Consider the following 277,653-nt stretch of genomic DNA (forward strand, 5'->3'; position numbering starts at 1 on the left):
GGGGGTGGGATTTGAGGTCCTTGTCCCAATCGGGGGGGGGGGGGGGACACATCCCGAGGGTCCTTATAGGGGACACTTTGGGGTCCCTGTCCCCATAGGTGACACTTTGGGGTCCCTACCCCCATAGGGGACACTTTGGGGTCCCTGTCCCCATAGGTGACACTTTGGGGTCCATGTCACCCTGGGGGTGGTGGCGATGGGTCCCCACTCCCATAGGTGACCCCCTGTCCCCATGGGGGTGGTGGGGGATGGATTCCCATAGGTGGCACTTTGGGGTCCCTGTCCCCATAGGGACACTTTGGGGTCCCTGTCACCCTGGGGGTGGTGGGGGATGGATTCCCATAGGGGACATTTTGGGGTCCCTGCCCCCACAAGTGACGCTGTGGGGTCCCTGTCCCCACAGGTGACATTTTGGGGTCCCTGTCCCCCTGGGGGTGGTGGGGGATGGATTCCCATAGGGGACACTTTGGGGTCCCTGTCCCCCTGGGGGTGGTGGCGATGTGTCCCCACTCCCACAGGGGACACTCTGAGCTCCGTGTCCCCATTGCAGGGGGGTGGTGACACGTCCCCCGCTGTCCCCCCGTCCCCCTCCGTGACTCAGTTTCCCCCGCAGGCTCGGAGGTCTCGGCCGAGCTGCGGGGGCTGCGTCGGGCTCTGCGGGGACCCGGCCACGTGCTGGCGGTGGCCGAGGGGCTCTTTGTGGCCCGGGGGGTGGCCCTGAGCCCCGGCTTCGTCGCCCGGATCCTCCGAGCCCTCGGGCCCCGCAGCGTCGCCCGCGTGGATTTCGGGCGGGGGGAGGGGGCGCGGAGCCTCCTCAACGCCTGGGCCAGGGAGAGGACCCAGGGTGAGACCCCCGGAGGGGAGGGGGGTGATGGGTGTGGGGACCCTTTTTGGGGTGGGGGTGATGGGTGTGGGGACCCCGGTACCCCTTTTTTGGGGTGGGGGGCTATGGGTGCAGAGATCCTTTTTGGGGTGGGGGTGGGGACCCCGGGACCCCTTTTTTGGGGGGGGTGATAGGTGCAGGGACCCTTTGTGGGGTGGGGGTGGTGGGTGTGGGGACCCTTTTTTGGGGTGGGGGCGATGGGTGTGAGGACCCCGGGACCCCTTTTTTTGGGGTGGGGGTGATGGCTGTGGGGTCCACGGGACCCCTTTTTTGGGGTGGGGGTGATGGGTGTGAGGACCCCGATACCCCTTTTTTTGGGGTGGGGGGCTATGGGTGCAGAGATCCTTTTTGGGGTGGGGGTGGGGACCCCGGGACCCCTTTTTTGGGGTGGGGGTGATGGGTTTGGGGACCCCTGGGACCCCTTTAGGGGGGATTCAATGAGTTTGGGGACCCCGGGTCCCTTTTTTGGGGGTTCAAGGGGTTTTTGGGGGGGATCAATTGTTTTAGGTCCCTTTTTTGGGGGGATCAATGGGGTTGGGGACACCCCTCAGGTCCCCAACACCTCCAGGGCTGGTGGCCGGCCTGGTCCCCTCCTTTTTGGGGGGATCAATGGGGTTTTTGGGGGCAGTTCAGTGGGTTTTGGGACCCTTTTTTAGGGGTGCAATGGAGCTTTTTGGGGGTTCATTGCATTTTTTGGGGGGTTCAATGCGTATTTTTGGGGGATCAATGGGGTTTTTTGGGATCAATGGGGTTTTTTTGGGATCACTCGGGTTTTTTGGGAATCACTGGGGTTTTTGGGGGGGTTCAATGGGTTTTAGGACCCTTTTTTGGGGGTGCAATGGAGTTTTGGGGGGTTCAATGCATATTTTTGGGGGTTCAATGGGGTTTTTTGGGAATCAATGGGGGTTTTTGGGAATCACTGGGTTTTTAGGGGTTCAATGGGTTTTGGGACCCTTTTTTAGGTGCGCAATGGAGCTTTTTGGGGGTTCAATGCATATTTTTGGGGGATCAATGTGTATTTTTGAGGGATCAATGGGGTTTTTTGGGAATCACTGGGGTTTTTTGGAGGGTTCAATGGGTTTTGGGACCCTTTTTTGGGGGTGCGATGGCATTTTTGGGGGATCAATGGGGTTTTTTGGGAATCAGTGGGGGTTTTTGGGAATCACTGGGTTTTTGGGGGTTCAATGGGTTTTGGGACCCTTTTTTAGGTGCACAATGGAGCTTTTTGGGGGTTCAATGCGTATTTTGGGGGATCAATGTGTATTTTTGGGGGATCAATGGGTTTTTTGGGAATCACTGGGGTTTTTTGGGGGGGTTCAATGGGTTTTGGGACCCTTTTTTGGGGGTGCAATGGAGCTTTTTGGGGGTTCAATGGGGTTTTTTGGGATCAATGGAGTTTTTGGGGGGGTTCAATGCGTATTTTTGGGGGATCAATGGGGGTTTTGGGAATCAGTGTGGGTTTTTTGGGAGTCACTGGGGGTTTTTGGGAGATTCAATGGGTTTGGGTCCCCTTTTTGGGGGGATTCAACGGGTTTTTTTGAGGAATCAACGGGGATTTTTTTGGGGGTATCAGTTATTTAGGGTCCCTTTTTTGGGGGGATCAATGAGGTTGGGGAGGTGGGAGGTGACACCTCTGTCCCCCTCCAGGGCTGGTGGCCGGCCTGGTCCCCCCCGGGGCTCTGGGTCCCCGCACTCGCCTGGTCCTGGCCAGCGCCCAGTTCTTCCGGGGGGGTTGGGGGACCCCGTTCGCCCCCGGTGCCACCCGCGCGCGTCCCTTCCACCGCCCCGATGGCACCGATGTCACCGTGCCCATGATGGCCCGCGCCGACCGCTTCAGCTGCGGTGAGAGCCGCTGTCACCTCCTGTCACCTCCTGTCACCTCCTGTCACCCTGGGGTCCACCCTGTGTCACCTCCTGTCACCCCTGTGTCACCCTGGGGTCCACCCTGTGTCACCCTGGAGGTCCCTGTGTCACCTCCTGTCACCTCCTGTCACCTCCTGTCACCCTGGGGTCCACCCTGTGTCACCTCCTGTCACCCCTGTGTCACCCTAGGGTCCTCCCTGTGTCACCTCCTGTCACCTCCTGTCACCCTGGGGTCCACCCTGTGTCACCTCCTGTCACTCCTGTGTCACCCTGCGGGTCCCCGTGTCACCTTCTGTCACCTCCTGTCACCTCTGTGTCACCCTGGGGTCCACCCTGTGTCACCCTGGAGGTCCCTGTGTCACCTCCTGTCACTCCTGTGTCACCCTGGGGGTCCCCTCCTGTCACCTCCTGTCACCTCCTGTCACCTCCGTGTCGCCCCTGTGTCACCCTGGGGGTTCCCTCGTGTCACCTCCTGTCACCTCTGTGTCACCCTGGGGTCCACCCTGTGTCACCCTGGAGGTCTCTGTGTCACCTCCTGTCACTCCTGTGTCACCCTGGGGGTCCCCTCCTGTCACCTCCTGTCACTCCTGTGTCACCCTGCGGGTCCCCTCGTGTCACCTCCTGTCACCTCCTGACACCCCTGTGTCACCCTGGAGGTCCCTGTGTCACCTCCTGTCACCTCCTGTTACCCTGGGGTCCACCCTGTGTCACCTCCTGTCGCCCCTGTGTCACCCTGGGGGTCCCTGTGTCACCTCCTGTCACTCCTGTGTCACCCTGGGGTCCACCCTGTGTCACGCTGGGGGTCCACCCTGTGTCACCCTGGAGGTCTCTGTGTCACCTCCTGTCACTCCTGTGTCACCCTGGGGGTCCCCTCGTTTCACCTCCTGTCACCTCCTGACACCCTGGAGGTCCCTGTGTCACCTCCTGTCACTCCTGTGTCACCCTGGGGGTCCACCCTGTGTCACCCTGGGGGTCCCTGTGTCACCTCCTGTCACCCCCGTGTCACCCCTGTGTCCACCCCCCGTCACTCTGTGCCACCCTGTGTGCGTCCTTGTGTCACCCTGAGGTTCCCCGTGTCACCCTGGGTCACCCCGGGGTTCCCCTTGTGTCACCCTGGGGTTCCCCGTGTCACCCTGGGGTTCCCCGTGTCACCCTGTGTCACCCCGGGGTTCCCCGTGTCACCCTGTGTGTCTCCCCCCTGTCACCCCCTGTCCCCCCCATGTCCCCCGGGTGTCCCCTCTGACACCCCCCCCCCGCCTCGTGTCACCCCCAGGGGACTTTGAGACACCCGAGGGTGTCCCCTACACGGTGGTCGAGGTCCCCTACGCGGGGGGGGAGGTGGCCCTGCTGCTGGCGGCCCCCCTGGAGCGCGATGTCCCCATTGTCACCCTCACGCGGCTGCTGGACGCGCGGAGTGTCACCCACTGGGTGACCAACCTCAGCCCCGCCCCCCGCGTGCTCGTCCTGCCCCGGTGAGACCGACAGCGGGGACACTGGGGACACTGGGGGCACTGGGGGCACTGGGGACATTGGGGGACATTGGGGACACTGGGGACATTGGGGACATTGGGGATACTGGGAATACTGGGGGATACTGGGGACACTGGGGACATTGGGGATACTGGGAATACTGGGGGATACTGGGGACACTGGGGACATTGGGGACATTGGGGACATTGGGGATACTGGGGATACTGGGGGATACTGGGGATACTGGGGGACACCGGGGACACTGGGGGCACTGGGGACATTGGGGGCACTGGGAATACTGGGGATACTGGGAACACTGGGGACACTGGGGGCATTGGGGACATTGGGGGACATTGGGGACATTGGGGACATTGGGGGGACATTGGGGCCACTGGGGACATTGGGGATACTGGGGACACTGGGGGATCCTGAGGACATTGGGGACATTGGGGGACACTGGGGACATTGGGGACACTGGGAATACTGGGGACACTGGGGATACTGGGGGCACTGGGGACATTGGGGACACTGGGGACACTGGGGACACCTTGGGGACACTGGGGACATTGGGGACACTGGGGACCCTTGGGGACCCCTGGGGACACTGGGGACCCTTGGGAGCTGCAGAGGGACACTGGGGGACACCGGGAGGGGACATTTGGGGACACCGGAGACCCCAAGTGACCCCTGGCCACCCCTCAGCTTCTCCCTGGACACCTCCTGGGACCTCCGCGGTCCCCTCAAGTCCTTGGGGGTCCTCGACCTCTTCGACCCCGAGGCCGCCGACTTCTCCCCCCTCTCAGGTAAGGGGGCCGGGGGAGGTCCCCTGGGGGTCCCCAAGGGGTCTGGGGGTGTCACCTCGGTGTCACCCGGGGGTCCTGACCCCCGACATTTCTCCCCCCCCCCCCCCCCCCCCAGGTGAGGAGCACCTGGTGCTGGGCCAGGTCCTGCAGAAGGTTCGGATGGAGGTGACAGAAAACGGCACCGAGGTGGCCTCGGCCTCAGGTTGGGGACATTTGGGGACACCTGAGGGGGGGAGGGAGAGGTCTGGGACCCCTTTTTGGGGGGGGGGGGGGGTTTCGAGGGTCTCACAGTCCCCCCCTCCCACCCCATCCCGCAGCTGCCGTGGTTTATTCCCGCATGGCCCCCCTGGAAATCCTCCTGGATCGGCCCTTCCTCTTCCTCATCCGCCACCGCCCCACAGGTTTGGGGGGTTGGGGGGGGGGGGGTCTGGGACAGCTGGGTGTGGGGTTTGGGGGGTCTCTGCCCCATAGATTTGGGGTTGAGGGGGTCCATGTCCCACACATTTGGGTCTGGGGGGATCTGTGCCCCATGGATGTGGATTTTGGGGGGTCTCTGCCCCATAGATTTGGGTCTGGGGGGCGTTTACGTTCCATTTATTGGGTCTGGGAGGGGTCTGTGCCCCATAGATTTGGGTTTGGGGGGTAAGGGCTCCACGGATTTGGGTCTGGGGGGACCTGTGCCCCATGGATGTGGATTTTGGGGGGGTCTCTGCCCCATAGATTTGGGTCTGGGGGGGTTTACATTCCATTTGTTGGGTCTGGGAGGGGTCTGTGCCCCACAGATTTGGGGTTGGGGGGTCTCTGCCCCATAGATCTGGGGTCGGGGGGGATTTTACGTTCCGTTTATTGGGTTGGGAGGGAGTCTGTGACCCACAGATTTGGGTTTGGGGGGTAAAGGCTCCACGGATTTGGGTCTGGGGGGATCTGTGACCCACGGATGTGGATTTTGGGGGGGTGTCTGCCCCATGGATTTGGGTCTGGGGTTTATGTTCCATTTATTGGATCTGGGGGGGGTCTCTGCCCCATAGATTTGGGGTTGGGGTGGTCTCTACCCCACAGATTTGGGTCTGGGGGCGCTTCCTGACCCCTCTGTCCCCCCACAGGTACCGTCCTCTTCGTGGGGCAGGTGACGGAGCCCTGAGCGCCCCACAGGAGGGGTCACCCCACATCGGGGACACCCCAAACTGGGGTCACCCCACACCGGGGGTCCCGGGGGGTCTGCGGGGCTGGGGGAGCTGTAATTTATTGGGGAGAGTTTAATATATTGGGGGGTCACCCCCACAACCTGTCATGGGGTCAGTCGTGTCCTGGGGCTGGGGTCAGTCGTGTCCTGGGGCTGGGGTCAGTCCTGTCCTGGGATTGGGGTCAGTCCTGTCCTGGGTTTGTGGTCAGTCATGTCCTGGTCATGGGGTCAGTCGTGTCCTGGGGCTGGGGTCAGTCGTGTCCTGGAGTTGGGGTCAGTCCTGTCCTGGGGTTGGGGTCAGTCCTGTCCTGGTCATGGGGTCAGTCGTGTCCTGGGGTTGTGGTCAGTCGTGTCCTGGGTTTGTGGTCAGTCCTGTCCTGGTCATGGGGTCAGTCGTGTCCTAGTCATGGGGTCAGTCATGTCCTGGGATTGGGGTCAGTCCTGTCCTGGGTTTGTGGTCAGTCATGTCCTGGGGTTGGGGTCAGTCGTGTCCTGGGGTTGGGGTCAGTCGTGTCCTGAGGCTGGGGTCAGTCGTGTCCTGGGGTTGGGGTCAGTCATGTCCTGGGGATGGGGTCAGTCGTGTCCTGGGGTTGGGGTCAGTCATGTCCTGGGGATGGGGTCAGTCGTGTCCTGGGGTTGGGGTCAGTCCTGTCCTGGTCATGGGGTCAGTTGTGTCCTAGGGTTGTGGTCAAGGTCCCATTTTGGGGCTGGGGTCAGTCCTGTCCTGGGGTTGTGGTCAGTCATGTCCTGGGGATGGGGTCAGTCATGTCCTGGGGATGGGGTCAGTCCTGTCCTGGGTTTGTGGTCAGTCGTGTCTTGGTCATGGGGTCAGTCGTGTCCTGGGATTGGGGTCAGTCCTGTCCTGGGTTTGTGGTCAGTCCTGTCCTGGGGATGGGGTCAGTCGTGTCCTGGGTTTGTGGTCAGTTGTGTCCTGAGGCTGTGGTCAGTCATGTCCTGGGGTTGGGGTCAGTCCTGTCCTGGTCATGGGGTCAGTCATGTCCTGGAGCTGGGGTCAGTCCTGTCCTGAAGCTGTGGTCAGTCGTGTCTTGGTCATGGGGTCAGTTGTGTCCTGGGGTTGGGGTCAGTCCTGTCCTGGTCATGGGGTCAGTCCTGTCCTGAGGTTGGGGTCAGTCGTGTCCTGGTCATGGGGTCAGTCGTGTCCTGGGGCTGTGGTCAGTCGTATCCTGGGGCTGTGGTCAGTCCTGTCCTGGGGTTGGGGTCAGTTGTGTCCTGGGGCTGGGGTCAGTCGTGTCCTGGGGTTGGGGTCAACCCCAGATCCCGCTCTTGGGAACAACCGACGCGTGCCGGTGTCGAGGTCAATGTCCCATCATGGTGTTGGGGTCAACCTTGTCCTGGGGTTGGGGTCACCACCATGTTCCAGGACCCCAAATTCCCCTTTTTCGCCCCCAAATCTCCCCCAAAGGACCCCAAATTCCCTTTTTCGCCCCCAAATCTCCTCCACAGGACCTCAAATTCCCCTTTTTCACCCCCAAATCTCCCCCAAAGGACCCCAAATTCCCCTTCTCCCCCAATTCGGCCCTCTGTTACCATAGCAACGCCCCCATAGCAACCGTTGCCACGGAACCCCTGCCCACGTTGGCTCCACGTTGCCAAGGCAACAGCCCCGCCCCCCCCCCCGGCGTTAGGCCACGCCCCTTCCCCGTTACCAAGGTAACAACCGCACCTCGGCGGGAAGCGCGCTCTGGTTGCCGTGACAACAGGCCACGCCCCTCTCCGTTGCCATGGAAACACCCCGCCCTATTGGGGGAAGCCCTTCCCCGTTGCCTCGCTGCAGGCCACGCCCCTTTCCGCGTTGCCATGGCGACAGGCCGCTCCCTCCGAGCGCCGGCGCATGCGCGGTGACGTCACACCCGGAAGCGACGGGCCCGGCGCGGCGCTGCCGGAGGCGCGGAGCGGCCCCGTCCGACCCCCCCCGATCCCCGGAACCCCTCCGGGACCCCCTCCCTGACCCCCTCCCCGACCCCCGGCCCCGGCCTCGGCCGCGGCCCCGCCCCCGGGACACGGCGCCATGGTGAGCGGAGGGGCGCGGCGGGGGCGGGAGTCACGTGGTTGAGGGGGCGTCACGTGGTACGGGCGGGTGGTCGTGACTTGGGGTTGACCTTTGACCTTTGACCCCGTGACCTGGGCCCGGGTTCCTCACGGGGACAAAGCCCCCTCCCCACCTGGGATCCGTTCCCACGTGACCTCTTCCCCTCCCCCTCCCCCCGGCATCACGTGACTCCCCAGACCCCCAAATCCCCCCAAAATCCCTCCCCAGACCCCCAAACCCCTCCCCAGACCCTCAAATACTCCCAAAAGTCATCCCCTGCCTCCCAAATACCCCCAAATTCCCTCTCCAGATCCCCAAATACCGCCAAAATCCATCCCCAGACCCCCAAATCCCCCCCAATCCCTCTCCAGACATCCAAATCCCCCCCAAATCCATCCCCAGACCCCCAAATGCCCCAAAATCCCTTCCCAGGCATCCAAATCCCCCCAAAATCCATTCTCAGCCCCCCAAATTCATCCCCAAATCCCTCCCTAGCCCCCCAAATACCCCCAAAATCACTCTGCAGACCCGCAAAGCCCCCCAAATCCATCTCCAGACCCCCAAATACCCCCAAAATCCATCCCCAGACCCCCAAGTCCATCCCCAGACCCCCAAATCCCCCCAAAATCCATCCCCAGACCCCCAAATCCATCCCTAGACCCCCAAATGCCCCAAAATCCCTCCCCAGACACCCAAATCCCCCCAAATCCCTTTCCTGACCCCAAAATCCATCCCCAGACCCTCAAATCCATCCCCAAATCCCTCCCTAGCCCCCCAAATACCCTCAAAATCCCTCCCCAGACCCCCAAATCCCCCCAAAATCCATCCCCAGACCCCCAAATACCCCCAAAATCCCTCTCCAGACCCCCAAATGCCCCAAAATCCATCCCCAGACCCCCAAATACCCCCAAAATCCCTCCCCAGACCCCCAAATGCCCCAAAATCCATCCCCAGACCCCCAACACCCCCAAATCCATCCCCAGCCTCTCCAACCCCCCCCCAAATCCCTCTCCAGACCTCCAACCCCCCCCCCAAAATCCATCCCCAGACCCCCAAACCCCCCCAAATCACCCCCAAACTGCCCCAAATCCCCTCCCAGTGCTCCCAGTCCCTCCCAGTGACCCCCCCAATCCCCCCCGGACTCGACTCCAGCCGATTTTCAGCCGCCAAGGGAAGCTGCAGCTCCAGAATCCCCCACTCCCAACCCTTCCCCGAGCTCCCAAACGCCCCCAAATCACCCCCAAACTGCCCCAAATCCCCTCCCAGTGCTCCCAGTCCCTCCCAGTGACCCCCCAAGCCCCCCCAGATGCGGTTCATGCTGCTGTTCAGCCGCCAAGGGAAGCTGCGGCTGCAGAAGTGGTACCTGGCCACGGCTGACAAGGACAAGAAGAAGATGGTCCGGGAGCTCATGCAGGTGGTGCTGGCCAGGAAACCCAAAATGTGCAGCTTCCTTGAGTGGAGGGACCTCAAGGTGGTCTACAAGAGGTAAAACCCCCCAAAAAAAACCCCCCAAAAATCCGTTTTCCCGCCCCGGAAAGAAAGAATTGTGAAAAAACGCCAATTTGCGCCCAAAAATGGAGTTTTTCCCATGAAAAAAGCACTTTTCCGACCAAAAAATGGCTTTTCCTGCCATAACAAAGATGTTTAGGGCCAGGGAAAGAGAGTTTTCTTCCAAAATGTGTCTTTTCCCACCAAAAATGCCTTTTCCCCCAAAAAAATGCCTTTTTCCCCAAAAAATATGTTTTCCCCCCAAAAAAATGCCTTTTTCCCCAAAAAATATGTTTTCCCCCCAAAAAAATGCCTTTTTCCCCCCAAAAAATGCCTTTTTCCCCCCAAAAAAATGCCTTTTTCCCCCCAAAAAATGCCTTTTTCTCCTAAAAACATGCCTTTTTTCCCCAAAAATGCATTTTTCCCAAAAAAACCACTCCTTGTCCACCAAAAAAATCCATCTTTTCTCCCCAAAACCCTTTTCCCACTGAAAAGCCCCCATCCCCTCAAAATGACTCCATTTCCTCCCAAAAATCCCTCATTCCTCCCAAAAATCCAACTTTTCTCCCCAAAATCCTGCTTGCCCCCCCCAAAATGCACCATTCCTCCCAAAAATCCAACTTTCTCCCGGAAAATCCACCTTGTCTCCCAAAAAATCCACTCTTTCCTCAAAAAATCCACCTTTCCCCCCCAAAATCCACATTTTCTCCCCCAAAAATTCAGCCTTGCCATGAAAAATCCAAGTTTTCCCCCCCAAATCCACCTTTTCCACCTAAATCCACCTTTTTTCCCCCAAATCCACCTTTTTTCTCCCAAAATCCACCTTCTTCCCTCCAAAAATTCCACCTTCTCTGACAAAACTCCACCTTCTCCCCCAAAATCCACCCTTTTGCCCAAAAAGCCACCTTTTCCCATCAAAATCCACCTTCTCCACCCAAAATTCCACCTTCTCGCCCCTCCAAAAAACTTCTCCTCTGGTGGGTTTTGGGGTCCACCCCAGTTTTGGCCCCCACCACCACCCCATGATAGGTTGACCACAGTTGGGTTGACCATGATGAGCTGACCATGGGTGGGTTGACCATGGGTGGGTTCACTGCAGTTAAGTTGACCACAGTTGGGTTGGTTGACCATGACTGAGTTGGCCATGGGTGGGTTGACCACAGTTGGGTTGACCACGATGAGATTGACCATGATGGGTCGACCACACTGGGCTGACCATGACTGAGTTGACCATGATGAGCTGACCATGGTTGGGCTGACTATGGTTGGGTTGACCATGATGAGTTCACCACAGCTGGGCTGACCATAGGTGGGTTGACCATGATGGGTTGACCATGATGAGCTGACCATGGGTGGGTTGACCACAGTTGGGTTGACCACGACTGAGTTGACCATGATGAGCTGACCACGGTTGGGTTGACCATGGTTGGGTTGACCATGATGAGTTCACCATGACTGGGCTGACCATAGGTGGGTTGACCATAGGTGGGTTGACCACAGTTGGGTTGACCATGATGAGATTGACCACACTGGGTTGACCACACTGGGTTGACCACAACTGAGTTGACCGTGATGAGCTGACCATGGTTTGGTTGACCACGGTTGGGTTGACCATGATGGGTTGACCATGATGAGATTGACCATGATGAGTTGACCACACTGGGTTGACCACGACTGAGTTGACCATGATGAGTTCACCACGACTGTGCTGACCATAGGTGGGTTGGCCATGGTTGGGCTGACCATGGTTGGGGTGACCATAGGTGGGTTCACCATGATGAGTTGACCACAATTGGGCTCACCATGGTTTGGTTGACCATAAGTGGGTTGACCATGATGAGTTGACCACAGTTGAGCTGACCATGGTTGAGCTGACCACAATTGAGCTGACCATGTTGAGTTGACCATAATGAGTTGACCACAGTTGAGCTGACCATGATGAGCTGACCATGGTTGGGTTGACCATGTTGAGTTGACCATAATGAGTTGACCACAGTTGAGCTGACCATGATGAGCTGACCATGGTTGGGTTGACCATGTTGAGTTGACCATAATGAGTTGACCACAGCCGACTTGACCACATTGAATTGACCGCACCAGCTTGACCATGGGTGGCTTGACCATGATGAGTTGACCATGACTGGATTCACCACATTGTGTTGACCAAACTGGCTTGACCACAATGGCTTGACCATGGTGACATCTGAGGCCTCCTTGGGGACACGTTCCCATCCCCCGGTGGGTTTCGGTGCCCCAGGGGACGTCCCCACCCCAATGTTGTCCCCTCCAGGTACGCCAGCCTCTACTTCTGCTGCGCCATTGAGGGCCAGGACAACGAGCTGATCACGCTGGAGCTCATCCACCGCTACGTGGAGCTGCTGGACAAGTATTTCGGCAGCGTGAGTGGGGACACAGCCCTGGGGGACACCTCAGGGTCACCACGGACACCTCAGGGTCACCAGAAACATCTCAGGGTCATCAGAAACATCTCGGGGACATCTTGGGGTCACCAGAAGCATCCCAGGCTCATCAGGGCCACCCCAAGGTTCACCAGGAGCACCCCAAGGGTCACCAGGGACACCATAAGGGCCACTCTGGGTCACCAGGAGAACCCCGAGGGCCACCAGGAACATCTCAAGGACATCCCAGGGTCACCAGGAGCAGCCCAAGGGTCACCAGGGCCACCCCAGGGCCACCGGGAACATCTCAAGGACATCCCAGGGTCACCAAGAGCAGCCCAAGGGTCACCAGGGCCACCCCAAGGTTCACCAGGAACCTCTCAAGGACATCCCAGGGTCACCAAGAGCAGCCTAAGGGTCAGCAGGGCCACCCCACGGTCACCAGGAACATCTCAAGGACATCCCAGGGTCACCAAGAGCAGCCTAAGGGTCACCAGGACCACCCCAGGGCCACCAGGAACATCTCAAGGACATCCCAGGGTCACCAAGAGCAGCCTAAGGGTCACCAGGGCCACCCCAGGGCCACCGGGAACATCTCAAGGACATCCCAGGGTCACCAAGAGCAGCCTAAGGGTCACCAGGACCACCCCAGGGCCACCAGGAACATCTCAAGGACATCCCAGGGTCACCAAGAGCAGCCTAAGGGTCACCAGGGCCACCCCAGGGCCACCGGGAACATCTCAAGGACATCCCAGGGTCACCAGGAGCAGCCTAAGGGTCACCAGGGCCACCTCAGGGTCACCAGGAACATCTCAAGGACATCCCAGGGTCACCAAGAGCAGCCTAAGGGTCACCAGGGCCACCCCAGGGCCACCGGGAACATCTCAAGGACATCCCAGGGTCACCAAGAGCAGCCCAAGGGTCACCAGGGCCACCCCAGGGTCACCAGGAACATCTCAAGGACATCCCAGGGTCACCAAGAGCAGCCTAAGGGTCAGCAGGGCCACCCCAGGGCCACCGGGAACATCTCAAGGACATCCCAGGGTCACCAGGAGCTGCCCAGTGCCCCTTTTCTCCCCACCCTCCCCCATAACCCCACCGACCCCCAAATTTTGGGGTGTCCCCGGGGGTCCTTCAAGTGACCCCGACCCCTCCGGCCAGGTGTGTGAGCTGGACATCATCTTCAACTTCGAGAAGGCCTATTTCATCCTGGACGAGTTCGTGATGGGCGGCGAGATCCAGGACACCTCCAAGAAGAGCGTCCTCAAGGCCATCGAGCAGGCGGACCTGCTGCAGGAGGTGGGGACACCCCAAAAATCCGTGGGGAGGGGTGTGGGGCACCCCAAAATCCATGGGGGGACTTGTAGGGTCATGGTGCTCCTCAAAAATCCCCTATGGACCATCCATGAGGTCATGGGGACCCCAAAATCCATGGGGGGACTTGTAGACCCCAGAAATCCCCTATGGACCATCCATGAGGTCATGGTGACCCCAAAATCCATGGGGGTCATTGTAGGGTCATGGTGACCCCAAAAATCCTTTATGGACCATCTATGAGGTCATGGTGACCCCAAAACCCATGGGGGGACCTGTAGGGTCATGGTGACCCCAAAAATCCTTTATGGACCATCCATGAGGTCATGGTGACCCCAAAACCCATGGGGGGACCTGTAGGGTCATGGTGACCCCAAGAATCCCCTATGGACCATCCATGAGGTCATGGTGACCCCAAAATCCATGGGGGGACTTGTAGGGTCATGGTGACCCCAGAAATCCCCTATGGACCATCCATGAGGTCATGGGGACCCCAAAATCCATGGGGGTCATTGTAGGGTCATGGTGACCCCAAGAATCCCCTATGGACCATCCATGAGGTCATGGGGACCCCAAAATCCATGGGGGGTCATTGTAGGGTCATGGTGACCCCAAAAATCCTTTATGGAACATCGGTAGGATCATGGTGACCCCAAAATCCATGGGGGGACTTGTAGGGTCATGGTGACCCCAGAAATCCCCTATGGACCATCCATGAGGTCATGGGGACCCCAAAATCCATGGGGGTCATTGTAGGGTCATGGTGACCCCAAGAATCCCCTATGGACCATCCATGAGGTCATGGTGACCCCAAAACCCATGGGGGGACCTGTAGGGTCATGGTGACCCCAAGAATCCCCTATGGACCATCCATGAGGTCATGGTGACCCCAAAATCCATGGGGGGACTTTGTAGGGTCATGGTGACCCCAGAAATCCCCTATGGACCATCCATGAGGTCATGGTGACCCCAAAATCCATGGGGGGACTTGTAGGGTCATGGTGACCCCAAAAATCCTTTATGGAACATCGGTAGGATCATGGTGACCCCAAAATCCATGGGGGTCATTGTAGGGTCATGGTGACCCCAGAAATCCCCTATGGACCATCCATGAGGTCATGGTGACCCCAAAATCCATGGGGGTCATTGTAGGGTCATGGTGACCCCAAGAATCCCCTATGGACCATCCATGAGGTCATGGTGACCCCAAAATCCATGGGGGGACTTTGTAGGGTCATGGTGACCCCAGAAATCCCCTATGGACCATCCATGAGGTCATGGGGACCCCAAAATCCATGGGGGTCATTGTAGGGTCATGGTGACCCCAGAAATCCCCTATGGACCATCCATGAGGTCATGGTGACCCCAAAATCCATGGGGGTCATTGTAGGGTCATGGTGACCCCAAGAATCCCCTATGGACCATCCATGAGGTCATGGGGACCCCAAAATCCATGGGGGTCATTGTAGGGTCATGGTGACCCCAGAAATCCCCTATGGACCATCCATGAGGTCATGGTGACCCCAAAACCCATGGGGGTCATTGTAGGGTCATGGTGACCCCAAGAATTTCCTATGGACCATCCATGAGGTCATGGTGACCCCAAAATCCATGGGGGTCATTGTAGGGTCATGGTGACCCCAGAAATCCCCTACAGGGATCCCTCTTTGTCCCCCTCCCCCCCCCCCCCAAATTTTGGGGCTGAGTCCCCTCTTTGACCCCCCAAATTTTGGGGGGGGAAGTCCCCCCCTTTATCCGCCCAGCATCCTCCAAATTTTGGGAGGGGTCCTCCTTTGTCCTCCCCAAATTTTAGGGGAGGGTCCCCCCTTTATCCATCCCCCAAAACCCCCCAAATTTTGGGGGTGTCCCCTCTTTGATCCCCCAAATTTTGGGGGGGGAAGTCCCCCCCTTTATCCCCCCAGCATCCCCCAAATTTTGGGAGGGGTCCCCCTTTGCCCGCCCCCATTTTAGGGGAGGGTCCCCCCTTTATCCATCCCCCAAAACCCCCCCAAATTTTGGGGGTGTCCCCTCTTTGACCCCCCAAATTTTGGGGGGGGAAGGTGTCCCCCATTTATCCCCCCAGCATCCCCCAAATTTTGGGAGGGGTCCCCCCTTTGCCCCCCCCCTATTTTTGGGGAGGGTCCCCCCTTTGCTCCCCCCATTTTAGGGGAGGGTCCCCCCTTTATCCATCCCCCAAAACCCCCCAAATTTTGGGGGTGTCCCCTCTTTGATCCCCCAAATTTTGGGGGGGAAGGTCCCCCCCCTTTATCCCCCCAGCATCCCCCAAATTTTGGGAGGGGTCCCCCTTTGCCCCCCCCCCATTTTAGGGGAGGGTCCCCCCTTTATCCATCCCCCAAAACCCCCCCAAATTTTGGGGGTGTCCCCTCTTCGACCCCCCCAAATTTTGTGGGGGGAGCTCCCCCCCCTTTATCCCCCCAGCATCCCCCAAATTTTGGGAGGGGTCCCCCTTTGCCCCCCCCCCATTTTAGGGGAGGGTCCCCCCTTTATCCACCCCTCAAAACCCCCCCAAATTTTGGGGCTGAGTCCCCTCTTTGCCTCCCCCCCCCATATTTTGGGAGTCGGGGAGGGGTCCCCCCTTTTACCCCCCCCCCCAAATTTTCGGGGAGGGGTCCCCCCAAATTTAACTCCCCCTTTTCCCCCCCCCCCACAGGAAGACGAATCCCCCCGGAGCGTCCTGGAGGAAATGGGGCTGGCGTAGCCCTTCCCCCCCCCCAAAAAAAATTTGGGGAGGGGGTGGGAGGTGGCAACGGGACCCCCCCCACCCCCAAATTTTTGGGGACCCCCCCCCCACCCCACGGGACCAATCACAGCCTGGAGAAGACAACAAAAGGTGGGGGGGGGAGAAGACCCCCCCCCATGGCCCCCCCAAATTGTAAATATATCTATAAGGGGGGGCCCTAATTTTTTGGGGTGGGGGGGCCCTAATTTTTAGGGTGGGGGGGTCCCTAAATTTTTTGGGGGGGAGTGGGGAGGGTCCCTAAATTTTTTGGAGGTGGGGGGGGGGGTCCTTCACCTTTATTTTGGGGAGGGGGAGGTCCTAAATGGGTGCCCCCCCCCCCCCCATTCCCGCCCCAAAATTGGGTCCCCCTTTTGGGGTGCCCCCCCCCCCCAATTTTTTGGGATTTGGGACCCCCCCCCCATTATGGGACCACCGACCCCCCCCCAAAAAAAAATTTGGAATAAAATCTGTGGAGACTCAACCTGAGCTTGGTGATTTGGGGGGGAGGGGGGTGGATTTTGGGGGGGCAAATGGATTTTGGGGGGGTCATTTTATCCCTTTTTGGGGTCATTTTATCCCTTTTTGGGGTCATTTCCCCCTTTTGGGGTCATTTTTACCCTTTTTGGGGTTATTTTGTTCCTTTGGGGTTTATTTTACCCCTTTTTGGCGTTATTTTATCCCCTTGTTAGGGTGATTTTACCCCTTTTTGGGATTATTTTGCCCCTTTTTGGGGTCATTTTTACCCTTTTTGGGGTTATTTTTACCCTTTTTGGGGTTTATTCCCTTTTTGGGGTTATTTTACCCTTCTTCGAATGTTTGGTCACATTTTGGGATCATTTTCCCTCTTTTTGGGGCTATTTTACCCCTTTTTGGGGTGATTTTACCCCTTTTTGGGATTATTTTGCCCTTTTTGGGGTAATTTTTACCCTTTTTGGGGTCATTTTATCCCTTTTTGGGGTCGTTTCGCCCCTTTTTGGGATCATTTAATCCCTTTTTGGGGTCATTTCCCCCCTTTGGGGTCATTTTTACCCTTTTTGGCGTTATTTTGTTCCTTTGGGGTTTATTTTACCCCTTTTTGGGGTTATTTTATCCCCTTTTTAGGGTGATTTTACCCCTTTTTGGGATTATTTTGCCCTTTTTTGGGGTCATTTTTACCCTTTTTGGGGGTATTTTTTCCCTTTTTTGGGGTCATTTTATCCCTTTTTTGGGTCATTTTACCCCTTTTTTGGGGTCGTTTCACCCCTTTTTGGGGTCATTTTATCCCTTTTTTGGGTCGTTTTAGCCCTTTTTGGGGTCGTTTTACCCCTTTTGGGGGTATTTTATCCCTTTTGGGGATTGTTTTTACCCCTTTTTTGGGTCATTTTACCCCTTTTTTGGGTCATTTTAGCCCTTTTTGGGGTCGTTTTACCCGTTTTTGGGGTATTTTATCCCCGGCGGTCCCGAATTTACCCCTGGGGGGGGGTTGATTTGCCCCGGGGGGGGGCAGGAGAAGCCCCCTCCTCCCCCCCCAAGAACGGGAGTAACTCGTACTAAAATAGTCGCTTTTATTCGTTAGCAAAATTAGTGATTGGGGGGTTATTTACAGCCAACCCCCCCGGGGGCACTGGGAGAGACTGGGAGGGCTCTGGGGCTGGAACTGGGGGGACTGGGAGGGACTGGGAGGGCTCTGGGGCTGGAACTGGGGGGACTGGGAGGGACTGGGAGAGACTGGGAGAGACTGGGAGGGCTCTGGGGCTGGAACTGGTGGGACTGGGAGAGACTGGGAGGGCTCTGGGGCTGGAAGTGGTGGGACTGGGAGAGACTGGGAGGGCTCTGGGGCTGGAACTGGGAGGACTGGGAGAGACTGGGAGGGCTCTGGGGCTGGAACTGGGAGGACTGGGAGGGACTGGGAGGGCTCTGGGGCTGGAACTGGGGGGACTGGGAGGGCTCTAGGACTGGGGAGAGGGGACTGGAACTGGAACTGGGAGGGACTGGGAGAACTGAGGGCAGCCCCAGGGCTGGAACTGGGAGAACTGGGAGGGTTCTGGGGCTGGAACTGGGAGAACTGGGGCAGTGGCTTCAGGGCTGGAACTGGGAGAAACTGGGAGGGTTCTGGGGCTGGAACTGGGAGAACTGGGAGGGTTCTAGGGCTGGAACTGGGAAAACTGGGATGGTGGCTTCAGGGCTGGAATTGGGAGAAACTGGGAGGGTTCTGGGGCTGGAACTGGGAGAACTGGGAGAGTTCTAGGGCTGGAACTGGGAGAACTGGGGGCAGCTCCAGGGCTTGAACTGGGAGAACTGGGAGAACTGGGAATGGGGGGAGGGAAAAGGAGAACAACCATGAGACCGGGACAGGGCGAGGGGACTCTACAGTCGGAACTGGGACAACTGGGAGGACCCAACTGGTGGCCACAGATCAACGGCAACGACCCCAGACTGGGGAGGGGGCGACACATCCGAGCACGGGGGGGGGGGGGTTTTGGGGGGGGTGGCAGGGGGGTGGATTTTGGGGGGGTTTTGGGGGTCTCCCCCTTACGGATACCCCCGGGGGGGGCTCCCCAAAACCCTCTCCAGGTAATTCTGCAGCTCCCGATCCCTCAGCGGGGGCGGGGGGCGCCGGGGGGGCGGCAGGAAAGTCCTTCCTGGGAGCTGTTCCAGAGGCCGGGAGCGGGGCCGGGGGGGTCGGCTGAGCTTCGGGGGGGTCTCCATTCCCACCATTCCCATGGCCAAGCCCATGCCGGCCTCCTCCTTGCGCTTCTGCTCCACGTCGTGGATGATGTCCACCACGTCGTCGGCCGGCAGGTGCAGCTTGCTGGACAGCTCGATCAGTTGGTCGATGGTCCCGGGGTCCAGCTCGTCCACTTCGGCCGGATCCTGCGGCGGGATCTCGTTGGAATTCCCACCCCCGACCTCCTCGGATCCAGCCGCGATGGCGTTCGGGATCCGGTTGCCCCGCGCCGGTATCCGGTGGCCACGTGCTGGCAGGATCTCGTTGTCTTCCAAGCCGCCGTTGCCGTTGAGGTCGTCGTTGGCGTCGTAGCCAGCCCGGACCTTGAAGCCGCCGTTGTCGCCGAGGTCGTCGCTGCCGTCGTCGTAGCCGCCCTTGGCCGCGAAGCCGCCGTTGTCGCCGAGGTCATTGTTGGCCTTCAGGCCGCGGTTGCCCCCGAAGTCCTCGGTGGTGCCAGCCTTGACCTTGAAGCGCCGGTTGACCTTGAAGACCTCGTTGCCATCGTTGCCGTCGTAGCCGCCCTTGTAGCCATCGAGGTCATCGCCGAGGCCAAACCTGTCCTTGCCCTTGTAGCCCCCGTTGCCCTTGAAGCCCTGGTGGCCATCGAGGTCATCTCCGAGGTCATTACCGAGGCCAAACCTGTCCTTGCCCTTGTAGCCCTGGTGGCCATCGAGCTCATCGCCGAGGTCATCGTTGAGGTCATTACCGAGGCCAAACCCATCCTTGCCGTTCTCCCCAAACCCATCATCACCTTCCAACCCTTCCTCTTCATCCACCACCTCCTCCTCCTCCTCCTCGGACCGTTTATCCTCGGCCACGGCCGCGCCGGGCCCGCGCAGGAGGTACCGGAGCAGCAGATCCGAGGCCAAATCGGCCAAACGCTCCTCTTCGGCCGCCGCCTTGCGCGCCGCCTGCGCTTGCCGCCGGCTCTCGGCCAGCTCCTCGTAACGCCGCTCCAGCAGCCGGTGCTCGAGGCTCTGCTGCTGCCGGAGCTGCCGCGAGCTGGGCCAGCCCCCGTCCCGCTCCCGCTCCCGGTCCCGCTGCCGGTCCCGCTTGGCTTCGGCGCGGAGACGCCCCAGTTCTTCCAGTTCCTTCAGCACCTCGGCGTGGGGGCCCAGCGGCGGCGTGGAGCGCTTGGAGACGGCGTGGGGAGGGGGCGGAGGGGTTTGAGGGGTGCTGGTGGGAGTCGGGGGGGTGCCCCCGGTGTTGGCACCTCCGGCGCGGTGGGGGTCGCTGGGGGGTAGCGGGGTGGGTTGGGGGCGGCTCTGGACCAGGAGGCTGATGGAGAGCAGGAGGGCGGCGCTGCGGAGGGGGCGCGGGGGGGGCGTCATGGCGCCTGGAAAAGGGGGAGGGGGGGGTGTGGGGTGGGGACGTGGGGGTGACCCCCGAATTTGGGGAGGTGAACCCCACACCCCTCTGGGTCGTGGCACCGCACCCTGATGGCGCCGGTGGCGTCCAGAGATCTCCCGAAGTCATGGAGACCTCTCCCCCGTGTCGCCAGGGTCACCCCCAGGACCCCCCCCCAGTGTCACCAGTGTCACCCCCAGGACCCCCCCCGTGTCACCAGTGTCACCCCAGGATTCTCTCAGTGTCACCAGTGTCACCCCAGGACCCTCCCAGTGTCACCAGTGTCACCCCAGCACCCCCCCCCATGTCACCAGTGTCACCCCAGGACCCCCCCAGTGTCGCCAGTGTCACCCCAGCACCCTCCCAGTGCCACCAGTGTCACCCCAGCACCCCCCCCATGTCACCAGTGTCACCCCAGGACCCCCCCAGTGTCGCCAGTGTCACCCCAGGACGCTCCCAGTGTCACCAGTGTCACCCCAGCACCCCCCAGTGTCACCAGTGTCACCCCAGGACCCCCCCCTAAGCACCCCCCGCCAGGTGCTGGCCGATGCTTTTGGGGGAGGGGCCGCCCCCCATTTTTTGGGTTCCCCTCCCCCCCCCCCCCCCCGCCAAATCCGTGCTGGGATCCCCCCGTGGGGACAGAGGGGGGGCAGCGGGGAGCACGCGCAGGGGACACGCACGGGTGTGAACACCTGGGGCACACTCACACACCCTGCAGGGTGACACACGCAGGGTGACACACGCAGGGTGACACACGCAGGGTGACACACACAGGTGACACAGGGTGACACACTCAGGGGTGACACACGCTCAGGGTGACAAAAACAGGGTGACACACGCTCAGGGTGACACACTCGGGGTGACACACGCAATCCCAGGGAACATACACACGCACCCTGCAGGGTGACACACACTCAGGGTGACACACACAGGGTGACAAAAACAGGGTGACACACGCTCAGGGTGACACACGCAATCCCAGGGAACATACACACGCACCCTGCAGGGTGACACACAGGGTGACACACACAGGGTGACAAAAACAGGGTGATGCACACTCAAGGTGACACACGCTCAGGATGACACACACAGGTGACAAAACCAGGGCGCCATATGCTCAGGGTGACACATGCAGGGTGACAAAAACAGGGTGACACACGCTCAGGGTGACACACACAAGTGACACACAGGGTGACACACTCGGGGTGACACACACAATCCCAGGGAACACACACGCACCCTGCAGGGTGACACACGCTCAGGGTGACACACGCTCAGGGTGACACAGGTGAGACACAGGGTGACACAGGTGACAAAAACAGGGTGACACACGCAGGTGACACGCTCAGGGTGACACACTCGGGGTGACAAAAACAGGGTGACAAAAACAGGGTGACACATGCTCAGGGTGACACACGCAGGGTGACACACACAGGGTGACAAAAACAGGGTGACACACGCTCAGGGTGACACAGACAGGTGACACACGCAGGGTGACACACACAATCCCAGGGAACACACACACGCACCCTGCAGGGTGACACACACAGGTGACACACACAGGTGACACACGCTCAGGGTGACACACGCTCAGGGTGACACACACAGGGTGACACACACAGGTGACACACACAGGTGACACACGCTCAGGGTGACACACACAGGTGACACACTCAGGGTGACACACACAGGTGACACACGCTCAGGGTGACACACACAGGGTGACACACACAGGGTGACACACACAGGTGACACACACAGGTGACACACGCTCAGGGTGACACACTCAGGGTGACACACGCTCAGGGTGACACACACAGGGTGACACACACAGGTGACACACACAGGTGACACACGCTCAGGGTGACACACGCTCAGGGTGACACACACAGGGTGACACACGCTCAGGGTGACACACACAGGTGACACACACAGGTGACACACGCTCAGGGTGACACACACAGGGTGACACACACAGGTGACACACACAGGTGACACACGCTCAGGGTGACACACACAGGGTGACACACACAGGTGACACACACAGGTGACACACGCTCAGGGTGACACGCTCAGGGTGACACACACAGGTGACACACACAGGTGACAAACGCTCAGGGTGATACACGCTCAGGGTGACACACACAGGGTGACACACGCTCAGGGTGACACACACAGGTGACACACACAGGTGACACACGCTCAGGGTGACACACGCTCAGGGTGACACACACAGGGTGACACACACAGGTGACACACACAGGTGACACACGCTCAGGGTGACACGCTCAGGGTGACACACACAGGTGACACACACAGGTGACACACGCTCAGGGTGACACACGCTCAGGGTGACACACACAGGGTGACACACTCAGGTGACACACGATCAGGGTGACACACACAGGGTGACACACACAGGTGACACACACAGGGTGACACACGCTCAGGGTGACACACACAGGGTGACACACACAGGTGACACACACAGGTGACACACGCTCAGGGTGACACACTCAGGGTGACACACACAGGTGACACACACAGGTGACACACGCTCAGGGTGACACACGCTCAGGGTGACACACACATTCCCAGGGAACACACACACGCACTCTCGCACACACGCAGCGCTCCCGCTCACGTGCGCGCGCACACCGGGCACACGTGCACGCGCACGTGAGCACACCCCCCCCCCCGCACCCCCCCCCCGCAATGCCCCACCCCCCTCAAATCCCCCTCCCCTCCCCCGACGCGTGCGCACGCCCCATCCCCCCACCCAAACACCCCCCTCCCCCTTCCCTCCCTCCCCCCCCCCCCCGGGAACACCCCCACGGCCACACCCACGCGGATCGCACCCATCCCCCACCCCCACCGCACCCACGCGTGCCCATCCCCCCCCACCCCCCGCGCCCACGCACCCCCCCGGCTCCTTGCACGCGCACCCCCCTTTGCTTCCCCCCTCCCCCCCCGTCAAATTTTCGCCTCCCCCCCCCCCCCCGACCCTTTTCACGCCCCCGGAAAATCCCCCCCCCCTCCAAAAAATCCCCTTTGGGGGAGGGGAGACCCCACCCAATCTCCCCTCCAAAAACACAAATTGGGGGGAGGGAGGGGGAACTTACCGGCTCCGGGGGGGTCTCTGCCGCTCCGGGGGGTTCCCCCCCCTCTTCCAGGCTGGGGGGGGGGGGGGCGGCGCTGGGTGGGAGGGTCCCGAAAAGGGGGGGGGGGTCTTGAAGAAGGGCGGGGGAGGGGGCGCGAAGCGGTGGTGGGGGGGTGGTCCCGGTGAGGGGGGATTCCAGTGAGGGGGGATCCGGTAAAAGCGGGGGTGGGGGTCGCCCAAGCGGGAGGGGGAGTTCAGGAGAAGGGGGGGGGTCGCGGTGAGGAGGGGGGGCCGCGGTGAGAAGGGGAAAAGGGGGGGGGTCGCGGTGGTCTCGCCGTCGTCTCGCCCTTCAGCACCGCGGACAGCGCCGGCTCCGCCCCCTTTATACGCGCGGGGGCCCCACGTGGGGGGTCTCCGATGACGTCAATGGCCCATTCATAAAATCCGGCCGGGCCCGGGAAAAAAGGGGTGGGGTCGGGGGGGAGCCGCGCGCATGCGCAGAGCGCCCCGCCGGGGCGGGATGAATGAACACGGGGGGATGAATGGGCGGGGGGGAGGGAGGGGGGAATGGGGCGGGGCTGGGGGGGATGAATGGCGGGGGGGGGAGAAAGAGGTTGGGGGGCAAATGGGGCTGGGGGTTAATGGAGTGGGGGGTAATGGGGCTGAGGGGGATGAATGGGGCTGGGGGGGATAATGGGGTTGGGGGGCATGAATGGGGTGGGCGGGAATGGGATGAATGAGCGGGGGGTGAATGGAGTGGGGCTGGGGGCGGGCCATGGGGGCATAAATGGGGCTGGAGTGGGGTAATTAATGGGGTGGGAGCATGAATGGGGCGGGGAGGGCATGAATGGGGCAAGGGGATGAATGGGGTGGGGATGGGGGATGAATGGGGCCGGAGGGGATAAATGAGTCTGGGGGCATGAATGGGGCCGGAGGGGATAAATGAGTCTGGGGGCATGAATGGGGCCAGGGGGATTAATGGGGCAGGGAGATTAATGAGGGCGGGGGGCGTAATTGGGCAGGGGGATGAATGGGGAGTGGGGAGGAAATAGGGTTGGAGGGGATGAATGGGGCAAGGGGATGAATGGGGCTGGGGGGCATGAATGAGACTGGGGGGGATGAATGGGGCTGGGGGATGAATTGGGGCTGGGGGACATGAATGAGACTGGGGGACATGAATGAGGCTGAGAATGAATGGGGCTCAAAAGGGCATGAATGGGGTGGGGGGGGCTATTGGGGCAGGGGGATGAATGGGGTGGGAGCATGAATGGGGCTGGGGGTGAATGGGGTGGGGCTAGGGGTTGAATGGGGCTCAGGGGGATGAATGGGGTGGGGGCATGAATGAGTCTGGGGGGGATGAATGGGTCAGGAGATGAATGGGGTGGGGCTGGCGGATGAATGGGGTTGAGGGGATGAATGGGAGGGGGGTGAACGGGCCTGGGGAGTGAATTTTGTGGGGGGCGGCGACACACACGGAGACCCCCTACGCACCCCCTACACACCCCTATAGAGCCCTACGCACCTACACGCGCCTTACACACCCCCTACACACACCTTACGCAGCCCCAGAGCCACCTACACATCCCTTACACACCCCCTACACACCCCCAGAGACCCGTACGCACCTACACACCCCTTACACACACCTTACACACCCCTACACACACACCCAGACACCTACACACCCCCTACACACACCTTACACACCCCCAGAGCCACCTACACATCCCTTACACACCCCCTACACACCCAGAGACCCATACGCACCTACACACGCCTTACACACCCCCTACACACACCCCCAGACACCTACGCACCCCCTACGCAGTCCCCATATACCCCTACACACCCCCTGCACACTCCTTACACACCCCCACACACAGTTTACACATGCCCTACACACTCCCCATACACCCCTACACACACTTTACACACACCCCTACACGCCCCTACACACACTTTACACACCCCCTACATACCCCCTACACACTCCCCATACACCCCTACACACCCCTACACACACTTTACACGCACCCCTACACACCCCCTACACACCCCTACACACCCCCTACACACCCCTACACACACTTTACACGCACCCCTACACACCCCCTACACACCCCCTACACACCCCCTACACACTCTTTACACACCCCTACACACACTTTACACGCACCCCTACACACCCCCTACACACCCCCTACACACCCCCTACACACTCTTTACACACCCCTACACACACTTTACACGCACCCCTACACACCCCCTACACACCCCCTACACACCCCCTACACACTCCGCATATACCCCTACACACCCCTACACACCCCTACACACCCCTACACACCCCTACACACACTTTACACACACCCCTACACACCCCTACACACACTTTACACACACCCCTGCACACCCCTACACACACTTTACACACACCCCTACACACCCCTACACACCCCTACACACCCCCTACACACACTTTACACACCCCTACACACACTTTACACACACCCCCTACACACCCCTACACACACTTTACACACACCCCTACACACACTTTACACACCCCCTACACACCCCTACACACCCCTACACACACTTTACACACCCCTACACACACTTTACACACACCCCTACACACACTTTACACACACCCCTACACACACTTTACACACACCCCTACACACACTTTACACACCCCCTACACACCCCTACACACCCCTACACACACTTTACACACACCCCTACACACCCCCTACACGCCCCCTACACACTCTTTACACACACCCCCTACACACACTTTACACACCCCCTCCACACCCTGCCCCGTGCGCGTCCGCCCATCTATAGGTGCCCACGAGGGCCCCCATGCATCCCCCTCCTCCCTGCCTGTGCATCTATAGGTGCATTTCCACCCCTATAGGTCCCCGTGTGTCCCCATGCATCCCCCTCCTCCCTGCCTGTGCATCTATAGGTGCATTTCCACCCCTATAGGTCCCCGTGTGTCCCCATACGTCCCCCTCCGTGCCGTCCCCACGTCCCTGTAGGGGCGCGCTGATCTCCATAGGTGTCCGTAAGTCTCTGCCTGCGCCTATAGATCCCTCTCTAGGTCTCTGCGCGTGTCTATAGGTCCCCAGGGGCCTCTCTCGGTCTCTATATGTCCCTATAGGGCCCTCTCTGGGTCTCTACAGGCGTGGGCCTCTCTCCATCCCCATAGGTTCCCCATAGGTCTCTATACGTCCCTACGGATCCGTAGGTGGCCCCAGGCCTCTCTCTGTGGGTCTCTAGAGGTCTCCACGGATCTATAGGTCTCTCTATAGGTGCCTCCACATCCATAGGTCTCTCTCTGAGGTTCCTATAGGTCCCTGTGGGTCTATAGGTCTCGCTAGGTCTGTCTCTGGGTCTCTGTAGGTCCTTATGGCTCTCCGTGGGTCCCTATGGATCTATAGGTTGCTATACATCTCTCGCTGGCTCTCCATGGGTCCCTATGGATCTATAGGTCCCTCTCTAGGTTCCCATGGCTCTCCGTGGGTCCCTATGGATCTATAGGTCCCTCTCTAGGTTCCCATGGCTCTCCGTGGGTCCCTATGGATCTATAGGTCCCTCTCTAGGTTCCCATGGCTCTCCGTGGGTCCCTATGGATCTATAGGTCCCTCTCTAGGTTCCCATGGCTCTCCGTGGGTCCCTATGGATCTATAGGTCCCTCTCTAGGTTCCCATGGCTCTCTGTGGGTCCCTATGGATCTATAGGTCCCTCTCTAGGTTCCCATGGCTCTCCGTGGGTCCCTATGGATCTATAGGTCCCTCTCTAGGTTCCCATGGCTCTCCGTGGGTCCCTATGGATCTATAGGTCCCTCTCTAGGTTCCCATGGCTCTCCGTGGGTCCCTATGGATCTATAGGTCCCTCTCTAGGTTCCCATGGCTCTCCGTGGGTCCCTATGGATCTATAGGTCCCTCTCTAGGTTCCCATGGCTCTCCATGGGTCCCTATGGATCTATAGGTCCCTCTCTAGGTTCCCATGGCTCTCCATGGGTCCCTATGGATCTATAGGTCCCTCTCTAGGTTCCCATGGCTCTCCATGGGTCCCTATGGATCTATAGGCCGTTATGGGTCTCTCCATAGGTCTCTATAGGTCCCCATCCATCCCTGTGGCTCTCTGGCTCTCCGTGGGTCCCTATGGATCCATAGGTCCCTCTGGGTCTCTCCAGGTCTGTCCATGGCTCCCTATGGATCCATAGGTCGCTGCAGAGGTCCCTGTGGCTCTCTGGCTCTCCGTGGGTCCCTATGGATCCATAGGTCACTGTAGAGGTCCCTGTGGCTCTCTGGCTCTCCCTGGCTCTCCCTATGGGTCCCTATGGATCCATAGGTCACCGCAGCTCTCCCTGTGGGTCTCTATAGGTGCCCATCCATCCCTATGGATCCATAGGTCACCGCGGCTCTCCCTGTGGGTCTCTATAGGTGCCCATCCATCCCTATGGATCCATAGGTCACCGCGGCTCTCCCTGTGGGTCTCTATAGGTGCCCATCCATCCCTATGGATCCATCGGTCACCGCGGCTCTCCCTGTGGGTCTCTATAGGTGCCCATCCATCCCTATGGATCCATAGGTCACCGCGGCTCTCCCTGTGGGTCTCTATAGGTGCCCGGGTGTCTCCGGGTCCCCGTCGGCGTCCCCGGGCCCCTATAGCCCCCCCATAGGTGCCCCCCCCAGCACTGCGGGCGGAGGTGAGTCACCAATGCAGCTGTTTAGGGGGGGGCCCTTATAGAGCTCCGACCCCTCCCCCACCCCTGGGGGGGCACTTTGGGGGGGGGAGGGGGGGGTGAGTCACGGACAGCGGCGGCGGCTGCGGCCGGGGGGGGCTATAGGGGGCTATAGGGGGCTATAGGGGGTTATAGGGGGCTATAGAGGGCTATAGGGGGCTATAGGGAGCCATAGGGGGCTATAGGGGGCCATAGGGAGCCATAGGGGGCTATAGGGGGCTATAGGGGGCTATAGGGGGCTATAGGGAGCCATAGGGGGCTATAGGGGGTTATAGGGAGCCATAGGGGGCTATAGGGGGTTATAGGGGGTTATAGGGAGCCATAGGGGGCTATAGGGGGCTATAGGGGGCCATAGGGGGCTATAGAGGGCTATAGGGGGCTATAGGGGGCCATAGGGGGCTATAGGGGGCTATAGGGAGTTATAGGGGGCTATAGGGGGCTATAGGGGGTTATAGGGAGCCATAGGGGGCTATAGGGGGTTATAGGGGGCTATAGGGGGCTATAGGGAGTTATAGGGGGCTATAGGGGGCTATAGGGGGCTATAGGGGGTTATAGGGGGCTATAGGGAGCCATAGGGGGCCATAGGGGGCTATAGGGGGTTATAGGGAGCCATAGGGGGCTATAGGGGGCTATAGGGGGCCATAGGGGGCTATAGGGGGCTATAGGGAGTTATAGGGGGCTATAGGGGGTTATAGGGGACCATAGGGCGCTATAGGGGGCTATAGGGGGTTATAGGGGGTTTTGGGGGACATAGGGGGCTATAGGGGGCTATAGGGGGTTATAGGGGGCTATAGGGGGCCATGGGGAGCCATAGGGGGCTATAGGGGGCTATAGGGAGTTATAGGGGGTTATAGGGGGCTATAGGGAGTTATAGGGGGCTATAGGGGGCTATAGGGGGCTATAGGGGGCCATAGGGGGCTATAGGGGGCTATAGGGAGCCATAGGGGGCTATAGGGGGTTATAGGGAGCCATAGGGGGCTATAGGGGGCCATAGGGGGCTATAGGGAGCCATAGGGGGCTATAGGGGGTTATAGGGGGTTATAGGGAGCCATAGGGGGCTATAGGGGGCTATAGGGGGCCATAGGGGGCTATAGGGAGTTATAGGGGGCTATAGGGGGCCATAGAGTTCTATAGGGTTCTATAGGGGGCCATAGGGAGCTATAGGGACCCATAGGGGGCTATAGGGTTCTATAGGGTTCTATAGGGGGTTATAGGGAGCCATAGGGAGCCATAGGGTTCTATAGGGTTCTATAGGTGGCCATAGGGGGCTATAGGGAGCCATAGGGTTCTATAGGGTTCTGTAGGGGGCCATAGGGGGCTATAGGGGTCCATAGGGGGTTATAGGGAGCCATAGGGTTCTATAGGGTTCTATAGGGGGCTATAGGGGGCCATAGGGGGTTATAGGGAGCCATAGGGTTCTATAGGGTTCTGTAGGGGGCCATAGGGGGCTATAGGTGGCCATAGGGGGCTATAGGGAGCCATAGGGTTCTATAGGGGGCTATAGGGGGCTATAGGGTGAGGGCAGTCTAGGGGGGGTCCGGGGGGTCTATGGGGAGGGTCTATAGGGGGAGGGGGAGTTTGGGGAAGGGGGTGTGTAGGGGGTCTATAGGGTGAGGGGGGTATAGGGACGGGGTTGGGGGTCTATAGGGGAGGGGGCCAGTGGGGGATGTTTGGGGGGGCCGGGGGGGGGTCTATAGGGCGCCTATAGGGCTGGGGTCTCTATAGGGGCTGGGGGTGAAACCCTCCAGCTTGGGGGGGGTCTGTAGGGTCTTGGGGGGCTCTATAGGGGCTGGGGGGGCTCTATAGGGCCTGGGGGGGGGGTTTGATAGGATCTGGAGGGGGTTCTATAGGGTCCGGAGGGGTTCTATAGGATCTGGAGGGGGTTCTATAGGGCCTGGAGGGGTTCTATAGGATCCGGAGGGGGTTCTATAGGGCCTGGAGGGGTTGATAGGATCCGGAGGGGGTTCTATAGGCTCCGGGGGGGTTCTGTAGGATCCGGGGGGGTTCTATAGGATCCTAGGGGCTCTATAGGGTCCGGGGGAGTTCTGTAGGATCCGGAGGGGGTTCTATAGGATCCGGGGGGTTTTTATAGGGTCCGGGAGGGCTCTATAGACTCCGGGGGGTTTCTATAGGATCGGGGGGGGCTCTATAGGCTCCGGGGGGGCTCTATAGGATCGGGGGGGTTTCTATAGGATCGGGGGGGCTCTATAGGGTCCGGGGGGTTTCTATAGGCTCCGGGGGGGTTTCTATAGGCTCCGGGGGTTTCTATAGGATCGGGGGGGTTTCTATAGGCTCCGGGGGGGTTTCTATAGGATCGGGGGGGTTTCTATAGGCTCCGGGGGGGTTTCTATAGGCTCCAGGGGGTGCCTATAGGACCCAGAGGGGCCCATGCGGGCCTTTGCCCCCCCTCCCCTCCCCCCCCCGGATGATTCACCCTGCGGCATCGCCCCCCCCTCCCCCACCCCACCCCTCCCCTCCCCCCACGTTCCCACGCGCCTCTTTTTGGAAGGGGGGGGGGGAGGGGCGGCCGTGACGTCACCGCGGCGTCACGTGTGCGTGGCGGAGTGGGGGGGGGGGGAGGGGCGGGGGGGGTCTCCGGCTGCACGAGCCGACCCCGCCCCTCCCCCCACCCCCTCCCCCTCCCCCCCGTCCTTGGGGGTGACCCCGAATGTGGGGGAGGGGAGGAAAGGCGGGATCCCCCCCCCCCCTCCAAGCCCCTCCCCCCCACCCCCCGGACCCCACGTTGTCATGGCAACCGCGGCGAGGGAGCAGCATCCCCCCGTTGCTATGGCAACCATTGCTGGAGACCCCCCAAAACCACGCGGAACCCCCTCCCCGTGACCCCCTCCCCACGCGTGGGACCCCCCCCCCGAGTGTCACAACTCCCCCCAAAACCCCTCCGGGGTCACTCAGGACCCCCAGGACCCCCCCCCCAATTTCACCCCCCCACGCGTGGAACCCCCCCCGAGTGTCACAACTCCCCCCCAAAACCCCTCCGGGGTCACTCAGGACCCCCAGGACCCCCCCCCAATTTCACCCCCCCACGCGTGGAACCCCCCGCCGCTACGGGTGGGGCCGCCCCCGCCGCGCCGGCCGTGTTGGCGCCCCCGTGGCGCTGCGGCAGCGCTGCCGCCTGCGGTGCCGGAGGACCCAGGTTCGAGACCCGCGCGGGGAGGGAAGGGCCGGACCCACGCGTGTGACACGCGTGCGACACGCACGACATTCGTGTGCCCGTGCTGCCTCCCCCCGCCTCAAATTTTCATCGCCCGCCACCCCTTCAGCCGCTCGTGCAGCCCCCGTTTTGCTCCCATTATCCCCAGTAACTCCCCATTGCCCCCCAGGATCCCCGGTTACGCTCATTCCACCCCCTCCTCCCCCCCCCCCCCCCGCGTTGTCCCCCCGTTATCTCCCAGTTTTTCCCCGCTGTCCCAATCCATCGGCCCCATTAATGCCCCGGGTTGCGCCCCGTTAATTCCCGGGGCTCCCGTTTGCCCGCCAGCTGCTCCGTTCCCCCGAATTCTTCCCCCAATTCCTCCCCCATTCTCCCCCTCATATCCCCGCCATGTCCCCCCTTATCCCACCCCCTCATCCCCCCCGTTGTCCCCCCAAATCCCCCCCTTATCCCACCCCAATCCCCCCACTGTCCCCCCAATCCCCACCCCTTTATCCCCCCAAATCCCCCCCTTATTCCGCCCCAAATTCCCCCCCCAATTCCCCCCTCATCCCACCTTATCCCCCCACTGTCCCCCCAATCCCCACCTCTTCATCCCCCCAAATCCCCCCCAACTCCCCCCCTTATTCCGCCCCAAATTCCCCCTAAATCCCCCCCAAATTCCCACTTTATCCCGCCCCAATCTCCTCCACTGTCCTCCCAATCCCCACCCCGTCATTCCCCCAAATTCCCCCCAACTCCCCACCTTGTTCCACCCCAAATTCCCCCCAAATTCCCCCCAAATCCCCCCTTATCCCACCCCAATTCCCCCCACTGTCCTCCCAATCCCCACCCCCTCACCCCCCCAAATTCCCCCCTTATTCCGCCCCAAATTCCCCCTTTATTCCCCCCTTATTCCGCCCCAAATTTCCCCCTTATCCCACCCCAATCCCCACCCCCTCATCCCCCCCAATTCCCCCCAAATTCCACCCAAATTCCACCCCAAATCCCCCCAACTCCCCCCTTATTCCGCCCCAAATTCCCTCCTTATCCCTTTCCAATTCCCCCCGTCGTCCCCCCAATCCCCACCCCCTCATCCCCCCAAATCCCCCCAACTCCCCCCCTTATTCCACCCCAAATCCCCCCAAATTCCTCCCCAAGTTCCCCCCCAAATTCCCCCCTTATCCCACCCCAATCTCCCCCACTGTCCTCCCAATCCCCACCCCCTCACCCCCCCAAATTTCCCCCAGATTCCCCCCTTATCCCCCCTTATCCCGCCCCAAATTCCCCTTTTATTCCCCCCTTATTCCGCCCCAAATTTCCCCCTTATCCCACCCCAATCCCCCCACTGTCCCCCCAATCCCCACCTCCTCATCCCCCCAAATTCCCCCCAAATTCCCCCCAAATTCCCCCCCAAATCCCCCCAACTCCCCCCTTATTCCGCCCCAAATTCCCCCCTTATCCCTTTCCAATTCCCCCCGTTGTCCCCCCAATCCCCACCCACTCACCCCCCCAAATTTCCCCCAGATTCCCCCCTTATCCCCCCTTATTCCGCCCCAAATTTCCCCCTTATCCCACCCCAATCCCCCCACTGTCCCCCCAATCCCCACCTCCTCATCCCCCCAAATTCCCCCCAAATTCCACCCCAAATCCCCCCAACTCCCCCCTTATTCCGCCCCAAATTCCCTCCTTTTCCCTTTCCAATTCCCCCCGTTGTCCCCCCAATCCCCACCCCCTCATCCCCCCAAATTCCCCCCAAATCTCCCCAACTCCCCCCCTTATTCCCCCCCAATTCCCCCCCAAATTCCCCCCTTATCCCACCCCAATCCCCCCCAACTCCGCCCCTTATTCCACCCCAAATCTCCCCAAATTCCCCCCTTATCCCACCCCAATCCCCCCCAACTCCGCCCCTTATTCCACCCCAAATCTCCCCAAATTCCCCCCTTATCCCACCCCAATCCCCCCCAACTCCGCCCCTTATTCCACCCCCAATTCCCCCCCAAATTCCCCCCTTATCCCACCCCAATCCCACCCAACTCCGCCCCTTATTCCACCCCAAATCCCCCCAAATCCCCCCAAATTCCCCCCGTTATCCCACCCCGCTCCCCCCGCTCCGTTGCCCCCCGCGCATGCGCGCTGCAGGTGGGGGAAGGAGCCGGCGGCGCGAGCGGGGCAGGCGGCGCCGTGGCTTAGTTGGTTAAAGCGCCTGTCTAGTAAACAGGAGATCCTGGGTTCGAATCCCAGCGGTGCCTTTTAGCGGGGGCCCCCCCTTTTTTGGGGTGACACACCCCCGCTTTAGTGGGGGACGCACCCAGTTTAATGGGGGACACTCCGTTTTGGGGGAAAAAACCGCGAATTTTGGGGGCTTAGGTGGTTAAAGAGCCTGGTTAAAGTGAACAGGAGATCAAGAGTTCGAATCCCAGCGGTGCCTTTTAGCGGGGCCCCCCCTTTTTTGGGGTGGGGTACCCCCGCTTTATGGGGGGACGCACCCAGTTTAATGGGGGACACTCCGTTTGGGGGGAAAAAACCCGAATTTTGTGGGCTTAGGTGGTTAAAACGCCTGGTTAAAGTAAACAGGAGATCAAGAGTTCGAATCCCAGCGGTGCCTTTTAGCGGGGCCCCCCCTTTTTTGGGGTGGGGTACCCCCGCTTTAGGGGGGGACGCATCTAATTTAATGGGGGACACTCCGTTTGGGGGGAAAAAAACGCGAATTTTGTGGGCTTAGGTGGTTAAAACGCCTGGTTAAAGTAAACAGGAGATCAAGAGTTCGAATCCCAGCGGTGCCTTTTAGCGGGGCCCCCCCTTTTTTGGGGTGGGGTACCCCCGCTTTAGGGGGGGACACACCTAATTTAATGGGGGACACTCCGTTTGGGGGGAAAAAAACAGAATTTTGGTCAAAACCCCCCGAATTTGGGGGGAAAACCCCGAATTTCGGAGGTTTCGGTGGTTAAAACGTCTGGTTAAAGAGAACAGGAGATCGCGGGTTCGAATCCCAGCGGTGCCTTTTGCCCCGGCACCCCCTTTTTTTGGGGGGGCCACACCCTCAATTTAATGGAGGGAACCCCCCCAATTTTTGGGGGGGACACCCCCTTTTCGGCCCCTTTTTTTGGTCTCAAAGCCGGGGTTCCATTGGGATTTTTTGGGGGGGGGGGGAAGGATTTGGGACAAAGGGGTGGGAATGAGGGAGGAATTTGGGATAATTTGGGGGTAAAAAGTGTGTGTGTGGGGAGTTTATTTTGACGTGGCTGGAGAGAAATGGCGCTGAACCCCAATTTTTTGGGTGGGTCGAAGCCGAATTTGGGGCAGGAACTGGTGGGGGCGGGGGGCGGTTTAGGGAGGGAGAAGGAGGGGGAGCGGTTTAAATTTGGGGGGGGGGGGGTGGGACAAGAGATGCAAAACGAGGGGTAAGAAATGGGGTTCGGGGGGTGGTTTTGGGGGTTCAGGGGGGTTTTTTGGGGGCGCGGGTCAGGCGATGGTCAGGTGGGTGTCGGAGGGCACCCCACAAGCCTCTTTGTGCCTCTCGAAGAGCTCCTGGAGCCGCTCCACGTAGAGCCCGTGGTAGTGGGCGACCACCTCGGGCGAGGGGCGAGGAATCCGCGGGACCTCCAGGGGGGACCCCACTGCCGGGAAAATAAAAGGGGGAGGGGGGTTTAACACCCCAAAAATACCCCCGAGACCCCTCCCCACCCCCAGTCCCCAAAAATCCCGAATCTTCAAACCCCCTCCGGACCCCCCCCCGCCCCCCCAAAATCCAACCCAGGAATCACCCCCAAAAATCTCTCCCGGAACCCCAAAATTTCCTCCATTTGCTTTGCTCGAACTCCCAACCCCCTCCCAGCTCCCCCAAATTCCTCCAGTTTCCATCCTTGATCCCCCAAATTTCCCCCAATTCCTTCCCCGCACCCCCAAAATCCCCCAATCCCCCTCCTTGACCCCCTAAAGCTCTCCCTGACCCCAAAAACTCCCCCCAAATCCCTCCCCGCACCCCAAAACCCCCCCAACCCCCTTAAATCCCTCCCCGCATCCCCAATTTCCCCCTAAACTCCCCCCAAACCCCTCCCCGCACCCCCAAACTCCCCCAATTTCCATCCTCCACCCCCTAAACCCCTCCCGGACCCCAAAAACTGCTCCCAAGCCCCTCCCCGCACTCCCAAACCACTTTTTGACCCCCCAAACTCGCCCCAAATCCCTCCCCGCACCCCAAAACCCCCCCAACCCCCCTAAATCCCTCCCCGCACCCCCAAACTCCCCCAATTTCCATCCTCCACCCCCCTAAACCCCTCCCGGACCCCAAAAACTCCCCCCAAACCCCTCCCCGCACCCCAAAACCCCTCTCAACCCCCCTAAATCCCTCCCCGCACCCCCAAATTCTCCCTAAACTCCCCCCAAATCCCTCCCCGCACCCCCAAACTCCCCCAATTTCCATCCTCCACCCCCTAAACCCCTCCCGGACCCCAAAAACTCCCCCCAAACCCCTCCCCGCACCCCCAAACCCCTCCCGACACCCCCTAAATTCCACCCAAATCCCTCCCCGCACCCCAAAACCCCTCCCAACCCCCCCCTAAATCCCTCCCCGCATCCCCAAATTCCCCCTAAACCGCCCCCAAATTCCCTCCCAAACGCCCCCAATTTCCATCCTTGACCCCCCCTAAACATCTCCCCGACCCCAAAAACTTCCCCCAAACCCTTCCCCCGGGCACTCACCCACCACGGTGAGGGGCACCCGGAAGGGGAGGAAGGGGAGCCCCCCCCGACCCCAAAAGATGCAGGGGGCGAACCCCAAAATGGCCTTGAGGCCCCGCTGCAGCCGCCGGAGCCAGGAGCCCTCGGCCAGGGGGGGCTGCCGGAACGCGTCCTGCTCCCCAAAAACGTACACGGGCACCAGGGGGGCTCTGAGAAACCCCCCGGGAGGGGTCAGAGGGGCACCCCAAAATCCGGGGGGGTGGTCCCCGTAGCCCGAAATTCCCTCCCGGAGCGCGAAATTCGCTCCCGAAAAGCCCCAGTTTTTCACCCCGGAGGCAGAAAATTTGTTCCTCCCGTGCCCCAAAATTTCCTCCCGCAGCCCAAAATTTCCCCCCGTACCCCAAAATTTCCTCCCGCAGCCCAAAATTTCCCCCCGTACCCCAAAATTTCCTCCCGCAGCCCAAAATTTCTTCCCGAACCCCAAAAGGTTCCCGCTGCACCCCCAGATTTCCCCCTGCACCCCCAAAAGGTTCCCCTGGACTCTGAAATTTCCAGAAAAGTCCCCCCCAGGCACCCCCCAAAACCTCACCGGGTGCTCCCCGCACCCCAAAATGTGCCCCAAGACCCCCCAAAATCTCCTCTAGACCCCCTAAAACCCCTCCACGGCCCCCTTGGGCACCCCAAAATCCACCCCCCCCCCCCCCAGCCCCACAAAACTCATCTAGATCCCCCCCAAATCCCCCAATTTCACCCCAAAACCCCCAACGGCCGCCCCAAAACAGCCCCAAATCCCCTCAAAAACCCCCGAAATCTCTCCCCAAACCCTTCATAACCCCCCCAAATCCTCCCAGGACTCCCCAAAATCCCCTCAGAGTCCCCCAGACCCCCCCAAATCGCCCCCCGCCCGTGGCACTGCAGGGGTGCCATGGAAACATTTTGGGGTCCCCCCAAATCCCCCCAAAACCCCCCCAAAACCCCTCATATCCCCCCAAATCCTCCCAGGACACCCCAAAATCCCCTCAGACCCCCCCAAATCGCTCCCCCCACCCACTGGCGCCCCCCATGCCCCACCCGCGGCACTGCAGGGGTGGCACCGGCTGACACGGGGACACTTTGGGGTCCCCCCAAATCCCCCCCAAAACCCCTCCAAACCCCCCAAACTCGCCCCAGCCCCCCCCAAAAAACCCCAAAAAACCCCCAAATCACCCGTGGCGCAGGGCCAGGCGCACGAAGCCCTGGCGGCGGCGCAGGGTGACGCGGTGACAGCCCGGGGTCCCCTCCAGAGCCTCGGCCGCGCCCCCCACCATGATCAGCAGCGCCTGCGACTCCCGCGACAGCACCGCGTCCAGGCAGCGCTGGCTGACCGGGCACAATCCTAAAAAAAAAGGGGGTCAGGGCACCCCGAAATATCCCAAAAATACCCTAAAAGCCCCCAGAAAAACCCTGCTTAAAAAGCTCTAAAACTCACCCCAAAACAGACCCTAAAACCCACCCGAAACAGACCCCAAAATTCCCCCAAAGCGGACCCCAGGCAGCGCTGGCTGAGGGGGCACAACCCTAAAAAAAAGGGGGTCAGGGCACCCCGAAATATCCCAAAATACCCTAAAAAAAAAACGCTAAAAAAGCCCTAAAACTGACCCCAAAACCCACAAATTGCACCCCAAAATTCCCCCAAAGCGGACCCCAAAGCAGACCCCAGGCAGCGCTGGCTGAGGGGGCACAACCCTAAAAAAAGGGGGTCAGGGCACCCCGAAATATCCCAAAAATACCCTAAAAGCCCCCAGAAAAACCCTGCTTAAAAAGCTCTAAAACTCACCCCAAACCAGACCCTAAAACCCACCCGAAACAGACCCCAAAATTCCCCCAAAGCGGACCCCAGGCAGCGCTGGCTGAGGGGGCACAACCCTAAAAAAAAGGGGGTCAGGGCACCCCGAAATATCCCAAAATACCCTAAAAAAAACCGCTAAAAAAGCCCTAAAACTGACCCCAAAACCCACAAATTGCACCCCAAAATTCCCCCAAAGCTGACCCCAAAGCAGACCCCAAAGCAGACCCCAGGCAGCGCTGGCTGAGGGGACACAACCCTAAAAAAAAGGGGGTCAGGGCACCCCGAAATATCCCAAAATACCCTAAAAAAAAACCGCTAAAAAAGCCCTAAAACTGACCCCAAAACCCACAAATTGGACCCCAAAATTCCCCCAAAGCTGACCCCAAAGCGGACCCCAGGCAGCGCTGAGGGGGCACGACCCTAAAAATAAAAAGGGGGTCAGGGCACCCCAAAATGTCCCAAACCCCAAAAATATCTCAAATCCCATAAAACCCCCGCCATTGGATCCCCAGAAAAACCCCAAAACGAGATCCTAAAATCGCCTGAATTCCTCCACAAATTCCCCCAAATCCGCCCCAAATCCTCCATAAACCACCAAAAAACCCTAAAAAAAACCAAAACAAACAAAAAACCAAAAAACCCCAAAACCCCCAAAATCCGCACTCAGCCGTGGCCATCGCGTACTCCCGGTACAGCCCCGTCCATAACCCCCCAAATCCACCCCAAATCCGCCCCAAATCCCCCATAAACCACCCCAAAAAAACCCCAAAAAACTCCAAAAAACCCAAAAAACTCCAAAAAACCCCCAAATTCCCCCCAAAATCCCCTCTCACCCGCAGCCATCGCGTACTCCCGGTAGAGCGGCAGCCGGAACAGCCCCTCCAGGCCCCCTCAAATCTGCCCCAAATCCACCCCAAATCCCTCATAAACCACCCCAAAAACTCCAAAAAACCCCAAAAACTCCAAAAAACCCCAAATTCCCCCCAAAATCCCCTCTCATCCGCAGCCATCGCGTACTCCCGGTAGAGCGGCAGCCGGAACAGCCCCTCCAGGCCCCCTCAAATCTGCCCCAAATCCACCCCAAATCCCTCATAAACCACCCCAAAAAAACCCCAAAAAACTCCAAAAAACCCAAAAAACTCCAAAAAACCCCCAAATTCCCCCCAAAATCCCCTCTCATCCGCAGCCATCGCGTACTCCCGGTAGAGCGGCAGCCGGAACAGCCCCTCCAGGCCCCCTCAAATCTGCCCCAAATCCACCCCAAATCCCTCATAAACCACCCCAAAAACTCCAAAAAACCCCAAAAACTCCAAAAAACCCCAAATTCCCCCCAAAATCCCCTCTCACCCGCAGCCATCGCGTACTCCCGGTAGAGCGGCAGCCGGAACAGCCCCTCCAGGCCCCCTCAAATCTGCCCCAAATCCACCCCAAATCCCTCATAAACCACCCCAAAAAAACCCCAAAAAACTCCAAAAAACCCAAAAAACTCCAAAAAACCCCCAAATTCCCCCCCAAATCCCCTCTCACCCGCAGCCATCGCGTACTCCCGGTAGAGCGGCAGCCGGAACAGCCCCTCTAGGGTCCCCCAAATCCACCCCAAATCCCCCATAAACCACCCCCAAAAAAACCCCAAAAAACCCCAAAAACTCCAAAAAACCCCAAATTCCCCCCAAAATCCCCGCTCACCCGCAGCCATCGCGTACTCCCGGTAGAGCGGCAGCCGGAACAGCCCCTCTAGGGTCCCCCAAATCCACCCCAAATCCCCCATAAACCACCCCCAAAAAACCCCAAAAACTCCAAAAAACCCCAAAAAAACCCCCAAAACCCCAAATTCCCCCCAAAATCCCCGCTCACCCGCAGCCATCGCGTACTCCCGGTAGAGCGGCAGCCGGAACAGCCCCTCTAGGGCCCCCTTATCCACCCCAAATCCCCCATAAACCACCCCCCAAAAAACCCCAAAAAACCCCAAAAACCCCCAAAAAAACCCCAAAAACCCCCAAATTCCCCCCAAAATCCCCGCTCACCCGCAGCCATCGCGTACTCCCGGTAGAGCGGCAGCCGGAACAGCCCCTCCAGGGCCCCCCAAATCTGCCCCAAATCCACCCCAAATCCCTCATAAACCACCCCAAAAAAAACCCAAAAAACCCCAAAAAACCCCAAAAACTCCAAAAAACCCCCAAATTCCCCCCAAAATCCCCTCTCATCCGCAGCCATCGCGTACTCCCAGTAGAGCGGCAGCCGGAACAGCCCCTCCAGGGTCCCCCAAATCCACCCCAAATCCCTCATAAACCACCCCAAAAAAAACCCAAAAAACTCCAAAAAACCCCAAAAACTCCAAAAAAACCCCAAATTCCCCCCAAAATCCCCTCTCACCCGCAGCCATCGCGTACTCCCGGTAGAGCGGCAGCCGGAACAGCCCCTCCAGAGCCGCCAGGTTGGGGCGCAGCCCCGGGCAGGGACCGGCCCCGACCCCAAATTTGGGGGTCCCGGTGGCCCCGCGGGCCCCGGTGACGAAGGCGCCGAAGACCCCGATGCAGGAGATGCCGTGGGGGTGGGCGGCCAGCACGTAGCTGCGGCCGGGGGGCAGCGGCGCCTCGCGGAGCACCTGGGGACGTTTGGGGATTTAGGGACATTTGGGGACATTCGGGGATTTAGGAACATTTGGGGATTTAGGGACGTTTGGGGATTTAGGGACGTTTGGGGACAGTGGGGGTGGGCGGCCAGCACGTAGCCGCGGCCGGGGGGCAGCGGCGCCTCGCGGAGCACCTGGGAATGTTTGGGGCATTTGGGGACATTTAGGGATTTAGGGACGTTTGGGGATTTGGGGACATTTGGGGACATTCGGGGATTTGGGGACATTTGGGGACATTGGGAGGTTTGGGGGAACAGGGGTGGCCGGGGAACAGGGGCGCCTCGCAGAGCACCTGGGGACGTCTGGGGACATTTGGGGACATTTGGGGACGTTTGGGGATTTAGGGACGTTTGGGGACATTTGGGGATTTAGGGACATTTGGGGATTTGGGGACATTTGGGGACATTTGGGGATTTGGGGACATTTGGGATATGGGGACATGGAGGGACATTGGGAGGTTTGGGGGAACAGGGGTGGCCGGGGAGCAGCGGCGCCTCGCGGAGCACCTGGGGACGTTTGGGGACATTTGGGGACATTTGGGGATTTAGGGACGTTTGGGGACATTTGGGGATTTAGGAACATTTGGGGATTTGGGGACATTTGGGATCTGGGGGGGTTGGGGACATTTAGGGACATTGGGAGGTTTGGGGGGACAGGGGTGGCCGGGGGCCAGAGGGGCTTCCAGGAGCACCTGGGGACATTTGGGGATGTTTGGGGACATTTGGGGACCTTTAGGGACATACGGGGATTTAGGGACATTTGGGGATTTAGGGACATCTGCGGACATTTGGGGATTTAGGGACATTTGGGGACATTCGGGGATTTGGGGACATTTGGGATCTGGGGGCGTTGGGGAAGTTTGGGGGGACAGGGATGGCCCGGGGGGCAGGGGTGCCTCGAGGAGCACCTGGGGACATTTGGGGACATTTGGGGATTTAGGGACATTTGGGGATTTAGGGACATTTGGGGACATTTGGGGATTTGGGGACATTTGGGGATTTAGGGACATCTGGGATATGGGGGGGTTGGGGACATGGAGAGACATTTGGGGGTTTGGGGACTTTTGGGGACATTTGGGGACATTTCAGGATTTAGGGATATTGGGGACACTGGAGATGTTGGGGACATTTCAGGACATTTGGGAGTTTGGGGACATTTGGGGACTTTTAAGGACTTTGGGGGAATTTTGGGGACATTTAGGGATTTAGGGATATTGGGGACACTGGAGATGTTGGGGACGTTTGGGGGTTTGGAGACATTTGGGGACTTTTGGGGGGTTTGGGGACATTTGGGGACTTTTGGGGACATTTCGGGACTTTTGGGGATTTAGGGATATTGGGGACACTGGCGATGTTGGGGACATTTGGGGGTTTGGGGACATTTCGGGACATTTCGGGACATTTGGGGATATTGGGGACATTCGGGGATGTTGGGGACATTTTGGGGACACCGGGGACATTTGGGGGTTTGGGGACATTTGGGGACATTTGGGGACATTTCGGGACTTTTGGGGATTTAGGGATATTGGGGACACTGGCGATGTTGGGGACATTTGGGGGTTTGGGGACATTTAGGGACATTTCAGGACATTTGGGGACATTTGGGGATATTGGGGACACTGGAGATGTTGGGGACATTTTGGGGACACCGGGGACATTTGGGGATTTAGGGACATTTGGGGATTTAGGGATATTGGGGACATTGGAGATGTTGGGGACATTTCGGGACATTTCGGGACATTTGGGGCCATTTGGGGCCATTTGGGGTCAGGCCCCTCCGGGGCCGTTACCGTGATGGGGAAATAGTCACAGAAATGGTCCCAAATCCGCCAGTTCCGGACCCAATCCCAGTGGCGCGGCCCTGGGGACACCGCGGGGACCTTGGGGGGCAGCCTGGGGTCCCCAATCCCCCCGAGGGGGTCCCCAACCCCCCCCTTGTCCCCCCCACTCAAGTCCCCAAATGTCCCCAAAGTTCCCAAACCGCCCCAAAAGTCCCCAAACTGCCCCAAAAGTCCCCAGATGTCCCCAAAGTCCCCCAAAAGTCCCCAAAAGTCCCCGAATGTCCCCAAACCACCCCAAAAGTCCCCAAATGTCCCCAACCCCCCCAAATGTCCCCAGAAGTCCCCAAAGCCCCCCAAAAACCCCCCAAAGTCCCCCAACCCCTCCAAACATCCCCAAACACTCCCCAAAGACTCCCAAAAGTTCCCAAACCCCTCCAAACGCCCCCAAAGCCCCTCCCAAACCCCCCTCAAACCCTCCCAAATCCCCCCAAAAGCCCCGAACGCCCCCAAAAGTCCCCAAATCCCCCCAAACGCCCCCCAAAACCCCCTAAAAGTCCCCAAACCCCCCCAGAAGTCCCCAACCCCCCCCCAAACGGCCCCAAACACTCCCAAAAGTCCCCAAACGCCCCCAAATCCCCCGAAAACCCCCTCAAATACCCCCAAACTCCCCCAAAATTCCCCCAAAAGTCCCCAAACACCCCCAAATGCCCCCAAACGCTCAGAAACGCCCCCAAAGCCCCCAAAAGTCCCCAACTCCCCCAAACGCCCCCAAAACCCTCCCAAACACCCCCAAAACGCCCCCAAACCCCCTCAAATGCCTCCAAACGCTCCCAAAAGTCCCCAAACGCCCCCCCAAAACCCCCCAACCCCCCCAAAATTCCCCCCAAACGCTCCCAAAAGTCCCCAAAAATCCCCAAACGCCCCCCAAGCCCCCCCAAATTCCCCCAAACGCCCCCCAAGCCCCCAAACGCCCCCCCAAACCCTCCCAAACACCCCCCAAACTCCCCCAAAACGCCCCCGAAGTCCCCAAAACGCCCCCCAAAAGTCCCAAAACGCCCCCAAACCCCCCTAAATCCCCCCAAAACCCCCCAAACGCTCCCAAAAGTCCCCAAACACCCCCAAAGCCCCCCAAAATTCCCCCAAACACCCCCAAAGTCCCCAAACGCGCCCCCAAAAGTCCCCAAAGCCCCCCAAAATTCCCCCAAACGCGCCCCCAAAAGTCCCCAAAACGCCCCCAAAATCCCCCCAAAACGCCCCCAAAGTCCCCAAACACCCGCCCAAAAGTCCCCAAAACGCCCCCAAAGCCCCCCAAATTTCCCCCAAACACCCCCAAAGTCCCCAAACGCCCCCCCAAAATCCCCCCAAAACGCCCCCCCAAACCCTCCCAAACACCCCCCAAACTCCCCCAAAACCCCCTCAAATGCCCCCAAACGCCCCCCAAAACGCCCCCGAAGCCCCCAAACGCGCCCCCAAAATCCCCCCAAAACGCCCCAAACGCCCCCAAAATCCCCCTAAAACGCCCCCAAAGCCCCAAAACTCCCCCCAAAAGTCCCCAAAACGCCCCAAAAGTCCCCAAACGCGCCCCCAAAACGCCCCAAAAGTCCCCAAAACGCCCCCAAAATTCCCCCAAAACGCCCCCAAAACCCTCCCAAACACCCCCCAAACGCCCCCAAAACCCCCTCAAATGCCCCCAAACGCCCCCCAAAACGCCCCCGAAATCCCCAAACGCGCCCCCAAAATCCCCCCAAAACGCCCCAAAAGTCCCCAAACGCCCCCAAAATCCCCCAAAACGCCCCCAAAGTCCCCAAACGCCCCCCAAAAGTCCCCAAAACGCCCCCAAAATCCCCCCAAAATGCCCCCAAAATCCCCAAACGCCCCCAAAACCCTCCCAAACACCCCCCAAACTCCCCCAAAACCCCCTCAAATGCCCCCAAACGCCCCCCAAAACGCCCCCGAAGCCCCCAAACGCGCCCCCAAAATCCCCCCAAAACGCCCCAAAAGTCCCCAAACGCCCCCAAAATCTCCCCAAAACGCCCCCAAAGTCCCCAAAACGCCCCCAAAAGTCCCCAAACGCCCCCCAAAAGTCCCCAAAACGCCCCCAAAAGTCCCCAAACGCCCCCCAAACCCTCCCAAACACCCCCCAAACTCCCCCAAAACCCCCTCAAATGCCCCCAAACGCCCCCCAAAACGCCCCCGAAGTCCCCAAACGCGCCCCCAAAATCCCCCCCAAAAGTCCCCAAACGCCCCCAAAATCCCCCTAAAACGCCCCCAAAGTCCCCAAACGCCCCCCAAAAGTCCCCAAAACGCCCCAAAAGTCCCCAAACGCGCCCCCAAAACGCCCCAAAAGTCCCCAAAACGCCCCCAAAATTCCCCCAAAACGCCCCCAAAACCCTCCCAAACACCCCCCAAACTCCCCCAAAACCCCCTCAAATGCCCCCAAACGCCCCCCAAAACGCCCCCGAAGCCCCCAAACGCGCCCCCAAAATCCCCCCAAAACGCCCCAAAAGTCCCCAAACGCCCCCAAAATCTCCCCAAAACGCCCCCAAAGTCCCCAAAACGCCCCCCAAAAGTCCCCCAAAATGCCCCCAAAATCCCCAAACGCCCCCCCAAAACCCTCCCAAACACCCCCCAAACGCCCCCAAAACCCCCTCAAATGCCCCCAAACGCCCCCCAAAACGCCCCCGAAGCCCCCAAACGCGCCCCCAAAATCCCCCCAAAACGCCCCAAAAGTCCCCAAACGCCCCCAAAATCTCCCCAAAACGCCCCCAAAGTCCCCAAAACGCCCCCAAAAGTCCCCAAACGCCCCCCAAAAGTCCCCAAAACGCCCCCAAAAGTCCCCAAACGCCCCCCAAACCCTCCCAAACACCCCCCAAACTCCCCCAAAACCCCCTCAAATGCCCCCAAACGCCCCCCAAAACGCCCCCGAAGTCCCCAAACGCGCCCCCAAAATCCCCCCCAAAAGTCCCCAAACGCCCCCAAAATCCCCCTAAAACGCCCCCAAAGTCCCCAAACGCCCCCCAAAAGTCCCCAAACGCCCCCAAAATCCCCCTAAAACGCCCCCAAAAGTCCCCAAAACGCCCCCAAAATTCCCCCAAAACGCCCCCAAAATTCCCCCAAAACGCCCCCAAAACCCTCCCAAACACCCCCCAAACTCCCCCAAAACCCCCTCAAATGCCCCCAAACGCCCCCCAAAACGCCCCCGAAGCCCCCAAACGCGCCCCCAAAATCCCCCCAAAACGCCCCAAAAGTCCCCAAACCGCCCCAAAATTGCCCCAAAGCCGCACCGGCGTCGGGCCCGCGCCAGTCCCAGAGCCACCAGCCCGCGTAGGCCACGGGCACGAGCCAGAGGCGCGTCCGCAGCAGCAGCAGCAGCAGCGCCAGCGAGCCGGGCCCTAATCAGTTAATTAGCTAATTAGTTAATTAGCTAATCCGCTAATTAGCATTCATTAATTAACGCTAATCGCCTTCATCAAACCCTCTCCCCCCCCACCAATAACTTTAGCTCCCCCCGGGGTTAATTGTTCTCCCCCCCCCCTTCCCGTCGTTGTTGTTAATTAATTGTCTCTTCTAGGGGTAATTAATTGTCTCCTATTAATTAGCGCTTCTCGGGTTAATTAGTTGCCGCCGGGATTAATTAGGTGCCTGCTCGGTTTAATTAATCTGTCATTAATTGCTTCTCTCCTCCGTTAATTATCCCCGCGCCCCCCAGGGTTAATTATTCTCCCCTCCCCGTTAATTAACCCCCCTGCTAATTCCCTCCCCCCGGTAATTATCGCCCCGGGGTTAATTATTTTAGCCCCCCCCCCCCCCGCTTAATTACCCCCGTTAATTGCCTTGCTCTGGTTAATTAACCCCCCGTTAATTGCCTCCCCGTTAATTACCCCCCTTGGGGTTAATTAACCTCCCGTTAATTGTCCCCCATCGTTAATTATTCCCCCGTGGCTACTTAACCCCCCGTTAATTCCCTCCCAGTTAATTGCCCCCACACACACCGTTTATTACCTCCCTCGGGGTTAATTAGCCCCCCGTCAATTGCCCCCCTCCGTTAATTATTCCCCCATGGCTAATTAGCGGCCACTCCCGTTAATTGTGTCCCCTTAATTATCCCCCTCGGGTTAATTAATTCCCCATTAATTACCCCTCCCCCGCTAATTACCCCCTCCCGGGGTTAATTCCCCCCAGATAATTGCCCCGCAGGGGGTTAATCCCCGCCTCCCGGAGCTAATTACCCCCTCAGGGGTTAATTACCCCCCGTTAATTGCCCCTCCCCATTAATTACCCCCCATTAATTACCCCTCCCGGGTTTAATCCCCCCCTCCAAAGTGTCAATTACCCCTCCCACTCATTAATTACCCTCCCAGCACTAATTAATCCCCGCTAATTACCTCCCGGCGCTAATTAGCCCCCATTAATTGCCCCCTCTGCCTTTAACCCCATCAAGCAACTCGCTCCTCCCCATTAATTACACCCCCCATTCATTAACTCCCCCCCATTAATTATCCCTCTAGTGCTTAATCCCCCCCTCCAAACTGTTAATTATCCCTCCCACTCATTAATTACCTCCCCAGCCCCAATTAACCCGCGCTAATTACCCTCCGCCTTAATTACCCCCGGTAATTGCCCCTCTGCCTTCAACCCCATCAAGCAACTCGCTCCTCCTCATTAATTACCCCCCCAGTCATTAACTCTCCCCCATTAATTATCCCTCCAGCACTTAATCCCCCCCTCCAAACTGTTAATTATCCCTCCCACTCATTAATTACCCCCGCAGCCCCAATTAACCCGCGCTAATTACCCCCCACCTTAATTACCCCCGGTAATTGCCCCTCCCCTCATCCCCCCCAAGAAACTCCCTCCTCATTAATTACCCCCCCCCAGACATTAACTCCCCCATTAATTACCCCTCCAGCGCTTAATCCCCCTCCTCCAAACTGTCAATTACCCCTCCCACTCATTAATTACCCCCGCAGCCCCAATTAACCCGCGCTAATTACCGAGGAAGAGGAAGGTCAGCATCCATTGCACCACGCACAGCGCCTGCACCGCGGAACGGAAAGACCCCCCCATACCTGCCCGGGGGGGGCAAAAAACGAGGTGACACCTCTGGGGGGGTGATCCCCGACCTTTGGGGACCCCTAAAAAATTGGGGGGACCCCCCAAAAATTGGGGGGACCCCTCAAAATCCCCCCCAAACCCCCAAACCCCCCCCCGTACCTGCCGTGGTTGCCACGTCCCGGGCGAGCCCGAACTTTGCCCAAGGGGCGGAGGAAGGAGCCGGGCGTGTTTGGGGGGGGGGGGTGGGGAAGGTGGAAAAAAAAGGGGGGACCCCCCCCCTTGGAGAACCCCAAAATCTTCTTGAGATCCCCCCAGACCCCCCCCCCAAAAAAACCCGCACCCAAAAAGGTCAAATTTCACCCCAAAAAAGGCGGCCTCGAATTGTCGGGATGTGAAAAGTCCTCGGAATGCCCCAAATATTCCCCCTAAATCCCCCCCAAATCGAGGGGCGCCCCAAAATTTTGGGGACCCCTCCGCACCCCAATTTCACCCCTCAGATTCAAAATTGCCCCAAATCCCCCCAAAATTGCCCCAAATCCCCTCAAAATCTCCCCAAATCCAGACCCACAAAGGAGCCCCCAAAACCCTTCCGAGCCCCCAAATCCACCCCAAAACCGCTCAAATTCGCCCCAAATCCAAACCCCAAAGGGCCCCCCAAAAGTTTCTGACTCTCCCGCACCCCAAATTTATCCATAACCCCCCAAACTTCCCCAAATCCCTCCCAAAACTTCCCCAAATCCCTCCCAAAACTTCCCCAAATCCCCCCCCAAAACCTTCCCAAACCCCAATTCCAAACCCCTAAGGACCCCCAAAAGCCTCCCAGAACCCCAAACCCGCTCAATTTCGCCCCAAATCCAGACCCCAAAGAGTCCCCCCAAATTTTCTGGCCTCCCCCCGCACCCCAAATTCACACGGAGTGCCCCAAAATCCCCAAAATCCCCCTAAATCCCCCTAAAACACCCCCCAAAAACCAGGATACGCCTCAATTTTAAACCGATTTATTGGAATCCAGAGATTTTTTTTGGGGTGGCCCCCAAAATTTTGGGGGTTTTTGGGGTTTTTGGGGTCAGACGAAGCTGAGGTAGCGCTCAGGGGGGTCCCGACCCCAAAACCCTCCCCAAACTCCCCCAAAACCCCCCCAAAACCCCCCAAAAACCAGGATACGCCTCAATTTTAAACCAATTTATTGGAATCCAGAGATTTTTTTTGGGGTGGCCCCAAAATTTGGGGGGTTTTTGGGGTTTTTGGGGTCAGACGAAGCTGAGGTAGCGCTCGGGGGGGTCCCGACCCCAAAACTCCCCCAAAACCCCCCAAAACTCCCCCAAAACCCCCCAAAACCAGGATACGCCTCAATTTTAAACCAATTTATTGGAATCCAGAGATTTTTTTTGGGGGTAGCCCCAAAATTTTGGGGGTTTTTGGGGTTTTTGGGGTCAGACGAAGCTGAGGTGGCGCTCGGGGGGGTCCCGACCCCAAAACCCTCCCAAAACTCCCCCAAAACCCCCCAAAACTCCCCCAAAACCCCCCCAAAACCAGGATACGCCTCAATTTTAAACCAATTTATTGGAATCCAGAGATTTTTTTTTGGGGTGGCCCCAAAATTTGGGGGGTTTTTGGGGTTCAGACGAAGCTGAGGTAGCGCTCAGGGGGGTCCCGACCCCAAAACCCTCCCAAAACTCCCCCAAAACCCCCCAAAACTCCCCCAAAACCCCCCAAAACCAGGATACGCCTCAATTTTAAACCAATTTATTGGAATCCAGAGATTTTTTTTTGGGGTAGCCCCAAAATTTTGGGGGTTTTTGGGGTTTTTGGGGTCAGACGAAGCTGAGGTGGCGCTCGGGGGGGTCCCGACCCCAAAACCCTCCCAAAACTCCCCCAAAACCCCCCAAAAACCAGGATACGCCTCAATTTTAAACCAATTTATTGGAATCCAGAGATTTTTTTTTGGGGTGGCCCCAAAATTTTGGGGGGTTTTTGGGGTCAGACGAAGCTGAGGTGGCGCTCAGGGGGGTCCCGACCCCAAAACCCTCCCAAAACTCCCCCAAAACCCCCCAAAACTCCCCCAAAACCCCCCAAAAACCAGGATACGCCTCAATTTTAAACCAATTTATTGGAATCCAGAGATTTTTTTTTGGAGTGGCCCCAAAATTTTGGGGGTTTTTGGGGTTTTTGGGGTTCAGACGAAGCTGAGGTGGCGCTCGGGGGAGTCCCGACCCCAAAACCCTCCCAAAACTCCCCCAAAACCCCCCAAAACCCCCCCAAAACCAGGATACGCCTCAATTTTAAACCAATTTATTGGAATCCAGAGATTTTTTTTGGGGGTAGCCCCAAAATTTTGGGGGTTTTTGGGGTTTTTGGGGTCAGACGAAGCTGAGGTGGCGCTCGGGGGGGTCCCGACCCCAAAACCCTCCCAAAACTCCCCCAAAACCCCCCAAAAAACCAGGATACGCCTCAATTTTAAACCGATTTATTGGAATCCAGAGATTTTTTTTTTGGGGTGACCCCAAAATTTGGGGGGTTTTTGGGGGTTTTTGGGTTCAGACGAAGCTGAGGTGGCGCTCGGGGGGGTCCCGACCCCAAAACCCTCCCAAAACTCCCCCAAAACCCCCCCAAAACCCCCCCAAAAACCAGGATACGCCTCAATTTTAAACCAATTTATTGGAATCCAGAGAGTTTTTTTTGGGGTGGCCCCAAAATTTTGGGGTTTTTGGGGTTTTTGGGGTCAGACGAAGCTGAGGTAGCGCTCGGGGGGGTCCCGACCCCAAAACCCTCCCAAAACTCCCCCAAAACCCCCCCAAAACCCCCCCAAAACCAGGATACGCCTCAATTTTAAACCAATTTATTGGAATCCAGAGAGTTTTTTTTGGGGTGGCCCCAAAATTTGGGGGGTTTTTGGGGTTCAGACGAAGCTGAGGTAGCGCTCAGGGGGGTCCCGACCCCAAAACCCTCCCAAAACTCCCCCAAAACTCCCCCAAAACTCCCCCAAAACTCCCCCAAAACCCCCCAAAAACCAGGATACGCCTCAATTTTAAACCAATTTATTGGAATCCAGAGATTTTTTTTTGGGGTGGCCCCAAAATTTTGGGGGTTTTTGGGGTTTTTGGGGTCAGACGAAGCTGAGGTAGCGCTCGGGGGGGTCCCGACCCCAAAACCCTCCCAAAACTCCCCCAAAACCCCCCCAAAACCCCCCCAAAAACCAGGATACGCCTCAATTTTAAACCAATTTATTGGAATCCAGAGAGTTTTTTTTGGGGTGGCCCCAAAATTTTGGGGTTTTTGGGGTTTTTGGGGTCAGACGAAGCTGAGGTAGCGCTCAGGGGGGTCCCGACCCCAAAACCCTCCCAAAACTCCCCCAAAACCCCCCCAAAACCCCCCCAAAACCAGGATACGCCTCAATTTTAAACCAATTTATTGGAATCCAGAGAGTTTTTTTTGGGGTGGCCCCAAAATTTTGGGGTTTTTGGGGTTTTGGGGGTCAGACGAAGCTGAGGTGGCGCTCGGGGGGGACCCCGTACCCCAATTTGTGCTCCTCAAAAAGGGCCTCGAGCTTCTCCAGGTACCGGCGGTGCCAAAGTTCCACCTCCTCCCCCGAAGGATTTGGGGTTCGGGGCAGCTCCAGGGGGGCCCCCACTTTTTGGGGGAGGTCAGAAAACCCCCCAAAAAATCCCATTAAAAGTTATCCCCAAAGCTCCAGGAATTTCCTTTTCCCCCGGGGAAAAGGGGATGGGGGCACCCCAAAAAATTTGGGGTGCGGGAGGCTCCTCCCCCCTCCCCCCGTTGGGATTTAGGGGTTCAGGGGTTCCCATTCCCAGCCCGAAATGATCCCCCAAAATCCTGCAGGATGGGTTTGGGATTCCTCACCTTTCCTGGGATGAATTGTTGGGGGTTTTTCCTGAATTTTTGGGGGTTTTTCCTGAATTTTTGGGGTTTTTTCCTGAATTTTTGGGGGGTTTTCCTGAATTTTTGGGGGTTTTTTTCCTGAATTTTTTGGGGTTTTTTCCTGAATTTTGGGGTTTTTTTTCCTGAATTTTTGGGGTTTTTTCCCGAATTTTTGGGGGTTTTTTTCTCGAATTTTTGGGGTTTCTTCCCGAATTTTTGCTTTTTTTTTTTTTTTCCCGAATTTTTGGGGTTTTTTTTCCTGAATTTTGGGGTTTTTTCCCGAATTTTTGGGGTTTTTTTCCTGAATTTTTGGGTTTTTTTCCTGAATTTTTGGGGTTTTTTTCCCTGAATTTTTGGTTTGTTTTTTTCCCGAATTTTTGGGGGTTTTTTTTCCAGAATTTTTGGGGTTTTTTTCCCCGAATTTTTGGGTTTTTTTCCTGAATTTTTGGGGGTTTTTTCCTGAATTTTTGGGGGTTCTTTCCTGAATTTTTGGGGTTTTTTCCCGAATTTTTGGGGTTTTTTTCCTGAATTTTTGGGGTTTTTTTCCTGAATTTTTGGGGTTTTTTCCCGAATTTTTGGGGTTTTTTTCCCGAATTTTTGGGGGTTTTTTTCCTGAATTTTTGGGTTTTTTTCCCGAATTTTTGGGGGTTCTTTCCTGAATTTTTGGGGTTTTTTTTCCTGAATTTTTGGGGTTTTTTTCCTGAATTTTTGGGGTTTTTTTCCTGAATTTTTGGGTTTTTTTCCTGAATTTTTGGGGTTTTTTTCCTGAATTTTTGGGGGTTTTTCCTGAATTTTTGGGTTTTTTTCCTGAATTTTTGGGGGTTCTTTCCTGAATTTTTGGGGGTTTTTTCCTGAATTTTTGGGTTTTTTTTCCTGAATTTTTTTGGGTTTTTTCCCGAATTTTTGGGGTTTTTTTCCTGAATTTTTGGGGTTTTTTTCCTGAATTTTTGGGGGTTTTTTCCTGAATTTTTGGGGGTTTTTTTCCTGAATTTTTGGGGTTTTTTCCTGAATTTTTGGGGTTTTTTTTCCTGAATTTTGGGGTTTTTTTTCCTGAATTTTTGGGGTTTTTTCCCGAATTTTTGGGGTTTTTTTTCCTGAATTTTTGGGGTTTTTTCCCGAATTTTTGGGGGGTTTTTTCCTGAATTTTTTTTTTTTTTTTTTTTCCCGCGAATTTTTGGGGGTTTTTTCCTGAATTTTTGGGGGGTTTTTTCTCGAATTTTTGGGGGTTTTTTCCTGAATTTTTGGGTTTTTTTTCCTGAATTTTTGGGGTTTTTTTCCTGAATTTTTGGGGGTTTTTTTCCTGAATTTTTGGGGTTTTTTCCTGAATTTTTGGGGTTTTTTTCCTGAATTTTTGGGGTTTTTTCCTGAATTTTTGGGGTTTTTTCCTGAATTTTTGGGTTTATTTGCTGAATTTTTGGGGTTTTTTTCCCCTGAATTTTTGAGGGTTTTTCCTGAATTTTTGGGGTTTTTTCCTGAATTTTTGGGGTTTTTTTCCTGAATTTTTGGGGTTTTTTCCCGAATTTTTTGGGGTTTTTTTCTCGAATTTTTGGAGTTTCTTCCCGAATTTTTGCTTTTTTTTTTTTTCCCGAATTTTTGGGGTTTTTTTTCCTGAATTTTGGGGTTTTTTCCCGAATTTTTGGGGTTTTTTTCCTGAATTTTTGGGTTTTTTTCCTGAATTTTTGGGGTTTTTTTCCCTGAATTTTTGGTTTGTTTTTTTCCCGAATTTTTGGGGTTTTTTTTTCCAGAATTTTTGGGGTTTTTTTCCCCGAATTTTTGGGGTTTTTTCCTGAATTTTTGGGGTTTTTTCCTGAATTTTTGGGGTTTTTTCCTGAATTTTTGGGGTTTTTTCCCGAATTTTTGGGGTTTTTTCCTGAATTTTTGGGGGTTTTTCCTGAATTTTTGGGGTTTTTTTCCTGAATTTTTGGGGTTTTTTCCTGAATTTTTGGGGTTTTTTCCCGAATTTTTGGGGTTTTTTCCTGAATTTTTGGGGGTTTTTTCCTGAATTTTTGGGGTTTTTTCCTGAATTTTTGGGGTTTTTTTCCTGAATTTTTGGGGTTTTTTCCTGAATTTTTGGAGTTTTTTCCCGATTTTTTTGGGGGGTTTTTCCACGAATTTTTGGGGTTTTTTCCTGAATTTTTGGGTTTTTTTCCTGAATTTTTGGGGTTTTTTCCCCTGATTTTTTGGGGTTTTTTTTCCTGAATTTTTGGGGGTTTTTCCCGAATTTTGGGGGGTTTTTTTCCTGAATTTTTGGGGTTTTTTCCTGAATTTTTGGGGTTTTTTTCCTGAATTTTTGGGGTTTTTTTTCCTGAATTTTTGGGGTTTTTTTCCTGAATTTTTGGGGTTTTTTCCCGAATTTTTGGGGTTTTTTTCCTGAATTTTTGGGTTTTTTCCCGAATTTTTGGGTTTTTTCCTGAATTTTTGGGGGTTTTTCCCGAATTTTTGGGGTTTTTCCCGAATTTTTGGGGGGTTTTTTTCCCTGAATTTTTGGGGGTTTTTTCCTGAATTTTTGGGTTTTTTTCCTGAATTTTTGGGTTTTTTTCCCGAATTTTTGGGGTCTTTTCCCCTGAATTTTTGGGGTTTTTTCCTGAATTTTTGGGTTTTTTTTCCTGAATTTTTGGGGTTTTTCCCCGAATTTTTGTTGGTTTTTTTTTTCCTGAATTTTTGGGGTTTTTTCCTGAATTTTTGGGGTTTTTTCCTGAAATTTTGGGGTTTTTTTCCTGAATTTTTGGGGTTTTTTCCTGAATTTTTGGGGTTTTTTTTTCCTGAAATTTTGGGGCTTTTCCACGAATTTTTGGGGTTTTTTTTCCCGAATTTTTGGGGGTTTTTTTCCTGAATTTTTGGGGGTTTTTCCTGAATTTTTGGGTTTTTTTCCCGAATTTTTGGGGTTTTTTCCTGAATTTTTGGGGGTTCTTTCCCGAATTTTTGGGGTTTTTTTCCTGAATTTTTGGGGTTTTTTTTCCTGAATTTTTGGGTTTTTTTCCCGAATTTTGGGGGTTTTTTTCCTGAATTTTTGGGTTTTTTTCCCGAATTTTGGGGATTTTTTTCCTCAGATTTTTTTATGGTTTTTTCTCCAATTTTTGGCGGTTTTTTAATCAAATTTTTGTGGGTTTTTTCTCAAATTTTTGGTCTTTTGTTTCCCAAATTTGTGGGGTTTTTTTCCCCTGAAATCTGGGGGGCTTTTTTTCTCAAATTTTGGGGGGTTTTCTCTATTTTTTGAGGTTTTTTAAATCAAATTTTTGTTTTTTTTTTTTTCTCCAATTTGTGGGGGTTTTCCCCCCAAATTTGTTGGGGCTTTTTCCCAAATTTTGCCGGTTTTTTCTCCAATTTTTGGGGGTTTTTCCCCCAAATTTTTGGGGGGTTTTCCCCCCAAATTTTTGGGGTTTTTTTCCTCCAATTTTTTTGGGGTTTTTTTCCTCAAACTTTTGGGGTTTTTTCCCCCAAATTTTTGGGATTTTTTTTCTCAGATTTTTGCATGTTTTTTCTCAAATTTTTGAGGATTTTTTATATCAATTTTTTGTGGGTTTTTCCTCAAATGTTTGTTATTTTCTCCCAATTTTTGAGGGTTTTTTTCTACAATTTTTGGTCTTTTCCCCTCAAATTTTTGGTCTTTTTTCCCCAAATTTTTTTGGTCTTTCCCCCCCCAATTTTTTGGGGTTTTTTCCCAATTTTTTGGTCTTTTTTTTCTCCAATTTTTGGGGTTTTTTCCCCAAATTTTTGGTCTTTTTCCCCCCCTTTTTTTTTTTTTGGTTTTTCCCAAATTTTGGTCTTCTTTTCCCTCAATTTTTTGGTCTTTTTTTTCCCAAATTTTGGTCTTTTTTTCCCAATATTTTTGGGGTTTTTTTCCTCAAATTTTTGGTCTTTTTTCACCCAATCTTTTGGGGTTTTTTCCCCAATTTTTGGTCTTTTTTCCCCCAATTTTTGGTCTTTTTTCCCCCAATTTTTGAGGTTTTTTTGTCAAATTTCTGGTCTTTTTCCCCCCAAATTTTTGGTCTTTTTTCCCCCAAATTTTTTGGTCTTTTTCCCCCCCTTTTTTTTTTTTTTGCTTTTTCCCCCAAATTTTTGATCTTTTTCCCCCAAATTTTGGTCTTTTTTCCCCCCAGTTTTTTGGTCTTTTTCCCCCATTTTTTTTTGGTCTTTTCCCCCCGAATTTTGGTCTTTTTTTCCCCCAGTTTTTTGGTCTTTTTCCCCCATTTTTTTTTGGTCTTTTCCCCCCAAATTTTGGTCTTTTTTCCCCCCAATTTTTTTTTGTCTTTTCCCCCCAAATTTTGGTCTTTTTTCCCCCCAGTTTTTTGGTCTTTTTCCCCATTTTTTTTTGCTTTTTCCCCCATTTTTTTGGTCTTTTTTCCCCCAATTTTTTTTTGCTTTTTCCCCCAGTTTTTTGGGGTTTTTTCCCCCCAATTTGTTTTTGTCTTTTTCCCCCAAATTTTGGTCTTTTCCCCCCCAATTTTTTGGTCTTTTTCCCCCCAATTTTTTGATCTTTTTTCCCCCAATTTTTTTTGCTTTTCCCCCAATTTTTTTTTTGCTTTTCCCCCCAGTTTTTTTATCTTTTCCCCCCCCAATTTTTGGTCTTTTTCCCCCCAATTTTTTTTGGCTTTTCCCCCCAATTTTTGGTCTTTTTCCCCCCAGTTTTTTTTGGCTTTTCCCCCCAATTTTTTTGCCTTTTCCCCCCAATTTTTTGGGGGCTCACCGACGGTGTGGATGGGCCGGCGGAAGGGCAGGAGGCCGAAGCTGTACTGGAAAACCCCTCGGGCGTGGAAAAGGGGGAGCGCGACCCCCAAAATCCGCTGGAGCCGCCCCTGGAAGCGCCGGAGCCGCGAGCCCGGAGGATTCGGGATCTGCTGGAAGAGCTCGTTCTCCCCAAAACTGAACACGGGCACCAGCGGGGTCCTGGCAATGGGGTGGGCAAAAGGGTTTTTTGGGCTTGGGGGGAGGGATCGGCGGGATTTGGGGGATCCCAAAATGTTCCGTTCCGCTTCTTCCTGGAAATTCCAAAATCCACCTCCCCCGGAAAGCCCAAATTCCTGCCTGAAATCCTCGCTGGAATCACAAAATTCCTCCTCGGGAAGGCCAAATTCCTCTCTTTATCACCTCAAAGCCGTTCTGGGACATCCCAAATCCCCCCAAATCCCCTCTGGAACATCCCAAATCCCCCCAAATCCCCTCGGGGACACCCAAATCCCCTCTGGGACATCCCAAATCCCTTCTGGGACACCCCAAATCCCCCCAAATCCCCTCTGGGGACCCCAAATCCCCTCTGGGACACCCCAAATCCCCCCAAACGCCACCCGAATTTGAGGGCGGTGCGTACGAAGCCCCCCCAGCCCCCAAAATCTCCTCTGGGACACCCCAAATCCCCCCAAATCCCCCCAAATCCCCCCAAATCCCACCCGAATCTGAGGGCGATGCGCACGAAGCCCCCCCCAGCCCCCCAAATCCCCTCTGGGACACCCCAAACCCCCCCAAATCCCCTCTGGGACACCCCAAATACCCCCAAATCCCCTCTTTATCACCCCAAATCCCCCCAAACCCCCCCCAAATCCCCCCAAATCCCACCCGAATTTGAGGGCGATGCGCACGAAGCCCCCCCGGCCCCCCAAATCCCCTCTGGGACACCCCAAATCCCACCAAATGCCCCCAAATCCCCTCTAGGACACCCCAAATCCCCCCAAATGCCCCCAAATCCCCTCTAGGACACCCCAAATCCCCCCAAACCCCCCCAAATCCCACCCGAATTTGAGGGCGATGCGCACGAAGCCCCCCCCAGCCCCCCCAAATCCCTTCTGGGACACCCCAAATACCCCCTCGATCCCCTCTTTATCACCCCAAATCCCCTCTGGGACACCCCAAATCCCCCCAAATGCCCCCAAATCCCACCCGAATTTGAGGGCGATGCGCACGAATCCCTTCCTGCGCAGCAGCTGCAGCCGGAGCCCCCCCGGGTGGGCGTCCAGGGACTCGGGGGGTCCCCCCAGGGCGATGACGGCCACGGTCCCCCCCTTTTCCCGGCCCAGAAGGTGCTCGAGGCTCGCGGCTTCCGAGGAAACCAGGCCTGGAACGGGGACACCCCAAAAATTTGGGGGTTTTGGGGAGGGAAGGGAGGATTTTGGGCGGGGGGATTCGGGGATTTTGGGGGTTTCGGCCCCAAAGTTTGGGTGGTGGGGGAGGGGTTTGGGGGGGATTCAGGGAGTTGGGGGCACCCCAAAAATTTGGGGGATTCTGGGAGTTGGGGGATTCAGGGAGTTGGGGACACCCCAAAAATTTGGGGGGTTGGGGGGGGAAGGGAGGATTTGGGGGGGGGATTCGGGGATTTTGGGGGATTCAGGGATTCTGGGGGCACCCCAAAAATTTGGGGGTTTTGGGGAGGGAAGGGAGGATTTGGGGGGGGGATTCCGGGATTTTGGGGGTTTCGGCCCCAAAGTTTGGGTGCTGGGGGAGGGGTTTGGGGGGGGATTCTGGGGGCACCCCAAAAATTTGGGGGGTTGGGGGGGGGAAGGAAGAATTTGGGGGGGGGGGATTCCGGGATTTTGGGGGATTCAGGAATTTGGGGGCACCCCAAAAATTTGGGGGGTTGGGGGGTGAAGGAAGGATTTGGGGGGGATTCGGGGATTTTGGGGGATTCAGGGAGTTGGGGGCACCCCAAAAATTTGGGGGATTCAGGGATTTGGGGGATTCAGGGATTTTGGGGGCACCCCAAAAATTTGGGAGGTTGGGGATTTTTGAGATTCAGGGATTTAGGGGATTCAGCCCCAAAGTTTGGGGATTCGGGGATTTGGGGTGAGGACCCCCAAAATTGGGGTGCTGAGGGAAGGGATTTAGGGATTCAGGGATTTGGTAAAATCCAGGGATTTTGGGGCGGATAAAAGCCCGAAAATTCGGGAAGCAGCAACTCGAGAGCTGCAATTCCCAAATCCCCCCAAAACCTCGATTTTTTGGGATTTGGGGCTCGAAATTCAGGGATTTGGGGATCAGAATCCCGGAATTCAGGGCACTGGGAGTGTCAGGAATTGGGTGAAAACCCTGGAATTTTGGGATAAAATCCCGAAAATTCGGGAGCTGCAATCCCTAAATCCCCAATTTTTGGGATTTGGGGCTCGAAATTCAGGGATTTGGGGATCAGAATCCAGGGATTCAGGGCACTGGGAGTGTCGGGAATTGGGTGAAAACCCTGGAATTTTGGGACAAAATCCCGACAATTCGGGAGCTTCAATCCCCAAATCCCTAAATCCCTAAATCCCCAATTTTTGGGATTTGGTGCTCGAAATTCAGGGATTTAGGGATCAGAATCCAGGGATTCAGGGGCGCTGGGAGTGTCAGGAATTGGGTGAAAACCCTGGAATTTTGGGATAAAATCCCGAAAATTCGGGAGCTTCAATCCCTAAATCCCCCCAAAACCCCAATTTTTGGGATTTGGGGCTCGAAATTCAGGGATTTGGGGATCAGAATCCAAGGATTTGGGGCACTGGGAGTGTCAGGAATTGGGTGAAAACCCTGGAATTTTGGGACAAACCCCGAAAATTCGGGAGCTTCAATCCCTAAATCCCTAAATCCCCAATTTTTGGGATTTGGTGCTCGAAATTCAGGGATTTGGGGCGCTGGGAGTGTCAGGAATTGGGTGAAAACCCTGAGAATTTTGGGACAAAATCCCGACAATTCGGGAGCTTCAATCCCCAAATCCCCCCAAAACCCCAATTTTGGGGATTTGGGGCTCGAAATTCAGGGATTTGGGGATCAGAATCCCGGAATTCAGGGCACTGGGAGTGTCAGGAATTGGGTGAAACCCTGGAATTTTGGGATAAAATCCCGAAAATTCGGGAGCTTCAATCCCTAAATCCCCAATTTTGGGGTTTTGGGGCTCGAAATTCAGGGATTTGGGGATCAGAATCCCGGAATTCAGGGCACTGGGAGTGTCAGGAATTGGGTGAAAACCCTGAGAATTTTGGGACAAACCCCGACAATTCGGGAGCTTCAATCCCCAAATCCCCCCAAAACCCCAATTTTGGGGTTTTGGGGCTCGAAATTCAGGGATTTAGGGATCAGAATCCAGGGATTTGGGGCGCTGGGAGTGTCAGGAATTGGGTGAAAACCTGAAAATTTTGGGACAAAATCCCAAAAATTCAGGAGCTTCCATCCCTAAATCCCCAAATCCCCCCAATTTTTGGGGATTTAGGGATCAGAATCCAGGGATTTGGAGCACTGGGAGTGTCAGGAATTGCGCGAAACCCCGGGAATTTCGGGATAAACCCCCGACAATTCGGGAGCTTCCATCCCCAAATCCCCGCTCTTTTTTTTTTTTGGAACCCTTTTCCCGGATTTTTGGGTTTTTTTTTTTTTTTGGGAGGGAGAGGACAATTCCCACTCACCCCCCGCCATGGCGTATTCCCGGAAAAACGGGAGGCGGAACCAGCAGGGGAGGGTGAGGAGGTGCGGGCGCAGCCCCGGGAAGAGCTCCCCAAATCCCGTGGCTTCCGTGCAGAAATTCCCAAAAGCTCCGGCGGCCAAAACCCCGTGGGGGTGGAAGCCGAAAATGTAATTCCTGCCGGGATCCAGCGGCGCCGTGCGGATCAGCTGGAATTTTTTGCGTTTTTTTAGGGTTTTTTGGGAAGGTCAGAGAGCCCCAAAATTGGGGTGGTGGTGAAGGGGGGAAAAAAAAAAAAAAAAAAAAAAAAAAAAGGAGGGGAATGATCCCAAAATTCCTCAAAAAAAAAAAAAAAAAAAAGGGGGTCGGGGGGGGGTGGGGAGGAGATGGAGGAGATTCCCCAAATTCTTTCGGGAGAGTGGAGAATTCCGCCCCCCCAAATGGCCCCAAATGACGTCAGGGAAGCCAAACCCAAGCAGGGATCCCCAAAATCCCCCAAAATTCCATCCAGGAACCACCCCCTCCCCCCCCCCCCCCCCCCAAATCCCTAAAACAACCTCAGGACACCCCAAAATCCACTCAGGGATCCCCAAAACCCCCCAAAATCTCACCCAGGGACCCCCAAATCCCCATTCAGGGACCCCCAAATCTCACCCAGGAACCCCCCAAAACCCCCCCAAAACTCTGACCCCCCAAAACCCACCCAGGGACCCCCCAAACCCCCCCAAATCCCACCCAGGGACCCCCAAATCTCACCCAGGGACCCCTAAACCCCATCCAAGGACCCCTAAACCCCCAAAACCGACCCAGGGACCCCTAAACCCCCCAAAACCCACCCAGGGACCCCCTAAAACCCCCCCCAAAACCCACCCCAGGACCCCTAAACCCCACAAAACCCACCCAGGGACCCCCCAAACCCCTCCAAAACCCACCCAGAGACCCCAAAACCCTACCCAGGGACCCCTAAACCTCCCCAAACCTCACCCAGAGACCCCTAAACCCCATTCAGGGACCCCTAAACCCCACAAAACCCACCCAGGGACCCCCAAATCTCACCCAGGGACCCCCAAAACCCATCCAGGGACAACCCAACCCTCCCCAAAACCCACCCAGGGACCACCCAACCCCCCAAAACCCCCCAAAATCCCCCCAAAACCCACCCAAGGACCCCAAAATCCCCCCAAAACCCACCCAGGGACCCCCTAAACCCCCCAAACCCCCCCAAACCCCCCAAAATCCCCCCCCAAAACCCACCCAGGGACCCCCCAAACCCCCCAAATCCCCCCAAAACCCACCCAGGGACCCCCTAAACCCCCCCCCAAAACCCACCCCAGGACCCCTAAACCCCCCAAAACCCACTCAGGGACCCCCTAAACCCCCCAAAACCCCCCCAAACCCCCCAAAATCCCCCCCCAAACCCCACCCAGGGACCCCCCAAACCCCCCAAAATCCCCCCCCAAACCCACCCAGGGACCCCTAAACCCCCCAAAACCCACTCAGGGACCCCCCAAACCCTCCCCAAACCCACTCAGGGACCCCCCAAATCCGCCCAATTCTCCCCCCCCCCTCCCCCAATATCATCCCCCCTCCCCAGGCTCACCGAGATGGGGAAGTAATCCCGGAAGTGGCGCCAGACGGGCCAGGCGCGCACCCAGGCGCAAGGGCGCCCCCCGCGGCGGGGGGTGTGGCGGTCCGCCAGCAGCCACAGCCCGTAGAGCAGCGCCGGCAGCCAGAGCGGCCCGCGCAGCGCCAGCACGAACAGAACCGTGCACAGCTGCCCTGGGGGGGGGTTCGGGGGTCCGCCGGGGGGGTCACAGGGAAGCCCCCCGCCAGGGCTACCGAACCCCCCAAGAACCCCGATTCTCGGGGTCTGCGTTTTCCCGCAGCACCCCAAAAACCCCGGGGGGAAAAGCAGCGCTGGAGGCTCCGTCAAAGCACGCGGCGGGGCGGGAATTGGGGGGCGCGTGGACCCCCCCCCCCAGAGCTACGGACCCCCCCAGGAACCCCGTTTTTTGGGGTCTCCGTTTTCCCGCAGCACCCCAAAAACCCGCTCCGTCGGGGGGGGGGGGGGGGGGGGTTGGGCACTGTGCAGCGCTGCCCTAAAGAATCCCGACTGTTGGGGTCACGGGGCAGGGGGCCAGAGGGGTTTTGGGGACCCCCCCCTCCATGTCACCCCCACCCCCAAAGTCACCAACCCCCTTTTTGGGGTCCCCATTCCCCAAAAATCACCCCAAATCCCCTTTTTTGGGGGGGAGAGGAGGGAACGCTCAGCGCTGCCCTGAAGAACTCCAGGATTCCGGAGGGGGGGGGGGGGGGTCAGGGGAAAGGGGGGTGCGGAGGGGGGGGGGTCAGGGGGTTTTGGGGGACCCCAGAAGGGTTTTGGGGACCCCCCCAAAGCGCTCACCGAGGAGGAGGAAGGAGAAAACCCATTGGAGCACGGCCAAGGTCTGCAGGCGGCGGCGCAGGGGGAGGCGGAGGGGGGCGAAGCGCAGGGGGGGCATGGCCGGGAGGGGGATTTGGGGAGGTTTTGGGGGGTCCTGGAGGGGTTTGGGGGGTCCTGGGAGGGGGAAGAGTGGGTTTGGGGGGGGGGTACTGGGAGGTGGGAGTGGAATTGGGGGGGTTACTGGGCAGTGGGGGGGAGTTACTGGGAGGTGGGGGGGGAAATTGGGGAGGTTTTGGGGGGTCCTGGAGGGGTTTGGGGGGTCCTGGGAGGGGGAGGAGTGGGTTTGGGGGGGGTACTGGGAGCTGTGGGGGAGTTACTGGGAGGTGGGAGTGGAATTGGGGGGGTTACTGGGAGCTGTGGGGGAGTTACTGGGAAGGGGGGAGTGGAATTGGGGGGGTTTTGGGGGGTCCTGGAGGGGTTTGGGGGGTCCTGGGATGGGGAGGAGTGGGTTTGGGGGGGGTACTGGGAGGTGGGAGTGGAATTGGGGGGGTTACTGGGCAGTGGGGGGGAGTTACTGGGAGCTGGGGGGGGAAATTGGGGAGGTTTTGGGGGGTCCTGGAGGGGTTTGGGGGGGGGTACTGGGAGGTGGGAGTGGAATTGGGGGGGTTACTGGGCACTAGGGGGGAGTTACTGGGAGCTGGGGGGGGGAATTGGGGAGGTTTTGGGGGGCCCTGGAGGGGTTTGGGGGGTCCTGGAGGGGTTTGGGGGGTCCTGGGAGGGGGAGGAGTGGGTTTGGGGGGGGTTACTGGGAGCTGTGGGGGAGTTACTGGGAGGTGGGAGTGGAATTGGGGGGGTTACTGGGAGCTGTGGGGGAGTTACTGGGAAGGGGGGAGTGGAATTGGGGGGGTTTTGGGGGGTCCTGGAGGGGTTTGGGGGGTCCTGGGAGGGGGAGGAGTGGGGTTGGGGGGGGTACTGGGAGCTGGGAGTGGAATTTGGGGGGTTACTGGGAGCTGGGGGGGGGGTTACTGGGAAGGGGGGAGTGGAATTGGGGGAATTTTGGGGGGTCCTGGAGGGGTTTGGGGGGTCCTGGGAGCGAGGGGGGGGGGCACTGGGAGGGTTACTGGGAGCAGGGGAGAGGAATTGGGGGGGTTACTGGGAGGTGGGAGTGGGTTACTGGGATCGAGAGGGGGAGTTACTGGGAGCTCGGGGGATTACCGGGAGCAAGGTGGGAGTTACTGGGAGCTACTGGTTTTAATGGAAGAGGTGGGGAGAAGTTACTGGGAGCTACTGGTTTTAATGGGAGAGGAGGGGAGAGGTTACTGGGAGCTACTGGTTTTAATGGGAGAGGTGGGGAGAGGTTACTGGGAGCTACTGGTTTTAATGGGAGAGGAGGGAAGGCTTTACTGGGAGGCGCCGATTTTAATAGGGAAGGGGTTACTGGGAGGCGCTGGATTTTACTGGGAAAGGAGGGAAGGGGTTACTGGGAGGCGCTGGTTTGACTGGGAAAGGAGGGAAGGGGTTACTGGGAGGCGCTGGTTTGACTGGGGCGGCCCCGCCCCCTCCCAGGGGGGTTTTGGGCAATTTTGGGGTTGTGCAAAGGGGGGGGGGGAGGGGCGGAGGGGGTGGGGATGGGCACTGGAATATACTGGGGGGATACTGGGATGAACTGGGAGGTCACTGGGACACACTGGGATGAACTGGGACACACTGGGATGCACTGGGAGGAACTGGAGGGGCACTGGGAGGTCACTGGGATGCACTGGGAGGTCACTGGGACACACTGGGATGCACTGGGATGCACTGGGAGGTCACTGGGACACACTGGGATGCACTGGGAGGTCACCGGGATGAACTGGGATGAACTGGAGAGGGCACTGGGAGGTCACTGGGGTGTACTGGGATGAACTGGAGAGGGCACTGGGAGGTCACTGGGATGAACTGGGAGGTCACTGGGATGAACTGGGAGGTCACTGGGACACGCTGGGAGGTCACTGGGACACACTGGGAGGTTACTGGGATGCACTGGGAGGTCACTGGGATGAACTGGGATGAACTGGAGAGGGCACTGGGAGGTCACTGGGATGTACTGGGAGGAACTGGAGGGGCACTGGGAGGTCACTGGGATGCACTGGGATGAACTGGAATGCACTGGGAGGTTACCGGGATGAACTGGGATGAACTGGAGAGGGCACTGGGAGGTCACTGGGATGTACTGGGATGAACTGGAGAGGGCACTGGGAGGTCACTGGGATGTACTGGGAGGTCACTGGGATGAACTGGGAGGTCACTGGGATATACTGGAGGGATACTGGGATGAACTGGGAGGTCACTGGGACACACTGGGATGTACTGGGATGAACTGGGAGGTCACTGGGACACACTGGGAGGTTACTGGGACACACTGGGATGCACTGGGAGGAACTGGAGGGGCACTGGGAGGTCACTGGGATTCACTGGGATGCACTGGGAGGCACTGGGAGGTCACTGGGACACACTGGGATGAACTGGGATGCACTGGGAGGTCACTGGGACACACTGGGATGCACTGGGAGGTCACCAGGATGAACTGGGATGAACTGGAGAGGGCACTGGGAGGTCACTGGGATGTACTGGTGTACTAGTTTGAAAACAAACTAGTGGGAGACACCAAGTCAGAATAACAATTTAATAGGGAAATAAAAGGAGGGGGAAAGAAAAACAAAACAAAAAAAAAAACCCAATAGAAGCGGATAACACTGGGTTAAACTGGCAGAGTTAAGATACAACCTGGCACCCTGTTAGTCAGGGTGGTGGTGGTGGTCTGGTGGAATGGTGGCTGCAGTCCTCCCGAAGTGGCAATCCTGCAGGAAAAAGAAGGGTCTGCTCCTCCTCAGAAGGTCCAATGGTGACTGTGTAGCTCCTGTCCTCTGGAAATCCAGTGGAAAGGTTTCCTCTCTGGTTTTCAACCTCAGCTTATATCCACGCTGGGATGCTTGGTTCCTCCCTCTGGGTGGAGCATCTCACAATGGGGTAATGAGTCATAAGGCCAGGTGTTGATTGGGCTCATTAACAGATGATAGTCCAGAGGGAGTTATCTCTGAGTCAGGCGGCAGGACAATGATGGGCCATTAACAGCAAGATAGTCTGGGGGGAGGAGGCAAGGAAACACTGCCCCACCTGATTTCAACGGCTGATGGGGATGGTAATAGAATACACTGCAACCCAGGACAACTGGGAGGTCACTGGGACACACTGGGATGAACTGGGATGAACTGGAGGGGCACTGGGAGGTCACTGGGATGAACTGGGATGAACTGGAGGGGCACTGGGAGGTCACTGGGATGAACTGGAGGGGCACTGGGAGGTCACTGGGATGCACTGGGAGGTCACTGGGATGAACTGGGATGAACTGGAGGGGCACTGGGATGTACTGGGATGCACTGGGAGGTCACTGGGATGAACTGGGAGGTCACTGGGATGCACTGGGACGCACTGGGATATACTGGGGGGATACTGGGACGCACTGGGATATACTGGGAGGTCACTGGGATGAACTGGGAGGTCACTGGGATGAACTGGGATGCACTGGGAGGTCACTGGGATGAACTGGGAGGTCACTGGGATGAACTGGGATGAACTGGAGGGGCACTGGGAGGTCACTGGGATGAACTGGGATGTACTGGGAGGTCACTGGGATGAACTGGGAGGTCACTGGGACACACTGGGATGAACTGGGATGCACTGGGAGGTCACTGGGACACACTGGGATGCACTGGGAGGTCACCAGGATGAACTGGGATGCACTGGGAGGTCACTGGGATGAACTGGAGGGGCACTGGGAGGTCACTGGGATGAACTGGGATGCACTGGGAGGTCACTGGGATGCACTGGGATGCACTGGGAGGTCACTGGGATGAACTGGGAGGTCACTGGGATGAACTGGTGGGGTGACCCCAAACAGCCGCGGAACCGGGGGGGGTCACGGGGTTTATTTCGGGTTTGGGGACGTCCCCGGGGGGCTCCCGTCCCCTCCTGGGGGGTCCTCAGGGTCTCGGGGGTGTCCCCGAGGGGCTCCGGTGACATCTCGGGGGTGTCCCCAAGGGGGTCTGGTGGCACCTTGGGGGTCTCGGGGACGTCCCCAAGGGGCTCCTGTGGCACCTTGAGGGTCTCGGGGAAGTCCCCAAGGGGGTCCGGTGGCACCTTGGGGGTCTTGGGGGTGTCCCCAAGGGGGTCTGGTGGCATCTCGGGGGTGTCCCCAAGGGGCTCCGGTGGCACCTTGGGGGTCTCGGGGAAGTCCCCAAGGGGGTCCGGTGGCACCTTGGGGGTCTTGGGGACATCCCCAAGGGGCTCCTGTGACATCTCGGGGGTCTCGGGGACGTCCCCAAGGGGGTCCGGTGACATCTCAGGGGTGTCCCCAAGGGGGTCTGGTGGCACCTTGGGGGTCTCGGGGGTGTCCCCAAGGGGGTCCGGTGGCATCTCGGGTGTCCCCGAGGGGGTCTGGTGACATCTCAGGGGTCTTGGGGACATCCCCAAGGGGGTCTGGTGGCACCTTGAGGGTCTCGGGGAAGTCCCCAAGGGGGTCCGGTGGCATCTCGGGTGTCCCCGAGGGGGTCCGGTGGCACCTTGGGGGTCTGGGGGTGTCCCCAAGGGGGTCCGGTGGCATCTCAGGGGTGTCCCCGAGGGGGTCTGGTGACATCTCAGGGGTCTTGGGGACATCCCCAAGGGGGTCCGGTGGCACCTTGGGGGTCTTGGGGGTGTCCCCAAGGGGGTCCGGTGGCATCTCAGGGATGTCCCCAAGGGGCTCCGGTGACATCTCAGGGATGTCCCCAAGGGGCTCCGGTGACACCTCGGGGGTGTCCCCAAGGGGCTCCGGTGACATCTCAGGGATGTCCCCAAGGGGCTCCGGTGACACCTCGGGGATGTCCCCAAGGGGCTCCGGTGACATCTCAGGGATGTCCCCAAGGGGCTCCGGTGACACCTCGGGGGTGTCCCCAAGGGGCTCCGGTGACATCTCAGGGGTGTCCCCAAGGGGCTCCGGTGACACCTCGGGGCTGTTCAAGTTCTCTCCGCGGGGCTCTCGTGACCTGGGGACAGCCCGAGGTGTCGCCTTCCCTCGGGGCCACCTCCGGGGTGTCCCCGTGTGTCCCTGGGAGTGTCCCCAATGTCCCCTGCTGCCACCTCCAGTGCCCAACCTCCTCCTGGTGTCCCTCGGTGCCACCCCCAGGGTGTCCCCATGTCCCCAGAGGTGTCCCCGTGTCCCCCATCCCACCTCCAATGGTGTCCCCATGTCCCATTTCAGGGTGTCCCTTAAAGCCACCTCCAGGGTGTCCCCACGTCCCCAGAGATGTCCCCATGTCCTTTGACATGTCCCCGTGTCCCCCATCCCACCTCCAACGGTGTCCCCATGTCCCCAGAGGTGTCCCCATGTCCCCTGCTGCCACCTCCAGGGTGTCCCAACGTCCCTGGGAGTGTCCCTGTGTCCCCTATCCCACCCCCAACAATGTCCCCGTGTCCCCAGAGGTGTCCCCATGTCCCCAGAGATGTCCCCATGTCCCCTATCCCACCTCCAACGGTGTCCCCATGTCCCCTGCTGCCACCTCCAGTGCCCCACCTCCTCCTGGTGTCCCTCGGTGCCAGCCCCAGGGTGTCCCCAACGATGTCCCCACATCCCCAGAGGTGTCCCCTATCCCACCTCCAGTGGTGTCCCCGTGTCCCTGGAGGTGTCCCCATGTCCCCTGCTGCCACCTCCAGGCTGTCCCCATGTCCCTTGACATGTCCCTATGTCCCCTATCCCACCTCCAACGGTGTCCCCGTGTCCCCAGAGGTGTCCCCGTGTCCCCGGAGGTGTCCCCATGTCCCCTGCTGCCACCCCCAATGGTGTCCCCACATCCCTGGAAGTGTCCCCTTGTCCCCTATCCCACCTCCAACGATGTCCCCGTGTCCCCAGCGATGTCCCCGTGTCCCCAGAGGTGTCCCCATGTCCCCTATCCCACCTCCAACGATGTCCCCGTGTCCCCAGCGATGTCCCCGTGTCCCCTATCCCACCTCCAACGGTGTCCCCGTGTCCCCAGCGGTGTCCCCGTGTCCCCAACGATGTCCCCACATCCCCAGAGGTGTCCCCATGTCCCCTATCCCACCCCCAGTGGTGTCCCTGTGTCCCCTATCCCACCCCCAATGGTGTCCCCATGTCCCCAGCGGTGTCCCCGTGTCCCCAACGATGTCCCCACACCCCCAGAGGTGTCCCCAGAGGTGTCCCCAGAGGTGTCCCCAGAGGTGTCCCCTGCTGCCACCTCCAGCTCCCCACCTCCTCCAGCCTCGTCCCCGCGTCCCTCGCTGCCACCTCCAGGGCTGACATCGTCCTCCTCTTCCTCCTCCTCCTCGTCACCCCGGGGGTCCTCCCCGTCCCCCCACTCCCGGAGCACCCTGAAGGGCTCCCCGTGCCCGGGCACGATGACATCGGCCAGGGCCACCAAGCGCCGGCGGCTGCGCCGCTGCTCCGCGGGCTCCTCGCTCAGCGCTCGCCACTCGCCCTCGTCCTCCCGGCGCTCGAACGCGTCCCCGGCCACCGCCACCGTCCCCAGCGACGTCCCCGAGGCCACCAGGCTGACGTGGGCCCGCGTGTGGCCGGGCGTGGGGGTCACCTGCAGGTGGCCGGGGTGCAGCACCAAGGGCACGCCGCTGGCCAGCCCGTGGGGCAAGTAGTGGCCCCGTCCGCGGCTCAGGTCGAAGCCCACCAGGACGGTGGCGTCGGGGAAGAGGTTGATGTTGCCCACGTGGTCCGAGTGGCCGTGGGTGACCACCACGTGCGTGACGTCGGCCGGGGTCAGCCCTTGGGCCGCCAGGAGCTCGGGGAGGTGGGGCCGGAGCCAGGGGCCGCCAGTGTCCACCAGGACGGTCAAGGGGCCCCCCGAGACGAGGGTGACGGAGCCGTCGGCGTGGACGGAGCCGTCGGGGTTGGGGGTGTTGAAGCCCACCTGGAGCACCCGGACGGAGTAAAGGGGGCCCGGGATGGACAGGGAGCCCAACGGGGAGGTTTGGAAGCGCCGGGGCATTTTTTGGGGGGGGTTTTGGGGTTTTTTTTGGGGGGGGGATGACGGTCGGAGGGTTCCAGTGGCCTGTGGGGGGGAGATCAGGGTGGAGGAGACCCCTCCATTCCTTTCAATGGTCTCTCCCATTGCCCCCCATTCCCCTCAATGGTCTCCCCCATTTCCCCCCCATTGTCCTCAATGGTCTCTCCCATTATCCCCCTCTATTCTCCCCCCATTCCCTCCCAATGGTCTCCCCCATTCCCCCCCAATTTCCCCCCCATTCTCCTCAATGGTCTCCCCCCTTTGCCCCCCCTCCATTCCCTCCAATGGTCTCCCCCATTTCCCCCCCCCCAATAGTTCCCTCCATTCTTTCCCAATGGTTTCCCCCATTTCCTCCCATTCCCCTCCATGTCCTCCCCATTACCCCCCATTTTCACCCCAGTGGTCTCTCCCCATTCCCCCTCCACTCCCACAATGGTCTCCCCATTCCACCCCAACGATCCCCTCATTTCCCCTCAGTTGTCCCCTCGAAGTGTCCCCCCCAAACCCCCCCATTTCCCCCCCATTCTCCCCAATGGTCCCCCCCGTCCCCCCCCCCGTTCCCCCCTCAATGGTTTCCCCCTCTCCGTTACCCCACGCGCCTCCAGCGCCTCAGGCCGAGCCCCGCCTCCCTTTCCCGCCTCTTTGCAGGTCCTGGCAGGGCCATAGTAACCCGCATTCACCGCCACCTCCCACCCCCTCAACAAACCCCGCTTCCCCTCCATATCGCACTAATATATCGCGATAGCAATTATCGCCTTTATCCTCGGGCGGTTTGATGGAAATTCATCCCCGTTTTTTTAATTCCCAACCCGCGCCGTCCAGGACCCGCGGCGGCGGGAGGCGGGGCGCCAAGATGGCGGCGGCGCTGAGGGGCCGCGCCAAGATGGCGGCGGCGGGAGCGGCCTGAGGAGCGGCCGGAGCTCCCCGCGCTCCCTCCGCGGCCCCGCCGCCCCTTCTGGGGGGGGTCCCCCTGGCTTTGGGGGGCTCGGAGAGAGCGCGGAGATGGCGGAGGAGAAGAAGCTGAAGCTGAGCCACACGCTGCTGCCCGCCGAGTCCATGAAGGTGATGGCGGAGGCCATGGGGGTCGCGGGGGTCCCTGAGGAGACGTGTCAGCTGCTGGCGGAGGAGGCGAGCTACCGCCTCAAGGAGGTGGCGCAGGTGAGGGGGAGACCCCGAAATTTGGGGGGGGCACAGGGAGTGGGAAGGGGAGAGGGACCCCTTTGGATCCCCCAGGTGTGGGAGGTGGGGATGGGGAGGGGGAGACCCCAAAATTTGGGGGCTGGGTGTGGGGTGGGACCCCCTTGGAGCTCAAACTTCCCCCCCCAAATCCCCTTTCCCCTTCATTTTCCCACTTTGGACCCCTTTTCCCCCTAAACCTCCTTTTCACCCCTTAATTCCTTCCAAAATGCCCCTTTCTCCCCCTTTTTTCATCCTAAGCCCTCTTTCCTCCTTAAAGTGCCCCTCAGATCCCCATTTTGCCACCCAAAATCCCTTTTTCATCCCTTTCTCCTCCCATTTTCTTGCTTTAAAGCACTTTTTTCTCCTCTTTTTTCCCCCTTTTCCTTTCTTTTTTCCCCTAAACCTTGTTTTTCCCTCTAATCCGTGCCCAAAATCCCTTTTTTTCCCCCACAGGATGCTCTCAAGTTCATGCACATGGGGAAGAGACGAAAACTCACAACAGGAGATGTCGATTTTGCCCTCAAGCTGAAAAATGTGGAGGTAAAAACCCCACCAAATTGAGGGGAAAAAAACCCAAAATTGAGGGAATCCCCTCAGAATTGAGGGAAGCTTTTCCAAAGTTGAAAAAAATCCCTTCAAAATTGAGGGAATTCCCTCAAAATCGAGAGAAACTCACGCAGGAATTGAGGGGAATTTCTTCCAAATTAAGGGAATTACCCCCAAAATTGAGGAAAACAGCTGCAAAACGAGAGGAACTCCCCTCACAATCAAGGAGAATCCTTTGGAAATCAAAGAAAGCTCCCCAGAATTGTGGGAAACTCTTCCAAATCAAGGGAAACACCCCCCAAAGCTGAGGAAAACTGTCCCAGTTTGAGGGAAATGCCCTAACATTGAGGGAAATCACCCCAACATTGAGGGAAATTTTCCCAAACCAAAGGAAATTCCTCAAAATCCTGGGAAATCCCCCCCAAATCCAAGGAAATCCCCCCAAAACTGAGGGGAAATGCAGGAAAACTGAAGGGAAACTCCTTCAAAACCAGGAAAACTCCCCCAAAATCATGGAAAATCCCTTCAAAACAGGGAAATGCCCCCTAAACCAAGGGAAACCTCTCCAAAAATTGAGGAAACCCCATCCAAATCCAGGGAAACTCCCCCAAAACAGAGGGAGATCCTCTCAAACCAAGAGGAACCCCCCAAAACCAAGGGAAACAGCCCGAAAAATGAGGGAAACCTTCCCAAATGGAGGGAAACGCCCCAAAATCCAGGGAAATCCCCCCAAATCCAAGAGAAAGTTCCATAAAACTGAGGCAAACTCCCTGGAAATGGTGTGAAATGGCCCCGAAATCCAGGAAAATCCCCCCAAAACCCCACGAATCCCCCCAAAATCCCGGGGAAACCCCCCTTTACTGTGTCCCCAGCCCCTGTACGGGTTCCACGTCCAGGAGTTCATCCTGAGGGAAAAACCTTCCTGAAACTGAGGGAAACTCCCCCAAAATCAAAGGAAATGTCCCCAAAATTGAGGGAAACATCCTGAAAACTGAGGGAAAGCCGCCCAAAACTGAGGGAAAGCCGCCCAAAACTGAGGGAAAGCCACCCAAAAAAGAGGGAAACCCTTCGGAAACTGAGGGAAATCCCCCCCAAAACTGAGGGAAATCCCCCCAAAACTGAGGGAATCCACTCGGAAATTGAGGGGAACTCCCTGGAAATGGTGTGAAATGGCCCCAAAATCCAGGAAAATCCCCCCAAAAATTGGGAGAAATCCCCCCGAAATCCCAGGAAAACCCCCCTTTCCTGTGTCCCCAGCCCCTGTACGGGTTTCACACCCAGGAGTTCATCCTGAGGGAAAAACCTCCCCGAAACTGAGGGAAACGCCCCCAAAATCAAAGGAAATGTCCCCAAAATTGAGGGAAACACCCTGAAAACCAAGGAAAGCCCCAAAACTGAGGGAAAGCCACCCAAAACTGAGGGAAACACCCCCTAAAACTGAGGGAAACCCTTCAGAAATTGAGGGAAATTCCCCCAAAACTGAGGGAAAGCCCCCCAAAACTGAGGGAAGGGCCTTGGGAATTGAGGGGAACTCCCTGGAAATGGTGTGAAATGGCCCCAAAATCCAGGGAAATCCCCCCAAAAACCAACGAACCCCCCCAAAAACCCCACGAATCCCCCCAAAATCCCAGGAAAAGCCCCCTCAGCCCCGTTTTTCTGTGTCCCCAGCCCCTGTACGGGTTCCACGCCCAGGAGTTCATCCTGAGGGAAAAACCTCCCCGAAACTGAGGGAAACTCCCCCAAAACCAAAGGAAACGTCCCCAAAATTGAGGGAAATCCCCCCAAAACCCCACGAATCCCCCCAAAATCCCAGGAAAAGCCCCCTCAGCCCCGTTTTTCTGTGTCCCCAGCCCCTGTACGGGTTCCACGCCCAGGAGTTCATCCTGAGGGAAAAACCTCCCCGAAACTGAGGGAAACTCCCCCCGAAAAGGAGGGAAACCCTTTGGAAACTGAGGGGAATTCCCCCAAAACTGAGGGAATCCCCTTGGAAATTGAGGCAAACTCCCTGGAAATGGCGTGAAATGGCCCCGAAATCCAGGAAAATCCCCCCAAAAACCAATGAATCCCCCCAAAAATCCCAGGAAAACCCCCCTCTTCTGTGTCCCCAGCCCCTGTACGGGTTCCACGCCCAGGAGTTCATCCTGAGGGAAAAACCTCCCTGAAACTGAGGGAAACGCCCCCAAAATCAAAGGAAACGTGCCCAAAACTGAGGGAAACACCCCAAAACTGAGGGAAAGCCCCAAAACTGAGGGAAAGCCCCCCAAAACTGAGGGAAATCCCCCCAAAACTGAGGGAAAGCCCCCCAAAACTGAGGGAAGGGCCTTGGGAATTGAGGGGAACTCCCTGGAAATGGTGTGAAATGGCCCCGAAATCCAGGAAAATCCCCCCAAAACCCCACGAATCCCCCCAAAAATTGGGAGAAATCCTCCCAAAATCCCAGGAAAAGCCCCCTCAGCCCCGTTTTTCTGTGTCCCCAGCCCCTGTACGGGTTCCACGTCCAGGAGTTCATCCTGAGGGAAAAACCTCCCCGAAACTGAGGGAAACTCCCCCAAAACCAAAGGAAACGTCCCCAAAATTGAGGGAAATCCCCCCAAAACCCCACGAATCCCCCCAAAATCCCAGGAAAAGCCCCCTCAGCCCCGTTTTTCTGTGTCCCCAGCCCCTGTACGGGTTCCACGCCCAGGAGTTCATCCTGAGGGAAAAACCTCCCCGAAACTGAGGGAAACTCCCCCAAAACCAAAGGAAACGTCCCCAAAATTGAGGGAAATCCCCCCAAAACCCCACGAATCCCCCCAAAATCCCGGGAAAAGCCCCCTCAGCCCCGTTTTTCTGTGTCCCCAGCCCCTGTATGGGTTCCACGCCCAGGAGTTCATCCTGAGGGAAAAACCTCCCTGAAACTGAGGGAAACTCCCCCAAAACCAAAGGAAACGTCCCCAAAATTGAGGGAAATCCCCCCAAAACCCCACGAATCCCCCCAAAATCCCAGGAAAAGCCCCCTCAGCCCCGTTTTTCTGTGTCCCCAGCCCCTGTACGGGTTCCACGCCCAGGAGTTCATCCTGAGGGAAAAACCTCCCCGAAACTGAGGGAAACTCCCCCAAAACCAAAGGAAACGTCCCCAAAATTGAGGGAAATCCCCCCAAAACCCCACGAATCCCCCCAAAATCCCGGGAAAAGCCCCCTCAGCCCCGTTTTTCTGTGTCCCCAGCCCCTGTACGGGTTCCACGCCCAGGAGTTCATCCTGAGGGAAAAACCTCCCTGAAACTGAGGGAAACTCCCCCAAAACCAAAGGAAACGTCCCCAAAATTGAGGGAAATCCCCCCAAAACCCCACGAATCCCCCCAAAATCCCAGGAAAAGCCCCCTCAGCCCCGTTTTTCTGTGTCCCCAGCCCCTGTACGGGTTCCACGCCCAGGAGTTCATCCCGTTCCGCTTCGCCAGCGGCGGCGGGCGGGAGCTGTACTTCTACGAGGAGAAGGAGGTGGATCTGAGCGACATCATCAACACCCCCCTGCCCAGGGTGCCCCTCGACGTCTGCCTCAAGGGTGGGGGGCTGGAGGGGGGATTTGGGGAGGATTTTGGGAGGATTTGGGGGGATCTGGGGGGGATTTCAAGAGGATTTGTGAGGATTTTGGGGGCTGGAGGGGGGATTTGGGAGGATTTGGGGAGGATTTGGGGGCTGGAGGGAGGATTTGGGGGGATTTTGGGAGGATTTGGGGAGGATTTGGGGGCTGGAGGGAGGATTTGGGGGGATTTGTGAGGATTTGTGAGGATTTTGGGGGCTGGAGGGGGGATTTGAGGGGATTTCTGGAGGATTTGTGAGGATTTTGGGGGCTGGAGGGGGAATTTGAGGGGATTTGTGAGGATTTGTGAGGATTTTGGAGGCTGGAGGGGGGATTTGGGATGATTTTGGGGGCTGGAGGGGGGATTTTGGGGGGATTTCAGGAGGATTTGTGGGGATTTTGGGGGCTGGAGGGGGGATTTGGGGGGATTTCCGGAGGATTCGGGGTGTTTGGAGGGATTTCAGGAGGATTTATGGGGATTTTGGGGGCTGGAGGGGGGATTTGGGGGGATTTTGGGAGGATTTGGGGTGTTTGGAGGGATTTCAGGAGGATTTATGGGGATTTTGGGGGCTGGAGGGGGGATTTGGGGGGATTTTGGGAGGATTTGGGGTGTTTGGAGGGAGTTATGGGGAGATGTGGGGGGATTTTGGGAGCTGGAGGGAGGATTTGGAGGAATTTGGGGAGGATTTGGGGTGTTTGGAGGGAGTTATGGGGAGATCTGGGGGAATTTGGGGAGGATTGGGGGGGATTTTGGGAGGATTTGGGGAGCTGGAGGGGGGATTCAAGGGGATTTCAGGAGGATTTGTGGGTATTTTGGGGGCTGGAGGGGGGATTTGGGGGGATTTTGGGAGGATTTGGGGGGTTTTGGGAGGATTTGGGGGGATTTTGGGAGGATTTGGGGAGATTTTGGGAGGATTTGGGGGATTTGGAGAGGATTTGGGGGGCTGGAGGGAGGATTTGTGAGCATTTTGGGAACTGGAAGGGGATTTGGGGGGATTTCGGGAGGATTTGGGGGGCTTTGGGGGGCTGGAGGGGGGATTTGGGGGGATTTTGGGGGCTGGACGGGGGATTTTGGGGGACTTAAGGGGATTTGGGGAGTTGGAGAGGGAACTTGGGGGAATGGGAAGGGATTTGGGGGAATTTTGGGGAGTTATGGGGGGCTTTTGGGGTAGTGAAGGGGGGATTTGGGAGGCTGGAGGGGGGATTTGGGGGGATTTCAGGATGATTTGTGAGGATTTTGGGGGCTGGAGGGGGGGATTTTGGGAGGATTTGTGGGGATTTCAGGAGGATTTGAGGGGTTTTGGGGGCTGGAGGGGGGATTTTGGGGAAGATTTGTGAGGATTTTGGGGGCTGGAGGGGGGATTTGAGGGGATTTGTGAGGATTTGTGAGGATTTTGGGGGCTGGAGGGGGGATTTTGGGGAGGATTTGTGAGGATTTTGGGGGGATTTGGGAGGATTTTGGGGGATTTGGGGAGGATTTGGGAGGATTTGGGGGGCTGGAGGGGGGATTTTGGGAGGATTTGGGGGGATTTGTGAGGATTTTGGGGCTGGAGGGGGGATTTTGGGAGGATTTTGGGGATTTCAGGAGGATTTGTGGGGATTTTGGGGACTGGAGGGGAGATTTGGGAGGATTTTGGGGTTTCAGGAGGATTTGTGAGGATTTTGGGGGCTGGAGGGAGGATTTTGGGGAGGATTTGGGGAGGATTTGGAAGGCCCGGATGGAAAACCCCTGATTTGGGTCCTTTTCAAGGCGAATTCCGGGGCTGGGATTTGAGCGGATTTGGGGCGTTCTGGAGATGCTTTTTTGGGGTGATTTCAGTCTGATTTCCCTTTTTGGGGTCCCCCCCAGCCCACTGGCTCAGCATCGAGGGGGTGCAGCCGGCGATCCCCGAAAATCCCCCTCCAGGTGCGTGACCCCCCCCCCCCAAAAAAAACCCCTTCCCTAAACCCCCCAAAAATGGGGATTTTTTTTTTTTATTTTATTTTTTTCCCCTCTTCTTTCCCCAAATTTTGGGGACCCCCTGACCCCGTTTCTGTGCCCCCCTCAGCCCCCAAGGAGCAGCAGAAAGCCGAGGCCACCGAACCCCTGAAATCGGCCAAGCCCGGCCAGGAGGACGAGGGGACCCCAAAATCCAAAGGGCCGGGAGGGGCCGGGGGCGATGGAAAAGGTGGGGTTTGGGGTGGTTAAAGGGGATTTTGGGGGGATTTAAGGGGGTTTTGGGGGGGCTTGGAGGGGTTTTTGGGGGAATTAAAAAGGATTTGGGGGGATTTAAGGGGGATTTGGAGGGATTAGGGGGGGTTTTGGGGGGCTTGGAGGGGTTTTTGGGGGAATTAAAAAGGATTTGGGGGGAATTATGGGGGATTTGGGGGGATTTAAGGGGGTTTTGGGGGGCTTGGAGGGGTTTTGGGGGGATTTAGGGGGATTTAAGGGGTTTTTTTGGGGAATTGTAGGGGCTTTAGGGGGGATTTGGGGGAATTTAAGGGGGTTTTGGGGGGATTATGGGGGATTTGGGGGGATTATGGGGAGTTTGGGGGAATTTAAGGGGGTTTTGGGGGGATTAGAAGAGTTTGGGGGGATTTAAGGGATTTTTTGGGGGGATTAGGGGGAGTTTAAGGCAGGTTTGGGGGGATTTAAGGGGTTTTTGGGGGATTTAAGGGGGCTTGGGGGATTAGGGGGAGTTGAAGGGAGGTTTTGGGGGGATTTTGGGGGCTTTGGGGGGATTATGGGGGATTTGGCGGATTTAAGGGGTTTCTGGGGGAATTTAAGGGGGTTTTGGAGGGATTAGGGGGAGTTTAAGGGAGGTTTTGGGGGAATTGAAAAGGTTTTGGGGGGGATTAGGGGGGATTTAAGGGGAGATTTGGGGGGATTTACGGGATTTTTTTGGGGGGCTTGGAGGTTTTGGGGCGATTGGGGGAGTTTAAGGGAGGTTTGGGGGGATTTAAAAGGTTTTGGGGGGATTTAAGGGGGGATTTAAGGGGGTTTAGGGTGGGTTTGGGGGTGTTAAGGGAGGTTTTGAGGGGGTTTGGGGGATTAAGAGGGATTTGGGGGGGATTTAAGGGGGTTTGGGGGTGTTAAGGGAGGTTTTGAGGGGGTTTGGGGGGATTAAGAGGGATTTGGGGGGGATTTAAGGGGGTTTGGGGGTGTTAAGGGAGGTTTTGAGAGGGTTTGGGGGAATTAAAGGGGATTTAAGGGAGGTTTTGGGGTGGCTGGAGGGGTTTTGGGAAGGATTTGGGGCGATTCTAGGGGATTTAGGGTGTTTTGGGGGGTTTTGGGGAGTTTAGGGTGGGTTTGGGGGTGCTTGGAGGGGTTTTGGGGAGATTTACGGGGCTTTAGGGTGGGTTTGGGGGGGTTAAGGGAGGTTTAGGGGGGATCAAGGGGCGTTTGGGGGATTTAAGGGGGGTTTTGGGGGGCTTGGAAGGTTTTTTGGGGGATTTAAGGGGGATTTGGGGAGATTAAAAAGGTTTGGGGGGATTATGGTGGATTTGGGGGGTTTGGAGGGGTTTTTGGGGGAATTTAAGGGGGTTTTGGAGGGATTAGGGGGAGTTTAAGGGAGGTTTTGGGGGAATTGAAAAGGTTTTGGGGGGGATTAGGGGGGATTTAAGGGGAGATTTGGGGGGATTTACGGGATTTTTTGGGGGGCTTGGAGGTTTTGGGGGGATTAGGGGGAGTTTAAGGGAGGTTTGGGGGGATTTAAAAGGTTTTGGGGGGATTTAAGGGGGGATTTAAGGGGGTTTAGGGTGGGTTTGGGGGTGTTAAGGGAGGTTTTGAGAGGGTTTGGGGGGATTAAGAGGGATTTTGGGGGGATTTAAGGGGGTTTGGGGGTGTTAAGGGAGGTTTTGAGAGGGTTTGGGGGGATTAAGAGGGATTTTGGGGGGATTTAAGGGGGTTTGGGGGTGTTAAGGGAGGTTTTGAGAGGGTTTGGGGGGATTAAGAGGGATTTTGGGGGGATTTAAGGGGGTTTGGGGGTGTTAAGGGAGGTTTTGAGAGGGTTTGGGGGAATTAAAGGGGATTTAAGGGAGGTTTTGGGGTGGCTGGAGGGGTTTTGGGAAGGATTTGGGGCGATTCTAGGGGATTTAGGGTGGGTTTTGGGGGGTTTTGGGGAGTTTAGGGTGGGTTTGGGGGTGCTTGGAGGGGTTTTGGGGAGATTTACGGGGCTTTAGGGTGGGTTTGGGGGGGTTAAGGGAGGTTTAGGGGGGATCAAGGGGCGTTTGGGGGATTTAAGGGGGGTTTTGGGGGGCTTGGAAGGTTTTTTGGGGGATTTAAGGGGGATTTGGGGAGATTAAAAAGGTTTGGGGGGATTATGGTGGATTTGGGGGGTTTGGAGGGGTTTTTGGGGGAATTTAAGGGGGTTTTGGAGGGATTAGGGGGAGTTTAAGGGAGGTTTTGGGGGAATTGAAAAGGTTTTGGGGGGGATTAGGGGGGATTTAAGGGGAGATTTGGGGGGATTTACAGGATTTTTTGGAGGGCTTGGAGGTTTTGGGGGGATTAGGGGGAGTTTAAGGGAGGTTTGGGGGGATTTAAAAGGTTTTGGGGGGATTTAAGGGGGGATTTAAGGGGGTTTAGGGTGGGTTTGGGGGTGTTAAGGGAGGTTTTGAGGGGGTTTGGGGGATTAAGAGGGATTTTGGGGGGATTTAAGGGGGTTTGGGGGTGTTAAGGGAGGTTTTGAGGGGGTTTGGGGGGATTAAGAGGGATTTGGGGGGGATTTAAGGGGGTTTGGGGGTGTTAAGGGAGGTTTTGAGAGGGTTTGGGGGAATTAAAGGGGATTTAAGGGAGGTTTTGGGGTGGCTGGAGGGGTTTTGGGAAGGATTTGGGGCGATTCTAGGGGATTTAGGGTGGGTTTTGGGGGGTTTTGGGGAGTTTAGGGTGGGTTTGGGGGTGCTTGGAGGGGTTTTGGGGAGATTTACGGGGCTTTAGGGTGGGTTTGGGGGGGTTAAGGGAGGTTTAGGGGGGATCAAGGGGCGTTTGGGGCATTTAAGAGGGGTTTTGGGGTGGATTGGGAGGATTTAGGGCAAGTTTTAAGGGATTTTTGGGGGTCTAAAAGGGTTTTGGGGGTGATTTAAGGCGCTTTCGGGTGCTAGGTGACTTTTGGGGTATTCCAGGGAAGGCCAAGAAATCCCCTATGATTTTGAGGAGAAACCAACGGGGTTTTGGGGACTTTAGGGGGGGGTTCCTGATGTTTTTGGGGTCCCCAGGGAAGGAGAAGAAGCCCCCGTTGCTGGAGGGGCCCCCCCTGCGGCTGAAGCCCCGCAGCGTCCACGAGCTGTCGGTGGAGCAGCAGCTCTACTACAAGGAGATCACCGAGGCCTGCGTGGGCTCCTGCGAGGCCAAACGGGCTGTGAGTCACCCCAAAATCCCCCCAAAATCACCCCAAAATCCTACAGGGCCCAAAACCCTACAAGGAGTCATCAAAACCCCCCAAAATCCCCCAAAATCTGCCCCTGCGAGGGGATCACCGAGGCCTGCGAGGCCAAACGGGTCCTGAGTCACCCCAAAACCACCCTGAAATCAACCCAAAACCACCCCAAAAATGCCCCAGAACCACCCCAAATTCTCCCCTAAACCACCCCCAGAACCACCCTAAAGCCACCTCAAAAATACCCCAAAATCCCCCCAGAACCACCCCAAAATCACCCCACAATCACCCCAAAACTACGTCAAGAACACCCCAAAAATGCCCCAAAACCGCCCCAAATTCACCCCAAAAGCACCCCCAGAACCACCCCAAAATCACCCCGAAATCACCCAAAATCACCCCAAAACTACGTCAAGAACACCCCAAAAATGCCCCTAAAACCACTCCAAAACCACCCTAAAATCATCCCCAAAATCACCGAAAATCCTACAGAGCCCAAAACCCTACAGGGAGTCATCAAAACCCCCCAAAATCCCCCAAAATCTGCCCCTGCGAGGGGATCACCGAGGCCTGCAAGGCCAGACGGGTCCTGAGTCACCCCAAAACCACCCCAAAATCACCCCAGATTCGTCCCAAAACTACATCAAGAACACCCCAAAAATGCCCCAGAACTGCTCCAGATTCACCCCAAAACCACCCCCAAAATCACCCCAAAATCACCCCAAATTCACCCCAGAACCACCCCAAAACCAGCCCTAAAATCAACCCAAAACCACCCCAAAATCACCCAAAATCCTACAGGGCCCAAAACCCTACAAGGAGTCATCAAAACCCCCCAAAATCCCCCAAAATCTGCCCCTGCGAGGGGATCACCGAGGCCTGCAAGGCCAAACGGGTCCTGAGTCACCCCAAAACCACCCTGAAATCAACCCAAAACCACCCCAAAAATGCCCCAAAACCACCCCAAATTCTCCCCTAAACCACCCCCAGAACCGACCTAAAACCACCTCAAAAATACCCCAAAATCCCCCCAGAACCACCCCAAAATCACCCCACAATCACCCCAAAACTACGTCAAGAACACCCCAAAAATGCCCCAAAACTGCCCCAAATTCACCCCAAAAGTACCCCCAGAACCACCCCAAAATCACCCCGAAATCACCCAAAATCACCCCAAAACTACGTCAAGAACACCCCAAAAATGCCCCTAAAACCACTCCAAAACCACCCTAAAATCATCCCCAAAATCACCCAAAATCCTACAGAGCCCAAAACCCTACAGAGCCCAAAACCCTACAGGGAGTCATCAAAACCCCCCAAAATCCCCCAAAATCTGCCCATGCGAGGGTTCCTGCGAGGCAAAACGGGTCCTGAGTCACCCCAAAATCCCCCGAAATCAACCCAGAACCACCCCAAAAATGCCCCAGAACCACCCAAAATTCTCTCCAAAACCACCCCCAGAACCATCCCGAATTCACCCCAAAACCACCCCCAGAACCGCCCTAAAACCACCCCAAAACGATCCCAAAATCACTCCAAAATCAACCCAAAACCACTCTCAGAACCACCGCAAAATTACATCAAGAACACCCCAAAATCACCCCAAAAAATGCCCCGAAACCACCCCAAAACCACCCCTGGGTGTCCCCAGTGTCCCCAAAGTGTCCCCAAATGTCCCTGGGGTGTCCCCTGAGTGTCCCCAAATGTCCCCAGGGAGTCCCTGGCGTGTCCCTAAATGTCCCCAAATGTCCTTGGGGTGTCCCCAAATGTCCCTGGGGTGTCCCTAAATGTCCCCAAATGTCCCCAGGGAGTCCTTGGGGTGTCCCCAAATGTCCCTGGGGTGTCCCCAGTGTCCCCAGGGTGTCCCTAAATGTCCCTGGGGTGTCCCCAATGTCCCCAGGGTGTCCCCTAAGTGTCCCCAGAGTGTCCCCAAATGTCCCCAGGGTGTCCCTGCGTGTCCCTGGGGTGTCCCTAAATGTCCCCAATGTCCTTGGGGTGTCCCCAAATGTCCCCAGGGAGTCCCTGGCGTGTCCCCAAATGTCCCCAGGGTGTCCCCTGAGTGTCCCCAAATGTCCCCAGGGTGTCCCGGGGTGTCCCCAATGTCCCCAAATGTCCCTGGGGTGTCCCCAATGTCCCCTGAGTGTCCCCAGGGTGTCCCTAAATGTCCCCAGGGAGTCCCTGGCGTGTCCTTGATGTCCCCAGGGTGTCCCCTAAATGTCCCTAAGTGTCCCCAATGACCCCAGGGTGTCCCCAGGGTGTCCCCTGAGTGTCCCTAGATGTCCCTGAGGTGTCCCCAATGACCCCAGAGTGTCCCCTAAGTGTCCCCAATGTCCCTGGGGTGTCCCCTAAGTGTCCCCTGAGTGTCCCCAAATGTCCCTGGGGTGTCCTCAGTGTCCCCAGGGTGTCCCCAAATGTCCCCAGGGAGTCCTTGGGGTGTCCCCAATGTCCCTGGGGTGTCCCCAGTGTCCCCTGAGTGTCCCTAAATGTCCCCGGGGTGTCCCTAAATGTCCCCAGGGTGTCCCCAGGGTGTCCCCTGAGTGTCCCCAAATGTCCCCAGGGTGTCCCTGCGTGTCCCTGGGGTGTCCCTAAATGTCCCCAATGTCCTTGGGGTGTCCCTAAATGTCCCCAGGGAGTCCCTGGCGTGTCCTTGATGTCCCCAGGGTGTCCCCTAAATGTCCCTAAGTGTCCCCAATGACCCCAGGGTGTCCCCAAAGTGTCCCTAAATGTCCCTGAGGTGTCCCCAATGACCCCAGGGTGTCCCCTAAGTGTCCCCAAAGTGTCCCTAAATGTCCCTGAGGTGTCCCCAAATGTCCCCAGGGTGTCCTCAGTGTCCCCTGAGTGTCCCCAGGGTGTCCCTAAATGTCCCTGGGGTGTCCTCAGTGTCCCCAGGGTGTCCCTAAATGTCCCTGGGGTGTCCCTAAATGTCCCCAAATGTCCCCAGGGAGTCCTTGGGGTGTCCCCAAATGTCCCTGGGGTGTCCCCAGTGTCCCGAGGGTGTCCCTAAATGTCCCCGGGGTGTCCCCAATGTCCCTGGGGTGTCCTTGATGTCCCCAGGGTGTCCCCAAATGTCCCCAAATGTCTCTGGGGTGTCCCCAATGTCCCCAAATGTCCCCAATGTCCCCAAATGTCCCCAAATGTCCCCACAGGAGGCCCTGCAGAGCATCGCCACCGACCCCGGCCTGTACCAGATGCTGCCGCGCTTCAGCACCTTCATCTCCGAGGGGGTGAGCCCAGGGGCACCGAAATCCCGGGAAACGGCCCCAAAATCCCTGGGAATGGCCTCAAAATCCCCTGGGAATGGCCTCAAAAATTGTGGGGGTCCCCAAAGTCCCAGGAATGGGTCCAAAATCCTGGGAAATGGCCCCAAAAATCGTGGGGGTCCCAAATCGCTGGGAATGACCCCAAAACCCCCTGGGAAATGGCCCCAAAATCCCTGGGAATGGCCCCAAAAATTGTGGGAGTCCCAAAAATCCCAGCAATGGGTCCAAAATCCTGGGAAATGGCCCCAAAAAATCCCTGGGAATGGCCCCAAAACCCCCTGGGAGTGGCCCCAAAACCCCCTGGGAGTGGCCCTAAAATCCTGGGAAATGGCCCCAAAAGTTGTGGGGTCCCAAAAATCCCTGGGAATGGCCCCGAAATCTTGGGATATGGCCCCAAAAATCCCTGGGAATGGCCCCAAAATCCCCTGGGAATGGCCCCAGCCCCCCCTGGAGGTGTCCCCAAAATCCCAGGAAATGTCCCCAACCCCCCAGGGATGTCCCCAAGCCCCCCTGGAGGTGTCCCCAAGCCCCTGGGAATGTCCCCAAATCCCCAGGGATGTCCCCAAACCACCCTGGAGATGTCCCCAAACCCCCTGGGAATGTCCCCAAACCCCTGGAGGTGTCCCCAAACCACCCTGGAGATGTCCCCAAACCCCCTGGAGGTGTCCCCAAGCCCCCCAGGGATGTCCCCAAACCCTCTGGAGATGTCCCCAACCCCTCTGGAGATGTCCCCAAACCCCCTGGGATGTCCCCAACCCCTCTGGAGGTGTCCCCAAGCCCCCCAGGGATGTCCCCAAACCCCCTGGGATGTCCCCAAACCCCTGGAGGTGTCCCCAAACCCCCTGGGATGTCCCCAAGCCCCCAGGGATGTCCCCAAACCCCCTGGGATGTCCCCAAGCCCCCAGGGATGTCCCCAAGCCCCCCAGGGATGTCCCCACGGTGTCCCCAGGTGCGGGTGAACGTGGTGCAGAACAACCTGGCCCTGCTCATCTACCTGATGAGGATGGTGAAGGCCCTGATGGACAACCCCACGCTGTACCTGGAGAAATACGTGAGTGTCACCTGTGTCACCGAGTGTCACCGAGTGTCACCCTCTGGGACCTCCCTGTCACCTCCCTGTCACCTGTGTCACCTCCCTGTCACCCTCTGTCACCCCGATGTCCACTCTGATGGACAACCCCACGCTGTACCTGGAGAAATACGTGAGTGTCACCTGTGTCACCTCCTTGTCACCTGTGTCACTTCCCTGTCACCTCCCTGTCACCTGTGTCACCTCCCTGTCACCCTCTGTCACCCCGATGTCCACTCTGATGGACAACCCCACGCTGTACCTGGAGAAATACCTGAGTGTCACCTGTGTCACCTCCCTGTCACCTCCCTGTCACCTGTGTCACCGAGTGTCACCCTCTGTCACCTCCCTGTCACCTTCTGGGACCTCCCTGTCACCCTCTGGGACCTCCCTGTCACCTCCCTGTCACCTGTGTCACCGAGTGTCACCTCCTTGTCACCTGTGTCACCTCCCTGTCACCTCCCTGTCACCTGTGTCACCTCCCTGTCACCTGTGTCACTGAGTGTCACCCTCTGTCACCTCCCTGTCACCCTCTGGGACCTCCCTGTCACCTCCCTGTCACCTGTGTCACCCCCCTGTCACCTCCCTGCCACCTGTGTCACCTCCCTGTCACCTCCCTGTCACCCTCTGGGACCTCCCTGTCACCTGTGTCACCCTCTGTCACCCCTTGTCACCTGTGTCACCGAGTGTCACCCTCTGTCACCTCCCTGTCACCTTCCGGGACCTCCCTGTCACCCTCTGTCACCCCGATGTCCACTCTGATGGACAACCCCACGCTGTACCTGGAGAAATACCTGAGCGTCACCTGTGTCACCCCCCTGTCACCTGTGTCACCTCCCTGTCACCTGTGTCACCTCCCTGTCACCAAGTGTCACCTTCTGTCACCTCCCTGTCACCTCTCTGTCACCTCTCTCTCACTCTCTGTGCTCCCAATGTCTGCTTGTGTCCCTACCAGGCTCTGATGGACAACCCGAGTGTCCCCAAGTGTCCCAAATGTGTCCTCAGGTGTCCCCGAGTGTCCCCAAGTGTCCCAAACGTGTCCCCAGGTGTCCCCGAGTGTCCCAAACGTGTCCCCGAGTGTCCCTAATGTGTCCCCAAGTGTCCCAAATGTGTCCTCAGGTGTCCCAAACATGTCCCCAAGTGTCCCAAACGTCTCCCTGAGTGTCCCCAAGTGTCCCAAACATGTCCCCAAGTGTCCCAAACGTCTCCCTGAGTGTCCCCAAGTGTCCCAAACGTGTCCCCAAGTGTCCCAAACATGTCCCAGCCGTGTCCCAAATGTGTCCGAGTGTCCCCAAGTGTCCCAAACATGTCCCAGCCATGTCCCAAATGTGTCCCTGAGTGTCCCTGAGTGTCCTAAACATGTCCCCAAGTATCCCAAACGTGTCCCTGAGTGTCCCCAAGTGTCCCAAATGTGTCTCCGCATGTCCCTAACATGTCCCAGCTGTCCCTGCGTGTCCCCAAGTGTCCCCAAGTGTCCCTAACATGTCCCCAAGTGTCCCAAACGTGTCCCTGAGTGTCCCCAAGTGTCCCAAACGTGTCGCCGCATGTCCCTAACATGTCCCAGCTGTGTCCCTGCGTGTCCCCGCGTGTCCCCAAGTGTCCCAAACATGTCCCCAAGTGTCCCAAATGTGTCCCTGAGTGTGCCCAAGTGTCCCAAACGTGTCCCCAAGTGTCCCAAACATGTCCCAGCCGTGTCCCAAATGTGTCCCTGAGTGTCCCAAATGTGTCCGAGTGTCCCCAAGTGTCCCAAACGTGTCCCTGAGTGTCCCAAACGTGTCGCCGCATGTCCCTAACATGTCCCAGCTGTGTCCCTGCGTGTCCCTGCGTGTCCCCAAGTGTCCCAAACATGTCCCCAAGTGTCCCAAATGTGTCCCTGAGTGTGCCCAAGTGTCCCAAACGTGTCCCTGAGTGTCCCCAAGTGTCCCAAACGTGTCCCAGCCGTGTCCCAAATGTGTCCCTGAGTGTCCCCAAGTGTCCCAAACATGTCCCAGCCATGTCCCAAATGTGTCCCTGAGTGTCCCTGAGTGTCCCTAACATGTCCCCAAGTATCCCAAACGTGTCCCTGAGTGTCCCCAAGTGTCCCAAACGTGTCCCAGCCGTGTCCCAAATGTGTCCCTGAGTGTCCCCAAGTGTCCCAAACGTGTCCCAGCCGTGTCCCAAATGTGTCCCTGAGTGTGCCCAAGTGTCCCAAACATGTCCCCAAGTATCCCAAACGTGTCCCCAAGTGTCCCAAACGTGTCCCTGAGTGTCCCCGAGTGTCCCAAATGTGTCCCAGCCGTGTCCCAAATGTGTCCCTGAGTGTGCCCAAGTGTCCCAAACGTGTCCCAGCCGTGTCCCAAATGTGTCCCTGAGTGTGCCCAAGTGTCCCAAACGTGTCCCTGAGTGTCCCCAAGTGTCCCAAACGTGTCCCTGAGTGTCCCCTCGTGTCCCCGTCCCGCAGCTGCACGAGCTGATCCCGGCGGTCATGACGTGCATCGTGAGCCGCCAGCTGTGCCTGCGGCCGGACGTGGACAACCACTGGGCCCTGCGGGACTTCGCCGCCCGCCTGGTGGCCCAGGTGTGCAAGAACTTCAGCACCACCACCAACAACATCCAGTCCCGCATCACCAAAACCTTCACCAAGGTGGGATTTGGGGTCAGGAATGGGGATTTGGGGTCAGGAATGGGGATTTGGGGTGTGGGGTGTGGGACAAGAACTTCAGCAGCACCACCAACAACATCCAGTCCCGCATCACCAAAACCTTCACCAAGGTGGGATTTGGGGTCAGGAACGGGGATTTGGGGTCAGAAATGGGGATTTGGGGTGTGGGGTGTGGGACAAGAACTTCAGCAGCACCACCAACAACATCCAGTCCCGCATCACCAAAACCTTCACCAAGGTGGGATTTGGGGTCAGGAACGGGGATTTGGGGTCAGAAATGGGGATTTGGGGTGTGGGGTGTGGGACAAGAACTTCAGCACCACCACCAACAACATCCAGTCCCGCATCACCAAAACCTTCACCAAGGTGGGATTTGGGGTCAGAAACGAGGGATTTGGGGTCAGGAATGGGGATTTGGGGTGTGGGGTGTGGGACAAGAACTTCAGCACCACCACCAACAACATCCAGTCCCGCATCACCAAAACCTTCACCAAGGTGGGATTTGGGGTCAGGAATGGGGGATTTGGGGTCAGAAATGGGGGATTTGGGGTCAGGAATGGGGGATTTGGGGTCAGGAATGGGGATTTGGGGTCAGAAATGGGGATTTGGGGTCAGAAATGGGGATTTGGGGTCAGGAATGGGGGATTTGGGGTGTGGGGTGTGGGACAAGAACTTCAGCACCACCACCAACAACATCCAGTCCCGCATCACCAAAACCTTCACCAAGGTGGGATTTGGGGTCAGAAATGAGGATTTGGTGTCAGAAATGGGGGATTTGGGGTCAGGAATGGGGATTTGGGGTCGGAAATGGGGATTTGGGGTCAGAAATGGGGATTTGGGGTGCAGGGTGTGGGACAAGAACTTCAGCACCACCACCAACAACATCCAGTCCCGCATCACCAAAACCTTCACCAAGGTGGGATTTGGGGTCAGAAATGGGGATTTGGTGTCAGAAATGGGGGATTTGGGGTCAGGAATGGGGATTTGGGGTCGGAAATGGGGATTTGGGGTGTGGGGTGTGGGATGGGGATGGGCCCAGGTGTGCAAGAACTTCAGCAGCACCACCACCAACATCCAGTCCCGCATCACCAAAACCTTCACCAAGGTGGGATTTGGGGTCAGGAATGGGGGATTTGGGGTCAGGAATGGGGATTTGGGGTCAGAAATGGGGGATTTGGGGTCGGAAATGGGGATTTGGGGTGTGGGGTGTGGGATGGGGACGGGCCCAGGTGTGCAAGAACTTCAGCACCACCACCAACAACATCCAGTCCCGCATCACCAAAACCTTCACCAAGGTGGGATTTGGGGTCAGAAACGGGGGATTTGGGGTCAGGAATGGGGATTTGGGGTGTGGGGTGTGGGACAAGAACTTCAGCAGCACCACCAACAACATCCAGTCCCGCATCACCAAAACCTTCACCAAGGTGGGATTTGGGGTCAGAAATGGGGATTTGGTGTCAGAAATGGGGGATTTGGGGTCAGGAATGGGGATTTGGGGTCAGAAATGGGGGATTTGGGGTCAGGAATGGGGATTTGGGGTCGGAAATGGGGATTTGGGGTCAGAAATGGGGATTTGGGGTGCAGGGTGTGGGACAAGAACTTCAGCACCACCACCAACAACATCCAGTCCCGCATCACCAAAACCTTCACCAAGGTGGGATTTGGGGTCAGAAATGGGGATTTGGTGTCAGAAATGGGGGATTTGGGGTCAGGAATGGGGATTTGGGGTCAGAAATGGGGGATTTGGGGTCAGGAATGGGGATTTGGAGTCAGAAATGGGGGATTTGGGGTCAGAAATGGGGATTTGGGGTCAGGAATGGGGATTTGGGGTCAGAAATGGGGATTTGGGGTGTGGGGTGTGGGACAAGAACTTCAGCACCACCACCAACATTGAGTCCTGTATCACCAAAACCTTCACCAAGGTGGGATTTGGGGTCAGGAATGGGGATTTGGGGTCAGGGATGGGGTTGGGAATGAGATATGGGGTGTGGGATCTGGGATTTGGGATCTGGAGTCAGGAACGAGGAATTTGGGATTTAGGATCTGGGATTCTGGATTTGGGGTCAGGAATGCGGAATTTGGGGTCAGGAATGGGGAATTTGGGATCTGGGATTCTGGATTTGGGGTCAGGAATGGGGGATTTGAGGTTTGGGATTCTGGATTTGGGGTCAGGAATGGGGAACTTGGGGTTTGGGATCTGGGCTTTGGGGTCAGCCGAGGGTCATCGTTTTGCCCCCAACCAGAGCTGGGTGGACGACAAGACCCCCTGGACGACGCGCTACGGCTCCATCGCGGGGCTGGCCGAGCTGGGCCACGACGTGAGTGGCACCTGTGACACCCCAGTGACACCAGTGACACCCTGAGTGGCACCTGTGACACCCCAGTGACACCCTGAGTGGCACCTGTGACACCCCAGTGACACCCCAGTGACACCCTGAGTGGCACCTGTGACACCCCAGTGACACCCCAGTGACACCAGTGACACCCTGAGTGGCACCTGTGACACCCCAGTGACACCCCAGTGACACCCCAGTGACACCCTGAGTGGCACCTGTGACACCCCAGTGACACCCCAGTGACACCAGTGACACCCTGAGTGGCACCTGTGACACCCCAGTGACACCCCCAGTGACACCAGTGACACCCTGAGTGGCACCTGTGACACCCCAGTGACACCCCAGTGACACCAGTGACACCCTGAGTGACACCAGTGACACCCCAGTGACACCCCAGTGACACCAGTGACACCCTGAGTGACACCAGTGACACCCCAGTGACACCCCAGTGACACCAGTGACACCCTGAGTGGCACCTGTGACACCCCAGTGACACCAGTGACACCCTGACTGGCACCTGTGACATCAGTGACACCCTAAGTGACATCAGTGACACCCCAGTGTCACCCTCAGTGTCACCCTCAGTGTCACCCCCATGTCCCTGTGTCACCTCCATGTCTCTGGGTCACCCTTGTGTCCCCCCCAATGTCCCCAATGCCCCCAAATGTCCCCAAAGTCTTCCACTGTCCCCAAAGCCCCAAAATGTCCCCACTGTCCCCAACGCCCCCAAAGTCCCCAATGTCCCCAAACATCCCCAAATGTCCCCGATGTCCCCAAACGTCCCTGATGTCCCCAAATGTCCCCGATGTCCCCAACCCCCAATGCCCCCAAATGTCCCCGATGTCCCCAAACGTCCCTGATGTCCCCAACCCCCCAACGCCCCCAAATGTCCCCGATGTCCCCCATCCCCTACAATGTCCCCAACGCCCCCAACGTCCCCAGATGTCCCCAGATGTCCCCTCTGTCCGCAGGTGATCAAGACCCTGATCCTGCCGCGGCTCCCGGCCGAGGGCGAGCGGGTGCGGAACATTCTGGAAGGGCCGGTGGTCAGCAACATCGACCGCATCGGGGCTGACCACGTGCAGACCCTGCTGCTGGTGGGTGAGGGGGGACAGCCCGGGGACACCCTGGGGACACCCTGGGGACACCTCGGGGTCATGGGGACACCCTGGGGACACCTTGGGGACACCTCGGGGACACCTTGGGGTCATGGGGACACCCTGGGGTCATGGGGACACCCTGGGGACACCCTGGGGACACCTTGGGGACACCCTGGGGACACCCTGGGGACACCTTGGGGACACCTCGGGGTCATGGGGACACCCTGGGAACACCCTGGGGACACTCTCAGGACAGCTTGAGGACACCCTGGGGATCTTGGGGACACCCTGGGGACACCCCGGGGACACCCTGGGGATCCTGGGGGCACCTTGGGGATCCTGGGGACACCCTGGGGATCTTGGGGACACCCTGGGGACACCCTGGGGACACCCCAAGGACACCCTGGGGATCCTGGGGGCACCTCGGGGACGCCCTGGGGACACCTTGGGGACACCTCGGGGACACCCTGGGGATCCTGGGGACACCCTGGGGACACCTCGGGGACACCCTGGGGTCACCTCAGGGACACCTTGGGGATCCTGGGGACACCCTGGGAGTATGGGGATACCCTGGGGACACCCTGGGGACCCTGGGGACACCCTGGGGACACCCTGGGGACACCTCAGGGACACCTGGGGCCAAGTTGGGGACACGTTGGGGACACTCAGAAACAAGACACGTCCCCAGTCCTCCCAATGTCCCCAGTGATGTCCCCAACGATGTCCCCAATGTCCCCAAAGAAGCTCTGTGCCCCCGTGCTGGGGCTGTCCCCAGTGATGTCCCCAGTGTCATTCTGATGTCCCCAACGATGTCCCCAATGTCCCCAACGATGTCCCCAATGTCCCCACAGAAGCACTGTGCCCCTGTGCTGGCCAAGGCGCGTCCCCCCCCCGACAGCCCCGAGTCCTACCGGGGCGACTTTGGCTACCTGGGGGGGCTCCTCTGCTCCCACGTGGTCAAGGCGCGGGCGCAGGCGGCCCTGCAGGCCCAGCAGGTCAACAGGACCACGCTGACCATCACCCAGGTGACCCTGGGGACACTGGGGGACATCAGGGGGATTGGGGGGAATGAGGGGATTGGGGACGTTGGGACATGGGGGCACAGGGGGCCCTGCAGGTGACCAGGACCCCGCTGACCATCACCCAGGTGACACTGGGGACATTTGGGGACATCGAGGGGACTGGGGACACTGGGACATGGGGACACAGGTGGCCCTGCAGGCCCTGCAGGTGACCAGGACCCCGCTGACCATCACCCAGGTGACACTGGGGGGATTGGGGGACTGGGGGACTGGGGACACAGGTGGCCCTGCAGGCCCTGCAGGTGACCAGGACCCCGCTGACCATCACCCAGGTGACCTTGGGGACATCGGGGACGTTGTGGGAGGGGGACAGGGGAGGGGGGGGGTCTGCAGCCACCCGGTGCCAGCCCAGGGGGTCACTGGGCCCTCACCTGGGTGGGCTTGGGGACACCTGGGGACACCTGAGGACACGGGGGGGGGGGGCAGGGAGGGGTTGTGGGGACACCTGGGGGACACCTGGGGACACGTGGCCACCCTGGAGGGTCCTGGTCCACGCAGGGGTCACCTCTCTGGGACCTGTGTCCCCGTGTCCCCCTGTCCTCCCACGGCCGGCGGCCCCCTCTGTGTCCCTCCGTCCCCCAGGTGACCGATGTCCCCCTGTGTGTCCCTGTCCCCCCTGTGACCGCTGTCCCCAATGTCCCTGACTGTCCCCAGTGTCCCTGACTGTCCCCAATGTCCCCATTGTCCCCAATGTCCCCGTGTCCCCAATGTCCCCATTATCCCCAATGTCCCCAATGTCCCTGACTGTGTCCCCAATGTCCCCAATGTCCCTGACTGTCCCCAATGTCCCTGACTGTCCCCAGTGTCCCCAATGTCCCTGACTCTGTCCCCAATGTCCCTGTGTCCCCAATGTCCCTGACTGTCCCCAATGTCCCTGACCGTGTCCCCGCTGTCCCCGCAGCCGCGCCCAACACTGTCCCTGTGTCCCCAATGTCCCCAATGTCCCTGACTGTCCCCTGTGTCCCTGACTGTCCCCAGTGTCCCCAATGTCCCTGACTGTCCCCAATGTCCCTGACTGTCCCCTGTGTCCCTGACTGTCCCCAGTGTCCCCAATGTCCCTGACTGTCCCAATGTCCCTGACTGTCCCCAATGTCCCTGACTGTCCCCTGTGTCCCTGACTGTCCCCAGTGTCCCCAATGTCCCAGTGTCCCCAATGTCCCTGACTGTCCCCAATGTCCCTGACTGTCCCCTGTGTCCCCAATGTCCCTGACTGTGTCCCCAATGTCCCTGACTGTCCCCAATGTCCCTGACTGTCCCCTGTGTCCCCGCAGCCGCGCCCGACGCTGACGCTGTCCCAGGCCCCGCAGGCCCCGGGGGGGCCCCCGCGCCCCCCCAGCATCATCAAGGTCCCCAGCGCCATCGCCCTGCCCGTCCCCGTGCCCGTCCCCGTGCCCACGCTGGCCCCCGGCCGCCCCGGGACCCCCACCCAGCCCTCGCCGCCACCCCCCAAGTTCATCGTCATGTCCTCGGCCAGCAGCGCCGGCCAGCAGGTACGGGGACAGGGGGGGGACATGGGGACATCGGGGATATTGGGGACAGGGGGACACGGGGGGACAGGGGGACACGGGGGGACGGGGGGGACATGGGGACATCGGGGATATTGGGGACAGGGGGACACGGGGGGACACGGGGACATTGGGGATATTGGGGACAGGGGGACACGGGGGGACAGGGGGGGACACGGGGACATTGGGGATATTGGGGATATTGGGGACAGGGGGACACGGGGGGACGGGGGGGACATGGGGACATCGGGGATATTGGGGACAGGGGGACGTGGGGGACACGGGGGGACAGGGGAGGACACAGGGACATCGGGGATATTGGGGACGGGGGGACAGGGGAGGACACGGGGACATCGGGGATATTGGGGATATTGGGGACAGGGGGACACGGGGGGACAGGGGGGGACACGGGGATATTGGGGATATTGGGGACAGGGGGACACGGGGGGACAGGGGAGGACACGGGGACATCGGGGATATTGGGGATATTGGGGACAGGGGGACACGGGGGGACAGGGGGGGACACGGGGATATTGGGGATATTGGGGACAGGGGGACACGGGGGGACGGGGGGGAACATGGGGGACAGGGGGACACAGGGATATGGGGCATGGGGACAGGGGGATATGGGAATATTGGGGACATGGGGATATGGGGACAGGGGGATATGGGAATATTGGGGACATGGGGATATGGGGACAGGGGGATATGGGAATATTGGGGACAGGGGGACATAGGGACAGGGGGACATGGGGATGTGGGGACATTGGGGATATTGGGAATAGGGGGACATGGGGACACGGGGGACAGGGGCACATGGGGATATGGGGAGGGGGGACATTGGGGACATGGGGACAGGGGGATACGGGGATGGGGATATGGGGACAGGGGGACACAGGGACAGGGGGACACGGGGATATGGGGACACGGGGACAGGGGGACACGGGGATATGGGGATATGGGGACAGGGGGACACAGGGACATGGGGACATGGGGACAGGGGGATATGGGGAGGGGGGACATTGGGGACATGGGGACAGGGGGATACGGGGATGGGGATATGGGGACAGGGGGACACAGGGACATGGGGACATGGGGACAGGGGGATATGGGGATGTGGGGACGTGAGGACATCGGGGCACACAGGGACATCGGGACACTGCTGAGGGGACATGGGGAGGGACAAGGAGGGGACAGTGGGGGGACACCAGGGACAACAAAGGGGACACAGGGGACACGCAGGGAACAAGGGGGGGACAACAGGGACATCGAGGACACCCCGGGGGAGGGTGGGGGACAGGACACACCAGGGCCACCCCCGAGGTGCCACCGAGGTGACCAAAAGTGCCCCCCTTTGTCCCCCCCCCCCCTCCCCAGGTGATCACCCTGAGCACGTCCCCCGCGCCCACCGCCACCTCCCCGGTCACCACCACCGTCCCCAGCGTGCAGCCACTGGTCAAACTGGTGTCGGCGCCCGCCGTGCCCGGCGCCGGCGGTGCCAGCGGCGTGTCCGGCGCTGCCGGCGGCGTCCCCAGCGCGGCGGTGCAGAAATACATCGTGGTGTCCCTGCCCGCCGCGGGTGACACCAAAGGCACCGCTGGCACTGCCGCCACCACCCCCAGTGCCCCCGGTGCCACCCCCCCGGCGCCGCAGTTGTCCCCAAGTGCCACCACGGTGGCCACCACGGCGGCCAGCGGCGGCGGCAGCGGCGCGTCCCCGGTGGCGGCCACGGTCAAGGCGGAGGCTGGGGACAGTCCCCAAGGGCCGGCGGGGGCCACCGCTGGCACCTTCGGTAAAGCCAACGGGACCCCCGCGGGTGGGACACAGGAGCCACAGGGTGGCCAGTGACCGGCCAGTGACCGGGCAGTGACCGGGCAGTGGCGGCCAGGGGGCCAGAGGGTCACTGAGGGGTCACTGAGGGGTCACTGAGGGGTCCTGGGGGTGGCAAGGGGGGGCTGAGGGACCCCAAAGTGTCCCCAGGGGGGTCCTGGGTGTGACAAGGGGGGGCTGGGGGACCCCAAGGTGTCCCCAAATTGTCCCCAGGGGGTCCTGGGGGTGACAAGGGGGGGCTGGGGGACCCCAAAGTGTCCCCAAATTGTCCCCAGGGGGTCCTGGGGGTGACAAGGGGGGGCTGGGGGACCCCAAAGTGTCCCCCTGAGCCCCCCTGGGGTCCCCACCTCGGGGCTGTGAGGAGCTCAATAAACTCCCAGTTCACCCCAGTTCATCCCAGTTCATCCCAGTTCGTCTCAGTTCTGCATCACGTGCGGGGGCAACACCAGGGGAGGGGCCCCAGTTCATCCCAGTAACCCCCAGTATCCCCCCAATGCCCTCCCAGTTCATCCCAGTAACCACCAGTATCCCCCCAGTGCCCTCCCAGTTCATCCCAGTAACCACCAGTATCCCCCAGTGCCCTCTCAGTTCATCCCAGTATCCACCCAGTACATCCCAGTAGCTCCAGTGCCTGTCCCAGTTCGTCCCAGTCACCCCAGTGCCACCTGTGGGGGGTGGGGCAGCCAATGGGAGGGGGGGGCGGTGGCGGTGACGTCACCGGGGGGCCCCGCCCCTCCCCCCCCCCCCCCCGGTGTCCCCTGGGTCGTTCCCCTCCCGCGGGGACAGCGCGGGGCACCCGCCCAGTTCATCCCAGTTCATCCCAGTACCCTCCCAGTGCCCCCCCAGTGCCCTTCCAGTGCCCCCCCAGTGCCCTTCCAGTGCTCCCAGTTCATCCCAGTTCATCCCAGTACCCTCCCAGTGCTCTCCCAGTGCCCTCCCAGTGCCCTCCCAGTGCCCCCCAGTGCCCTTCCAGTGCTCCCAGTTCATCCCAGTTCATCCCAGTGACCCCCCAGTGCCCTCCCAGCGCTCTCCCAGTGCCCCCCCAGTGCCCTTCCAGTGCTCCCAGTTCATCCCAGTGCTCTCCCAGTGCCTTCCAGTTCATCCCAGTGCCTCCCAGTTCATCCCAGTGCCCCCCAGTGCCCTCCCAGTGCTCCCAGTTCATCCCAGTGCTCCCAGTGCCCTCCCAGTGCCTCCCAGTCCCCCCAAATCCCCTCCCAGTGCCTTCCCAGTCCCTCCCATTCCCCTCAATCCCCTCCCAGTTCATTTCCAGTCCCCCCCAACCCCCCCCAACATCTCCCAGTCTCTCCCAGTTCCCCCCAACCCCCCCCCCGAACATCTCCCAGTCTCTCCCAGTCCCCCCCAACCCCTCCCCGAACATCTCCCAGTCTCTCCCAGTCCCCTCCCTGTCCCCCCAAATCCCCTCCCAGTGCCTCCCAGTCCCTCCCATTCCCCTCAATCCCCTCCCAGTTCACTTCCAGTCCCCCCCAAACCCCCCCCAACATCTCCCAGTCTCTCCCATTCCCCTCAGTCCCCTCCCAGTGCCTCCCAGTGCCCCCTAAATCCCCCCCGACATCTCCCAGTCCCCTCCCAGTATCCCCAAATCCCCTCCCAGTGCCTCCCAGTCCCCCCCAACCCCCCCCCCAACATCTCCCAGTCCCTCCCAGTTCCCCCCGCGGTCCCTCGGGGGTGGCCGGGCGGTCACTGTCCCCAAGGGGGGGGGGGGTATAAAGCCCGCGGTGCCGCGGGGGGGGGCCCAGCCATGGCTCTGTCCCCTCGCCCCTGGGTGGCCCTGGTGGCCCTGGTGGCCTCGGTGGCCCCCCCGGCGCGGGGCTGGGACAGGGACACCCCCACGGCGACGCTGTCGGTGGAGAACGGGGGACACTGGGGACACTGGGGGGACCCCGAGTTCTGCCCCGGGAAAGGCTTCGCCAGCGGCTTCCAGCTCAAGGTGGGGACAGAGGGACAGAGGGACACGGGGGGGACAGAGGGACACGGGGGGGACAGAGGGACAGAGGGACAGAGGGACACGGGGGGGACAGAGGGACAGAGGGACACGGGGGGGACAGAGGGACACGGGGGGGACAGAGGGACAGAGGGACATGGGGGGGACAGAGGGACACGGAGGGACAGAGGGACACGGGGGGGACAGAGGGACACGGAGGGGACACGGGGGGGACAGAGGGACACGGGGGGACAGAGGGACAGAGGGACAGAGGGACACGGGGGGGACAGAGGGACACGGAGGGGACACGGGGGGGACAGAGGGACACGGGGGGACAGAGGGACAGAGGGACAGAGGGACACGGGGGGGACAGAGGGACACGGGGGGGACAGAGGGACAGAGGGACACGGAGGGACAGAGGGACACAGAGGGACACGGAAGGGACAGAGGGACACGGGGGGGACAGAGGGACACGGGGGGGACACGGGGACACGGGGACACGGGGGGACAGAGGGACACGGGGGGGACAGAGGGACACGGGGGGGACACGGGGACACGGGGACACGGGGGGACAGAGGGACACGGAGGGGACAGAGGGACACGGGGGGGACAGAGGGACAGAGGGACACGGGGGGACAGAGGGACACGGGGGGGACAGAGGGACAGAGGGACACGGGGGGGACAGAGGGACACGGAGGGGACAGAGGGACACGGAGGGACAGAGGGACACGGGGGGACAGAGGGACAGAGGGACACGGGGGGGACAGAGGGACACGGAGGGACAGAGGGACACGGGGGGACAGAGGGACAGAGGGACAGAGGGACACGGGGGGGACAGAGGGACACGGAGGGACAGAGGGACACGGGGGGACAGAGGGACAGAGGGACACGGGGGGGACAGAGGGACACGGAGGGACAGAGGGACACGGGGGGACAGAGGGACAGAGGGACACGGGGGGGACAGAGGGACAGAGGGACACGGGGGGGACAGAGGGACACGGGGGGACAGAGGGACACGGGGGGGACAGAGGGACACGGAGGGACAGAGGGACACGGGGGGACAGAGGGACACGGGGGGACAGAGGGACAGAGGGACACGGGGGGGACAGAGGGACAGAGGGACACGGGGGGGACAGAGGGACACGGGGGGACAGAGGGACACGGAGGGGACACGGGGGGACAGAGGGACACGGAGGGGACAGAGGGACACGGAGGGGACAGAGGGACACGGGGGGGACAGAGGGACACGGGGGGATGGGGGGACAGAGGGACAGAGGGGGACACAAGGGGGAGCGGGAATTTGGGGATGGGGGGGCAGGAATTTGGGAATTTGGGGATGGGGGGGGCAGGAATTTGGGAATTTGGGGATGGGGGGGTGACAGGAATTTGGGAATTTGGGGACACGGGGGGGTGACAGGAATTTGGGAATTTGGGGACACGGGGAGGGCAGGAATTTGGGAATTTGGGGACACGGGGGGGGGGCAGGAATTTGGGAATTTGGGGACACGGGGGTGACATTTTGGGGGTTTCCAGGTGGAGCCCCACAAGGGCTTTTTTGGGGACGACACGGGGCTGAACGGGGTCCGGCTGCTCTGTGACCGCGCAGGACAGGCCACGTCCAGCGAGGGGCCGTGAGTGACCGCCGGGGGGGAAAGAGGGTGGGGACACCCCAACTGTGACTACCAAAACCCTTCCATGGCCACCAAAACCCAACCACGGCCATCAAAACCCAACCACAGCCACCATGACCCAAAAATGGTCACTAAAACCCAACCACGGCCACCACAAACCTTCCATGGCCACCAAAACCCAACCACGGCCATCAAAACCCAACCACGGCCATCACAAACCTTCCATGGCCATTGCAACCCAACCACGGCCACCATGACCCAAAAATGGTCACTAAAACCCAACCACGGCCACCACAAACCTTCCATGGCCACCAAAACCCAATCACGGCCATCAAAACCCAACCACGGCCACCATGACCCAAAAATGGTCACTAAAACCCAACCACGGCCACCACAAACCTTCCATGGCCACCAAAACCCAATCACGGCCATCAAAACCCAACCACGGCCACCACAAACCTTCCATGGCCATCACAACCCAACCACGGCCACCATGACCCAACTGTGGCCATCAAAACCCAACCACAGCCACCAAAACCCAACCATGGCCACCAAAACCCTTCCATGGCCACCAAAACCCAACCATGGCCATCATGATCTAAAAATGGCCGCTAAACCCAACCGTGGCCATCAAAACCCAACCACAGCCACCAAAACCCAACCGTGGCCACCAAAACCCTTCCATGGCCATCAAAATCCAACCATGGTCACCTTGACCCTTCCACGGCCACCACAACTCCTCCATGGCCACCATGACCCAAAAATGGCCACCTCAACCCCTCCATGACCACCACGACCCCTCCACGACCACCTTGACCCTTCCACGGCCACCACAACCTCTCCATGACCACCTTGACCCCTCCACGGCCACCATGACCCTTCCACAGCCACCACAACCGCTCCATAACCACCTCAACCCCTCCACGGCCACCTCAACTCCTCCATGGCCACCACAACCCTCCACGGCCACCACAACCCCTCCATGGCCACCTCAAACCCTCCATGGCCACCACAACCCCTCCACGGCCACCACAACTCCTCCACGGCCACCTCAAACCCTCCATGGCCACCACAACCCCTTCATAACCACCTCAACCCCTCCACGGTCACCTCAACTCCTCCACGGCCACCTCAACCCCTCCACGGCCACCTCAAACCCTCCATGGCCACCACAACCCCTCCACGGCCACCTCAAACCCTCCATGGCCACCACAACTCCTCCATAACCACCACAACCCCTCCACGGCCACCATGACTCCTCCACAGCCACCACAACCGCTCCATGGCCACCTCAAACCCTCCATGGCCACCACAACTCCTCCATAACCACCACAACCCCTCCACGGCCACCCCAAGCCCGGGCTCGCTGACCTCCCTCCTCCCTTGCCCGCAGCCGCGGCTCCTGGAGCCGCCCGGAGTCGTGCCCAGCCGGGCAGCGCTTGGTGGCCTTCCGGCTGCGCGTGGAAGCCCCGCGGGGGCTCTGGGACGACACGGCCGCCAACGCCATGGCCGCCATCTGCTCGGGGGGCTCGCTGCTGGAGGGCCGCGGTGGCCCCCAGGGCACCTGGGGCAACTGGAGCCTCCCGTGCCCGCCCGGCAGCGGCGTCTGCGGCCTCCGCACCCGCCTGGAGCCGCCCCAGCGCGGCGGCGACGACACCGGCCTCAACGACGTCGAGCTCTACTGCTGCTCCTGAGCCCCCCGTGGCCACCTCGGGACCAGCTGAGACCACTGAGACCCCCATGGACCCCACTGACCACCCCGTGGAGCCCCCTGACCACCCCGTGGACCCCACTGACCACCCCGTGGAGCCCCTTGACCACCCCATGGACCTCCCTGACCACCCCGTGGAGCCCCGGGACCCCCTGAGCACCCCATGGACCCCACTGACCACCCCGTGGAGCCCCTTGACCACCCCATGGACCCCCCTGAGCACCCCATGGACCCCACTGACCACCCCGTGGAGCCCCTTGACCACCCCATGGACCTCCCTGAGCACCCCATGGACCCCACTGACCACCCCGTGGAGCCCTGGGACCACCCTGAGCCCCCTGACCACCCCATGGACCTCCCTGACCACCCCGTGGAGCCCCAGGACCACCCTGAGCCCCACTGACCCCAGAGACCCCTCCTTGACCACCCCATGGACCCCTCCTTGACCCCTCTCGACCCCTGGGACCACCTCGACCCTCCGATGTCCCCCCGTGACCCCTCCTTGACCCCTGGGACCCCCCAATGTCCCCCCCCTCCCCTCCCCCCACCCCCTAAAGGGGCGGGGCAATAAACGGCTTTGATTGACAGCTCAGGCCACGCCCTCCTGTCAGCGGAAGGGGCGGGGCGAACGCGGCACCCGCCACACTGCCGTAAAGCGCGCGCGCGCGCTCGCCGCGCTGTCGTGAGAGCGCGCCGCCATGTTGGGAGGCGGCACGCGCCACGCCGCCGTAAAGCGCGGCGCCATTAGGGAGAGGCGGAGGGCGAGGCGCTGTCGTGAAAGGGCGGTGGCGGCGGCAGCCAATGGGAGGGCGGCGGGGCGGGGTCACGTGACCGGAAGAGAGGCGCGGAGGAGAAGCGGGAGCGTCGCCATGGTGAGAACGGGGCGGGGGAACTGGGAGCACTGGGAGGGACTGGGGGGCACTGGGGGGGACTGGGGGGCACTGGGAGGCACTGGGAGGGACTGGGGGTGACTGGGGGGGACTGGGAGCCACTGGGGGGCACTGGGAGGGACTGGGAGGGACTGGGAGGGACTGGGAGCCACTGGGAGCCACTGGGAGGGACTGGGAGGGACTGGGGGGGACTGGGAGCACTGGGGGGGACTGGGGGGCGCTGGGAGCCGCTGGGAGGGACTGGGAGCACTGGGGGGGACTGGGGGGCACTGGGAGCCGCTGGGAGGGACTGGGAGCCACTGGGGGGGACTGGGGGGCACTGGGAGGGACTGGGGGGCACTGGGGGGCACTGGGAGGCACTGGGGGGGACTGGGAGCCATTGGGGGGCACTGGGAGGGACTGGGAGGCACTGGGAGGGACTGGGGGGATGTCAGTGGGGCGTCCCCGGTGCTTGCTGGGGTGGTACTGGTCCGTACTGGTTTGTACTGGCCCGTACTGGTTTGTACTGGCCCGTACTGGTTTGTACTGGTCCGTACTGGCCCGTACTGGTTTGTACTGGCCCGTACTGGTTTGTACTGGTCCGTACTGGTTTATACTGGTCCGTACTGGTTTGTACTGGTCCATACTGGTCCGTACTGGTTTGTACTGGTCCGTACTGGTCCGTACTGGTTTGTACTGGCCCGTACTGGTTTGTACTGGTTTATACTGGTCCGTACTGGTCCGTACTGGTTTGTACTGGTCCGTACTGGTTTATATTGGTCCGTACCGGTCCGTACCGGTCCGTACTGGTCCGTACTGGTTTGTACTGGCCCGTACTGGTTTGTACTGGTCCGTATTGGTTTGTACTGGTCCGTACTGGCCCGTGCTGGTTTGTACTGGTTTGTACTGGTCCGTACTGGTTTATATTGGTCCGTACTGGTCCGTACTGGTTTGTATTGGCCCGTACTGGTCCGTATTGGTTTGTACTGGTCCGTACTGGTTTATATTGGTCCGTCCTGGTCCGTACCGGTTTATATTGGTCCGTCCTGGTCCGTACCGGTCCGTACTGGTCCGTACCGGTCCGTACTGGTTTATACTGGTCCGTACCGGTCCGTACTGGTCCGTACTGGTTTGTACTGGCCCGTACTGGTCCATACTGGTTTGTACTGGTCCGTACTGGTCCGTACTGGTCCGTACTGGTTTGTACTGGTCCATACTGGTCCGTACTGGTTTGTACTGGTCCGTACTGGTTTGTACTGGTCCGTACTGGTCCGTACTGGCCCGTACTGGTCCGTACTGGTTTGTACTGGTCCGTACTGGTTTGTACTGGCCCGTACTGGTCCATACTGGTTTGTACTGGTCCATACTGGTCCGTACTGGTTTATATTGGTCCGTACTGGCCCGTACTGGTCCGTACTGGTTTGTACTGGTCCGTACTGGTCCGTACTGGTCCGTACTGGTTTATACTGGTCCGTCCTGGTCTCCAGACGTCGGCGCTGACGCAGGGGCTGGAGCGGGTCCCGGCACAGGCCGGGTACCTCGTGATCAGCGACGGCGCCGTGCTGGCGGTGAGGGGGGGCCCAAAATTGGGGAGGGGGCCCAAAAAATGGGGAGGGGGCCCAAAAAATGGGGAGGGGGCCCAAAAAATGGAGGGGGAGGGGCCAAAATTGGGGGGGGGGGGTCCCTAAAAAATGAGGGGAGGGGGACCCAAAAAATTGGGGGAGGGGAGGCCCCAAAATTGGGGGGGGGGGGGGGCAGAAATTGGGGAGGGGTCCCAAAAAATGGGGAGGGGTCCCGAAAATTGGAGGGGGAGGGGCCCAAAATGGGGGGGCCAAAACTGGGGGGGGTCCATAAAAAATGAGGGGAGGGGTCCCCAAAAATGGGGGTGAGGAGGGGCCCAAAAATGGGGAGGGGGCCCAAAATGGGGGGGCCAAAATTGGGGGGGGTTCCATAAAAAATGGGGGGAGGGGTCCCAAAAAATTGGGGGAGGGGAGGCCCCAAAATTGGGGGGGGGGGGGGGGGCAGAAATTGGGGAGGGGTCCCAAAAAATGGGGAGGGGTCCCGAAAATTGGAGGGGGAGGGGCCCAAAATGGGGGGGGCCAAAATTGGGGGGGGTTCCATAAAAAATGGGGGGAGGGGTCCCAAAAAATTGGGGGGGGGGGGCAGAAATTGGGGAGGGGTCCCAAAAAATGGAGGGGGAGGGGCCCAAAATGGGTGGGGGCAAAATTGGGGGGGGGTCCCCAAAAAATGAGGGGAGGGGGACCCAAAAATGGGTGAGGGGGGGCCAAAAATGGGGAGTCTAAAATGGGGGGGGGGTCCCAAAAAATGGGGGGAGGGGTCCCAAAAAATGGAGGGGGAGGGGCCCAAAAAGGGGGGGCCAAAATTGGGGAGGGGTCCCAAAAAATGGAGGGGGAGGGGCCCAAAAGGAGGGGGCCAAAATCGGGGGAGGGTCCCCAAAAAATGAGGGGAGGGGGACCCAAAAAATTGGGGGAGGGGAGGCCCCAAAATTGGGGGGGGGGGGGGCTCAAATTTGGGGAGGGGTCCCCAGAAATGGGGGGAAAGGGGGGCCCAAAAAATTGGGGGGGGGGGCAGAAATTGGGGAGGGGTCCCAAAAAATGGGGAGGGGTCCCAAAAAATGGAGGGGGAGGGGCCCAAAATGGGTGGCGGCAAAATTGGGGGGGGGGTCCCTAAAAAATGAGGGGAGTGGGACCCAAAAATGGGGAGGGGGGGCCAAAAAATTGGAGGAGGGGTCCCCTAAAATGGGGGGGGGGGCCCAAAAAATTGGGGGAGGGGAGACCCAAAAATGGGGGGAGGGGTCCCAAAAATTTGGGGGGAGGGGGAAGGAAAATTTGGGTGGGGGGGTCCCAAAATTGGGGGGCTCCCGGGTGGTTTTTTGGGGGATTTTTTGGGTTTTTTTTTTCCTTTTAGGGGATCCCAAATTTTTTTTGGGGGGGGGGGGGAGGTGTCCCGGTGGGAATTCCCCAAAATTTAGGGGGAAATCCCGGGAATTTTGGGAATTTTGGGGGGTTCCCAGGAGGGTTTTTGGGGGGATTTTGATGCATTTTGGGGATTTTTTGGGATCTTTTCCCTCTAGGACGCCCCAATTATTTTTGGTGGGGGGGGAATCTCCAACCGAGAATTCCCCAAAATTTTGGGGGGATCCCAGGAATTTTGGGAATTTTGGGGGTTCCCAGGAGGTTTTTTGAGGAGATTTTGATGCATTTTGGGGATTTTTTGGGTTCTTTTCCCTCTGGGATGCCCCAATTTTTTTGGGAATCTCCAACTGAGAATTCCCAAAAATTTAGGGGGAAATCCTGGGAATTTGGGGAATTTTGGAGGTTCCCAGGAGGTTTTTTTGGGGTGATTTTGATGCATTTTGGGGATTTTTTTGGGGTTCTTTTCCCTCTGGGATGCCCCAATTTTTTTGGGGGTGTCCAACCGAGAATTCCCAAAAATTTTGGGGGGGATCCCAGGAATTTGGGGAGGTTCCCAGGTGGTTTTTTTTGGGGTGATTTTGATGCATTTTGGGGATTTTTGGGGGATCTTTTCCCTCTGCGACGCCCCAATTTTTTTTAGGGGGGAGGGTGTCCAAAAATTCCCCCCAAATTTTTGGGGTCTCCTGAACCCCCCCCCTCTCCTCCCCCAAAAAAATTTGTCCCCAACCCTCGGCAGTCCTCGGGGGACCTGGAGAACGACGAGCACACGGCCACCGTCCTGCAGGGCCTGGTGGCCACGGCCCTGGGGCTGCGGCTGCCCCGTGGCCACGAGCCCCCGTTCCGCCGCCTCTCGGGTGAGGGACGCGCCTCAAACGGCCCCAAAGTGGCCCCAAATGGCCCCAAACGGCCCCAAAGTGGCCCCAAATGGCCCCAAAGTGGCCCAAAACGGCCCCAAATGCCCCCAAAGTGGCCCAAAACGGCCCCAAATGGCTCCAAAACAGCCCCAAAGTGGCCCAAAACGGCCCTAAATGGCCCCGAAGTGGCCCTAAATGGTCCCAAAATGGCCCCAAATGCCCCCAAAGTAGCCCCAAATGGCCCCAAAGTGGCCCTAAACGGCCCCAAAGTGGCCCTAAATGGCCCAGAGGGTCCCCAAAGTGGCCCTAAATAGCCCCAAATTGGCTCCAAAACAGCCCCAAAGTGGCCCTAAATGGTCCCAAAATGGCCCCAAATGCCCCCAAAGTAGCCCCAAATGGCCCCAAAGTGGCCCTAAACGGCCCCAAAGTGGCCCTAAATAGCCCCAAATGGCCCCAAGGGTCCCCAAAGTGGTCCCAAATGGCCCCAAAGTGGCCCTAAATAGCCCCAAATTGGCTCCAAATTGGTCCCAAATGGCACCAAAGTGGCCCTAAATAGCTCCAAATGGCCCCAGGGGTCCCCAAAGTGGCCCCAAATGGCCCAAAGTGGCCCTAAATGGCCCCAAAGGGTCCCCAAAGTGGCCCCAAAGGTCCCCGAAGTGGCCCCAAATGGCCCTAACTGGCCCCAAAACGGCCCCAAAGTGGCCCTAAATGGCCCAAAGTGACCCTAAGTGACCCCAAATTGGCCCTAAATGGCCCCAAATTGGCCCCAAACAGCCCCAAAGTGGCCCTAAATGGCCCCAGATTGGCCCTAAATGGCCCCAAGGGTCCCCAGGGTCATCAGGTGGCACCAAAGGGGCACCAAAAGGGGTCCCCAGGGGGGCCGAGGGGGCATCTGAGGGGTTCTGACCCCTCCCAGTGGCACCAAAATTGTCCTCAGGGTCCCCAAAGGGTCCCCAAGGGTGGCAGGTGGCCCTCAAGGGGCACCAAGTGGCCCGAAAGTGTCCCCAGGGTCTGGGGGTGGCCCTGGGGACATCAGGGGTGGCTCTGGGGACTCCTGGGGTGGCCCTGAGGACCCTGGGGTGGCCCTGGAGGTGGCCCTGGGGTGGCCCTGGGGACCCTGGGGTGGCCCTGGGGGTGTCCTGGAGGTGGCCCTGGGGACCCTGGGGTGGCCCTGGGGGTGTCCTGGAGGTGGCCCTGGGGACTCCTGGGGTGGCTCTGGGGACCCTGGGGTGGCCCTGGGGACCCTGGGGTGGCCCTGGGGGTGTCCTGGAGGTGGCCCTGGGGACTCCTGGGGTGGCCCTGGGGACCCTGGGGGTGTCCTGGAGGTGGCCCTGGGGACCCTGGGGTGGCCCTGGAGGTGGCCCTGGGGCTCTGGGGGTGTCCTGGAGGTGGCCCGGGGGTGGCTCTGGGGATCCTGGGGGTGTCCTGGAGGTGTCCTTGGGGACCCTGGAGGTGGCTCTGGGGACCCTGGGGTGTCCTGGAGGTGGCCCTGGGGTGGCTCTGGGGATCCTGGAGGTGTCCTTGGGGACCCTGGAGGTGGCCCTGGGGACCCGGGGGTGGCCCTGGAGGTGGCCCTGGGGACATGGGGGGTGGCCGTGTCCCCAGTGTCGCCGTTGTCCGCAGTGGTGTTCGGGGAGCACTCCCTCCTGGTCACCGTCTCGGGACAGAAACTCTTCGTGGTCAAGCGCCACCACCACGTCCAGGAGCCGGTGGCCGTGTGACCCAAATGTCCTCAAATGTCCCCAGAGGAGCTGGCACCGCCCCCTGTCCCCAAAAGTGTCCCCAAAAGTCCCTCTCCGGGGACAATAAACGGCGTCCGAGTGTGGCTTTTGTGCTCTGTGACCTCCTTGGGGACACCCAGGTGACACCCAGGACACCCTGGGGACATCCAGACCTCCCTGGGGACACCCAGGACCCTTCTGGGGACATCCAGGTGACACCCTGGACACCCTGGGGACACCCAGAACCCTTCTGGGGACATCCAGACCCCCTTGGGGACACCCAGGTGGCACCAGGTGACATCCAAGTCTCTTTATTGGCAATAAATAAAGGGGACGCAGGTGCCACCCCTGTCCCCAATGTCCCCAACCCGGGGGTGGCACCGCAGGCCCCTCCCCCCCTCCCTTGGCTCGGGGACATTTCCCGATGTCCCCAAATGTCCCCAAATGTCCCCAAAATCCCGACCCCCAAGGTGGGCACGGCTCCAGGCCGTGTCCCCAAAGTGTCCCCAAGGTCCCCTCTGTGGCACGTGGGAGTGGCAGGACCCCCCCCCCCCAATTGTCACCTGGTTTTGGGGACACGAGGGTGGCCCTGTCCCAGTGTCCCCAGTGTCCCCAAGGCTCTGGTGGTGGCTCTGGGGACACCGGGGTGGCTTTGGGGACACTGGGGTGGCCCTGTCCCAGTGTCCCCAGTGTCCCCAATGTCCCCAAGGCTCTGAGGGTGGCTCTGGGGACACGAGGGTGGCCCTGTCCCAGTGTCCCCAGTGTCCCCAAGGCTCTGGTGGTGGCTCTGGGGACACCAGGGAGGCTTTGGGGACACGAGGGTGGCCCTGTCCCAGTGTCCCCAATGTCCCCAAGGTTCTGGGGGTGGCTCTGGGGACACCAGGGTGGCCCTGTCCCAGTGTCCCCAATGTCCCAGGGGTGGCTTTGGGGACACCGGGGTGGCCCTGCCCCATTGTCCCCAATGTCCCCAAGGCTCTGGGGGTGGCTTTGGGGACACCGGGGTGGCCCTGCCCCATCGTCCCCAGTGTCCCCAAGGCTCTGGGGGTGGCTCTGGAGACACCAGGGTGGCTCTGGGGACACGGGAGTGGCCCTGCCCCATTGTCCCCAAGGCTCTGGGGGTGGCTCTGGGGACACGGGGGTGGCCCTGCCCCATTGTCCCCAGTGTCCCCAGTGTCCCCAAGGCTCTGGGGGTGGCTTTGGGGACACGGGGGTGGCCCTGCCCCATTGTCCCCAAGGCTCTGGGGGTGGCTCTGGGGACACCGGGGTGGCTCTGGGGACACGGGGGTGGCCCTGTGCCGGTGTCCCCAAGGCTCTGGGGGTGACCCTGGGCGTGGCCCTGTCCCCACGATGTCCCCACGATGTCCCGGCGCCGTCCCCGCGGTGTCCCCGAGCCGTCCCGGTGCCGTCCCGGTGCCATCCCGGTGCCATCCCGGCGCCGTCCCCGCGGTGTCCCCGAGCCGTCCCGGTGCCGTCCCGGTGCCGTCCCGGTGCCATCCCGGCGCTGTCCCCGCGGTGTCCCCGAGCCGTCCCGGTGCCATCCCGGTGCCATCCCGGTGCCATCCCGGCGCCGTCCCCGCGGTGTCACTTGACCGGTGGCACCACCAGCACCTTGCACTCCCTCTTGGCGATCTTGTCCAGCGCCAGCACGGCTTTGTCACCCGGCGGCAGGTACAGGGGACGTCCCACCGGCGAGCCCACGGGCGGCGTGATGGCCCTGCGCTCCATGACACTGCCCGACCTGGGGACAGCACCCAGTGTCACCCACAGTGTCACCCACAGTGTCACCTGTGTCACCTGTGTCACCCACAGTGTCACCCACAGTGTCACCTGTGTCACCCTGGGGTGATGGCCCTGCGCTCCATGACACTGCCCGACCTGGGGACAGCACCCAGTGTCACCTGTGTCACCTGTGTCACCCCGGGGTGATGGCCCTGCGCTCCATGACACTGCCCGACCTGGGGACAGCACCCAGTGTCACCTGTGTCACCCACAGTGTCACCTGTGTCACCCCGGGGTGATGGCCCTGCGCTCCATGACACTGCCCGACCTGGGGACAGCACCCAGTGGCACCCACAGTGTCACCCACAGTGTCACCTGTGTCACCCCGGGGTGATGGCCCTGCGCTCCATGACACTGCCCGACCTGGGGACAGTGGCACCCACAGTGTCACCCACAGTGTCACCCAGTGTCACCTGTGTCACCTGTGTCACCCTGGGGTGATGGCCCTGCGCTCCATGACACTGCCCGACCTGGGGACAGCACCCAGTGTCACCCACAGTGTCACCCACAGTGTCACCCACAGTGTCACCCACAGTGTCACCTGTGTCACCCCGGGGTGATGGCCCTGCGCTCCATGACACTGCCCGACCTGGGGACAGTGGCACCCAGTGTCACCAGTGTCACCCACAGTGTCACCTGTGTCACCCTGGGGTGATGGCCCTGCGCTCCATGACACTGCCCGACCTGGGGACAGCACCCAGTGTCACCTGTGTCACCTGTGTCACCCACAGTGTCACCCAGTGTCACCTGTGTCACCCACAGTGTCACCCACAGTGTCACCCACAGTGTCACCTGTGTCACCTGTGTCACCCCGGGGTGATGGCCCTGCGCTCCATGACACTGCCCGACCTGGGGACAGCACCCAGTGTCACCCACAGTGTCACCCACAGTGTCACCTGTGTCACCCCGGTGTGATGGCCCTGCGCTCCATGATACTGCCCGACCTGGGGACAGCACCCAGTGTCACCCACAGTGTCACCCACAGTGCCACCTGTGTCACCTGTGTCACCCTGGGGTGATGGCCCTGCGCTCCATGACACTGCCCGACCTGGGGACAGTGGCACCCAGTGTCACCCACAGTGTCACCCACAGTGTCACCTGTGTCACCCACAGTGTCACCTGTGTCACCCCAGTATCCCCCCAGTGTCCCCCCAGTATCCCCCCAGTGTCCCCCCAGTATCACCCCAGTGTCACCTCAGTGTCCCCCCAGTGTCCCCCCAGTATCACCCCAGTATCACCCCAGTATCACCCCGGTGTCCCCCCAGTATCACCCCAGTGTCCCCCCAGTGTCCCCCCAGTATCACCCCGGTGTCCCGGTGTCCCCCCAGGCAGCGCTGGCACCTCCCGGTGTCACCCCCGGTGTCCCCAGTGTCCCTTTGTCACATCCCAGTGCCCCCAGTGCTCTCCCAGTCCCTCCCAGTACCCCCAAAACCCCATCCCAGTAACTCCCAGTATCACCCCGTGCCCTCCCAGTCCCTCCCAGTACCCCCAAAACCCCATCCCAGTAACTCCCAGTGCCCTCCCAGTATCCCCCAATGCCCTCCCAGTATCCCCAACACCTTCCCAGTCCCTCCCAGCGCCCCCAAATCCCCCCCCAGTCCCTCCCAGTTCCCCCAAATCCCCTCCCAGTCCCTCCCAGTTCCCCCAAATCCCCTCCCAGTCCTCTCCCAGTTGCTCCCAGTACCTCATGAGGTGGCTGCGGGTCGGCTGCTGGTGGGAGAAGGACTGGGAGCGTCCCAGTCCGGCCACCAGTTCGCGCACGGCCGGGGAACTGGGACTGCTCTTGCGGGATACTGGGCGGGCCTCGGGGGGGGCACTGGTGACACTGGCCGTGAACTGGAGCTTCAGCTTCATGTGCTGGGACAACTGGGAGGGGACAGGACGGGTACTGGGAGCACTGGGAGCCACTGGGAGGGGCTTGGGAGGGACTGGGAGCAACTGGGAGGGGGGTTTGGGGGGGTATTTGGGGTACTGGGAGCACTGGGAGGCACTGGGAGGGGATTGGGAGGGACTGGGAGCAACTGGGAGCAACTGGGAGGGGGGTTTGGGGGCACTGGGAGGGACTGGGAGCAACTGGGAGGGGGGTTTGGGGGGGTATTTGGGGTACTGGGAGCACTGGGAGGGACTGGGAGGGGCTTGGGAGGGACTGGGATGTACTGGGAGGGACTGGGAGCAACTGGGATGAGGTTTTGGGGGTATTTGGGGTACTGGGAGCACTGGGAGGGACTGGGAGCAACTGGGAGGGACTGGGAAGGGGTTTTGTAGCACTGGGAGTTACTGGGATGGGGGTTTGGGGGCACTGGGACGGACTGGGATGTACTGGGAGGGACTGGGAAGGGGTTTTGTAGCACTGGGAGTTACTGGGATGGGGGTTTGGGGGCACTGGGACGGACTGGGATGTACTGGGAGGGACTGGGAAGGGGTTTGGCAGCACTGGGAGGGACTGGAATGGACTTCAGGATACTGGGAGAGCACTGGGATGAACTGGGAGAGCACTGAGAGTTACTGGGAGGAACTGGGGCATACTGGGAGGGACCGGGAAGGTGAGGGGACGGACTGGAATGGGCATACTGGGGATACTGGGCATACTGGGAACAGGATAACGCTGAGAACGGTGGCACTGGGGTGGCACTGGGGTGGCACTGGTGGCACTGGGGTGGCACTGACGTCGAAGAGCCCGGCGCGCAGTGCCTGGAATGGGCATACTGGGCATACTGGGAATGGGATAACGCTGGGAATGGTGGCACTGGGGTGTCACTGGTGGCACTGGTGGCACTGGGGTGGCACTGGTGGCACTGGTGGCACTGGGGTGGCACTGACCTCGAAGAGCCCCACCCAGAGCACCTGGAATGGGCATACTGGGCATACTGGGAACGGGATAACGCTGGCAATGGTGGCACTGGGGTGGCACTGGGGTGTCACTGGTGGCACTGGGGTGGCACTGGGGTGGCACTGGTGGCACTGGGGTGGCACTGACCTCGAAGAGCCCGGCGCGCAGTGCCTGGAATGGGCATACTGGGCATACTGGGCATACTGGGAACGGGATAACGCTGGCAATGGTGGCACTGGGGTGTCACTGGTGGCACTGGGGTGGCACTGGGGTGGCACTGGTGGCACTGGGGTGGCACTGACCTCGAAGAGCCCGGCGCGCAGTGCCTGGAATGGGCATACTGGGCATACTGGGCATACTGGGAACGGGATAACGCTGGCAATGGTGGCACTGGGGTGGCACTGGGGTGTCACTGGTGGCACTGGTGGCACTGGGGTGGCACTGGTGGCACTGGGGTGGCACTGACCTCGAAGAGCCCGGCGCGCAGTGCCTGGAAGGCCACGCGGAAGGTGCGGGCGCTGCCCTTGCGGGAGTAGCCCAGGTTGGTCAGCGGCGTGTGGCAAACGACCGAGTCCAGCGAGCCCCGCGCCCTCCCTGCCCGGGGGTGGCACAGGGGGGGTTGGGGGCGGTCGGGGGGGTTTGGGGATTTTTTGGGATTTTTTTTGGATTTTTTTGGAATTTTTTCGGATTTTTTGGGGGGTTTTTGGGAGTTTTTTTGGATTTTTTTTTATTTTTTAGGGGTTTTTTTGGGGATTTTTTTGGTTTTTTTTGGAGTTCTTTTGGATTTTTTGGGGGGGGGGTTGGGATTTTTTTTGTATTTTTGGGGATTTTTTTGTATTTTTTGAGAGGATTTTTTTGGATTTTTTGAGATTTTTTGGGGGGATTTTTTTTTCGATTTTGTTTTGGATTTTTTCCAGGTTTTTTTGGAATTTTTTTTGGATTTTTTCGGGGGTTTTTTTGGATTTTTTTTGTCCCCAACACCCCCAGTATTTCCAGTACCCCCCAGTATCCCCAATACCCCCCGCACCCCCAGACTGTCCCCAGCACCCCCAGTGTCCCCAGCACCCCCAGTATCCCCAGTATCCCCAGTGTCCCCAGTATCCCCAGTCCCCCCAGCACCCCCAGTGCTCCCAGTACCCCCCAGTATTCCCAGTATCCCCCTTGTCCCCAGCACCCCCAGTCCCCCCCAGTGCCCCCAGTATCCCCAGCACCCCCAAACTGTCCCCAGCTCCCCCAGCACCCCCAGTGCCCCCAGTATCCCCAGTATTCCCAATATCCCCCTTGTCCCCAGCACCCCCAGCACCCCCAGCACCCCCAGTGCCCCCAGTATCCCCAGTATCCCCAGCACCCCCAAACTGTCCCCAGCTCCCCCAGCACCCCCAGTGCTCCCAGTACCCCCAGTGCTCCCAGTACCCCCCAGTATTCCCAGTATCCCCCTTGTCCCCAGCACCCCCAGCACCCCCAGTGCCCCCAGTGCCCCCCAGTGCCCCCAGTATCCCCAGTATCCCCCTTGTCCCCAGTACCCCCCAGTGCCCCCAGTATCCCCAGCACCCCCAAACTGTCCCCAGCTCCCCCAGCACCCCCAGTGCCCCCAGTATCCCCAGTATTCCCAATATCCCCCTTGTCCCCAGCACCCCCAGCACCCCCAGCACCCCCAGCACCCCCAGTCCCCCCCAGTATCCCCAGTATCCCCAGTATTCCCAGTATTCCCAGTATCCCCCTTGTCCCCAGCACCCCCAGCGCCCCCAGCTCCCCCAGCACCCCCAGTGCACCCCAGTCCCCCCCAGTCCCCCCCAGTGCCCCCAGCTCCCCCAGCACCCCCAGTGCCCCCAGTATCCCCAGTGCCCCCAGTATCCCCAGTATTCCCAGTATTCCCAGTATCCCCCTTGTCCCCAGCACCCCCAGCACCCCCAGCACCCCCAGTCCCCCCCAGTATCCCCAGTATCCCCAGTATTCCCAGTATTCCCAGTATTCCCCCTTGTCCCCAGCACCCCCAGCGCCCCCAGCTCCCCCAGCACCCCCAGTGCACCCCAGTCCCCCCCAGTCCCCCCCAGTGCCCCCAGCTCCCCCAGCACCCCCAGTGCCCCCAGTATCCCCAGTGCCCCCAGTATCCCCAGCACCCCCAAACTGTCCCCAACACCCCCAGCGTCCTCAGTGCCCCCAGTGCCCCCAGTCCCCCCCAGCACCCCCAGTATCCCCAGTATCCCCAGCACCCCCAAACTGTCCCCAGCATCCCCAGCACCCCCAGTGCCCCCAGTCCCCCCCAGTCCCCCCCAGTGCCCCCAGCACCCCCAGTGCCCCCAGTATCCCCAGTATCCCCAGCACCCCCAAACTGTCCCCAGCTCCCCCAGCGTCCTCAGTGCCCCCAGTGCCCCCAGTAGCCCCCAGTGCCCCCAGTATCCCCAGTATTCCCAGTATTCCCAGTATCCCCCTTGTCCCCAGCACCCCCAGCTCCCCCAGCACCCCCAGTGCACCCCAGTGCCCCCAGTATCCCCGGTATTCCCAGTATCCCCCTTGTCCCCAGCACCCCCAGTGCCCCCAGCTCCCCCAGTACCCCCAGTACCCCCCAGTGTCCCCAGTGCCCCCAGTACCCCCCAGTGCCCCCAGTATTCCCAGTATTCCCAGTATCCCACTTGTCCCCAGCACCCCCAGCACCCCCAGCTCCCCCAGCGCCCCCAGTGCACCCCAGTGCCCCCAGTATCCCCAGTATTCCCAGTATCCCCCTTGTCCCCAGCACCCCCAGTGCCCCCAGCTCCCCCAGTGCCCCCAGTGCCCCCAGTATCCCCAGCGTCCCAAACTGTCCCCAGCACCCCCAGCGCCCCCAGTCCCCCCCAGTGCCCCCAGTCCCCCCCAGTCCCCCCCAGTGCCCCCAGCACCCCCAGTGCCTCCAGTATCCCCAGCACCCCCAAACTGTCCCCAACACCCCCAGCGCCCCCAGTGCCCCCCAGTGCCCCCAGTGCCCCCAGTACCGGCGGTGGCCTCGGGCGTCCAGACGAGCCGCACGGCCAGGAAGTCCTGCAGCTCGTTGAGCAGCGTGTAGGTGACGTCGAAGCGCTGCAGGGCCACCACGGGCGACTCGCAGGTGGCCGTCATCACAAAGCGCGGCCGCTCCAGCCGGATGCTCGGCAGCCTGAGGGCACGGCGGGGTGGCATCGTGGGGACGGCGGGGACGGCAGGGTGGCATCGTGGGGATGGCAGGGTGGCATCGTGGGGACAGTGGGGACAGTGGGGATGGCAGGGTGGCATCGTGGGGACGGCAGGGACAGTGGGGACAGCGGGGATGGCAGGGTGGCATCGTGGGGACGGCAGGGACAGCGGGGACAGTGGGGACAGTGGGGATGGCAGGGTGGCATCGTGGGGACGGTGGGGACAGTGGGGACGGCAGGGTGGCATCGTGGGGACAGTGGGGACAGTGGGGACAGTGGGGACAGTGGGGATGGCAGGGTGGCATCGTGGGGACAGTGGGGACGGCAGGGTGGCATCGTGGGGACGGCGGGGATGGCAGGGACAGTGGGGATGGCAGGGTGGCATCATGGGGACAGCAGGGATGGCAGGGTGGCATCGTGGGGACAGCAGGGATGGCAGGGTGGCATCGTGGGGACGGTGGGGACAGCGGGGTGGTGTCATGGGGACAGTGGGGACGGCAGGGACGGCAGGGTGGCATCATGGGACAGTGGGGACAGTCGGGTGGCATTATGGGGACAGCAGGGACAGCAGGGACAGCGGGGTGGCATCGCGGGGACGGTGGGGACAGCGGGGACAGTGGGGTGGCATCACGGGGATGGCAGGGTGGCATCGTGGGGATGGCAGGGACAGTCGGGTGGCATGGGGACAGCAGGGACAGCAGGAACAGCGGGGATGGCAGGGTGGCATCGTGGGGACAGCAGGGACGGCAGGGACAGCGGGGATGGCAGGGTGGCATCGTGGGGACAGCGGGGATGGCAGGGTGGCATCGTGGGGATAGCGGACACAGTGGGGACAGCAGGGACAGTGGGGTGGCATCGTGGGGACAGTGGGGACAGCGGGGTGGCATCGCGGGGACAGCAGGGACAGCGGGGTGGCATCGTGGGGACAACCCCAGGGCCACCCCGAGGAGCCCCACAAGGCTCTGGGGACGCGGTGGCACGGGGACAGGAGGTGGTGGCACGGCCAGGAGCGGCTCTGGATGGTCAAGAGGCTTTTGGGGTCTTGGGGACATCGTGGGGACATTGGGGACATCGAGGTGGCATCGTGGGGACCCCTCCGAAGGAGTGGACGTGGTGACACAGGGCCAGGGAGGGCACAAGGAGCTGGTGGCACCACAGGCGGCTCTGGGAGCGCTGGGGACAGCGCGGTGACACCGAGGTGACATCGGGTGACACCGAGGTGACACCGAGGTGACATCGGGTGACGCTCACCGGTAGTGGGTGACGATGCTGTTGGTGAACGGCAGCTTCGGCGTCGACCACCGGACCACGGCCACCAGCGGCACCTCCAGGCCCTGCTTGGGGACGCCGCCGTCACCTCGCTGTCACCTGGGGTGGCCTCCACGTCCCCAAAGCCACCGAGGCCACCAGGGACCGCGGGGACAACGGGGCATTGTCACCAAACCCGGGCACATCCCCGTCAAGGGGGGGGTGGTGGCATCTTGGGGGGGCTCCATGGTTGTCCCCAAGTGTCCCCAAACCCCGCAAGGATTGTCCCCAACCCCAACTTGGGAACAGCTCTGGTGCCACCAGGGTGGGACAAGTCCCCCTTGGCCGAGCCTGGTGGCCCTCAATTGTTGTCCCCAAGTGTCCCCAACCCCCCCAGGGACCCCCGAGAGCTGTCCCCGACCCCGAGGACATCTCACGTGGGGACACTCGTGACGCCACCAAGGTGAGATGAAACCCCTTGGTTGTCTCTGATGGCTTTTGATGGTTGTCCCCCGGTGTCCCCAGGTGTCCCCAGGTGTCCCCAGGTGTCCCCTGACCTCCTTGGTGTCCCTCGGTGGCCGCTCGGGCGCCTGCAGCTGGAACAGGAAGTTCTGCTCCTCCAGGGCGCTCAGGGGACACGGCCACGCCGAGGCCACGCCGGGCACGCGGCAGAAGGCGCCGACCGGCACCTCCCCGGAGTGGTGGCTGTGAGGGGACAGTGGGGACAGCCAGGGGACAGTGGGGATGACCACGGGACAGTGGGGACGGCCAGGGGACAGTGGGGATGACCAAGGGACAGTGGGGATGGCCAGGGGACAGTGGGGATGACCAGGGGACAGTGGGGACGGCCAGGGGACAGTGGGGATGACCAGGGGACAGTGGGGACAGCCAGGGGACAGTGGAGATGGCCAGGGGACAGTGGGGATGACCAAGGGACAGTGGGGACAGTCAGGGGACAGTGGGGACAGCCAGGGGACAGTGGGGATGACCAAGGGACAGTGGGGACGGCCAGGGGACAGTGGGGACAGCGGGGATGACCAAGGGACAGTGAGGACAGCCAGGGGACAGTGGAGATGACCAGGGGACAGTGGGGACAGCCAGGGGACAGTGGGGATGGCCAGGGGACATTGGGGACAACCAGGGGACAGTGGGGATGGCCAAGGGACAGTGGGGACAGCCAGGGGACAGCGGGGACAGCCAGGGGACAGTGAGGACAACCAGGGGACAGTGGGGACAACCAGGGGACAGTGGGGACAGTCAGGGGACAGTGGGGACAACCAGGGGACAGTGGGGACAACCAGGGGACAGGTCCCATCTCTGAAGTCCCCACGTTGTCCCCAAAGTTCCGTCCCGTTCCTGAGGTCCCCAAGATCCCCACCTTGTCCCCAAGGTCCCCTCATTGTCCCCAAGGTCCTCAGGCCATCTCCAAGGTCCCCATGGTGTCCCCAAGGTCTCCTCATTGTCCCCAAGGTCCTCGGGCCATCCCCGAGGTCCCCACAGTGTCCCCAAGGTCTCCTCATTGTCCCTGAAGTTCCCTCCCGTTCCTGAGGTCCCCAAGGTCCCCACAGTGTCCCCAAGGTCCTCAGGCCATCCCCAAGGTCTCCCCATTGTCCCCAAAGTCCCCACAGTGTCCCCAAGTCCCCTCACCGTCCCCAAGGTCTCCTCATTGTCCCCAAGGTCCCCACCTTGTCCCCAAGGTCCCAGCGTTGTCCCCAAGGTCCTCAGGCCATCCCCAAGCTCTCCTCATTGTCCCCAAGTCCCCTCACCATCCCCAAGGTCCCCACAGTGTCCCCAAAGTCCTCATGGTGTCCCCAAGGGCTGTGACTGTCCCCAATAACCAGTGGGTGACCATCCCGGCGCTGTCCCTGCAGTGTCCCTGTCCCCAAATTGTCCCCGAGCTGTCCCCACACTGTCCCTGTCCCCAAATTGTCCCCGAGCTGTCCCTGTCCCCGCAGTGTCCCTGTCCCCGAGCTGTCCCCACACTGTCCCTGTCCCCAAATTGTCCCCGAGCTGTCCCTGTCCCCACTGTGTCCCCACGCTGTCCCCACGTTGTCCCCATCCCCACGGTGTCCCCATGCTGTCCCTGTCCCCGAGCTGTCCCCGTGCTGTCCCCGAGCTATCCCCGTGCTGTCCCTGTGCTGTCCCCGTGCTGTCCCTGTCCCCACGCTGTCCCTGAGCTGTCCCTGTCCCCACGGTGTCCCTGAGCTGTCCCTGTCCCCAAGCTGTCCCCACGGTGTTCCCGAGCTGTCCCCACGCTATCCTTGTCCCCACCGTGTCCCCACACTGTCCCCAAACTGTCCCCAAGCTGTCCCCACGCTGTCCCCAAGCTGTCCCCATGCTGTCCCCGTGCCCGGTGTCTCACCAGACGTCGTCCACGAGCAGCACGGAGCCGTCGGGCATCACAGGCAGGTAGCTGGCGTTGAAATTGGGCAGGATCTGCACGTCCCACACGGAGAGCTCCTCCTGCGAGCTGCCATTGAGCACTGGGGACATTGGGGACACCATCGGGGACATTGGGGACATCATCGGGGACATTGGGGACATCATTGGGGACATTGGGGACATCGGGGACACGGGGCAGGATCTGCACGTCCCACACGGAGAGCTCCTCCTGCGAGCTGCCACTGAGCACTGGGGACATTGGGGACATCATTGGGGACATTGGGGACATCATCAGGGTCATTGGGGACATTGGGGACACCATCAGGGACATTGGGGACATCATCGGGGACATTGGGGACACCATCGGGGACATTGGGGACATTGGGGACACCATCGGGGACATGGGGGACACTGCAGGGGACATTGGGGACATCATTGGGGACATTGGGGACACCATCAGGGTCATTGGGGACATTGGGGACACCATCAGGGACATTGGGGACACCATCGGGGACATTGGGGACATCATCAGGGACATTGGGGACATCATTGGGGACATTGGGGACATCATCAGGGACATTGGGGACATCATTGGGGACATTGGGGACATCATCAGGGACATTGGGGACATCATTGGGGACATTGGGGACATCATTGGGGACACTGGGGACACCATCAGGGACATTGGGGACATCATTGGGGACACTGGGGACACCATCAGGGACATTGGGGACATCGGGGACATGGGGGACACTGCAGGGGACATTGGGGACACCATCAGGGACATTGGGGACACGGGGTAGGATCTGCACATCCCACATGGAGAGCTCCTCCTGCGAGCTGCCATTGAGCACTGGGGACATTGGGGACACCATCGGGGACATTGGGGACACCATCGGGGACATTGGGGACATCATTGGGGACATTGGGGGTGTTTGGGGTCTTGGGGACACCACAGGGGACACCATCGGGGACGTTGGGGACATCAGAGACATTGGAGATGTTTGGGGACGTTGGGGACATTGGGGACACCGGGGAGGTGTTGGGGACATTGAGAACATTGGGGGTGTTGGGGGTGTTGGGGACACTGGGGACAGCACAGGGGACATTGGGGACATTGGGGGTGTTGGGGACATCGGGGAGGTCTTGGGGACATTTGGGTTGAAAAGGGGCATTTGGGGACTTTTGGGGGCATTGGGGACATTTGGGGACATTGGGGACATCACAGGGGACATCACAGGACATTGGGGACATTGGGGACACTGCGGAGGCGTTGGGGACTTTTGGGGACATCAGGGAGGTGTTGGGGACATTTGGGTTGAAAAGGGGCATTTGGGGACTTTTGGGGACATCAGGGAGGTGTTGGGGACATTGGAGGAATCTGGGGATGTTTGGGGACGTCGGTGACATTTGGGGACATCAGGGAATATTTGGGGACGTTGGGGGGGAGGGGCGGTGACCCTTTGTCCTCTTTGTCCCCCCCTCCCTCTGTCCCTCCCTTTGTCCCCAAATCCTCCCCCACTCCCTCTTTGTCCCCAACCCCCCCCGATGTCCCCAACCCCCCCCGATGTCCCCAAACCCCCCTGATGTCCCCAAACCCCCCTGGATGTCCCCAACCCCCCTTTGTCCCCAAACCCCCCGATGTCCCCAAACCCCCCTGGATGTCCCCAACCCCTCTTTGTCCCCAAACCCCCCTGATGTCCCCAACCCCCCCCTGATGTCCCCGATGTCCCCAGAGTGGCACCTTTGAGCACGGTCAGGTACTTGCCGGACACGGTCACCTGGCGGCACCGGACACGGGGGGGTGGCAGCACCGTCAGCAGCGTTGACACTGCGGGGACAGGCAGGGGACACTTGGGGACAGCCGGGGACACTTGGGGACAGGCAGGGGACACTTGGGGACAGGCAGGGGACATTTGGGGACAGCCGGGGGACATTTGGGGACAGGCAGGGGACACTTGGGGACAGCCGGGGACACTCAGGGGCAGCCAGGGGACACTTGGGGACAGCCGGGGACACTTGGGGACAGCCGGGGGACATTTGGGGACAGCCAGGGGACACTTGGGGACAGCCAGGGGACATTTGGGGACAGCCGGGGACACTTGGGGACAGCCAGGGGACACTTGGGGACAGCCGGGGACACTTGGGGACAGCCGGGGGACATTTGGGGACAGCCAGGGGACACTTGGGGACAGCCAGGGGACATTTGGGGACAGCCAGGGGACACTCAGGGGCAGCCGGGGACACTTGGGGACAGCCAGGGGCACTTGGGGACACTCGGGGGTGGCAGCAGGGGGGAGGTGACACTCGGGGGACACTGGGGTGACACTCGGGTGACACTCGGGGACACTCGGGGGTGGCACCGGGCGGGAGGTGACACTCGGGGACACTCGGGTGACACTCGGGGGTGGCACCACGGGGGAGGTGACACTCGGGTAACACTCGGGGGTGGCACCAGGGGGGAGGTGACACTCGGGTGACACTCGGGGACACTCGGGGGTGGCAGCAGGGGGGAGGTGACACTCGGGTGACACTCGGTGACACTCGGGTGACACTCGGGGACACTCGGGGGTGGCACCGGGGGGGAGGTGACACTCGGTGACACTCGGGTGACACTCGGGTGACACTCGGGGACACTCGGGGGTGGCACCGGGGGGGAGGTGACACTCGGGTGACACTCGGGGACACTCGGGTGACACTCGGGGACACTCGGGGGTGGCACCACGGGGGAGGTGACACTCGGGGGACACTCGGGTGACACTCGGGTGACACTCGGGGACACTCGGGGGTGGCAGCAGGGGGGAGGTGACACTCGGGTGACACTCGGGGACACTCGCGCCGATGTCCCCACCCTGTGCCTTGAAGGCTCCGCGCTGCTGCCGGAACACCTGCCCGGGGGCGCGGCCCTGCAGCAGCCTCAGGTACCCGGTGCCCGGCGCTGCCCCGTCCGGCCCCGGCTCCGGCCCCTCCGGCCGCTCCGGCCGCGGCTCCGGCCCGTCCGGCCCCGGCTCCGGGCGCTCCCGCAGCTCCGGCGGCTCCGTGTCCCGCTGCCACACGGTCACCACGATCTGGGGACACGCGGGGGACACGCGGGCGCTGGCCCCAAAGGGACCCCGAGGTGGCCCCAAAGGGACCCCGAGGTGGCCCCCAGCTCCTCCCCTGCCACGCCCGATGTCCCCAAATGTCCCCAGGGTCCGTCCCATCGCATTCCCAAGGTCCCCAGGGTGTCCCCAAGGTCCCCAAATGTCCCCGAGGTGTCCCCAGGGTGTCCCCAAGGTGCCCCCGATGTCCCCAAGGTGTCCCCAGGGTGTCCCCAAGGTCCCTCCCATCCCATTCCCAAGGTCCCCAGGGTGTCCCCAATGTCCCCGGGCTCTCCCCGAGGTGTCCCCAAAGTGTCCCCAAATGTCCCCGAGGCGTCCCCCAAATGTCCCCAGGGTGTCCCCAGGGTGTCCCCAATGTCCCCGGGCTCTCCCCGAGGTGTCCCCAAATGTCCCCAGGGTGTCCCCAAATGTCCCCAAGGTCCCCAAGGTGTCCCCAAGGTCCCTCCCATCCCATTCCCAATGTCCCCAGGGTGTCCCCAGGGTGTCCCCAAGGTGTCCCCAGGGTGTCCCCAGGATGTCCCCAGGTGTCCCCAGGGTCCCCAGGGTGTCCCCAAGGTGTCCCCAAATGCCCCCAGGTGTCCCCAGGGTGTCCCCAGGGTGTCCCCAAGGTCCCCAAATGTCCCCGAGGTGTCCCCAGGGTGTCCCCAGGGTGTCCCCAAGGTGCCCCCGATGTCCCCAAGGTGTCCCCAGGGTGTCCCCAAGGTGTCCCCAATGTCCCCAATGTCCCCAAATGCCCCCAGGGTGTCCCCAGGGTGTCCCCAATGTCCCCAAGGTGTCCCCAAGGTGTCCCCAAGGTGCCCCCAAGGTGTCCCCAGGGTGTCCCCAATGTCCCCAGGGTGTCCCCAAGGTCCCCAATGTCCCCAGGGTGTCCCCAGGGTGTCCCCAAGGTGCCCCCGATGTCCCCAAGGTGTCCCCAGGGTGTCCCCAAGGTGTCCCCAATGTCCCCAATGTCCCCAAATGCCCCCAGGGTGTCCCCAATGTCCCCAAATGCCCCCAGGGTGTCCCCAGGGTGTCCCCAATGTCCCCAAGGTGTCCCCAGGGTGTCCCCGGGGTGTCCCCGGGGTGTCCCCACCTTGGCCTTGCCGGTGCCGGGCGGGAGCCTGTCCAGCGCCACGGTCAGCGGGAAGATGACCTCGTCCGTGGAGACGATGGGATCCTCCACGGGCACCTGGGGAGGCCGGGAAATCCAGGAAAATCCGGGAAAAAACGGGAAAATCCGGGAAAAAACGGGAAAAAACGGGAAAATCCGGGAAAATCTGGGAAAATCTGGGATCTGCCACCCCCCGCGTCACCTCCCAGTGTCCCCTCTGTCACCTTTGCCACCCGCCCCGGCCCCGAAAATCCCCGGGATTCGCATTGGGAACGCTCGGAATTCCTGGAAAAAGTGGAGAAATGGGAAAAAAATTGGAAAAATTGGGAAAAAGCCAAGAAAAAAAAGAGAAAAAACTAGGGAGAAACAGGAAAAAAGGGGAAAAAACCAGGAGAAAACGGGGAAAAAATGGGAAAATCTGGGGGGGAAAAAAAAAGGAAAGAACAGGAGAAAGTGGGGAAAAAAATGGGAAAAAAACAGGAAAACCCAGAAAAAAAATGGGAAAAAACCCGGAAAACCTGGGAAAAAAATGGGAAAAAAACCAGGAAAACCAGGAAAAACTGAAAAAAAATGGGAAAAAAACTGGGAAAACCCAGGAGAAACCGGGGAAAACTGGGAAAAAATGGGAAAAAACTGGGAAAACCAGGAAAAACCGGGAAAAAACAGGAAAAACCGGGAACACCAGGAAAACCTGGGAAAAACCAGGAAAACCTAGGAAAACACAGGAAAAAAACCAGGAAAACCCGGGAAAACCTGAGAAAAACTGGGGAAAACCTGGGAAGACCTGGGAAAAAATGGGAGAAAAACGGGAAAACCAGGAAAACCCAGGAAAACCCGGGAAAAACCTGGGAAAACCCGGGGAAAAATGGGAAAAACCAGGAAAAACTGGGAAAAAACAGGAAAAAGGGGGAAAAAGCAGGAAAAAACCAGGAGAAAATGGGAAAAAAACCGGGAAAAACTGGGAAAAAAATGGGAAAACCAGGAAAAAACCGGGAGAAAACAGGAAAACCCAGGAAACCCAGGAAAACCCAGGAAAAACTGGGAAAACCTGGGAAAAAAATGGGAAAATCTCAGAAAAAACTGGGAAAACCAGGAAAACCCGGGAACAAATGGGGAAAAATGGGAAAATCCAGGAAAAAATGGAAAAAAAACCCAGGAAAACCAGGAAAACCCAGGAAAACCTGGGAAAAGTGGGAAAAACCTGGGCAGACCTGGGGAAAAAAGGGAGAAAACCCAGGAAAACCAGGAAAAAATGGGAAAAAAACCAGAAAACCAGGAAAACCAGGGCAAACCCAGGAAAAACCTGGGAAAACCCGGGAAAAAAAGGGAAAAAATGGGAAAAAATGGGAAAAAACCTGGGAAAACCAGGAAAACCCAGGAAAACCCAGGAAAAAATGGGAAAAAAGGGGAAAAACCATGAAAAAACCGGGAGAAAACGGGAAAAAACCCGGGAAAAAACGGGAAAAAGCGGAGCCTCCTCGTTCCCATTATTCCCAACATTCCCAACATTCCCATTATTCCCACTATTCCCAACACTCCCGGCTCTGCCCCCACCGTCACCCACCCCAGCCCCGGGACACCCCGGGGATCCTGGAATCCGCCTTGGGAACACTCGGAATTCCCGGAAAAAATGGGAAAGAAACGGGAAAAAAATGGGAAAAAATGGGAAAAAACCCAGGAAAACCCAGGAAAAACCGGGAAAACCAGGAAACCCAGGAAAAAATGGGAAAAAATGGGAAAAAACCTGGGAAAACCAGGAAAACCCAGGAAAAAATGGGAAAAAATGGGAAAAAAGGGGAAAAACCATGAAAAAACCGGGAGAAAAAGGGAAAACACCCGGGAAAAAACGGGAAAAAGCGGAGCCTCCTCGTTCCCATTATTCCCAACATTCCCAACATTCCCAACATTCCCAACATTCCCAATATTCCCACTATTCCCAACATTCCCGGCTCTGCCGCCGCCGTCACCCACCCCAGCCCCGGGACACCCCGGGGATCCTGGAATCCGCCTTGGGAACACTCGGAATTCCCGGAAAAAATGGGAAAAAAACGGGAAAAAAATGGGAAAAAATGGGAAAAAACCCAGGAAAACCCAGGAAAAAATGGGAAAACCAGGAAAACCAGGAAAAAATGGGGAAAAATGGGAAAAAACCGGGAAAACCTGGGAAAACCCAGGAAAACCTGGGAAAACCAGGAAAAAATGGGAAAAATGGGGAAAACCAGGAAAAATCAGGAAAAACTGGGAAAAACTGGGAAAAAATTGGGAAAACCAGGAAAAAAATGGGAAAACCTGGGAAAAAAATGGGAAAAGCAGGAAAACACGGGAAAAATGGGAAAACCCAGGAAAAAATGGGAAAAAAACCAGGAAAACCCGGGAAAACCTGGGAAAAAGTGGGAAAAACCTGGGCAGACCTAGGAAAAAATGGGAGAAAACCAGGAAAACCAGGAAAAAATGGGAAAAAAACGGGAAAACCAGGAAAACCAGGGCAAACCCAGGAAAAACCTGGGAAAACCCAGGAAAACCTGGGGAAAAATGGGAAAAAATGGGAAAAAACCGGGAAAACCCAGGAAAAAATGGGAAAAAAAGGGGAAAAACCATGAAAAAACCGGGAGAAAACGGGAAAACACCCGGGAAAAAACGGGAAAAAGCGGAGCCTCCTCGTTCCCATTATTCCCAACATTCCCAACATTCCCAACATTCCCAACATTCCCGGCTCTGCCCCCACCGTCACCCACCCCAGCCCCGGGACACCCCGGGGATCCTGGAATCTGCCTTGGGAACACTCGGAATTCCCGGAAAAAATGGGAAAGAAACGGGAAAAAAATGGGAAAAAATGGGAAAAAACCCAGGAAAACCCAGGAAAAAATGGGAAAAAATGGGAAAACCCAGGAAAAAATGGGAAAAAATGGGAAAAAAATGGGAAAAAATGGGAAAACCAGGAAAACCCAGGAAAACCAGGAAAAAATGGGAAAAAAAGGGGAAAAACCATGAAAAAACCGGGAGAAAACGGGAAAACACCCGGGAAAAAACGGGAAAAAGCGGAGCCTCCTCGTTCCCATTATTCCCAACATTCCCAACATTCCCATTATTCCCACTATTCCCAACATTCCCGGCTCTGCCCCCACCGTCACCCACCCCAGCCCCGGGACACCCCGGGGATCCTGGAATCCGCCTTGGGAACACTCGGAATTCCCGGAAAAAATGGGAAAGAAACGGGAAAAAAATGGGAAAAAATGGGAAAAAACCCAGGAAAACCCAGGAAAAAATGGGAAAAAATGGGAAAAAATGGGAAAAAAATGGGAAAAAATGGGAAAACCAGGAAAAACCGGGAAAACCCAGGAAAAAATGGGAAAAAATGGGAAAAAAATGGGAAAAAATGGGAAAAAATGGGAAAAAACCTGGGAAAACCCAGGAAAAAATGGGAAAAAATGGGAAAAAATGGGAAAACCAGGAAAACCCAGGAAAACCCGGGAAAAAACGGGGAAAACCAGGAAAAAACCGGGAGAACACGGGAAAACACCCGGGAAAAAACGGGAAAAAGCGGAGCCTCCTCGTTCCCATTATTCCCAACATTCCCAACATTCCCACTATTCCCAACATTCCCATTATTCCCAACATTCCCATTATTCCCACTATTCCCAACATTCCCGGCTCTGCCGCCACCGTCACCCACCCCAGCCCCGGGACACCCCGGGGATCCTGGAATCTGCCTTGGGAACACTCGGAATTCCCGGAAAAAATGGGAAAGAAACGGGAAAAAAATGGGAAAAAATGGGAAAAAACCCAGGAAAACCCAGGAAAAACCGGGAAAACCAGGAAAACCAGGAAAAAATGGGAAAAAATGGGAAAAACCAGGAAAAATCAGGAAAAACTGGGAAAAACTGGGAAAAAATTGGGAAAACCAGGAAAAAAATGGGAAAACCTGGGAAAAAAATGGGAAAAGCAGGAAAACCCGGGAAAAATGGGAAAACCCAGGAAAAAATGGGAAAAAAACCAGGAAAACCCGGGAAAACCCAGGAAAACCTGGGAAAAAGTGGGAAAAACCTGGGCAGACCTGGGAAAAAAAGGGAGAAAACCAGGAAAACCAGGAAAAAATGGGAAAAAAACGGGAAAACCAGGAAAACCAGGGCAAACCCAGGAAAAACCTGGGAAAACCAGGGAAAACCTGGGGAAAAATGGGAAAAAATGGGAAAAAACCGGGAAAACCCAGGAAAAAATGGGAAAAAAAGGGGAAAAACCATGAAAAAACCGGGAGAAAAAGGGAAAAAGCGGAGCCTCCTCGTTCCCATTATTCCCAACATTCCCAACATTCCCAACATTCCCATTATTCCCAACATTCCCGGCTTTGCCCCCACCGTCACCCACCCAACCCCGGGACACCCCGGGGATCATGGAATCCGCCTTGGGAACACTCGGAATTCCCGGAAAAAATGGGAAAGAAATGGGAAAAAAATGGGAAAAAACCCAGGAAAACCCAGGAAAAAAAGGGAAAAAATGGGAAAAAATGGGAAAAAATGGGAAAAAAGTGGGAAAAAATGGGAAAAAACCTGGGAAAACCAGGAAAACCCAGGAAAACCAGGAAAAAATGGGAAAAAAGGGGAAAAAACGGGAAAAAACCGGGAGAACACGTGAAAACACCCGGGAAAAAACGGGAAAAAGCGGAGCCTCCCCGTTCCCATTATTCCCAACATTCCCAACATTCCCAACATTCCCATTATTCCCACTATTCCCAACATTCCCACTATTCCCAACATTCCCGGCTCTGCCGCCACCGTCACCCACCCCAGCCCCGGGACACCCCGGCGGGCCCCTGGAGTGCGTCAGCAGCGCGCGGCATTCCCGGAAAAGCGGCGGCTCCCCGCGGCCATTCCCGCTTTTCCGGCGCCCTTCCTCGTCCTCCTCGTCCTCCTCTTCCTCCTCCTCGTCCTCCTCCTCCTCCTCCTCCTCGGCACCGCCGCCTTTGCCATCGCCGCAGGTGACCGTGGCCAGCGCGGCCAGCGAGGAGGCGAGCTCGCTCCAAGGGGTTCTTCCCGCGGCGATGCCGGCGGGATTGGGAGGATTCCCGGGGGGATTCCCGGGGGGGTTGCCGGTGGGATTCCCGGTGGGATTGGGGGGGTTGCCGGGGCGGCAGCGCAGCACCAGCAGGAAGCGCACGGTCTCGCCCAGGTAGAGGTGGTTGCGGCGGGGCAGGGAGCGGTAACCGGCCGGGATTCCCGCCAGGAATTCCCGCGGAGGGAAAGGCACGGCCGGGAAGTACATGGAGTAATCGCACTGGGATTCCATGGGGGTGAGGGGAGGGGAAAGGGGGGGAACGGTGAGAAAAATGGGGGGAAAACGATGAGAAAAATGGGGGGGAAAAGGGGGGAAACGATGAGAAAAATGGGGGGGAAACGATGAGAAAAATGGGGGGAAAAGGGGGGAAACGATGAGAAAAATGGGGGGGGAAAGGGGGGAAACGATGAGAAAAATGGGGGGAAACGATGAGAAAAATGGGGGGAAAAGGGGGGAAAAAGGGGAAAATACGATGAGAAAAATGGGGGGGAACGATGAGAAAAATGGGGGGGAAAGGGGGGAAACGATGAGAAAAATGGGGGGAAAAGGGGGGAAAAACGGAAAATAAACGATGAGAAAAATGGGGGGAAAGGGGAGAAAAGGAGGGGAAAAAGGGGAAAAAACGATGAGAAGAAGGGGGAAAAGGGGGGAAAAAACGATGAGAAAAATGGGGGGAAATGGGAGAAACGATGAGAAAAATGGGGGGAAAAGGGGGGAAAAAGGGGAAAAAACGATGAGAAAAATGGGGGGGGAAGGGGGGAACGATGAGAAAAAAGGGGGGAAAACGATGAGAAAAATGGGGGGAAAGGGGGGAAACGATGAGAAAAATGGGAGGAAAAAACGCGGAAAAAACGATGAGAAAAATGGGGGGAAATGGGAGAAAAGGAGGGGAAAAAGGGGAAAAAACGATGAGAAGAAGGGGGGAAAGGGGGGAAAAAACGGGGAAATAAACTATGAGAAAAATGGGGGAAAATGGGAGAAACGATGAGAAAAATGGGGGGAAAAGGGGGGAAATACGGGGAAAAAACGATGAGAAAAATGGGGGGAAATGGGAGAAAAGGAGAGGAAAAAGGGGAAAAAACGATGAGAAGAAGGGGGGAAAAGGGGGGAAAACGATGAGAAAAATGGGAGGAAAAGGGGGGAAAACTACGAGAAAACTGAGGGGAAAATGGGGGGAAAGGGGGGGAAAAAGGGGAAAAAACGGGGAAAAAACTACAAGAAAAAGAGGGGAAAAATGGGGGGAAAATGGGGGAAAACGGGGAAAAAACCGGGGAAAATGGGGGGAAAACCAGGGAAAAACGGGGAATGAACTATGAGAAAAATGGGGGGAAAACCGGGGGAAAACGACGAGAAAAACGGGGAAAAAATGGGGGGAAAACGGGGGAAAAACGGGGAATAAACTATGAGAAAAATGAGGGAAAAAGGGGGAGAAAGGGGGAAAAACTACGAGAAAAACGGGGGGAAAAAATGGGGGGAAAACACAGAAAAAACAAGGAAAAAAATGTGGAAAAAACAGGGGAAAAACCACAAGGAAAATGAGGGAAAAAAGGGGGAAATGGGGGAAAACCGGGGAAAAAATGGGGGGAAAAAACTATGAGAAAAACGGGGAAAACTGGGGGAAAAACGGGAGGAAAAATGGGGGGGAAAGAGGGGAAAACGGGGAAAAAACGGGGGGAAAAGGGGGAGAAAAGGGGGGAAAAACTACGAGAAAAACGGGAGAGAAGAGGAAAAAATGGGAGAAAAAATGGGGATAAAAGAGGGGAAAAAACGGGGAGAAAAGGGAGGAAAAACGGGGGGAAAAGCACGAGAAAAAACCGGGGAAAAAACGCGAGAAAAAATGGGGGGAAAGGGGGGAAAACGGGAAAAAGTTAGGGGGGAAATGGGAGAAAATGGGAAAAAACGGGAGAAAAAATGGGAAAAAAACCGGGAGAAAACCGGGGGGAAATGGGGAAAAACGGGAGAAAAAAAGGGAAAAAATTAGGGGAAAAATGGGGGGAATGGGGAGAAAAGCGGGAGAAGAAAGGGGGGGGAAAAATGGGGGGGAAATGGGAAAAAATGGGAAAAAAACGGGGGAAAAAGCAGAGGAAAAACGGGAGAAAAATGGGGGGAAAAAAGGGGGGAATGCGGGGAGGAAAGGGTTAAATCCCGAGGGAATTTCGGGCTAAATCCCGAGGGAATTTCGGGATTAAATCCCGGCGGAATTTCGGGAATATTGGGGGAAAACGGGGATTAAATCCCGGGAAAACTGCGGGAATTGGGGGCTTAAATCCCGGTGGAATCCCGGGAATGTTTGGGGGGACGGGGGGGGGGGGGATCGGGGCCTTAAATCCCGAGGGAAAACCGGGAATTTTGGGGGGAATAACGGGAGGAAAACGGGGGGGTCCCGGGAATACCGGGGGGGGTCCTGAGGGGATCCCGGGGGGGTTCTGGGGTGGGGGGGTCCTGAGGGGGTCCCGGGGGGGGATCGCGGGGGGAGGACGCTGAGGGGATCCGGGGGGTCCCGGGGGGCTCCGGGGTTACCGGGGGGTCCCGGGGGGGGGTCCCGGGGGGGTCCTGGGGGGGTCCGGGGGGTCCCGGGGGGGTCCCGGGTCCGGTCCGGGCCCGTTCGGCGCTTCCGGGCGCGGCCTGGGCAATGCGCACGCGCAGGGCGTGGAGTCGAGCGAGGAGAGAGCGCTGAGCCGAGTGCCGAGCGCGTCGATGCCACGCCCCTTTTCGCTTCTGGACCAATCGTAGCTCAGAACCGGGGGGGGAGAGCTTGGATTTGATTGACAGCATAACCGACCAATCAGCTGCATCATAGAAGTGATCGACAGCTCTCACAGCCAATCAGCGCGGGTTTATTGCCATGGATACAGGTAAACTGAGGCACGGCGCGGTTCCACAGCGGGAATTCCCAAAATTCCCACCGGGATTTGAGGAAAAGGACGGAGAGAAGCGGTCGTACCTGTTCGGGAGCGGGGGAAATGAGGCGCGAAGTGGTTCCAGAGTGAGATTCCCAACATTGGATTTTGGGGGGGGTTTCGGGTTTGTACCTTCCAGGGGGAAACTGAGGCACGGAGTGGTTCCATGGGAAAATCCCCGAATTCCTGGGATCTGCGGGGAGGGGACGGGGACGATTCCAGACTGGGAATCGCCAAAAATTCCCCCCTGGGATTTAATGGGGATCGTTGCTTTCCCAGGGGCAAACTGAGGCACGGGAGTGGTTCCATGGGAAAATCCCCAAATCCCGGCGATTTTTGACGGGGGGGGGTTGTACCTTCCCTGGGGAAACTGAGGCACGGGCAAATTCCCAAATCCCTGGAATTTTCTTTTTTGGGAGGTGGGGGGGGGGTCGTACCCGCCTGGGGAAACTGAGGCACGGGGTGAGAAGAGGAAGGCTTCGCCAGGAAAATTCCCCAGGGAAATTCCCAACTTCCTAAGGATTTCCGCTTTTTTTTTTTTTTTCCCCGGACAAACGGAGGCACCGCTGCCGCTTCCCCAGCGCGGAATTCCAGGCGGGAATCACAGCCCCAAACTGCCGTTCTTGCCCCCGAACTGCCTCCGATCCAGCAGATCCTTGTACTGCAGCTCCGGCATCGCCATCCGCACGCACAATTCCCTCTCCTCCTCGCCCAGCCCATCCTTGAGGGCGAATCCCAGGATTTTCCCCCCTCCCGGCGGCTGGAAGGGGCGGAGATTCCCATCGGGAATAGCCTGAGCCGGGATGGGCCCTCCACCCCTCAAACATCTCCCGGCTAAGAATTCCCGGCGCTGCCGGAGCCGGGCAACCTCGCGTTGGAGGCGGGAGATGCCGAATTTCTCGGCTTTCCTCCAGAAGCTGCGGTTGAGGTGCGAGTAGAGCGCCCAATCCAGGGAATTCCAAGCGCGGAGCCGCCGCATTTGGGCCGGCGAGAGCTCGGCCGGAGCATCCCGGGAGTTGTGGGCGAAGGTGTCCATGGAATCCCGCGGCCAGCACAGCTCGTCCCGCAGCAGCACCAAGGACTCGTCGAAGTTCTCGGCCAGCAGCACCAAGGGGAAGACGCGCTCCAGGCTGGCCAGCAGCTCCGGGATGCGGCTCGGGGCCACCGGCTCGGGCAGGCCGAAGTCGAACCACTGCAGGTTGCGGGCGTAGTGGTTGCCACGGATGCCCGGGCGGAAGAAACGCGAGGGGGAGGCCACGAAGGCGGCGAGCGAAGGCGAGCGGCGGAAGGCGGGAGCGGCGGCGCGGAAGTAGGAGAAGGCGGAGGCGCCCAGAGTGCCGGGGTCGCGCACGATGGAGAAGTAGAAGGAGTCGTTGGGCATCACCTTCTGCACCTGAGGGAGATGGAGGGAATTTTGGGGAATTTTTGAGATTTTTTTGGAATTTTTTTTAACTTTTTTTTGAGATTTTTTTGGAATTTTTGGGGATTTTTTTGGGATTTTTTCCGGGTTTTTTTCGGAATTTTTGGGGATTTTTTTAGATTTTTTGGGGAATTTTTAGGGAGTTTTTGGGGATTTTTGGGGGAATTTTTAGGGAATTTTTGGGGATTTTTTTGCGATTTTTTGGGGAATTTTTAGGGAGTTTTTGGGAATTTTTTTTGGAATTTTTTAGGGATTTTTCGGGGATTTTTTGGGGATTTTTTTCGGGTTTTTTTTGGGATTTTTTTGGATTTTTTTTGATTTTTGGGGGATTTTTTTTTAATTTTTTGGGATTTTTTTGGAATTTTTGGGGGATTTTTGGGGGATTTTTTTGGAATTTTTAGGGAGTTTTTGGGAATTTTTTTGGAATTTTTTAGGGATTTTTCGGGGATTTTTTGGGATTTTTTGGGATTTTTTTCGGGATTTTTTTGGGATTTTTGGGAATTTTTTGGGATTTTTGGGGCTGTGCCGAGCGGCGGCAGCGGCGGAAGGAGGAGAAGGCGGAGGCGCCCGGAGTGCCGGGGGCGCGCACGATGGAGAAGTAGAAGGAGTCGTTGGGCATCACCTTCTGCACCTGAGGGAGATGGAGGGAATTCGGGATTTTTTGGGGGTTTTTTTGGGATTTTTTGAGATTTTTTTGAGATTTTTTTGGAATTTTTTTTTACTTTTTTTTGAGATTTTTTTGGAATTTTTTTGGGATTTTTTTGGGATTTTTTCCGGGTTTTTTTCGGAATTTTTGGGGAATTTTTGGGGAATTTTTGGGATTTTTTTGAATTTTTTTTACTTTTTTTTGAGATTTTTTTGAGATTTTTTTGGAATTTTTTGGGATTTTTTTGGGATTTTTTCCGGGTTTTTTTCGGAATTTTTGGGGATTTTTTTGGGGAATTTTTAGGGAGTTTTTGGGAATTTTTTTGGAATTTTTTAGGGTTTTTTCCGGGATTTTTTGGGGATTTTTTTTTTTTTTTTCATTTTTTCGGAATTTTTCGGGGATTTTTGGGGGATTTTTTTGGGATTTTTTTACATATTTTTTGGGATGTCTTGGGGATTTTTTTGAGATTTTTTTGGATTTTTTTTTACTTTTTTTTAAGATTTTTTTGAGGTTTTTTTTGGAATTTTTTGGGATTTTTTCCGGGTTTTTTTCGGAATTTTTGGGGATTTTTTGGGGAATTTTTAGGGAGTTTTTGGGAATTTTTTGGAATTTTTTAGGGTTTTTTCCGGGATTTTTTGGGGATTTTTTTTTTTTATTTTATTTTTTCGGAATTTTTCGGGGATTTTTTGGGATTTTTTTAGGAATTTTTAACTTTTTTTTTTGGATTTTTTTGGGATTTTTTTGGAATTTTTTAGGGATCTTTTCGGAATTTTTCGGGGATTTTTTGGGATTTTTTTGGAATTTTTCGGGGATTTTTGGGGATTTTTTTGGATTTTTTTTTTTTTGGTTTTTCGGGATTTTTTTGGAATTTTTGGAGGATTTTTTGGGATTTTTTCGGGATTTTTGGGGATTTTTTTGGGGGGGATTTTTTTGGAATTTTTTTTGAGTATTTTTTTTACATTTTTTGAGATTTTTTTGAGATTTTTTTGGAATTTTTTTGGGATTTTTTTGGGGATTTTTTCCGGGTTTTTTTCGGAATTTTTGGGGATTTTTTGGGGATTTTTTAGGGAGTTTTTGGGGATTTTTGGGGGAATTTTTAGGGAGTTTTTGGGGATTTTTGGGGGAATTTTTAGGGAATTTTTGGGGATTTTTTTGCGATTTTTTGGGGAATTTTTAGGGAGTTTTTGGGAATTTTTTGTGGAATTTTTTAGGGATTTTTCGGGGATTTTTTTTGATTTTTGGCGGATTTTTTTCGGGTTTTTTTTGGGATTTTTTTGGATTTTTTTTATTTTTGGGGGATTTTTTTTTAATTTTTTGGGATTTTTTTGGAATTTTTGGGGGATTTTTTGGGGATTTTTTGGGGAATTTTTAGGGAGTTTTTGGGAATTTTTTTGGAATTTTTTAGGGATTTTTCGGGGATTTTTGGGGAATTTTGGGGGATTTTTTTGGATTTTTTTGGATTTTGGGGGGATTTTTTTTTTGAATTTTTGGGGATTTTTTGGAATTTTTTTTGAATTTTTGGGGATTTTTTGGAATTTTTTCAGGATTTGTTTGGAAATTTTTGCTGATTTTTTTTGGATTTTTGGGGAATTTTTGGAGATTTTTTAGGGAGTTTCTGGGCATTTTTGGGGTTTTTTTGGACTTTTTTTGGAACACTTCAGGGATTTTTTTTTAGGATTTTTGTGGGATTTTTTTTTTTGGATTTTTTGAACATTTTAAGAAATATTTCCGAATTTTTGGGGGATTTTTTTGGGGAATTTTTTGGGATTTTTGGGGCTGTGCCGAGCGGCGGCAGCGGCGGAAGGAGGAGAAGGCGGAGGCGCCCGGAGTGCCGGGGTCGCGCACGATGGAGAAGTAGAAGGAGTCGTTGGGCATCACCTTCTGCACCTGAGGGAGATGGAGGGAATTCGGGATTTTTTGGGGTTTTTTTTGGGATTTTTTGAGATTTTTTTGAGATTTTTTTGGAATTTTTTTTTACTTTTTTTTGAGATTTTTTTGGAATTTTTGGGGATTTTTTTGGGATTTTTTCCGGGTTTTTTTCGGAATTTTTGGGGATTTTTTGGGGAATTTTTAGGGAGTTTTTGGGGATTTTTGGGGGAATTTTTAGGGAATTTTTGGGGATTTTTTTGCGATTTTTTGGGGAATTTTTAGGGAGTTTTTGGGATTTTTTTTTTTGGAATTTTTAAGGGATTTTTCGGGGATTTTTTTGGATTTTTTTGGATTTTTTTGGATTTTTTGGGGATTTTTTTGGGATTTTTTGGGGGGATTTTTTGGGATTTTTTGGGATTTTTTTGGGATTTTTTTTTGAATTTTTGGGGATTTTTTTGGAATTTTTGGGGGATTTTTTGGGGATTTTTTTGGAATTTTTAGGGAGTTTTTGGGAATTTTTTTTGGAATTTTTCGGGGATTTTTTTGGATTTTTTTGGATTTTTTGGGGATTTTTTGGGGTTTTTTTGGGGGATTTTTTTGGGATTTGTTTGGATTTTTTGGGGATTTTTTTTGAATTTTTGGGGATTTTTTTGGAATTTTTGGGGGATTTTTTTGGGATTTTTTTACCTTTTTTTTTTTGATGTTTGGGGGATTTTTTGGGGGATTTTTTTGGATTTTTTTGGGGATTTTTTTGGGATTTTTGGGAATTTTTTGGGATTTTTGGGGCTGTGCCGAGCGGCGGCAGCGGCGGAAGGAGGAGAAGGCGGAGGCGCCCGGAGTGCCGGGGGCGCGCACGATGGAGAAGTAGAAGGAGTCGTTGGGCATCACCTTCTGCACCTGAGGGAGATGGAGGGAATTTTGGGGAATTTTTGGGGAATTTTTGGAGATTTTTTCCGGGTTTTTTTCGGAATTTTTGGGGATTTTTTTGGAATTTTTGGGGGTTTTTTTAGGGATTTTTTTGGAATTTTTGGGGGATTTTTTTTTGAATTTTTAGGGAGTTTTTGGGAATTTTTTTTGGAATTTTTTAGGGATTTTTCGGGGATTTTTTTGGATTTTTTGGGGATTTTTTGGGGTTTTTTTGGGGGATTTTTTTTGGGTTTTTTTGGATTTTTTTTTGATTTGGGGGGGATTTTTTTTTTAATTTTTGGGGATTTTTTTGGAATTTTTGGGGGATTTTTTGGGGATTTTTTTTGGAATTTTTAGGGAGTTTTTGGGGATTTTTTTGGAATTTTTTAGGGATTTTTCGGGGATTTTTTTGGATTTTTTTGGGATTTTTTTCGGGTTTTTTTGGGGGATTTTTTTGGGTTTTTTTGGATTTTTTTTGATTTGGGGGGGATTTTTTTTTTAATTTTTTGGGATTTTTTTGGAATTTCTGGGGGATTTTTTTTGGAATTTTTAGGGAGTCTTTGGGGATTTTTGGGGGAATTTTTAGGGAATTTTTGGGGATTTTTTTGGGAATTTTTAGGGAGTTTTTGGGATTTTTTTTGGAATTTTTTAGGGGTTTTTCCGGGATTTATTGGGGAGTTTTTTTTTTGAATTTTTGGGGATTTTTTTGGGATTTTTTGGGGAATTTTTAGGGAGTTTTTGGGAATTTTTTTGGAATTTTTTAGGGTTTTTTCCGGGATTTTTTGGGGATTTTTTTTTTTAATTTTATTTTTTCGGAATTTTTCGGGGATTTTTTGGGATTTTTTTAGGATTTTTTTACATTTTTTTTTTGATTTTTTGGGATTTTTTGGGAATTTTTTAGGGATCTTTTCGGAATTTTTCGGGGATTTTTTGGGATTTTTTTGGAATTTTTGGGGGATTTTTTGGGATTTTTTTGGATTTTTTTTTGTTTTTTCGGGATTTTTTCAGAATTTTTCGGGGATTTTTAGGGAGCTTTTGGAGATTTTTTTGGAATTTTTTGGGGATTTTTTTTTATTTTTTAGGGGATTTTTCCTGAATTTTTGGAGGATTTTTTTGGATTTTTTCGGGATTTTTTTTTTTTATTTTTGGGGGATTTTTTTGGAATTTTTTTTTACTTTTTTTGGAATTTTTTTGAGGGTTTTTTGGAATTTTTGGGGGTGTTCTTTGGGATTTTTTGGGGACTTTTTCGGAATTTTTTTTTGATTTTTTGGGGATTTTTTGGAGGGATTTTTTGAGATTTTTGGGGGGATTTTAAAAAAATTTTTTATTTTTTGGGATTTTTTTTTGGATTTTGGGGGGATTTTTAGGGAGTTTTTGGGGATTTTCTTGGGAATTTTTAGGGTTTTTTTGGATTTTTTTGGCATTTTTGGGGATTTTTTCGAGATATTTCTGGAATTTTTTGGTATTTTGGGGGGATTTTTTTGGAATTTTTTTATTTTTATTTTTTGGGTTTTTTTGAATTTTTTGGGATTTTTTGAGGGTTTTTTTGAGATTTCTTTTGAATTTTTTGGGGATTTTTTTGGGGATTTTTATGGAGTTTTGGGGGATTTTTTTCGAATTTTTTTTTAATTTTTAGGGATATTTTTTGAATTTTTGGGGGATTTTTTCGGAATTTTTTGGCGATTTTTTTCGGATTTTTTTGAGGGATGTTTTTGGATTTTTCGAAATTTTTTGGGTTTTTTGGAAATTTTGCGGTGTGTTGTTTTGATTTTTTGGAAATTTTTTTGAAACTTTTTCGGGTTTTTTCGGCATTTTCTGGGCATTTTTAAAAATTCTTTTGGGGCTATTTTGGGATTTTTTGTGGGGTTTTTTTGGGCTTTTTGGGGGATTTTTTAGGGTTTTTTCATGATTTTTTGGGGCATTTTTTTTGGATTTTATCAGGGGTTTTTTGGGGAATTTTGGGGTTTTTTTTGGGAAATTTTTCGGGGTTTTTTGCGGGATTTTTTTGAATTTTCCGGGTGTTTCCATGATTTTTTGGGAGGTTTTTTTTGGATTGTTTTCGGGGCTTTTTTTGGGATTTTTGGGGTTTTTTTCCCCATGATTTATTTAGGATTTTTTTAAATTTTGTTTTGTTTTTTTATGATTTTTTGTGGTTTTTGGGGTTTTTTTTTGTGATTGTTTTTTATTTTTTGTGTGGTTTTTTTTGATTTTTTGGAATTTTTGTTTTTTTTTTCATGGTGTTTTTTGGGATATCTTCGGGATTTTTTCATTGTTCTTTTGTGAATTTTTGGTGATTCCCTTTTTCCCCACCCCGCCCTGCTGCGAAACACCCCCAAACCCACCCCAAAAATACCCCAAAAAATCCCTCCAAAATCCCCAAAAAATCCCCAAAAAATCCCCCAAGACTCCCCCAAAATATCCCCAAAAATCTCAAAAAAAATCCCCCCAAAATCCCCTTAAAATCCCCCCCAAAAAATCCTCACAAAATCCCCAAAAATCCACCCCCAAAAAAACCAAAAAAGCCCCCCAAAAAATTTAAAAATCCCACAAAATCCCCCAAAATTCCAAAAAATTCCCCAAAAAATCCCCAAAAAATCCAAAAAAGCCCCCCAAAAATGCGTAAAAAATACAAAAAAAATCTCCAAAAATCAACGAAAAATTCCGAAAAAGTCCCCAAAAAAATCCCCCCAAAAAACAAACAAAATAGCCCCCCCAAAAATAAAAAAATCCTACAAAATCCCTAAAAATAAAAAAAAATCCCAAAAAAATCTCAAAAAACCCCCAAGAACTCAAAAAAAAATCCCCCAACAAAATCCCAAAAAATGCCAAAAAAAAATCCCCAGAAATCCCCCCAAAAATCCTCCAAAATCCCCTGAAAATCCCCCAAAAAATCCAAAAAAATCCTCAAAAAAATCCCAAAAGTCCCCAAAAAATCAAAAAACCCCTCAAAGAATCCCAAAAATCCCCCCCAAAATAAAAAGAAATCCCACCAAAAAATCCCCAAAAAATCCCCCAAAAAATCCCAAAAAATCCCCCAAATCCCCAAAATCCAAAAACATCCTCAAAAATCCCCCAAAAAATCCCCAAAAAATCCCTAAAAAAATTCCCTCCAAATAAAAAAAATCCCCCAAAACCCCCCAAAAATCAAAAAAAACCCCCAAAAATCCCAAAAAAATCCCCAAAAAATTGCCCCAAAAATCCAAAAAAAGCCTCAATAATTTCCAAAAAATCCCCCAAAAAATCCAAAAAAACCCTCCAAAAATCCCCAAAAAATCCCCCCAAAAATCCCCCAAATCCCCAAAATCCAAAAACATCCCCAAAAATCCCTTAAAAATCCCCCCAAAATCCCCAAAAAATCCCTAAAAAATCCCCCCAAAAATCAAAAAAATCCCCAAAATCCCCCCCAAAAAATACTTTAAAAATCCCCAAAAAATCCCCAACCCCCCTCCAACCCCCAAAATCGCCGTTTTTCGCCCCAAAGCGCACCTCGGACAGGTTGAACCTCATGTGGTGGCAGAGGATGTCGAACTCGCCCCCGGCCCCGGGCCGGTAGCCACGGACCCCGAATCCCCCTGAGCCCCTCAAATCCCCTGAAACTGCCCCAAATCCTCCTTCCCCACCCCAACCTGCCCCAAAAACCCCCAAAATCCCCCCAAAAGCCCCCAAAAACCCCCAAAATTTCTCCAAAAAATCTCAAAAAATCAACAAAAAACCCCAGAGATCCCCCAAAAAAATCCCAGAAATGCCCCCAAAAAAATTCCCAAAAAATCCCCCAAAAGTCCCCCAAAAAATCCCCAAAAATCTCCAAAAAAAATCCCCCCAAATCCCCTCAAAATCCCCCAAAAAATCCAAAAAAATCCTCAAAAAATCCCCAAAAATGCCCCCGAAAAAAACCAAAAAAGCCCCCCCAAAAAATCCCACAAAATCCCCAAAAATTCTCAAAAAATCCTCAAAAAATCCCCAAAAAAGCCCCCAAAAATCAACAAAAATCAACAAAATAACCCCAAAAAATCCCCCCAGAAAAAACAAACAAAAAAAGCCCCAAAAAATCCCACAAAATCCCCAAAAAGCCCCAAAAATATCCCCCAGAAAAAATAAAAAAAAACCTCAAAAAATCCCCAACAAACCTCTAAAAATCCCAAAAAATTCCAAAAAAAACCCCAAAAATAAGAAAAAAACCCCAACCCCCCCCCCCCCAAAATACTTTAAAAATCCCCAAAAACTCCCCAACCCCCCTCCAACCCCCAAAATCGCCGTTTTTCGCCCCAAAGCGCACCTCGGACAGGTTGAACCTCATGTGGTGGCAGAGGATGTCGAACTCGCCCCCGGCCCCGGGCCGGTAGCCACGGACCCCGAATCCCCCTGAGCCCCTCAAATCCCCTGAAACTGCCCCAAATTCTCCTTCCCCACCCCAACCTGCCCCAAAATCCCCAAAATCCCCCCAAAAGCCCCCAAAAACCCCCAAAATTTCTCCAAAAAATCTCAAAAAATCACCAAAAAACCCCAAAGATCCCCCAAAAAAATCCCAGAAATGCCCCCAAAAAAATTCCCAAAAAATCCCCCAAAAGTCCCCCAAAAAATCCCCCCCAAAAAAATCCCCTCAAAATCCCCCAAAAAATCCAAAAAAATCCTCAAAAAATCCCCAAAAATGCCCCCGAAAAAAACCAAAAAAGCCCCCCCAAAAAATCCCACAAAATCCCCAAAAATTCTCAAAAAATCCCCAAAAAATCCCCAAAAAAGCCCCCAAAAATCTCCAAAAATCAACAAAAAAATCCCCCCAGAAAAAACAAACAAAAAAAGCCCAAAAAATCCCACAAAATCCCCAAAAATCCCCCCAAATATTCCCCCAGAAAAAATAAAAAAAACCCTCAAAAAATCCCCAACAAACCTCTAAAAATCCCAAAAAATTCCAAAAAAACCCCCCAAAAATAAGAAAAAACCCCAACCCCCCCCCCCAAAAATACTTTAAAAATCCCCAAAAAATCCCCAACCCCCCTCCAACCCCCAAAATCGCCGTTTTTCGCCCCAAAGCGCACCTCGGACAGGTTGAACCTCATGTGGTGGCAGAGGATGTCGAAGTCGCCCCCGGCCCCGGGCCGGTAGCCACGGACCCCGAATCCCCCTGAGCCCCTCAAATCTCCTGAAACTGCCCCAAATCCTCCTTCCCCACCCCAACCTGCCCCAAAAACCCCCAAAACCCCCAAAATTTCTCCAAAAATCCCCCCAAAATTTCTCCAAAAAATCTCAAAAAATCAACAAAAAACCCCAGAGATCCCCCAAAAAAATCCCAGAAATGCCCCCAAAAAAATTCCCAAAAAATCCCCCAAAAGTCCCCCAAAAATCTCCAAAAAAATTTCCCCAAATCCCCTCAAAATCTCCCAAAAAATCCAAAAAAATCCTCAAAAAATCCCCAAAAATGCCCCCGAAAAAAACCAAAAAAGCCCCCCCAAAAAATCCCACAAAATCCCCAAAAATTCTCAAAAAATCCTCAAAAAATCCCCAAAAAATCCCCCAAAAATCTCCAAAAATCAACAAAATAACCCCAAAAAATCCCCCCAGAAAAAACAAACAAAAAAAGCCCCAAAAAAATCCCACAAAATCCCCAAAAAGCCCCAAAAATATCCCCCCAGAAAAAATAAAAAAAACCCTCAATAAATCCCCAACAAACCTCTAAAAATCCCAAAAAATTCCAAAAAACCCCCCAAAAATAAGAAAAAACCCCAACCCCCCCCCCCCAAAAATACTTTAAAAATCCCCAAAAAATCCCCAACTCCCCCCCAACCCCCAAAATCGCCGTTTTTCGCCCCAAAGCGCACCTCGGACAGGTTGAACCTCATGTGGTGGCAGAGGATGCCGAACTCGCCCCCGGCCCCGGGCCGGTAGCCACGGACCCCGAATCCCCCTGAGCCCCTCAAATCCCCTGAAACTGCCCCAAATTCTCCTTCCCCACCCCAACCTGCCCCAAAACCCCCCAAAAGACCCCCAAAATTTCTCCAAAAATCCTCAAAAAATTTCTCCTAAAAATCTCAAAAAATCAACAAAAAACCCCAAAGATCCCCCAAAAAAATCCCAGAAATGCCCCCAAAAAAATTCCCAAAAAATCCCCCAAAAGTCCCCCAAAAATCTCCAAAAAAATTTCCCCAAATCCCCTCAAAATCCCCCCAAAAATCCCCAAAAATCCTCAAAAAATCCCCAAAAATGCCCCCGAAAAAAACCAAAAAAGCCCTCCCCCAAAATCCCACAAAATCCCCAAAAATTCTCAAAAAATCCCCAAAAAATCCCCCAAAAATCTCCAAAAATCAACAAAAAAAACCCCAAAAAATCCCCCCAGAAAAAACAAACAAAAAAAGCCCAAAAAATCCCACAAAATCCCCAAAAAGCCCCAAAAATACCCCCCAGAAAAAATAAAAAAAACCCTCAATAAATCCCCAACAAACCTCTAAAAATCCCCAAAAATTCCAAAAACCCCCCAAAAATAAGAAAAAACCCCAACCCCCCCCCCCCAAAAATACTTTAAAAATCCCCAAAAAATCCCCAACCCCCCTCCAACCCCCAAAATCGCCGTTTTTCGCCCCAAAGCGCACCTCGGACAGGTTGAACCTCATGTGGTGGCAGAGGATGTCGAAGTGGCCCGCGGCGCCGGGCCGGTAGCCACGCACGCGCTCGGCGCGGAAGGGGGCGGGGTAGCCGAACTGGTAGCGGTGGGGGAGGGCGAAGCGCAGCTGTCGCGACTCCCCGTATCGCGACAGGACGTTCACCACGCTGCTGCCGCCCGTCTTGTGCGTCTTGAGGAACACCACGTGCGAGCGCGGCCGGCACGCGGCGCGGCCCGGCGCCGGCGGGGCGGCTCTGCGGGAGGCGGCGGGCGGGCTCAGAGTCGCGATAGAGCCGTCTAGGTCGCGATATCGGGCCCCAGAATTGCGATATTGCCGTTTATGTCGCGATATCGGCCCCCAGGAGAGTGAGGTTGCTGTTTGTGTCGCGATATCAGCCCCAGAATTGCGTTATTGCCGCTTATGTCGCGATATCGGCCCCCCAGGAGAGCGAGGTTGCCATTTATGTCGCGATATCGGCCCCAGAATTGCGTTATTGCCGTTTATGTCGCGATATCTGCCCCCCCCGGGAGAGCGAGGTTGCCGTTTGTGTCGCGATATCGGCCCCAGAATTGCGAGGTTCCTGCCTATGTCGCGATATCGGCCCCCCCGGGAGAGCGAGGTTCCTGCCTATGTCGCGATATTGGCCCCAGAATAGCGATATTCCCGTCTATGTCGCGATATCGGCTCCCCAAGAGAGCGAGGTTGCCGTTTATGTCGCGATATCGGCCCCAGAATTGCGATATTCCCGTCTATGTCGCGATATCAGCCCCCAAAATCGCGAGATTTGCCCCCAAAATCCCACTGAAATCCTGGCATCTCACACCTATGTCGCAATATCTGCCCCCAGAATCGCGAGGTTCCCACCTATGTCGTGATATCTGTCCCCAAAATCGCGAGATTTGCCCCCAAAATCCCACTGAAATCCTGGCACCTCACACCTATGTCGCGATATCTGTCCCCAGAATCGCGATATTTCCCCCCCAAATCCCAAAATCTGCCCCCAAATCCGGATATTTCCCCCCTAAATTGCCCCAAAATCCTGGTATTTCCCCCCAAATCCCAACATTTCCCCCCCCAAATCCCCAAATCTGCCCCAAATCCCACCCAAATCCCAACATTTCCCACCCAAATCCCAAAATCTCCCCCCAAATCCCCCCCAAATCCCAACATTTACCCCCAAATCCCACCCAAATCCCAACATTTCCCACCCAAATCCCAAAATCTCCCCCCAAATCCCCCCCAAATCCCAACATTTCCCCCCCAAATGCAAAAATCTGCCCCAAATCTCCCCCAAATCCCGGTATTTTCCCCCAAATTCCGAAATCTGCCCCAAATCCCCCCCAAATCCCAGTATTTCCTACCAAATCCCCCCAAAATCCCGGTATTTCCCCCCAAATCCCACCCGAATCCCAACATTTCCCACCCAAATCCCAAAATCTCCCCCCAAATCCCACCCAAATCCCAACATTTCCCACCCAAATCCCAAAATCTCCCCCCAAATCCCACCCAAATCTGGATATTTCCCCTCAAATCCCAACATTTACCCCCAAATCCCACCCAAATCCCAGTATTTCACCCCCAAATCCCAAAATTTCCCCCCAAATCCCACCCAAATCCGGATTATTTCCCACCCAAATCCCAAAATCTGCCCCAAATCTGCCCCAAATCCCAACATTTCTCCCTCAAATCCCAAAATTTCCCCCCAAATCCCACCCAAATCCCAACATTTCCCACCCAAATCCCAAAATCTCCCCCCAAATCCCACCCAAATCCGGATATTTCCCTCCAAATCCCGAAATCTCCCCCCAAATCCCACCCAAATCCCGGTATTTCACCCCCAAATCCCAACATTTCCCCCCAAATCCCACCCAAATCTGGATATTTCACCCCCAAATCCCAAAATTTCCCCCCAAATCCCACCCAAATCCGGATTATTTCCCCCCAAATCCCAAAATCTGCCCCAAATCCCCCCCAAATCCCAACATTTCTCCCTCAAATCCCAAAATTTACCCCCAAATCCCACCCAAATCCCAACATTTCCCACCCAAATCCCAAAATCTCCCCCCAAATCCCCCCCAAATCCCAACATTTCACCCCCAAATCCCAACATTTACCCCCAAATCCCACCCGAATCCCAACATTTCCCACCCAAATCCCAAAATTTCCCCCCAAATCCCACCCGAATCCCAACATTTCCCACCCAAATCCCAAAATCTCCCCCCAAATCCCACCCAAATCTGGATATTTCCCCTCAAATCCCAAAATTTACCCCCAAATCCCACCCAAATCCGGATATTTCACCCCCAAATCCCAAAATTTCCCCCCAAATCCCTCCCAAATCCTGATTATTTCCCCCCAAATCCCAAAATCTGCCCCAAATCCCCCCCAAATCCCAACATTTCACCCCCAAATCCCAACATTTCCCCCCAAATCCCACCCGAATCCCAACATTTCCCACCCAAATCCCAAAATTTCCCCCCAAATCCCACCCAAATCCGGATATTTCCCTCCAAATCCCGAAATCTCCCACCAAATCCCACCCAAATCCAGATATTTCACCCCCAAATCCCAACATTTCCCCCCAAATCCCTCCCAAATCCTGATTATTTCCTCCCAAATCCCAAAATCTGCCCCAAATCCCCCCCAAATCCCCCCGAAATCCCGATATCCCCCCCAAATCCCGATATTTTCCCCCAAATCCCCCCGAAATCCCTTGACCTCATCCCGGAATTCCGGAATTCCGAGGGATCCCCCAAGAGTTGGGGCTCCCCCAATTCCCGAGGGATTCCACACCCAACCCCTCCCCCCCCTTTTTAAAGGGATTCGGGACCCCCAGGAATTCGGGAACGCCGCCCTTCGGGATTTTTGGGATTCCCTCTGGGATTCGGGGTCTCCCCTGGAATTTTGGGGTCTCCCCTGGGATTTTGGGGGATTCCCTCTGGGATTTGGGGGATTCCCTCTGGGATTTTGGGGATTCCCCTGGGATTTTGGGATTCCCTCTGGGATTTCGGGGTTTCCCTCTGGGATTTGGGGGATTCCCTCTGGGATTTTGGGGATTCCCTCTGGGATTTTGGGATTCCCTCTGGGATTTCGGGGTTTCCCTCTGGGATTTGGGGGATTCCCTCTGGGATTTTGGGGTCTCCCCTGGGATTTTGGGATCTCCTCTGGGATTTTAGGGTCTCCCCTGGGATTTGGGGATTCCCTCTGGGATTTCAGGGTGTCCCCATGGATTTTGGGATTTTCGGGTCTCCCCTGGGATTTTGGGGGATTCCCTCTGGGGTTTTGGGGATTCCCTCTGGGATTTTAGGGTCTCCCCCGGGATTTTGGGGTTTGCCTTTGGGATTTTGGGGATTCCCTCTGGGATTTTCGGGATTCCCTCTGGGATTTTAGGGTGTCCCCATGGATTTTGGGATTTTGGGGTCTCCCCTGGGATTTTGGGGGATTCCCTCTGGGATTTTGGGGATTCCCTCTGGGATTTCAGGGTGTCCCCATGGATTTTGGGGTCTCCCCTGGGATTTTGGGGTCTCCCCTGGGATTTTGGGGGATTCCCTCTGGGATTTTGGGGTTTCCCTCTGGGATTTCGGGGTCTCCCCCTGGATTTTGGGGTCTCCCCCGGGATTTTGGGTTCTCCCCTGGGATTTTGGGATCTCCTCTGGGATTTTGGGGTCTCCCCCTGGATTTTGGGGGTCTCCCTCTGGATTTTGGGGTCTCCCCCGGGATTTTGGGGTCTCCCCTGGGATTTTGGGGTTTCCCTCTGGGATTTCGGGGTCTCCCCCTGGATTTTGGGATCTCCCCTGGGATTTTGGGGTTTCCCTCTGGGATTTCGGGGATTCCCTCTGGGATTTGGGGGATTCCCTCTGGGATTTTGGGGTCTCCCCTGGGATTTTGGGGTCTCACCTGCGCCGGAGGGGCCCCCCCAGGAGCCCCAGGGTGAAGCCGACGGTGACGAAGAGCCCCAGGGCCGCCCCGAGCGGGGACAGGCGGCGGCAGCCGGGGGGGGGCCTCATCCTCGGGGGGAGGGGCACCGGCCTGGGGGAGGGGCGGCACCGAGGGGTCACCCCAAAAACGGACACGGCCCCAAACCCCAGTCCCGGGACCCCAAATCCCAGTCCCAGTGTCCCCAAATCCCAATCCCGGTGTCCCCAAACCCCAGTCCCAGTGTCCCCAAATCCCAATCCCGGTGTCCCCAAATCCCGATCCCGGTGTCCCAAACCCCAGTCCCGGGACCCCAAATCCCAGTCCCAGGACCCCAAATCCCAGTCCCGGGACCCCAAATCCCAGTCCAAGAGTCCCCAAATCCCAGTCCCAGTGTCCCCAAATCCCAGTCCCCGGACCCCAAATCCCAGTCCCAGTGTCCCCAAATCCCAGTCCCGGGACCCCAAATCCCAGTCCCAGGACCCCAAACCCCAGTCCCAGGACCCCAAATCCCAGTCCAAGAGTCCCCAAATCCCAGTCCCAGGACCCCAAATCCCAGTCCTGGTGTCCCAAATCCCAGTCCCAGGACCCCAAATCCCAGTTCCAGGACCCCAAATCCCAGTCCCAGAACCCCAAATCCCAGTCCCAGGACCCCAAATCCCAGTCCCAGGACCCCAAATCCCAGTCCCAGTGTCCCCAAATCCCATTCCCGGGACCCCAAATCCCAGTCCCAGGACCCCAAATCCCAGTCCCGGTGTCCCAAATCCCATTCCCAGTGTCCCCAAATCCCGATCCCGGGACCCCAAATCCCACTCCCAGGACCCCAAATCCCAGTCCCGGTGTCCCCAAATCCCAGTCCCAGGACCCCAAATCCCAGTCCCGGTGTCCCCAAATCCCAGTCCCGGTGTCCCCAATCCCGATCCCAGGACCCCAAATCCCAGTCCCGGTGTCCCCAAATCCCGATCTCAGGACCCCAAATCCCAGTCCCAGGACCCCAAATCCCAGTCCCAGAACCCCAAATCCCGATCCCGGGACCCCAAATCCCGATCCCAGGTGACCCCAAATCCCAGTCCCGGGACCCCAAATCCCAGTCCTGGTGTCCCCTCCCCAAATCCCGGACAGGGATCCCCCCCCGGGACTCCAAATCCCAGTCCCAGTGTCCCCAATCCCAGTCCAAGTGTCCCCAAATCCCAGTCCCGGTGTCCCCTCCCCCATCCCGGTCCCGGGACCCCCCCTGGGACCCCAATCCCAGTCCCAGGACCCCAAATCCCAGTCCCGGTGTCCCCCCAGGGACTCCCAATTCCCGGTGCCGGGACCCCCCTGTCCCCCCTTTTCCCATTCCCGGTGTCCCCTCCCCGTCCCTTTCCCGCTCCCGGACCCCCCCAGGACCCCCCAAATCCCGGTGTCCCCCCCCCCCCCTTGTCCCCAAATCCCGGGACCACCCCGGGTCCCTTTCCCATTCCCGGAATTCCCCCAATCCCATTCCCGGTGTCCCCCCCAAAGTCCCCGTTATCCCTCGTGTCCCCCCTCAATTCCCGCTTTTCCCCCCCAATTCCCGGTTCCCCCCGATCCCAAATCCCAATTCCCGCTTTCCCCCCCAATTCCCGGTTCCCCCCGATCCCAAATCCCAATTCCCACTTTCCCCCCATTCCCGGTTCCCCCCCTCCCGATCCCAATTCCCGGTTCCCCCCGATCCCAAATCCCAATTCCCACTTTCCCCCCATTCCCGCTTTCCCCCCCATTCCCGGTTCCCCCCGACCCCAAATCCCAATTCCCACTTTCCCCCCATTCCCGCTTTCCCCCCCATTCCCGGTTCCCCCCCGATCCCAAATCCCAATTCCCACTTTCCCCCCATTCCCGGTTTCCCCCCCTCCCGATCCCAATTCCCGGTTCCCCCCCGATCCCAAATCCCAATTCCCGCCTTCCCCCCATTCCCGGTGCCTCCCCCGATCCTAATTCCCGGGTTTCCCCCCGATCCCAAATCCCAATTCCCGATTTTCCCCCATTCCCGGTTTCTCCCCCTCCCTCTCTCACCGCGGCCTCGCTCAGCTCCGCCACATCCCGGAGGGGGTCCCGGGGGGGATCTCCCGGTGATCCCACAGATTCCCGGCGATCCCAAAGATCCCTGCGATCCCAAAAGTTCCCGGAATCCCAAAAATCCCCGGAGTTCCCGATCCTTCTTTTCCCTGCCCCGAAAACTTTTCCCCTTTTGTCTCCGGCCCCGCCCCGGGACGGCCCCGGCCGGGCGGAGCGGGACCGGGAATGGGGTCGGGAATGGGATCGGGATTTGGGACGGGAACAGGGCGGGAATGGGGCGGGAATGGGGCGGGAATGGGAATAGGATCGGGAATGGGATCGGGACGGCCCCGGCCGGGCGGGGCGGGACCGGGAATGGGGTCGGGAATGGGATTTGGGATGGGAATGGGACCGGGAATGGGATCGGGATTTGGGACGGGAACGGGGCGGGAATGGGAATAGGAACGGGAATGGGATCGGGACGGCCCCGGCCGGGCGGGGCGGGACCGGGAATGGGGTCGGGAATGGGATTTGGGACGGGAACGGGGCGGGAATGGGAATAGGAACGGGAATGGGATCGGGACGGCCCCGGCCGGGCGGGGCGGGACCGGGAATGGGATTTGGGACGGGAACGGGGCGGGAATGGGATCGGGAAAGGGATCGGGAAAGGGATTTGGGACCGGGAGTGGGATTTGGGATGGGAATGGGATTTGGGACCGGGAATGGGATACGGGGCGGGAACGGGGCGGGGAATGGGGTTTGGGATCGGGATCGGGGAATGGGATCGGGATCGGGAATAGGAACGGGAATGAGATCAGGAGAGGGATTTGGGACGGGAATGGGGCAGGAATGGGGTCGGGAATGGGATCGGGACGGGGAATGGGATCGGGAATGGGAATGGGATCGGGAATGGGACCAGGAGAGGGGATGGGATCAGGAGAGGGAATGGGAATGGGACCGGGAATGGGATCGGGACGGAGAATGGGCTCGGGAGAGGAAATAGGAACGGCAATGGGGCCGGGAATAGGACCGGGAATGGGATCGGGAATGGGATTGGGAGCAGGAACGGGAATAGGACCGGGAATGGGATCGGGAATGGGTCCGGGAATGGGATCGGGATGGGGAATGGGGCAGGGCCCAAGGCCATACAGGGCTGCGGGGACCCCCCATCTCCAGGGGACCCCCAATCACAGGGACCTAAAGGGACCCCCAATCCAGCCCCCTCCAGCCCCTCTAGACCTCCCCAGCCCCCCCCAGGCCCCAAATTCCCCTACAGAATTCCCAAATTTGGGGTTTTTTAGGGACACCCCCACCCCCCCCCCCACGGGGCGGCCCCGCCGCGGCTTTGGCGCCGCGAGCCACGTGACCCGAACAAGCCCCGCCCACTCCCCCGCCCACCCCGCCCCTCCAGGCCACGTGACCCGGGCGTGGCCACGCCCCCCCGGCTCGGGCACGTGCCGGGCGCCATTTTCGTTTGGCGCGAAGCGAGGCGGGCGTGAGGGGAGGGGGTTTTCGGGGCGGTTTCTTTGGGGGCTTTCTGAGGTTTTTCGGGATTTTCAGCGCCGCAAAGGTGAGGGAAGGGTAGGGAGAGGTTTGAAGCTTCGTTGAGGGGGAGTTTGGAGGGGTTTTGAGGGGGCTGAGTGGCCCTGACTCGCCCTGAAGTGTGGCCCGGGGGGAGTTTGTGAGGGGGGGGGCTTCACTCTGCTCATTCACGGGGGGTTTTGTGAGGGGGGGGCTTCACCCCCACTCCTCAAATTGAGGTTTGGGCGGGGTTGAGAGGCTTCAGTAGGTCCCGACCCTCCCCTTAGTGGGATCCGGGTGGGATTTTTGAGGGGGGAGCTTCACTCCTGCTCCTCAAACTGGGGATTGGGGGGGTCTGAGGGGCCCCTGAGTGTGATCGGGAGGGGGGGTTGGGTTTTTTGGGGGGGGGTTTGACCCCACAAATGTGAGCGGGGGCTTCACTTCTCCGCCCCCCCCCCCCCCCCATTGCGACCTGAGGGGGTTTTGGGGATCCCACCCCTCTATTTCTCCCTTTTGAGGGAATTTTGGGGTCCTTCCTTTTTCCCTGAGAGAATTCTGGGGTCTGAGCCCTGAGGGGCCCCCCCAAATTCTCAGGTTTTTTCTGGTTTTCTCTCTTTTTCACTCTTTTTCCCTCTTTTTCCCTCTTTTTCCAGCCCCATCTATGGCTCCCCGCCGCTCCCCCCGGATCTGTGCCTCAGGATCCTCCTCTGGATCCTCCGTCCCCGCTCCGGGATCGGGATCTCGGAGCAGCTCCCTCAGTTCCCCCCAGACCCCGTAAGTTCTTCGGGAATATCCCAAAAATCCCCAAATTCCCTTTTTTCCCCTTCATTTTTCTTCATTTCCCCAAACTTCCCCTACTTTCACCCATCCTTCCTGCATTTTCCTCCCTCTCATCTCTTTTTTTATCCCGTTTTCTCCAATCCCAGCTTTGCTTTCCCTCACTTTTCCCATTTTTTCCCTCTCCCGACCCCTTTTTAGCCCATTTTTCCCAATCCCATTCTCATTCTTCACCATTCAAGCCTCGCTTTTCCTCATTTTCCCCAGATTTTTCCTGCTTTTCTCCCTATTTTTCTCACTTTTTATCTCTCCCGGCCCCTTTTTAGCCCATTTTTCCCAATCCCATTCCCGTTCTCCACCATTCAAGCCTCGCTTTTCCTCATTTTCCCCAGATTTTTTCTGCTTTTCTCCCTATTTTTCCCACTTTTTCCCCCTCCCGGCCCCTTTTTATCCCATTTTTCCCAATCCCATTCCCATTCTCCACCATTCAAGCCTCGCTTTTCGTCATTTTCCCCAGATTTTTCCTGCTTTTCTCCCTACTTTTCCCACTTTTTCCCCCTCCCGGCCCCTTTTTAGCCCATTTTTCCCAATCCCATTCCCATTCTCCACCATTCAAGCCTCGCTTTTCGTCATTTTCCCCAGATTTTTCCTGCTTTTCCTCCTATTTTTCCCACTTTTTCCCCCTCCCGGCCCCTTTTTAGCCCATTTTTCCCAATCCCATTCTCATTCTCCACCATTCAAGCCTCGCTTTTCCTCATTTTCCCCAGATTTTTCCCAGTTTCCCCCCTATTTTTCCCATTTTTCTCCCATCCCAGCCCCTTTTTATCCCATCTTTCCCAATCCCAGCCCACTTCCCCCCCTTTTCCCCCCGTTTTCCCCCCATCCCAACCCCGTTTTTCCCCGAAATTCCCCTTTTTCCACCCCGTTTTCCCTCACCCTCGTTATTCCCACAGGGAATTCCCGGCGGATTCCGACTCCGGCAGCGACTTCGAGGCCTCTCTGCACCCCCGGAATAAACGGGGACGCCCCCGAGGAGCCAACAGGAGCCTGGTAATTCCCAGTTTTCCCCCCAAAATCCCCGATTTTTGGGGGATTTGGACCCGTTTTTCCCGATTTTCCCCGTTTTTCCAGCAGGTCCCGAAGCGCTCCCGGCTTTCCAGTGGGAATGGGACGGATTCCGAGCAGAATTCCCTGTTCGAGGCGGTTTTTTCGGGAAAAGCGGCCATGGAGGTACCCCAAAAGTTGGGAAAAGCCTTGGGGGGTTGCCAGAATTCCTGGTTTTCCTGAAATTCCTTTTTTCCCCCAAAATTCCATTTTTTCCCCCCCTAATTCCCTTTTTTTCCCCAAAAAGTCACCTTTTTTCCCCAAAAAGTCTCCTTTTTTCCCCAAAAAGCTCCCTTTTTCCCCCCAAAATTCCCTTTTTTCCCCCCAAAATTTCCCTTTTTTTACCTCCAAATCTCCCTTTTTCCCCCCAAAATCTCCTTTTTCCCCCCAAATCTCCCTTTTTCCTCTCAAAATTCTCTTTTTCCCTCAAAATCTCCTTTTTCCCCCCCCAAAATTCTCTTTTTCCCCCCAAAATCTCCTTTTTTTCCCCCCAAAATTTCCCTTTTTTAACCCCCAGAATCTCTCTCTTTCCCCCCCAAAATCTCCCTTTTCTCGCAATCTCCCTTTTTCCTCCCAAAATTCCCTTTTTCCCTCAAAATCTCCTTTTTTTCCCCCCCCAAAATTCCCTTTTTTTCCTCAAAATTCCCTTTTTTCCCCTTAAATCTTCCTTTTCCCCACCCAAAATCTTTTTTTCCCCAAATCTCCTTTTAACCCCCAAATGCAGTTTTTTCCCCCACTTTTTTCCTCCTAAAATTCCCTTTTTTCCCTCAAAATCTCATTTTTTTCCCCCAAAATTCCCTTTTTTTTCCCCCAAATCTCCCTTTTTTTTCCCCAAAATCTCCCTCTTTTCCCCCAAAATCTCCCTTTTTTCGCCCAAATCTCCCTTTTTTCCTCCCAAAATTCCCTTTTTCCCTCAAAATCTCCTTTTTCCCCCCCCAAATTTCCCTTTTTTTCTCAAAATTCCCTTTTTACCCCTTAAATCTTCCTTTTCCCCCCAAAATCTTTTTTTCCCCCAAAATCTCCCTTTTTTTACCCCCAAAATTCTGTTTTTTCCCCCCAAATCTCTTTTTTCCTCCTAAAATTCCCTTTTTCCCTCAAAATCTCTTTTTTTTCCCCCCAAAATTCCCTTTTTCCCCCCCAAATCTCCCTTCCCCCCCCAAATCTCCCTTTTTTCTCCCAAATTTCCCTTTTTTCTCCCAAAAATCTCCTTTTTTTCCCCCCCAAATCTCTCTTTTTCTCCCCAGATCTCCCTTTTTCCCCGCAAATTTCCCTTTTTTCCCCCCCAAATTTCCCTTTTTTCCCCCCAAATTCCCTTTTTTCCTCCCAAAATCTCCCTTTTTTCCCCCAAATCTCCCTTTTTTCTCCCAAAAATCTCCTTTTTTTCCCCCCAAATCTGCCTTTTTTTCCCCCAGATCTCTCTTTTCCCCCCAAATTTCCCTTTTTCCCCCCCAAATTTCCCTTTTTCCCCCCAAATCCCCCTTTTTTTCCGCCCCAAAATTCTCTTTTTTCCCCCCAAAATCTCCTTTTTTTCCCCCCAAAATCTCCCTTTTTTTTCCCCCAAAATTCTCTTTTTCCTCCCTCAAATCTCCCTTTTTTCCCCTCAAAATCTCCTTTTTTTCCCCCCAAAATTCCCCTTTTTTCCTCAAAATTCCCTTTTTTCCCCCTAAATCTCCCTTTTTCCCCCTAAATCTCCGTTTTTCCCCCAAATCTCCCTTTTTTCCCCCCAAATTCCCTTTTTCTCTTGGGAAATTCCCATTTTCCATTCAAATTCCCGTTTTTTTTCTCCAAAATTCACATTTTACTTTCCCCAAATCCCATTCTTTTCCCCCCAAATCCCATTTTTTTCCTTAAAATCCCATTTTTTTCTCCCAAATTGTTTTTTTCCCCAAAATTCCTGGTTTTTGCCTTCTGAAATTCTCATTTTTCCTTTCCAAATTCCTGGTTTTTCTTTCAAAATCCCTGTTTCATTTTCCTAAAATCCTTATTTTTTTTCTTTAAAATTTGTATTTTTTTCCTTAAAATTCCAGTATTTTCTGCAAAATTTTGATTTTTTCCCAAAAGTTCTTTTTTTCCCTTTATGAAATTCCCATTTTCCCTTCAAATTCCTGTTTTTTTTCCTCCAAAATTCACATTTTGCTTCCCCAAATCCCATCTTTTCCCCCCAAAATCCCATTTTTTTCCCATAAAATCCACTTTTTTTGCTCTAAAATCCCCATTTTTTCCCCATAAATCCCCTTTTTATTCTTTAAAATCTCGTTTTTTGTGCCATAAAATTCCTTTTTTCCTCTAAACTCCTTTTTTTTGCCATAAAATCCCAAATTTTTTTCCCCGTAAAATCCCATTTTTTGGCCATAAAATCCCATTTTTTCCCCAAAAAATTGCTTTTTTTCCCCCGTAAAATCCTTTCTTTTGCAATAAAATCCTCTTTTTTTGCCCTAAAATCCCAAGTTTTGCCCAAAAAAATCCCATTTTTTTCCCATAACATCCCCTTTTCTTCCCAAAAAATTTTCTTTTTTGCCATAAAATCCCATTTTTTTCCCCATAAAATCCCCTTTTTTTGTCATTAAATTCTGTTTTTTCCCCACAAAATTCCATTTTTTCCTATAAAATCCCATTTTTTCCCAAAAATTCTCTTTTTTGCCGTAAAATGCCATTTTTTCCCCATAAAATCCCATTTTCTTCCCATAAAATCCCCTTTTTTTGCCATAAAATCTCCTTTTTTTGCCAAAAAATCCCCTTTTTCCTGTAAAAATCCCCTTTTTCTCCCACAAAATTCCATTTTTCCCATAAAATCTCCTTTTTTTCTTCTAAATTCCCCTTTTTTCCCCATAAAATCCCTTTTTTCCCATAAGATCTCATTTTTTTGCCATAAAATCCCCTTTTTTTCCCACAAAATCCTTTTTTTCCTATAAAATCCCATTTTTTCCCCATAAAACCCCATTTTTTTCCTTTAAAATGCTTTTTTTTTGCTCTAAAATCCCAATTTTTGCCCATAAAAATCCCCTTTTTTTCCCAAAAAATTCCTTTTTTCCCATAAAATCCCATTTTTTTGGTCATAAAATCCTATTTTTTTCCCATAAAATCCCTTTTTTTGTGTTAAAATCCCGATTTTTTCCTATCAAATCCTCTTTTTTCCCTATAAAACCCTATTTTTTTGCCATTAAATCCCATTTTTTCCCCACAAAATCCCTTTTTTTGCCATTAAAATCCCATTTTTTTGCCATAAAATCCAGTTTTTTCCCCCAAAATCCCATTTTTTCTCCATAAAATCCCCTTTTTTTGGCCATAAAATCTCTTTTTTTTTGCCCTAAAATCCCCTTTTTTTTCCTATAAAATCCCATTTTTTGGCTATAAAATCCCTTTTTTTCCCCTGTAAAATCCTCTTTTTTTCCCATAAAATCCATTTTTTGCCCTAAAATCCCATTTTTTGCCCATAAACCCCCATTTTTTCCTATAAAATCCCCTTTCTTTCCCATGAAATTTCATTTTTCCCATAAAATCCCTTTTTTTCTCTTAAAATCCCTTTTCTTTCCCATAAAATTCTTTTTTTTTGCCATAAAACCCCAATTTTTTTCCCCATAAAACCCCATTTTTTTCCTTTAAAATCCCGTTTTTTCTGTCATAGAATCACATTTTTTTGCCCTAAAAATCCCGATTTTTGCTCATAAAATCCCCTTTTCTTCCCAAAAAATCCCCTTTTTTTGCCATAAAACCCCATTTTTTTGGTCATAAAATCTAATTTTTTTGATCATAGAATCCCATTTTTTTCCCATAAAATCCCATTTTTTTTCCTTATAAAATCCCAATTTTTCCTGTAAAATCCTCTTTTTTTGCTCTAAAATTTCATTTTTTGCCCTAAAATCCCATTTTTTCCAAAAATCCCCTTTATTTGCCCTAAAATCCCCTTTTTTCCCCATAAAATCCCTTTTTTTTTTGCCCTAAAATCCCATTTTTTCACAAAATCCCCCTTTTTCCCCATAAAATCCCCCTTTTTCCCCACAAAATCCCATTTTTTCCCCATAAAATCCCATTTTTTTCCCCATAAAATCCCTTTTTTTCCCCTAAAATCCCCTTTTTCCGCCCAAACTTCCATTTTTTCCCTAAATTGTTGTTTTTTCCCCCGTTTCGGGGCAGACGGTGGTGGACGAGTGGCTGGAGCGGTACCGGCGGCAGCGCGAGGCGGCGTTCCTGGAGCTGCTCAACTGCACCGTGCGCGCCTGCGGCTGCCGAGGTCAGAAATGGGGCAAAAATGGGCAAAAACGGGCAAAAATGGGCAAAAACGGGCAAAAACGGGGAAAAATGGGGAAAAATGGGGCAAAAATGGGGGAAAACGGGGGGAAAACGGGGCAAAAATGGGGGTCCTGGAGCTGCTCAACTGCACCGTGCGCGCCTGCGGCTGCCGAGGTCAGAAATGGGGCAAAAACGGGGGAAAACGGGCAAAAATGGGCAAAAAACGGGCAAAAATGGGGAAAAATGGGGGAAAACGGGGGGAAAATGGGGAAAAACGGGGGGAAAAACGGGGCAAAAATGGGGGTCCTGGAGCTGCTCAACTGCACCGTGCGCGCCTGCGGCTGCCGAGGTCAGAAATGGGGCAAAACCGGGCAAAAATGGGCAAAAATGGGCAAAAATGGGGAAAAACGGGCAAAAATGGGGGAAAACGGGGGGAAAATGGGGAAAAACGGGGGGAAAATGGGGGAAAAACGGGGCAAAAATGGGGGTCCTGGAGCTGCTCAACTGCACCGTGTGCGCCTGCGGCTGCCGAGGTCAGGAAAATGGGGCAAAAACGGGGGAAAACGGGCAAAAACGGGCAAAAATGGGCAAAAATGGGGGGAAAATGGGGAAAAATGGGGGAAAAATGGGGGAAAAACGGGCAAAAATGGGGGTCCTGGAGCTGCTCAACTGCACCGTGCGCGCCTGCGGCTGCCGAGGTCAGAAATGGGGCAAAAACGGGGGAAAATGGGCAAAAAACGGGCAAAAATGGGCAAAAATGGGGAAAATGGGGAAAAATGGGGGGAAAATGGGGAAAAACGGGGGGAAAATGGGGCAGAAACGGGGCAAAAGTGGGGGTCCTGGAGCTGCTCAACTGCACCGTGCGCGCCTGCGGCTGCCGAGGTCAGAAATGGGGCAAAAACGGGCAAAAATGGGCAAAAATGGGCAAAAAACGGGCAAAAATGGGGAAAAATGGGGGAAAACGGGGGGAAAATGGGGAAAAACGGGGGGAAAAACGGGGCAAAAATGGGGGTCCTGGAGCTGCTCAACTGCACCGTGCGCGCCTGCGGCTGCCGAGGTCAGAAATGGGGCAAAAATGGGCAAAAATGGGCAAAAATGGGCAAAAATGGGGAAAAACGGGCAAAAATGGGGGAAAACGGGGGGAAAATGGGGAAAAACGGGGGGAAAATGGGGGAAAAACGGGGCAAAAATGGGGGTCCTGGAGCTGCTCAACTGCACCGTGTGCGCCTGCGGCTGCCGAGGTCAGGAAAATGGGGCAAAAACGGGGGAAAACGGGCAAAAACGGGCAAAAATGGGCAAAAATGGGGGGAAAATGGGGAAAAATGGGGGAAAAATGGGGGAAAAACGGGCAAAAATGGGGGTCCTGGAGCTGCTCAACTGCACCGTGCGCGCCTGCGGCTGCCGAGGTCAGAAATGGGGCAAAAACGGGGGAAAATGGGCAAAAAACGGGCAAAAATGGGCAAAAATGGGGAAAATGGGGAAAAATGGGGGGAAAATGGGGAAAAACGGGGGGAAAATGGGGCAGAAACGGGGCAAAAGTGGGGGTCCTGGAGCTGCTCAACTGCACCGTGCGCGCCTGCGGCTGCCGAGGTCAGAAACGGGGCAAAAACGGGCAAAAATGGGGAAAAATGGGGGAAAAATGGGGAAAAACGGGGGGAAAATGGGGAAAAACGGGGGGAAAATGGGGCAGAAACGGGGCAAAAGTGGGGGTCCTGGAGCTGCTCAACTGCACCGTGCGCGCCTGTGGCTGCCGAGGTCAGAAATGGGGCAAAAACGGGCAAAAATGGGCAAAAATGGGGAAAAATGGGTGAAAAATGGGGAAAAATGGGGCAAAAAACGGGCAAAAATGGGGAAAAACGGGGGAAAAATGGGGGAAAACGGGGGGAAAATGGGGGAAAAATGGGGGAAAAACGGGGGTCCTGGAGCTGCTCAACTGCACCGTGCGCGCCTGCGGCTGCCGAGGTCAGGAAAATGGGGGAAAAACGGGCAAAAACGGGCAAAAATGGGCAAAAACGGGGAAAAATGGGGAAAAATGGGGGAAAAATGGGGGAAAACGGGGGGAAAACGGGGCAAAAATGGGGGTCCTGGAGCTGCTCAACTGCACCGTGCGCGCCTGCGGCTGCCGAGGTCAGAAATGGGGCAAAAACGGGCAAAAATGGGCAAAAATGGGCAAAAATGGGGAAAAAACGGGCAAAAACGGGGAAAAATGGGGAAAAACGGGGGGAAAATGAGGGAAAAACGGGGCAAAAATGGGGGTCCTGGAGCTGCTCAACTGCACCGTGCGCGCCTGCGGCTGCCGAGGTCAGAAATGGGGCAAAAACGGGCAAAAATGGGCAAAAATGGGCAAAAATGGGGAAAAATGGGGGAAAAACGGGGAAAAATGGGGAAAACGGGGGGAAAATGGGGAAAAACGGGGCAAAAATGGGGGTCCTGGAGCTGCTCAACTGCACCGTGCGCGCCTGCGGCTGCCGAGGTCAGAAACGGGGCAAAAACGGGCAAAAATGGGCAAAAACGGGGAAAAATGGGGAAAAATGGGGGGAAAATGGGGAAAAACGGGGGGAAAATGGGGGAAAAACGGGGCAAAAATGGGGGAAGAATGGGGGTCCTGGAGCTGCTCAACTGCACCGTGCGCGCCTGCGGCTGCCGAGGTCAGGAAAATGGGGCAAAAACGGGCAAAAATGGGCAAAAATGGGCAAAAACGGGGAAAAATGGGGAAAAATGGGGGGAAAATGGGGGAAAAACGGGCAAAAATGGGGGTCCTGGAGCTGCTCAACTGCACCGTGCGCGCCTGCGGCTGCCGAGGTCAGAAATGGGGCAAAAACGGGCAAAAATGGGCAAAAATGGGCAAAAATGGGGAAAAATGGGGGAAAAACGGGGAAAAATGGGGAAAACGGGGGGAAAATGGGGGAAAAACGGGGGAAAAATGGGGGAAAAACGGGGCAAAAATGGGGGTCCTGGAGCTGCTCAACTGCACCGTGCGCGCCTGCGGCTGCCGAGGTCAGAAATGGGGCAAAAACGGGCAAAAATGGGGAAAAACGGGCAAAAAACGGGCAAAAACGGGGAAAAATGGGGAAAAATGGGGAAAAAATGGGGGGAAAAATGGGGGAAAAACGGGCAAAAATGGGGGTCCTGGAGCTGCTCAACTGCACCGTGCGCGCCTGCGGCTGCCGAGGTCAGAAATGGGGCAAAAACGGGCAAAAATGGGCAAAAATGGGCAAAAATGGGGAAAAATGGGGGAAAAACGGGGAAAAATGGGGAAAACGGGGGGAAAATGGGGGAAAAACGGGGGAAAAATGGGGGAAAAACGGGGCAAAAATGGGGGTCCTGGAGCTGCTCAACTGCACCGTGCGCGCCTGCGGCTGCCGCGGTCAGAAATGGGGCAAAAACGGGCAAAAACGGGGAAAAACGGGGAAAAATGGGGGAAAATGGGGGAAAAACGGGGCAAAAATGGGGGTCCTGGAGCTGCTCAACTGCACCGTGCGCGCCTGCGGCTGCCGAGGTCAGAAATGGGGCAAAAATGGGCAAAAATGGGGAAAAATGGGGGAAAATGGGGAAAAATGGGGAAAACGGGGGGAAAATGGGGGAAAAACGGGGGGAAAATGGGGAAAAATGGGGGTCCTGGAGCTGCTCAACTGCAACGTGCGCGCCTGCGGCTGCCGAGGTCAGAAATGGGGCAAAAACGGGCAAAAACGGGCAAAAACGGGCAAAAAACGGGGAAAAATGGGGAAAAATGGGGAAAAATGGGGCAAAAATGGGGGAAAAACGGGGCAAAAATGGGGGTCCTGGAGCTGCTCAACTGCACCGTGCGCACCTGCGGCTGCTGAGGTCAGAAATGGGGCAAAAACGGGCAAAAATGGGCAAAAAACGGGCAAAAATGGGGAAAAATGGGGCAAAAATGGGGAAAAATGGGGAAAAACGGGGGAAAAATGGGGCAAAATGGGGCAAAAATGGGGGTCCTGGAGCTGCTCAACTGCACCGTGCGCACCTGCGGCTGCTGAGGTCAGAAATGGGGCAAAAACGGGCAAAAATGGGCAAAAACGGGCAAAAATGGGCAAAAATGGGGGAAATGGGAGAAACGGGGGGAAAATGGGGAAAAATGGGGGGAAAATGGGGGAAAGGGGAGAGATAAGGATTGGGGTGGGGAAAATGGGGAAAAATGGAGGGGAAATGGGGCAAACCTGGGAAAATGAGTAAAAATGGGGGAAAAATGGGGGAAAGTGGGCAAAAATGGGATTGGGATGAGGAGAAATGGAGAAAAACGGGATTGGGATGATGGAAAATGGAGGAAAATGGGATTGGCATGAGGAGAAAAGGGAGAAAAATGGGATTGGGATGATGGAAAACGAAGGATTCCGGGGCTGGGATTGGGCAAAACGGGGGAAAAACGGGCGATTTTGGGTTTGGGATGTGGGGAAAAAGCTCGGGAAGAGCAATTCCCGGGAATCCTCAGGCGTGGTGACCCCGGAGATGTTCCGGGAGCTGCAGAATTCCGAGATCATCCAGAGGCTCACCCAGACCTTCCAGGAGGTACCCGGGGCCTTTTCCAGGGAATTCGGGGCCTTTTCCAGGGAATTCGGGGGGGGCTGGAGCATCCCAAAATCCCGGGGGCTCACCCAGAGCGCCGGGAAGGGATTTTGGGGGGAATTTTGGGGAATTTTGAGGAATTTTCCGCAGGATTTTGGGGATTTTGAATCCGCAGAGCTCTGGGAAGGGACCTTGGGTGGAGTTTGGGGGAATTTGGAGAGGTTCCCAGGGAATTTTGGGGGGTTTTCCCTGGAATTCTGGGTGGTTTCTCCTGGAATTTTGTGGGTTTTCTGTGGAATTGGAGGGTTTTCCCTGGAATTTCTTGTGGTTTTTCCTGGGATTTGGGGTTTTTCCCCCCAATCTTGGCTGTTTTCCAATGAATTTTCTTTGTTTCCTCTGGAATTTCGGTGTTTCCGTGAAATTTTGGGGGTTTTCCCTGGAATTCCAGGTGTTTTCCATGAAATCCGAGGGCTTTCCCTGGAATTTCTAGTTTTTCTCTGGAATTTCTTCTGTTTTTCTCTGTAATTTCTTCTGTTTTTCCCTGGAATTTCTTGTGTTTCCCAGGGAATTTTGGGGGTTTTCCCCTGGAATTTTGTGGGTTTTCCGTGGAATTGGAGGTTTTTTCCTGGAATTTCCTGTGGTTTTTCCTGGAATTTGGGGTTTTTCCCCCACAATCTTGGCTGTTTTCCAATGAATTTTCTCTGTTTCCCAGTGAATTTTGGGGGTTTTCCTTGGAATTCCACGTTTTCCCTGGATTTTCACATTTCCCATGAAATTTGAGGTTTTTCCCTGGAATTCCTTGTGTTTTCCCTGGAATTTTGGGCTTTTCCCCCACAACCTTGGCTGTTTCTTTCCAAAAGCCCCTTTTCCCCTTGGAATTCTCCCCCTTCCCCTTGGAATTCTCCCCCTTTTCCCTTGGAATTCTCCCTGTTCCCCCAGGAATTCCGCTCTTTTTTTCCGGGAATTCCGCTCCTTTCCCCTGGAATTCTGCTCCTTTCTCCCGGGAATTCTGCTCCTTCCCCTGGGAATTCCTCTTTTTCCCCTGGGAATTCCGCTCTTTCCCTGGGAATTCTGCTCCTTTTTCCTGGAAATTCCGCTCCTTTCCCTTGGAATTCCGCTCTTTCCTTGGGAATTCTACTCTTTTTTCCCGGAAATTCCGCTCCTTTCTCCCAGGAATTCTGCTCCTTCCCCTGGGAATTCCTCTTTTTCCCCGGGAATTTTGCTCCTTTCTCCTGGAAATTCCGCTCCTTTCTGCCCGGAATTCCGCTCTTTCCCCTGGGAATTCCGCTCTTTTTTCCTGAGAATTTTGCTCCTTTCCCCTGGGAATTCCACTCTTTCCTTGCGAATTCCACTCTTTTTTCCCGGAAATTCCGCTCCTTTCCGCCCGGAATTCTGCTCTTTCCCCTGGGAATTCCGCTCTTTCCTTGGGAATTCCGCTCCTTTCCCCTGGGAATTCTGCTCTTTCCCCTGGGAATTCCGCTCCTTTCTCCCAGGAATTCCGCTCTTTCCCCTGGGAATTCCTCTTTTTCCCCTGGAAATTCCGCTCCTTCCTTGGGAATTCCGCTCCTTTTTCCTGGGAATTCCGCTCCTTTCCCCTGGGAATTCCGCTCTTTCCCCTGGGAATTTCTCTTTTTCCCCTGGAAATTCCACTCCTTTTTCCCGGAAATTCCGCTCCTTTCCCCTGGAAATTCCGCTCCTTTTTCCTGGAAATTCCGCTCCTTTCCGCCTGGAATTCTGCTCTTTCCCCTGGGAATTCCGCTCTTTCCTTGGGAATTCTGCTCCTTTTTCCCGGAAATTCTGCTCCTTTCCCCCAGAAATTCCACTCCATTTTCCCAGAAATTCCGCTTTTTTTCCCGAGAATTCCTCTCTTTCCCCCAGGAATTCCTCTCTCCCCCGGAACTCCTCTCTCTCCGCGCAGGCCTCTCCGGAGTATCCCTTATCCCGCCGTTCCCAGCCCTGGCGCCGCTTCCGGGCCGGATTCTCGGAGCTGCTGGCCGGGATCGTTCTCCGGGGCCGCCACCGGGAGCTGCTCGACGGCTTCCTCATGGACGCCTGGCTCTCCTTCCTCGCGGGGCTCTCGGACTCGCAGGTGCGCGCCTTCCGCCACACCGGCACCATGGCAGGTACTGCAAAATTCCTGCTTTTTCCTGCCTTTTCCTGCCTTTTCCTGCCTTTTCCTGCTGCGTTTCCTTCCTCGCGGGGCTCTCGCACTCGCAGCTCCGCGCCTTCCGCCACACCGGCACCATGGCAGGTACTGCAAAATTCCTGCTTTTATCCTGTTTTTCCTGCCTTTTATCCGCCTTTTCCTGCCTTTTCCTGCCTTTTCCTGCCTTTTATCCTGCTTTTATCCGCCTTTTCCTGCCTCTTATCCTGCTTTTCCTGCCTTTTCCTGCCTTTTCCTGCTGCGTTTCCTTCCTCGCGGGGCTCTCGCACTCGCAGCTCCGCGCCTTCCGCCCCACCGGCACCGTGGCAGGTACCCAACATTCCTGCTTTTCCTGCTTTTCCGGGATTTTATCCGGATTTTATCCTGCTTTTATCCTGGTTTTTATCCTGCTTTTATCCTGTTTCTATCCTGTTTTTGTCCTGTTTTTATTCTGTTCTTATCCTGCTTTTATCCTGCTGTTATCTTGGTTTTATCCTGCTTGTGTTCTGCTGTTATCCTGCTTTTATTTTGCTCGTATCCTGCCTTTTATCCTGGATTTTATCCCGCTTTTATCCTGGTTTTATTCTGGTCTTTTCCTGCTTTTTATCCTGGTTTTTATTCTGCCTTTTATTCTCCTTTTATCCTGGATTTTAGCCTGGTTTTTATCCTGCTTTTATCCTGCTTTTATTCTGTTTTTATCCTGCTTTTCCTGTTGCTTTTCCTGTTGCTTTTCCTGCTGTTTTTCCTGCCTTTTCCTGCCTTTTCCTGCTTTTTATCCTGCTTTTCCTGCTTTTATCCTGCTTTTTCTCCTGCTTTTCCTGCTGCTTTTCCTTCCTCGTGGGGCTCTCGCTCTCGCAGCTCGGTGCCTTCCCCATTTTCCCCAGCTCTGAAGCTGATGAGCTCCCTGCTGGAATTTCCCTCCTTCCCAACCCCAATTTTTTCCCATTTTCCTCTTTTTATTCCCATTTTCTCCCATTTTTTCCCATTTTCCCCCGTTTTTCCCCCGTTTTTCCCCATTTTTCCCCATTTTTCCCCATTTTTCCCCATTTTCACCCCATTTTCCCCCCGTTTCCCCCAGCTCTGAAGGTGATGAGCTCCCTGCAGGACGCAGCTCTGGGAATTCCCTTCTTCCCAACTCCATTTTTTCCCATTTTCCCCTTTTTATTCCCATTTTCTCCCATTTTCTCCCATTTTTTCCCATTTTTTCCCATTTTCCCCCATTTTTTCCTATTTTTCTCCCATTTTTTCCCATTTCCTCCCATTTTCACCCCATTTTCCCCCCGTTTTCCCCAGCTCTGAAGCTGATGAGCTCCGTGCTGGAATTTCTCTCCTTCCCAACCCCATTTTTTCTCATTTTCCCCGTTTTTTCTCCTGTTTTCTCCCATTTTTCTCCCATTTTTCTCCCATTTTTCTCCCATTTTTCTCCCATTTTTCTCCCATTTTTCTCCCATTTTCCCCCATTTTCCCCATTTTTTCCCATTTTTTCCCATTTTCCCCCATTTTTTCCCATTTTTTCCCATTTTCCCCCATTTTTTCCCATTTTTTCCCATTTTCCCCCATTTTCACCCCATTTTCACCCCATTTTCCCCCCGTTTTCCCCAGCTCTGAAGCTGATGAGCTCCGTGCTGGAATTTCCCTCCTTCCCAACCCCATTTTTTCTCATTTTCCCTGTTTTTTCTCCTGTTTTCTCCCATTTTTCTCCCATTTTTCTCCCATTTTTCTCCCATTTTTCTCCCATTTTTCTCCATTTTTTCCCATTTTTTCCCATTTTTTCCCATTTTTTCCCATTTTTTCCCATTTTTTCCCATTTTCTCCCATTTTTTCCCATTTTCCCCTGTTTTCACCCCGTTTCCCCCCCGTTTTCCCCAGCTCTGAAGCTGATGAGCTCCCTGCTGGAATTTCCCTCCTTCCCAACCCCATTTTTTCTCATTTTCCCTGTTTTTTCTCCTGTTTTCTCCCATTTTTCTCCCATTTTTCTCCCATTTTTCTCCCATTTTTCTCCCATTTTTTCCCATTTTTTCCCATTTTTTCCCATTTTTTCCCATTTTTTCCCATTGTCTCCCATTTTCTCCCATTTTTTCCCATTTTCCCCTGTTTTCACCCCATTTTCCCCCCGTTTTCCCCAGCTCTGAAGCTGATGAGCTCCCTGCTGGAATTTCCCTCCTTCCCATCCCAATTTTCTCCTGTTTTCTCCCATTTTCCCCCGTTTTTTCCCCCGTTTTCTCCCATTTTTCCCCATTTTTCCCCCATTTTTTCCCATTTTCCCCCCGTTTTTTCCCATTTTCCCCCATTTTCACCCCATTTTCCCCCTGTTTTCCCCAGCTCTGAAGCTGATGAGCTCCCTGCTGGAATTTCCCTCCTTCCCATCCCAATTTTCCCCTGTTTTCTCCCTTTTTCTCCCTTTTTCCTCCGTTTTTTCCCCCGTTTTCTCCCGTTTTCTCCTGTTTTCTCCCATTTTCCCCCCATTTTTTCCCATTTTTTCCCATTTTTCCCCATTTTCCCCCCATTTTCCCCCTGTTTTCCCCAGCTCTGAAGCTGATGAGCTCCCTGCTGGAATTTCCCTCCTTCCCATCCCAATTTTCCCCTGTTTTCTCCCTTTTTCCCCCGTTTTTAGCCCCGTTTTCTCCCGTTTTTCCCATTTTCCCCCGTTTTTTCCCCCGTTTTTTCCCCCGTTTTTTCCCGTTTTTTCCCATTTTCCCCCCATTTTTTCCCATTTTCCCCCATTTTCACCCCATTTTCCCCCCGTTTTCCCCAGCTCTGAAGCTGATGAGCTCCCTGCTGGAATTTCCCTCCTTCCCATCCCAATTTTCCCCTGTTTTCTCCCATTTTCCCCCATTTTCCCCCATTTTCCCCCATTTTTTCCCATTTTTTCCCATTTTTTCCCATTTTCCCCCATTTTCACCCCATTTTCCCCCCGTTTCCCCAGCTCTGAAGCTGATGAGCTCCCTGCTGGAATTTCCCTCCTTCCCAACCCCATTTTTTCTCATTTTCCCCGTTTTTTCTCCTGTTTTCTCCCATTTTTTTCCCATTTTCCCCCATTTTCCCCCATTTTCTCCCATTTTCCCCCCGTTTTTTCCCATTTTCCCCCCGTTTTTTCCCATTTTCCCCCCATTTTTTCCCATTTTTTCCCCCATTTTTTTCCATTTTTCCCCATTTTCACCCCATTTTCCCCCCGTTTTCCCCAGCTCTGAAGCTGATGAGCTCCCTGCTGGAATTTCCCTCCTTCCCATCCCAATTTTCTCCTGTTTTCTCCCATTTTCCCCCATTTTTCCCCCATTTTTCCCCCATTTTTCCCCCATTTTTCCCCCATTTTTCCCCCATTTTTTCCCATTTTCCCCCATTTTTTCCCATTTTTTCCCATTTTTTCCCATTTTCACCCCGTTTTCCCCCGTTTTCCCCAGCTCTGAAGCTGATGAGCTCCCTGCTGGAATTTCCCTCCTTCCCATCCCAATTTTCCCCTGTTTTCTCCCTTTTTCTCCCTTTTTCCTCCGTTTTTTCCCCCGTTTTCTCCCGTTTTCTCCTGTTTTCTCCCATTTTCCCCCCATTTTTTCCCATTTTTCCCCATTTTTCCCCCATTTTCTACCTGTTTTCTCCAGCTCTGAAGCTGATGAGCTCCCTGCTGGAATTTCCCTCTTTCCCATCCCAATTTTCCCCAGTTTTCTCCCATTTTCTCCCATTTTCTCCCATTTTCTCCCATTTTTTCCCATTTTCCCCCCGTTTTTTCCCATTTTCCCCCCATTTTTTCCCATTTTTCCCCATTTTCACCCCATTTTCCCCAGCTCTGAAGCTGATGAGCTCCCTGCTGGATTTTCCCTCCTTCCCATCCCAATTTTCCCCTGTTTTCTCCCATTTTCTCCCATTTTCCCCCATTTTTTCCCCCATTTTCTCCCGTTTTCTCCCATTTTTTCCCATTTTTTCTCCCATTTTCCCCCCGTTTTTTCCCATTTTCCCCGTTTTCACCCCGTTTTCCCCCCGTTTTCCCCAGCTCTGAAGCTGATGAGCTCCCTGCTGGAATTTCCCTCCTTCCCAACCCCATTTTTTCTCATTTTCCCCGTTTTTTCTCCTGTTTTCTCCCATTTTTTTCCCATTTTCCCCCATTTTCTCCCATTTTCCCCCCATTTTTTCCCATTTTCCCCCCGTTTTCCCCAGCTCTGAAGCTGATGAGCTCCCTGCTGGAATTTCCCTCCTTCCCATCCCAATTTTCCCCTGTTTTCTCCCTTTTTCCCCCATTTTTTCCCCCATTTTCTCCCATTTTCCCCCATTTTTTCCCATTTTTTCTCCCATTTTCCCCCCGTTTTTTCCCATTTTTCCCCATTTTCCCCCCATTTTCCCCCTGTTTTCCCCAGCTCTGAAGCTGATGAGCTCCGTGCTGGAATTTCCCTCCTTCCCATCCCAATTTTCCCCTGTTTTCTCCCATTTTCTCCCATTTTCCCCCGTTTTTTCCCCCGTTTTCTCCCGTTTTCCCCCATTTTTTCCCATTTTTTCCCATTTTTTCCCGTTTTCCCCCCATTTTTTCCCATTTTTCCCCATTTTCACCCCGTTTTCCCCCCGTTTTCCCCAGCTCTGAAGCTGATGAGCTCCCTGCTGGAATTTCCCTCCTTCCCATCCCAATTTTCCCCAGTTTTCTCCCATTTTCCCCCGTTTTTTCCCCCGTTTTCTCCCGTTTTTTCCATTTTCCCCCGTTTTTTCCCCCATTTTCTCCCATTTTTTCCCATTTTTCCCCATTTTCACCCCATTTTCCCCCCGTTTTCCCCAGCTCTGAAGCTGATGAGCTCCCTGCTGGAATTTCCCTCCTTCCCATCCCAATTTTCCCCTGTTTTCTCCCTTTTTCTCCCTTTTTCTCCCTTTTTCCTCCGTTTTTTCCCCCATTTTCTCCCATTTTCTCCCATTTTCCCCCCGTTTTTTCCCATTTTCCCCCCGTTTTTTCCCATTTTCCCCCGTTTTCACCCCATTTTCCCCAGCTCTGAAGCTGATGAGCTCCCTGCTGGATTTTCCCTCCTTCCCAACCCCATTTTTTCTCATTTTCCCCCCATTTTTTCTCCTGTTTTCTCCCATTTTTTTCCCATTTTCCCCCATTTTCTCCCATTTTCCCCCCGTTTTTTCCCATTTTCCCCCCATTTTTTCCCATTTTCCCCCCGTTTTTTCCCATTTTCCCCCATTTTCACCCCATTTTCCCCCGTTTTCCCCAGCTCTGAAGCTGATGAGCTCCCTGCTGGAATTTCCCTCCTTCCCATCCCAATTTTCCCCCGTTTTCTCCCATTTTCCCCCGTTTTTTCCCCCGTTTTCTCCCATTTTCCCCCATTTTTCCCCCATTTTTTCCCATTTTCCCCCTGTTTTTTCCCATTTTCCCCCGTTTTCACCCCGTTTCCCCCCGTTTTCCCCAGCTCTGAAGCTGATGAGTGCCCTGGTGGACGTGGCCGTGGCCGTGGGGCAGCAGCAGGAGAATTCCCGGCGCCAGCTGGAGGCGGAGAAGGGCAAAGCTCCGGCGCGGAGGGGAACCGAGCGCCTGGAATCGCTGCACGAGCGCTGCCAGCAGGTGCCGCGGGGCCTGCCTGGGAATTTTGGGGCATTTGGGGCATTTTTGGGCATTTTTGGGAATTTTTGGGGATTTTTTTGGGATTTTTTGGGATTTTTTTTGGAATTTTTTGGGATTTTTGGGGCATTTTTGGGAATTTTTGGGATTTTTTTGGAAATTTTTTGGGATTTTTTTTGGGATTTTTTGGGATTTTTGGGGCATTTTTGGGATTTTTTTGGGAATTTTTGGGATTTTTTTTGGAATTTTGGGGGATTTTTGGGGCATTTTTGGGATTTTTTTGGGATTTTTTGGCATTTTTAAAAGATTTTTTGGGATTTTTTTGGGATTTTTTTGGGATTTCTTGGAGATTTTTTGGGATTCTTTGGGGATTTTTTGGGGGTTTTTTGGGATTTTTTTGGGATTTTTTTTGATTTTTAAAAGATTTTTTGGGATTTTTTGGGGATTTTTTTTGGGATTTTTAAAAGATTTTTTGGGATTTTTTTTGGAATTTTTGGGGATTTTTGGGGCATTTTTGGGATTTTTTTGGGAATTTTTGGGATTTTTTTTGGAATTTTGGGGGATTTTTGGGGCATTTTTGGGATTTTTTTGGGATTTTTGGGGCATTTTTGGGAATTTTTGGGATTTTTTTGGAAATTTTTTGGGATTTTTTTTGGAATTTTGGGGGATTTTTGGGGCATTTTTTGGATTTTTTGGGAATTTTTTGGATTTTTTTGGATTTTTTTGGAATTTTTTGGGATTTTTTTGGGAATTTTTTGGGATTTTTTTTCGAATTTTGGGGCATTTTTGGGGCATTTTTTGGATTTTTTGGGAATTTTTGGGATTTTTTTGGGATTTTTTTTGGTATTTTTGGGGATTTTTGGGGCATTTTTGAGGATTTTTTTGGGAATTTTTGGGATTTTTGGGATTTTTTTGGAATTTTTTGGGATTTTTTTTGGAATTTTGGGGGATTTTTGGGGCATTTTTGGGATTTTTTGGGAATTTTTGGAATTTTTGGGGGATTTTTTGGGATTTTTTGGCATTTTTAAAAGGTTTTTTGGGATTTTTTTTGGGATTTTTGGGGATTTTTTGGGATTTTTAAAAGGTTTTTTGGGATTTTTTTGAGGATTTTTTGGGAATTTTTTGGGGTTTTTTTGGGGATTTTTGGGATTTTTTTTTGGCATTTTTTTGGAATTTCTTGGGGATTTTTTTGAGAATTTTTGGGATTTTTTTGGGATTTTTTTGGGATTTTTTTGGGTTTTTTTGGGATGTTTTTGGCTTTTTTTTGGGATTTTTTGGGGGATTTTTTGGGAGATTTTTTGGGATTTTTTGGCATTTTTAAAAGATTTTTTGGGAATTTTTTAGGATTTTTGGGGATTTTTTGGGATTTTTGGGGATTTTTTGGGAATTTTTTGGGATTTTTTGGGGGGTTTTTGGGGATTTTTGGGATTTTTTTTGGATTTTTTTGGCTTTTTTTTGGAATTTCTTGGGGATTTTTTTGAGAATTTTTTGGATTTTTTTGGGATTTTTTTGGATTTTTTTGGCTTTTTTTTGGGATTTTTTGGGGGATTTTTTGGGATTTTTTGGTATTTTTAAAAAATTTTTTGGCATTTTTTGGGAATTTTTTGGGGATTTTTTGGGATTTTTGGGATTTTTTTTAGGATTTTTTGGGCATTTTTTTTGGAATTTCTTTGGGATTTTTTGGGGATTTTTTTGAGAATTTTTGGGATTTTTTTAGATTTTTTTGGGGTTTTTTGGGATTTTTTGGGATTTTTTTGGCTTTTTTTGGGATTTCTTGGGGGATTTTTTTGGGGATTTTTTGGGAGATTTTTTGGGATTTTTGGGGATTTTTTGGGATTTTTAAAAGATTTTTTGGGATTTTTTGGGATTTTTTTGGCTTTTTTTTGGGATTTTTTTGGGGATTTTTTTTGATATTTTGGGATTTTTTGGGATTTTTTGGGGATTTTTTGGCATTTTTAAAAGATTTTTTGGGGATTTTTTTGGGATTTTTGGAAGATTTTTTGGGAGATTTTTTTGGATTTTTTGGGATTTTTTGGAGATTTTTTGGGATTTTTTGGGATTTTTTTGGGATTTTTGTAGAAGATTTTTAAAAGATTTTTTGGGATTTTTTAGGGATTTTTTTGGGATGTTTTGGGATTTTTTGGGATTTTTGGGGGATTTTTTTGGGAATTTTTTTGGGATTTTTTTGGATTTTTTGAGGTTTTTTTGGATTTTTTGGGATTTTGAGATTTTTTGGCATTTTTTGGGGGTTTTTTTTGGGATTTTTTGGGACTTTTTGGGATTTTTTGGGGATTTTTTTGGGAATTTTTTTGGATTTTTTGGGATTCTTGAAAGGTTTTTTGGGATTTTTTGGAGATTTTTTGGGATTTTTTTGGGATTTTTTGGGATTTTTTGAGGATTTTTTGGGATTTTTTTGGGGATTTTTTGGCATTTTTTGGAGATTTTTTGGGATTCTTTGGGGATTTTTTGGGGATTTTTTGGAGATTTTTTGGGATTCTTTGGGGATTTTTTGGGGGTTTTTTGGGATTTTTTTGGGATTTTTTTTTGATTTTTAAAAGATTTTTTGGGATTTTTTGGGGATTTTTTTTGGGATTTTTAAAAGATTTGGGATTTTTTTGGGGTATTTTTTTGGGGATTTTTTGGGATTTTTTGAGGATGTTTTGGGATTTTTTGGAGATTTTTTGGGATTTTTTGGGAATTTTTTGGGGATTTTTTTTTGATTTTTTGGTATTTTTATGAGACTTTTTTTTAATTTTTGGAGATTTTTTTGGACTTTTTATTTTTGGGGATTTTTTGAGGAATTTTTTGGGTACTTTTTGAGATTTTTTTGGATTTTTTTGGGGATTTTTTTGGCTTTTAAAAATTTTTTGGGGAATTTTTTTTGGATTTTTTTTTGGATTTTTAGGGATTTTTTTAAGATTTTTTGGGACTTTTTAAGCTTTTTTTGGCATTTTCTGGGATTTTTAAAAGATTTTTTGGGATTTTGGGGGGATTTTTGGGGATTTTGGGGACTGGAGAATTTTAGGGATTTTGGGTGGAATTTTAGGGATTTTGAGGCGATTTGGGGGATTTTGGGGGCTCTTGGGTGGATTTGGGGCTTTTTGGGGTATTTTGGGGTTTTTGGGTGGGTTTGGGGGGAATTTGGGTGGAATTTGGTGGATTTTGGGTGGATTTGTTGGATTTGGGTGGATTTTGATGGATTGGGGGGGATTTTGGGTGGAATTTGGGGATTTTTTGGGGATTTTGATGGATTTGGGTGAATTTTGGGTGGATTTTGATGGATTGGGGGGGGATTTGAGGAGATTTGGGTGGAATTTGTTGGATTTTGGGTGGATTTTGTTGGATTGGGGGGATTTTGGGTGGAATTCGGTGGATTTTGGGTGGGTTTGTTGGATTTGGGTGATTTTGGGTGGAATTGGGGGGATTTTGGGTGGATTTTGTTGGATTTGGGGGGATTTTGGGTGGAATTGGGGGGATTTTGGGTGGATTTGTTGGATTTGGGTGATTTCGGGTGGAATTGGAGGGATTTTAGGTGGATTTTGTTGCATTTGGGGGGATTTTGGGTGGAATTGGAGGGATTTTAGGTGGATTTTGTCGGATTTGGGGGGATTTTGGGTGGATTTTGTTGGATTTGGGGGGGATTTGGGTGGAATTTTGGGTGGAATTTGTTGGGTTTTGGGTGGAATTTGGTGGGTTTGGGGTGGATTTGGGGCAATTTTGGGTGGAATTGGGGGGATTTTAGGTGGATTTTGTTGGATTTGGGGGGATTTTGGGTGGAATTTGTTGGATTTGGGTGGATTTGTTGGAGTGGGGGGATTTTGGGTGGAATTTGTTGGATTTGGGGCAATTTTGGGTGGAATTGGAGGGATTTTAGGTGGATTTTGTTGGATTTGGGGGGATTTTGGGTGGATTTTGTTGGATTTGGGGGGATTTTGGGTGGAATTTTGGGTGGAATTTGGTGGGTTTTGGGTGGAATTTGGTGGGTTTGGGGTGGATTTGGGGCAATTTTGGGTGGAATTGGGGGGATTTTAGGTGGATTTTGTTGGATTTGGGGGGATTTTGGGTGGAATTTGTTGGATTTGGGGTGGATTTGTTGGATTGGGGGGATTTTGGGTGGAATTTGTTGGATTTTGGGGCCCTGAATTCCCGGGAATCGCAGCTGCGGGAGCAGCAGGAGGAGCTGGAGCTGCTGATGAACGCGATCTTCAAGGGCGTCTTCGTGCATCGCTACCGGTGAGGGGAAAGCCCGGAATTTTGGGGGAAAAACGGGGAAAAATGGGAAAAATGAGCAGGAAAATGGGAAAAAATGGGAGGAAAATGGGAAAAAATGGGAGGAAAATGGGGAAAAACGGGGGGAAATGGGAAAAAATGGAGGGAAAAAGGAACGGGATCTTCAAGGGCGTCTTCGTGCACTGGTACCGGTGAGGGGAAAGCCCGGAATTTTGGGGGAAAAATGGGGAAAAATGGGGAAAAAAAGGGAAAAAAAGGGGAAAAATGGGGAAAAGGAGCAGGAAAATGGGGAAAAATGGGAGGAAAATGGGAAAAAATGGGAGGAAAAAGGGAAAAAATGGAGGGAAAAAGGAATGGGATCTTCAAGGGGAGGCTTCATATCAGTAGTGGTGAGGGGAAATCCTGGAATTCTGGGGGAAAAACAGGGAAAAATGGGAAAAATGAGCAGGAAAATGGGAATAGGGAGGAGGAAAATGGGGGAAAATGGGGGAAAAATGGGCAAAACCGGAGAAAATCTGGGAGGAAATGGGAAAAAATGGGGGGAAAATGAAGAAAAATTGGGGGAAAATGACAAAAAGGGGGGGAAAAATGGGAGAAAAATGGAAAAAATGGGAGAAAATGGAGAAGAACTGGGGAAAATGGGAGCAAGTGGGAAAAAGGGGGAGAAAACGAGGAAAAATTGGAAGAAAATGGGGAAAAAATAGGGAAAAAGGGAGAAAATGGGGAAAAATGGGAGAAAATGGACAAAACCTGGGGAAAGTGGGAACAAGTGGGAAAAAATGAGGGAAAATGGGAGGAAAATGGGAAGAAAAGGGGAAAGTGGAGAAAAAAATGGGAGAAAATGGACAAAACCTGGGGAAAAATGGGAACAAGTGGGAAAAAAATGGGTGAAAATGAGGAAAAATTGGGGGAAAATGAGAGAAAAATCAGAAAAAACAGGAAAAACTGAGAAAAATGGAGAAAAAATGGGGAGAGAGAGGAAATAAAGGAGAAGAATGGAAAAAATGGGAGAAAACAGAAATGGGGGAAGAATGGGAATAAATGGGAAAAGGGGGAGAAAGTGAAAAAAAATTGGGGAGAAATGAGGAAATAAAGAGGAAAAAGAGAAAATGGAGAAAAATGGGAAAAAAAGGAAAAAATGGGGAAAAGAAGGGGACAAAAAGGAAAAAAATGGGAAAAAAGGGGGGAAAAAGGGAAAAATGGAGAAAAATGGAAGAAACGGGAGAAAACAGATGGAAATGGGGAAAAATGGGAATGAGTGGGAAAAGGGGGAGAAAATGAAAAATTGGGGGGAAATGAGGAAATAAAGGAGAGAAAAAATGGAGAAAAAGGGAAAAAAGGAAGAAAAGGAAAAAATGGGGAAAAAAATGGGAAAAATGGGAAAAAAGGGAGGAAAAGGGAAAAATGGAGAAAAAATGGGAAAAACGGGAGAAAACAGATGGAAATGGGGAAAAATGGGAATGAGTGGGAAAAGGGGGAGAAAATGAAGAAAAATTGGGGGGAAATGAGGAAATAAAGGAGAGAAAAAGTGGAGAAAAAGGGAAAAAAAGGAAAAAAAGGAAAAAAGGGGGAAAAATGGGAAAAAGGGGAAAAAGGGGGGAAAAATGGGGAAAAAATGGAAGAAACGGGAGAAAACAGATGGAAATGGGGAAAAATGGGAATGAGTGGGAAAAGGGGGAGAAAATGAAGAAAAATTGGGGGGAAATGAGGAAATAAAGGAGAGAAAAAATGGAGAAAAACGGGAAAAAAGGAAAAAAAGGAAAAAATGGGGAAAAATGGGGGAAAAAATGGGAAAAAAGGGAAAAATGGGGAAAAAATGGAAGAAACGGGAGAAAACAGATGGAAATGGGGAAAAATGGGAATGAGTGGGAAAAGGGGGAGAAAATGAAGAAAAATTGGGGGGAAATGAGGAAATAAAGGAGAGAAAAAATGGAGAAAAAGGGGAAAAAAGGAAGAAAAGGAAAAAAGGGGGAAAAATGGGGAAAAAATGGGGAAAAAGGGGGGAAAAAGGGAAAAATGGAGAAAAAATGGGAAAAACGGGAGAAAACAGATGGAAATGGGGGAAAAATGGGAATGAGTGGGAAAAGGGGGAGAAAATGAAGAAAAATTGGGGGGAAATGAGGAAATAAAGGAGAGAAAAAGTGGAGAAAAACGGGAAAAAAGGAAGAAAAGGAAAAAAGGGGGAAAAATGGGGAAAAAAGGGAAAAATGGAGAAAAATGGAAAAAACGGGAGAAAACAGGTGGAAATGGGGGAAAAATGGGAATGAGTGGGAAAAGGGGGAGAAAATGAAGAAAAATTGGGGGGAAATGAGGAAATAAAGGAGAGAAAAAGTGGAGAAAAAGGGAAAAAAAGGAAAAAAAGGAAAAAAGGGGGAAAAATGGGGAAAAAAGGGGGAAAAATGGGAAAAAGGGGGAAAAATGGAAAAATAGAGAAAAAATGGGAAAAACGGGAGAAAACAGATGGAAATGGGGAAAAATGGGAATGAGTGGGAAAAGGGGGAGAAAATGAAGAAAAATTGGGGGGAAATGAGGAAATAAAGGAGAGAAAAAATGGAGAAAAAGGGAAAAAAAGGAAAAAAAGGAAAAAATGGGAAAAAAAGGGGGGAAAAAGGGAAAAATGGAGAAAAAAGGAAGAAACGGGAGAAAACAGATGGAAATGGGGGAAAAATGGGAATGAGTGGGAAAAGGGGGAGAAAATGAAGAAAAATTGGGGGGAAATGAGGAAATAAAGGAGAGAAAAAATGGAGAAAAAGGGGAAAAATGGGAAAAGGAAAAAATGGGGAAAAAACTGGGAAAAATGGGAAAAAAGGGGGGAAAAAGGGAAAAATAGAGAAAAAATGGGAAAAACGGGTGAAAACAGATGGAAATGGGGAAAAATGGGAATGAGTGGGAAAAGGGGGAGAAAATGAAGAAAAATTGGGAGGAAATGAGGAAATAAAGGAGAGAAAAAATGGAGAAAGAGGGGAAAAAAGGAAAAAAGGGGGAAAAATGGGGAAAAAGGGGGAAAAAAGGGAAAAATGGAGAAAAATGGAAAAAACGGGAGAAAACAGGTGGAAATGGGGGAAAAATGGGAATGAGTGGGAAAAGGGGGAGAAAATGAAGAAAAATTGGGGGGAAATGAGGAAATAAAGGAGAGAAAAAGTGGAGAAAAACGGGAAAAAAGGAAAAATTGGGGAAAAAATGGGGAAAAAATGGGAAAAACGGAGAAAAAAAAGGAGAAAATGGAGAAAAAATGGGAAAAAAAGGGGGGAAAAAGGGAAAAACGGAGAAAAAAAAGGAGAAAATTAAGAAAAAATGGGAAAAAAAAGGAAAAAAAGGGGGAAAAAAGGGGAAACCAAGGGCAAAACGAGGGGAAAAGGGGGGTTTGGGGTGCCGGGCGCGCTGAGGGCGCCGACGCCGCCATTGCCGCCGGGGCAGGGACGTGGTGCCCGAAATCCGCCGGATGTGCATGGAGGAGCTGGGGCTGTGGATAAGGAAATTCCCCGGATCCTTCCTGACCGACGGACACCTCAAGTACCTGGGCTGGACTCTCCACGACAAGGTGAGGCCGGAATTGCGCGCTGGGAGGGCGGGAAAAGGGGGAAAAGGAGGGAAAATGGGGTTGGGGTGAGGGAAAACGGGGAGAAAATGAGGGGGAATGAGGGAAATCTGAGGGGAAATGAGGGGAAACGGGGAGAAAAGGAGGGAAAACGGGGAGAAAAGGAGGGAAGGTGGGAGAAAATGGGGAGGAAATGAGGGAAAACGGGGAGAAAAGGAGGGGGAATGGGGGAAATGGGGAGAAAATGAGGGGGAATGAGGGAAATTGGGGAGAAAACGGGGGAAAATGAGGGAAAACGGGGAGAAAAGGAGGGGGAATGGGGGAAATGGGGAGAAAATGAGGGAAAATGGGGAGAAAATGAGGCGGAATGAGGGAAATTGGGGAGAGAATGAGGGAAATCTGAGGGGAAATGAGGGAAAACGGGGTGAAAATGAGGGAAAACGGGGAGAAAAGGAGGGAAAGTGGGAGAAAATGGGGAGGAAATGAGGGAAAACGGGGAGAAAAAGAGGGGGAACGGGGGAAATGGGGAGAAAATGAGGGAAAATGGGGAGAAAATGAGGCAGTATGAGGGAAATTGGGGAGAGAATGAGGGAAATCTGAGGGGAAATGAGGGAAAACGGGGTGAAAATGAGGGAAAACGGGGAGAAAAGGAGGGGGAACGGGGGAAATGGGGAGAAAATGAGGGGGAATGAGGGAAATTGGGGAGAAAATGAGGGAAAATGAGGGAAAACGGGGAGAAAAGGAGGGGGAACGGGGGAAATGGGGAGAAAATGAGGGAAAATGGGGAGAAAATGAGGCGGTATGAGGGAAATTGGGGAGAAAATGGGGGGAAAAGGGGGAGAAAATGAGGGAAAATGGGGAGAAAATGAGGGGGTATGAGGGAAATTGGGGAGGGAATGAGGGAAATCTGAGGGGAAATGAGGGAAAATGGGGTTGGGATGAGGGAAATTGGGGAGAAAATGAGGGAAAGTGGGAGAAAATGGGGAGGGAATGAGGGGGAATGAGGGAAATTGGGGAGAAAAGGGAGAAAATGAGGGAAAATGGGGAGAAAAGGAGGGGGAACGGGGGAAATGGGGAGAAAATGAGGGGGAATGAGGGAAATTGGGGAGAAAATGGGGAGAAAAGGAGGGGAATGGGGGAAATTGGGGAGAAAATGGGGAGAAAACGGGGGGAAATGAGGGAAATTGGGGAGAAAATGGGGGGGAAGGGGGAGAAAATGAGGGGGAATGAGGGAAATTGGGGAGAGAATGAGGGAAATCTGAGGGGAAATGAGGGAAAATGGGGTTGGGATGAGGGAAATTGGGGAGAAAAAGGGGAGAAAAGGAGGGAAAACGGGGAGAAAAGGAGGGGGAACGGGGGAAATGGGGAGAAAATGAGGGGGAATGAGGGAAATTGGGGAGAAAATGAGGGAAAGTGGGAGAAAATGGGGAGGAAATGAGGGAAAACGGGGAGAAAAGGAGGGGGAACGGGGGAAATTGGGAGAAAATGAGGGGGAATGAGGGAAATTGGGGAGAAAATGAGGGAAAATGGGGAGAAAAGGAGGGGGAATGGGGGAAATTGGGGAGAAAATGGGGAGAAAACGGGGGGAAATGAGGGAAATTGGGGAGAAAATGGGGGGAAAGGGGTAGAAAATGAGGGAAAATGGGGAGAAAATGAGGGGGTATGAGGGAAATTGGGGAGAGAATGAGGGAAATCTGAAGGGAAATGAGGGAAAATGGGGTTGGGATGAGGGAAAAGGGGGAGAAAGTGGGGAGAAAATGAGGGAAAATGGGATTGGGATGAGGGAAAACAGGGAGAAAATGAGGGGGAATGAGGGAAATTGGGGAGGAAATGGGGAGAAAATGAGGGAAATCTGAGGGGGAATGAGGGAAAATGGGATTGGGATGAGAAAACGGGGAGAAAATGAGGAGAAAATGAGGGAAAATGAGGGAAGAAAATGAGGGGGAATGGGGGAAATTGGGGAGAAAATGGGGGGAAAAAGGGAAAATGGGAGAAAATGAGGGAAAAGGGTGAAAATTGGGGAGAAAATGGGGAGAAAATGAGGGAAAATGGGATTGGGATGAGGGAAAATGGGGAGAAAATGAGGGAAAATGGGGAGAAATTGAGGGAAATTGGGGAGAAAATGAGGGAAAAGGGTGAGAAAATGAGGGAAAAGGGGGGAAAATGAGGGAACATGAGGGAAATTGGGGAGAAAATGAGGGAAAACGGGGAGAAAATGAAAGAAAAGAGAAGAAAATGAGGGAGAGTGGAGGGAAAATACGATTGGGATGAGGGAAAAGGTTGGAAAACGGAGGGAAAATGGGGCAGGAATGGGGGAAAATGGAGAGAAATGGGATTGGGATGAGGGATAATGAGGGAAAATGGGGGGAAAATGGGGAGAAAATGAGAGAAATTGGAGGGAAAATGGGATTGGGATGGGGAAAATGGGAGAAAATTGGGGAGAATTGGGAGAAAATGAGGGAAATTGGAGGGAAAATGGAGGGAAATTGGGGCGGGAAGGGGGGAAATGGAGGGAAAATGGAGGGAAATTGGGGCGGGAAGGGGGGAAATGGAGGGAAAATGAGGGAAATTTGAGGGAAAATGGAGGGAAATTTGAGGGAAAACGGGGTGGGAATGGGGGAAAATGTTGGAAAATGACAAAAACCGGGCTGGGATGAGGGGAAATTGGGGAAACCAAGGTTGGAATGGGGGAAAATGTTGGAAAATGACAAAAACTGGGCTGGGATGAGGGGAAATTGGGGAAACCAATTGGGGAAAATGTTGGAAAAGAAGTTTGGAATGGAGGGAAAATGAGGAAAAGAGAGTGGGAATGGGGGGAAATTTGGGAAAAAGGATGAAAAAATGGGGGAGAAAACGGGGGAATGAGGGAAATTTGGGCTCCAGGTGGATCCAGGGGGGTTGGAAATGGCGAAATTCCCGATTTTTCCCACTTTTCCAGCACGGGGAGGTTCGGCTCCAGTGCGTGAAGGCCCTGCAGGGAATTTATGGAATTCCGGAGATGGCCCCGAACCTGGAGCTGTTCACAGAGAGGTTCAAGGTCTGGGAGAAATGGGGAGAAATGGGGGGGAAATGGGAAAAATGGGAAAAATGGGGGAAAAATGGGGGGAAATGGGGGAAAATGGGGGAAAAATGGGGGGAAATGGGGGAAAGGGGGAGGAAACGGGGGAAAATGGGAAAAATGGGGGGAAATGGGGAAAATGGGAAAAATGGGGGGAAAAATGAGGGAAAAGGGGGAGGAAATGAGGGAAAAATGGGGGAAAATGGGAAAAATGAGGAAAAATGGGAAAATGGGGGGAAAATGGGGGAAAAATGGGAAAATGGGGGGAAAATGGGGGAAAAATGGGAAGGAAATGAGGGAAAAATGGGGGAAATGAGGGAAAAGGGGGAGGAAATGGGGGAAAAGGGGGAAAATGGGAAAAATGGGGGGAAAACGGGAAAAATGGGAAATGGGGAAAATGGGAAAAATGGGGGGAAAAATGAGGGAAAAGGGGGAGGAAATGAGGGAAAAATGGGGGGAAAATGGGAAAAAATGGGAGAAAAATGGGGGAAAAGGGGGAGGAAATGAGGGAAAAATAGGGGGAAAATGGGGGAAAAATGAGGGAAAAGGGGGAGGAAATGAGGGAAAAATAGGGGGAAAATGGGGGAAAAATGAGGGAAAAGGGGGAGGAAATGAGGGAAAAATGGGGGGAAAATGGGAAAAATGGGAGAAAAATGGGGGAAAAGGGGGAGGAAATGAGGGAAAAATAGGGGAAAATGGGAAAAATGGGGGGAAATGGGGGAAAATGGGAAAAATGGGGGGAAAATGAGGGAAAAGGGGGAGGAAATGAGGGAAAAATGGGGGAAAATGGGAAAAATGAGGAAAAATGGGAAAATGGGGGGAAAATGGGGGAAAAATGGGAAAATGGGGGGAAAATGGGGGAAAAATGGGAAGGAAATGAGGGAAAATGGGGGAAATGAGGGAAAAGGGGGAGGAAATGGGGGAAAAGGGGGGAAAATGGGAAAAATGGGGGGAAAACGGGAAAAATGGGAAATGGGGAAATGGGAAAAATGGGGGGAAAAATGAGGGAAAAGGGGGAGGAAATGAGGGAAAAATGGGGGGAAAATGGGAAAAAATGGGAGAAAAATGGGGGAAAAGGGGGAGGAAATGAGGGAAAAATAGGGGAAAATGGGAAAAATGAGGGAAAATGGGAAAATGGGGGAAAATGGGGAAAAATGGGAAAAATTGGGGGAAATGGGAAAATGGGGGGAAAATGGGGGAAAAATGGGAAAAAATGAGGGAAAATGGGAAACATGGGGGAAATGAGGGAATAGGGGGAGGAAATGAGGGAAAAATGGGGGAAAATGGGGAGGAATGGGGAAAAAATGGGAAAAATAGGGGGGAAAAAGGGAAAAAATGGAGGGAAAAAGAAAATGAGAAAATGGGAAAAATGAGGAAAAATGGGAAAATGGGGGGAAAATGGGGGAAAAATGGGAAGAATTGGGGGGAAAATGGGAAAAATGGGGGGAAATGAGAGAATAGGGGGAAGAAATGAGGGAAAAATGGGGGAAAATGGGAAAAATGGGGAGGAATGGGGGAAAAATAGGGGGAAAAAGGGAAAAATGGGGGGAAAAATGAGGGAAAAGGGGGAGAAATGAGGGAAAAGGGGGAAAATGGGAAAAATGAGGAAAAATGGGGGGAAAATGGGAAAAATGGGGGGAAATGAGGGAAAAGGGGGAGGAAATGGGGGAAAATGGGAAAAATGAGGAAAAATGGGAAAATGGGGGAAAAGTGGGGGAAAAATGGGAAAAATTGGGGAAAATGGGAAAATGGGGGGAAAATGGGGGAAAAATGGGAAAAAATGAGGGAAAATGGGAAACATGGGGGGAAATGAGGGAATAGGGGGAGGAAATGAGGGAAAAATGGAGGAATGGGGGAAAAATGGGAAAATGGGGGAAAGGAAGAAATGAGGGAAAAGGGGGGAAAATGGGAAAAATGGGGGGAAAGAAAGGGAATAGGGGAGAAAATGGGGGAAAAATGGGGGGAAAAATGAGGGAAAAGGGGGAGGAAATGAGGAAAAAGGGGGGGAAAATGGGGGAAAATGGGGATAAAAAGGGCTGGAAATAGGGAAAAATGGGATCAAAATGGGGCTGGAAGAGTCGGGGGGATCCTGAGGGTCCCCGAATTCCCGCTGGGATCCCGGCTCCGGGATGGGCTCGGACCCCGGGAATTGCAGCCGCGCTTGGTGGCCATGGCTCACGACAAGGAGGCCGAGGTGGCCCTGCAGGTGCTGAGGCTGCTCACGGAGCTGGACAGGTAAAATCCGGGAATTCGGGAATTGGGGAATTCGGGAATTCGGGAATTGGGGATGGGGGCGGCTGCGGGATCCCGGAATGGCCCCGGGAAGGGAAGCTCGGGGGGGTTTGGGGGGGTTGGGGGAGGTTTTGGGGAGTTTTGGGAGATTTTTGGGAGATTTTGGAGAGGTTTTGGGAGGTTTTGGGGGAGTTTTGGGAGGTTTTGGGGAGTTTTTGGGAGATTTTGGAGAGGTTTTGGGAGGTTTTGGGGAGTTTTTGGGAGATTTTGGGAGATTTTAGGGAATTTTTGGGAGATTTTGGGGAGTTTTGGGAGATTTTGGGGAGTTTTTGGGAGATTTTTGGGAGGTTTTGGGGGGATTTTAGGAGATTTTGGGGAATTTTTGGGAGATTTTGGGAGATTTTTGGGAGTTTTTGGGAGGTTTTGGGGAGTTTTTGGGAGGTTTTGGGGGAGTTTTGGGGGAGTTTTGGGGAGTTTTGGGAGGTTTTGGAGAGGTTTTGGGGAGATTTTAGGGAGTTTTGGGAGGTTTTGGGGAGATTTTTGGGAGGTTTTGGGGAGTTTTGGGAGGTTTTGGGGGAGTTTTGGGGAGTTTTGGGAGGTTTTGGGGAGTTTTTGGGGAGATTTTAGGGAGTTTTGGGAGGTTTTGGGGAGATTTTTGGGAGGTTTTGGGGAGGTTTTGGGAGGTTTTGGGGAGTTTTGGGAGGTTTTGGGGAGTTTTGGGAGGTTTTGGGGGAGTTTTTGGGAGGTTTTGGGGGAGTTTTTGGGGAGTTTTGGGAGGTTTTGGGAGGTTTTGGAGAGGTTTTGGGGAGATTTTTGGGAAGTTTTGGGAGATTTTGGGGATTTTTGGGAGGTTTTGGGGAGTTTTTGGGGAGATTTTGGGGAGTTTTGAGAGGTTTTGGGGAGATTTTTGGGAGGTTTTGGGGAGGTTTTGGGAGGTTTTGGGGAGTTTTGGGAGATTTTGGGAGGTTTTGGGGAGTTTTGGGAGGTTTTGGGGAGTTTTGGGGAGTTTTTCGGAGGTTTTGGGGAGTTTTTGGGGAGATTTTAGGGAGTTTTGGGAGGTTTTGGGGAGATTTTTGGGAGGTTTTGGGGAGGTTTTGGGAGGTTTTGGGAGGTTTTGGGGAGTTTTGGGAGGTTTTGGGGAGGTTTTGGGAGATTTTGGGAGGTTTTGGGGAGTTTTGGGAGGTTTTGGGGAGTTTTGGGGAGTTTTTGGGGATTTTTGGGGAGATTTTGGGAGATTTTTGGGAGATTCTTGGAGATTTTGCGGAGTTTTTGGGAGGTTTTGGGGAGTTTTTGGGAGGTTTTGGGGAGTTTTGGGAGGTTTTGGGGAGTTTTGGGAGGTTTTGGGGAGTTTTGGGAGGTTTTGGGGGAGTTTTGGGAGATTTTGGGAGGTTTTGGGGAGTTTTTGGGAGGTTTTGGGAGATTTTGGGGAGTTTTGGGGAGTTTTTGGGGATTTTTGGGAGGTTTTGGGGGAGTTTTGGGAGGTTTTGGGAGATTTTGGGGAGTTTTGGGAGGTTTTGGGGAGTTTTTCGGAGTTTTTGGGGAGTTTTTGGGGAGGTTTTGGAGAGGTTTTGGGAGATTTTGGGGAGTTTTGGGGAGTTTTTGGGAGGTTTTGGGGGGAGTTTAGGAGATTTTGGGAATTTTTGGGAGATTTTGGGAGGTTTTGGGGAGTTCTTGGGAGATTTTGGAGAATTTTTTGGGAGATTTTGGGGAGTTTTGGGGAGATTTCGGGGAGTTTTGGGGAGATTTTGGGGAGTTTTTGGGACATTCTGGGGAGATTTTGGGGGTCTGGAGCATTCCCAAATCCCCTGGGATTGTTCAGAGCTCCGGGAAGGGAATTTGGGAGGAATTTGGGGGGATTTGGGGAGGAATTTGGGGGAATTTTGGGAAGTTTGGGATGAGGATTTGTTTTTATCCCGGGATTTGGATTCATTTCCCAAACAGAAACCACCCCGGAATTTGGGTGTGGTCCCTTTAAGAGCCAAATTCCCGTGGCCTCATCCCAAATTTTGAGCTCAGAATTCCGGGAATTGGGAAAAAAAAGGGAAAACAAAGAGGGGGGAGGGGCTGGGATGGGGCTGGGGAGCCCCAAAATCCCGGATTTGGGGGGAAATTTGGGAATTCAGGGATGGGAAAAGCGGGAATTGGGATCCAGGAGTCCCCAAACTCCCGGAATTCCCAGGAATTTGGTGGGAAAGAAATTGGGAACGAGGGAAAATTGGGAATTTGGGGTGCAGGAGTCTGAAAATTCCTGGATTTTGGGGGGAATTTGGGAATTCAGGGATGGGAAAAGAGAGAATTGGGATCCAGAAGTCCCAAAAGTCCCAGAATTCCCAGGAATTTGGTGGAAAAAAATTGGGAATGGGGGAAAATGGGGAATTTGGGGTGCAGGAGTCTGAAAATTCCTGCATTTGGGGGGAATTTGGGAATTCAGGGATGGGAAAATTGGGAATTTGGGGTCCTGGAGTCCCAAAAGTCCCAGAATTCCCCGGAATTTGGTGGGAAAAAAATTGGGAACGAGGGAAAATGGGGAATTTGGGGTGCAGGAGTCTGAAAATTCCTGGATTTGGGGGGAATTTGGGAATTCAGGGATGGGAGAAGGGAGAATTGGGATCCAGGAGTCCCAAAATTCCCAAGTTTTTGGGAATTTGGGGGGAATTGTGATGGAAAAGGGGTTGGGAGTTGGGAAAATGAGGAATTTGGGGTGCAGGAGTCTGAAAACTCCTGGAATTTGGGGGCAAATTGGGAATTCAGGGATGGGAAAATTGGGAATTTGGGGTCCTGGAGTCCCAAAACTCCCAGAATTCCCAGGAATTTGGTGGGAAAAAAATTGGGAACGAGGGAAAATGGGGAATTTGGGGTGCAGGAGTCTGAAAATTCCTGGATTTTGGGGGGAATTTGGGAATTCAGGGATGGGAAAATTGGGAATTTGGGGTCCTGGAGTCCCAAAAGTCCCAGAATTCCCCGGAATTTGGTGGGAAAAAAATTGGGAACGAGGGAAAATGGGGAATTTGGGGTGCAGGAGTCTGAAAATTCCTGGATTTTGGGGGGAATTTGGGAATTCAGGGATGGGAAAATTGGGAATTTGGGGTCCTGGAGTCCCAAAACTCCCAGAATTCCCAGGAATTTGGTGGAAAATAATTGGGAATGGGGGAAAATGGGGAATTTGGGGTGCAGGAGTCTGAAAATTCCTGGATTTGGGGGGAATTTGGGAATTCAGGGATGGGAGAAGGAAGAATTGGGATCCAGAAGTCCCAAAATTCCCAGAATTCCCAGGAATTTGGTGGAAAATAATTGGGAATGGGGGAAAATTGGGAATTTGGGGTGCAGGAGTCTGAAAATTCCCGGGATTTTGGGGGGAATTTGGGAATTCAGGGATGGGAAAAGAGAGAATTGGGATCCAGGAGTCCGAAAATTGCCAAATTTTTGGGGATTTGGGGGGAATTGTGATGGAAAAGGGGTTGGGAGTTGGGAAAATTGGGAATTGGGGCTCCTGGAGCTGCCGGAATTCCCAGGAATCTGGAGGAGGCGCTGTCGGCCGAGGATTGCCGGAGCCTTTTTCCCGTGGTTTTCGTCTCCAGCCGCGCCCTGGCCTCGGCTGCCGGGGAATTCCTGTTCCACAGGTGAGGGAAAAGCGGGAATTCCAGGCCCCAAAAAGCTGGGAATGCTGGGCCCAAAAAGCTGGGAATGCTGGCCCGGAAAGTTGGGAATGCTGGCCCCAAAAAGTTGGGAATGCTGGTCCGGAAAGCTGGGAATGCTGGGCCCAAAAAGCTGGGAATGCTGGCCCCGGAAAGCTGGGAATGCTGGCCTGGAAAGTTGGGAATGCTGGGCCCAAAAAGCTGGGAATTCCGGCCCTAAAAAGCTGGGAATGTTGGCCTGGAAAGCTGGGAATGCTGGCCTGGAAAGTTGGGAATGCTGGCCCCAAAGAGCTGGGAATGTTGGCCCCAAAAAGCTGGGAATACTGGGCCCAGAAAGTTGGGAATGCTGGGCCCAAAAAGCTGGGAATGCTGGCCCCAAAAAGCTGGGAATGCTGGCGCCAAAAAGTTGGGAATGCTGGGCCCAAAAAGCTGGGAATGCTGGCCCCAAAAAGCTGGGAATGCTGGGCCCAAAAAGCTGGGAATGCTGGGCCCAAAAAGCTGGGAATGCTGGCCCCAAAAAGCTGGGAATGCTGGCCCGGAAAGCTGGGAATGCTGGCCCCAGAAACCTGGGAATGCTGGCCCCAGAAAGCTGGGAATGCTGGCCCAGAAAGCTGGGAATGCTGGCCCCAAAAAGCTGGGAATGCTGGCCCCGGAAAGTTGGGAATGCTGGGCCCAAAAAGCTGGGAATGCTGGCCCCAAAAAGCTGGGAATGTTGGCCCCAAAAAGCTGGGAATGCTGGGCCCAAAAAGCTGGGAATGCTGGCCTGGAAATCTGGGAATGCTGGGCCCAAAAAGCTGGGAATGCTGGGCCCAAAAAGCTGGGAATGCTGGCCCCGGAAAGCTGGGAATGCTGGCCCGGAAAGTTGGGAATGCTGGCCCCAAAAAGTTGGGAATGCTGGCCCCAAAAAGTTGGGAATGCTGGCCCCAGAAAGCTGGGAATGTTGGGCCCAAAAAGCTGGGAATGCTGGCCTGGAAAGCTGGGAATGCTGGGCCCAAAAAGCTGGGAATGCTGGCCCCAGAAAGCTGGGAATGTTGGGCCCAAAAAGCTGGGAATGCTGGCCTGGAAAGCTGGGAATGCTGGCCCGGAAAGTTGGGAATGTTGGCCCAAGAAAGCTGGGAATTCTGGCCCCAAATCCTCAGAATTCCGACCTTTAAATCTTTGGAATTCCATGCCCCAATCGCTGGGAATTTCAGCCCCAACACCTGGGAATTTCAAGCCTTACATCCTTGGAATTCCAGCTCTAAAAACCTGGGAATTCCAGCCCCAGAAACCTGGGAATTCTGGCCCCAAATCCTCCAAATTCCGGCCTTTAAATCTTTGGTATTCCATCCCCAAAACCTGGGAATTTCAAGCCTTAAATCCTTGGAATTCCGGCCCTAAAAACCTGGGAATTCCAGCCCTAAAAACCTGGGAATTCCAGCCCCAAAAAACCGTGGTATTTCAGCTGCAAAGTTGGGAATTCTGGCCCTGGAAAGCTGGGAATGCTGGCCCCAGAAACCTGGGAATTTCAGCCCCAAAACCTGGGAATTTCAAGCCTTAAATCCTTGGAATTCCAGCCCTAAAAACCTGGGAATTCCAGCCCTAAAAACCTGGGAATTCCAGCCCCAAAAAACCGTGGTATTTCAGCTGCAAAGTTGGGAATTCTGGCTCTGGAAAGCTGGGAATGCTGGCCCCAGAAACCTGGGAATTTCAGCCCCAAAACCTGGGAATTTCAAGCCTTAAATCCTTGGAATTCCGGCCCTAAAAAGCTGGGAATTCCAGCCCTAAAAACCTGGGAATTCCAGCCCCAAAAAACCGTGGTCTTTCAGCTGCAAAGTTGGGAATTCTGGCCCTGGAAAGCTGGGAATGCTGGCCCCAGAAACCTGGGAATTTCAGCCCCAAAACCTGGGAATTTCAAGCCTTAAATCCTTGGAATTCCAGCCCTAAAAACCTGGGAATTCTGGCCCCAAATCCTCCAAATTCCGACCTTTAAATCTTTGGAATTCCATCCCCAACACCTGGGAATTCCAAGCCTTAAATCCTCGGAATTCCGGCCCTAAAAACCTGGGAATTCCAGCCCCAAAAAACCGTGGTATTTCAGCTGCAAAGTTGAGAATTCTGGCCCTGGAAAGCTGGGAATGCTGGCCCCAGAAACCTGGGAATTTCAGCTCTAAAAACCTGGGAATTTCAAGCCTTAAATCCTTGGAATTCCAGCCCTAAAAACCTGGGAATTCCAGCCCTAAAAACCTGGGAATTCCAGCCCCAAAAAACCGTGGTATTTCAGCTGCAAAGTTGGGAATTCTGGCCCTGGAAAGCTGGGAATGCTGGCCCCAGAAACCTGGGAATTTCAGCCCCAAAACCTGGGAATTTCAAGCCTTAAATCCTTGGAATTCCAGCCCTAAAAACCTGGGAATTCCAGCTCTAAAAACCTGGGAATTCCAGCCCGAAAGCCCCGAATCCTGCAGATCCCAGCCCCCATCCCAGGCAATTCCCATCCCGGGGAATTCCCGGGATCGGCTCCGGGGCCCTCCCAGCAGCTGCCGTTTCCTCATCCCAACATTTCCTCATCCCGAGCCCTTCCCAATCCCTCGGGATTTGGCCTGGGAGGGGGGAGGGGGCCTTGTTTTTCCTGGGTTTTCCCAGTTTTTCCCTTTTTTCCCCGTTTTTTTTCCCATTTTTCCCCGTTTCCCCCCCTTTTTTTCCTATTTTCCCCCCTTTTTCCCCATTCCCCCCCCCATTTTCCCGGTTTTTCCCCGTTTTCCCCCAGTTTTTCCCCATTTTTTCTCAGTTTTTCCCCATTTTTTCCCCATTTCCCCCCATTTTTCCTCTTTTTCCCCATTTTTTCCCATTTTCCCCCAATTTCCCCCCCTTTTTTCCACATTTTTCCCCATTTTCCCCCATTTTTGCCCATTTTTTCCCCATTTTTCCCCATTTTTTTCCCCATTTCCCCCCCATTTTCCCCCATTTCCCCCCATTTTTCCCCTTTCCCCCCATTTTTCCCATTTTCCCCCCATTTTTTCTATTTTTTCCCCATTTTCCCCCCTTTTTTCCCCATTTCCCCCCTATTTTCCCCCGAATTTTTCCCATTTTTTCCCTATTTCTCCCCCTTTTTTCCCCATTTCCCCCCAATTTTTCCCTTTTCCCCCATTTTTTCCCCATTTCCCCCCATTTTCCCATTTTTTCCCATTTTTTCCCCATTCCCCCCCATTTTTTCCTGTTTTTTCCCCTTTTTTTCCCATTTTTCCCTGTTTGTCCCATTTTCTCCCTGTTTTTCCCCCATTCCAGTTTGCTTTTTCCCGATTTTCCCTCATCCCACCCCATTTTTTCCCTGTTTTCCCCCCTTTTTCCCTCATCCCATTCCTGTTTTTCCCATTTTCCCCCCATTTCCCCCATTTTTTCCCCATTCCCATTCCCAAAATTCCCCTTTTTCCCCATTTCCTCCTAATTTTCCCCCATTTTTTCCTTTTCCCCATTTTTTTCCCATTTTTTCCTTTATTTTACTCCATCCAATCCCATTTTCCCCCCACTTTTTCCCATTTCCTCCTCTTTTTTTCATCTTTTTTTCCTCTTTTTTCCCATTTTTCTCCATTTTCCCCATTCCCAAAATTCCCCACTCCCCCCCCCATTTCCTTATATTTTCCCCATTTTTCCCATTTTCCCTGCAGTTTTCCCCATTTTTTCTCTCCCCAATCCCCATTTCTCCCATTTTTCCCCTTTTCACCAATTTTTCCCCTTTTTTCTCTCTTTTATCCCATCCCAACCCCATTTTTCCCCATTTTTCCCCATTTCCCCCATTTTTTTCCCATTTCCTCCTACTTTTTTCCTGGTTTTCCCTGTTTTTCCCATTGTTCCCCATTTTCCCCCATTTTTTCCTCTTTTTTCCCCATTTCCCCCCATTTTTCCCCATTTTCCCTTATTTTTTCCCCATTTTTTCCCATTTCCTCCCCTTCCCCCCATTTTTCCCTGTTTTTCCCAACTTTCCCCCATTTTCCCCCATTTTTTCCCCATTTCCCCCCCATTTTCCCGTTTTTTCCCTTTTTTTTCCCATTTTCCCCATTTTTCCCTGTTTTTCCCCCATTTCTCCCCAATTTTCCCTATTTTTCCCCAGTTTTTCCTGTTTTCTCCCCATTTCCCCTTTTTTCCCCATTTTTCTCTATTTTTGCCTGGTTTTTCCCCATTTTTCCCACATTTCCCCCCCATTTTTCCCATTTTTTCCCTCCCCCCCCGTTTTCTACCATTTTTCCCCTTTTTTGCCTGTTTTCTTCTCATTTCCCCCCATTTTCCCCCGTTTTCCCCCCATTTCCTCCTATTTTTTCCCATTTTCCCCCCAATTTTCCCCATTTTTTCTCACCCCAATCCCATTTTTCCCCATCTCCCCTCATTTCCTCCCATTTTTTCCTCATTTTTCCCATTTTTTCCCTCTTTTCCCCCGCATCCCAGCCCTGCTTTTCCCACGTTTTTTCCATCCCACTTTTCTCCCCATTTTCCCCTGTTTTTTCCCCATTTTCCTCCTTTTTCCCACCATTTTTCCTGTTTTTCCCCATTTTCCCCCAATTTTTCCCATTTTCCCCATCTTTTCCCATTTCCCCCCAATTTTCCCCTATTTTTCCCCATTTTCCCCCATTTTCCCCCATTTTTTTCCCATTTCCCCCCCTTTGCCCCATTTTTTCCCAGTTTTTCCCAACTTTCCCCATTTTCCCCCATTTTTTCCCCATTTTCCCCCATTTTTCCCATTTTTCCCCATTTTTTTCCCCCATTTCCTCCCCATTTCTCCCCATTTTCCCCCGTTTTTCCCATTTATTCCCTTTTTCCCCGTTTTCTCCCCGTTTTCCCCCATTTCCTCCCCTTCCCCCCCATTTTTCCTCATTTTTCCCCATTTTCCTGTTTTTTCCCCATTTTTCCCCATTTCCCCCCGTTTTTCCCTGTTTCTCCCCATTTCCCCCCATTTTTTCCTATTTTCTCCTACTTTTTTCCTATTTTTTCCTGTTTTTCCCATTTTCTCCCCGTTTCCCCTCATTTCCTATTTTTTCCCCATTTTTTCCCGTTTTTCCCCATTTCCCCCTCATTTTTCCCATTTTTTCCCTTTTTTCCCGTTTTCTCCCCATTTTTCCCCATTTTCCCCCTTTTCCCCCCGTTCTTTCCTATTTTTCTCCCTTTTTTCCCATTTTTCCCCCCATTTCTCCCCATTTTTCCCCGTTTTCCCCCATTTTCCCCCCAACTTTCCCCCCATTTTTCCCCGTTTTTTTCCCTTTTTCCCCATTTTCCCCCCATTTTCCCCCCATTTTTCCCCCATTTCCCCCCATTTTTCTCCATTTCCCCCCCATTTTTCCCATTTTTCCCAATTTCCCTGGATTTTTCCCCAATTTTCCCCCCTTTCCCAGGCTCCTGGACCCCCAGAAACGCGGGAACGGCGCCGGCGACAACCGGAGCTTCCTCGTCCTCCTCGTCGACTTCTTCCTCGACTCCGAGGTCTGGGAATTCCGGGGAAATTTGGGAATTTCGGGCATTTTGAGGGAATTTTTTGGGAATTTTTTGGGAATTTTTGGGGATTTTTTTGGAATTTTTTTGAATTTTTGGGGAATTTTTTTGAATTTTTTGGGGATTTTTTTGCATTTTTTGGGGGATTTTTTGGGGGCAATTTTCTTGGGAATTTTGAGGGGGGGGAATTTTTTGGGAATTCTGAGGGAATTTGGGGGTTTTGGGTCCCAATCCCGTTCCTGATCCCAAATTCCGGGGAATTTTGGGAGGAATTTGGGAATTTTGAGGGAATTTTGAGGTTTTTTGGGAAATTCTGGGGCTTTTCCAGGGAATTCGGGGGATTTTGGGGATTTTTTGGGAATTCTGAGGGAATTTGGGGGTTTTGGGTCCCAATCCTGTTCCTGATCCCAAATTCCGGGGAATTTTGGGAGGAATTTGGGAATTTTGAGGGAATTTTGAAGTTTTTTGGGAAATTTTGGGGCTTTTCCAGGGAATTCGGGGGATTTTGGGGATTTTTTGGGAATTCCGATGGAATTTGGGGGTCCCTGTTCCCAATCCCGTTCCTGATCCCAAATTCCCGGGAATTTTAGGAGGAATTTGGGAATTTTGAGGGAATTTTGAGGTTTTTTGGGAAATTCTGGGGCTTTTCCAGGGAATTTGGGGGATTTTGGGGGTTTTTTGGGAATTCCGATGGAATTTGGGGGTCCCTGTTCCCAATCCCGTTCCTGATCCCAAATTCCCGGGAATTTTAGGAGGAATTTGGGAATTTTGAGGGGGTTTAGAGAGAATTTTGAGGTTTTTTGGGAATGTTTGGGGCTTTTCCAGGGGATTTTGGGGATTTTTTGGGATTTCTGAGGGAATTTGGGGGTTTTGGGTCCCAATCCCGTTCCTGATCCCGAATTCCGGGGAATTTTGGGAGGAATTTGGGAATTTTGAGGGAATTTTGAGGTTTTTTGGGAAATTCTGGGGCTTTTCCAGGGAATTCGGGGGATTTTGGGGATTTTTTGGGAATTCTGAGGGAATTTGGGGGTTCTGGGTCCCAATCCTGTTCCTGATCCCAAATTCCCAGAGAATTTTAGGAGGAATTTGGGAATTTTGAGGGAATTTTGAGGGGTTTTTGAGAGAATTTTGAGGGTTTTTGGGAAATTCTGGGGCTTTTCCAGGGAATTCGGGGGATTTTGGGGATTTTTTGGGAATTCTGGTGGAATTTGGGCATCCCTGTTCCCAATCCCGTTCCTGATCCCAAATTCCCAGAGAATTTTAGGAGGAATTTGGGAATTTTGAGGGAATTTTGAGGGGTTTTTGAGAGAATTTTGAGGTTTTTGGGAAATTTTGGGGCTTTTCCAGGGATTTTGGGGATTTTTTGGGAATTCTGAGGGAATTTGGGGGTGCCGGTTCCCAGTCCAGTTCCTGATCCTGAATTCCGGGGAATTTTGGGAGGAATTTGGGAATTTTGAGGGAATTTTGAGGGGTTTTTGAGAGAATTTTGAAGTTTTTTGGGAAATTCTGGGGCTTTTCCAGGGAATTTGGGGGATTTTGGGGATTTTTTGGGAATTCTGAGGGAATTTGGGGGTTCTGGGTCCCAATCCCGTTCCTGATCCCGAATTCCCAGAGAATTTTAGGAGGAATTTGGGAATTTTGAGGGAATTTTGAGGGAATTTTGAGGGGTTTTTGAGAGAATTTTGAGGGTTTTTGGGAAATTTTGGGGCTTTTCCAGGGATTTTGGGGATTTTTTGGGAATTCTGAGGGAATTTGGGGGTCCCGGTTCCCAATCCCGTTCCTGATCCCGAATTCCCGGGGATTTGGGGGGAATTTTGGGGCTTTTTGAAGGAATTTTGATGAGTTTTGAGGGAATTTTGGGGGACTCGTGACCGATTTTTTTGGGAATTACGATGGAATTTTGGGAATTCCGATGGGATTTTGGGGAATTTGGGGGCATTTTTGGGATCCCAAATCCCGTTCCCACCGATCTGGGCCGGAACTGGGGGTTCCTGGCTGAGATTTTTGGGGAATTTTCTCCTTTTTGGGTGGAATTTTGATGGAATTTTGGGGGATTTTTGGGGAATCTTGATGAATTTTAGGGGGAATTCTGATGGAATGTTGGGAATTTTGGGAATTCTCGGGATGCTCATCCCAAATCCCGCCCCAGCTCCACGAGCACGCCGAATTCCCGCCGATCTGGGGCAGTTTGGGGGAATTTTTTGGGGTTTTTTGGGGATTTTTTGGGATTTTTGGCATTTTTGGGGGGATTTTGGGGAATTCCGGTGGGATTTTTTTGGGGAATGTTGGGAATTCTGGGAATTTTTGGGATGCTCATCCCAAATCCCATCCCCAGCCCCACGAGAACGCTGAATTCCCGCCGATCTGGGGCAGTTTGGGGGAATTTTTTGGGGTTTTTTTCAGGGATTTTGGGGAATTTTTGGCATTTTTGGGGTGATTTTTTTGGGAATTCCGGTGGGATTTTTTGGGGAATGTTGGGAATTCCGGGAATTCTCGGGATGCTCATCCCAAATCCCATCCCCAGCTCCACGAGAACGCCGAATTCCCGCCGATCTGGGGCAGTTTGGGGGAATTTTTGGGGGTTTTTTGGGGGATTTTGGGGGATTTTTGGGATTTTTGGGGGGATTTTTGGGAATTCCGATGGGATTTTTTGGGGAATGTTGGGAATTTTGGGGATTTTCGGGATGCTCATCCCAAATCCCATCCCCAGCCCCACGAGAACGCCGAATTCCCGCCGATCTGGGGCAGTTTGGGGGAATTTTTTGGGGATTTTGGGGGATTTTGGGGGCATTTTTTGGGATTTTGGGGGGGATTTTTGGGAATTCCGGTGGGATTTTTTGGGGAATGTTGGGAATTCCGGGAATTCTCGGGATGCTCATCCCAAATCCCATCCCCAGCTCCACGAGAACGCCGAATTCCCGCCGATCTGGGGCAGTTTGGGGGAATTTTTTGGGGTTTTTCTGGGATTTTGGGGGGGATTTTTGGGAATTCCAATGGGATTTTTTTGGGAATGTTGGGAATTTTGGGGATTTTTGGGATGCTCATCCCAAATCCCATCCCCAGCTCCACGAGAACGCCGAATTCCCGCCGATCTGGGGCAGTTTGGGGGAATTTTTTGGGGTTTTTCTGGGATTTTGGGGGGGATTTTTGGGAATTCCAATGGGATTTTTTTGGGAATGTTGGGAATTCCGGGAATTTTTGGGATGCTCATCCCAAATCCCATCCCCAGCTCCACGAGAACGCCGAATTCCCGCCGATCTGGGGCAGTTTGGGGGAATTTTTTGGGGTTTTTTTGGGATTTTTTGGGATTTTTGGCATTTTTGGGGGGATTTTTGGGAATTCCGATGGGATTTTTTTGGGAATGTTGGGAATTTTGGGGATTTTTGGGATGCTCATCCCAAATCCCGCCCCAGCTCCACGAGAACGCCGAATTCCCGCCGATCTGGGGCAGTTTGGGGGAATTTTTTGGGGTTTTTTGGGGGATTTTTTGGGATTTTTGGCATTTTTGGGGGGATTTTTGGGAATTCCGGTGGGATTTTTTGGGGAATGTTGGGAATTCCGGGAATTTTTGGGATGCTCATCCCAAATCCCATCCCCAGCTCCACAAGAACGCCAAATTCCCACCGATCTGGGGCAGTTTGGGGGAATTGTTGGGGTTTTTGGGGGGATTTTGGGGGGGATTTTTGGGGGGATTTTTGGGAATTCCGGTGGGATTTTTTTGGGGAATGTTGGGAATTTTGGGAGTTCTCGGGATGCTCATCCCAAATCCCACCCCAGCTCCACGAGAACGCCGAATTCCCGCCGATCTGGGGCAGTTTGGGGGAATTTTTTGGGGTTTTTCAGGGATTTTGGGGGATTTTTGGCATTTTGGGGGTGATTTTTTTGGGAATTCCGGTGGGATTTTTTTGGGAATGTTGGGAATTCCGGGAATTTTTGGGATGCTCATCCCAAATCCCATTCCCAGCCCCACGAGAACGCCGAATTCCCGCCGATCTGGGGCAGTTTGGGGGAATTTTTGGGGGTTTTATGGGGATTTTTTGGGATTTTGGGGGGGATTTTTGGGAATTCCAATGGGATTTTTTTGGGAATGTTGGGAATTTTGGGGATTTTTGGGATGCTCATCCCAAATCCCATCCCCAGCTCCACGAGAACGCCGAATTCCCGCCGATCTGGGGCAGTTTGGGGGAATTTTTTGGGGGTTTTTTCGGGGATTTTGGGGGGGATTTTTTTGGGAATTCCGGTGGGATTTTTTTGGGAATGTTGGGAATTTTGGGAATTCTCGGGATCCTCATCCCAAATCCCATCCCCAGCCCCACGAGCACGCCGAATTCCCGCCGATCTGGGGCAGTTTGGGGGAATTTTTTGGGGTTTTTCGGGGATTTTGGGGGGATTTTTTTGGGAATTCCGATGGGATTTTTTGGGGAATGTTGGGAATTCCGGGAATTCTCGGGATGCTCATCCCAAATCCCGCCCCAGCTCCACGAGCACGCCGCCTACCTGGTGGATTCCCTGTGGGATTGCGCCGGGAGCCGCCTGCGGGACTGGGACGCGGCCACGGCCCTGCTGCTGCAGCCCACGCCCAGTACGGACTGGGAGCCACTGGGAGGGGGTTTGGGGCAACTGGGAGCTACTGGGAGGGGATTGGAAGGGGGCTTGGGGCAACTGGGAGCTACTGGGACGGATTGGGAGCCACTGGGAGGAGATTGGGAGGGATTGGGAGCCGCTGGGAGGGGACTGGGAGGGGTTTTGGGGGAACTGGGAGGGACTGGGAGCCATTGGGGGGCACTGGGAGGGACTGGGAGCCACTGGGAGGGGACTGGGAGGGGTTTTGGGGGAACTGGGAGGGACTGGGAGCCATTGTGGGGGCACTGGGAGTCACTGGGAGGGACTGGGGGCCACTGGGAGGCACTGGGAGCCATTGGGAGGGGGTTTGGGGCAACTGGGAGCCACTGGGAGGGGGATTGGGAGCAACTGGGAGGGACTGGGAGGGACTGGGAGGGGTTTTGGGGGAACTGGGAGGGACTGGGAGCCATTAGGGGGGCACTGGGAGTCACTGGGAGGGACTGGGGGCCACTGGGAGGCACTGGGAGCCATTGGGAGGGGGTTTGGGGCAACTGGGAGCCACTGGGAGGGGATTGGGAGGGGGCTTGGGGCAACTGGGAGCTACTGGGAGGGGATTGGGAGGGATTGGGAGCTGCTGGGAGGGGACTGGGAGGGGTTTTGGGGGAACTGGGAGGGACTGGGAGCCACTGGGGGGCACTGGGAGTCACTGGGAGGGACTGGGGGCCACTGGGAGGCACTGGGAGCCATTGGGAGGGGGTTTGGGGCAACTGGGAGCCACTGGGAGGGGGATTGGGAGCAACTGGGAGGGACTGGGAGGGACTGGGAGGGGACTGGGAGGGGTTTTGGAGGACCTGGGAGGGACTGGGAGAGGGACTGGGAGGCACTGGGAGGGGACTGGGAGGGGTTTTGGGGGAACTGGGAGGGACTGGGAGCCATTGGGGGGGCACTGGGAGTCACTGGGAGGGACTGGGGGCCACTGGGAGGCACTGGGAGTCACTGGGAGGGACTGGGGGCCATTGGGAGGGACTGGGAGGCACTGGGAGGGGGTTTGGGGCAACTGGGAGCTACTGGGAGGGGATTGGGAGGGGGCTTGGGGCAACTGGGAGCTACTGGGACGGATTGGGAGCCACTGGGAGGAGATTGGGAGAGACTGGGAGGGATTGGGAGCCGCTGGGAGGGGACTGGGAGGGGTTTTGGGGGAACTGGGAGGGACTGGGAGCCACTGGGGGGCACTGGGAGTCACTGGGAGGGACTGGGGACCACTGGGAGGGACTGGGAGGCACTGGGAGGGGGTTTGGGGCAACTGGGAAGGACTGGGAGGGACTGGGAGGGGACTGGGAGGGGTTTTGGAGGACCTGGGAGGGACTGGGGGCCACTGGGAGGGACTGGGAGCCACTGGGAGGGGACTGGGAGGGACTGGGAGCCACTGGGAGGGGACTGGGAGGGACTGGGAGCCACTGGGATGAACTGGGAGGGGACCGGGAGCCACTGGGAGGGGGTTTGGGGGCACTGGGAGGGAAACTGGGAGCACTGGGAGGGACTGGGAGGGGACTGGGAGCCACTGGGGGGGACTGGGAGGGGACTGGGAGGGGGTTTGGGGGAACTGGGAGCCACTGGGAGAGACTGGGAGCCACCAGGAGCCATTGGGAGGGGGCTTGGGGGCACTGGGAGGGAAACTGGGAGCACTGGGAGGGACCGGGAGCCACTGGGAGGGCCTTTGGGGGAACTGGGAGCTACTGGGAGGGACTGGGAGGAGCTTTGGGGGTTACTGGTCCATACTGGTCCATACTGGTCTGTACTGGTCCATACTGGTTGGTATTGGTCCGTACTGGTCCATACCGGTCCGTACTGGTCCGTACTGGTCCGTACTGGTCCGTACTGGTCCGTACTGGTCCGTACCGGTCCGTATTGGTCCGTACTGGTCCATACTGGTCCATACTGGTCCGTACCGGTCCGTACCGGTCCGTACCGGTCCGTACCGGTCCGTACCGGTCCATACTGGTCCGTACTGGTCCATACTGGTCCATACTGGTCCATACCGGTCCGTACTGGTCCGTACTGGTCCGTACTGGTCCATACTGGTCCATACTGGTCCGTACCGGTCCGTACCGGTCCGTACTGGTCCATACTGGTCCATACTGGTCCATACTGGTCCGTACCGGTCCGTACCGGTCCATACTGGTCTGTACTGGTCCATACTGGTCCATACTGGTCCATACTGGTCCGTACTGGTCCATACTGGTCCATACTGGTCTGTACTGGTCCCTACTGGTCCGTACTGGTCCATACTGGTCCGTACTGGTCCGTACTGGTCCATACTGGTCCATACTGGTCCATACTGGTCCGTACCGGTCCGTACCGGTCCATACTGGTCTGTACTGGTCCATACTGGTCCATACTGGTCCATACTGGTCCGTACTGGTCCATACTGGTCCATACTGGTCTGTACTGGTCCCTACTGGTCCGTACTGGTCCATACTGGTCCGTACTGGTCCGTACTGGTCCATACTGGTCCATACTGGTGCGCAGCGCTGCAGTTCCGCCAGGAGCAGGCCCTGCTGGAGATCCTGAGCTGCAGCGGCCTCCGGGCGGCCCTGGGGAGGCCCCCCCCGGGCAGGAGCGCGGCCGGAAAGGTGCCGGGAACGGGCACCGGGAATGGGCACCGGGAATGGGCACCGGGAATGGGCACCGGGAATGGGCACCGGGAATGGGCACCGGGAACGGGCACCCGGAATGGGCACCGGGAACGGGCACCGGGAACGGGCACCGGGAATGGGCACCGGGAATGGGCACCGGGAACGGGCACCGGGAATGGGCACCGGGAATGGGCACCGGGAATGGGCACCGGGCACCGGGAATGGGAATGGGCACCGGGAATGGGCACCGGGAATGGGAATGGGCACCGGGAATGGGCACCGGGAATGGGGGAATGGGCACTGGGAATGGGCACCGGGAATGGGGCACTGGGAATGGGCACCGGGAATGGGCACCGGGAATGGGCACCGGGAATGGGGCACTGGGAATGGGCACCGGGAATGGGCACCGGGATTGGGGCACCGGGAATGGGCACCGGGAACGGGCACCGGGAATGGGAATGGGCACCGGGAATGGGCACCGGGAATGGGCACCGGGCACCGGGAATGGGCACCGGGAATGGGCACCGGGAACGGGCACCGGGAATGGGCACCGGGAATGGGCACCGGGAACGGGCACCGGGAATGGGCACTGGGAATGGGCACCGGGAACGGGCACCGGGAATGGGCACTGGGAATGGGCACCGGGAACGGGCACCGGGAATGGGCACCGGGAATGGGCACCGGGAATGGGCACTGGGAATGGGCACCGGGAATGGGCACCGGGAATGGGCACCGGGAACGGGAATGGGCACCGGGAATGGGCACCGGGATTGGGGCACCGGGAATGGGCACCAGGCACCGGGAATGGGCACCGGGAACGGGCACCGGGAATGGGCACCGGGATTGGGGCACCGGGAATGGGCACCGGGCACCGGGAATGGGCACCGGGAACGGGCACCGGGAATGGGCACCCGGAATGGGCACCCGGAATGGGCACCGGGCACCAGGAATGGGCACCGGGAATGGGCACCGGGAACGGGCACCGGGAACGGGCACCGGGAATGGGCACCGGGAACGGGCACCGGGAACGGGCACCGGGAATGGGAATGGGCACTGGGAACGGGCACCGGGAATGGGAATGGGCACTGGGAATGGGCACCGGGAATGGGCACCGGGAACGGGCACCGGGAATGGGCACCGGGCACCGGGAATGGGCACCGGGAATGGGCACCCGGAATGGGCACCGGGAATGGGCACCGGGAACGGGCACCGGGAATGGGCACCGGGAATGGGCACCGGGAATGGGAATGGGCACCGGGAATGGGCACCGGGAATGGGGGCACCGGGAATGGGCACCGGGAATGGGCACCGGGAATGGGGGCACCGGGAATGGGCACCGGGAATGGGCACCAGGAATGGGCACCGGGAACGGGCACCGGGAATGGGCACCGGGAATGGGCACCGGGAATGGGAATGGGCACCGGGAACGGGCACCGGGAATGGGCACCGGGAATGGGCACCGGGAATGGGCACCGGGCACCGGGAATGGGCACTGGGAATGGGAATGGGCACTGGGAATGGGAATGGGCACCGGGAATGGGCACCCGGAATGGGCACCGGGAATGAGGGAATGAAGAGCGGGAATTTTGTGGGAATTTTTGGGGGAGTTTGGGGTATTTGGGGAATTTCTGGGAATTTCCAGAACCGTCAGGAATTTTGGGGAAATTTTAGGAATTTTATGGGAATTTTATGGGAATTTTTGGGGAATTTCTGGGAATTTTTGGGGAATTTCTGGGAATTTCTGGGAATTTCCAGAATCATCAGGAATTTTGGGGGAATTTGAGGAATTTTATGGGAATTTTATGGGAATTTTTGGGGAATTTTATGGGAATTTTTGGGGAATTTTATGGGAATTTTGGGGAATTTCTGGGAATTTCCAGAATCATCAGAAATTTTAGGGGAATTTTATGGAAATTTAGGGGAATCTTTTGTGGAATGTTTGGGAATTTCTGGGAATTTGAGGAATTTCTGGGAATTTCCAGAACCGTCAGGAATTTTGGGGGAATTTTAGGAATTTTATGGGAATTTTTGGGGAATTTTTTTCTGGATTTTTGGGGAATGTTTGGGAATTTGGGGAATTTCTGGGAATTTCCAGAACTGTCAGGAATTTTGGGGGAATTTGAGGAATTTTATGGGAATTTTTGGGGAATTTTATGGGAATTTTATGGGAATTTTTGGGGAATTTTATGGGAATTTTGGGGAATTTCTGGGAATTTCCAGAATCATCAGGAATTTTGGGGGAATTTGAGGAATTTTATGGGAATTTTATGGGAATTTTTGGGGAATTTTACGGGAATTTTGGGGAATTTCTGGGAATTTCCAGAATCATCAGGAATTTTGGGGGAATTTTATGGAAATTTAGGGGAATCTTTTGTGGAATGTTTGGGAATTTCTGGGAATTTGAGGAATTTCTGGGAATTTCCAGAATCATCAGGAATTTTGGGGGAATTTGAGGAATTTTATGGGAATTTTGGGGGAATTTTTTTTTGAATTTTTGGGGAATTTCTGGGAATTTGGGGAATTTCTGGGAATTTCCAGAACCGTCAGGAATTTTGGGGGAGTTTGAGGAATTTTATGGGAATTTTATGGGAATTTTTGGGGAATTTTATGGGAATTTTTGGGGAATTTTATGGGGATTTTGGGGAATTTCTGGGAATTTCCAGAACCATCAGGAATTTCTGGGAATTTTGGGGGGGTGAAGAATTCCAGGAATTTGGGGAATTCGGCTTTTGGGCCTCAGGAATTCCAGAGGTTTTCAGGGCCTTGGAAAAACTGGGAATTCTGGAAAAAATGGGGAGAAAATGAGGGAAATCTGAGGGAAATGAGGGGAAAAATGGGAATTTGGGGGGAAAATGGGAATTTGGGGAAAAAAAAGCGAATTTGAGGGGAAAAAAAAACAGGATTTGGGGGGGGGGAAATGGGAATTTTGGAGAAAAAAATGGGGATTTGGGGGAGAAAAATGGGAATTTTAGAGGGAAAAAATGGGAATTTTGGGGGGAAAATGGGAATTTTGGGGGGAAATGGGAATTTTGGGGGGGGGAAACAGGGATTTGGGGGGAAAAATGGGAATTTTGGGAAAAAAAAGAATTTGTGGAGAAAGAAACGGGATTGGGGGTGGGGGGGAATGGGAAATTGGGGGGAAAAATGGGAATTTTAGAGGGGAGAAATGGGAATGTTGGGGGGAAAATGGGGATTTGGGGAAAAAAAGAGAATTTTGGGGGAAAAATGGGGAGATTGGGGGGGAAAATGGGGAATTTGGGAGGATAAAACAGGGATTTGGGGGGGGAAATGGGAATTTGGGGGGAAAATGGGAATTTTGGGGGGGAAAAATGGGAATTTTGGGGGGTAAATGGGAATTTTGGGGGAAAAAAACCAGGGATTGGGAAGGAAAATGGGAATTTGGGAGGATAAAACAAGGATTTGGGGGGAAAAATGGGGAATTTGGGAAGAAAAACCAGGATTTTGGGCGGGGGAAATGGGAATTTGGGGGGGAAAATGGGAATTTTGGGGGGAAAAATGGGAATTTGGGGGAAAAATGGGAATTTTGGGGGGAAAATGGGAATTTGGGGGGGGAAATGGGAATTTGGGGGGGAAAAATGGGAATTTTGGGGGGAAAAATGGGAATTTAGGGGGGGAAAATGGGAATTTGGGGGGGAAAAATGGGAATTTTGGGGGGGAAAATGGGAATTTTGGGGGAAAAAATGGGGATTTTGGGGGGAAAAATGGGAATTTTGGGGGGGAAAAACCAGGATTTTGGGGGGAAAAATGGGAATTTTGGGGGGAAAATGGGAATTTTGGGGGGGGAAAACCGGGATTTGGGGGAAAAATGGGAATTTTGGGGGGGGAAAATGGGAATTTTGGGGGGGAAAATGGGAATTTGGGGGGGAAAAATGGGAATTTTGGGGGGGAAAAATGGGAATTTGGGGGGAAAGTGGGAATTTTAGAGGGAAAAAATGGGAATTTGGGGGGGAAAACGGGAATTTTGGGGGAAAAAACCCAGGGATTGGGAAGGAAAATGGGGATTTGGGAGGATAAAACAAGGATTTGGGGGGAAAAATGGGAATTTTGGGGGGAAAAATGGGAATTTGGGGGGGAAAAATGGGAATTTTGGGGGGAAAAATGGGAATTTTGGGGGGAAAATGGGAATTTTGGGGGGGGAAAACCGGGATTTGGGGGAAAAATGGGAATTTTGGGGGGGGAAAATGGGAATTTTGGGGGGGAAAATGGGAATTTGGGGGGGAAAAATGGGAATTTTGGGGGGGAAAAATGGGAATTTGGGGGGAAAGTGGGAATTTTGGGGGGGAAAAATGGGAATTTTGGGGGAAAAAAGGGAATTTTGGGGGGAAAAAATGGGAATTTTGGGGGGGAAAAATGGGAATTTGGGGGGGAAAAATGGGAATTTTGGGGGGAAAAATGGGAATTTGGGGGGGAAAATGGGAATTTTGGGGGGAAAAATGGGAATTTGGGGAGGAAAAATGGGAATTTTGGGGGGAAAAATGGGAATTTTGGGGGAAAAAAGGGAATTTTGGGGGGAAAATGGGAATTTTGGGGGGAAAAATGGGGAATTTGGGAAGAAAAACCAGGATTTGGGGGGGGAAATGGGAATTTGGGGGGGAAAAATGGGAATTTTGGGGGGGAAAATGGGGATTTGGGGGGGAAAAATGGGAATTTTGGGGAAAATGGGGAATTTGGGAGGATAAAACAGGGATTTGGGGGGAAAAAACAGGAATTTTGGGAAAAAAAAGGAGAATTTTGGGGGAAAAATGGGGATTGGGGGATGGGAATGGGAATTTGGGGTGGAAAAATGGGGATTTGGGGGAAAGTGGGAATTTTAGAGGGAAAAAATGGGAATTTGGGGGGGAAAAATGGGAATTTTGGGGGGGAAAAATGGGAATTTTGGGGGGAAAAATGGGAATTTGGGGGGGAAAATGGGAATTTGGGGGGAAAAATGGGAACTTTGGGGGGGAAAAATGGGAATTTTGGGGGGTAAATGGGAATTTTGGGGGGTAAATGGGAATTTTGGGGGAAAATCCAGGGATTGGGAAGGAAAATGGGGATTTGGGAGGATAAAACAAGGATTTGGGGGGAAAAATGGGGAATTTGGGAAGAAAAACCAGGATTTTGGGGGGGAGGGAAATGGGAATTTGGGGGGAAAATGGGAATTTTGGGGGGAAAACGGGAATTTGGGGGGGAAAATGGGAATTTTGGGGGGGAAAGTGGGAATTTGGGGGGGAAAAATGGGAATTTTGGGGGGGAAAAATGGGAATTTTGGGGGGAAAAATGGGGATTTTGGGGTAAAAGAAGAGGGATTGGGAAGGAAAATGGGGATTTGGGAGGATAAAACAAGGATTTGGGGGGAAAAATGGGGAATTTGGGAAGAAAAACCAGGATTTGGGGGGGGGGGGGAAATGGGAATTTTGGGGGGGAAAAATGGGAATTTTGGGGGGGAAAATGGGAATTTGGGGGGAAAAATGGGAACTTTGGGGGGGAAAAATGGGAATTTTGGGGGGTAAATGGGAATTTTGGGGGAAAAATGGGAATTTGGGGGGGTAAAATGGGAATTTTGGGGGGAAAAATGGGGATTTGGGGGGGGAAAATGGGAATTTTGGGGGGGAAAAATGGGAATTTTGGGGGGGAAAATGGGAATTTTGGGGGGAAAATGGGAATTTTGGGGGGCAAATGGGAATTTTGGGGGGAAAAATGGGAATTTTGAGGGGGAAAAATGGGAATTTTGGGGGAAAAAAGGGAATTTTGGGGGGGAAAATGGGAATTTGGGGGGAAAAATGGGAATTTAGGGGGAAAAATGGGAATTTAGGGGGGAAAAATGGGAATTTTGGGGGGGAAAAATGGGCATTTGGGGGGGAAAAATGGGAATTTTGGGGGGGAAAAATGGGAATTTGGGGGGAAAAATGGGAATTTTGGGGGGAAAAATGGGAATTTGGGGAGGAAAAATGGGAATTTTGGGGGGAAAACGGGAATTTGGGGAGGAAAAATGGGAATTTTGGGGGGGAAAAATGGGAATTTTGGGGGGAAAAATGGGAATTTGGGGGGGAAAAATGGGAATTTTGGGGGGAAAACGGGGGTTTTGTGCATCAGAAATGGCGGGGATTTTGGGGATTTTGGGGATTTTGGGGATTTTTGGGGATTTTGGGGAATTTGGGGGTTGTGATCCCGGTTTTCCGTGCTCCCCGAGGTGTCGGGCCGGGAGCTGCGCGAGGAGCGAGCCCGGCTCAGCCGGAGCCTCATCCCGGCACTGCCCCAGCTCCTGGAGAAGGTGCGGAAAGCCGGGAATTGGGGGGGAAATCCGGGAATTCGGGGCTTTGGGCGATGCTGGGGATTGTTTGGGATTTTGGGGGATTTTTTGGGGATTTTTTTTTAAATTTTTTGGGGATTTTTTGGGGATTTTTGGGGATTTTTGGGGTTTTTTTGGGATTTTTTGGGGATTTTTTGGGGATTTTTTTTTAAATTTTTTGGGGATTTTTTGGGGATTTTTGGGGATTTTTGGGGATTTTTTTGGGGATTTTGGGGGATTTTTTGGGGATTTTTTTTTTAAATTTTTTGGGGATTTTTTTTTTAATTTTTTGGGGATTTTTGGGGGATTTTTTTAAATTTTTTGGGGATTTTTTTGGGATTTTTGGGGATTTTTTTTATAATTTTTTGGGGATTTTTTGGGAATTTTTTGGGGATTTTTTTTTAAATTTTTTGGGGATTTTTGGGGGATTTTTTAAAATTTTTTGGGGATTTTTTTGGGATTTTTGGGGATTTTTTTTATAATTTTTTGGGGATTTTTTGGGAATTTTTTGGGGATTTTTTTTTTAATTTTTTTGGGGATTTTTTGGGGATTTTTTTAAATTTTTTGGGGATTTTTTGGGGATTTTTTGGGATTTTTTGGGTTGTTTTTTTTTTTTTTTTTTGATTTTTCAGGGGAATTTTTTTTTTTAATTTTTGGGGTTTTTTTTGGGGGGGGGTTTTTTGGGGATTTTTTTTTAAATTTTTTTTTTGGGGATTTATTTGGAATTTTTGGGGATGTTTGGGGATTTTTTGGGGATTTTTTGGGAGGTTTTTTAGAATTTTTGGGGATTTTTTTTGGAATTTTTTTTTTTGGCTTTTTTGGGGATTTTTTTTGGAATATTTTGGGATTTTTTGGGATTTTTTGGGGATTTTTTGGGAGGTTTTTTGGAATTTTTTGGGATTTTTTTGGATTTTTTTTTTTTTGTCTTTTTTGGGGATTTTTTTTGGAATATTTTGGATTTTTGGGGGATTTTTTTGGGAATTTTTTGGGGATGTTTTGGAATTTTTTGGGGATTTTGGGGGGACTTTTTCTGGAATTTTTTTGGAATTTTTGGGAATTTTTTTGGGAATTTTTTGGGGCATTTTGGGGGATTTTCTCTGGATTTTTCCCCCCCCAAAATTCCCTTTTTTTCCTATAAAATTCCCCTTTTTTCCCCCCAAATCCCCATTTTTTTCTTCAAATCCCCGTTTTCCCCCCAAATCCCATTTTTCCCCCAAATTCCCATTCCCCCCCGCCCCCCAAATCCTGTTTTTTTTCCCCAAAAATTCTCTTTTTTTTCCCCAAATTCCCATTTTTCTCCTGGAATTCCCCATTTCCACCCCCTCAAATTCCCATTTTCCCCCCAGAATTCCCATTTCCCCCCCAAAATTCCCATTTTTCCCCCTGGAATTCCCATTTTATCCCCCCAAATCCCCATTTTTCCCCCAACATTCTCTTTTTTTTCCCCCAAAATTCTCTTTTTTTCCCAAAATTCCCATTTTTACCCCTGGAATTCCCATTTTTACCCCCAAATCCCCATTTCCCCCCCAAATCCTGTTTTTTCCCCCCAAAATTCCCGGTTTTTTCCCCAAATTCCCATTTTCCCCTCTGGAATTCCCATTTCCCTCCAGAATTCCCATTTTCCCCCCCAAAATTCCCGTTTTTCCCCCCAAATCCCCATTTCCCCCCCCAAATCCTGGTTTTTTCCCCCAAAATTCCCGGTTTTTTTCCCCAAATTCCCATTCCCCCTCTGAAATCCCCATTTGCCCCCCCAAAATCCCCGTTTTTCCCCCCAAATCCTGTTTTTTTCCCCCAAAATTCCCATTTTTTTCCCCAAATTCCCATTTTCCCCTCTGAAATTCCCATTTCCCTCCAGAATTCCCATTTCCCCCCCCAAAATCCTGTTTTTTCCCCCCAAATTCTCTTTTTTTATCCCCAAATTCCCGGTTTTTATCCCAAAATCCCCACTTTTCACCCAAAATTCCTGGTTTTTTCCCCAAATTCCCATTTCCCTCCAGAATTCCCATTTCCCCCCAAATCCCCATTTCCCCCCCCCGAAATCCTGGTTTTTTCCCTCCAAATTCTCTTTTTTTATCCCAAAATTCCCATTTTTTCACCCAAAATTCCCATTTTTCACCCAAAATCCCCATTTTTTCACCCAAAATTCCCATTTTTCACCCAAAATCCCCATTTTTTCACCCCAAATCCCCATTTTTTCACCCAAAATCCCCATTTTTTCACCCAAAATTCCCATTTTTTCCCCCTCTGCCATTCCCAGTTCTCGGCGGAGCCGGCGCCGGTGGCGGCGCTGCTGGAGCTGCTCCCGCACCTGGAGCTGGGAATGTTCCGCACGCAGCGCTGGGACAAGGTGCGGCCTCCCAGTGCAAACCAGTTCAAACCAGTAACCCCCAGTGCCATCCCAGTAACCCCCAGTTCAAACCAGTAACCCCCAGTGCCATCCCAGTAACCCCCAGTGCCATCCCAGTAACCGCACCTGGAGCTGGGAATGTTCCGCACGGAGCGCTGGGACAAGGTGCGGCCTCCCAGTAACCCCCAGTTCAAACCAGTAATCCCCAGTGCCTTCCCAGTAACCCCCAGTGTCCTCCCAGTAACCCCCAGTGCCATCCCAGTAACCCCCAGTGCCATCCCAGTAACCCCCAGTTCAAACCAGTAACCCCCAGTGCCCTCCCAGTAACCCCCAGTGCCCTCCCAGTAACCCCCAGTGTCCTCCCAGTAACCCCCAGTGCCATCCCAGTAACCCCCAGTGCCCTCCCAGTAACCCCCAGTGCCATCCCAGTAACCCCCAGTGCCATCCCAGTAACCCCCAGTGCCATCCCAGTAACCCCCAGTGCCCTCCCAGTAACCCCCAGTGCCATCCCAGTAACCGCACCTGGAGCTGGGAATGTTCCGCACGCAGCGCTGGGACAAGGTGCGGCCTCCCAGTGCAAACCAGTTCAAACCAGTAACCCCCAGTGCCCTCCCAGTAACCCCCAGTGCCATCCCAGTAACCCCCAGTGTCCTCCCAGTAACCCCCAGTGCCATCCCAGTAACCGCACCTGGAGCTGGGAATGTTCCGCACGGAGCGCTGGGACAAGGTGCGGCCTCCCAGTGCAAACCAGTTCAAACCAGTAACCCCCAGTGCCCTCCCAGTAACCCCCAGTGCCATCCCAGTAACCCCCAGTTCAAACCAGTAACCCCCAGTGCCATCCCAGTAACCCCCAGTGCCCTCCCAGTAACCCCCAGTGCCATCCCAGTAACCCCCAGTGCCCTCCCAGTAACCCCCAGTGCCCTCCCAGTAACCCCCAGTTCAAACCAGTAACCCCCAGTGTCCTCCCAGTAACCCCCAGTGCCCTCCCAGTAATCGCACCTGGAGCTGGGAATGTTCCGCACGCAGCGCTGGGACAAGGTGCGGCCTCCCAGTGCAAACCAGTTCAAACCAGTAACCCCCAGTGCCCTCCCAGTAACCCCCAGTGTCCTCCCAGTAACCCCCAGTGCCCTCCCAGTAACCCCCAGTTCAAACCAGTAACCCCCAGTGCCTTCCCAGTAACCCCCAGTGCCCTCCCAGTAACCCCCAGTTCAAACCAGTAACCCCCAGTGCCCTCCCAGTAACCCCCAGTTCAAACCAGTAACCCCCAGTGCCTTCCCAGTAACCCCCAGTGCCCTCCCAGTAACCCCCAGTTCAAACCAGTAACCCCCAGTGCCCTCCCAGTAACCCCCAGTGCCTTCCCAGTAACCCCCAGTGCCCTCCCAGTAACCCCCAGTTCAAACCAGTAACCCCCAGTGCCCTCCCAGTAACCCCCAGTGCCCTCCCAGTAACCCCCAGTGCCCTCCCAGTAACCGCACCTGGAGCTGGGAATGTTCCGCACGCAGCACTGGGACAAGGTGCGGCCTCCCAGTGCAAACCAGTTCAAACCAGTAACCCCCAGTGCCCTCCCAGTAACCCCCAGTTCAAACCAGTAACCCCCAGTGCCTTCCCAGTAACCCCCAGTGCCCTCCCAGTAACCCCCAGTGTCCTCCCAGTAACCCCCAGTGTCCTCCCAGTAATCCCCAGTGCCATCCCAGTAACCCCCAGTGCCCTCCCAGTAACCCCCAGTGCCATCCCAGTAACCCCCAGTGACCTCCCAGTAACCCCCTGTGACCTCCCAGTGCCCTCCCAGTACCTCCCAGTGCTCCCAGTGCCTCCCAGTACCTCCCAGTGCCCTTCCAGTGCCTCCCAGTGCCACCCAGTGCCCCTTCCCAGTGCTCCCAGTGCCTCCCAGTGCCCTCCCAGTGCCCTCCCAGTGCCCCTTCCCAGTGCTCCCAGTCCATCCCAGTGCCCCCAGACCCCCTCCCAGTAGCTCCCAGTCCATCCCAGTGTGTGGGCAGTGCCTGGAGCAGGTGCTGGAGCGGATCCAGGAGCTCTTTGGGAAGCCCTCGGAGCCCTTCCCGCTGCTCCCAGTGCTCCCAGTGCCCTCCCAGTGCTCCCAGTGCCTCCCAGTCCATCCCAGTGCCCCCAGACCCCCTCCCAGTGGCTCCCAGTCCATCCCAGTGTGTGGGCAGTGCCTGGAGCAGGTGCTGGAGCGGATCCAGGAGCTCTTTGGGAAGCACTCCGAGCCCTTCCCGCTGCTCCCAGTGCTCCCAGTGCCCTCCCAGTGCTCCCAGTGCCTCCCAGTCCATCCCAGTGCCCCCAGCCCCCCTCCCAGTAGCTCCCAGTCCATCCCAGTGTGTGGGCAGTGCCTGGAGCAGGTGCTGGAGCGGATCCAGGAGCTCTTTGGGAAGCCCTCGGAGCCCTTCCCGCTGCTCCCAGTGCTCCCAGTGCCCTCCCAGTGCTCCCAGTGCCCTCCCAGTGCCCCTTCCCAGTGCTCCCAGTGCCCTCCCAGTGCCCCCAGACCCCCTCCCAGTAGCTCCCAGTCCATCCCAGTGTGTGGGCAGTGCCTGGAGCAGGTGCTGGAGCGGATCCAGGAGCTCTTTGGGAAGCCCTCGGAGCCCTTCCCGCTGCTCCCAGTGCTCCCAGTGCCCTCCCAGTGCCCTCCCAGTGCCTCCCAGTGCCTCCCAGTCCATCCCAGTGCCCCCAGCCCCCCTCCCAGTGGCTCCCAGTCCATCCCAGTGTGTGGGCAGTGCCTGGAGCAGGTGCTGGAGCGGATCCAGGAGCTCTTTGGGAAGCCCTCGGAGCCCTTCCCGCTGCTCCCAGTGCTCCCAGTGCCCTCCCAGTGCCCTCCCAGTGCCTCCCAGTGCCTCCCAGTCCATCCCAGTGCCCCCAGCCCCCCTCCCAGTAGCTCCCAGTCCATCCCAGTGTGTGGGCAGTGCCTGGAGCAGGTGCTGGAGCGGATCCAGGAGCTCTTTGGGAAGCCCTCGGAGCCCTTCCCGCTGCTCCCAGTGCTCCCAGTGCCTCCCAGTGCCTCCCAGTGCCCTCCCAGTGCTCCCAGTGCCCTCCCAGTGCCTCCCAGCCCCCCTCCCAGTAGCTCCCAGTCCATCCCAGTGCCCCCAGACCCCCTCCCAGTAGCTCCCAGTCCATCCCAGTGTGTGGGCAGTGCCTGGAGCAGGTGCTGGAGCGGATCCAGGAGCTCTTTGGGAAGCCCTCGGAGCCCTTCCCGCTGCTCCCAGTGCTCCCAGTGTCCTCCCAGTGCTCCCAGTCCATCCCAGTGCCCCCAGCCCCCCTCCCAGTAGCTCCCAGTCCATCCCAGTGTGTGGGCAGTGCCTGGAGCAGGTGCTGGAGCGGATCCAGGAGCTCTTTGGGAAGCACTCCGAGCCCTTCCCGGTGCTCTCGGCCGCCTCCGGGGCTCTCCGGGCGCTCTCGGAGCCGCAGCTGCCCCTGCACGGCCTCGGTGCCCTCGCCCGCAGCCGCCTCGGGGACGCCCTGGGGCAGCGGTGCCAGCGGCAGGTCAGCCAGCTGCTGCAGGTGCGGCATTTTGGGGGCAATTCTGGGGATTTTGGGGCATTTAGGGGGGATTTGGGGACATTTAGGGGGGATTTGGGGGGATTTGGGGACATTTAGGGGGGATTTGGGGACATTTAGGGGGGATTTGGGGGGATTTGGGGACGCCCTGGGGCAGCGGTGCCAGCGGCAGGTCAGCCAGCTGCTGCAGGTGCGGCATTTTGGGGGCAATTCTGGGGATTTTGGGACATTTAGGGGGGATTTGGGGACATTTAGGGGGGATTTGGGGACATTTGGGGATGCCCTGGGGCAGCGGTGCCAGCGGCAGGTCAGCCAGCTGCTGCAGGTGCGGCATTTTGGGGGCAATTCTGGGGATTTTGGGGCATTTTGGGGGGATTTGGGGGGATTTGGGGACATTTAGGGGGGATTTGGGGACATTTAGGGGGGATTTGGGGACATTTGGGGATGCTCTGGGGCAGCGGTGCCAGCGGCAGGTCAGCCAGCTGCTGCAGGTACGGGCATTTTGGGGGCAATTCTGGGGATTTTGGGACATTTAGGGGGGATTTGGGGACATTTAGGGAACATTACGGGGGATTTGGGGGCATTTAGGGGGGATTTGGGGGGATTTGGGGACATTTTGGGGGGATTTGGGGACATTTGGGGACGCCCTGGGGCAGCGGTGCCAGCGGCAGGTCAGCCAGCTGCTGCAGGTGCGGCATTTTGGGGGCAATTCTGGGGATTTTGGGGCATTTAGGGGGGATTTGGGGACATTTAGGGGGGATTTGGGGGGATTTTGGGACATTTAGGGGGGATTTGGGGACATTTTGGGGGGATTTGGGGACATTTGGGGACGCCCTGGGGCAGCGGTGCCAGCGGCAGGTCAGCCAGCTGCTGCAGGTGCGGCATTTTGGGGGTAATTCTGGGGATTTTGGGGCATTTAGGGGGGATTTGGGGGGATTTGGGGACATTTAGGGGGGATTTGGGGGAATTTGGGGACATTTAGGGGGGATTTGGGGACATTTAGGGGGGATTTGGGGACATTTAGGGAACTTTTAGGGGGGATTTGGGGACATTTAGGGGGGATTTGGGGACATTTAGGGGGGATTTGGGGACATTTGGGGATGCCCTGGGGCAGCGGTGCCAGCGGCAGGTCAGCCAGCTGCTGCAGGTGCGGCATTTTGGGGGCAATTCTGGGGATTTTGGGGCATTTAGGGGGGATTTGGGGGAATTTGGGGACATTTAGGGGGGATTTGGGGACATTTGGGGATGCTCTGGGGCAGCGGTGCCAGCGGCAGGTCAGCCAGCTGCTGCAGGTGCGGGCATTTGGGGGGAATTTTGGGACGTTTTGGGGGGATTTTTGGGGCATTTTGGGGGCAATTCTGGGGATTTGGGGACGTTTTGGGGGGATTTGGGGACGTTTAGGGGGGATTTGGGGACGTTTAGGGGGGATTTGGGGACATTTTGGGGGGATTTGGGGACATTAGGGCTCTGTCCGCACCCCAGGCCGTGGCTCCGGACGAGGAGGACGTTTATGGGCTGGCGGCCACCCTGAGGAGACTCTCGGCCCTGTTCAGGTGACAGCGGGGCCACCCCGGGGACACCTTGGGGACACCTGGGAGGGGTTGGGGACACCCTGGGGACACCCTGGGGACACCCTGGGGACACCCTGGGGACACCCTGGGACACCTGGGAGGGGTTGGGGACACCCTGGGGACACCCTGGGGACACCCTGGGACACCTGGGAGGGGTTGGGGACACCCTGGGACACTTTGGGGACACTTTAGGGACACCCTGGGGGGATTGAGGACACCTTGGGGCCACCCTGGGGACTTCTGGGGACATTTTGGGGGGATTTGGGGACATTTGGGGACCTTGGGGCCACCTCCTGCCCTTGTCCCCGATGTCCCCAAGCCCCTCAGCGTCCCCAACTGGCCCCAAATGGTCCCAACTGGCCCCGATGTCCCCTCAGGGACCACGACCTGACCCCCTGGGGCCTCTTCGAGCCCTGCTGGCGCCTCCTGCGCCGCGCCACCGACACCGGGGAGGTGCCAGCGCAGGTGAGGGCCGGGGACACCCCGGGGACACCCCGGGGACACCCTGGGGACACCCTGGGGACACCTTGGGGACACCCTGGGGACACCCTGGGGACACCTGGGAGGGGTTGGGGACACCCTGGGGACACCCTGGGGACACCTTGGGGACATTGGGGACACCCTGGGGACATTGGGGACACCCTGGGGACACCTGGGAGGGGTTGGGGACACCCTGGGGACACTCTGGGGACACCCTGGGGACATTGGGGACACCCTGGGGACACCTGGGAGGGGTTGGGGACACCCTGGGGACACCCTGGGGACACCTTGGGGACACCTTGGGGACACCCTGGGGACATCGGGGACACCCCAGGGACACCTCGGGGTCATGGGGACACCCTGGGGACACCTTGGGGACACCCCGGGGACACCCTGGGGACACCTTGGGGACATTGGGGACACCCCGGGGACACCCTGGGGACATTGGGGACACCCTGGGAGGGGTTGGGGACACCCTGGGGACACCTTGGGGACACCCTGGGGACACCTTGGGGACACCTTGGGGACACCCCGGGGACACCCCGGGGACACCCTGGGGACATTGGGGACACCCTGGGAGGGGTTGGGGACACCTTGGGGACACCCTGGGGACACCTTGGGGACATTTGGGGACACCCTGGGGGGTTTGGGGACACCTTGGGGACACCCTGGGGACACCTTGGTGATGTTTGGGGCCATTTTGGGTAAATTTTGGGTTAATTTTGAGGTCTTTTGGGGCCGTTTTAGGGCCACTTTTGGCTGTTTTAGGTCATTTTGGGGCCTTTTGGGGTCACTTGGGGGTCATTTGGGGCCATTTTGGGGTTATTTGGGGCCATTTTGGGGTCATTTGGGGCCATTTTGGGGTTATTTGGGGCCGTTTTGGGGCCCTTTTTGGCTGTTTTGGGGTCATTTTTGGCTGTTTTGGGGCCATTTTTGGCCGTTTTGGGGTCATTTAGGGCCTTTTTGGGATCATTTTGGAGTCATTTTTGGCTGTTCTGGGGTCATTTGGGGCTGTTTTGGGGTCATTTTGGGGCCATTTTTGGCTGTTTTGGGGTCATTTGGGGGCCATTTTGGGGCCTTTTTTGGCTATTTTGGGGTCATTTGGGGCCATTTTGGGGCCATTTTTGGCTGTTTCGGGGTCATTTTTGGTTATTTTGGAGTCATTTTTGGCCCTTTTAGGGTCATTTGGGGCCATTTTGGGGTCATTTGGGGCCATTTCGGGGTCATTTGGGGCCATTTTTCGCTATTTTGGGGTCATTTGGGACCATTTTGGGGCCATTTTGGAGTCATTTGGGGCCATTTTGGAGTCATTTTGGGGCCTTTTGGAGCCATTTTTGGGCCCCTTGTGTTCATTTTGGGGTGATTTCGGAGCCATTTGGGGACTTTTGGTGGCCCTGTCCCCCCAGGTGACCATCCCGGCCATCTCGTGCCTCTTCTTCCACCTGCTCTGGGAGCTCTCCCGAATTCCCGAATCCGGAGCCCCCCCGGTGAGGAATCCCCCCAAAAATTCCCCCCAAAATTCCAAAAAATTCCCCTAAAAAATTCCCCCTCAAATTCCAAAAAAAAAATCCTTCAAATTCCCCTAAATTTCCTGAATTCTTGAATCCCCAAAATCCCTAAAATCTCACCCCAAACCCCATCCCAGAACCCCCAAATTCCCTAAATCCCACCCCCAAATCACTCAAATCCCCCAAATCCCTCCCGAAATTCCCCAAAATCCCCAAAATCCTCCCCCAGTGCCTCCGAAATTCCCAAAAATCCCCCCCAAATCCCTTCAATCCCACCCCAAATCCCAATAAATCCCCAACTCCCCAAAATTCCTCAAATCCTTCCCGAAATTCCCAAAATCCCTTCAATCCCACCCCAAATCCCATCCCTGATCCCTCCAATCCCCCCCAAAATTCCCCAAATCCCTTCAATCCCACCCCAAATCCCAATAAATCTCCACATCCCACCCTGAAATTCCCCAAATCCCTCAAATCCTCCCGCAGATCCCCAAAATCCCTCCCGAAATTCCCCAAATCCCTCAAATCCCACCTCAAATCCCAATAAATCCCCAAATCCCCAAAATTCCTCAAATCCCTCCCAAAGTTCCCAAAATCCCTCAAATCCCACCCCAAATCCCAATAAATCCCCAAATCCCACCCCAAAGTTCCCCAAATTCCTTCAATCCCGCCCCAAATCCCAATAAATCCCCAAATCCCAATAAATCCCCAAATCCCACCTCAAAATTCCCCAAATCTCTCAAATCCCACCCCAATCCCCCCAAAATTCCCAAAGATCCCCCCCCAAAATTCCCCAAATCCCTCAAATCCTCCCGCAGATCCCCAAAATCCCTCCCGAAATTCCCCAAATCCCTCAAATCCCACCCCAAATCCCCCCCCAAATTCCCCAAGTCCCTCAAATTTCCCCCCAAATCCCAATAAATCCCCAAATCGCACCCCGAAATCCCCAAAATCCCTCAAATCCTCCTTCAAATCCCCAAAATCCCTCCAGAAATTCCCCAAATCCCTCAAATCCCACCCCAAATCCCTTCAATCCCACCCCAAATCCCAATAAATCTCCACATCCCACCCTGAAATTCCCCAAATCCCTCAAATCCTCCCGCAGATCCCCAAAATCCCTCCCGAAATTCCCCAAATCCCTCAAATCCCACCTCAAATCCCAATAAATCCCCAAATCCCCAAAATTCCTCAAATCCCTCCCAAAGTTCCCAAAATCTCTCAAATCCCACCCCAAATCCCAATAAATCCCCAAATCCCACCCCAAAGTTCCCCAAATTCCTTCAATCCCGCCCCAAATCCCAATAAATCCCCAAATCCCAATAAATCCCCAAATCCCACCTCAAAATTCCCCAAATCTCTCAAATCCCACCCCAATCCCCCCAAAATTCCCAAAGATCCCCCCCCAAAATTCCCCAAATCCCTCAAATCCTCCCTCGTATCCCCCAAATCCCGTCCCAAACCCCCAAATCCCTTCAATCCCACCCCAAATCCCAGTAAAGCCCAAAAATCCTCCTAAAATCCCACCCCCATCCCCCCAAAATTCCCAAAAATCCTCCAAAAATCCCACCCCCATCCCCCCAAAATTCCCAAAAATCCTCCCCAGCATTCCCAAAATCCCACCCCAAATCCCCCCAAATCCCCCCCGAACTTCCCCCAATCCCACTGGGAATTCCCGGAATTCCTGGAGTTCCTGGCATTTCCGGCGTTCCCGGAATTCCCAGCATTCCTGGAATTCCCGCTGGAATTCCCGGAATTCCCGCCATTCCCAGAATTCCCGCCATTCCTGCTGGAATTCCCGCTATTCCCGCTATTCCTGGAATTCCCGCCATTCCCTCTGCCATTCCCGGAATTCCCGCCATTCCCGCTGAGAATTCCTGCCATTCCTAGAATTCCCGCCGTTCCCTGTGCCATTCCCGCCATTCCTTCTGGAATTCCCGCCATTCCCTCTGGAATTCCCGCCATTCCCGCTGTTCCCGGAATTCCCGCCATTCCCAGAATTCCCGCCCTTCCCTCTGGAATTCCCTCTGGCATTCCTGCCAGAATTCCAGCCGCCATTCCGGCCGTTCCCGGAATTCCCGCCCTTCCCTCTGGAATTCCCACTGTTCCCTCTGGAATTCCCGGCATTCCTGCCGGAATTCCCGCTGCCATTCCCTCTGGAATTCCCTCTGCAATTCCCGCCATTCCCACCCTTCCCTCTGGAATTCCCTCTGCCCTTCCCTGTGCCATTCCCGCCATTCCCTCTGGAATTCCCGGAATTCCCAGAATTCCCGCCCTTCCCTCTGGAATTCCCTCTGGCATTCCCTGTGCCATTCCCGCCATTTCCTCTGGAATTCCCGGAATTCCCAGAATTCCCGCCATTCCCTCTGGAATTCCCTCTGGCATTCCTGCCAGAATTCCGGCTGCCATTCCGGCCGTTCCCGGAATTCCTGCCCTTCCCTCTGGCATTCCCTCTGGAATTCCCGCCATTCCTGCCGGAATTCCCGCTGCCGTTCCCTCTGGAATTCCCGCTGTTCCCTCTGCCATTCCCGCTGTTCCCTCTGCCATTCCCGCCGTTCCCTGTGCCATTCCCGCCCTTCCCTGTGCCATTCCCGCTGTTCCCTCTGCCATTCCCGCCATTCCCTGTGCCATTCCCGCTGTTCCCTCTGCCATTCCCGCCGTTCCCTCTGGAATTCCCGCTGTTCCCTGTGCCATTCCCGCTGTTCCCTCTGCCATTCCCGCCGTTCCCTGTGCCATTCCCGCTGTTCCCTCTGCCATTCCCGCTGTTCCCTCTGGAATTCCCGCTGTTCCCTCTGCCATTCCCACCGTTCCCTCTGCCATTCCCGCTGTTCCCTGTGCCATTCCCGCTGTTCCCTCTGGAATTCCCGCTGTTCCCTGTGCCATTCCCGCCGTTCCCTCTGCCATTCCCGCCGTTCCCTCTGCCATTCCCGCTGTTCCCTCTGGAATTCCTGCTGTTCCCTGTGCCATTCCCGCTGTTCCCTCTGCCATTCCCGCCGTTCCCTCTGGAATTCCCGCTGTTCCCTGTGCCATTCCCGCCGTTCCCTCTGCCATTCCCGCCGTTCCCTGTGCCATTCCCGCCGTTCCCTGTGCCATTCCCGCCCTTCCCTGTGCCATTCCCGCCGTTCCCTGTGCCATTCCCGCCGTTCCCTGTGCCATTCCCGCCCTTCCCTCTGCCATTCCCGCTGTTCCCTGTGCCATTCCCGCCCTTCCCTCTGCCATTCCCGCCGTTCCCTGTGCCATTCCCGCCGTTCCCTCTGGAATTCCCGCCGTTCCCTGTGCCATTCCCGCCGTTCCCTGTGCCATTCCTGCCGTTCCCTGTGCCATTCCCGCCCTTCCCTGTGCCATTCCCGCCGTTCCCTCTGCCATTCCCGCTGTTCCCTGTGCCATTCCCGCCCTTCCCTCTGCCATTCCCGCTGTTCCCTCTGCCATTCCCGCTGTTCCCTGTGCCATTCCCGCCGTTCCCTGTGCCATTCCCGCTGTTCCCTCTGGAATTCCGGCCGTTGCCGCTGTCGTTGCAGGCGCAGCTCCGGGATTTCCGCTCTCGGGCGGCCTCGTTCTGCTCCCGCTGCCGGAGCTGCCTCAGCGAGGCCCAGCCCGGCCTGCGCCCGGCGGTGCGGGGCCCGCGGGGACCCTCGGGAGCCGCTCGGGGGCGTTGGGAGCCTCTGGGAGCCTTTGGGATCAATTTGGGATCCTTTGGGATCGGGTTGGGATCCTTTGGGAGCCTCTGGGAGCCTCTGGGAATCTCTGGGATCCTTTGGGATCGGGTTGGGAGCCTTTGGGAGCCTCTGGGAGCCTCTGGGAGCCTCTGGGAACCTCTGGGATCCTTTGGGATCGGGTTGGGAGCCTCTGGGAGCCTTTTGGGATCGGTTTGGGATCGGTTTGGGGGGGTTGGGATCCTTTGGGAGCCTCTGGGATCAATTTGGGATCCTTTGGGATCGGGTTGGGAGCCTTTGGGAGCCTCTGGGATCAATTTGGGATCCTTTGGGATTAGTTTGGGATCCTTTGGGAGCCTCTGGAAGCCTCTGGGAGCCTCTGGGATCCGTTTGGGATCCTTTGGGATCGGGTTGGGAGCCTTTGGGAGCCTCTGGGATCCTTTGGGATCCGTTTGGGGGGGTTGGGAGCCTTTGGGAGCCTCTGGGATCCGTTTGGGATCCTTTGGGATCGGGTTGGGAGCCTTTGGGAGCCTCTGGGAGCCTTTTGGGATCCTTTGGGATCGGTTTGGGAGCCTTTGGGAGCCTCTGGGAACCTCTAGGATCCTTTGGGATCGGTTTGGGAGCCTCTGGGATCTGTTTGGGATCCTTTGGGATCGGTTTGGGAGCCTCTGGGAGCCTTCTGGGATCGGTTTGGGATTGGTTTGGGGGAGTTGGGATCCTTTGGGAGCCTCTGGGAGCCTCTGGGATCCGTTTGGGATCCTTTGGGATCGGGTTGGGAGCCTTTGGGAGCCTCTGGGAGCCTTTGGGATCCTTTGGGATCGGGTTGGGATCCTTTGGGAGCCTCTGGGATCCTTTGGGGATCCTTTGGGATCGGGTTGGGATCCTTTGGGAGCCTCTGGGAGCCTTTGGGATCGGTTTGGGAACCTCTGGGAGCCTTTTGGGATCGGTTTGGGATTCGTTTGGGGGAGTTGGGATCCTTTGGGAGCTTCTGGGAGCCTTTGGGATCCTTTGGGATCGGTTTGGGATCCTTTGGGAGCTTCTGGGAGCCTTTTGGGATCCTTTGGGATTGGTTTGGGATTGGTTGGGGGGTTTGGGATCCTTTGGGAGCCTCTGGGAGCCTTTGGGGATCCTTTGGGATCGGATTGGGATCCTTTGGGAGCCTCTGGGAGCCTCTGGGAGCCTTTGGGGTCGGTTTGGGATTGGTTGGGGGGGTTGGGATCCTTTGGGATCGGGTTGGGAGCCTTTGGGAGCCTCTGGGATCAGTTTGGGATCCTTTGGGATCGGTTTGGGAGCCTTTGGGAGCCTCTGGGAGCCTCTGGGATCCTTTGGGATCGGTTTGGGATTGGTTTGGGGGAGTTGGGATCCTTTGGGAGCCTCTGGGAGCCTTTTGGGATCCTTTGGGATCGGTTTGGGAGCCTTTGGGATCCTTTGGGATCAGTTTGGGATCCTTTGGGAGCTTCTGGGAGCCTTTTGGGATCCTTTGGGATTGGTTTGGGATTGGTTGGGGGGTTTGGGATCCTTTGGGAGCCTCTGGGAGCCTTTGGGGTCGGTTTGGGATTGGTTGGGGGGGTTGGGATCCTTTGGGATCGGTTTGGGATCCTTTGGGATCGGGTTGGGATCCTTTGGGAGCCTCTGGGAGCCTTTGGGGATCCTTTGGGATCGGTTTGGGATCCTTTGGGATTGGTTTGGGAGCCTTTGGGATCCTTTGGGATCAGTTTGGGATCCTTTGGGATCAGTTTGGGATCCTTTGGGAGCCTCTGGGAGCCTTTGGGGTCGGTTTGGGATTGGTTGGGGGGGTTGGGATCCTTTGGGATCAGTTTGGGATCCTTTGGGATCAGTTTGGGATCCTTTGGGAGCCTCTGGGAGCCTTTGGGGTCGGTTTGGGATCAGCTTGGGGGGGTTGGGAGCCTTTGGGAGCCTCTGGGATCAATTTGGGATCCTTTGGGATCGGGTTGGGATCCTTTGGGAGCCTCTGGGAGCCTTTGGGATCCTTTGGGATCGGTTCAGGATTGGTTTGGGGTAGTTGGGATCCTTTGGGAGCCTCTGGGAGCCTTTTGGGATCGGTTTGGGATTGGTTGAGGGGGTTGGGATCCTTTGGGATCAGTTTGGGATCCTTTGGGAGCTTCTGGGAGCCTTTGGGATCCTTTGGGATCAGTTTGGGATGGGTTGGGGGGGGTTGGGATCATTTGGGAGCTTTTTGGGATCAGCTTGGGATCCTTTGGGATCAGTTTGGGGGGGTTTGGGATCCTTTGGGAGCCTCTGGGATCCTTTGGGATCAGTTTGGGGGGGTTGGGAGCCTTTGGGAGCTTCTGGGAGCCTTTTGGGATCCTTTGGGATTGGTTTGGGATCCTCTGGGGTCCTTTGGGCTCAGTTTGGGTTTGGGATCACTTTGGGATGGCTTTTGTGGGGCTTGGGATCCAATCCCCCAATGCCCCGTTCCCGGTGCCCCAATCCCGGTGCCCATTCCCGGTGCCCCATTCCCAGTGCCCCATTCCGGGTGCCCATTCCGGGTGCCCCATTCCCGGTGCCCATTCCCGGTGCCCATTCCGGGTGCCCCATTCCCGGTGCCCATTCCCGGTGCCCCATTCCCAGTGCCCCATTCCGGGTGCCCATTCCGGGTGCCCCATTCCCGGTGCCCATTCCCGGTGCCCATTCCGGGTGCCCCATTCCCGGTGCCCATTCCCGGTGCCCCATTCCCAGTGCCCCATTCCGGGTGCCCATTCCGGGTGCCCCATTCCCGGTGCCCATTCCCGGTGCCCATTCCGGGTGCCCCATTCCCGGTGCCCATTCCGGGTGCCCGTTCCCGGTGCCCATTCCCGGTGCCCATTCCGGGTGCCCATTCCCGATGCCCATTCCCAGTGCCCATTCCGGGTGCCAATTCCGGGTGCCCATTCCGGGTGCCCATTCCCGATGCCCATTCCCAGTGCCCATTCCGGGTGCCAATTCCGGGTGCCCATTCCCGGTGCCCATTCCCGGTGCCCATTCCCGGTGCCCCAATCCCAGTGCCCCATTCCCGGTGCCCCATTCCCGGTGCCCATTCCCGGTGCCCCATTCCCGGTGCCCCATTCCCGGTGCCCATTCCCGGTGCCCCAATCCCAGTGCCCAATCCCGGTGCCCCAATCCCGGTGCCCATTCCCGGTGCCCATTCCGGTGCCCCATTCCCGGTGCCCATTCCCGGTGCCCATTCCCGGTGCCCATTCCCGGTGCCCATTCCGGGTGCCCATTCCCGGCATTCCTTCCCGCAGGCGTTCCTGGCCCATTCCCGGTGCCCATTCCCGGTGCCCCATTCCCGGTGCCCATTCCCGGTGCCCGTTCCGGGTGCCCATTCCCGGCATTCCTTCCCGCAGGCGTTCCTGGCCCATTCCCGATGCCCATTCCCAGTGCCCATTCCGGGTGCCAATTCCGGGTGCCCATTCCGGGTGCCCATTCCCGATGCCCATTCCCAGTGCCCATTCCGGGTGCCAATTCCGGGTGCCCATTCCCGGTGCCCATTCCCGGTGCCCATTCCCGGTGCCCCAATCCCAGTGCCCCATTCCCGGTGCCCCATTCCCGGTGCCCATTCCCGGTGCCCCATTCCCGGTGCCCCATTCCCGGTGCCCATTCCCGGTGCCCCAATCCCAGTGCCCAATCCCGGTGCCCCAATCCCGGTGCCCATTCCCGGTGCCCATTCCGGTGCCCCATTCCCGGTGCCCATTCCCGGTGCCCATTCCCGGTGCCCATTCCCGGTGCCCATTCCGGGTGCCCATTCCCGGCATTCCTTCCCGCAGGCGTTCCTGGCCCATTCCCGGTGCCCATTCCCGGTGCCCCATTCCCGGTGCCCATTCCCGGTGCCCGTTCCGGGTGCCCATTCCCGGCATTCCTTCCCGCAGGCGTTCCTGGCCCATTCCCGGTGCCCATTCCCGGTGCCCCATTCCCGGTGCCCGTTCCCGGTGCCCGTTCCGGGTGCCCATTCCCGGCATTCCTTCCCGCAGGCGTTCCTGGCGCTCTGTGACCTGCTGGTGCTGCTGGGCCCGGGGCAGCCGCGGGAGCCGCTGCGGCTTCAGCCGGAGCCGGAGCTGCCGGCCCAGCTCGGGGCCGCCCTCATGGACCTCGTGTTCCACACCCAGCCGGGAGGCGGGAACAACGGCGGGAACAACGGCGGGAATAACGGCGGGAATAACGGCGGGAATAACAGCGGGAATAACGGGAATAACGGCGGGAATAACGGGAATAACGGGAATGGTGAGTGCGGAGTGGGAACAGCGGGAATAACGGCGGGAATAACGGGAATAACAGCGGGAATAACGGCGGGAATAACGGCGGGAATAACGGGAATAACGGCGGGAATAACGGCGGGAACAACGGCGGGAACAACGGCGGGAATAACGGGAATAACAGCGGGAATAACGGGAATAACGGTGGGAATAACGGGAATAACGGCGGGAATAATGGGAATAACAGCGGGAATAACGGTGGGAATAACGGCGGGAATAACGGCGGGAATAACGGGAATAACGGTGGGAATAACGGCGGGAACAACGGCGGGAACAACGGCGGGAATAACGGGAATAACAGCGGGAATAACGGGAATAACGGTGGGAATAACGGGAATAACGGCGGGAATAATGGGAATAACAGCGGGAATAACAGCGGGAATAACGGCGGGAACAACGGCGGGAACAACGGCGGGAACAACGGGAATAACGGTGGGAATAACGGGAATAACGGTGGGAATAACGGGAATAACAGCGGGAATAACGGCGGGAATAACGGCAGGAACAACGGCGGGAATAACAGCGGGAATAACGGGAATAACGGGAATAATGGCGGGAATAACGGTGGGAATAACGGGAATAACGGGAACGGTGAATGCGGAGTGGGAACAGCGGGAATAACGGCGGGGATAACGGCGGGAATAACGGGAATAACGGCGGGAATAACGGTGGGAATAACGGGAATAACAGGAACGGTGAGTGTGGAGTGGGAACGGCGGGAATAACGGCGGGGATAACGGCGGGAATAACGGGAATAACGGCGGGAATAACGGTGGGAATAACGGGAATAACGGCGGGAACAACAGTGGGAATAACAGGAATAACGGTGGGAATAACGGCGGGAACAACGGGAATGGTGAGTGTGGAGTGGGAATGGAAATGGGAACAGCAACGGGAATGGGAATGGTGAGTGTGGAGTGGGAATGGGAACAACGGGAATGGGAATGGGAACAATGGGAACAACGGGAATGGGAACAATGGGACCAAAGGGAGCAACTGGAATGGTGAGCATGGAGCGGGAACAACGGGAACAACGGGAATAATGGGAATAATGGGAACGGGAATGGAAACAACGGGAATAATGGGAATAATGGGAATGGGAATGGGAACAATGGGAACAGTGGGAACGGGAATGGTGAGCACAGAGTGGGAATGGGAACGGGAACAATGGGAGTGGGAATGGGAACAACGGGAATGAGAACAACGGGAATGGGAATGGGAACAACGGGAATGGGAACAACGGGAATGGGAATGGGAACAATGGGAATGGGAACAACGGGAATGGGAATGGGAACAACGGGAATGGTGAGCACAGAGTGGGAACAACGGGAACAACGGGAATGGTAAGCGCGGAGCAGGAACGACGGGAACGGGGAGGTTCGGGGATCTGGGGGTCTTGGGGGGATTTGGGGGCTTTCTTGGGGTTTTTTTGGGATCCCAACACCCCAGGTTCCACGATGCCGGAATTCTAGGCTCCTAAAATTCCCAAAATCCCCAAAATTCCCAGATTTTCCAAGGTCCAACCCCTCGATTTTGCAGCTCCTTCCCAACTTTTGCCCTCCCTCAATTCCCTCTTCCCACCATCCCCAAACCCCCCCAATTCCAGGATCCCAACATCCCCCAATTCCAAACCCCCCAAATTCCACATCCCCATCACTCCCCAACACCTGGAACCACCCAGAATTCCCAAAATCCCTGAAATCCCCCAAATTCCCAGATTCTCCAAGGTCCAACCCCTCGATTTTGCAGCTCCTTCCCAACCTTTCTCCTCCCTCAATTCCCTCTTCCCACCATCCCCAAACCCCCCCAATTCCAGGATCCCAAATTTCCCCGATTCCAAAACCCCCAAATTCCACATCCCCATCACTCCCCGACACCTGGAACCACCCAGAATTCCCAAAATCGCTGAAATCCCCAAAATTCCCAGATTTTCCAAGGTCCAACCCCTCGATTTTGCAGCTCCTTCCCAACTTTTGTTCTCCCTCAATTCTCTCTTCCCACAATCCCCAAACCCCCCCAATTCCAGGATCCCAACATCCCCCAATTCCAAACCCCCCAAATTCCACACCCCATCACTCCCCAACACCTGGAACTGCCTGGAATTCCCAAAATCCCTGAAATCCCCAAAATTCCCAGATTTTCCAAGGTCCAACCCCTCGATCTTGCAGCTCCTTCCCAACTTTTGCCCTCCCTCAATTCTCTCTTCCCCCATCCCCAAACCCCCCCAATTCCAGGATCCCAAATTTCCCCGATTCCAAACCCCCCAAATTCCACATCCCCATCACTCCCTGCCCCCTGGAACCACCCAGAATTCCCAAAATCCCCCAAATCCCCGAAATTCCCCAAAATTCCCAGATTCTCCAAGGTCCAACCCCTCGATTTTGCAGCTCCTTCCCAACCTTTCTCCTCCCTCAATTCCCTCTTCCCACCATCCCCAACCCCCCCAATTCCAGGATCCCAAATTTCCCCAATCCCAAACCCCCCAAATTCCACATCCCCATCACTCCCCAACACCTGGAGCCACCCAGAATTCCCAAAATCCCCCAAATCCCCAAAATTCCCCAAAATTCCCAGATTTTCCAAGGTCCAACTCCTCGATTTTGCAGCTCCTTCCCAACTTTTGTTCTCCCTCAATTCCCTCTTCCCACCATCCCCAAACCCCCCCAATTCCAGGATCCCAAATTTCCCCGATTCCAAACCCCCCAAATTCCACATCCCCATCACTCCTCAACACCTGGAACCACCCAGAATTCCCAAAATCCCTGAAATCCCCAAAATTCCCAGATTCTCCAAGGTCCAACCCCTCGATCTTGCAGCTCCTTCCCAACTTTTCTCCTCCCTCAATTCCCTCTTCCCACCATCCCCGATCCCAAACCCCCCCCCCCCAAATTCCACATCCCCATCACTCCCCGACCCCTGAATTCCCAAAAATCCCCCAAAATTCCCGGAATTCCTCCTTCCAGAGGCCTCCGAGAGCCGCCTGGAGGAGCTGCACCAGCGCCGGCTGCTCTTGGCCGCCTTCTGCAAGCTCCTGCTCCAGGGGGTCCTGGAGCTCCGCGCCGCCTCCGACGTCTTCAAGCACTACTCCAAGGTGGGCTGGCACCCCCTGGGGGTCCCTTTTTTGGGCTCAATCCGGGCGATTTTGGGCAATTCCGGCCTTTTTTTCCCACCCCCGGCCAGTTCCACAGCGATTACGGCGACGTCATCCGCGAGACGCTGCGGGCGGCGCGGGAGCTCGACCGCCTCGAGTGGGCTCGCACCGTGCTGCTCAGCCTGCAGCAGGTCCGGGGATTTTTGGGGATTTTCGGGAGGGTTTGGGGGCTCTGGGGGTTTTCTAAGGGTTTCTCTATTTTTGGGGATTTTTTGGGATTTTTTGGGGTTTTTTGGGGTTTTTTTAGGGGTTTTTTCGGGGTTTTTTAGGGTTTTTTTCAGGGTTTTTTCAGGGTTTTCCAAGAGGTTCTCCATGTCCTGGAGGGAGTTTTTGGGAGTTTTCAGGAGGGTTTGGGGTCTCTGGGGGTTTTCTAAGGGTTTCCCTATTTTTGGGGATTTTTTGGGGTTTTTTGGGGATTTTTTGGGGATTTTTTGGGATTTTTTGGGATTTTTTGGGGGTTTTTTTGGGGGTTTTTCAGGGTTTTTTGGGGGTTTTCCAAGAGGTTCTCCATGTCTTGGAGGGAGTTTTTGGGAGTTTTCGGGAGGATTTGGGGGCTCTGGGGGTTTTCCAGGGGTTTCCCCATTTTTTGGGATTTTTGGGGGATTTTTGGGGATTTTTTGCGATTTTCTTGCGATTTTTTGGGGTTTTTTTGGGGTTTTTTCAGGGTTTTTTGGGGGTTTTCCAAGAGGTTCTCCATGTCCTGGAGGGGGTTTTTGGGAGTTTTCGGGAGGGTTTGGGGTCTCTGGGGGTTTTCTAAGGGTTTCCCTATTTTTTGGGATTTTTTGGGATTTTTTGGGGGTTTTTTGGGGGTTTTTTGGGGTTTTTTTGGGGTTTTTTCAGGGTTTTTTGGGAGTTTTCCAAGAGGTTCTCCATGTCCTGGAGGGAGTTTTTGGGAGTTTTCGGGAGGGTTTGGGGTCTCTGGGGGTTTTCTAAGGGTTTCCCCATTTTTTGGGATTTTTGGGGGATTTTTGGGGATTTTTTGCGATTTTTTGGGGGTTTTTTGGGTTTTTTTTCAGGGATTTTTGAGGGTTTTTTGGGGGATTTCCAAGAGGTTCTCCATGTCCTGGAGGGAGTTTTTGGGAATTTTCGGGAGGGTTTGGGGTCTCTGGGGGTTTTCTAAGGGTTTCCCTATTTTTGGGGCTTTTTTGGGATTTTTGGGGAATTTTTGGGGATTTTTTGCGATTTTTTGGGGGTTTTTTTGGGGTTTTTTCAGGGTTTTTTGAGGGTTTTTTGGGGGTTTTCCAAGAGGTTCTCCATGTCTTGGAGGGAGTTTTTGGGAATTTTCGGGAGGGTTTGGGGTCTCTGGGGGTTTTCTAAGGGTTTCCCTATTTTTGGGGATTTTTTGGGGATTTTTTTGGGATTTTTTCAGGATTTTTTTGGGATTTTTTTGGGATTTTTTGGGATTTTTTCAGGGATTTTTTGGGGGGTTTTTTGGGGGTTTTCCAAGAGGTTCTCCATGTCTTGGAGGAGTTTTTGGGAATTTCGGGAGGGTTTGGGGGCTCTGGGGGTTTTCCAGGGGTTTCCCCATTTTTTGGGATTTTTTTGGTTTTTTTGGGATTTTTGGGGGATTTTTGGGGATTTTTTGCGATTTTTTGGGGTTTTTTCAGGGTTTTTTCAGGGTTTTTTGGGAGTTTTCCAAGAGGTTCTCCATGTCCTGGAGGGAGTTTTTGGGAGTTTTCGGGAGGGTTTGGGGTCTCTGGGGGTTTTCTAAGGGTTTCCCCATTTTTGGGGATTTTTGGGGGATTTTTGGGGATTTTTTGCGATTTTTTGGGGGTTTTTTGGGGTTTTTTTGGGGTTTTTTCAGGGTTTTTTGGGGGTTTTCCAAGAGGTTTTCCATGTCCTGGAGGGAGTTTTTGGGAATTTTCGGGAGGGTTTGGGGTCTCTGGGGGTTTTCTAAGGGTTTCCCTATTTTTGGGGCTTTTTTGGGATTTTTTTGGAATTTTTGGGGATTTTTTGCGATTTTTTGGGGTTTTTTTTGGGGTTTTTTCAGGGATTTTTCAGGGTTTTTTGGGGATTTTCCAAGAGGTTCTCCATGTCTTGGAAGGGTTTTTGGGAGTTTTCGGGAGGGTTTGGGGGTTCTGGGGGTTTTCTAAGGGTTTCCCTATTTTTGGGGATTTTTTGGGGATTTTTTGGGGTTTTTTGGGGGTTTTTTCGGGGTTTTTTCAGGGTTTTTTGGGGGTTTTCCAAGAGGTTCTCCATGTCCTGGAGGGAGTTTTTGGGAATTTTCGGGAGGGTTTGGGGGTTCTGGGGGTTTTCTAAGGGGTTTCCCTATTTTTTGGGATTTTTTGGGATTTTTTGGGGATTTTTTGCGATTTTTTGGGGGTTTTTTGGGATTTTTTTGGGGTTTTTGGGGTTTTTTTCAGGGTTTTTTCAGGGTTTTTTGGGGGTTTTCCAAGAGGTTCTCCATGTCTTGGAAGGGTTTTTGGGAGTTTTCGGGAGGGTTTGGGGGCTCTGGGGGTTTTCTAAGGGTTTCCCTATTTTTGGGGATTTTTTGGGATTTTTTTGCGATTTTTTGGGGATTTTTTTGGGATTTTTGGGGATTTTTTGGGGGTTTTTTAGGGTTTTTTTCAGGATTTATTGGCGGTTTTCCAAGAGGTTCTCCATGTCCTGGAGGGAGTTTTTGGGAGTTTTCGGGAGGGTTTGGGGTCTCTGGGGGTTTTCCAGGGGTTTCTCTATTTTTTTGGGATTTTTTGGGGTTTTTTTGGGATTTTTTGGGATTTTTTGGGATTTTTTTGGGATTTTTTGGGGTTTTTTTCCAGGTTTTTTCAGGGTTTTTTCAGGGTTTTTTGGGGATTTTCCAAGAGGTTCTCCATGTCCTGGAGGGAGTTTTTGGGAATTTTCAGGAGGATTTGGGGTCTCTGGGGGTTTTCCAGGGGTTTCCCCATTTTTTGGGATTTTTTGGGATTTTTGGGGCGTTTTTTGGGGATTTTTTTGGGATTTTTTGGGGTTTTTTTCGGCATTTTTTGGGGTTTTTTAGGGTTTTTTTGGGGATTTTTTGGGAATTCTCCAAGAGGTTTTCCATGTCCTGGAGAGGGATTTTTGGGGGATTTCAGGAGGATTTGGGGTCTCTGGGGGTTTTCCAGGGGTTTCCCAATTTTTTGGGATTTTTCCAGATTTTTCCAGATTTTTCTGGGATTTTTCCGGAATTTTTTAGGGGTTTTTTGGTGGATTTTGGAGTTTTCCGAGAGGTTCTCCAGGAGTTTTGTCCTGGAGGGGGTTTTTTTGGAATTTTGGGAGGGTTTGGGGATTTCTGGGGCTTTTCCAGGGGTTTCCCGTTTTTTGGGGATTTTTTTCTGGATTTTTCTGGGATTTTTGGGGATTTTTTGGGGATTTTTTGGGATTTTTTGGGGGATTTTTGGGGGGTTTTTTAGGGTTTTTTTGGGGATTTTTTTGGGGTTTTCCAAGAGGTTTTCCATGTCCTGGAGGAGTTTTTTGGGAATTTCGCGAGGGTTTGGGGGCTCCAGGGATTTTCCAGGGGTTTCCCATTTTTTTTGGGATTTTTCCAGAACTTTTTTTGTTTGTTAGGGATTTTTGGGAATTTTTCCGGGTATTTTTTTGGGAGTTTCCACTGATTTTTTTGGGCGTTTTCCAATGGATTTATGGGAAATTTTTCCAGGAATTTTTGGGGATTTTTTAGAAAATTTTCCAGGAATTTTTTGGGATTTTCCACAGATTTTTCGGAGTTTTCCAATGGTTTTTTTGGAATTTTTTTGGGAATTTTTTTGGGAGTTTCCACCGATTTTTGGGGAATTTTCCATTGGATTTTTGGGAATTTTTCCAGGATTTTTTTAGGAGTTTCCACAGATTTTTTCAGAGTTTTCCAATGGATTTTTGGGGAATTTTTGTGGGAATTTTTTGGGGTTCCCAGAGGTTTTTTTGGGGAGTTTCCACAGATTTCTTGGGAATTTTTCCAGGAATTTTTTTGAGGCGTTCCCACAGATTTTTTCAGAGTTTTCCAGCGATTTTTGGGAATTTTTATGGGATTTTTTTGGGGAGTTCCCACAGATTTTTTGGGGGATTTTCCAGGGATTTTTGAGGATTTTTTTGGGAATTTTTCTGGGATTTTTTGAGGCATTTCCACAGATTTTTTTGGAGGTTTCCAATGGTTTTTTGGGAATTTTTTTGGGAATTTTTTGGGGAGTTTCCACAGATTTTTTGGGGGGGTTTCCAATGGTTTTTTTTGGGAATTTTTTTGGGAATTTTTTGGGGGAATTTCCACAGATTTTTTGGGAGTTTTCCAACGGATTTTCGGGAATTTTGGGGGAATTTTTGGGGGAATTTCCACAGATTTTTTGGGGGGTTTTCCAACGGATTTTTGGGAATTTCTCTGGGATTTTTTTAGGAGTTTCCACCGATTTTTTTCGGGAATTTTTGGGGAATTTTTGGGGGAATTTCCACAGATTTTTGGGGAGTTTTCCAACGGATTTTCGGGAATTTTGGGGGTAATTTTTTGGGGAATTTCCACAGATTTTTTCAGAGTTTTCCAACGGATTTTCGGCAATTTTGGGGGAATTTTTTGGGGGAATTTCCACAGATTTTTTGGGAGTTTTCCAACGGATTTTCGGCAATTTTGGGGGAATTTTTTGGGGGAATTTCCACAGATTTTTGGGGAGTTTTCCAACGGATTTTCTGGAATTTTGGGGGAATTTTTTGGGGAATTTCCACAGATTTTTGGGGAGTTTTCCAACGGATTTTTGGGAATTTCTCTGGGATTTTTTTAGGAGTTTCCACCGATTTTTTTCGGGATTTTTTGGGGGAATTTTTTGGGGAATTTCCACAGATTTTTTGGGGGGTTTTCCAACGGATTTTTGGGAATTTGTCTGGGATTTTTTTAGGAGTTTCCACCGATTTTTTCGGGATTTTTGGGGGGAATTTTTTGGGGAAATTTCCACAGATTTTTTCAGAGTTTTCCAACGGATTTTCGGGAATTTTGGGGGAATTTTTGGGGGAAATTTCCACAGATTTTTTGGGGGGTTTTCCAAGAATTTTTGAGAACTTTTTGGGGAATTTTTTGGGGAACTTTTTCAGGGAGTTCCCACAGATTTTTTCAGAGTTTTCCAACGAATTTTTGGGAATTCCTCCAGGATTTCTTTCCTCTGGGATCTCCCCCTCCCTTCCCACCCAGAAACCCCCTCAAGTTTTGGGGAATTTTCGGGGAATTCCGGGATTTTCCCTCCTTTTTCCCGCAGCTTTTCACGGAGCTGCTGCTCCAGGAAGGTCCCGACATCCGGGGGCTCCCGGAATTCCAGGAAATTCGGGATTTGGGCCGGCGCTTTTCCCTCTTCTTCAGCCTCCAGCGGCTCCGGAACCGCCGGGCGCTGCTGCAGCTGCACAGGTGGGGATGCGGAATCCCGGGAATTCCGGGAATTCCGGGAGTTCCGGGAGTTGGGGATTTCGGTGGAATTTTGGGGGAATTTTGGTGGAATTTGGGTGGAATTTGGGTGGAATTCTGGGTGGAATTGGGGGAATTTTGGTGGAATTTTGTGGGAATTTTGGTGGAATTTGGGTGGAATTTGGGTGGAATTTCAGGTGAAACTGGGGGGATTTTGGTGGAATTTTGTGGGAATTTTGGTGGAATTCTGGGTGGAATTGGTGGAATTTTGGTGGAATTTTGATGGAATTTGGGTGGAATTTCGGGTGGAACTGGGGGGACTTTGAAGGAATTTTGTGGGAATTTTGGTGGAATTTTGGTGGAATTCTGGGTGGAATTGGTGGAATTTTGTGGGAATTTTGGTGGAATTGGGGTGGAATTTTGTGGAATTTTGGTGGAATTTTGGGTGGAACTGGGGGGATTTTGAAGGAATTTTGATGGTATTTTGATGGAATTTGGGTGGAATTTGGGTGGAATTTTGGGTGGAACTGGGGGAATTTTGATGGAATTTTGTGGGAATTTTGGTGGAATTTTGGTGGAATTTCGGTGGAACTGGGGGGATTTTGGTGGAATTTGGATGGAATTTGGGTGGAATTTTGATGGAATTTTAGTGGAATTTTGGGTGGAACTGGGTGGAATTTGGTGGAATTTTGATGGAATTTTGGGTGGAACTGGGGGGATTTTGATAGAATTTTGTGGGAATTTTGATGGAATTTTGGTGGAATTTCAGGTGAAACTGGGGGGATTTTGGTGGAATTTTGTGGGAATTTTGGTGGAATTCTGGGTGGAATTGGTGGAATTTTGGTGGAATTTTGATGGAATTTGGGTGGAATTTTGGGTGGAACTGGGGGAATTTTGATCGAATTTTGTGGGAATTTTGGTGGAATTTGGGTGGAATTTTGATGGAATTTTGGTGGAATTTCAGGTGAAACTGGGGGGATTTTGGTGGAATTTTGTGGGAATTTTGGTGGAATTCTGGGTGGAATTGGTGGAATTTTGGTGGAATTTTGATGGAATTTGGGTGGAATTTTGGGTGGAACTGGGGGAATTTTGATCGAATTTTGTGGGAATTTTGGTGGAATTTGGGTGGAATTTGGTGGAATTTTGATGGAATTTTGGTGGAATTTGGGTGGAATTTCGGGTGGAACTGGGGGGACTTTGAAGGAATTTTGTGGGAATTTTGGTGGAATTTTGGTGGAATTCTGGGTGGAATTGGTGGAATTTTGGTGGAATTTGGGTGGAATTTTGGGTGGAACTGGGGTGATTTTGATAGAATTTTGTGGGAATTTTGGTGGAATTTTGGTGGAATTTCGGTGGAACTGGGGGAATTTTGGTGGAATTTTGGTGGAATTTGGATGGAATTTTAGTGGAATTTTGGGTGGAACTGGGGGGATTTTGATAGAATTTTGTGGGAATTTTGATGGAATTTTGGTGGAATTTCGGGTGGAACTGGGGGAATTTTGATAGAATTTTGTGGGAATTTGGGTGGAATTTGGGTGGAATTTTGATGGAATTTTGGTGGAATTTCAGGTGAAACTGGGGGGATTTTGGTGGAATTTTGTGGGAATTTTGGTGGAATTCTGGGTGGAATTGGTGGAATTTTGGTGGAATTTTGATGGAATTTGGGTGGAATTTTGGGTGGAACTGGGGGAATTTTGATCGAATTTTGTGGGAATTTTGGTGGAATTTGGGTGGAATTTGGTGGAATTTTGATGGAATTTTGGTGGAATTTGGGTGGAATTTCGGGTGGAACTGGGGGGACTTTGAAGGAATTTTGTGGGAATTTTGGTGGAATTTTGGTGGAATTCTGGGTGGAATTGGTGGAATTTTGGTGGAATTTGGGTGGAATTTTGGGTGGAACTGGGGTGATTTTGATAGAATTTTGTGGGAATTTTGGTGGAATTTTGGTGGAATTTCGGTGGAACTGGGGGGATTTTGGTGGAATTTTGGTGGAATTTGGATGGAATTTTAGTGGAATTTTGGGTGGAACTGGGGGGATTTTGATAGAATTTTGTGGGAATTTTGATGGAATTTTGGTGGAATTTCGGGTGGAACTGGGGGAATTTTGATAGAATTTTGTGGGAATTTGGGTGGAATTTTGTGGAATTTTGTGTGCAATTTTGATGGAATTTTGGTGGAATTTTGGGTGGAACTGGGGGAATTTTGATAGAATTTTGTGGGAATTTGGGTGGAATTTTGATGGAATTTTGGTGGAACTTTGGGTGGAACTGGGGGGATTTTGGTGGAATTTGGGTGGAACTGGGGGGATTTCGAAGGAATTTTGTGGGAATTTTGATGGAATTTTGGTGGAATTTTGATGGAATTTTGGTGGAATTTCGGGTGGAACTGGGGAGATTTTGGTGGAATTTCGATGGAATTTTGGTGGAATTTTTGGGTGGAATTTCGATGGAATTTTGGTGGAATTTTGTGGGAATTTTGTGGGAATTTGGGGGGAATTTCGGTGGAATTTTGATGGAACTTTGGGTGGAACTGGGGAGATTTTGTGGGAATTTTGTGGGAATTTTGGTGGAATTTTGGTGGAGTTTTTGTGGAATTTTGGTGGAATTTGGGTGGTACTGGGGATTTCGATGGAATTTTGGTGGAATTTCGGGTGGAACTGGGGGGATTTCGAAGGAATTTTCTGGGAATTCTGATGGAATTTGGGTGGAATTTTGTGGAAATTTTGGTGGAATTTGGGTGGAATTTTGTGTGCAATTTTGATGGAATTTTGGTGGAATTTGGAGTGGAACTGGGGGGATTTTGATAGAATTTTGTGGGAATTTTGGTGGAATTTTGGTGGAATTTTGGGTGGAACTGGGGGGATTTTGAAGGAATTTTGTGGGAATTTTGATGGAATTTTGGTGGAATTTTGGGTGCAATTTTGGTGGAATTTTGATGGAATTTTGGTGGAATTTTGGGTGGAACTGGGGGAATTTTGATGGAATTTTGTGGGAATTTTGGTGGAATTTCAGGTGAAACTGGTGGAATTTTGGTGGAATTTTGTGGGAATTTTGGTGGAATTATGGGTGGAATTGGGGGAATTTTGGTGGAATTTTGATGGAATTTTGATGGAATTTTGGTGGAATTTTGGTGGAATTTCGGGTGGAATTTTGGGAGGGATTTGGGTGGATTTTGGGTGGAATTTGGGTGGATTCTGGGTGGATTTTGGGTGATTTTGGGTGGATTTGGTTGAATTTGGGGGGAATTTGGGTGGAACCGGGCTGTTTTGGGTGGATTTGGGTGGTTTTTGGGTGGATTCTGGGTGATTTTGGTTGGATTTTGGTGCATTTTGGGTGATTTTGGGTGGATTTGGGTGGATTTTGGGTGGAACCGGGCCATTCTGGGTGATTTTGGGTGGATTTGGTTGGATTTGGGTGGTTTTTGGGTGATTTTGGTGCATTTTGGGTGGATTCTGGGTGATTTTGGGTGGATTTTGGGTGATTTTGGGTGGATTTGGGTAGATTTGGGTGGATTCTGTGTGATTTTGGGTGGATTTGGTTGGATTTGGGTGATTTTGGGTGGATTTGGGTGGATTCTGGGTGATTTTGGGTGGATTTTGGGTGGAACCGGGCCATTCTAGGTGATTTTGGGTGGATTTGGGGAGAATTTGGGTGGAACTGGGCTGTTTTGGGTGCATTTTGGGTGGATTCTGGGTGATTTTGATTGGATTTGGGCGGATTTTGGGTGAATTTGAGTGGATTTGGCGTGATTTTGGGTGGATTTTGGGTGGATTTGGGTGGATTCTGGGTGATGTGGGCTGGATTTTGGGGTGATTTGGGGCCGTTTCGGGTGATTTTGGGTGGATTTCTGTGGATTTTGGGTGGATTTGGTTGGATTCGGGTGGATTTGGGGTGGATTTGTGTGGAATCTGGGTGATTTGGGCTGGATTTTGGGGTGATTTGGGGCCGTTTTGGGTGATTTTGGGTGGATTTCGGTGGATTTTTGGTGGATTTGGTTGGATTCGGGTGGATTTTGGGTGGATTTGGGTGGATTCTGGGTGATTTGGGCTGGATTTTGGGGTGATTTGGGGCCGTTTTGGGTGATTTTGCTTGGATTTGCGTGGATTTTGGGTGGATTTCCGTGGATTTTGGGTGGATTTGGGTGGAATCTGGGTGATTTGGGCTGGATTTTGGGGTGATTTGGGGCCGTTTTGGGTGATTTTGGGTGGATTTCGGTGGATTTTTGGTGGATTTGGTTGGATTCGGGTGGATTTTGGGTGGATTTGGGTGGATTCTGGGTGATTTGGGCTGGATTTTGGGGTGATTTGGGGCCGTTTGGGGTGATTTTGCTTGGATTTGGGTGGATTTGGGGTGGATTTCCGTGGATTCTGGGTGGATTTGGGTGGATTCTGGGTGATTTGGGCTGGATTTTGGGGTGATTTGGGGCCGTTTTGGGTGATTTTGCTTGGATTTGCGTGGATTTTGGGTGGATTTCCGTGGATTTTGGGTGGATTTGGGTGGAATCTGGGTGATTTGGGCTGGATTTTGGGGTGATTTGGGGCCGTTTCGGGTGATTTTGGGTGGATTTCCGTGGATTTTCGGTGGATTTGGTTGGATTTGGGTGGATTCTGGGTGATTTGGGCTGGATTTTGGGGCGATTTGGGGCCGTTTTGGGTGGTTTTGCTTGGATTTGCGTGGATTTGGGGTGGATTTCCGTGGATTCTGGGTGGATTTGGGTGGATTCTGGGTGATTTGGGCTGGATTTTGGGGCGATTTGGGGCCGTTTTGGGTGATTTTGCTTGGATTTGCGTGGATTTTGGGTGGATTTCCGTGGATTTGGGGTGGATTTGGGTGGAATCTGGGTGATGTGGGCTGGATTTTGGGGTGATTTGGGGCCATTTTGGGTGATTTTGGGTGGATTTCGGTGGATTTTTGGTGGATTTGGTTGGATTTGGGTGGATTCTGGGTGATTTGGGCTGGATTTTGGGGCGATTTGGGGCCGTTTTGGGTGATTTTGCTTGGATTTGGGTGGATTTGGGGTGGATTTCCGTGGATTCTGGGTGGATTTGGGTGGATTCTGGGTGATTTGGGCTGGATTTTGGGGCGATTTGGGGCCGTTTTGGGTGGTTTTGCTTGGATTTGGGTGGATTTTGGGTGGATTTCCGTGGATTTGGGGTGGATTTGGGTGGATTCTGGGTGATTTGGGCTGGATTTTGGGGTGATTTGGGGCCGTTTTGGGTGATTTTGCTTGGATTTGGGTGGATTTGGGGTGGATTTCCGTGGATTCTGGGTGGATTTGTGTGGATTCTGGGTGATTTGGGCTGGATTTTGGGGTGATTTGGGGCCGTTTTGGGTGATTTTGGGTGGATTTCGGTGGATTTCGGTGGATTTTGGGTGGATTTGGTTGGATTCGGGTGGATTTTGGGTGGATTTGGGTGGATTCTGGGTGATTTGGGCTGGATTTTGGGGTGATTTGGGGCCATTTTGGGTGATTTTGGGTGGATTTCGGTGGATTTTTGGTGGATTTGGTTGGATTTGGGTGGATTCTGGGTGATTTGGGCTGGATTTTGGGGCGATTTGGGGCCGTTTTGGGTGATTTTGCTTGGATTTGGGTGGATTTGGGGTGGATTTCCGTGGATTTGGGGTGGATTTGGGTGGATTCTGGGTGATTTGGGCTGGATTTTGGGGCGATTTGGGGCCGTTTGGGGTGATTTTGCTTGGATTTGGGTGGATTTGGGGTGGATTTCCGTGGATTTTCGGTGGATTTGGTTGGATTTGGGTGGATTTTGGGTGGATTTGGGTGGATTCTGGGTGATTTGGGCTGGATTTTGGGGTGATTTGGGGCCGTTTCGGGTTCCCCCCCAGCGAGGGGATCCAGTTCTCGCTGCAGCCGCCCCCGGAGCCGCCGTTCTCGGGGGGGCCCCCCCTGAATTTGCCCTTCCTGGAGGTGCTCAGCGAGTTCTCGCCGCGGCTGCTGCGGCCCGAGCGCCGCGCCCTGTGAGCGGGAATTGGGGGGATTCGGGGCAATTCGGGGATTTGGGGGGAAATTCGGGGATTTGGGGGGGAAATTCGGGGATTTGGGGGGGATTTGGGGGGGAATTCGGGGATTTGGGGGGGAATTCGGGGATTTGCGGGGAAAATTCGGGGATTTGGGGGGGATTTGGGGGGGAATTTTGGGGATTTGGGGGGAAAATTCGGAGATTTGGGGGGGAAATTCGGGGATTTGGGGGGATCTGGGAGGGAATTTCGGGGATTTGGGGGGAAAATTCGGGGATTTGGGGGGGAATTCGGGGATTTGGGGGGAAAATTCGGGGATTTGGGGGGGAATTCGGGGATTTGGGGGGAAAATTCGGGGATTTGGGGGGGATTTGGGAGGGAATTTCGGGGATTTGCAGGGAAAATTCGGGGATTTGGGGGGTCCTGGGGGGGATTTGGGGGGAAAATTTGGGGATTTTGGGGGGTTTAAAGGGGAAATTTGGGGATTTGGGGAGAAAACTCAGGGATTTGGGGGGAAAATTTGGGGATTTGGGGGGTCCTGGGGGGGATTTGGGGGGATATTCGGGGGTTTGGGGGGGAATTCGGGGATTTGGGGGGGATTTGGGGGGAAATTCGGGGATTTGGGGGGTCCTGGGGGGGGATTTTGGGGGGTTTAAAGGGGAAATTTGGGGATTTGGGGGGGATTTGGGGAGAAAACTCGGGGATTTGGGGGGAAAATTCGGGGATTTGGGGGGGTTTGAAGAGAAAATTTGGGGATTTGGCGGGGATTTGGGGGAAATTCGGAGATTTGGGGGATCCTGGGGGGGATTTGGGGGGAAAATTCGGGGATTTGGGGCGGGAATTCGGGGATTTGGGGGGGATTTGGGGGGGAATTTCGGGGATTTGGGGGGAAAATTCGGAGATTTGGGGGGGAATTTCGGGGATTTGGGGGGATCTGGGAGGGAATTTCGGGGATTTGGGGGGAAAATTCGGGGATTTGGGGGGTCCTGGGGGGGATTTGGGGGGATATTCGGGGGTTTGGGGGGGAATTCGGGGATTTGGGGGGGATTTGGGGGGGATCTGGGGGGAAAATTTGGGGATTTTGGGGGGGATTTGGGGGGGAAATTCGGGGATTTGGGGGGAAAATTCGGAGATTTGGGGGGGAATTCGGGGATTTGGGGGAAATTCGGGGATTTGGGGGAAATTCGGGGATTTGGGGGGAAATTCGGGGATTTGGGGGGAAAATTCGGGGATTTGGGGGGAAATTCGGGGATTTGGGGGGGATTTGGGGGGGAATTCGGGGATTTGCGGGGAAAATTCGGGGATTTGGGGATTTGGGGGGAAAATTCGGGGATTTGGGGGGAAAATTCGGGGATTTGGGGGGAAATTCGGGGATTTGGGGGGAAAATTCGGGGATTTGGGGGGAAATTCGGGGATTTGGGGGGATCTGGGAGGGAATTTCGGGGATTTGGGGGGAAAATTCGGGGATTTGGGGGGGATTTGGGGGGGAATTTCGGGGATTTGGGGGGGATTTGGGGGGAAATTCGGGGATTTGGGGGGAAATTCGGGGATTTGGGGGGGAAATTCGGGGATCTGGGGGGGAATTCGGGGATTTGGGGGGAAAATTCGGGGATTTGGGGGGAAATTCGGGGATTTGGGGGGAAATTCGGGGATTTGGGGGGGAAATTCGGGGATCTGGGGGGGAATTCGGGGATTTGGGGGGAAAATTCGGGGATTTGGGGGGGAATTTCGGGGATTTGGGGGGATCTGGGAGGGAATTTCGGGGATTTGGGGGGAAATTCGGAGATTTGGGGGGAAATTCGGGGATTTGGGGTGGGAATTCGGGGATTTGGGGTGGGAATTCGGGGATTTGGGGGGGATTTGGGGGGGATTTGGGGGGGATTTGGAGGGAATTTCGGGGATTTGGGGGGAAATTCGGAGATTTGGGGGGAAATTCGGGGATTTGGGGGGGATTTGGGGGGGATTTGGAGGGAATTTCGGGGATTTGGGGGGGAATTCGGGGATTTGGGGTGGGAATTCGGGGATTTGGGGTGGGAATTCGGGGATTTGGGGGGGAATTTCAGGGATTTGGGGGGAAAATTCGGGGATTTGGGGGGAAATTCGGGGATTTGGGGTGGATTTGGGGGGGAATTCAGGGATTTGGGGCGGGAATTCGGGGATTTGGGGGGGAATTCGGGGATTTGGGGGGGAAAATTCGGGAATTTTGGGGCTTTGGGGGGGGAATTCGGGGATTTGGGGAAAATTCGGGGATTTGGGGGGAAAATTCGGGGATTTGGGGTGGATTTGGGGGGGAATTCGGGGATTTGGGGGGTTTAAAGGGGAAATTTGGGGATTTGGGGGGGATTTGGGGAAAATTCAGGGATTTGGGGAGATTTGGGAGGGTTCAAATGGGAAATTCGGGGGTTTGGGGGGTCCTGGGGGGAAAATTGGGGATTTGGGGGGATTTGGGGGGAAATTCGGGTATTTTGGGGGATTTTTGGGGTGTTTTGGGGGTCCCTTTTGGGGCTGATTTTTGGGCCAATTTTGGGGTGTTTTGGGGTCCCTTTTGGGGCTGATTTTGGGGTGTTTTGGGGTCCCTTTTTGGGCTGATTTTGGGGTGTTTTGGGGTCCCTTTTGGGGCTGATTTTGGGGTGTTTTGGGGTCCCTTTTTGGCCGATTTCGGGGGATTTTGGGCTCCCTTTTGGGGCTGATTTTTGGGCTGATTTCAGGGGGTTTTGGAGTCCTTTTTGGGCTGATTTCGAGGTGTTTTGGGGTCTCTTTGGGGCTGGTTTTTGGGCCAATTTTGGGGTGTTTTGGTGTCCCTTTTAGGCTGATTTCGGGGGGTTTTGGGGTCCCTTCTGGGCTGATTTTTGGGCTGATTTTGGGGTGTTTTGGGGTCCCTTTTGGGGCTGATTTTGGGGGATTTTGGGCTCCCTTTTGGGCCGATTTCTGGGGGTTTGGGGGTCCCTTTTGGGGCTGATTTTGGGGTCCCTTCTGGGCTGATTTTTGGGCTGATTTTGGGGTGTTTTGGGCTCCTTTTTGGGCTGATCTTGAGGTGTTTTGGGCTCCCTTTTGGGCTGATTTCGGGGTGTTTTGGGGTCCCTTTTGGGGCTGATTTTGGGGTGTTTTGGGCTCCCTTTTTGGCCGATTTTGGGGTGTTTTGGGCTCCCTTTTGGGGCTGATTTTGGGGTCCCTTCTGGGCTGATTTTTGGGCTGATTTTGGGGTGTTTTGGGCTATTTTTGGGCTGATCTTGAGGTGTTTTGGGCTCCCTTTTGGGCTGATTTCGGGGTGTTTTGGGGTCCCTTTTGGGGCTGATTTTGGGGTGTTTTGGGCTCCCTTTTTGGCCGATTTTGGGGTGTTTTGGGCTCCCTTTTGGGGCTGATTTTTGGGGTGTTTTGGGGTCCCTTCTGGGCTGGTTTTTGGGCTGATTTTGGGGGTTTTGGGGTTCTTTGGGGTGCCCAGGCTGGCGCTGCTGGAGCGGATGTGCCGGGAGCGGGGTTTGGGGCCGGATTTTGGGTCGGATTTGGGGGATTTTGGGCTCCCCCTGCTCAGCTACCGCCGCTCCCTGAGCGCCCCCGAGAGCCCCCCGGGACCCCCCCGGCCCAAGAGAGCTCGGAGCGTCGGTGAGACCCAAATTTGGGGGGAAATCCTGGGATTTTGGGGCTTTTGGGGGGAAAAATCTGAATTTGGGGGGGAAAATCCTGACTTTTGGGGGGAAAAACCCGATTTTGGGCGGGGGAAATCTGAAATTTAGGGAGAAAAATGTGAATTTTTGGGAGAAAAAACGTGAATTTGGGGGCCAAATCTGAATTTTGGGGGGGGAAATTTGAATTTTGGGGGGAAAAATCCGAATTTCAGGGGGAAAACCCCAAAGTTTGGGGGGGTCTGGGGGAGAAGATCCCAAATTTTGGGGAGAGAAATCCCAAAATTCGGGGGATTTGGGGGGGGAAATTTCGGATTTTGGGGACCTTGTGGGGGAGACCCCAAATTTGGGGAGTTTTGGGTGGAAAACCCCAAATTTTTGGAGGGGTTTGGGGGGAAAACTCCAAATTTGGGAGGAGAAAACCCCAATTTGGGAGATTTTGGGGGGGAAAACCCCAAATTTTGGGGGGATTTGGAGTTCCTGGGGGGGTGTCGGGTTCCGGGGGGCTCCAAATGTGGGGGATTTGGGGTGAAAAACGCCGATTTTGGGGTGGAAAAAAAACCGCCGAATTTCGCTGAAAAAAACCTTTAAAATTTCGTGTTAAAAACCTCCAAATTTTTTGGGTGAAAACTCCCAAATTTTGGGGTCCCCCTCCCTTTTCCAGCCCCCTCCAGCTCCAGCCCGTGGCCCCCCAGCCCCAATTTGACCTCGACCCTTTTGAGGGGGGGTCCCCAAATCCGGGGCCCCTCCCCCCACCTGCTCAGGTGAGGCCCCTCCCCCCCCTCCCCAAAAAAACCCCCAAATTTTGGGGGAACCCCCCCTAAAATGCCCCAAATTTGGGGTTTTTTGCCTCCCCAGCAGCGAATCCAGGAGGAGCTGGGGGTCCCGGTGAGGGAATTTGGGGGAATTTGGGGGAAATTTGGGATTTCGGGGGGGATTTGGGGGAAATTTTGGGGATTTGGGGGAAATTTTGGGGATTTGGGGGAAATTTTGGGGGAAATTTGGGGATTTTAGGGATGGATTTGGGGGGATTTGGGGGGAAATTTGGGATTTTGGAGGGATTTGGGGGGGGAATGTGGGGAAAATTTTGGGGATTTGGGGGGAATTTTGGGAATTTGGGGGAAATTTTGGGGGAAATTTGAGATTTTGGGGGGAATTTGAGGGAAATTTTGGGGACTTGGGGGAATTTTGGGGGGAATTGGGGGATTTTGGGGAGGGATTTGGGAGGATTTTGGGGGAATTTTGGGGATTTTGGGATTTTGGGGGGACTTTGGGGGAAATTTTGGGGGTTTTGGGATTTTGGGGAGGGATTTGGGGGGATTTTGGGGGAATTTTGGGGATTTTGGGGGGACTTCGGGGGAAATTTTGGGGGTTTTGGGATTTTGGGGAGGGATTTGGGGGGATTTTGGGGGAATTTTGGGGATTTTGGGGGGACTTCGGGGGAAATTTTGGGGGTTTTGGGATTTTGGGGAGGGATTTGGGGGGATTTTGGGGGAATTTTGGGGATTTTGGGGGAATTCGGGGAAAATTTGGGGATTTGGGGGAATTTTGGGGGGAATTGGGGGATTTTGGGGAGGGATTTGGGGGGATTTTGGGGGAATTTTGGGGATTTTGGGATTTTGGGGGGACTTTGGGGGAAATTTTGGGGGTTTTGGGATTTTGGGGAGGGATTTGGGGGGATTTTGGGGGAATTTTGGGGATTTTGGGGGAATTCGGGGAAAATTTGGCAGAATTTGGGGGAATTTTGGGATTTTGGGGAGGGATTTGGGGGGTTCTGGGGGGGTTTTGGGGGCAAATTTGGAAGATTTGGGGATTTTGGGGGGGATTTGGGAAGAAATTTGGGGGAATTTGGGATTTGGGGGGTCCTGGGGGGATCCTGGGGGGAATTTGGGGGGATTTAGGAGGATTTGGGGGTTCTGGGTGGGGTTTTTGGGGATTTTGGGGGGATTTTGGGTGAATTTTGGGGGATTTTGGGGGGTCCTGGGTGGGTTTTTGGGGGGAGGGGTCCCCTTTACCCTCCCCCCCCCCCAGCCTGAGCCTGATGGAGGAAGAGGAGGAGGAGGAAGAGGAGGGGGGGGAGACCCCAAAAACCCCCGAGGTGAGACCCCAAAAATCCCCCCAAAATTTGGGGAAAATCCCCCCAAAAAATGGGAAAAAAATCCCAAAAATTGGGGGAAAAAATCCCAAAAATTGGGGGAAAAAATCCCCAAAAAATGGGGGGAAAAAATCCCAAAAATTTGGGGGAAAAAAGTCCCAAAAATTTGGGAAAAATCCCCCCAAAAATGGGGAAAAATCACGAAAAATTGGGGAAAAAGTCCCAAAAATTTGGGGAAAATCCTGAAAAAATTGGGGAAAAAATCCCAAAAAAATGGGGAAAAAATCCTGAAAAAATTGGGGGGAAAATCCCGAAAAATGGGGGGGAAATCCCCAAAATTTGGGGAAACGATCCTGAAAAAATTGGGGAAAAAATCCCGAAAATTTGGGGAAAAAAATCCCAAAAATTTGGGGAAAAGATCCTGAAAAAATTGGGGGAAAAATCCCGAAAATTTGGGGAAAATCCCAAAAAAATTGGGGGAAAAATCTCAAAAATTTGGGGAAAAATCCTAAAAAATTGGGGGGAAAATCCCAAAAATTTGGGGAAAAATCCTGAAAAACTGGGGGGAAAAATCCCACACATTTGGGGAAAAAATCCCAAAAAATTGGGGAAAAATCCCAAAAATTTGGGGAAAAAAATCCCAAGAACTTGGGGAAAAAAGTCCCAAAAATTTGGGAAAAATCCCCAAAAAAATGGGGAAAAAATCCCAAAAATTTGGGGAAAATCTTGAAAAAATTGGGGAAAAAAGTCCCAAAAGTTTGGGAAAAATCCTAAAAAAAATGGGGAAAAAATCCCAAAAATTTGGGGAAAAAATCCCAAAAATTGGGGAAAAAATCCTAAAAAGTTGGGGGAAAAATCCCAAAAATTTGGTGGCGAAATCCCAAAAAATTGGGGAAAAATCACGAAAAATTGGGGGAAAAATCCCAAAAATTTGGGGGAAAAATCCCAAAAATTTGGGAAAAATCCCCAAGAAAATGGGGAAAAAATCCCAAAAATTTGGGGAAAAAATCCAGAAAAAATTGGGGAAAAAAATCCCAAAAATTTGGGGAAATTCCCAGAATTTTGGGGGAGAAGATTCTGACTTTTTGGGGTGGGAAACGTGAATTTTGGGGGAGATTTGGGTGAAAAACCCCGAATTTGGGGGGGTTTTGGTGAGAAAAATCTGAATTTTGGGGGGGGAAATCCAAATTTTGGGGGGAAAAAGCTGAAATTTGGGGGGAAAAGCCGAATTTTGGGGGGAAAACCTCCAATTTTTGGGGTGGAAAATGCGAATTTTTGGGGGGTTTAGGGGGAAAACTCCCAAATTTGGGGGAGAAAAATGTGAATTTTGTGGATTTTGGGCCCCCCAGACCCCCCTGGAGCAGCCCCGGGACCTTTTTGGCTCCTCCAGCCTCGAATTCCAGGTGAGATTTTGGGGCAATTTGGGGAATTTTTGGTTAAAAACACCAAAATTGAGCAGTTTGGGAGCATTTTTGGGGGGATTTGGGGACTTTTTGGTTAAAAACACCAAAATTGAGCAGTTTGGGAGCATTTTTGGGGGGATTTTGGGACTTTTTGGTTAAAAACACCAAAATTGAGCCGTTTGGGAGCATTTTTGGGGGGATTTTGGGACTTTTTGGTTAAAAACGCCAAAATTGAGCAGTTTGGGAGCATTTTTGGGGGGATTTTGGGACTTTTTGGTTAAAACCACCAAAATTGAGCAGTTTGGGAGCATTTTGGGGGGGATTTTGGGACTTTTTGGTTAAAAACACCAAAATTGAGCAGTTTGGGAGCATTTTGGGGGGGATTTGGGGACTTTTTGGTTAAAAACACCAAAATTGAGCAGTTTGGGAGCATTTTTGGTGGAATTTTGGGACTTTTTGGTTAAAAACACCAAAATTGAGCAGTTTGGGAGCATTTTTGGGTGGATTTTGGGACTTTCTGGTTAAAAACACCAAAATTGAGCAGTTTGAGAGCTTTTTTGTGGAATTTTCAGGGTTTTTCCCCAAAATTTGGGGACTTCCCCCTCCCCCCCAGAACCTCTGAGGGTGAAACCCCACAATTTCCCCTTTTTTTTTTTGCCCTTTTTGGGGCTTTTTTGCCCCCAAATTTGGGTCTTCCCAGTTAAAAAAAACCCCCAAATTCCACAATTTTGGGCATTTTTGGGAGGGATTTGGGGTTTTTTTGGGATGTATCCCAAATATTTCGGGGGTCTCCCCCCTCTCTTCTCTTTCCAGACTTTCTGAAGACGGAATCCCAGAATTCCCACCCCGATTTTTCCCCATTTTTGGCCTTTTTCACCCCAAAATTCCTCATTTTCCCCCGGTTCAAAAAGGGCAAATTGAGGTTTTTTTGAGCCCTTTTTTTTGGGAATTTGGGGCTTTATCCCAAATATTTTGGGGTTTCCACTTCTTTATCTCCTTCCCGACTTTCTGAGGATGGAATCCTGCAGTTTCCACCCGGTTTTTTCCCATTTTTGGGGGTTTTCATCCCAAATTTCCCAGGTTTTGTTCCGTTAAAACGGGAACCGAGTGGTTTTGGGCCGGATTTTTGGGAATTTTGGGGCTTTCTCCCAAATATTTTGGGGTTTCCACTTCTTTGGCTCCTTCTAAACTCCCTGGGAATGGAATCCAAGAATTCCCATCCGGTTTTTTGCCTCCTTTTTGGCCTTTTCAACCCAAAATTCCTGCAATAAAAAACTCCAACAATTCCATCGTTTCCAGGTCTTTTTTTTCAGGAATTTCAGGGTCTTTTCCCAAATATTTTGGGATTCCCACCCCCTCTTCTCCTTCCCTTCTCTCTGAGCATTGAATCCAAGAACTTTCATTCGGTTTTTGCCCATTTTTCACTGTTTTCACCCCAAAACTCCCCCAATAAAACCCTCCCACAATTCCACTGTTTCCAGGCCGATTTTTTTGGGAATTTCGGGGTCTTTCCCCAAAATTTCGGGATTCCCACCCCCTCATCTCCTTCCAGACCCTCTCATCACCGAATCCCACAACCCCCACCCCTTTTTTTCCCCCTTTTTGCCCATTTTCACCCCAAAACTCCCCCAATAAAACCCTCCCACAATTCCATCCTTTCCAGGCCGATTTTTTTGGGAATTTCGGGGTCTTTCCCCAAAATTTTGGGATTCCCACCCCCTCATCTCCTTCCAGACCCTCTCAGTGCACAATCCCACCACCCCCACCCCTTTTTTTCCCCCTTTTTGCCCATTTTCACCCCAAAACTCCCCCAATAAAACCCTCCCACAATTCCATCCTTTCCAGGCCGATTTTTTTGGGAATTTCGGGGTCTTTCCCCAAAATTTTGGGATTCCCACCCCCTCATCTCCTTCCAGACCCTCTCAGCACCAAATCCCACAACCCCCACCCCTTTTTTTGCCCATTTTTGCCCATTTTCCCCCCAAAATCCCTCGGTGTCCCCCAATAAAACTCTCCCACAATTCCATCCTTTCCAGGCCAATTTTTTGGGGAATTTTCGTTTTTTTCCCCAAAATTTCGGGATCTCCTCCCTCCCTTCTCCTTCCAGACCCTCTCAGCACCAAATCCCACCACCCCCACCCCTTTTTTTGCCCATTTTGGGGCCGTTTCACCCCAAAACTCCCCCAATAAAACCCTCCCACAATTCCACTGTTTCCAGGCCAATTTTTTGGGGAATTTTCGTTTTTTTCCCCAAAATTTCGGGATCTCCTCCCTCCCTTCTCCTTCCAGACCCTCTCAGCACCAAATCCCACCACCCCCACCCCTTTTTTTGCCCATTTTTGGGGCCGTTTCCCCCCAAAACTCCCGCAACAAAAAACTCCCAACAACTCCGCCGTTTCCAGGCCGTTTTTTCTCGGAATTTCTCGGGAATTTCTGGGGAATTTCTCGGGAATTTCTCAGGAATTCTGCCGGAATTCCCGGGAATTCCCAGCGGGGGCTCAGAGGCGCAGCACGTAGGAGTCGCTGTGGCTCAGGTAGCGCACCCAGCGCTGCGCCAGCGCCGCGCCCGGCGGCCCCGAGAGGCGCAGGAAGCGAACGCGGAGCCCGGAGCAGCTCTGGGAGGGCAGCTGGAAAGAGGCGTGGGCAGTGCCCAGCTCCAGGCGCCAGGCGGGCACCGGCCAGGCCAGATCCAGCTGGGAATTGGGAATTTGGGAATTCAGGGATTTGGGAATTCAGGGACATTGGGGATGTTTGGGATCTTTGGGATGTTGGGGATGTTTGGGATGTTGGCAGCTGGAAAGAGGCGTGGGCAGTGCCCAGCTCCAGGTGCCAGGCGGGCACCGGCCAGGCCAGATCCAGCTGGGAATTGGGAATTTGGGAATATTGGGAATTCAGGGATTTGGGAATGTTTGGGATCTTTGGGATATTGGGAACATTGGGAATGTTTGGGATCTTTGGGAATGTTTGGGATCTTTGGGATCTCGGGGATGTTTGGGATGTTGGCAGCTGGAAGGAGCCGTGGGCAGTGCCCAGCTCCAGGCGCCAGGCGGGCACCGGCCAGGCCAGATCCAGCTGGGAATTGGGAATATTGGGAATATTGGGAATATTGGGAATTCAGGGATTTGGGAATGTCAGGGATCTTTGGGATATTGGGAACATTGGGAATGTTTGGGATCTTTGGGATCTCTGGGATGTTTGGGATGTTGGCAGCTGGAAGGAGCCGTGGGCAGTGCCCAGCTCCAGGCGCCAGGCGGGCACCGGCCAGGCCAGATCCAGCTGGGAATTGGGAATTTGGGAATTCAGGGATTTGGGAATTCAGGGACATTGGGGATGTTTGGGATCTTTGGGATGTTGGGGATGTTTGGGATGTTGGCAGCTGGAAAGAGGCGTGGGCAGTGCCCAGCTCCAGGTGCCAGGCGGGCACCGGCCAGGCCAGCTCCAGCTGGGAATTGGGAATTTGGGAATTCAGGGATTTGGGAATTCAGGGACATTGGGGATGTTTGGGATGTTTGGGATGTTGGGGATGTTTGGGATGTTGGCAGCTGGAAGGAGCCGTGGGCAGTGCCCAGCTCCAGGCGCCAGGCGGGCACCGGCCAGGCCAGATCCAGCTGGGAATTGGGAATTTGGGAATATTGGGAATTCAGGGATTTGGGAATGTTTGGGATCTTTGGGATATTGGGAACATTGGGAATGTTTGGGATCTTTGGGAATGTTTGGGATCTTTGGGATCTCGGGGATGTTTGGGATGTTGGCAGCTGGAAAGAGGCGTGGGCAGTGCCCAGCTCCAGGCGCCAGGCGGGCACCGGCCAGGCCAGATCCAGCTGGGAATTGGGAATTTGGGAATTCAGGGATTTGGGAATGTTTGGGAATTTTGGGGATCTTTGGGGCCATTTGGGATCATTGGGGATGTTTCGGATCTTTGGGAGTGTTTGGGATATTTGGGAATTTTTGGGGGATATTTGGGAATTTTTGGGGTTTTTTGGGATATTGGGAATGTTTGGGATCTCTGGGATCTTTGGGATATTTCGGGGATCTTTGGGGATGTTTGGGAGCTTTGGGATTTTTGGCATCTTTGGGGATTTTGGGGGATCTTTGGGAATTTTTGGGGAATATTTGGGAATTTTGGGGGATTTTTGCGATCTTTGGGAATTTTTGAGGATTTTTAGGAATATTTGGGAATTTTTGGGGAGTTTTGGGATCTTTGGGAATTTTGGGGGATATTTGGGATATTGGGGACGTCAGGAGGATTTGGGAGATTTGGGATCTTTGGGAATTTTGGGGGATCTTTGGGATCTTTGGGATATTGGGGAGATTTGGGGTGGATTTGGAGGAATTTGGGGAGATTTGGGGTGCATTTTTTGGGATCTTGGCTGGATTTTTGGCGATTCGGTGCTCTGGGCTGGGATTTTGGGCTAATTTTGGGGATTCTGGGCTAAATTTGGGGATTTGGGGCTAAATTTGGGGGTTTGGGGCTAACTTTGGGGATTCTGGGCTAAATTTGGGCATTTGGGGCTCAATTTGGGCATTTTGGACTAAATTTGGGCATTTTGGGCTAAATTTGGGGATCCTGGGCTAAATTTGGGGATTTTGGGCTAAATTTGGGAATTTTGGGCTAATTTTGGGCTAAATTTGGGCATTCTGGGCTAAATTTGGGCATTTGGGGCTCAATTTGGGGATTTTGGGCTAAATTTGGAAATTCTGGGCTAAATTGGGGGATTCTGAGATAAATTTGGGCATTTTGGGCTCAATTTGGGAATTCTGGGCTAAATTTGGGCATTTTGGGCTCAATCTGGCAATTCTGGGCTAAATTTGGGCATTTTGGGCTCAATCTGGGAATTCTGGCCTAAACTTGGGCATTTTGGGGTCAATTTGGGATTTCTGGGCTCAATTTGGGGGTTCTGAGGGCGACTCTGACCTTGAAGAGGGCGGAGAGTTGGGAGCCCCCCTGGATTTTGGGAATTTCCCAGCGGATGCTGCGGGAGCCCAAATCCAACTCGGCCGCTTGGTCGGGGCTGCTCAGCTCCTGGGAGAGGCTGGGGGACCCCAAAATTTGGGATTCGAGCCCCAAAATTCCGCCCAAATCCCCAAATCCCCCCAAATCCCCCAAATCCCCTGGAAATTCCCCCAAATCCCCACCAATTCCACCCAAATTGGCCTCAAATCTGCCCCAAAATCCCCCCAAATTCCACCCAAATTCCACCTGGGAGAGGCGGGGGGAGCCCCAAAATTTGGGATTCGAGCCCCAAAATTCCGCCCAAATCCCCAAATTCCCCCAAATTCCCCCAAATCCCCTGGAAATTCCCCCAAATCCCCACCAATTCCACCCAAATTGGCCTCAAATCCACCCCCAAATCCCCCCAAATTCCACCTGGGAGAGGCGGGGGGAGCCCCAAAATTTGGGATTTGAGCCCCAAAATTCCACCCAAATCCCCAAATCCCCCCAAATCCCCCAAATCCCCTGGAAATTCCCCCAAATCCCCTGGAAATTCCACCCAAATTGGCCTCAAATCTGCCCCCAAATCCCCCCAAATTCCACCCAAATTCCACCTGGGAGAGGCGGGGGGAGCCCCAAAATTTGGGATTCGAGCCCCAAAATTCCGCCCAAATCCCCAAATTCTCCCAAATCCCCTGGAAATTCCCCCAAATCCCCACCAATTCCACCCAAATTGGCCTCAAATCTGCCCCAAAATCCCCCCAAATTCCACCCAAATTCCACCTGGGAGAGGCTGGGGGGCCCCAAAATTTGGGATTCGAGCCCCAAAATTCCGCCCAAATCCCCAAATCCCCCCAAATCCCCCAAATCCCCTGGAAATTCCCCCAAATCCCCACCAATTCCACCCAAATTGGCCTCAAATCCGCCCCCAAATCCCCCCAAATTCCACCCAAATTCCACCTGGGAGAGGCGGGGGGAGCCCCAAAATTTGGGATTCGAGCCCCAAAATTCCGCCCAAATCCCCAAATTCTCCCCAAATCCCCCAAATCCCCTGGAAATTCCCCCAAATCCCCCCAAATTCCACCCAAATTCCGGAGAGGCGGGGGGAGCCCCAAAATTTGGGATTTGAGCCCCAAAATTGCCCCTGAATCCCAAATCCCCCCCTAAATCCCTTAAAATTCCCCCAAATTTTACAGATTTCCCAAAAATTCCACCCAAATTCCACCTGGGAGGCTTCAAAATTTGGGATTCACCCCCCCCCCCCCCGGATCCCCCAAATCCCCAAATTCCTCCCCAAATCCCCCCCTGATTCCCAAAGTCACCTCCAAATTCCCAAAGATTCCCCCCAAATTCCCAAAATTCCCTGCAAATTCCCAAAAATTCCCCCCAAATTCCTCAAATTCCCTCCAAATTCCCAAAAATTCCCCCCAAATCCCCCAAATTCCCTCAAAATTCCCCCAAATTCCCCCCAAATTCCCCAAATTCCCTCCAAATTCCCAAAAATTCCTCCCAAATCCCCCAAATTCCCTCCAAATTCCCAAAAATTTCCCCCAAATTCCCTCCAAATTCCCAAATTTTCCCCCCAAATTCCACCTGGAAAAGACTGGCAGGGCCCAAAATTTGGGATTCACCCCTCATGACCCCCCAAATCCCCCAAAATCCCCCAAAATTCCCCAAAATCCCCACCTGGAGACGCCTTTGGGCACCGGGAGCTGCAGGCGAACGTTGACGGCTTGGCTGGGATTTTTTGGGGGGAAAAATGGGAATTTTGGGAATTTTGGGAGTTTTGAGGCTCCCAGGCTGCTGAAAATCCCGGGATCTTGCCCAAAATTCCCGAAATTCCCCCAATTTTCACCTTTTGGGGGGGAGGTCGCAGCGGAGCTTCAAATAAAGGCGGATCCTGAGAGGGGAAAAAAACCCCAAAAGTTGGGAAAAATCCCGAAAATTTGGGAGGAAAATTCCCCCCCCCCAAAAATCGGGAATCTCCCCAGGGGGTTGGGAAGGAGGAGCCCCCCCCAAACTTTGGGGTATCCCCAAAAATGAGGCTGAAAAATGAGGGAAAATCCCTAAAAATCAGGGAAAAAAACTCCAAAACTGAGGGGAAAGCAAAAAAAAATTGAGGAAAAATTCTCAAAAAATCAGGAAAATTTTAAAAAACCAGGGGAAAACCCCCCAAAAATCAGGAAAAATATCCCAAAAATCAGGAAAAAAATCCCCCCAAAAATCAGGAAAACCCAAAAAAAAACCCCAGGAAAATTCCCCCAAAAAATCAGGAAAAATCCCCCGAAAATACGGAAAAAAATTCCCCAAAAATCCGGAAAAAAATCCCAAAAAATCCGGAAAAATCACCCCCCCAAACCAGAAAAAAATTCCCAAAGATCAGGAAAAATTCCAAAAAAACCCCAGGAAAAATTCCCAAAATTCAGGAAAAAACAATAGCAAAAAAGAAAAAAACGGAAAAAAAAATCCCAAAAAATCTGTAAAAAACTCAAAAAAAACCCAGGAAAAAATCCCCAAATATCAGGGAAAAAATCTCCAAAAAATCGCCCAAAATTCAGGAAAAAAATGCCCAAAAATCTGGGAAAAAATCCCCAAAATTCACCAAAAAATCCCCCCCAAAAATGGGGAAAAAATCTGTGGGGAAAAAGAAAAAATCCGGAAAAAATCCCCAAAAATCTGGAAAAAATCCCCAAAATTCAGGGAAAAAATCCCCCCAAAAATCTGAAAAGAATCCCTAAAAATTTAGGAAGAAATTCCCAAAATTCAGGGAAAAAACCCCAAAAAATTAGGGGGAAAAAAATCCCGAGAAAAATCCCCAAAAATCGGGAAAAATTACCCAAAAAATGAGGAAAAATTACCCAGAAATCAGAAAAAAAACCCCCAAAATTCAGGGAAAAAATCAGGGGGGGAAAAAATCCAAACAATCCCGAAAAAAAATCCCCCAAAAATCAGGAAAAATCCTCCAAAAATCAGGAAAAAAATTCCCAAAATATCCAGAAAAAAATCCCCAAAAATCCAGAAACGCACCCCCCCCCCCCCCCCCAAAAAAAAAATCAGGAAAAAATACCCAAAAATCAGGGGAAAAGTCCCCCAAAATTCAGGGGAAAAATCCTCCAAAAATCAGGAAAAAAATTCCCCAAAAAATCTGTAAAAAAATCCCCAAAAATTTGGAAAAAATACCCAAAAATCCATTAAAAAAATCCAAAGAAATTTTAAAAAAATCTGAAAAAAACCCCCAAAATCAAGAAAAAATCCCCCAAAATTCAGGAAAAAACTCCCCAAAAAATCAGGAAAAAAATCCCCAAAATTCACCAAAAAATCCCCCCCAAAAATGGGAAAAAAATCTGTGGGGAAAAAGAAAAAATCCGGAAAAATTCCCTGAAAACCAGGAAAAAATCCCCCAAATTCAGGAAAAAAAATCCCCAAAAATCCATTAAAAAAATCCAAAGAAATTTTAAAAAAACCTGAAAAAATCCCCCAAAATCAAGAAAAAATCCCCCAAAATTCAGGAAAAAACTCCGCAAAAAATCAGGAAAAAAATCCCCAAAAATCCAGAAAAATCCCCAAAAATCCAGAAAAAAAATCCCTAAAAAATCTGAAAAAATCCCCCAAAATTCAGGACCCCCCCCCTCAATCCAAGCTAAAAATTCCCGAAGTTTTTTGGGGTTCTTCCCCCAGGATTTGGGGTCCCACCTTCCCCCGGGCTCCTTCTCCAGGGTCGGGAAGAGGCGGAACGGGAGCGGGGCCGGGATTTCGTCCATGACCTGGTACTGCATCAGCGTCATCTGCGGGAATTGGGGAGAAACAGCGGGAATTTGGGGAGAAACGGCGGGAATTGGGGAGAAACGGCGGGAATTGGGGAGAAATGGCGGGAATTGGGGGAGAAACAGCGGGAATTGGGGAGAAATGGCGGGAATTGGGGAGAAAGGGCGGGAATTGGGGAGAAACGGCGGGAATTGGGGGAGAAAGGGCGGGAATTGGGGGGAAAGGGCGGGAATTGGGGGGAAACGGCGGGAATTGGGGGGAAACGGCGGGAATTGGGGGGAAAGGGCGGGAATTGGGGAGAAATGGCGGGAATTGGGGGAGAAATGGCGGGAATTGGGGAGAAATGGCGGGAATTGGGGGAGAAATGGCGGGAATTGGGGGGAAAGGGCGGGAATTGGGGGGGAAAGGGCGGGAATTGGGGAGAAAGGGCGGGAATTTGGGGAGAAAGGGCGGGAATTGGGGGGAAATGGCGGGAATTGGGGAGAAAGGGCGGGAATTGGGGAGAAAGGGCGGGGATTGGGGAGAAAGGGCGGGAATTGGGGAGAAAGGGCGGGGATTGGGGGGAAATGGCGGGAATTGGGGGGAAAGGGCGGGAATTTGGGGAGAAAGGGCGGGAATTGGGGGGAAAGGGCGGGAATTGGGGAGAAAGGGCGGGAATTGGGGAGAAATGGCGGGAATTGGGGGGAAAGGGCGGGAATTGGGGGAGAAAGGGCGGGAATTGGGGAGAAATGGCGGGAATTGGGGGGAAATGGCGGGAATTTGGGGAGAAATGGCGGGAATTGGGGAGAAATGGCGGGAATTGGGGAGAAATGGCGGGAATTGGGGGAGAAAGGGCGGGAATTGGGGAGAAATGGCGGGAATTGGGGAGAAATGGCGGGAATTGGGGAGAAAGGGCGGGAATTGGGGAGAAACGGCGGGAATTGGGGAGAAACGGCGGGAATTGGGGAGAAACGGCGGGAATTGGGGGGAAATGGCGGGAATTGGGGGAGAAATGGCGGGAATTGGGGGGAAAGGGCGGGAATTGGGGAGAAAGGGCGGGAATTTGGGGGAAAGGGCGGGAATTTGGGGGAAATGGCGGGAATTGGGGGGAAATGGCGGGAATTGGGGAGAAAGGGCGGGAATTGGGGGGAAATGGCGGGAATTGGGGAGAAAGGGCGGGAATTGGGGGGAAAGGGCGGGAATTGGGGGGAAAGGGCGGGAATTGGGGAGAAAGGGCGGGAATTGGGGGGGAAATGTCGGGAATTGGGGGGAAATGGCGGGAATTTGGGGAGAAATGGCGGGAATTGGGGAGAAATGGCGGGAATTGGGGAGAAAGGGCGGGAATTGGGGGGAAAGGGCGGGAATTGGGGGGAAAGGGCGGGAATTGGGGAGAAAGGGCGGGAATTGGGGGGGAAATGGCGGGAATTGGGGAGAAAGGGCGGGAATTGGGGGGAAAGGGCGGGAATTGGGGAGAAAGGGCGGGAATTGGGGGGAAAGGGCGGGAATTTGGGGAGAAATGGCGGGAATTGGGGAGAAAGGGCGGGAATTGGGGAGAAATGGCGGGAATTGGGGAGAAATGGCGGGAATTGGGGGGAAATGGCGGGAATTGGGGAGAAAGGGCGGGAATTTGGGGATAAACGATGGGAATTGGGGGGGAAATGGCGGGAATTGGGGAGAAAGGGCGGGAATTTTGGGATAAACGATGGGAATTGGGGGGAAACAGCGGGAATTCCGGGAGAAAGGGCGGGAATTCGGCATTCCCAGGGAATTTGGGACCCCCAGGACCCCCCTGGAACCCCCCCAGGTTGGGATTTGTGGGAATTTTGGGAATGAAGGGAAAATTCCCGCTGGAACTGGGGGGGAGGGGAGGAATTGGGGGTTAAAACGCAGCTGGGAGGCCCCGAAATCTCCCCAAAATGCCTCAAATTCCCCCAAAATTCCCCAAATTCCCCCTGAATTCCCCAAAATTCCTACACAAACTCCCCCAAATCCCCCCAATTCCCCCTGAATTTCCCCCAAATTCCCCAAAATTCCTCGAATTTCCCCTGAATTCCCCAAATCCCCACACGAATTCCCCAAATTCCCCCCCAAATCCCCCCAATTTCCCCAAAATCCTCCCAAATTCCCTCAAAATCCCTCAAATCCCCCCAAAATCCCCAAACTCCCCAAAATTCCCCAAAATCCCTCAAATCACCCCCAAATCCCCCCTGACTTCCCCAAAATCCCACACAAACTCCCCCAAATCCCTCCAAAATCCCCCAAATTCCTCAAATCCCCAACACAAATTCCCCAAATCCCCCCCAAAATTCCCCCAAATTCCCCCAGAATTTTTTTCCCATTTTTCCCCAACTTTCCCCCAATTTCTCCCCAATTTTTTCCCTATTTCCCCCCAATTTCTCCCCAATTCCCCCCAACTTTTCCCCAATTCCCCCCAATTTTTCCCCAATTTTTCCCCAGCTTTCCCCCAATTTCTCCCTAATTTTTCCCCAATTTTTTCCCAACTTTCCCCCAATTTTCCCCCAAACTCCCCCCATCTTTCCCCAATTTTTCCCCAACTTTCCCCCAATTTTTCCCCAATTTTCCCCAATTTTCCCCAATTCCCCCCAACTTTTCCCCAATTTTTTCCCAACTTTCCCCCAATTTTTCCCAAATTTTCCCCCAATTTTCCCCCAAACTCCCCCCATCTTTCCCCCAACTTTTCCCCAGTTTTTCCCCAATTTTCTCCCCATTTTTCCCCAAACTCCCCCCAACTTTTCCCCAATTTTTTCCCAATTTCCCCCCTAATTTTTCCCCAAACTCCCAACTTTCCCCAATTTCTCCCTAATTTTTCCCCATTTTTTCCCCAGTTTTCCCCAATTTTTTCCCCAATTCCCCCCAATTTCCCCCCAACTTTCCCCCAATTTTTCCCCAATTTTTCCCCAACTTTCCCCCAATTTTTCCCCAACTTTCCCCCAATTTTTCCCCAATTTCCTCCAATTTTTCCCCAATTCCCCCCAACTTTTCCCCAGTTTTTCCCCAATTTTCCCCCAAACTCCCCCCACCTTTCCCCCACCTTTCCCCCAACTTTCCCCCAACTTTCCCCAAATTTTCCCCGAATTTTCCCCAATTTTTCCCCATTTTTTCCCCAGTTTTCCCCCATTTTTTCCCCAATTCCCCCCAATTTCCCCCCAATTTCTCCCTAATTTTTCCTCCAATTTTTCCCCAACTTTCCCCCAATTTTCCCCAATTTTTCCCCAACTTCCCCCAATTTTTCCCCAACTTTCCCCCAATTTCCCCCAATTTTTCCCCAATTCCCCCCAACTTTTCCCCAATTTTTCCCCAACTTTCCCCCAATTTCTCCCCAAATTTTCCCCAATTTTTCCCCAATTTTCCCCAATTTTCCCCCAAACTCCCCCCATCTTTCCCCCAATTTTTCCCCAATTTTCCCCAATTTTTCCCCAATTCCCCCCAACTTTTCCCCAATTTCCCCCCAATTTTTCCCAACTTTTCCCCAATTTTTCCCCAATTCCCCCCAACTTTTCCCCAATTTTTCCCCAATTCCCCCCAACTTTTCCCCAATTTTTCCCCAATTTCCCCCAACTTTTCCCCAATTCCCCCCAACTTTTCCCCAATTTTTCCCCAACTTTCCCCCAATTTCTCCCCAAATTTTCCCCAGTTTTTCCCCAATTTTTCCCCAATTTTCCCCCAAACTCCCCCCACCTTTCCCCCACCTTTCCCCCAACTTTCCCCCAACTTTCCCCCAACTTTCCCCAAATTTTCCCCGAATTTTCCCCAATTTTTCCCCATTTTTTCCCCAGTTTTCCCCCATTTTTTCCCCAATTCCCCCCAATTTCCCCCCAATTTCTCCCTAATTTTTCCTCCAATTTTCCCCCAACTTTCCCCCAATTTTTCCCCAATTTTTCCCCAACTTCCCCCAATTTTTCCCCAACTTTCCCCCAATTTCCCCCAATTTTTCCCCAATTCCCCCCAACTTTTCCCCAGTTTTTCCCCAACTTTCCCCCAATTTCTCCCCAAATTTTCCCCAATTTTTCCCCAATTTTCCCCAATTTTCCCCCAAACTCCCCCCATCTTTCCCCCAATTTTTCCCCAATTTTCCCCAATTTTTCTCCAATTCCCCCCAACTTTTCCCCAATTTCCCCCCAATTTTTCCCAACTTTTCCCCAATTTTTCCCCAATTCCCCCCAACTTTTCCCCAATTTTTCCCCAATTCCCCCCAACTTTTCCCCAATTTTTCCCCAATTTCCCCCAACTTTTCCCCAATTCCCCCCAACTTTTCCCCAATTTTTCCCCAACTTTCCCCCAATTTCTCCCCAAATTTTCCCCAATTTTTCCCCAATTTTCCCCAATTTTCCCCCAAACTCCCCCCACCTTTCCCCCACCTTTCCCCCAACTTTCCCCCAACTTTCCCCAAATTTTCCCCGAATTTTCCCCAATTTTTTCCCATTTTTTTCCCATTTTCCCCCAACCTCCTCCCGATTTTTCCCAATTCCCCCTGAATTCTCCCCAAATCTCCCGACCTCGCCGGCGCTGGGGGTGACCCTGAGGACCCTCCCGGAGCCGAACTCGTCCAGTTTGATGGAGCTGTGGAAGGAGCACTCGTCCACCCGCACCGGGGTCCCGTAGCCTGGGGCGGAAATCCGGGAATTCGGGAAAATTCGGGACAATTCAGGAAAATTTGGGAAAATTGGGGAAAATTTGGGGAGGGTTGGAGGAGTTTTGGGAGGAAAAACGGGCATTTTGGGGGGTTTAAAAGGGAAAAAAAGGGGGTTTTGGGGGGTTTTAGGGGGTTAAGAAGGTCCTGGAAGGGGAAAAACAGGATTTTGGGGAACATTTGGGAATATTTGGGAATGTTTGGGTAAATTTGGGGGGGTTTGGAGGGGTTTTGGGAGGAAAAAAGGGGATTTTGGGGAGTTTAGGGGGTTAAGAAGGTCCTGGAAGGAGAAAAACAGGATTTTGGGGAACATTTGGGAATATTTGGGTAAATTTGGGGGGGGTTGGAAGAGTTTTGGGAGGAAAAACGGGGATTTTGGGGGGTTTAAAAGGGAAAAAAAGGGGATTTTGGGGGGTTTTAGGGGGTTAACAAGGTCCTGGAAGGGGAAAAAAGGATTTTGGGAATGTTTGGGAAAATTTGGGAAAATTGGGGAAAATTTGGGGGGGGGTTTGGAGGAGTTTTGGGAGGAAAAACGGGGATTTTGGGGGGTTTAAAAGGGAAAAAAAGGGGATTTTGGGGGGTTTAAAAGGGAAAAAAAGGGGATTTTGGGGGGTTTTAGGGGGTTAAGAAGGTCCTGGAAGGAGAAAAACAGGATTTTGGGGAACATTTGGGAATATTTGGGAATGTTTGGGTAAATTTGGGGGGGTTTGGAGGGGTTTTGGGAGGAAAAACGGGGATTTTGGGGGGTTTAAAAGGGAAAAAAAGGGGATTTGGGGGGTTTTAGGGGGTTAAGAAGGTCCTGGAAGGGGAAAAAAGGGGATTTTGGGAACATTTGGGAATATTTGGGAGAATTTGGGGGGGTTTGGAGGAGTTTTGGGAGGAAAAACGGGGATTTTGGGGGGGTTTAAAAGGGAAAAAAAAGGGATTTTGGGGGATTTTAGGGGGTTAAGAAGGTTCTGGAAGGGGAAAAAAGGGGATTTTGGGAACATTTGGGAATATTTGGGTAAATTTGGGGGGGTTTGGAGGGATTTTGGGAGGAAAAACGGGGATTTTGGAGGGTTTAGAGGGGAAAAAATGGGGATTTTGGGGGGTTTTAGGGGGTTAAGAAGGTCCTGGAAGGAGAAAAACAGGATTTTGGGGAACATTTGGGAATATTTGGGAATGTTTGGGTAAATTTGGGGGGGTTTGGAGGAGTTTTGGGAGGAAAAACGGGGATTTTGGGGGGTTTAAAAGGGAAAAAAGGGGGATTTTGGGGGGTTTTTAGGGGGTTAAGAAGGTCCTGGAAGGGGAAAAAAGGATTTTGGGGAACATTTGGGAATATTTGGGAAAATGGGGGGAAATTTGGGGGGGTTTGGAGGGGTTTTGGGAGGAAAAAAGGGGATTTTGGGGGGTTTAAAACGGAAAAAAAGGGGATTTTGGGGGGTTTTAGGGGGTTAAGAAGGTCCTGGAAGGGGAAAAACAGGATTTTGGGGAACATTTGGGAATATTTGGGAATGTTTGGGTAAATTTGGGTAAATTTGGGGGGGTTTGGAGGGGTTTTGGGAGGAAAAAAGGGGATTTTGGGGGGTTTAAAAGGGAAAAAAAGGGGATTTTGGGGGGTTTTAGGGGGTTAAGAAGGTCCTGGAAGGGGAAAAAAGGATTTTGGGAATGTTTGGGAATATTTGGGAATGTTTGGGTAAATTTGGGGGGGGTTGGAGGGGTTTTGGGAGGAAAAAAGGGGATTTTGGGGGGTTTAAAAGGGAAAAAAAGGGGGTTTGGGGGGGTTTTAGGGGGTTAAGAAGGTCCTGGAAGGGGAAAAAAGGGGATTTGGGGAATGTTTGGGAAATTTTGGGAGAATTTGGGGGGGGTTGGAGGGGTTTTGGGAGGAAAAAAGGGGATTTTGGGGCATTGAAATGGGGAAAAAAAAGGGACTTTGAGGGATTAAAAGGTCCTGGAAGGAGAGTAAGGAAGAATTTGGGCGTCCTGGCAGGGTGCAGAGGGATTTTAGGAAGGATTCGAGGAAATTTTGGGGTGTTTTCGGGAGATTTTGGGAGTTCGAATGGGAAAAAAATGGGGGGAAATGGCAAATTTAGGGGATTTCAATGGGGATTTTAGGGAGGGTTACAAAGGTCCTGGAAGGGGAGAAAAAAAGGGGGGGATTTGAGGGGAATTTGGGGCGATTCGGGGAGAATTTGGGGGTCCTGGGGGAATTTGGGGAGGTCCGAGGGAATTTTGGGGGTCCTGGGGGTGGATTTTGGGGTCCCCAAGAATTTGGGGGGGGGTCTCACCCCTCAGTTCCGATTTTCCCACACAAAATTCCTCCGTGAGGCCGATCCGGAGCTCTGGGAGGGAAAAGGGGGGGAAATGGGGGGGTCCTGACCCCAAAATCCACCCGGGACCCCCCAAAATCCACCCGGGATGCCCCAAAATCCCCTCAGGACCCCTCAAAACCCCCCAAAATCCCTCAAAACCCTCCCAAATTCCTTTTCCCGCCCTTTTTTTCCCCCTTCCAGGACCTTTTTGCCCTCACGAAATTCCCGTTAATTCTCCCCAAATGGCCCCAAATTCCCACAAAATTCTCTCCAAATCCCCTCAAAATTCCCCCCAAATCCCCCTCAAATCCCTCCAGGATCCCCCAAAATCCCCCCAGCACCCCAAAATCCCCCCAAATCCCCCCAAAAATCCCCTCAAAATCCCTTTTTCTCCCCCCCTTCCAGGACCCTTTGACCCTCACAAAATTCCCCGTTCATTCTCCCCAAATTCCCCCAAATCCCCCCAAAAATTCCCTCAAAACCCCCCAAAATTCCGGGGATCCCCCCCCCCAAATCCCTCCAAAACCCCAAACTCCCCAAATTTTTGGGGACCCCTCCTCAAATTCCCTTTAAAACCCCCCCCCCAAAAAATCCCCTAAAAATCCACAAAAAACCCTTTAAATCCCCGAAAATGCCTCCAAAAATCCCCCAAATTTTTGGGAAAGCTCCCAAATTTTTTTGGGGGGGGGTTTTGGGGGGGGAATCTCCCAAAATCCTTCCCAAACCCCTCCCAAAATTTTGGGGCCCCGCCCCAAATTTACCGACGGAGGGGGGGAGGTAACACTTGAGCCGAATCTCGCCCTGCACGTCGATCTTCAGGGGGGTCCCCTGCCAAAATTGGGGATTTTTGGGGGGTCCCCGGGGGGTTTTGGGGACGGGGACCCCGATTTTGGGGTGGTTTGGGGATTTTTGGGGATTTTGGGGTGGTTTTGGGGTTTTTGGAGGGTTTTTTGGGGGGTTTGCTGGGCTCACGTTGGCAGCGATGACGACCGAGAGGCGCTCGAGGACGTCCACGAAGACTTCGGGTTTGGAGGGCTGGAGGGAAATTTTGGGGAGGATTTTGGGGGTTTTGGGGGTCTTGGGGGGGTCTGGGGGGTTTGGGGGATTTTTTGGGGTTTTTGGGGATTTTTTGGGGATTTTTTTGGGGATTTTTTGGGGAATTTTTTGGGATTTTTTGGGGATTTTGGTGGGGATTTCTTTGGATTTTGGGCGTTTTTCTGGGGGATTTTTGGGGGAATTTTGGGATTTTTTTGGGATTTTGGGGATTTTTTTTGGGATTTGGGGGGGGATTTTTGGGGATTTTGGGGGGATTTTTTTTGAGGACTTTTTTGGAATTTTGGGGGGATTTTTCGGGGGGATTTTTTGCCATTTTTGGGGTTTTTTGGGGGATTTTTTGGAGGTTTTTTTTTTTTTTTTTTGGGGATTTTTTGGGGATTTTTTAGGGATTTTTTGGAGGTTTTTTTGGGATTTTTTGGGGGATTTTTTGGGGAATTTTTTGGGATTTTTTTGGAATTTTGGGGGATTTTTTGGGGGATTTTGAGGGGGATTTTTTGGGGATTTTGGGGGGGTTTTTTGGGATTTTTTTGGGTTTTCTGGGGATTTGGGGGGCGTTTTTTGGAGGATTTTTGGGGGGATTTTTTGGGGATTTTTTTGAGGATTTTTCTGGGGATTTTTGGGGGGTTTTTTGGGGATTTTGGGGTGGTTTTGGGGTTTTTGGGGGGGTTTTTGGGGGGTTTGCTGGGCTCACGTTGGCAGCGATGACGACCGAGAGGCGCTCGAGGACGTCCACGAAGACTTCGGGTTTGGAGGGCTGGAGGGAAATTTTGGGGAGGATTTTGGGGGTTTTGGGGGTCTTGGGGGGGTGTGGGGGGTTTTGGGGATTTTTTGGGGTTTTGGGGGATTTTTTGGGATTTTTTTGGGATTTTTTTGGGGATTTTTTGGGGGATTTTTTGGGATTTTTTTTGGATTTTGGTGGGGATTTCTTTGGATTTTGGGCGTTTTTCTGGGGGATTTTTGGGGGAATTTTGGGATTTTTTTGGGATTTTGGGGATTTTTTTTGGGATTTGGGGGGGGATTTTTGGGGATTTTGGGGGGATTTTTTTTGAGGACTTTTTTGGAATTTTTGGGGGATTTTTCGGGGGGGTTTTTTGCGATTTTTGGGGTTTTTTGGGGGATTTTTTGGAGGTTTTTTTTTTTTTTTTTTTTTTGGGGGGGATTTTTTGGGGATTTTTTAGGGATTTTTTGGAGGTTTTTTTGGGATTTTTTTGGGGATTTTTTGGGGAATTTTTTGGGATTTTTTTGGAATTTTGGGGGATTTTTTGGGGGATTTTGAGGGGGATTTTTTGGGGATTTTGGGGGGGTTTTTTGGGATTTTTTTGGGTTTTCTGGGGATTTGGGGGGCGTTTTTTGGAGGATTTTTGGGGGGATTTTTTGGGGATTTTTTTGAGGATTTTTCTGGGGATTTTTGGGGGGTTTTTTGGGGATTTTGGGGTGGTTTTGGGGTTTTTGGGGGGTTTTTGGGGGGTTTGCTGGGCTCACGTTGGCAGCGATGACGACCGAGAGGCGCTCGAGGACGTCCACGAAGACTTCGGGTTTGGAGGGCTGGAGGGGAATTTTGGGGAGGATTTTGGGGGTTTTGGGGGTCTTGGGGGGGTGTGGGGGGTTTGGGGGATTTTTTGGGGTTTTTGGGGATTTTTTGGGATTTTTTGGGGATTTTTTTGGGGATTTTTTGGGGATTTTTTTGGGATTTTGGTGGGGATTTCTTTGGATTTTGGGCGTTTTCTGGGGGATTTTTGGGGGAATTTTGGGATTTTTTTTGGATTTTGGGGATTTTTTTGGGGATTTGGGGGGGGATTTTTTGGTATTTTGGGGGGATTTTTTTTGAGGACTTTTTTGGAATTTTTGGGGGATTTTTCGGGGGGATTTTTTGCCATTTTTGGGGTTTTTTGGGGGATTTTTGGGGATTTTTTTGGGATTTTTTGGGGGATTTTTTTGGATTTTGGGCGTTTTCTGGGGGATTTTTTGGGGATTTTTTTTTGGATTTTGGGGATTTTTTTGGGATTTTGAGGGGATTTTTTGGGGGGATTTTTTGGGATTTTGGGGGATTTTTTTTGAGGACTTTTTTGGGATTTTGAGGGGATTTTTCGGGGGGATTTTTTGCGATTTTTGGGGTTTTTTGGGGGATTTTTTGGGATTTTGGGGGGATTTTTTGGAGTTTTTTTTTTGGGGGGGGATTTTTTGGGATTTTTTATGGATTTTTTGGAGGTTTTTTTGGGATTTTTTCGGAATTTTTGGGGATTTTTTGGAATTTTTTGGGGATTTTTTGGGGATGTTTTTGGGGATTTTGGGGGGTTTTTAGGGATTTTTTTTGGGTTTTCTGGGGATTTGGGGGGCGTTTTTTGGAGGATTTTTTTGGGGATATTTTGGGGATTTTTTTGAGGATTTTTCTGGGGATTTTTGGGGGGTTTTTTGGGGATTTTTGGGGTGGTTTTGGGGATTTTTTGGGGTTTTTGGGGATTTTTTGGGATTTTTTTGGGGATTTTTTGGGGAATTTTTTGGGATTTTTTTGGGATTTTGGTGGGGATTTCTTTGGATTTTGGGCGTTTTCTGGGGGATTTTTGGGGGAATTTTGGGATTTTTTTTGGATTTTGGGGATTTGGGGGGCGTTTTTTGGAGGATTTTTTTGGGGATATTTTGGGGATTTTTTTGAGGATTTTTGGGGTTTTTTGGGGGATTTTTTTGGATTTTGGGGGGGGTTTGGGGATTTTTCAGGATTTTTTGGGATTTTTTTGATTTTTGGGGGGGATTTTTTTGAGGATTTTTGCGGAATTTTTTGGGGGGGATTTTTGGAGTTTTTTTGGGGATTTTTGGGGGATTTTTTGGAGGGTTTTTTTGGATTTTCTGGCGATTTTTTGGAGGATTTTTTGCGGAATTTTTTGGGGGTGATTTTTAGAGATTTTTTTGGGATTTTTTGGGGGATTTTTCGGGATTTTTTTGAGGGGATGTTTTTTGATTTTTTGGGGGTTTTGGGGGGATTTTTTCTTGAGGATTTCTGTGGAATTTTGGGGGGGGAATTTTTGGAGATCTTTTGGGGATTTTTTTGGAATGTTTTGGGGATTTTTGGGAGAGGATTTTTGGGGGATTTTTTGCGATTTTTGGGGGGGTTTTTTGAATTTTGGGGGGGGATATTTGGGATTTTTTGGTGGATTTTGGGGGGTTTTTGGGGGGATTTTTTTTGAGGACTTCTTTTGAATTTTTGGGGGCCATCGGGGGGGGTCCTTGGGGTGACTCTGGGTGGGATTTTGGGGGAATTTGGGTGGATTTTGGGGCATTTTGGATGAATTTTGGGTGGAATGGTCGCAATTTGGAGCAGATTTGGGCAGAATTTTGGGAATTCTGGGCTGGAATTTTGGGAATTTCGGGAATTTTGGGAATTGGGGGTTGGGGCCATCAGGGGGGGGTCCTTGGGGTGACTCTGGGTGGGATTTTGGGGGGATTTGGGTGAATTTTGAGCAGAATTTTCGCCATTTTGAGCCAATCCAAGCAGGAATTTTGGGAATTCCGGGCTGGAATTTTGGGAATTTCGGGAATTTTGGGAATTGGGGGTTGGGGCTATCGGGGGGGGGTCCTTGGGGTGACTCTGGGTGGGATTTTGGGGGGATTTGGGTGGATTTTGGGGCATTTTGGATGAATTTTGAGTGGAATGGTCACAATTTGGAGCAGATTTGGGCAGAATTTTGGGAATTCTGGGCTGGAATTTTGGGAATTTCGGGAATTTTGGGAATTGGGGGTTGGGGCCATCAGGGGGGAGTCCTTGGGGTGACTCTGGGTGGGATTTTGGGTGGATTTGGGTGAATTTTGAGCAGAATTTTCGCCATTTTGAGCCGCTCCGAGCGGGAATTTTGGGAATTCCGGGCTGGAATTTTGGGAATTTCGGGAATTTCGGGAATTGGGGCCATCAGGGGCGGTCCTTGGGGTGACCCTGGGTGGGATTTTGGGTGGATTTGGGTGGATTTTGAGCAGAATTTTCGCCATTTTGAGCCGCTCCGAGCAGGAATTTTGGGAATTCCGGGCTGGAATTTTGGGAATTTCGGGAATTTCGGGAATTGGGGCCATCAGGGGGGGTCCTTGGGGTGACTCTGGGTGGGATTTTGGGTGGGATTTTTGGTGGATTTGGGGGCATTTTGGATGAATTTTGAGCGGAATTTTCACCCTTTTGAGCTGCTCCGAGCGGGAATTTTGGGAATTCTGGGAATTCCGGGCTGGAATTTTGGGAATTTTGGGAATTTCGGGAATTGGGGATCATCAGGGGGGTCCCTGGGGTGACTCTGGGTGGGATTTTGGGGGGATTTGGGTGAATTTTGAGCAGATTTTGCGCGGAATTTTTTGCCATTTTGAGCCAATCCGAGCGGGAATTTTGGGAATTCCGGGCTGGAATTTTGGGAATTTTGGGAATTTTGGGAATTGGGGGTTTGGGGCCATCGGGGGGGGGTCCTTGGGGTGACTCTGGGTGGGATTTTGGGTGGATTTGGGTGAATTTTGAGCAGAATTTTCACCATTTTGAGCCGCTCTGAGCGGGAATTTTGGGAATTCCGGGCTGGAATTTTGGGAATTCCGGGAATTTCGGGAATTGGGTGTTGGGGCCATCAGGGGGGGTCCTTGGGGTGACTCTGGGTGGGATTTTGGGGGGATTTGGGTGGATTTTGGGGCATTTTGGATGAATTTTGGGTGGAATGGTCGCAATTTGGAGCAGATTTGGGCGGAATTTTGGGAATTCTGGGCTGGAATTTTGGGAATTTTGGGAATTTCGGGAATTGGGGGTTTGGGGCCATCAGGGGGGAGTCCTTGGGGTGACTCTGGGTGGGATTTTGGGTGGATTTGGGTGGATTTTGGGGCATTTTGGATGAATTTTGAGTGGAATTTTCACCATTTTGAGCTGCTCCGAGCGGGAATTTTGGGAATTCTGGGAATTCCAGGCTGGAATTTTGGGAATTTCGGGAATTTTGGGAATTGGGGGTTGGGGCCATCAGGGGGGGGTCCTTGGGGTGACTCTGGGTGGATTTTGGGTGGATTTGGGTGAATTTTGAGCAGAATTTTTGCCATTTTGAGCCGCTCCGAGCGGGAATTTTGGGAATTCCGGGCTGGAATTTTGGGAATTTTGGGAATTTCGGGAATTGGGGGTTGGGGCCATCGGGGGGGTCCCTGGGGTGACTCTGGGTGGGATTTTGGGTGGATTTGGGTGAATTTTGAGCAGAATTTTCACCATTTTGAGCCGCTCCGAGCAGGAATTTTGGGAATTCTGGGAATTCCGGGCTGGAATTTTGGGAATTTCGGGAATTTTGGGAATTGGGGGTTGGGGCCATCAGGGGGGAGTCCTTGGGGTGACTCTGGGTGGGATTTTGGGTGGATTTGGGTGGATTTTGAGCAGAATTTTCGCCATTTTGAGCCGCTCCGAGCGGGAATTTTGGGAATTCCGGGCTGGAATTTTGGGAATTTCGGGAATTTCGGGAATTGGGGCCATCAGGGGCGGTCCTTGGGGTGACCCTGGGTGGGATTTTGGGGGGATTTGGGTGGATTTGGGGGCATTTTGGGTGAATTTTGAGCAGAATTTTCACCATTTTGAGCCGCTCCGAGCGGGAATTTTGGGAATTCCGGGCTGGAATTTTGGGAATTTCGGGAATTGGGGCCATCAGGGGGGGGTCATACCTGGTCCCCCCGAGGCGGGGGGAGGGGTCTGGTGGCCGCCCCCCCCGGCACCACCCGGCTCTGCTGCGTCTCCGCCCCGAACTGGAAAACACCAACAAATCCCGGGGGATTTTTTTTTTGTTGTTTTTTTTTTGGGAATTCCGGGAATTTTGGGAATTCCGGGATGGGGAATGGCAGGAAAAGAGGGGAGGGATCCCCACCAGCCCCACGGAGCCCAGGTCCAGGAGGTTGAAGGGTTTGGGGCTCTCGGGCTCGGACTGGACGAGGCTCCGGAGGATTTCGGGAGTCGTGGTTTGGATGTGGCCGAAATCCTGGGAATTTTGGGAGGGAGGGAGGGAAAAATCGGGAATTTTCTGGGAATTCCGGGAGGTTTGGGCCCAGGGAGGGTCCAAGAGCCTCAAAAAGGCCCCGGGACCCCCAGGATTGGCCCCAAAAGGGATTCCCAGTTTGTCCCAGTTCGTCCCAGTTCGTCCCAGTTCCCTCCCAGTTCATCCCAGTTCCTCCCAGACCCCTCCCAGTTCATCCCAGTCCCTCCCAGTCCTTCCCAGTACATCCCAGTCCCTCCCAGTCCTTCCCAGTACATCCCAGTCCATCCCAGTCCTTCCCAGTTCATCCCAGTCCCTCCCAGTCCTTCCCAGTACATCCCAGTCCCTCCCAGTCCTTCCCAGTACATCCCAGTTCCTCCCAGACCCCTCCCAGTTCATCCCAGTCCCTCCCAGTCCTTCCCAGTACACCCCAGTCCATCCCAGTTCCCTCCCAGTCCTTCCCAGTTCATCCCAGTTCATCCCAGTTCCCTCCCAGTCCATCCCAGTTCCCTCCCAGTTCTCTCCCAGTCCATCCCAGTTCCCTCCCAGTCCATCCCAGTTCCCTCCCAGTTGCTCCCAATTCCCCCAAACCCCCTCCCAGTTCATCCCAGTCCATCCCAGTCGCCTCCCAGTGCCCCCAAGTCCCCTCCCAATCCCTCCCAGCAAGTCCCAGTCCATCCCAGTTTGTCCCAGTCCTTCCCAGTGCTCCTCAAATCCTCTCCCAGTCCCCTCCCACTCCCTCCCAGTGGCTCCCAGTGCTTCCCAGTCCCTCCCAGTCCCCTCCCACTCCCTCCCAGTCCCTCCCAATCCCCTCCCAGTGGCTCCCAGTGCTTCCCAGTCCCCCCCAGTCCCCTCCCACTCCCTCCCAGTCCCTCCCACTCCCTCCCACTCCCTCCCAGTCCCTCCCAGTCCCCTCCCAGTCCCTCCCAGTCCCCCCCAGTCCCCTCCCACTCCCTCCCAGTCCCTCCCAGTCCCCTCCCACTCCCTCCCAGTGGCTCCCAATCCCCTCCCAGTCCCTCCCAGTCCCCTCCCACTCCCTCCCAGTCCCTCCCAGTCCCCTCCCAGTCCCTCCCAGTCCCCTCCCACTCCCTCCCAGTGGCTCCCAGTCCCCTCCCAGTCCCTCCCAGTCCCTCCCAGTCCCTCCCAGTCCCCCCCAGTCCCCTCCCAGTCCCCTCCCAGTCCCCTCCCAGTCCCTCCCAGTGGCTCCCAGTTACCACCAGTTCCTCCAGGAGCTCCCCCACCAGTCCCAGGTTCATCCCGAGGCTTTTCTCGCTCAGGGGGCCACAGAAATCCCGGAGCAGCGTCACCAGCCTGGCCCCGGAACCCCCAAAATCCGTCCCAGACGGCCCCAAAATCCTCCCAAAATCCTCCCAAAAAATCCCCAAAAGCCTCCCCCAAAATTCCCCAAAATCCTCCCCAAAAATTCCCCCAAATTCTCCCCAAAAATTCCCAAAATCCTCCCCCAAAATTCCCCAAATCCTCCCCAAAAATTCCCCAAATCCCCCAAAATCCTCCCCCAAAATCCCCCAAAATCCTCCCTAAAACCCTCCCCCAAATCCCCCCAAAAATCCTCCCCAAATCCTCCCCAAAAATCCCCCAAAAACCTCCCCAAAAATTCCAAAAAACCTCCCCAAAAATTCCCAAAATCCTCCCCAAAAATTCCAAAAAACCTCCCCAAAATTTCCCCAAAATTCTCCCAAAGAATTCCCAAAATCCTGCCCCAAAATTCCCCAAATCCCCCCAAAAAATCCTCCCCAAATCCCCCAAAATCCTCCCCCAAAATTCCCCAATTCCTCCCCAAAATCCTCCCTAAAAATTCCCCAAAATCCTCCCCAAAAATTCCCAAAATCCTCCCCAAAAATTCCCAAAATCCTTCCTAAAACTTTCCCAAAATCCTCCCCAAAAATTCCCAAAATCCTCCCCAAAACCCTCCCCAAAAACTCCCAAAATCCCCAAAATCCTCCCCCAAAATTCCCAAAATCCTCCCCAAAGTCCCCCCCAAAATTCCCAAAACCCTCCCCAAAATCCTCCCAAAGAATCCCCAAAATCCTCCCCCAAAAATCCCCAAATCCTCCCCAAAAATCCTCCCCAAAATCCTCCCCCCAAAATCCCCAAATCCTCCCCAAAAACTCCCAAAATCCCCCCAAAAAATCCTCCCCAAATCCCCCAAAATCCTCCCTAAAAATTCCCCAAAATCCTCCCCAAAATCCCCCAAAAGATTCCCAAAATCCCCCCAAAAATTCCCCAAAATCTTCCCTAAAACTTCCCCAAATCGTCCCCAAAAATCCTCCCAAAAAATCCTCCCCAAATCCCCCAAAATCCTCCCTAAAAATTTCCCAAATCCTCCCCCAAAAATTCCCAAAAATCCTCCTGAAAAGCCCTCCCCAAAATCCCCCAGAATCCTCCCAAAAAATGCCCAAAATCCTCCCGAAAAATTCCCAAAATTCCCAAAATCATCCCTGAAAATTCCCAAAAATCCCCGAAAAAAGCCAAACCAAAACCATCAAAAAACCTCCCAAAATGCCCAAAAGATCCCCCCAAAAAATCCCCAAAAAGTCTCCAAAAAAGTCCCCCAAAATCCCCCCCAAAAAACCCCAAAAATTCCCAAAAAAATCCCCCAAGAAATCCCAAAAAACCCCGAAAAAATCTCCCAAAAATCCCCAAAACTCCCCAAAAAATCCTCAAAAAATCCCCAAAAATCCCTCAAAAAATCCCAAAAAAATCCACCCAAAAAATCCTCAAAAAAATCCCAAAAATCCCTTACAAAAACCCCAAAAAAACCCCAAAAAAATCTCCAAAAATCCCAAAAATTCCCAAAATATTCCAAAAAAATCCACCCAAAAAATCCTCAAAAACCCCCCAAAAATCCCAAAAAGTCCCAATAAAATTTAAAAAAAATACCCCCCAAAAACCCCCAAAAAATGCCAAAAAGTCCCCAAAAAATCCCTCCAAAATCCTCAAAAATTCCCCAAAAATCCTCACAAAAATCCAAAAAAATCCCCAAAAGATCCTCCAAAAAATCTCAAAAAATCCCCCAAAAATCCAAATAATCCTCAAAAAAATCCCAAAGTCCCAAAAAATCCCAAATAATTCCCAAAAAATCCTCAAAATATCTCAAAAAATTCCAAAAAAATCCCCCAAAAAATCCTCAAAAAAATCCTCAAAAAATCCCCAAAAATCCCCAAAAAATCCCCAAAAATCCCCAAGCAATCCCCAAAAAATCCTCAAAAAAATCCCCAAAAATCCCCAAAAAATCCTCAAAAAATCAGAAAAAATCCCGAAAAAAATCCCAAAAAATCCCCAAAAAGTCCCAAAAAAATCCACCCAAAAAATCCTCAAAAATCCTCAAAAATCCCCAAAAAATCCTCAAAAAATCCTCAAAAAATCAGAAAAAATCCTCAAAAAATCAGAAAAAATCCTCAAAAAATCCCCAAAAGTCCCCAAAAAATCCCAAAAAAATCCACCCAAAAAATCCTCAAAAATCAAAAAAAATCCCCAAAAAATCCCCCCAAAAAAATCCTCAAAAAATCCTCAAAAAATCCCCAAAAGTCCCCAAAAAAATCCCAAAAAAATCCACCCAAAAAATCCTCAAAAATCCTCAAAAATCCCCAAAAAATCCTCAAAAAATCAGAAAAAATCCCGAAAAAAATCCCAAAAAATCCCCAAAAAGTCCCAAAAAAATCCACCCAAAAAATCCTCAAAAATCCTCAAAAATCCCCAAAAAATCCTCAAAAAATCCTCAAAAAATCAGAAAAAATCCTCAAAAAATCAGAAAAAATCCTCAAAAAATCCCCAAAAGTCCCCAAAAAATCCCAAAAAAATCCACCCAAAAAATCCTCAAAAATCAAAAAAAATCCCCAAAAAATCCCCCCAAAAAATCCTCAAAAAATCCTCAAAAAATCCCCAAAAGTCCCCAAAAAAATCCCAAAAAAATCCACCTAAAAAATCCTCAAAAATCCTCAAAAATCCCCAAAAAATCCTCAAAAAATCAGAAAAAATCCCGAAAAAAATCCCAAAAAATCCCCAAAAAGTCCCAAAAAAATCCACCCAAAAAATCCTCAAAAATCCCAAAAAAATCCATGCAAAAAATCCTAAAAAAATCCCCAAAAGTCCCAAAAAAATCCCAAAAAAATCCACCCAAAAAATCCTCAAAAATCCCAAAAAAATCCACCCAAAAAATCCTCAAAAAATCCCCAAAAATCCCCAAAAAATCCACCCAAAAAAATCCACCCAAAAAAATCCTCAAAAAATCAGAAAAAATCCTCAAAAAATCCCCAAAAGTCCCCAAAAAAATCCTCAAAAAATCCCCAAAAAAATCCTCAAAAAATCCCCAAAAATCCCCAAAAAATCCACCCAAAAATCCTCAAAAAATCAGAAAAAATCCTCAAAAAATCCCCAAAAGTCCCCAAAAAAATCCCAAAAAAATCCACCCAAAAAATCCTCAAAAATCCTCAAAAATCCCCAAAAAATCCTCAAAAAATCAGAAAAAATCCCGAAAAAAATCCCCAAAAATCCCCAAAAAGTCCCAAAAAAATCCACCCAAAAAATCCTCAAAAATCCTCAAAAATCCCCAAAAAATCCTCAAAAAATCCTCAAAAAATCAGAAAAAATCCTCAAAAAATCAGAAAAAATCCTCAAAAAATCCCCAAAAGTCCCCAAAAAATCCCAAAAAAATCCACCCAAAAAATCCTCAAAAATCAAAAAAAATCCCCAAAAAATCCCCCCAAAAAAATCCTCAAAAAATCCTCAAAAAATCCCCAAAAGTCCCCAAAAAAATCCCAAAAAAATCCACCCAAAAAATCCTCAAAAATCCTCAAAAATCCCCAAAAAATCCTCAAAAAATCAGAAAAAATCCCGAAAAAAATCCCAAAAAATCCCCAAAAAGTCCCAAAAAAATCCACCCAAAAAATCCTCAAAAATCCCAAAGAAATCCACGCAAAAAATCCAAAAAAAATCCCCAAAAGTCCCAAAAAAATCCCAAAAAAATCCACCCAAAAAATCCTCAAAAATCCCAAAAAAATCCACCCAAAAAATCCTCAAAAAATCCCCAAAAATCCCCAAAAAATCCACCCAAAAAAATCCACCCAAAAAAATCCTCAAAAAATCAGAAAAAATCCTCAAAAAATACCCAAAAGTCCCCAAAAAAATCCTCCAAAAATCCCCCAAAAAATCCTCAAAAAATCCCCAAAAATCCCCAAAAATCCCCAAAAAATCCTCAAAAAATCAGAAAAAATCCCGAAAAAAATCCCAAAAAATCCCCCAAAAAATCCCAAAAAAATCCACCCAAAAATCCTCAAAAATCAACAAAAATCCCCAAAAAATCCACGCAAAAAATCCTCAAAAAATCCTCAAAAAATCCTCAAAAAATCCCAAAAATCCCCTGCAAAAACCCCCAAAAAATCCCAAAAAATCCCCAAAAATCCCCAAAAATCCCCCAAACTCCCCGAAATCCCTAAAAATGCCCCAAAACCGCCGGCCTCGCCTGTTCAGGAACTCCACGAGGGTGAAGGGGGAGGCGTCGCCCTCGGTGCTGGCCCCGAAGAAGAGCCCCCCGTGGCGGACGTGGGCGAAGTGGAGCCCCCCGAGGGTCTGCGGGGGCCCGGGGGGGGTCAGGGGGTCCCCAGAACTCCTCGGGACCCCCAAAAACCCCCTGAAAGTGCCCCGGAAAACCCCAAATCCCCAAGAATTTCATCGAAATGCCCCAGAATCCCGTCGAAATCCCATGGAAATCCCCCAGAATCCCATCGAAATCCCATGGAATCCCATAGAAATCCCATAGAAATCCCATAGAATCCCATAGAAATCCCATAGAATCCTGTAGAAATCCCACAAAATCCCATAGAAATCCCATAGAATCCCATAGAAATTTCATAGAATCCCACAGAAATCCCATAGAAATCCCATGGAAATCCCATAGAAATCCCATAGAATCCCATCGAAATCCCATAGAATTCCCATTGAAATCCCATAGAAATTTCATAGAATCCCACAGAAATCCCATAGAAATCCCATAGAATCCCGTAGAAATCCCACAAAATCCCATAGAAATCCCATGGAAATCCCCCAGAATCCCATAGAATCCCATAGAAATCCCATAGAATCCCATAGAAATCCCATAGAATTCTACAGAACCCCCCAAAATCCCATAGAAATCCCGTCAAAATCCCATGGAAATCCCCCAGAATCCCACAGAAATCCCATAGAATTCCCATAGAAATCCCACAGAAATTTCATAGAATCCCATAGAAATCCCATGGAAATCCCATAGAATTTCTCAGAATCCCATCGAAATCCCATAGAATCCTGTAGAAATCCCCTAAAATCCCATAGAAATCCCATCGAAATCCCCCAAAATCCCATAGAAATCCCATAGAAATCCCCCAGAATCCCATAGAATCCCATCGAAATCCCATAGAATCCCATAGAAATCCCACAAAAATCCCATGGAAATCCCCTAGAATCCCATAGAAATCCCATAGAATTTCCATAGAAATCCCACAGAAATTTCATAGAATCCCATAGAAATCCCATGGAAATCCCATAGAATCCCATAGAATTTCTCAGAATCCCATCGAAATCCCATAGAAATTTCATAGAATCCCATAGAAATCCCATAGAATCCTGTAGAAATCCCCCAAAATCCCATAGAAATCCCATAGAATCCCCCAGAATCCCATCGAAATCCCATCGAAATCCCACAAAATCCCATCGAAATCCCACAAAATTCCCCCCAAATCCCCCAGAATCCCATCGAAATCCCAAAAAATTTCATAGAAATTCCCCAGAATCCCACAAAATCCCACAGAAATCCCAAAATCCCCCAGAATCCCACAGAAATCCCAAAATCCCCCAGAAATCCCATAGAATTCCCCAGAATCCCATCGAAATCCCACAAAATCCACCCCAAATCCCCGAAAACTCCACAGAAATCCCACAAAATGCACCCCAAATCCCACAAAGTCCCCAATTTCTCCCCAAAATCCCTCAGGGACCCCCCAAATCCTCCCAAAAATCCCCAAATCCCCCCCCAAAATCCCCAAATCCCCCCCCAAAAATCCCCAAATCCCCCCCAAATCCCCCAAAAATCCCCAAATCCTCCCCAAAATCCCCAAATCCCCACCCCAAATCCCTCAGGGACCCCTCAGAACCCCCCAAATCCTCCCAAAAATCCCCAAATCCCCCCCCAAAATCCCCAAATCTCCCCCAAAAAATCCCCAAATCTCCCCCCAAATCCACAAATCCCCCCAAAAATCCCCAAATCCTCCCCAAAAATCCCCCAACCCCCCCCCCAAATCCCCAAATCCCCCCCCCAAATCCCTCAGGGACCCCCTTAGGACCCCCCAAATCCTCCCAAAATCCCCAAATCCTCCCAAAATCCCCAAATCCACCCCCAAAAATCCCCAAATCCCCCCAAAAATCCCCAAATAATCCCCAAATCCTCCCCAAAATCCCCAAATCCCCACCCCAAATCCCTCAGGGACCCCTCAGAACCCCCCAAATCCTCCCAAAAATCCCCAAATCCCCCCAAAAAATCCCCAAATCTCCCCCAAATCCCCCCCAAAATCCCTCAGGGACGCCGCAGAACCCCCCAAATCCTCCCAAAAATCCCCAAATCCCCCCCCAAAATCCCCAAATCCCCCCAAAAATCCCCAAATCCTCCCCCAAAATCCCCAAATCCTCCCCAAAATCCCCAAATCCCCACCCCAAATCCCTCAGGGACCCCCTTAGGACCCCCCAAATCCTCCCAAAAATCCCCAAATCCCCCCCCAAAAATCCCCAAATCCCCCCCAAATCCCCCCAAAAATCCCCAAATCCTCCCCAAAAATCCCCAAATCCTCCCCAAAATCCCCAAACTCCCCCCCCAAAATCCCCAAATCTCCCCCAAAAATCCCCAAATCCCCCCTCAAAATCCCTCAGGGACCCCTCAGAACCCCCCAAATCCTCCCAAAAATCCCCAAATCCTCCCCAAAAATCCCCAAATCCTCCCCTCCAAATCTTCAAATCCCCCCCAAACCCCCTCAGAACCTCCCCCAAAAAAAACCCCCCAGGACCCCCCCAAATCCCCAGGACCCCCAAAAACCCCAAAATCCCCCCAAAACCCCCCAAAATGCCCCAAAAAGCCCCGAACTCGCCATGAACACGGGGGTCTGCTCGCCCCGCACCGAGGTCACCCCGCGGTAGAAGAGGTCGGTGACGTCCCGGGGGGTCCTGGGGGGGTCCCCGCGGACTTTGGGGGGGGGTCAAGGAAATTTGGGGGGTCCTGAGGGGATTTTGGGGGGTCCTGGGGGGGTTTTGGGGAATTTTGGGGGGATTTGGGGATTTTGAGGGGAGATTTGGGGGTTTTGGGGGGGATTTGGGGGTTTTGGGGGGGGATTTGGGGGGTCCCTGAGGGGATTTTGGGGGGTCCTGGGGGGGTTTGGGGGAAATTTGGGAGGATTTGGGGGAGATTTGGGGGGGGATTTAGGGAGGTTTGGGGGAAATTTGGGGATTTTGGGGGGGGATTTGGGGATTTTGGGGGGGGATTTGGGGATTTTGGGGGGTCCTGGGGGGGTCCCCGCGGACTTTGGGGGGGGTCAAGGAAATTTGGGGGGTCCTGAGGGGATTTTGGGGGGTCCTGGGGGGGTTTGGGGGAAATTTGGGGGTAGATTTGGGGGAGGTTTGGGGGGAGATTTGGGGGTTTTGGGGGGGGATTTGGGGATTTTGGGGGGGGATTTGGGGGGTCCCTGAGGGGATTTTGGGGGGGGTCAAGGAAATCTGGGGGGTCCCTGAGGGGATTTTGGGGGGTCCTGGGGGGGTTTGGGGGAAATTTGGGGGGATTTGGGGGAGATTTGGGGGGGGATTTAGGGAGGTTTGGGGGAAATTTGGGGATTTTGGGGGGGGATTTGGGGATTTTGGGGGGGGGATTTGGGGGGTCCTGAGGGATTTTGGGGGTGGTCAAGGAAATTTGGGGGGTCCCTGAGGGGATTTTGGGGGGTCCTGGGGGGGTTTTGGGGAAATTTGGGGGGGATTTGGGGATTTTGGGGGGAGATTTGAGGGTTTGGGGGGGGATTTGGGGATTTTGGGGGGGGATTTGGGGGGTCCCTGAGGGGATTTTGGGGGTGGTCAAGGAAATTTGGGGGGTCCCTGAGGGGATTTTGGGGGGTCCTGGGGGGGTTTTGGGGAAATTTGGGGGGGATTTGGGGATTTTGAGGGGAGATTTGGGGGTTTTGGGGGGGATTTGGGGGTTTTGGGGGGGGATTTGGGGATTTTGGGGGGTCCTGGGGGGGTCCCCGCGGACTTTGGGGGGGGTCAAGGAAATTTGGGGGGTCCTGAGGGGATTTTGGGGGGTCCTGGGGGGGTTTGGGGGAAATTTGGGGGTAGATTTGGGGAGGTTTGGGGGGAGATTTGGGGGTTTTGGGGGGGGATTTGGGGATTTTGGGGGGGATTTGGGGGGTCCCTGAGGGGATTTTGGGGGGGGTCAAGGAAATTTGCGGGGGTCCCTGAGGGGATTTTGGGGGGTCCTGGGAGGGTTTTGGGGAATTTTGGGGGGATTTGGGGATTTTGAGGGGAGATTTGGGGGTTTTGGGGGGGGATTTGGGGGTTTTGGGGGGGGATTTTAGGAGTTGGGGGGGGATTTGGGGGGTCCTGGGGGGGTTTGGGGGGGGTCAAGGAAATTTGGGGGGTCCTGAGGGGATTTTGGGGGGTCCTGGGAGGGTTTTGGGGAAATTTGGGGGGGATTTGGGGGAGATTTGGGGATTTTGGGGGGAGATTTGAGGGTTTGGGGGGGGATTTGGGGATTTTGGGGGGGACTTGGGGGGTCCTGAGGGATTTTGGGGGGAGTCAAGGAAATTTGGGGGGTCCTGAGGGGATTTTGGGGGGTCCTGGGGGGGGTTGGGGGAAATTTGGGGGGGATTTGGGGATTTTGGGGGGAGATTTGAGGGTTTTGGGGGGGCGGATTTGGGGATTTTGGGGGGGATTTGGGGATTTTGGGGGGGGATTTGGGGGGTCCCTGAGGGGATTTTGGGGGGTCCTGGGGGGGTTTGGGGGAAATTTGGGGGGATTTGGGGGAGATTTGGGGGGGGATTTAGGGAGGTTTGGGGGAAATTTGGGGATTTGGGGGGGGGATTTGGGGATTTTGGGGGGGGATTTGGGGGTCCTGAGGGATTTTGGGGGTGGTCAAGGAAATTTGGGGGGGTCCCTGAGGGGATTTTGGGGGGTCCTGGGGGGTTTTGGGGAAATTTGGGGGGATTTGGGGATTTTGAGGGGAGATTTGGGGATTTTGGGGGGGGATTTGGGGATTTTGGGGGGGATTTGGGGGGTCCTGAGGGGATTTTGGGGGCTCCTGGGGGGATTTTGGGGAAATTTGGGCGGGATTTGGGGGAGATTTGAGGATTTTGGGGGGGGATTTGGGGGGTCCTGAGGGATTTTGGGGGGAGTCAAGGAAATTTGGGGGGTCCCTGAGGGGATTTTGGGGGGTCCTGGGGGGGTTTTGGGGAAATTTGGGGGGATTTGGGGATTTTGAGGGGAGATTTGGGGGTTTTGGGGGGGATTTGGGGGTTTTGGGGGGGGATTTGGGGATTTTGGGGGGGGATTTGGGGAGTCCCTGAGGGGATTTTGGGGGGGGTCAAGGAAATTTGGGGGGTCCCTGAGGGGATTTTGGGGGGTCCTGGGGGGGTTTGGGGGAAATTTGGGGGGATTTGGGGGAGATTTGGGGGGGGATTTAGGGAGGTTTGGGGGAAATTTGGGGATTTTGGGGGGGATTTGGGGGGTCCCGAGGGATTTTGGGGGAGTCAAGGAAATTTGGGGGGTCCCTGAGGGGATTTTGGGGGCTCCTGGGGGGGTTTGGGGGAAATTTGGGGGGGATTTGGGGGAGATTTGGGGATTTTGGGGGGAGATTTGACAGTTTGGGGGGGGATTTGGGGATTTTGGGGGGGATTTGGGGGGTCCCGAGGGATTTTGGGGGAGTCAAGGAAATTTGGGGGGTCCCTGAGGGGATTTTGGGGGGTCCTGGGGGGGTTTTGGGGGAATTTGGGGGGGATTTGGGGAGGTTTGGGGGGAGATTTGGGGATTTTGGGGGGGGATTTGGGGATTTTGGGGGGGATTTGGGGGGTCCTGAGGGATTTTGGGGGGTCCTGGGGGGATTTTGGGGAAATTTGGGGGGGATTTGGGGGAGATTTGAGGATTTTGGGGGGGGATTTGGGGATTTTGGGGGGGGATTTGGGGAGTCCTGAGGGATTTTGGGGGGAGTCAAGGAAATTTGGGGGGTCCTGAGGGGATTTTGGGGAAATTTGGGGGGGATTTGGGGATTTTGGGGGGAGATTTGAGGGTTTTGGGGGGGCGGATTTGGGGATTTTTGGGGATTTGGGGAATTTGGGGGGGACTTGGGGGGTCCTGGGGGGGTCCCCGCGGACTTTGGGGGGGGTCAAGGAAATTTGGGGGGTCCTGAGGGGATTTTGGGGGGTCCTGGGGGGGTTTGGGGGAAATTTGGGGGGGATTTGGGGGAGATTTGGGGATTTTGGGGGGAGATTTGAGGAGTTTGGGAGGGGATTTGGGGAATTTGGGGGGGACTTGGGGGGTCCTGGGGGGGGTCCCCCCGGACTTTGGGGGGGTCAAGGAAATTTGGGGGGTCCTGAGGGGATTTTGGGGAAATTTGGGGGGGGGTTTGGGGAGGTTTGGGGGGAGATTTGGGGATTTTGGGGGGGATTTGGGGGGTCCTGAGGGGATTTTGGGGGGTCCTGGGAGGGTTTTGGGGAATTTTGGGGGGATTTGGGGATTTTGAGGGGAGATTTGGGGGTTTTGGGGGGGGATTTGGGGGTTTTGGGGGGGGATTTTAGGAGTTGGGGGGGGATTTGGGGGGTCCTGGGGGGGTTTGGGGGGGTCAAGGAAATTTGGGGGGTCCCTGAGGGGATTTTGGGGGGTCCTGGGGGGGTTTTGGGGAAATTTGGGGGGGATTTGGGGAAGTTTGGGGGGAGATTTGGGGGTTTTGGGGGGGATTTGGGGGTTTTGGGGGGGGATTTGGGGATTTTGGGGGGGGATTTTGGGGGGGATTTGGGGATTTTGGGGGGGGATTTGGGGGGTCCTGAGGGATTTTGGGGGGTCCTGGGGGGGTTTTGGGGAAATTTGGGGGGGATTTGGGGATTTTGGGGGGGGATTTGGGGATTTTGGGGGGGGATTTGGGGGGTCCCTGAGGGGATTTTGGGGGGGGTCAAGGAAATTTGGGGGATCCTGAGGGGATTTTGGGGGGTCCTGGGGGGGTTTTGGGGAAATTTGGGGGGGATTTGGGGGAGATTTGGGGATTTTGGGGGGAGATTTGAGGAGTTTGGGAGGGGATTTGGGGAATTTGGGGGGGACTTGGGGGGTCCTGGAGGGGGTCCCCCCGGACTTTGGGGGGGGTCAAGGAAATTTGGGGGGTCCTGAGGGGATTTTGGGGAAATTTGGGGGGGGATTTGGGGAGGTTTGGGGGGAGATTTTGGGATTTTGGGGGGAGATTTGGGGATTTTGGGGGGGATTTGGGGATTTTGGGGGGGGGGGATTTGGGGGGTCCTGAGGGATTTTGGGGGTGGTCAAGGAAATTTGGGGGGTCCCTGAGGGGATTTTGGGGGGTCCTGGGGGGGTTTGGGGGAAATTTGGGGGGATTTGGGGATTTTGAGGGGAGATTTGGGGGTTTTGGGGGGGATTTGGGGGTTTTGGGGGGGGATTTGGGGATTTTGGGGGGGGATTTGGGGGGTCCTGAGGGATTTTGGGGGGTCCTGGGGGGGTTTTGGGGAAATTTGGGGGGATTTGGGGATTTTGGGGGGAGATTTGAGGGTTTGGGGGGGGATTTGAGGATTTTGGGGGGGGGATTTGGGGATTTTGGGGGGTCCTGGGGGGGTCCCCGCGGACTTTGGGGGGGGTCAAGGAAATTTGGGGGGTCCTGAGGGGATTTTGGGGGGTCCTGGGGGGGTTTGGGGGAAATTTGGGGGAGGTTTGGGGGGAGATTTGGGGATTTTGGGGGGGGATTTTAGGAGTTGGGGGGGGATTTGGGGGGTCCTGGGGGGATTTTGGGGGGAGTCAAGGAAATTTGGGGGATCCTGAGGGGATTTTGGGGGGTCCTGGGGGGGTTTTGGGGAAATTTGGGGGGGATTTGGGGGAGATTTGGGGATTTTGGGGGGAGATTTGAGGAGTTTGGGAGGGGATTTGGGGAATTTGGGGGGGACTTGGGGGGTCCTGGGGGGGTCCCCCCGGACTTTGGGGGGGGTCAAGGAAATTTGGGGGGTCCTGAGGGGATTTTGGGGAAATTTGGGGGGGGATTTGGGGAGGTTTGGGGGGAGATTTTGGGATTTTGGGGGGAGATTTGGGGATTTTGGGGGGGATTTGGGGATTTTGGGGGGGGATTTGGGGGGTCCCTGAGGGGATTTTGGGGGGGGTCAAGGAAATTTGGGGGGTCCCTGAGGGGATTTTGGGGAAATTTGGGGGGGGATTTGGGGAGGTTTGGGGGGAGATTTTGGGATTTTGGGGGGAGATTTGGGGATTTTGGGGGGGATTTGGGGATTTTGGGGGGGGATTTGGGGGGTCCCTGAGGGGATTTTGGGGGGGGTCAAGGAAATTTGGGGGGTCCCTGAGGGGATTTTGGGGGGTCCTGGGGGGGTTTTGGGGAAATTTGGGGGGGATTTGGGGATTTTGAGGGGAGATTTGGGGGTTTTGGGGGGGATTTGGGGGTTTTGGGGGGGGATTTGGGGATTTTGGGGGGTCCTGGGGGGGTCCCCGCGGACTTTGGG

General features: G+C 53.7%; 12 protein-coding genes across 13 annotated transcripts in view; 6 read left to right on the plus strand and 6 right to left on the minus strand.

Moving 5' to 3' along the window:
* The window catches only part of SERPINE1 (serpin family E member 1), a gene marked incomplete at its 3' end in the record, with an annotated part of 7,840 nt that extends 1,680 nt beyond the window's left edge, over window positions 1-6,160 (plus strand). The window contains exons 4-10 of the mRNA XM_082300574.1: window positions 614-844; window positions 2,531-2,725; window positions 4,020-4,218; window positions 4,919-5,019; window positions 5,135-5,221; window positions 5,337-5,420; window positions 6,123-6,160. Of these exons, the coding sequence (XP_082156700.1) occupies window positions 614-844; window positions 2,531-2,725; window positions 4,020-4,218; window positions 4,919-5,019; window positions 5,135-5,221; window positions 5,337-5,420; window positions 6,123-6,160 (935 nt within the window). The remainder of the gene's footprint in view (window positions 1-613; window positions 845-2,530; window positions 2,726-4,019; window positions 4,219-4,918; window positions 5,020-5,134; window positions 5,222-5,336; window positions 5,421-6,122) is intronic.
* Window positions 6,161-8,090: 1,930 nt separating this feature from the next.
* AP1S1 (adaptor related protein complex 1 subunit sigma 1) lies at window positions 8,091-16,381 on the plus strand. Its single transcript, XM_082300498.1, has 5 exons — window positions 8,091-8,234; window positions 9,559-9,737; window positions 12,031-12,139; window positions 13,301-13,438; window positions 16,125-16,381. The coding sequence occupies exons 1-5, from the start codon at window positions 8,232-8,234 to the stop codon at window positions 16,170-16,172; spliced, it is 477 nt and encodes a 158-aa protein (XP_082156624.1). The 5' UTR covers window positions 8,091-8,231; the 3' UTR covers window positions 16,173-16,381.
* Window positions 16,382-34,722: 18,341 nt separating this feature from the next.
* LOC309584531 (2-acylglycerol O-acyltransferase 3-like) lies at window positions 34,723-47,247 on the minus strand (the record flags this gene model as incomplete). The annotated part of the gene is made up of 7 exons (XM_082300575.1): window positions 34,723-34,877; window positions 35,962-36,149; window positions 37,147-37,315; window positions 40,142-40,373; window positions 42,190-42,260; window positions 45,465-45,572; window positions 47,175-47,247. The coding sequence occupies 7 exons, from the start codon at window positions 47,245-47,247 to the stop codon at window positions 34,723-34,725; spliced, it is 996 nt and encodes a 331-aa protein (XP_082156701.1).
* Window positions 47,248-50,710: 3,463 nt separating this feature from the next.
* Window positions 50,711-66,233, minus strand: LOC309584533 (2-acylglycerol O-acyltransferase 1-like; the record flags this gene model as incomplete). The annotated part of the gene is made up of 7 exons (XM_082300577.1): window positions 50,711-50,865; window positions 55,802-56,001; window positions 56,989-57,163; window positions 59,475-59,679; window positions 61,071-61,249; window positions 61,875-62,027; window positions 65,816-66,233. The coding sequence occupies 7 exons, from the start codon at window positions 66,231-66,233 to the stop codon at window positions 50,711-50,713; spliced, it is 1,485 nt and encodes a 494-aa protein (XP_082156703.1).
* A 548-nt stretch (window positions 66,234-66,781) lies between these two features.
* MBLAC1 (metallo-beta-lactamase domain containing 1) lies at window positions 66,782-69,624 on the minus strand (the record flags this gene model as incomplete). The annotated part of the gene is made up of 3 exons (XM_082300578.1): window positions 66,782-66,916; window positions 68,137-68,806; window positions 69,493-69,624. 3 exons carry the CDS (start codon window positions 69,622-69,624, stop codon window positions 66,888-66,890), a joined length of 831 nt encoding a protein of 276 aa, XP_082156704.1. The 3' UTR covers window positions 66,782-66,887.
* Window positions 69,625-69,749: 125 nt separating this feature from the next.
* Window positions 69,750-94,466, plus strand: TAF6 (TATA-box binding protein associated factor 6). Its single transcript, XM_082300558.1, has 14 exons — window positions 69,750-70,060; window positions 70,535-70,621; window positions 74,015-74,168; window positions 76,036-76,092; window positions 76,235-76,354; window positions 79,380-79,522; window positions 82,687-82,764; window positions 83,750-83,851; window positions 86,310-86,492; window positions 88,754-88,828; window positions 89,818-89,943; window positions 90,798-90,971; window positions 92,300-92,518; window positions 93,911-94,466. The coding sequence occupies exons 1-14, from the start codon at window positions 69,905-69,907 to the stop codon at window positions 94,379-94,381; spliced, it is 2,145 nt and encodes a 714-aa protein (XP_082156684.1). The 5' UTR covers window positions 69,750-69,904; the 3' UTR covers window positions 94,382-94,466.
* A 1,340-nt stretch (window positions 94,467-95,806) lies between these two features.
* Window positions 95,807-100,022, plus strand: VMO1 (vitelline membrane outer layer 1 homolog). Its single transcript, XM_082300521.1, has 3 exons — window positions 95,807-96,311; window positions 97,839-97,936; window positions 99,330-100,022. Exons 1-3 carry the CDS (start codon window positions 96,123-96,125, stop codon window positions 99,628-99,630), a joined length of 588 nt encoding a protein of 195 aa, XP_082156647.1. The 5' UTR covers window positions 95,807-96,122; the 3' UTR covers window positions 99,631-100,022.
* Window positions 100,023-100,406: 384 nt separating this feature from the next.
* LAMTOR4 (late endosomal/lysosomal adaptor, MAPK and MTOR activator 4) lies at window positions 100,407-106,131 on the plus strand. Its single transcript, XM_082300475.1, has 4 exons — window positions 100,407-100,519; window positions 102,004-102,084; window positions 104,189-104,306; window positions 105,930-106,131. Exons 1-4 carry the CDS (start codon window positions 100,517-100,519, stop codon window positions 106,025-106,027), a joined length of 300 nt encoding a protein of 99 aa, XP_082156601.1. The 5' UTR covers window positions 100,407-100,516; the 3' UTR covers window positions 106,028-106,131.
* A 1,463-nt stretch (window positions 106,132-107,594) lies between these two features.
* On the minus strand, window positions 107,595-126,946 carry TRAPPC14 (trafficking protein particle complex subunit 14). 2 transcript variants are annotated; one of them, XM_082300549.1, is made up of 11 exons: window positions 126,386-126,946; window positions 121,586-121,681; window positions 120,264-120,480; window positions 119,157-119,243; window positions 117,393-117,513; window positions 115,588-115,735; window positions 115,034-115,116; window positions 113,606-113,766; window positions 111,103-111,159; window positions 109,491-109,672; window positions 107,595-107,765 (listed from the first exon to the last, which is right to left on the minus strand). In XM_082300549.1, the coding sequence occupies exons 1-11, from the start codon at window positions 126,884-126,886 to the stop codon at window positions 107,682-107,684; spliced, it is 1,737 nt and encodes a 578-aa protein (XP_082156675.1). In that variant the 5' UTR covers window positions 126,887-126,946; the 3' UTR covers window positions 107,595-107,681. The 2 variants fall into 2 exon arrangements, with proteins under 2 accessions (XP_082156675.1, XP_082156674.1); XM_082300548.1 differs by having other exon boundaries at window positions 111,103-111,230.
* A 3,210-nt stretch (window positions 126,947-130,156) lies between these two features.
* GAL3ST4 (galactose-3-O-sulfotransferase 4) lies at window positions 130,157-147,046 on the minus strand (the record flags this gene model as incomplete). Its single annotated transcript, XM_082300579.1, has 4 exons — window positions 146,942-147,046; window positions 144,890-145,021; window positions 140,981-141,245; window positions 130,157-130,948 (listed from the first exon to the last, which is right to left on the minus strand). The coding sequence occupies exons 2-4, from the start codon at window positions 144,997-144,999 to the stop codon at window positions 130,157-130,159; spliced, it is 1,167 nt and encodes a 388-aa protein (XP_082156705.1). The 5' UTR covers window positions 145,000-145,021; window positions 146,942-147,046.
* An 858-nt stretch (window positions 147,047-147,904) lies between these two features.
* STAG3 (STAG3 cohesin complex component) lies at window positions 147,905-234,171 on the plus strand (the record flags this gene model as incomplete). Its single annotated transcript, XM_082300581.1, has 30 exons — window positions 147,905-147,931; window positions 148,484-148,493; window positions 149,098-149,218; window positions 150,175-150,271; window positions 150,356-150,451; window positions 154,460-154,556; window positions 159,006-159,082; window positions 160,998-161,202; window positions 166,607-166,758; window positions 170,915-170,988; window positions 174,403-174,526; window positions 177,462-177,560; window positions 179,737-179,816; window positions 183,326-183,433; window positions 188,809-188,896; window positions 193,382-193,487; window positions 195,998-196,101; window positions 202,298-202,378; window positions 204,654-204,743; window positions 208,050-208,253; window positions 209,733-209,803; window positions 210,199-210,286; window positions 211,708-211,788; window positions 215,322-215,414; window positions 219,428-219,681; window positions 219,732-220,300; window positions 222,673-222,800; window positions 222,890-222,991; window positions 228,050-228,195; window positions 234,036-234,171. The coding sequence occupies 30 exons, from the start codon at window positions 147,905-147,907 to the stop codon at window positions 234,169-234,171; spliced, it is 3,708 nt and encodes a 1,235-aa protein (XP_082156707.1).
* A 9,528-nt stretch (window positions 234,172-243,699) lies between these two features.
* The window catches only part of AP4M1 (adaptor related protein complex 4 subunit mu 1), a 35,233-nt gene continuing 1,279 nt past the window's right edge, over window positions 243,700-277,653 (minus strand). Inside the window, exons 3-18 of the mRNA XM_082300485.1 lie at window positions 272,050-272,144; window positions 269,400-269,506; window positions 265,132-265,228; window positions 263,813-263,923; window positions 263,613-263,693; window positions 259,446-259,508; window positions 258,655-258,717; window positions 257,880-257,942; window positions 257,669-257,735; window positions 256,884-256,937; window positions 254,483-254,589; window positions 249,915-250,006; window positions 248,077-248,121; window positions 247,908-247,958; window positions 246,204-246,321; window positions 243,700-243,981 (exon numbers count right to left, since the gene is read on the minus strand). Coding sequence (XP_082156611.1) covers window positions 243,787-243,981; window positions 246,204-246,321; window positions 247,908-247,958; window positions 248,077-248,121; window positions 249,915-250,006; window positions 254,483-254,589; window positions 256,884-256,937; window positions 257,669-257,735; window positions 257,880-257,942; window positions 258,655-258,717; window positions 259,446-259,508; window positions 263,613-263,693; window positions 263,813-263,923; window positions 265,132-265,228; window positions 269,400-269,506; window positions 272,050-272,144 — 1,409 coding nt within the window. The 3' untranslated portion in view covers window positions 243,700-243,786. The remainder of the gene's footprint in view (window positions 243,982-246,203; window positions 246,322-247,907; window positions 247,959-248,076; window positions 248,122-249,914; window positions 250,007-254,482; window positions 254,590-256,883; window positions 256,938-257,668; window positions 257,736-257,879; window positions 257,943-258,654; window positions 258,718-259,445; window positions 259,509-263,612; window positions 263,694-263,812; window positions 263,924-265,131; window positions 265,229-269,399; window positions 269,507-272,049; window positions 272,145-277,653) is intronic.

Source organism: Coloeus monedula (assembly GCF_965178545.1).
Source record: "Coloeus monedula genome assembly, chromosome: 40".
In the NCBI taxonomy this organism is placed as follows: domain Eukaryota; kingdom Metazoa; phylum Chordata; class Aves; order Passeriformes; family Corvidae; genus Coloeus; species Coloeus monedula.

Coding starts and splice junctions, on each gene's coding strand:
- TAF6 (XM_082300558.1), top strand. CDS start 69,905: ATGGCGGAGGAGAAGAAGCTGAAGCTGAGCCACACGCTGCTGCCCGCC. Junction 70,061..70,534: donor GCCTCAAGGAGGTGGCGCAG/GTGAGGGGGAGA, acceptor TTTCCCCCACAG/GATGCTCTCAAGTTCATGCA. Junction 76,093..76,234: donor CCCCGAAAATCCCCCTCCAG/GTGCGTGACCCC, acceptor TGCCCCCCTCAG/CCCCCAAGGAGCAGCAGAAA.
- LAMTOR4 (XM_082300475.1), top strand. Junction 102,085..104,188: donor GCGACGGCGCCGTGCTGGCG/GTGAGGGGGGGC, acceptor AACCCTCGGCAG/TCCTCGGGGGACCTGGAGAA. Junction 104,307..105,929: donor CCCGTTCCGCCGCCTCTCGG/GTGAGGGACGCG, acceptor CGTTGTCCGCAG/TGGTGTTCGGGGAGCACTCC.
- VMO1 (XM_082300521.1), top strand. CDS start 96,123: ATGGCTCTGTCCCCTCGCCCCTGGGTGGCCCTGGTGGCCCTGGTGGCC. Junction 96,312..97,838: donor CCAGCGGCTTCCAGCTCAAG/GTGGGGACAGAG, acceptor GGGGGTTTCCAG/GTGGAGCCCCACAAGGGCTT. Junction 97,937..99,329: donor GCCACGTCCAGCGAGGGGCC/GTGAGTGACCGC, acceptor CCTTGCCCGCAG/CCGCGGCTCCTGGAGCCGCC.
- TRAPPC14 (XM_082300548.1), bottom strand. CDS start 126,886: ATGGAATCCCAGTGCGATTACTCCATGTACTTCCCGGCCGTGCCTTTC. Junction 121,682..126,385: donor CGGGGTGTCCCGGGGCTGGG/GTGGGTGACGGT, acceptor CGGCCTCCCCAG/GTGCCCGTGGAGGATCCCAT. Junction 119,244..120,263: donor CGGAGCCTTCAAGGCACAGG/GTGGGGACATCG, acceptor CTGTCCCCGCAG/TGTCAACGCTGCTGACGGTG.
- AP1S1 (XM_082300498.1), top strand. Junction 9,738..12,030: donor CTCAAGGTGGTCTACAAGAG/GTAAAACCCCCC, acceptor TGTCCCCTCCAG/GTACGCCAGCCTCTACTTCT. Junction 12,140..13,300: donor TGGACAAGTATTTCGGCAGC/GTGAGTGGGGAC, acceptor CCCTCCGGCCAG/GTGTGTGAGCTGGACATCAT.